We start from the raw sequence: 277,448 nt of genomic DNA on the forward strand, positions 1-277,448 counted from the left end.
AGCCAATAAATTTTATCTTTTTAAATGCTTTAGCAGTCTCCTCATAATTATGCCTCCTGGCCTACTGCAAAAACTCACTAGACAACTGGAAAGCTTTCTCCCACTTCTATTTAAATATGTTTACATGCATCTAGAGCAAAAGATACCTGTTTGTATGTGTCCATTCCAATGAGCTGCACTGTCATTTGGAAGCTTTTTAACACTGTTTCAAGAAGGGCCTGGTGACTCTGCTTGCTTCTCTGCCTGTTCAGCTGCTGGGAGATAATGAGACTTGGTAAAAGGTAAAGAAAGAAATATTATTAGAAAGGTCTGCAAACCTAATGAGACTTGCAAATGGTTTTGTGTTTGCTTAAATAAACAAACAAATAACTGTTTCCCAGTGTTTGTTTCAGCTGGATTGTTCCCGTTTCTCTGTATTGAGCTGTTTCAATGCTGTGAAGCTTGTTGCCCCACAGCGAGTGTGATCTAGAAGATCAATCTGCGATTGCATTTTGTGGCTTTGAAGAAACTCCCAGAGCCTTCAGCATTTCATCTGAAAACACTTTATTTTTTTCTTGCTCCCTTAATCCAAAGCTTCCTTTTTGTTGCACATATGTTCGGTGACACAGTGGAAGCAGCTTAAAGTGCGTTAGGAAGAAATCCAAAGTGGGCTCTGTGGCAAGAGGAACCATCTTGGCACACATCCCTGGTTTTAGCTTACTCATCTTGCAGTGTAGACACTAAATAAAGTATTTTGCCTTTTTTTTTTTCCCCCCTCCCCCTGGGAATTATGAAAATCACACAGCAGTAACATCCCTCCCAACAATTAATGTTAGTTAAACATCAAAGATGACTTTGAGGTGATAGAGATGTCTTTTTTACAGTCTTCTTACCTGTGGAGCATAGCTAAATCTCTGCTTTCACCAGTGCACTGTAAGTAGGCAGCAAAGCAGAAAGCTGACTGTATTGCCAGCCTGAGAGTTCAGAGCAGCACAGCAGAGCTGAGGTCAGGTAGGATTGCAGCTAATCCTCTTCTTGATTCTCTGTTTGCTGCCTGACCTGTGCATTGTGTACTTGGAGGGCTGTGTGAGATGTGAGCACACTGGTGTGCCCCTCTCCCAGGCAGATGCACTGTACCCATCAGGGCAAGAACTGTGTTGATATAAAGCTAAACAAGTCACACTGCTGTGTACCAGGCTGAGCCAAGAGATCAGCACAGGCCATATCAGATGAATCATCCAGTTCCACACTTCCTCAGCTCCACTCAAAACCGTCAGGACACCTCCTGCTCCCTGTTTCTGCTTATAGTTTCTTGCCTCCATCCCAGTGTCATACCAAGTTTCTTATTAAAGCAGCTCCCTCTGAGATCACCCAGCTGCCTGTTCATGCTAAAAGATACTTGTCATTAATACTTGAAGATGGCTTAAAGCTGTTCCAGAAAGTCCTTTCCTGCTGTGCTTTTGGGTTTCATTATTTAATTTGTTCAAATCAGCCTCCCTCTCACTGCAGGCAGTGCTAATTGCAAGCACAAATAGTGGAGATGTTTCCCTGATTAGCAAGCACCAATATAAATATTAGTGAACAAATTGATTGCAGGTGTAAAAGTGGTGATTTGGGGGTGTTGTTCAGGGGTAAAAGTAATTCAGTTTCCTTTGAAGCACATGGTTAAAAAATACTTTGTAATCAGCTGTTAAAAGGTTGGATGTAATTATAGGTAAGGGAATTGAAATTGCTCTCCTGAGAGTTAAAATTGTAGTTTTTACTGTACATTTGTGTACTTGGTTTTGGAGAGGAAGAAATAAAACCAGTAAGACCTTTGCCCAGCCTTTTCCAGATTGTAGCACCAAGTGGAGGGTGAAAGTGGGAGAGCAGTAAGCCAGGGAGAGTTTCCTGCTGGGCTGCCTCCCCTCCCTGAGAGCAGGCCAGGCCAGGCCAGGTGAGGGTTTAACCTCTGGAGCTTTAGTGGAGGTGGTAAACTCTTGAGGAAACAGGGAGAGAAGCAATTGCCTTCCTGTGAAACACCCTGCTGAAGCATTCACAACTAGACTGAGGGTAAATATTTGCATGTGCTCTTGCAAACTCATTTTTAAAAGGATCAGACTGGAAAACTGAGCCTGCTGTGACTTCCCTTCCTAAGGCTCTTAGCCGAGAGCACGAAATGCTGGCCTTTGTCTCTTCATTTCACTTGCTTGTTGATGCATCCACCTGGCTCTCAAAAAGACAGTGAAATGCTGGGTTTGGTAGTGGTGACTGGGGGAGGCTGTGACAGCCTGGATTTGTTGGCCAAAGAGCAAAAGGAGCTCAAATGCAGAAACTGTCATCAACTGTCCAAAAGCTGTCTGGATCAATCACCTCCCAGGTAAGAACAAGCTGGGAGAGCCCAGCAATCCTCAGCAGGCTTCTTGGGATGTGTCAAGGATTCAGCAAAATGGTATTTTGGTTTAAAACAAAAAAGCTGACGGTTACTCTGTGCTGAATTTCAAGTGAGGAGGCTGTTGAGCTGTGAAGTCATCCAGCCTGTCACTGCTAGTGATGTTCAGTTGTGGTGAAACAAATGTGGACCTGCTAAATGGGCCAGGCTTTGGTTCAGTTTGCCTTTGGCAGTGCCTTTTACAGTGCTGGAAGGGATTTTTATTCTTCTTTGCTCATGGAACAATTCAAAGAGCTTTGACCACACCAGCACTAAATCAAAGGTCACCTCTCTCTAAACCTCATTTGTTGAGCTGTTCAGATATGGAGAAGTAAGCTGCATCTTCCGTGTTCCAGGGGGGTTACTCCCAGCTTAATTGTTTTGCTTTCCCAAGAAGCTTAAATGAGTTGCCCAGGCAGCTGGTAATAAGGAAGCTGGCTGCTATTTCCTGATGAAAAGCAAGGGATTGGATTTGTCAGCTCAGTGTATTGTTCCCTGCTCCCCAGAACTCCCTGCAAAGCTGCACCCTTCTCCGATGGCCTCAAACTGCTGGTTCTCTCCTTGCACAACCTGGGAGTTGGTGTCTTCTCTGGTGACTGCTGTGCTCTTCCTGCTTGAGGGGTCCTCCCAGGGCAGGCTGTGTGTTTAGTACATGTGATTTAAGACTTAACACATCAGATTTAGGTTTTTTCTGGGGGATTTAATGTTGGTGTGTGGTAGGTTAGGCCACACAGGTCTGATGATGCCTCCTGGTGAGAGCTGGTTGGAACTTCTTGTTTCCTTGGGGCCTTGGTAGTGTCACTTAGCTTCTTTTTACTGTGCAGTGTTCAACTTACCTCAAAGATCTCTCAGATGTAGGCAAATTGTAGCTTGGTCACAGGATTGTGACCACAGTTACGATGGATGGCATCAATCTGTAGGTAGTTGTCTGTTACCTTTACTTGGGTACCAGCTGATCTGTGTGACCTTTCTGAGGTGCAAAACCTTTTCCCCTGGAAGGTGTCAGCCAGAGCTCTGACCTACCTCAGCACCAGCACTACCAGTGCTCAGTGTACCTTGGGAGGCTAAATTCTGTCTCAGACCATTTGAGACAGAATAAGAAATCATTTAAGAGATCAGCTCTGTTCCCCAAAGCTTGTTCTGCCTGCATGCAAGGACCTTTTGGTACCTGTTTTCCTTTCATATTGTCAGGAAAGGAACTGGCAGTTGTCTTGCAGAAGTTCTCTGGTCTGTTTAGAATCTGTGCTTCTCTCAGTGCCTTGTTTGCTGCAGCTGTTTTTTCGAGAGCTGGAATATTTAGGGTATTTTCCTAACAACATATTTCTCTGATTCCTTGGGTTTTATGTCTTGCCTCAGCCCAGCTGACCTCTTGTGACATACAGTCACATGCGGCCATGTGTGTTGCGCAAGGCTCTAGGTGGGGAGCAGCAGGAAGAGAAACTTTTAAGATGCCTGAAAGTGGTATTCAAAGTAATGGGTGGGGAAAAATAGTCTAAGCAGTATTTCTACTTGATCTGTGCACATGCAATTGGTGATTTTATTTCTTTTACTTCCCCTAGCTTCTATAGAACCCTGTCTTAAACACTTCTGCGTGTGCACAGCCACCACGTGGCAAAGCACACTGCAGCATCTGTGCATGAACTCAAGTTGTGATGGCTGCCCAGGAAGAGCCTGGGGATCTTAAGGGAGGTGTGAAAATCTGCTGTGTGAGCCTCTGGCAAGACGTTTCAGCTGTGACAGAGAGGAGATCATTCAGTTAAGGGAATAAGGAAGGTGTTAAGTGTTGTTTGGCAGAGCTGATCCTGAGAATCCTAGCTTAAAATTGTCATTGGTGGTGTCTGTTCTCTTCTCAGTCCTTCTCATAGCCCTGTCTGTCCATGCTGCTCATGAAGTTGTGGGCAAATTCAGGCCTGTTGACTGGAGTTTTGTTCAGCTTGAACAAGATCCCATGTGTACTAAAGCAAGTTCAGGTTTCCTTTAGAATGTCATTGAAGAACAAGCTCCCTTCCACAGCACACATTAGGGTTTATCTGTTGGTTTTTTTAATAGGAATACTTCACTCAGAGAGTACTGAGTTTGTGGAGAAGCCTGACTGAATCTTTCTAGAGGAAAACAGTATGAAAACTCTGCTCATGTCCAGCAGGGAGGGATCAGAAACTTTCTTCTTGGGTGAAGACTATTTAATTGGATTTATGTTCACCAGTTGCCCAATCTATGTTTCTATTTCATCAGGTGCACTCAGTTCCTTGACTCAAATTTGCCTTAGGAAAGAGAAATTGCTAATTTGCACCATCAAATAACTACATAAATACAGCTGCTGACTAGATGACCCAGAATCAGGTAGTAAGAGGCTGAAGTTGCCCCAGGTGGGGCAGGGAAGAAATTTCCAAGTGTTTTCTTTGCGAGTGGCAGAGAGGCATGAGAGCCAGCAGCAAGCAGGCTTGCATGGAAATACGTCTTCTTGAACTCAGCATTGTTCTGAGCCATCTGGAGAGCAGTAGCTCTGAACCACTGCCCAGCTCTCACCATACTTAACTGAGGATATTCTAACGAGCAGCTCCAGCCACCCTTGCCAGCCAAGCACAGAGGCAGGGTTTTATTACACCTTCAGCGTGTGGGATAAGGCTGCTTTCCATTTGGCTCCCTCGCTGCTGTTCTGCTTACATGCTCCTGTAAATGATCTATTACATATTGGAGAACTGCTGGGCAAAAGTTCAAATTAAATCATGCCATCTGACCACAATTACACCATTCTCAGGCAACTGAAGTGTATTTTTTTGTGTGTGTGTGAGCCTTTAAATAAACATGACACTGTACATGTAACCAAAGATGTACGATAATCATTTCTGCAGAGCACACCTATTTGAATGCAAATACATCACATCAGGTGGTATTTAGTGCTCCTAGCTCAGGGAAGCTCAAACAATGTTTATTCTGTCTTTTTCTCCTATTAATCACTGCCTTCTTGTAGTTGGTTTCTTTGCTTGCTGCACTTCCTTTCTTTGAAGAGAGGAGCCTTGGCCTAGAGAGCATCCTCACTGTACTGACTTCTCCTGTGGTGTCACTCTCTGTATTTTTGAAATGTTGCTTTTAAGACTTGACAGATGAGAAAGTTTCTGCAACCTGACTCACACAGATAAGCAGAGAGCCCTGTGGCTTTGTTTTATAGAGTCATAGAACTGTTTTGGTTGGAAGAGACCTCTAAGATCATCAAGTCAAATCATAAACCTAAGACCACCATGTCCTGAAGACTCTCTTTAGAAGTCCCTGTTTACAATCTCTTGTATGAACCCTGGGGTTAAGTTTTAGACTTCTTCCATGATCTGCATCATGGAACAACATTTCACAGAATCACAGAATGTTAGAGGCTGGAAGGGACCTCGAAAGATCATCCAGTCCAACCCCGCTGCCAGAGCAGGATCATCTAGGGCAGAATGCATGCAGGTGGACTTTAAATGTCTCCAGAGAAGGAGATTCCACAACCTCTCTGGGCAGCCTGTTCACCCTCACAGTGGAAAACTTTTCCTTCTATTCCTGTGGAACCTCCTCTGCTCCATCTTGCCCCCAATGCCTCTCGTCCTATCATTTGGCATCTCTGAGCAGAGCCTGGCTCCGTCCTTCCCGCACTGCCCTGCACATCAATAGGAATGAGAGCAGCCCTCAGGCTCCAAGCTCAAGAGCCCCAGCTCCCTCAGCCTGTCCTCACAGGAAGATGTTCCACTGCCTGCAGCAGCTTTGTGGCTCTGTGCTGGACTCCTTCAAGAACTTTCCTGAAGTTCTTGAACTGAGGGGCCCAGAACTGGACACAATATTCCAGAGTGGCCTCTGAAAATTGCTCATTAACAGAAGCAGCTTCTCCAAGTCCCTTCCTTAGGCTCTTTTTACCTTTTTCCAGCATGCTTCCTGTGGCATTAACAGTTGGCTGAACACCACCACTCTCTGCAGCTGTCCCTCTTCTGAGAAAGGGTTAAGGAGGTTCTGCTGATTCATGGAGGTAGGTGACTCATTACCCCACCCGGACAGAGGGGAAGTGGCTGTCTAGAGGGAGAGGATTCACACAATGTGGAGCCAAAAGGGACCATTGTGAACTTGGAGTTTGACTGAAAGAGCCGGAAGGGCTCTGTAGTTAGAATTCAGGATTATCAACTCTCCATCCAGAGGAGCTAAAAGCTGAGCGTCCAAAGCTGTGTTTTTGGAGCGTGGGCAGAGGTGGGGAGGGAAGCCAGAGGCATGAGGCTTGAGGAGGAAGCCTCCACCGGAATTTGCCCTGGTAAGGCTGTGTCTGGGCTGCCCTTGAAAGCAGTAGAGGAAGGGCAGCAGCGCAGTTCCTTTGGAGACAGTTTTTATACCGTATCAGATCCATCAATCACATTCCTGATGAGCCTTGTGTGGGTTTTAAGGTGGTGTCCAGCAAAACACAGACTTCTTCAAGGTATCTGAGAATATTTCCTTTTGGATGTTTGCTGCCTCATTTCGTAACATTTATCTATGCAGAAGGAAATGAATTATTCATGTGATATACTTGTGTACCTTAATGTTTCCCAGTGCTGTATGAGCTGGCAATTTGAATATAGCTTCCTTCTTATTGATAAAATCCTGGTTGTTGTGGAAACCACAGATTTTTGTCCTTCATCTTCAGCTCTTTCAAGCTGGGTAAATCTGTGCAGGAAATCCTCTTAAAAGCCCTTTCTGAATTTACAGTAGGATTCTGTCTTTTCTGCTCTGATAGTCAGGCTAACCCTAGAAGCACCAACACAGACTTAAGTCCAAATAAAGTGTATCCATAACCACATTAGTGCCCTATCACTTCCCAAACAGTTAAAAGTATTTAAGCCTGGCAGGTTAAGTTTTGTTCCTGTTTTGGGTGGGGGTTTTTTTGTGGCCCAATAAAAGTTTATCCTGTTCATAAAATATGTCTGCTGTAGACAGAGTCCTTGAATCAGCTTCCAAGTGAGCTGCACCTGTCCATTACAAAACACAATAGTGAGATTTGATGCATTGTTCCATGGTTTATGGACATCCTGTGGGTAGTTAGCCTAAAACTAGGTCAAGGGCACTGGTGCTGTGGTTCCTGCCTCCAGTGAGCCATTGGCTTGTGCTGACCTTTGAGCTACCTCATTAATTCCTAATAAAATCAAGGCCCTCTGCCAGGCTCTGACCATTTACTTCATTAATTTTATCAATAAAATCACAAGTGACTACTCCACCTTCTAATGTAATTGGAGATGATAAATACTTGATGATAGCTGTTCACTTCCTGTCACTTTGAACCCCCTCCACATCCTGGGGGGGGGGGAAAAAATGAGGTATCCAGTCATAGATCAAAAAATAAAGGCTGAGTTTGGGAAAGGGTGTGAGAATTTCAGAACTGAGGTCAGCCATGAAAAACACCAACAGGAAGAAGCCTGGAGATGCCCAAAACAATTCCTGTCAATCTTCTCCAGAGCAATGAAAGGGATTCTAACAGCTCATACAGCAGCTCCACCTCTGCTTCCACCTCATTTGCTTGCTTTCTGGTTTTGATTTTTTGGTTGGTTGGTTGATGGTTGTTTTTTTTTCTAGTTTGAGGAATCTGTGTCTTCAAAATGTGGCTGAGGGTTGTGATCCTCTGTTGCTGCTTTGGAAAACTTTGTTTTCCCCTGGAATTAGGAGTATTTCCTTGAATCCTAAGTATGAACAAGTCCTTAGGGAAGTACCCTTGTTAAGCAGTAATGAACCTGCCAGGTTTTCTCTCTGGGCTGCAGAATCTTTCCCCCTATGTTTCTAATATTTCATAAGTATAGATTAAGGACATTTTGATTTTGCTTTGGGGTTCTGTGTCTTAGCTGTGTGCTGTATTTCCTGACATGACCCAAATTCTGCCATCAAACTTAACCAGAAAAGCCCCAAATATCCTGCTCCATTAACAGAGACAAAAGTCATGAAAAACTAATGGATAAATGGGTCTGTGTCATCATAAGTGCAATAAGCACTGGCTGGATTTGCTTCATGCTCAGAATTATGAAGACATAATGTGAGGTTATACCTGCAATAAAGTTACTCACTGAAATACAGTACAAAAAGCCATTGCTCTCTTCCTGCATTCTGAGAGGACTTGTTTATCACTTCAAAAAAATCTCTTTTACCTGTCCTGTGGAACAGTGAGGCAGAGCCTGCATTCCTGGGACTTGGCCTGCAATCCTGGGACTTGGCCATGTCTTCAGACATGGAGTTACCTCTTCTCATCTCTGATACTAGAAGTTCACAGTTTGGTATCTGTTGAAAACATGGAAAATTATTTCTGTGTTGCTAAACATCCTGTGTCTGTTGAAGAAGGGAGGAGGAAGAATCTCACCATACTGTCTCCTTTCCTGACCCTTTGTTCCTTGCAAACTTGAATTGCCTCTGCTGTTTATCCTAACTTCTTGTGCAATCTTTTCTCCATTTTCTTCAGTGAAAGAAGTGGTGGAAAGTGACAAAAATACACCACCAGAAAGGCCCTTTTGGATCGTATATGTACTCTTTTCATTTATGAGCATCCAGTCTGTGGTCCCACAAGCTCTTAGCCGTCTCCTCCTCTTGTCAGGCGTTTGCCGGCTGCAGCTTCACAGGGGCACCACCTTGTGGTGGTGGTAACATCTGTGCAGCAAGGAGCCTGCTGCTGAAAGCCACCTTTGAAATGATACCATCTGTTAGCTTTACTGTATCATACCACAGGCTATGACATCTGAAATCTACCAGCAGTAGATTTGTTTAAATAAATAGTAGATATGTTTAAATAATTACCAAGTGAATTAAAGAACCTGGCTGCTTCTAGCTTATAGGAAGAAGAGCAGGAGTTTGATTAAACCTGTAGTTAGACTCAAGAGTTGTTTTGGTTGGAAAAGACCTGTAAGACCATTGAGTCCAACCATTCTCTAGCTCTGCCAAGGCTGGTGCTAAATCCTGTCCCTTAGCACCACATCTCTGCAGCTTTTAAAGACCTTCATGGATGGAGATTCAATCACTTCCCTAGGGAGCCTGGTCCACTGAGAACCCTTCTAATATCCTAAACCTCCTCTGGTGCAACCTGAGGCCATTTCCTCTCATCCTATCACTTGTTACTAGGGAGGAGAGAGTTAGTGCAGCTCATCTATAAACAAATGGCCAAGACCTCTGATGTGCTACAGGGATTTAAATGTTTTTTCCAGTGGTAGGTTATGCCACTTGAAAACATGACACAGTGAGGTGGCTACAAAAAGCCTATAACTCATTATTAGAGATTCATGGATGGTCTGAGTTCGAAGGGACCTTAAAGATCATCTAGTTCCAAACCCCACACCATGGGCTGGGACACCTCCCACTAGCCAGGTTGCTCGTGGCCCCATCCAGCCTGGCCCTCAATGACAGGAAAATGAAGAACCTTTCACATGCTGGTGTTTTTTAATGGTTTCTAGTCTTTTTTTTTTTTTTTAAACATGGTTCAAAACTTCCACTGTTTTATCAGGTTTAAGGTTTTCAAGTCTTACTTTGCTTTAAAGGAAGAGGTGTGGCCCAATACATTATACCTGGACTGGTACCGCGTTGGGGTGTGGATCAGTCATGCTGTTACTGTGCTTTTTTTGTCCATACTGAGGCATTTTTAGGGCAAAGTGTTAGCAAGGCAAATAGAAACTGGAGGATCAGGAGTGTCTTACTGCTGTGGTGAAGCACACACTGAATTTTTATCACACATCAGTTCATGGTAATTTAGATGCTTAGAGTTCAGCACAGAGAAAAACCCTTCTGTGTAGATGCTCTATGAAAAAATTTCCTAGTGCCAACAATAATGTTCAAAATTTTAGCTACAGAACATAGCAAATGGATTGAAAAAAATAGCTATTTATTAGGGATTTTAAATATAAATCATATCTGCCCATAGGAATAGATTCAGTTTTGATTCAGCTCTTATTCTATCACACACACACAGTGCTTACAGGACTGAAAAATAGCTGCTGTTCAGTAACTGATGTACTCAAGAAGCTGATGGAAGTTTTCCACTGCAAGGTTCTTTCAGCAAATCTTCTGTTTCAGACCATTTCCAAGAAAATCAAAGGATGCTGTAACTGGAGATGACTTGTTCCAGAGCTGTGAAGCTGTCCAGGAAATCTTCCTCTTCGATTCCGAATTTAGTGTACTGGTGAACATAGGCTCTGTGTGTTGGAGTCACAAGAAAATGGGTGAGATGTTAGGAATCAGTGAAGAACCTAGCACCTATAATCAGATTGTAGAGTTACTGTGAAGACTTCAAATGAAGATTGGTTTCCACCCAATAACCGTGCTGGGTAGTTACTACTTGAACTCATTTTGTAATTCATATTAATTAATAAGTCATGACTTGGTTTTGATAGGCTTTATTACATTGTGTATTGCTTCAGGAAACAAAACTGGGCTAACTGGGAAATGGAAGAAGTGATTACTAAATTAGAAAAGTAATTTCTAGGTTTGAGCTGCAGAGCCTAGAGCTGTGTGTGCAGGATGGCTTGCTTCTCATGAGTGGTGTTTTTGTAATGGGTGGTAAAATTGGGAGCAGAGCTAGTGGCAGTTTCCTTCTTTTGGCTTTCAACTGCAGAATCCCTGTGCTAGAAGCTGATATTTAGCAGGCATCTGCTGTGACATGCAGTAGCCTTGGCTTGGTGATGATCAAAGTAAAGAGGCAGGTCTTTTCTAGGTTGCTTGGGTCTAATGAAAAATCAAGGTAATTGCATGGGAACCTTGGTAAACACACAAGTGCCCTAAATGCTTCTGAACGGAGCCAGGAAACTTTTTTTCCAGACTGTAAGTACGTCTGTACATAATTTAGAAACTATATAATCAGTAAAAGAGTTTCTGTGTGCTATTTTTAGAATGGTCACACTGGAATGCCCTAAATTTGGGGAGTTTCAATACTGGAAAACAAGTCAAACTGACAGCACTGGGATATGTGGTCTCACTTACCCACAGAATGTAAGCACTGCCCTGTGTTCCTCCCCCTGCCATCGTGTTTCAAGCATTAAAATGTTTCCACTGAAGTGTGGGCACAGTCTCCTGCTTACTCACCATCATTTTGCTTGGCTGAAGGAGTGAGCTGTATTTACAATGGTTTTGCTACCCCTCAAGATAATGGCAGCTATTGAGGAAGTATCCACATTACTATTTCACTTACTTGGAAGCAAACATATTCCAGGCTTTTCCTACAACACTGTCAAGAGGTTTCAGCAGGAACTGGCTGTTGCTGACCAAAGCAGCAGATTTTTCATACTTGTTAAATGCTCTTGGTGTTCTCCATGCATTAAAAGCATCCTGAGGGTTTAGCCATGACGTGTATAATGAGGGATCTCGGAAGCTTCCTGTAGCAGAAAGAAGACAGCCCTGTTGACAAAAGGTAAAGCTGCAACCTCTACATCTGGAGTTCAAGTAGTCCTGTGTGACCTAATCAATTCCTGGGCAGATCAATTCAGGCCTTGAAAAATACCTGCAGAGTGGCTGGCCTGTTGAAACGGTAATGGTGTGAAACAGATTAATTAGATTATCTAGAAGCATTCTCTTGTATCAGTGCTTCACCTACAAGCTGTGCTCATCACTCCTTAGCTAAATGTATTTTCAGACACTATATTCTATTGTATACACTGATTTCAGTCTCTTCCTCCTTCCCTCAGGTGCTTCAGGAAAGATAGAAGTCTTAGTTGTATAGCCCCAAGGAATTAGACAACATGGTCTTGGACATTAAAATATCTCTAGAGGAAGTATTTACCTTAGTAGCTGAATATGTGGCCTTGGGGGTTTTAATTTTCATCAGGTATGGTTGCAAAGCAGACAGATGTGAGAGAAGAATGCCTGAGGTAGCCTGCCTGTCCTTCTTACCTAAGTCTACACTGTGTGTATCTTTTCCTCGCAGGATAACCAGGTTGGCAATGGAAGTGTTGAAATGCAGTGGCTTGTTCATGGGATGGCTGGAGGAGCCTGGCTGTGGTGGTCGTACTTGCCAGTCAATACCTAGGAGATTTTGGCAAAAAGATATTAGAAAAGTGAATGCTTGATGAGAGATGGATTCAGACTAGCTGAAGAGTCAGCTGGTAACTAACACCATGCCCCATGCTGAGATCTACTAAAGGGTGTAGCTTCTGCACGTTAGTTAAGCAGCAATTACACAACTCTCAGGGAAAAACTGCTAATCCAGCAGCATTTGCCTGGTTGTCACCAGTCTTACCAGAGAAAATGGATACTTGTTTCTATACTTAGCAACCTGTCAGCTCATTCTCTGCATAACTGGAAGCTACACTGTAAATGATATGGGAGAGCTAAGCATGACTTTTGGTACCAGAAGGTGTAAAAAGAAAAAGCCAAGCAGCACTGTCCAAGGAACCTTCCAAATGAATCATGTCATTTAGGTGCAAGGCTAAGAACTGTTGGCTTGTTTTGTGTATTTTCAGTAGTTATAATTCAATGAGATGTCTGGGAGCAAAACCAGGAGCAAGCTGGGAGCGCAGCGGCAGCTGAGTGAATAGTTCAAGGAGCAGCTGGTAATGTGGAGGCAAATTCCTGCTGTCAGAGGGCAGCAGCTCCCTTCTGAAGTGACTGAAGCTAGGCAGTGAGCTCCACATAACAGTAAGCGTTATTTCATCTGTAAAAATAAATGCTTCAAGAGTGATGGGTATTGAAGATGAGTGAATGCTTTTTACCTTCCTCCATTTTAGCATTAGCAATCAGCATCTGCCTTAAATGTTTGATGAGTCCAGGCCAACTGAACGTGCTGTAAGCGAGGAAGTTCTCAGGCATCTGAGGTATGTTCCGAAGACCCAGCATCTTGAATTCAGGATGTGGAACTAATGTTTCCATTAGGTCACCTGAAAAGAGAAATTAACAGCTGCTCATGTTAGACAAAAATGTGGCACAGGCTAGCTAAAACAGGAGGGTTTGTACAAAGATTTACCTATTTACATATTGTGCTTTGTTTCTTGCCTTGAAGTTTTACTGTGACAGATATGGACACACAACAGACAGTATAATGCAGACTTTCTACATAGCTGCATAGAGTACTAGCCAAGCATGATAGCAGCTTTTATTTTACACTTTAGAATTGTCTCACTTTATAGCCTGACTCAAAATTTCAAAGACCTTGTGCACTGCTAAAAAGGTTGACAGATGTGAAAGTTTAATTTTATGAGTTTAAAATCTTGGCAACATAAGTAACTTAATCTAATGCCTTAAAGATACAAGTCTCAGACTTGTTGCTTCTTGTTACCAAGCCTGTCTTCTGCAAAACACAAAACTGGTCTTTTGTTTCAGTCTATGCAAACTTCTAATTTAATGTGAAATGCAAGACTCAGTCTAAAATGATTGTCCTGCACCAACTGCCTGTGAAATGTAAGTAGCTACAAGGGTTTCTGTAGTCACTTCAAAAAGGAGAAATGGGGTTCTTCTGGTAGAGAATGAAACCAGAAGCTGGAGGATCTATTTTTGACTCTCTTACAAAATTGGGATTGAACTTCTAATTTAGTATGTTGCTTCACTTTTCTTGTATTAAAGCTGGGGATGTATCCACATTCTTGAGTAAGGAGACTTGAAGGACTTAAATTGACAATCTGAAATGATGACAGAAAGATGTGTGAGAATGCATTAGGCACCTGTATCATAGTTAGATACCTAAGGGGTTCCTGCTGTAGTGTGAGCCACCTTCTGCTGTGTAAGTGGGCTGGAAAACACTCCCCAGTTGATGTGCAATGACTTGATTCACATCCCTGAAGGAGATCTGTTTAATATTCATCAGCTGAGTACAGATCTTATGGATGACATCATTTTCATGAACAAGAAGGGCATCTGATGATTGGTACAGATGTGAAAGAGTCAAAACAGAGTTGTAGTTTTGAACAATGACCTGGAAACAAACAAACAAAGAAACGCACGCTCAAATGAGAGTCAAACAGCTTCATCTTTCTGGTTTATAACCCTCTGGCTACTGTCATTTCCTCAGTTATGATTTAGGAAGTGACTGATTTTCTTTGCCAAAGTGCAGAATGAGGTCAGGACCTAGCAGAGATTTTCATGTAAAGAGAGCAAGGCCTGTGAAAATCCTGGCTTTCAGGTCACTTCATACAAACATGCTAGAATAAAATCTGTCTGGGAACTGACAATAGTGCTGAGCTATTGTCAGAACAGGAGATTTTTAACTATAACTGAATTGTACTTAAGGAGTTAGATCATGAAGAATTATCTTTTGCCTGGTGAAATGACATGTAACAAATATTAGACAACTCATTAGCTGTCTTACTTCTGTCACCCTGCACTCCTAAAAAGCAAAATGGGCTTCTCTCCTGATTTATTTCAGTTGCAGATATTGTATGTTTCAAAATAAACAGCGATGGTAAACTTGTAGAGTAACTGTGGGAAATGTGACATTCACCTCACCAGTGCCATAGGGCCAGATAACATGGTTTAGTATAAATGAGGTTGGAAAAGCATCTCTTAAACACTGGGTGACAAATGCTCCCAAGCCAGATCCTGTGCCACCAGCCATGCTCATTATTGTGAAGAATCCACCCAGTCGATCGCACTTCTCTGCTTCTTTTTGCACCAGATTCATGATTGCTTCTTTGTGTCTGGGCCCATGCACAGAGTAACTGTTGAACAACAGACAAAACGTGGAGGCACAGCAGGTTACAGCAGAATAAAAGCAGGAAGGTGAAGCTATTCTTAAAGCACGTTTTTCTTATTTCTGTAACCTCACATTATGTCATCTATTCACTCTGCAGTGAACAATCCTCAGCTGTGAGACTTACTTTACATAGCAGCTGTTTATAAACTGTTCTTATTGTTTCCTATTCTTAAACCAAGTATACTCACTCCATTCTAAAATGCTACTTTTTTTTACTGTAAAGACCCTTTTCATCTTGGCAAAGGCAGCTTAGCCATTTCACTGCTACAAACTACTACTTTAACTTGAATTTATTTTTAAGTTAATGCTACATAGAAGCATAGCACAGAATGGTTTGGGTTGGAAAGGACCTTTAAAGATCATCTAGTTCCAAACTCCCTGCCATGGGCAGGGACACCTTCCACTAGCCCAGGTGGCTCAAGGTCTCATCCAACTTGGTCTTGAACACTTCCAGGCAGGGGGCATCCACAACTTCCCTGGACAGCCTGTTCCAGTGCCTCATCACCCTTGCGGTAAAGAATTTCTTCCCGATCTCCAGTCTAAATCTCCCCTCTGCCGGCTTCATTCCATTACTCTTCATCCTGTCACTCCCAGCCTTTGTAAAAAGTCCCTCCCCAGCTCTCCTGTAGCCCCCTTCAGGTACTGGAAGGCTGCTCTAAGGTCTTCCCAGAGCCTTCTCTTCTCCAGGCTGAACAGCCCCAACCCTCTCAGCCTGTCCTCACAGCAGATGTACTCCAGTCCACCCGATCATCTTCCTGGCCTTCCTGTGGACCCATTCAAACATTTCCAGGTCCCCCTTGTGTTGGGGGGCACTAGAACTGGATGCAGGACTCCAGGTGGGGTCTCACAAGAGCAAAGTAGAGAGGGAGAGTCACTTCCAAGTGTGCTTATCACACTTCTTTTGATGCAGGCACTCTGTACCTCACCCAGCTACAACAGTACCACTCCTAAAAGAGCTTTCACAGCTCATTATCCTCCCCAGTTCCCTTAATGAAGCTTGAAACACTTGTTCATACCCATTTGCCCAGTTGTTCCCAGATCCTTGCTTCTGACAGAAGTGTGAACGATCACCATATTTCCAGCAGCTAGACCTGGCAGCCACTGATAAGGTTTGGCTGATGACTTTAGGTTCCATGTCAACAAGCACAGCTCGGGCCACAGGTACTGGGCAGAAGGGAAAACAAAATGAAGAATAATGTGCCAACATTAGAACTTTTTAAAATAAGATGGACAGAGTTGCACCACCACCCAGACAGTATTTGTCCCACTCAGATAAGCTGAACTCTCAATGGGACAGTACAGGCAGGTACAAAAAGCAGGACTTGGTAATGGCCTGGGTTTCTGGAGAACCAGCTATTGTTCCACAGATCTTTCAGGAAAGAACCACTTAAGTGTGTCTGATAAGATTAAGTTCAGATACTCTGGGCCCCAGTCCATGGTGTGATCTACCTAGAGCAGAAAATGCAGGTGCTTGGAGGGGCAGATGATGTCTGTGCATGTGCTGAGTTTCCCCCTGTGTTGCTGGCAGATTTGCTCTGCAGTCACTTTACTGCATAGGTTTTCCTTCCACGGTTGTTAGCCTTATCATGAAGGCAGAAAGTTGTGACAATCGTGGAGGTAAATCTCAATTCTTCAACTGGAGGAAAAGGACTTTTATTACTCTAGTCTTCTTAGCTGTATTAGGCTGGAAAGCAGCCCCCCCCTGTGGGAAACAAACATGTAAATGCTATACCTTCTGACTCCTCCTGGCAGAAAAAACGTTCTTTGCAAGCATCGTGGTAGGATTCATTCTCCTTCTTGGAACACAACCCATGTGTGCCATGAACATCACTGCAGACAGCACTGAACACCTCATGGCCGATTTGATTACCACACTGACCAAGCTGGACTGTGACTATTGACATTTTTATTTACTTTGAGCCTAAAAAAAAGGAAGGAAAAAAAAAAGTATGCCTTTAGTAACTGTGGGAAAGTTACTGGGGGAAAATGTGACAAGTAGACTTCTGATCAGGTTTTGCAATTTTTTGAGCACCACTGGCAAGAAGGAAAAGGTTAAACTACAACCACTGGTTGCTTCTGGGCAAAAGCAGACTGTCAGCATTCTCCTGAATGTCAGATTGCAGATGGCAGTTTACAGGAAATCAATCTGTTTACTGTTGCTAGGTATCTGGAGAGAGCTGAAATCTACCACAAAACAACCCAAGTCTTTGTTTTCTCGCTTTTGCTTAGTAAGGCAGGATTGAGACAAGTAATTCTAACTCCAAGATATAGGATTAGGATGTAAATGCATAATAAGAAACTACCATCTGCCTTTAGAAATGTGAAGGCTGTTTAAAAATGTAGCTGATTTTGTCCTGTGCTGCCATGGGCCTGATGCCAAAATCCACTGAGGTGACAAAAGGATTCCCTAGAGTATTCCCCTTGCTTCTACCACAGGCAGCAATGTTTTTCATTCAGTACTGGTATGTTTTGACATTTTATTTCCCCTCTGAGCGTTTTGCAGTAGCTCTGATTTCTCACTTTTTTTATTTTCCTTTCACAGAATCACAGAAACAAGTTCATTATTCTCAGTTCATTATTCTGGCTGCTGTTTTTCATTATCATCCTATCTGTGCTGCAGCACTTCTGTAAAAGCATTCTCTGGATAGCCACCAGTGCCTGCTACTTGATCCTGCTGCTTTTTGCAAGCAGGTGTGTGCCAAATTCTGATTATATCACGGAATGGCTTGAATTGGAAGGGACCTTAAAGATCATTAAGTTCCAACTTCCCTGCCATGGGCAGGGACACCTTCCACTGGACCAGGTTGCTCAAAGCCTCATCCAGCCTGGTCTTAAACACTTCCAGGGATGAAGCGTCCACAGCTTCTCTAGGCAACCTGTTCCAGTGCCTCACCACCCTCACGCTAAAGAGCTGCTTCCTGTGCTCGATTTCTGCACTGCTGGCAGGCTCCACCTCACAGCCTAAGGCCAGCCTGTGCGTTACTGCAACACTGACCTACCCCTCACGGCAGAAAATAAATACAGAAGTGACTTTCAGAAAAGGCTCCTGTCCTGCACCTTCCTCTCTGGAGCTGCTGCCACCCGCCTGCATGGGGACACCCACTCGGCCTCCGCCGTGCCCACAGGTCCTTACCGGCGGCTGACAGTCCTCAGGGGCCATGTTCCCGGTGCTTCCCGCCCCCCGGCCCTCACGTTGCTCAGCCACCTCGTCCCCTTCCAGCACTTTTCTGCTGGCCAGCCCGCTCCCTCCCGGGCCTCCCCCCCGGCCCAGCCGCCCTCTGGAGGTGCCTGTGCCTGCCAGGGTAGTGCTAGACGCCGGTCCCCTCCTCAGACCTGACCTCGACACCCCTCTCTGAGGCGCTCGGGCACGGACAGAGCTGAGCAACCACCCGGCTCCGCGCGCCCCTTCCCTGCCGCTGCGGACCGAGTCGCGCCTTCGAACAACGCGCTTCGCGCCTGCTCAGAGGGGACTCCGGGCAGGCCGGGTACGAGGGCCGAGCCTCTGGACTTCATGAAGGGCTGTACGCAAGCACCTCTCGAGCGGCTTCACTGCTCTGTCTGCTCATGCTCGCTGCCAGGAATAAGGCGGACGGGCTCGCAGTGCACATGCCCGCTCCCTGCCCCACGCCCGTTCGCTCAGCGGGGCTCTCGCCGCGCTTGCTCCGTGAGACCCCGGCCAATGCCGGAAGGGGTTGAGCGCCTGCGCGGCGCCCGGAGTCGGGGCGGGGGCGCAGGCGCGCTGAGGCCGGGCAGCCGGTGATGGCGTCCGTGGCGGAGTTGGGGGGTGCGGGCCCATGAGGCGGCCCAGGCCCCGTGCTCCCAGCACAGCCAGGAAGGGGCGGCGGCGCCGCGGCTCACACCCGCGCCATGGCGGGCGTGTTCGACATCGACCTGGACCAGCCTGAGGATGCGGGTTCGGACGAGGAGCTGGAGGAGGGGGTAAGAGGAGGGAGAAGCCCGAGCCGGCTCAGCGCGGGGAGGGAGCGGGAGGCCGCTGCGGGGAGCGGCGCCAGCGGCAGGCCTGAGGGGAGGGAGCGGTTGGTGGCCCGCGGGCCCGCTCCGAGGGGAATCCCGCCGGCGGGCGGCATGGTGGGGACGCCGTGGAGGCGGGCAGGGGCCGCGCCGCAGTTGTGGCGGCGGTAGGGCGGGAGCCGGAGCTGGGCGACGCGAGGTGTAGCGCGGCGGTGGCCGCCACCCTGGCCCGCGCAGGTGAGGCGGCTGCGGCCGCGCCCTGCCCGCCGGGAGCCGCCCGCTCTGCCCCGGCAGCTGCGCCGGTGGGGAGGCAGCGCTGCGGCGGCTGCGGGCTCCGCGCCCGGCCCGGCTTCGCAGCGCCCCGGAGGCGGCCGGGGAAGTTCCATCCCAGCGAAGGAAGCGGCGTCGCGCCCGTAGCTAGGAGCAGGGTTTAGGCAGCTGGCTGGCGGCTCAGCTGGCAGGGCTTCCCCGGCCGGGGCCGCCGGCCCTGCGCCAAACTCGCGGGAGCCTTTCCCCTTGGAAGTTTGTGTTGGATTTCCTAGTACGAGTGCCGCGGCACTGGGGTTGTTTTTCTATTTTTCTTTTTTGTTTTCTTTTTTTTTCCCTTCCCTTTTTTCCTTTCTTCCTTGTCACATGCTTTAACGTCAGTGCAGAAATGCTGTGAAATGCTATTCTTTCTGGAACTGTATAAAGTTGCTGCTCTAGCGCCAAAACTAAAAGCAGTGCTTTAAAATACTGCCCTAAAGGGCTGTATGGATCAGCGGCATCTCCCCATTTCATGCTTTCCTAAGCGGTTTGCCTTGTTAATCTGTAGGGTGGTTTTTTTAGTGTTCATATAGATTTCGTTAAAGCTTTGGAGGAGATTTCTTGTTGCTTTGGGACATTAACATCTGCAGTCGCTTCAACAGCCACTGCCTTTATTTTCTGCTATTTAAATACTAATAACATTCTTGGAGTCTCTGGGATAACTGGATACTCTTTCAGTTGGAATACTCACCCTACATATAGACTGTAGAGACATTGTTTGACAGCTGAAGGCTTGATTGCTTCCCAACCTGCAGGGAAAAGCACTGTCACCTCAATAATCAGTAAAGTACTCGGCTTAAAAAAATGTCCCTTGCATCACTCTGTGAGTGTTGCCAGGAACAGGTTAGTCTAAAGGGGGTGGCAAGAAATCTGAGCTTGTTGTCTTTCAAGTTGCAATAATTCAGTTGTTAAGTTATTGTGGACTCCAAAAAATTGCTATAAATTGTTCATTCACAACTGTGGACATGAATGCACGCTGGCAACCTGATTTGGTTTTCAGATGAGCTTTGGCAGACAAAGGGAGAGTGGACTTGAAATTAAAACAGAACTGCAATGTGGGGAATATAAGAGCAGGAAAGAAGGGGAAGCCTCAGGAATAATGTGTAAGAGGAAAAATGTTTCACTGACGGTTATCTCTGTGGGTGGTGTGCTTGTCTTGCAAGGATCAGAGAGACATCGCAGGCAGAGCAGTTGGGGTCATTGAACTGGAAGCCTGCAAGGTGTAAAGTCTGGACTATCTTGTCTCATCTCTGTGGTGCTGGTTGTTGGTACCTGCTGAAAGCCTGGTGGTAGAAAGAGCAGGTCAGTTGTAGCTTTGGATGGGCACAACCTCAAAGATCATCCAGTTTAGCCTGGAGAAGAGGAGACTGAGGGGTGACCTTATTACTCTCTACAACTACCTGAAGGGAGGTTGTAGACAGACGGATGTTGGTCTCTTCTCCCAGGCAGCCAGTACCAGAACAAGAGGACACAGTCACAGGCTGCGCCAGGGGAGGTTCAGGCTAGATGTTAGGAAAAAGTTCTATACAGAAAGAGTGATTGCACATTGGAATGGGCTGCCTGGGGAGGTGATGGAGTCGCCATCACTGGAGGTTTTCAGGAGGAGACTTGATGGGGTGCTTGGTGCCGTGGGTTAGTTGTTTGGGTGGTGTTGGATTGGTTGATGGGTTGGACGTGATGATCTTGAAGGTCTCTTCCAACCTGGTTTATTCTATGTATTCTATGTTCCAACCCCCCTGCCATGGGCAGGGACACCTCCCACTACATCAATATGTACAGACTGAAGGACTGTTAGCCTTCCAGCCAGGACACCGCTGAAATGAGAGGGGATACCGAGAATAGCAGAGTAGGGTATCTAAAGTGAGCTTTGTTCATGTTAATACTGAGAATGAAAGGCATAGTTCACAGGGGCAAGAGAAGCACATGTAAATTGTGCCAGAACCATTGGGTAACTTGAGAAGTTGTTCTGGGAACGTGATGGGTGTTTGTTCTCTGTCTGTGGAAATTTTTTGAATTCGTTTGTTGGCATCTAAGGGTAGGGTCAAGGGCAACTTTGGTGGGTTTGATTGTGAAAGAGTTGTCAATAAGCTGGATTTTTCTATTAAATGTTATCAAGAGGACATGGGCTAGCTAGCAGCTCTCTGACCTGGAAACAAACTTGAACTTTTGGACTCCCTAATAGCTTGTGGTGCTAGTAGGTGGAACCAGGAGTTAAATTCTCCGCTAGGTCACTCACCAAAATAAACCAGCCTCTGTAAACTTCAATGTTTAAATTAGTTGGGAAGCCACTGAAAGTTTCTGGGTTTCTCTGTTTAGTTTTTTCACTTGCAAAATATTATAAAATACACTCCTTGGCTCTTTCTGCTTTTTTGCAGATCTCCATGTTTTCTTTTCCTTCTGGTTCTCTGAATTTCACACATCACTCAGCCTATGAGCCTGTGGGTTCCAGGCTCTTTCTCGCTCTCTTGCAATTGTTATTTTATGTACATATTTTTCAAAATCAAAATGTTAAGGTGTGGTCTAAAGCTCCTTAGGAGCATGCCCGTGAAAATCTGTTTGCATTTGTTCTAGCTGTCTGCTTGGTTTGCACTTCTTTTGCCTTGCAGAGCCACAGTTAACAGGGCAGGATTATATGGCATAAGGGATCAGGCTGCAAATTCTTTGAAGAAAACATTTCTTCAAATTTGAGTTTCAGTCTTTAAATGGCAGCTAATTCTGATGTTTAAGTGCTTGAACTTTGAGTAATATTAGCATGCATTAATTTTGTATTAATTGAGTAATATTGGCATGAATGCTTATTAGTCAGGAAAGGTATTTATCATTAGACTAATGCTTAATTCTTCCATTACTGTTGGGATTTGGTTATTACCAATACAGAATAATAACATCTCAGTAGGCTGTTTTTAGTGTGTATGAATCCCAGTTCATCTGTTCCCATCATCTTTACTGTTGTTCTAATCTGCACAGTGCTGTAATAGGATTGTAAGCTGTGGACATGAAGGCAGCTGTAAAGGAAAATGCAGTACCTTAACATGTCTCTCATTCACCTAAGTGTGCAAAATTGTTGCCTCTAATATTCAAGCAATTGAGTAACAGTGCAGCCAGGTAAAACAGAGGTTCCTTGTGTCACTGTTTGAGATATGTGGAAGTATCATAGAATCATAGAGTATTGCAGAGCTTGCACAGAATTGTGTAGAATTCTTATCTTCTGCTGATAATTTTTTTATTCCTGAGCTAAAGCTATTATAGCTTAGCTATTCCTGAGCTAAAGATGTGTTTAATAATATAAATCTAGATAGAATTCTTCTTATTTAAGTAGTTGTAAAACACATCAGTAGGTTTATTTTTAACTCTATTTTTTGTCATAATTGATTTTCCTTCTACTCCTCCCATCCCCAGGGTCAATTAAGTGAGAGCATGGACCATGGAGGAGTTGGCCAATATGACCTGTAAGTTGCTGCTAGAAAATGTTCTGTATCATTCATGCCAGTCACATGTGACTTCAGATTTTGTGAAGTTAAATAGTAATGCTTGTAACTCTTGGCCGGTTTTGAGTTGTTTCTAGATGTTTCACCATTTCTCCTCATTGAAATTTGTGAATTGTATCTTGAATAAAATAATAATAGTAAAAAAAACCATTCTGGCAAAACTTGCTGTTTGTCTTCTAATCCTTGTTTCCCCTAGCCTACCTCTTGAATAAGAAGAGGTATCTACCCTTTGCAATAAGAATCTAGTACACTGTCTGCAGAGCATGGTTTTGTTCACTTTATCAGGGCTCCAGTTGCAGATGTTCACAGCAGCCTGAAGCAGATGAAGAGTCAGGAGTTCTGGGTACAGCTTCAGGAGGCAGCTACCTTTAGCATTACTTCCTTTATAGATTGCCAGATTGTTTCAGCCTACCATGTTGTGAGAAGAAAGCAGTGATAGTTACAACAGTTCAGCTGCAGGATCAATCTGTTAGTCATTTGCAGAACTGGAGCATAATTTAACAGCATCATTAAATCATAGTTCAGGCTTTTGTGGCATGTTCAGAATTGTGAGACTCTTCTTTTGTTAAGCTTTACCTGCAAGATATTTGTGTTATAGAAGCCCTTAACCATGGCTGCTGGGGCTGCTGAACGTGATCCAAAACTTTAACATACCTTATAACCTTGCCTTTATTTGAAGTCTTGTAGGCATATCTAAATCAGCTGGAGCTTTTGGTCTTTTAAATGTAGTTCTGAGATTTATTATGTATTAGAATACAGGAATCTGTCAGTCCCCCAAATTTGCAGGTGATTTTTTCTGTGCAAGTTGCAGCTCACTGCTTTGCACACACCTAAATAAAATTCCTGATGGTGAGAATTCTGCAGATGTCGAGAGCAGTTACTCGGTTAGGTCAGATAATGCTGCATGCTTTTCAGACAGTACTTTGCTTGCTTACTTTTCATTTGATCATACTTTGAGTATCAGCTAGTCTTATATTCTTGTTTTGGTTTTATCCAGTGGCATGGAACATTGTGAAAAATTTGAGATTTCAGAGACTAGTGTAAACAGAGGTCCAGAAAAGATCCGCCCAGAGTGCTTTGAGTTACTGCGCGTACTTGGCAAAGGTGGCTATGGCAAGGTAAGGAGCTCCTCTCTGCAGAGGTAAATAAATCCAGTGTGCTGAAAGTGGTTAAAGTGCTTGCTCTCTGCCTTTGGCAAGGTCTAATCTTCCCATCCTGTTTTCTGGAAAGTTAATTCTACCAGGAGGTAACCTCAGGGCTGCTGCCAAGGTTGGTGTCCTGAGAGTGAGGTCACTGGCAGAGCCTTGCCAGCTGGTGGCAGTAGAAAGTGTCCCAGACTGGTTCTGGTTCATAGAATGGCTTAGAAGGGACCTTAGAGATCATCTACTCACAGCCTCCCTGCCACGGGCAGGGATGCGTCTCAGCTACACTTGACTGCTCAAGGCCTTATCCAATCTGGCCTTGAACACCCCCGGGGAGGAGGTATACTCTCCCTCAGCTTCAAACCATTCCCCCATGTCCCTTCTGAAAAGTTCCTCTGCAGCCTCCCTGTGGGATCCCTTCAGGTATTGCAAGGCAGCTCTGAAGTCCCCCCAGAGTCTTCTCCAGTCTGAGCAAGCCCAGCTCCCTCAGCCTATCCTCACAGCAGAGTTGTTCCAGCCCTTGTGGCCCTCTTCTGGACTTGCTCCAACAGCTCTGTGCCTTTATGATGGGGACACCAGGTGGAGTTCAGAAACTCACCCGTGCTGCTTCAGGCAGCCTTGCAGTGTGTAGTGATCTCATCTGTCTTTCACAGAACTTTGTTTTTTAACTCAGCTTGTGATGGTTAATGTGGTTTTAATGTGATTGCTTTTGTATTGGTCTTGTATAGGTGTTTCAAGTACGAAAAGTAACTGGAGCAAACACCGGGAAAATATTTGCCATGAAAGTCCTTAAAAAGGTAACCTGGATGTGCACATTTCACTGCTATCTGAAGCTAAAGAAATCTCCTCCTCCAGCTAGCTTTTACACCTAAAAATAAACTTTGCCATATATATAGTTGTTATCCAGATACTGCTGGGTTTGGAATTAAAGTGTTTTGTGTCGTTCTCAGCAGCTGCTTGAAATAGGTCAGGTGGTCCCTTACAACCTTTATTATTGTGTAAATCTATTATTTATGCTTCTTCTAGGAACCTCTCACGTTGCCTGTTGTGGTGAAATTTTATTTACTGTGTTGCTGACTCAGATGTAGTGATTTAGAGAACTCAAAATTGAACTAAATATAAAAGTCTGCCTTGTTCAGCATGTTGTTTGTGCTCACATATCTGCTTTTTGTAGGCAATGATTGTAAGGAACGCCAAGGATACAGCTCACACAAAAGCAGAGCGGAATATACTGGAGGAAGTGAAACATCCCTTCATTGTAGACTTAATTTATGCCTTTCAGACTGGTGGAAAACTCTACCTCATCCTTGAGTATCTCAGTGGTCAGTATATGGAATTCTGTTACTCTCTTCTTTGTATTTCATGCAATAAGAATTTGGATTTTTTTACTTACAAAACTAACTATTGGCATGGTGCTAGAAAATGGAAACCAAGTATTAACAATGCATAGAATAAAATAAATAAACCTTCTAACTGAAATACCATAAAGATGAATGAAACATAAAATAGTTATTTTTTCGTAACAGTACAGGTGAGGAAGGGTTTTAATACCTTTTCTTCCATCAGGATTGTGATTCCTGTATGTTACACTTGGATCCTATGCAAGTACACAGAATACCTGAGGTTTTAGTCCTTGCAGGTTCTTTGTGAAACAGGAAAGTGTTATTTCTATTTCACAGATAGGGAAGCAGACACAGATGAGAGGCAGTTAGCTGAAGCTATAACAATAGAGAAAACAGGAACAGAAATGTCTGGTTTTTTTTTCCCAGTGTGCTCTTTTGATTACTTTTGTTTTTTCTTTAGGTTGTTAGAATTCTGAGAGTAACAGAATAGTAAAGTCTTAGTTGTTTTTTGTCAAACTGCTTTTTGCAGAGCAGGAGAGAATACCTGTTGCTTATAGTTCTTCTAGAAAATAGACTTTTGACTGACTAATAGAGTATAATCTCATGACAGGAGGAGAACTATTTATGCAGTTAGAGAGAGAAGGGATATTTATGGAAGACACAGCTTGGTAAGTGAATCTATTTTGGTAAATTAATAGTTTGGGTGTGTTTCCTTTTCAAGTGCTTAAACTGTACACTCTGACTTGAAAAAGCTATTTATAACTACTCATTCATTTCATAGTCCAGTGAAAAGAGCAGTTAACTGGGGTTTGGGAAGAGGTATGTGTTCTGCACTTACAGTTTGTACTGCTGTTAGCTCCAGACTTACGGAAGATGCTGAATGAGGCCACATTCCATGGGGTTGTGGTCAAGGAGGTGTTTTGGTTGTTGAAGAAGAGAACGTAAAAGACTTGCTGTAAATGCAGTATTTTTTGTGCGCACTTGATCCACACACAGTTTTACCAGCCAGTTACAGAATTTCCAGGTCTGTAAGGGCTGTATTCTAACAATCAGATGTGTGATTGTTAGATCAAAAGGTAGTTACTGGAATAAAGGAAAGAAGCCTTTTGGGTGGTGACATTTTACATATAAACAAGTTGGAATGGTCCCTTACTGATTAAGTTTCATACACTTAACATGGTTGTATCTTCCCACGGTGCATGCTGATAATGCTTCAGAACAGTTTTGATGGACCTGTGGAGCTGTAATACCGTTCCCCAAACAGCACTCTGGGTGCTGACAGTTAACCTCTTTAGCTTCACTTCTGTTTTTTCCTTCAACTTTGCCATCTAGATGTGGTGATGCAGATTGAAGCATATTTTAATCACTAACTGGTAAATGCAGGTTCCTCCAGATATATTCATTGTAAGGTAGCTACTGAACAGGTAAACCTATAATGCTAACAGTGTAACTTTATAGTTCATCTCAGAGTCTGTGCCTTTTGGCAAACCAACCTCAAAGGCATCATTGTTTCTCATTTATTCTCTCATACACTTCTTGTGATATTTTCAAGGAACTGTTGCTGTGTATCCAGTAGTCTTGGTGCTTCAGATGCTTTGCATGATTGAATATGTCTAATTTTGTGGCATACGCTCCCTTTCAGCTTTTACTTGGCAGAAATCTCAATGGCACTGGGGCACTTGCATCAAAAAGGAATCATCTACCGTGATCTGAAGCCAGAAAATATCATGCTTAATCATCAAGGTAGAAATACAGTAACAGTTATGTTGCCAGTCGTTTGAAAACAATCCTGCAAAGGTCACAACACTTCACCCTCACATGAATTTCCTTAGAACAATGGCATGTTTGTTATCACTCCCTGATGTAACTAAAGAATTGCCAAAGCTAATTGCTTGCCCTTAAACACCGTTTCTGTGGCTATAAGAGGGCACAGCAAGCTCCAGGTTCCATGAGTACAGAAACAGGCATTTTTTTGAATGTTTGACTTGGTATTTCTGCAGCTCTGAAATCTTTCTTTTTACTGGGTCACTGTAAAGTACACAAAGATCTGTCTCTTCTGTGTAGCATCAGTGACATTTCAGTAATGGGGATGACGTTAGGAAAGGCAATTTAGGCAGGACGCCAAATCATCTGTAGCTGAAATGATTTATCTAGCTGTTGGCACTTCACCTGACAGTAGCAGCAGCTGCTGAATGCACTGCTAGTGCATACTGTATGGGTGTATGACACTGATTAGTCTGGCAGTCTGTACCATCCCTTATTTTCATCTTATCTTCAACAAATTATTTACTTTGTCTGAGTCTTTGTACTGAATTATTCAGGGGACTTTACAATCCTTGAAGGCTGCTCTTTGAACTTTGAAGCAAGCAGTAAAATTCAATAGCCTGCTTGCCTGAATGATGCTCTGCAGTCTTTAAGTAATTTGTCAATATGTGAATAAGTTTTGGTAGTTTATCTTGTTTCTCTCCACTAAGTGGTAGCTCTTATGCAGAGGTTTTACCTGTTAGAGTGTTTCTCTCATTCAGGTTTATAGCTCTATTGCTTTGTCAGAGCATTGAAGATAGATGGAAGTAGTTGAGAGTTACTCCACATCCATGTTAATTGTCTGGGTTTGGTTTGGTTTTGGTTTGTTTTCATGTTACTTAAGTACCAGAATTCTGGCAAGTCTGAAATTGTATATCTTTAATTTCAGGTCATGTAAAATTGACTGACTTTGGATTATGTAAAGAATCTATTCACGATGGAACAGTCACACACACGTTCTGTGGAACAATTGAATACATGTGAGCTGCATGATGAAATAAAATACTACTCTGGGGGTAATGGCTAAGTTTTGCCTTTTTTGTGAACTGATGGTTCATGTGTTCAGTCACTTACAGAAGTACTGATAAATATGAATATTGGTTTGGTTTGAAAACTGGTAGTCAGAATTAGTCTTGAGCTTGTTTAAAACACATTCATAGTTCCAATTGTTTTTCCTTTTTTTTTTTTCCCCCCACTTTAGGGCCCCTGAAATCTTGATGAGGAGTGGGCATAATCGTGCTGTGGACTGGTGGAGTTTGGGGGCATTAATGTATGACATGCTGACTGGAGCAGTAGGTGCACAGTTATAATTGCATGTATTTCTCTTCCTAGCTTTCTAGTTGCCTCTGTTCTGATTCAGATGCATGCGTAAACACCTGCACCTTTGTATGCTGCAAGTAAGAGATACAACTAAACCACAACTACAGCTAGACTGAATGCAGTCATGGGCCAATCAGTTCTTTGGCAGTCCCATTAGCAGTAATTTTATCTGCTTTATAAAGTACTGAAGTGAGTTCTGTGTATGCAAATAAGAGACCTGAACAAGTCCTATTTTTTCCTCCCATTACAATGGTGCTTTCTAGCCTCCTTTCACTGGGGAGAACAGAAAGAAAACAATTGACAAGATTCTCAAGTGTAAACTCAACTTGCCTCCCTACCTCACACAAGAAGCCAGAGATCTGCTTAAAAAGGTAGAATTTCAATGAATGTCAGTACTGAATGTGTCTGTAGAAAATGTAATGATACAACTATGCAGTCCATGCTGCTTTTGCTACTTGCAAGTCCTCACTGGTTTTGTGTGGCACAGAAAGTGGTTTTCTTGAAAATGCAGTTGTTTGGTTTTCTGATCAGTGCAGGATTTCTGCTTGTTCTGTGTTCATTCCAACAATGATTCGCTAGAACTAGTCTAGTCATAGAGCCATAACTAATTTTCCCTTCTTGGATGTGTCTTTTTTTGTCTCCTTCAGCTGCTAAAAAGAAATGCTGCCTCACGTCTAGGAGCTGGTCCTGGAGATGCTGGAGAAGTTCAGGTAACTGTTGCTTCACACAAGAATCCTTAAATTAACCACACTGAAAATAAAACAGCTTTCAGGGCACATCAGGGAAGGAGATTATGTCTGTCTTAAAGTGTAAAGAGCAAAAAGTCAGCCACATGTGACAGCTGATCAAAATGTGACTGCTTTAAAGCTTAACAGAAGCGGCTGTTGACCCGTTTCAGAATTTGAGATTCAGAAAATAACTTCTCTCCTTAGCTCTGCCTTCCAGTAGATCTTTTCTACTAGTTGCATAAAGTCAATTGTTACAGTTCAGCCATACAAGAATGATTGATACTCTAGCAGTCTGACCAAAAACCTGCCAGCCCTTGCCCTCAGTGCAGCAATTTGAAGGGAAAGGTGGGTTTGATTTGCATTTAGGGTTGTGGGGTTAAAAGCTAAGGCAGAGGCTTAGTTCTTGTTGCTTCCAGCTTGACTTATTTTTATGGTAAGATTAATACCAATGCACTAGAGAGTCCTCTTTATTTCACAGTTCTGATAATTTGCCATTAATACAGTGTTTTGGCAACAGTTTTTAGATATCTAACTTGTAAAGCTGAAAAATGTAGAGGTGTTTTGCATGTAAAGTGGCTTTTTCTAATACCTTCAAGGACAACACGACAGGAACATAGTATTGTCTGTCTGGGAGGTTTGGTATCAATTTTCACTTCTCCCGGCTATACTCTGATGTAGTGCTGCAGAATATGTTGCACTGGACCCATTAGGTGATTTTTGGAAAGACACACCACAGAGGGGGTCTGAAAAGAGCATGCTTCATTCCTGGATTTCTGTGATTGATACCCACAAGGTGGATTTATGACTCTCTGCTGTTGATCGCTCTTGTAGGCTCACCCGTTCTTCAGACACATTAACTGGGATGAGCTGTTGGCACGAAAGGTGGAACCTCCTTTTAAACCCTTATTGGTATGTACTCAGAGTGCTGTGAGATACTCCTTGTGTGGCTTTCAGAAAGGTCTTAACATGGAATCTAAAGAAACTTTCACTCTTACAGACTGAAGTGCCACTTGTTGAAGTACTTCCTTTACATTCATCCACTTAGGTTACTGGTTCTCAGATTCACTCTTGTCAGATTAAGGTGGCAAATCTACCACCTGATCTACCAGATGCAGCCATTCTGATTTATTTTCTTCCTGAGAACTGGTGGTGTCTCAATGTTAAAAGCCTTTTTAAATCCCCACCCCTACTAAGAAATGCTGGCTGTCATGAATATGCTGTTGTGTCTTACTGATCTGTGGTCATAGTACTCATCTGTCACTGGAACAAGATCTTGGGTTCTCACGTGAGAAGGTGGCAAAATTCAGCTAAGAGCTAATCTGTCCTCTTCAGCCTGGAGGAAGAAGGTTCTGCTTCAGTTTTAATTCCTCCTGCTCCTAATCTGTAGGTTAAACAGACTTCTGCTTCTAAACATTCTACAGTAAGTCAGTACTTAGGTGAAACCAAGATGATAAATTGTTGCTAAGCAAAAGTAACTGAAGTCACCTAATGACGCATTTTGTGTGTTTGCTTATTAATATTTACAATGCTGCTTGTGCATTACAAGCAGTAATTAAAGTTTACCTCAAAGCAGTGATGTGATGAATATGCCTCTATTATCCTGTTTTAGATTTTGATGGCGTGGGGTGCCTGTCCTTTCCCCCCGCCCCGGATGCAGTTAGCTACAAAACAATGGAAATTGCCACCCTGATAGCTCCTGGCTACTAAAGATCTCACTTTAAACTGACTTGGGCATCATGTTGAGCATACTACAGCCTGGGGATTCAAGGCCTTTTTTTTTTTTCACCCCTCACTGTCTTGAACAAAATTCATGATGACACAAAGCTGCCATTCCTGAGTTCATTATCTGAACATAGTTTTGGGGTTTTCTCTCACAAGCAAATTTTATGGCAGTTATTGTACAAACCAAATGGGTTTTGAAAATGTGCTTCCATGGCTGCACAAAGGCCTGCACTAATCAATCCATATTGCCTCTTCAGTTACACTTGGGAATGAGAGAAGGGATCGTGGAATTCTGTCTGTTCTTCCTTGACTGAATTAAACAATAGTCTTCATAGCTCCTTTTTGCAAAGATAGGATGAAATTACCTGGAGAGGCTTCCAAAAACTTAACAGTTGCAACTGTTTTGTACTGGTTGTGACAAGGGCTAAACTTACAAGAAACTGGCATTGTATTTCTAAAAGCTTTAGTTTGTAATTTGAGGTTTTCTTTTTTTTGTTCTTTTTTAAAGGCATCTTTTTAATTTGTGTTCCTTTTTGATCCATAATTTTTGCCCCTCCCCCTTGCCTTTATTTCTCAGTGTCAGTGCCCATAGTGACCTCCCACTGGCAGCGACAGGATTCCGACACCACTCCAGGGTTTTACTACAGCAGAGCTCTGCCAAAAACCTATGGAATGAACTCCACCCAGAGGCTGCACTGATCACCGCTAAGCCATTTGGTTGATATCTGTAATATAAACCCTTAATCATTTTGTTTTTGCAAAGCAATCTGAAGAGGATGTGAGCCAGTTTGATTCAAAGTTTACACGTCAGACACCTGTTGATAGCCCAGATGACTCTACTCTCAGTGAAAGTGCCAACCAGGTCTTTCTGGTGAGTGAGCCAAGGACAAGCATGTAGTGATGATTGTGGAGAGGTGTGCTCATAGGATGAGAGAATGGTTTGGCTTGGGAGGGACCTTGAAGATCATCCAGTTCCAAGCCCCATGCCATGGGTAGGGACACCTTCCACTAGACCGGGTTGCTCAAGGTCCCATCTAACCTGGCCTGGACCACCTCTGGGGAGGGCACATCCACAGCTTCCCTAGGCAACCTTTTCCAGTGTCTCACCACCCTGCTGTGTTGTTTGAAACAGCAGGGCATTGCAGGCAAATTAATTCTATTGAATCTGATACTTGAAGCAAAGTGTTGTCTTTTTAAACACACATAATGCAGCAGGTTTGAAATGTTCAAGGGCTTTGAAAATTCTTGTTTTGATTATTGCTGACCATTTCTTTTATATAGATAAACCAGCCCACAAACATTGCTTGCTTTCTGAAATGTCAGCATTCTAATTCATAGCTGCAGTGTGAAGCCAGGACATGTGATTGCTTTCACAGTCATGCAGCAAGACCAGTGGCCCTTCCAGGGATCAGAACCAATTACACTGAGCATGCCTGGGGGTGATGCAAGTAGAAGCATCTGGGGTGTGCAGAAACTCCCCAGAAGTCCTGCTGCTTGCTTCAGGGTGTGAGCAGAAATCTCTTTACAGTGACTAAAGTCTTCACAGTGACTAAAAGCCTACATTTACTCTCCTCTTTATAATTTTCCTTTAATATCTCATGCCCAAGTGATGGTAACTGTGAATCTTTGTTCCTCTTTTGCAGGGTTTTACATATGTGGCTCCATCTGTACTTGAAAGCGTAAAAGAGAAATTTTCTTTTGAACCAAAAATTCGATCACCTCGCAGATTCATCGGTAGCCCTAGGACACCAGTCAGGTATCTTTCTGCCTTTTTTTCTTCTTTCTTTGTAATGCACTTTGGGGAAGTAATTGAAATAGATCTGCACTAGAAATACAAAGTGCAGCCTTTCTTCTCAGTAAGCCCATCACTGCCATTAGGAAGTGCAGCGTCGATCCTGTTTTACAAACCACATTATTAGAGGCACCTCTGGGCTGTTGGGCAGCACAGGAAGTACTGATTTGGTTGCTGTTCAATGCTAGTACAGCTTTCACAGCCCGCTGACTGTGGTGCACCATCCCTCTAGAGCTGTTTCAGAACATCCTAAGTAATTATGTGCCACTGAAGAGTCCTGTTAGTACAGAAAATTCCTTCTGCAATCACATAGAAATACATTCTTGCAGCTCAGATGAGACAGTTTTGCTTCACAAGAGGCTGGGGTAGAAGCTAGACTTTCTTGCTTTCCTGAAGTGGAAGGAAGAAGTAGAAATATAGAGGACCCTAAGTTGGAAGGCACCTCAGAGATCATCCACTCCAAGTCCCCTACCATGGGCAGGGACACCTTCCACTAGACCAGGTTGCTCAAGGCCTTAAGCACCCCCAGGTAGGAGGCATCCACAACCTCCCTGAGCAGCCTGTTCCAGAGTCCCATCACCTTTGTGCTGAAGAACTTCTTCCTGAGATCCAGTCTAAACCAACACTCCCTCAGCTTCAAACCATTCTCCCCTTGTCCTGTTGCTAGAGGCTTAGGCTGGATGTTAGGAAGAAATTCTTCACAGGAAGAGAGATTGGCCATTGGAATGTGCTGCCCAGGGAAATAGTGGAATCACTAACACTGGAGGTGTTTAAGAAGAGACTGGATGGGGCGCTTGTTGCCACGGTTTAAGTTGATTAGATGGTGTTGGGTGATCGGTTGGACTTGATGATCTTGAAGGGCTTTTCCAACCTGGTTAATTCTATTCTATTCTATACAGTTTGAAAAGTCCCTCTGCAGCCTTCCTGTAGGTTCCCAATAGGAATTTGCCCCAACAGGGAGTTTGAGCTCAGTGTCCTGCAGAGTAAAGGACAGACATTGGTGCTGTGTCTTATCTTCATCTCTGTTTTTCGTATTTCTTGTTTTAAAGCCCTGTAAAGTTTTCCCCTGGGGAGTTCTGGGGAAGAGGTGCTTCTGCCAGCGCATCAAACACTCAGCCACCTGTGGAATATCCAATGGAGACGAGTGGAATAGAACAAATGGATGTGACAGTCTGTGGAGAGGCCTCGGCACCGCTTCCAATCCGGCAACCAAACTCTGGGCCATACAAAAAACAAGCGTTCCCCATGATCTCCAAACGACCAGAGCACTTGCGCATGAATCTATGACACCACCATTTTACTGCTTTCTTCTTTTTTTTTTCAGTTCTTTTGGGTTTTGTTTTTTTTAAATCCTTTTTTCTTTTTTTTTTTTTCCCCCCCCTTCCCCCCTCCCCCTCCATGTTTTTAAAGTCTTTGAAGGTGGAAAACAAAGAACGGACCTAAGCCCCCCCCTTGAAGCTGAACTAGGAGGGCTTGCATGGTTTACTTTGACAAAGTGACAGTATCAAAGAGTCAGTCATTGCACAGAGCGACTTGGAAAGCAAAGAAATAATGGAGTTCTAATTTTTGGTTTTTTTCCCCCTTCTCCTCCTCTTTTTTTTTTTCCTGTCAATCAATGGTGCATAAAAAAAACAACAAAAGACAAAAAAAACTTTTAGAAAATGGTATTGCAGAACTCTAGGCACATCATCTAACTGATTCACGGTGACATCTTCTCACCTTATCAAGGATTTTTCAGCTTGATAGCTTGAAACTGACAGTATTAAGGGTCAGGATGTTGCTTCAGAATCACTGGTCTAGTGGTGAATGTGTCGAGGAGGGTTAGCCCTTTCACTAGGCAGAGTATGAAATGCCTGCACGCTTGTGTCTGAGGGGTGATTAGCATGCAAGCTTGGTTAAGCTGTTTCCTACAATGGGGTGGAATCAAAGATGAAAGAGGAAATGAATTGGTATTTCACATTCAAAACATAATGAGTTTTTTTTATATATATAAAAATATATATATTTTTCAAATAGATTTTTTTGATTCAGCTCATTATGGAAAGCATCCCAAAATTATAGAAGCAAAATTGGTTGCTGTGAAGAAAGTAAAAGGCTCTAGTTCTGATTCTTCTCCTGGTGAAACAACAGATGAATAATGAATCACTCAATTACCAGCTTGGCAATGTGGGGTGGGAGAGAACTGTTTCCCTTGCTTACCCAGCTGAAATCCCTGTTCCTGCAAAGACAAATGGATCTAATCAAAAGGCAATGCTGCTATGTTCTAGGCTTTACTGGAAGCCATGGGCTCACACACACGTCCTGCTTATTTCACCCTTGTCCTCAGCAGACATTTCACTGGGAAACATCACTTTTGTATACAGTAGTCCTTAGGTGGAGACAGCTGAATGCCTTCAGATTCTTACCCACAGATCAAGAAAATGTGCATCGGATACAAGGTCGCTAGAGACACCTAGGACCACGGGGAACGTGCACAAATTCTCCAGTGTAAGGGAAAGAAAACCCAAAACCACAACCTTTTTGTAAGCAGTGGGTAAGAATTTGAGGATTTTTTTGTTTGTTTGTTCCTGGGTGCTCCCTGCCATTATACATTTCTAAATTTATCGACATTTTTTTCTATGCTGAGGCAATAAATTTGCTGATTGTATGAGAAAAGTGTTAAATGGCCTTTCAGTGAATGTCTTCCACAGTGGGTCAGAACTTTAGCAACTTAATTTAGGAAACATGTTTTAAGGACACTATTTATGCTTTGAAATTGTCACAATCTGTACAAAAAAGAAGACTTACAGGTACAAAGAATAAAATAAAGGTAACTTTACCTTACTTATATAACTTCCTGCCTTAAAGAAAGCATTTCCATGAACATAGCTGGTGAAAGGGTTAATATCTGCAGAGCTTTACACTAGTTAGAGTGTGTATGGTGTGTGCGTGTGTGTGTAGATGATCATGCAACTGCATACAAGTCCTGTCACTTTTTGCCTGCCACACGTTGCATTATCTTTAGTCAGACTGTGCAAAGTCTACTTCTAGTGTTTCACAACAGTAGGGATTTTTTGATAGATTCTGCTTACTCTGTGTATACTGAATCTTTTTGAGCCATAGGATCCAAGCCATAAAACTCTCTTTAGGAAAAGTTGAATCCAATCAGAGTGCTGTTCTCTCAAATTTGCAAGTTGGAAGGATTCAGCAAAATCTTGATACTGACAAAGAACCAACAAAAAAAGATGGTTATGATTGAGCAACAATTAGTTGTGTTTTCCTTTGTGCTGGTTTCTTTTTTTTTCCTCTCTTCCTGATAAGCCTTTTGTTGGAATATTTCTTTCTTCTTAGTTTTGTAAGGAAAAATCAAGTTACCTTCGAGTGACATAAATTGTACTGGCAGATGAATTGCCTTTTTTCATTTGGCAGTGAGAGAATTTGGTGACAAGGTTGTGAATCTCAAGGGTGTTGATGTGTGTTTGTATTATGCATATTTGCAAATACACCTCAAGCAGTGCCTCCCTCTGCCACCGGTTAACATCGGTTTCCTGATGCGTTTACTGAGGATAAAGGAACTTAGTTAAGAATTAATAATAATTCTTTTTTTGAAGCAGATCTCTCTTGGTCCTAGTTACAGCTAACAGTTGCTTTTTGGTTGGCTGGATAGAAATGTCCAGTAGGTTTGGTTTAATATGGCTGGCAAGAATGGCAAGAGTTGTTTGTCTGAGTTCACCGATTAATTATGGATACGATTCAGCGGGTTGAAAAGCAAATTCCACGTACTGTCAATGTTTCATCCCATAGATAATCTTAAGTTTAATTCCCTACCATAACTGTGAAACTTTTGGGAGTGTGACTCAGACAGCAAGCACACACTATGCAATATGGTTTATCCTGTATTTATTTGTAAAAATATCAGACATAGATCCTCTATATATATATAATAGTGTCAAAATTACTAGGTGTGAACTAAGGGGAGTGGAGTTCTAGCTCCTGTCTGGCTATTTCAGATAAGTGCAGAGTGCATTGAATATTGGAGAGCTTAACAAGTGCTTTCTTTTGTTCATTTAAAAATGTCTTAAATTTTTTCATTAGAGTATAGAATCTTATTTTTTTTATTTTGTACAAGCTGCGCTTTTTTAATTATAATCACTGAAAAAAAATTCACTATAATTTGATTTTATAGGAGTTTTGTAGCATTACAAAAATATAGTTAAAAAAACAAAAAAACACAAAAAAAAACCACCAAAAAAAAACACCTGAGGTTAATACCTGTTGTGGCTAACCATATAAAAGTATTAAATCTTAAACTTGAACAAAAGTCATATTTATTTTACGGTTTGTTGGTTTGGTTTGGTTTGGGTTTTTTTTTTACCAGATGTTAAGCAGGGGACTCTTTTGTTCTGCAGGTCATTATCACAAAAGGTTTCGAGGTCAGCTGTGTTACCAGCAGTTTTTCTTTTCCCATTTGATGCAGAAACTATTCTGGTAGAAGATATTCAGAATTTCATCATTTTTCTCTGTGGGAGTGATGCATACATTTGATGCCATTCGTGTACTAAATTGTAATTTTGGGAATGCTGGAATAATTCCTACCAAGACTGTCTTAATTGTGCCATCTGACATTTGAATGTCATCCTGGTATTAGCTCATAATAAAAGATAAAAATAAATGAGTCAATTGTTCTTTTGAATATCCCTCTTGGGTTTTTTTTTTTTTTGGTCTTGCTCTCTAAAAGCTGAACTGCTGCAGAACATTTAATGTTTGAGTCCACTCTAACCATCCAGTGAATGTTTGCTGTGGGTCTATTTGTTTTTTTGATATGACTCCCAACATCTTCTCGCTGTTAACCGGAAAGTGCATCAAACATGGAGGGAGGCTACTGTTGGTTCTTAGGACAGCCACTTGGGTTTGGCTGGTTTTTTGAAGGCTGTCTCTACAGCAGGACAGTTGCTGTTTCATTTTCTTAGTAAAGGGAAAAGAGGAGAAGTTAAGTACAGGGCAAATTAAATATTCTTCCTATAGACCCTCGATATACTGTGTGCAGTTCCTGTATATGAACTTCTGCAGATTGTTCTCTTCTAGATTAACTTGGCTTTGTAGCTGTCTTCAAGAAACAAACTTGAGCTGCCTTAGTAGAAACAAAGGTAATCCCTCTTCTGTTTGTCATCTTCCACAGTTTACTGGAACTAAAAATACTCAACTGCTGAATAAGATGGATGTGAATAGCAATTAAATGCAAATTTAAGCATTATGTTAATCCAAGTGACCTATTTACTTTTGAATTTTTTTTTAGGAAGTAGGTAGGCCCTAAGTCTAACTATGGCTCTAAATCATTGTCTTTCGTGACAGCTTTGAAGGGAAAGGGAGGGAGGAGGAATTCTGCTTAGAACTTCAAGGACCTGACAGGTGCTAGTTGTGTTCATCCTGTCTTATCAAGACCTGGTACCTTCACCTCGGTTCTTGGGCTCTTAGTAAGTGGCTGTTGATTGCCATTTGTCATCCTCTTCTCTGTTCTGTCTCCTGCAGAGTCAGACATGTGCTGGGTGACTGTGTGTCTGTGTGTGTGGCAAGCAGGGCAGCTACCCTGGCCTGAGTGGGCTTGATGAGGAAGAGTTGCATCTTCATAGCATGACACTGACAAGCGGATCAGAGAGGATGCCATTCATGGATGTAAGTGACTCACTTTTTGTTCCTCTCTGTAACTAAGATGAGAATGACTTGTTTCATTTATCAAGTGTAAATCTGAACTGGTTGATCAAAATCTCTTTTTAGTTCTTTGGTTTTTAATAAAAAGTGTTTGATAAAATTACTGAGTTTGGATAATTTTCACTGGCTCTTAATAAACGTGCATCAACAGAAAGAGGGAATACAGGCTGAATTGTTCCCTGGTCCCAGCCCTGACCAATAGCCATCGCTACTCTAGGCAGATGATGCTACTACTGTGTGGTAGACAAAGACTAAACAGTCACAATCCAGGGTTGACTTATAGCACTGACACCACATGTTGTTGTACCCCATAATACAGTCTTGGTGAGCTTTACAGGCACTCTCTCATCATGCCCTGTCAGCCCTCCTTATTGATTTATATCCGGTTGTGGCAGCTGCTACTTCATGGTTGCCATTGGATGCTACATCATTCAAGTAAGTGTTTAACTTTTCAGTTCTGTTTTTTCTCTAATTTAGAAGTTTCCTAAAGGTATTCAGTTAAGACACAAGTTAATGGCAACTCAATTTAACTTTGCTGTAACAGAGTAATTGGAGTGGGTTTTGTTTTGGGTATTTTTGTCTAATCTGAAGAGCCAGGTAAAAAAAAAAAGTCAAGGAAAAAAAAATGTATGTAAATTAGTTCTGTAATGAGCAATCAAGACTAGTCATGAAAAAGTTGCAACATGTGGAGTGTTTTTGTTTTGCAAAGACATCAGTTTAACAGGAAATACCCAGCAGTGAGCTTCCATGCAAGTTAATACTGAAACAGCAATGAACTTTGTTGCTTTATTCAACGTGCACCAAACAAATAAGATTTAAATCCATTTATTCTCTCTGATTGTTATGCATACTACAAATTGCAAATATAGTATAAAATAGATTCTCCCCTGTAAGAAAATCTGGTTCTTCATATGACAAAAATATAGTATTAAAGGTTTGGTTTAAAAATACCAGTGTTACAAAAGGCTATGTATAAAACTATCCTCAGTGGTTGGTTTAGGTATTAAGCCAAAATTCGTTAGAAGCCTACAAGAACCTGAGGGGAAAACCTCTTCCTCTTGTGGCTTATCTCCAGGTACAGTGAGAAATAGTTGCTGTTACAGGTGCATGAATAGGAAGCTGTTTTCTCTCATCTACTGGGCAAGCATTGAATGACCTTTAATGCCAGGTGACAAGCAGCTCTAATTCTCACTGTACTCCAGAGTACCAAATTTGCTCATAATCTTAATAAAATGGGTTGAGTCATGTTAGAAGGCTAAAGACAATTTAGTATAGCCTGTAACTCTACTGAAAGTTTAAACAAAATGTTAAGAACCTGCTGCAAAAAGTGATGCAGCATTGTTCAAGGACCTGGCAAGAAGCAGTGCTGTTTTTCCTGCATTCACCCTGAAAACTTAAAACTTTCCTTAAGAAGGTCAAGTTAACATTTTCTGCACTGTTTAAAAATATGGAAACATTTCATAGAAGCTCTTTATCTAGACTTTGGAAATTCATTCCTTGTGCCACCTACATCTGCAGTAAACTGCAAAACCTCAACTTGAATGAACTGTAAACCAAGTTGATGTGCTTTAGAAAATCTGTAGATGCATAGATGTGGCTCCATCCTTCCACTTGTTAACATGGTCTGCAATAACAGTTTTGCAGAGTGGACACGTTTTTTCTCTATTAAACCATAAAGAGATGCATTCTTCACAAAATGTGTGCTGTAATGAAAAGAAGGAGAACTTAGAGCTTCTAAGCTCTTCTGTTTATCAGAGAGTATATTATTTGCATAGCTTGATTTCTAATAGTAATCAGAAAACATACTAAACTAACTCTATGTTGTTTTGTTTGCCAGATGGTTAAAATACTCTTAAGTCTGCAGAAAATTGCTTGGATTTTGTGTATTACCTGGCAGATAAGCAGAATAGGCTTCTGAAATTCAGCTTGGCAGATAGAACAAATATCATCCAACTCAGAACACTGTCTCTTGCTAGCTGTCACCCCATAGTGCTGTAAAACAAGGCATTTTAAGCAGATATTAGTGACTAGGGGGGTAAAAAAGCCAGTACAAACACAAAAATACCAAGACAGAGAGGAACTGGGAATAAGGACTGCTGTGTCAGGAAAACTCTTCAATCCCTAATCCAATTAAATGTTGCTAAGTTTTTTAATGGTCATCATGAGGCCCACAGCTTATCTGCTCCTTCTTACCATGCCCTCTAGTTAGTATCTTTCCCTGATCAAAGACACTGCAAAAATCTGTAGCAGTTATTATTTTAAGTGACCTCTGAGAAACACACTGTGTTAAGTTCCAATTTGAACAAGACAGCACTCAGAAAATGAGAAGTGCTTCGTGATGCTCAGTTCAAGGACAGCACTTCAAAACGTTCTGTATCTTTCACTGCAGGAACAGCAGACTGAACAATAGCTCTTCCTACAGAGGAAGATTATCTAGTTACAATTCTAACGAGTTGCTTGCGTGTGAGTTATTTTGGCAAGCTTCAGTTCTCACTGTAATTCAGCCTAAAGCTATGCCTGCATCCAGCTAGGTTTAATTGCAGTTAAAAAAACAGGGAAAAGGACAAAATCTCCTCATAGATTTATCTGAAGAGACATGCAGAATAGAGTTTGTTTTCAGCTGACAACATAATGGGAGAACAAGTTCACAAGGTTTGCTTTAAACATGCAGTTGTCTGTTGCTAGAACAATGCAACGTACTACAGGAATGAGTTCTTTAGAAAGGAAGTGTTTTCATGTAAATTGAGTTTATTTTGTCATAAGAGAATTCAGTACTCACTGGTCGTGTACAAAATATCCGTAAGACCTGTCTGAAGTTTCTCAATTGCCCAAAAAAGCTCAAAATCTGAAATGGGATAGAAAAACTGAGTTATGTTTAGGATGCTCCTCAGAACTAAAAAGCTTCCAAGCTTTTGTGCAGACTCCAACACTAGAAGTCTAGTTTGATTTTTGGCATAACTTAAGCAGAGTTGCAGTTCACACTGACCCAATTTTCACTGCTTAATAGATGTGAGCCCCCACCTTGAATACTATATCCAGTTCTGGTGTCCCCAGCTGAAGGAGCTGCGGTCATTCAGCCTGGAGAAGAGATGACTCCAGGGCGACCTTAGAGGTGCCTTCTATTACCTAAACATACAGGAAGCCTGGATAGAGACTTTTCATAAGGGTGCCTAGCAACATGACAAGGGGTAATGGTTTGAAGCTGAGGGAGAGCAGGGTTAGACTGGATCTGAGGAAGAGGTTCTTCAGTATGAGAGTGGTGAAACTCTGGAATAGGTTGCCTAGGGAGGTTGTGGCTGCCTCGTCTCTGGGAGTGTTGAAGGCCAGGTTGGATGAGGCTTTGAGCAGCTGAGTCCAGTTGAGCAGCGTCCCTGCCAATGGTGAGGACTTTGGAGGAGATGATCTCTAAGGCCCCTTCTAACTTGAGCCATTCTATGATAACCAAACTAAGAATTTAGCCTGAAGGATTTTCCTAGTTAATGTCTGTTCTTTAAAAGCAAAATAGTGTTGAGGTTCTACAATGAAGGACTGAAGTACAAATATATCAACATTACTATCATATATGTAATAGTCTTTAGACTTGTAGTCAAGATCCTGTAGCATTAAAAAGTATGTTCCATGTTCAAAGCCAAACTTGTAGTGAGTTTGGTTCTGTCTGGGGCAAATTAGCTGTTGGTAAAGCATACAGCCACTTATGTTTAACTGGTCTAGCATCATACAGGATACTCTCAGAGTAAATCTGGTTGCCTGGAAGAGGCTGATTCAGCCATGAATTTTACCTGTGGTTTTGCAAGCTCTTTTCCTCAGCATCTGCTAACAGTCTGATCAGTGTCTGCTGTGAGGGGAGCTGTAGTAACAGTGCTCTTTCCTATGCAACCCAAATCTAATCCCAGAACAGGTGCAGGAAAAAGAAGATCTTGTGTCCTGAGACAGTTTTCCTGTCAGTTTTGGAAGGCTGTCTCAAGTGAAACAAGCCCTGATTTGCAAATCAGCTCAAACACAAGAGAACTTCCAGAAATGTGTTACGTTTGTGTGTCTAACCCTCCAACTATAGTTACTGCAGAATAGTTTGAGAGGAATATAAAGCTTACATACTTTCAGGATGAGGTAGAGAAGGCCCAGCAGTATCCCTAGGGTCCATCCTAGTACACTGTCCAGCTCCCCTTTGCCAATCAGATAACGGAACCAAACTGGTATGGGGACAAACATACGGTAATACTGGCAGAGTTCTTCTAACAGCATGTACCAGTAGCCCTAAGCAAGACATGCAAAGGAATTGCTCAAGATTTAAAACACACAGGGGTTTTAAAATACAAAGACACATTGTTATTCTTTTGAGGAATTTCCTCTTATCATATCTTGAAACAGCTAAATATGAACCATGAGAAAGAATGAGGATGAGATGATGAGTCTTCACCACAGCTGTACAAATAACAGTAGCACCATTGCTGTACTGCAGAAAATCAAGTTCATAGGCTACACCAGGATAGCTTTATCAGATGCCTACCTACTTAACACCACTGTCAGACTTCATGAGCATTAAAAGCAAAAATAAAAGGTATTTGGAAAACAAAAAATAAGACAAATGTGGTCCCAGAGATCAGCTTCCTATTAGCAGAGCTGTGCCCTGCATCCAGGATTAAACAAAAATGAGAGTAAGGCCAATTCTTTGTTAACAACCATAAATTGCTGGATTAACAGGCCAAAAGAGTTCAATGACACCCTAACCATTACTGAATGACAACTACAAAGCACCAGCACCCTACAGAACACTCTGTGTGTGTGTGCTTGTATAATCATAGCTATTTAGCTTAACTCTTACTTTATTCCCTTAAGTTTGTCTCTGTAACAGGAAGGAAGTATTCTTTCTATGCACTGCATAATTTGCCACTATTGACCAGATTACTCTAATTTAGCCACAAAGTAGGTCACTTGATGTAATGGAATTTTCAATAACTATTTTTTTGGATGTTAGCTCACTAGCTGTAGGGGGAAAAAAAAAAAAGGAGTTCTTGATTATAAATCAGCATTTAGAAATTGTTTTTACCTGAGGAAAAACTTGTTCTGGTACATTTGAAGAGAGAAAACCTACCAAAACCTCCTGTTCAAATGCTGACACATCACTGAGCAGATAAAAATAAACCATAAGCTAGTGTAGGCTACTGTGAAAATTCTTAAACTTCAGTGGTTTGAGGAGTTAAGCTATGAATCAAATTCATTGATCTGACATAAATATTGTTTATTAACAAAAACATCTGAATTATTTTCTGAAGAGACAGGAAAAAATCCCAGCTGTTAGCATGCACAGATCTTAAAACCTTCCCATATCAGTTCCTGTCAAGCCTGTAGAAAATTTACTGTGCTCCAGCTGCTCCATGCTAACCACCTGCATACACATTCTCACAGAGCAGCAAATAAAAGGTTTCTTCATTTCCCTCCCCCCCCCCCCCCCCCCTTAAAGACAGAAATAAACCCATTTATCTGATGACATAATACAAGCAATTGGTTCAGATCAGACTGCAAACCTTCCTCAGCACCAAGCAGGGAAGAACATGAAATCCACAGGGTGTTCTAACCCACAGTGCAGTGGTGGATTATATACAGACCTTTAATTAAAAAGACTTTTCTCTGGATAGAATTTAATAATTACCTAATCTTGCCATAGAACACTCTGATGTGGAAGCAAAAATACAGCTTGTTTCCTTACCTTTGATTTAAAGGACATCATAAAAGAAGGCACTAAGAGAATAAAGCACTTGAAGCCCATGAAGAGGAATTTCAGAATAAAGTCTGTGATTCCCACAATCCAAAGTACCTCCCACAAGTCCATAAAATCCACAGTAGGCTTCAAGAAGACTAAGCTACAAAAAACAAGTATCAGAAGTTACTGGAGCACCCTGTTTAGAGGAAAGTATAACCAGAGATTCTCACAGCAGGTTTAATTAAAAAAGGAAACTTGGTTTTACACAGAGGAAACATATTTGCTAAGAAAATCAACTCTTTATTGTAAGATGGTAATTTATGACCTTTAACAGCCTTTCTGGTTTTGAACCTTCCTACCTGTCTTGTCATCACAACCCCCCCATCTTCTGGACATAGACTTACTTTTGCATTTTAGCAACACAGCCTTGGAGTGATTTAGAGCCAGGAGTGCTGCTACAGAATGGTAAGGGGCGAGAAGAAAAAAATCAGCTGGAGCCCTAGTATGGCACATTCAGTGTGCCAAAGGCAAGGTGGTGGTAGGGTCAAGGCTAGGAATGAAACCCAGGTACATTCCTCATGGTACAGCAGTGCCATTAAGTTGAGTATAGAGTCTAATCTTGCAAATTCCAAAGTACTTTTAAGGATAGCACCTGTTCAGTTTGGCAGAAGAGGAAGAAAGAAGATTAAAATGAAAGAGAAACCAATGCCACAATTAAAGATGAACAGCAGCAGCCCAGATAAAATGTTCCCAGTTAATATCTGAGCAATTTATGATGTGAGTAGAGATTGTCCTCTACTTACCTGTAATACAGTGACTGAGAATGGAAAGTGTAATACAAGAGGAGTGATGATCCAGTTAGGTACACCAGTAACCAAGCACATTGCAACTTGGAGCACCGTTCCTGTAAGATAATTGCAGACATATTATAGTCCTCATCTTGCTATCAGTGTCTTAAATACACCTCCAAAGCACTAACAAATTTCATAAACTAGGAGAACTAAACTGAAAGGTAAAGCAGCAATTTTAATGTTTTCAACATCATTTCTGTGCACATCAAGGTGCTTTTTTTTTTCTCTACAAGCACAACCAAAATCCACCCCCACAATGAAGAAACAACAAATTTTCCTTTGGCAGTGAACAGAGACTGATGAAAGTTCAAACTGTTAATTGCTTTTGATTCCACAGATACAGTTAAATTCTTCCTTAGTTCCAGAAAGCTTTCCTCAGTTGATTTCAGTATGCACAGTTGAGGGGGGCAAAGGAGGGAAAACACTCCCTTTGAATTTTGCAGACCTTGCTAACTGAGAAGCTCTACAGTGTACAGAAGCTTTAAGAATTCCACCTTGGAAACTTTGACCCCAAATATTACCAGGTAAATAAAACATTTCTTTCAAAAATTGATGGATAAAGATCTTGATTAACTTGTAGGGTTTTGTTGCATAGGGTGATACTTACTCTTAGAAAAACCTGATTTACTATGCTTTTGTTTGCATACATATAAGTTGTTAGCAGCCCAATTCCAAGAGAAATGCCTATTAGGAAAAAAGGGTCAGTTATACACAGGAAAATAAAATAAAGTAATTACTGAACTGGGTTAATAAACAGCCACTTCTAATACATCTTTGTAATTACAATTAATAGAGCTTAGACTATCAAACCAGAATAATTAAGCACATTGTACATATGCCAGCAAAGGAAATAGAAGCCACTGAAATGTAGTTCAGTAAGTCTTTCTGATAAATAAATAAAAATAAAGCTAAAAAGAAATTGAATTCTATTGCAGGCATGGTTATTATGATTATCTCTTTGCTGGGGGGGGGATGTGGGGTGTGTGTCAGTTCCCTCAGACAGTATTTTGTTATACTCTACCAATTATATGCTGCACGACCAGTTTGACACACAGAATCAAGATATAGGGCAGACTTTTGTGCAGCCACTGCAGGAGGTATCTGAGCTCTGAGAGGGAGCTGCCACCATGTTCCTCTGAGTCTGGAGCGGAATCATCCAGCCCCGCTGCTTCACTGTGGGCATGTCCATGGGAGCGACTTTGGGAGCCCTGCCGTGAGTGCCGGGAGCTGGTGTGGTCTCTGGCTTCTCCCGCCGCAGAGTTCAGCTGGATGCGGACATCTCCGCTCTGGTGGCACGAGGCATCTCCTGGCAGCCTCCCTGCGTGGGTGCTCTGAGTGGAGTCATCACTCCCTGGGATGTTGTGGAGGTGACCGCAGTTTGCTTGCATGGTGGGAGGGGTTTTCTGATCCAGATTTTTGCTCTTTTGTCTCCTAGAGCAGGATATAAAAAGTCAGAGTTGAAGGAAGAGATAACTGGTTCGGAGGGAGCAAAAAATCCAAACCAACCAAGAAAAAACCCAACACAAAAATACAACAGATTGTACTGAGTGATTGCCTGCATGAAGCAAAGATTCTCTTTTTGAGAGATGCTGTCTGTCTGTTCTAATCAACAGTTGGACTCGATGATATTAGAGGTCTTTTCCAACTGAAACAATTCTATGATTGTATGAAAGCTGGCATGCTGGGTTTGTGCCCTGTCTCCACAAGCCAACTTTCTGTGTGCCCTGTTAAATGAGTTCCTTTCACTCACATGTTGATTTTCTAGCCTGCAGTCAACCTGGTGCCTTAGTAAAATCTGCAGTTGTTTCACTGCACATCAGAACAGAGAAGCTGATGAAAAGGAGACCAGCAGTAGCCTTTGCAGAAGCAATCTTAGAAGTGCTGCATAATTTAACCAAAATAGTAACCGTAGTAGGCCAAAGAAGAAGCAGGCGATGGGAAGGAAGCAAAAACTACTAAAATGGTAAGCACTTGTTCAGAGACAAGCCTAGTCAAAAGCCAGTGCATGCTTAAAATTGAGGGCCATTATGAGATTAATGAGATTATCCTGTCTGGGTAAGTGAGCAGAACCAGGTTAGTGCATTTTGTAAGAAGCATTTAAAAAAGCCTGGACCATATGGCCAGGTGAAAAAAAGAAACGCAGCCACCAAGCAGCAATCTAACAGCAACACTACCCCAATGCAGATTTAATTCTTCCCACTGACATCTTTCTGTTGTCTTCCAGGGCAGTTTTTCAGTTCTGTGACAGTGTACAGGGGTCAAACTGGCTTAAACCTACTTTTCTGCGCCGATGTGATTAAGAGGGATGGTTTTTGAGAATGAAGCCAGGTTTGGCACAACTTTTGTCACTATTATTGAAACATTCAAAAAGGATTATAATGAAATTTCCAACGTTTCAAACTCTTCCAGATTTCTCTTTGAATATTTTTTTTTGTGTGTCCCAAGTTTACTGTACACAGCCCTAGTTTCACTGAGGACACAAAAGGGTTAAAGCAAAGTGTGGGCGTGTGCTGCAAGTTCTTAATACATCTGCACAAACTTAGAATTCTTGTCTTTAAAAGAGAAAGTAGATTTAGATGAGTAAATTGCTTTAATTTAAAATGCAAAAAGGGGAACTTACTACCCTTTAGAAATGCTGCTACCGCTGTATTTTTGTTGGCCAAAGATTACATCATACTTCAATCCAGACAAAATTCAGCTTCTGTCATTTTATGCACACGAATAAAGAAAATAAACTGGAAACAGTTCTGACTCGTGTGAACAGGATCACTCGGGGTGTCAGCATGCTCAGGGCATGAATGTTTGTCTCTTTTTAAAGAGGGAGGAATACAAAATCTCATTAGCTCTCTTGTCAGTGCCTTCGGGCCTGTTTGTGCAGAAACTGACAGCTCCGTGCTAAAAAACAAAGTGAACGATCCCATTGTTCGAGTAATGCAGCTTCTCCTGGCACTCTGCCTAACAAACTTTCAAGTAACTTAGTTAACAAACACGATTTCGGGCGGTGAGAAATCTGCACGCAGCCTCTAGGATTTCTTCTTCCCAGTCAGATCAAAGAAAGGCTTTGATAAAGTCTCCTCGGACATTCCCCGGCTCTCCGCAGCCTCTGCCTCCCACTACACTTCAGGAGTCGCTCCCAGGCCGCTGTGGCTGGGCCGCGCCAGCCTCGCCCGCACCCCTCGCCGGGCCGCGCCGCAGTTCAACTCGCCGCCGGCCCCCTCAGAGGCGGCGGGATGGTCAAAGCCGATGAGCACAGCGCTGGGGGGTCCCCGCCGGCTCCCACTGCCCCCCCGGCACAGACAGAAGGCAACTCTGAGGTGCGTCCCCGCTCCCTCCCGGTCCCGGGCTCTGCGAGGGAGCGGCCGCCAGAAGCCCCTTTCCCGCCCTCCCCGACCAGAGCCCGGCGCCGGTACCTCATCGGGCGGCGGGCGCCTCCCGCCCGGCGCCGCTGCCCAGGCCGCGGCCACCCGCCGCCTCCATCGCCGCCGTCGAGGCCGGGTAGGTGGAAGAGGGTGCGGCGGGGGGAGGAAGAGGAGGAGCCGTGAGGGGAGGAGGAGGAAGGCCCCGAGCTGGGTGTTGCTCTGGTAACGAAAGGCCGCGGCTCGTGGAGGCCTTCGCCCCGCTAGCGGAGGGAGAAGGCGGCCGGGGCGGGGGGCGATTGCCTCAGGGCCGGGAACAGGCTGCGGGTCAGGCCCGCCAAACGGAGCGGGAGGCAGTGGTTCCTGGTGCTTTTTATTTAAAGCCGCAATTAAAATTAATCTGAGAAGGCAATAATAATGAAGGAAATTAAGTAAATTATTTCTTCCATGTATATATATGTGTATATACATACATATACACACTGTGGTGTCATTACTTCTCGATGGCCATTAGTGCTCACCGCAGGGACATCCTGCTGTCTGGAAATTGGCTTTGCCTCCTAGGAAACCTGAGGAAAATGCTGCCCTAGTTAGTGTTGCTGTAACTCTTAGGAGAAGCTTGAAATTAAATAGATACAGGCTTTTCTTTCAAAATATGCTCCTGAATAAATTAGTTTGCATCCAGAACTGGCATCTGTTTTCCTTGGCTCAGATGCTTTTTCTGAAAGTGAAAGGTACGCAGCTCACAGGGAGCCTTCTTGGCCACAAGGGCACATTGCTGGCTTATGATTATCCTTCTGCCCACCAGGACCCACAAGTCCCCTATGCTGCTCTCCAACAGGTCAGCCCCCAACCTATACTGGTCCATTGTGGTTGTTCTTTTTCACATGCAAGACTTTACACTTGTCCTTGTTGTATTTCATTAAATTTCTCCCTGCCCAGCTCTCCAGCTTGTCCAGGTCCTGAGATCAAGATAAACCACATCCACTGCGCTACCATCATCTATCCACCTGGCTATGTCCTCATAAAAGACCATTAGGTTGGTTAAGCATGGAGGTGAGGCTGACCTGTCTGTTGTTACCCAGGTCCTCCTTCTTGCCCTGTTTGAAGACTGGAGTGACATTTGCTTTCCTCCAGTTCTCAGACACCTCTTCGCAAGACCTACCAAAGATGATGGAGGGGGGCCTAGCGATGACTTCTTCCAGCTCCTTCAGCACGCACAAGTGCATCGCATCAGGACCCATGGATTGATGGATATCAGGGTTGCTTAACTGATCCCTAATCCAGCCCTCATCAGCCAAGGCAAGTGCCTCCTTTATCCTCATTTGCTCTGGGGCTTCAGGGGTCTGGGGTTCCTGAGGACAGTCTCCAACAGTATAGACAGAGACAAAGAAGGCACTGCAGCAATTTGGTCTGGTTTTATGGCTTTTTGAGAATCTGTATCTAGAATTTCTTGGCTGGAAATTCCAGGTCTCATATCCACAGCATTTCACTTGGGCTGTGATTGATGTTTTGAAAGAAACCTGAACTAGTTACTACAGATATACTTAAATGTGAAACAAATCCCCAAACCTCCTTTTCCTGCAGGCCTTCTGAACTCACAAGACCACCTAATTTGTATAGTTCTTCTGCCTGATTACCACAATACAGGTTGGTAGCAGCACTAATGCAGATTTTGGGTCCTGGGCTGGAAGCACTCCAAGCATTATGTAGCTATATCCTCATCCTTTCAAGGATAACACAAACCTGTTGTGTTTGGCTTATGTTGTGCCATATTGTTCATTCTTTACTCAGTCATTTGCATAGTGTTTAGATTGTGAAGGACAATGTGAAAAAAAAAAATCTTCATTTGATTCTCAAATCAAGAAAAGCAATTATAAATCTTTTCTTCTTAAATAGTATTTTGTGTTTGGGAATTATGCATGCCTTCTGTACATTGCTTGGAAGTGTGTAAATATAAAAGCCTCTTTCAGCTGTTTCTTTTTTGTAATTCTAAAATGCACTAAAGTACAAATCAGAGTTGTTCTCAAACTGTTTCTCATGGTTTCATGGGCTGGAAATGTGAAACTAATTCGTAGTAGCTTATTAATCAATAATGTTTGCTCATGCAGGTCACTTGCTGATTTATCTCCAATTCACAGCTCATTAGAAGGTAGATAGCTCTTCAGTCATGTTGTTATTTAACAGGTGTGTTTTCAGGGTGCTATTAATGACCTCTGGATTTAGCAAGGCCTGCCACAAGATAGATTTCAGAGATCATTAACATAAAATTGGAAGTCTTTTCCCATGGGTATCACATACATCAGGTCACGTAACACCTGGTAATACATTTACCAATCTGTATTTTGGACTCAGAAGCCCATAAATTTCATTCAGATAACTGGGCTGGTGTCCAGGCTTGTTTATATACATCCAGGTACCTCCCTAATTGAGGCCATCAGTAGATTTCATCACCATATTCCTGCTTTTCCTGTGGTTGTTAAATGGATGAGCCATGTTGGAATGTCAGTTCCACTGAGCCTTGTGGAGCTCTAGGGATGATCCCCTGGCAGTGCAATACTTAACCTTGTCAGCAGTTACTCTGTGCTAGAAGTTGTTGAGAGCTGGTTCTATACATAGAAATATGTTTCATATTCCTAATTCCCAAGGGAGCTCTGCTGAAGAGCAGATGAAGGGATTACAATGTTGATCTTATTTTTTTGTTCCTCCTAATAAACTGTGATCTCACTGTTTTTCACCAGAAGGTGTGGAAGGAACTAGTCCTTTAAAATTCCCTGTACAACATTCATCTTTAGTGAGATTGAAAGGAACTGATCTCAGACACATGGAAAGGAATTGTAGTTAATGATGTGATAAAAAATTGTTTTCTTGCAGGAGTCTGTAAAATAGCAGAATGTCCTGAATATTCAAAGGCTTTATTGGTTATCTTTATTCTACACAAAATGTTACTTGAGTGTGGAAGACTTTTGCAAAATTAAGAAGATTTAGATTAAATTGTTTGAAGGATTTAAAAGTCTTGCCAAGAGGCTCAAAGGACCTTTAAAATGTGAATGCTTCCTGAGCTTTGAATGCTCAATATTGTTAAATCTAGCTCCTGCAATTATACAACCTTTACATCAGCTTGAATTTTAAGCAGAGAAAACAGCTCCTGTGCTCCCACATTTAAGACATTGGAGAATAGAGACCAGTTTTGAAAACTGGTCCCTGGGGTGATGGCAGAGGAGCCCAAATTTCTCTGTTGAATCTCATCTTGTAAGCTTTGTGAAGCAGACAAGCTTGAATTTGAACCAGATATTTTTGTAATGCAATGACATCATCTTTATTCCCTGAGGTTTCCAGAAGTCTTCCTTGCTCCCTGTGTACAGCAGCGTGCTCCATTCTCTCAATTCATTCTAAACTAAGAGTAGTTCCCCTGAAATAGTGTCACAGGATTGTTTGAAAACTGGTAAATTAGATCCTGAAGTCTTAGGTTTTGTACATAAATAGAACCTGGAATGAAAATTAGATACGGGAGCCACAAAGGGCAGTTGTAATTTTTGCTCACTGCACAGGAGGGTGCTCAGCCTCTGTCTTTATCCACAAGAAAGAGCGATTCCCATGGTCATTAGAATAAAGTGGAGAAGCTGTTTTCTGAACTGGTCTTTTCTCCTAGTGACATTGAAGGATGTGTTAATTACAGTCACTCACAAAATATTCAGCTGGTCAAGTATTTTAGAAGGTGTGTGTTAATTGCTGTTGTAAGACCATTACAAAGGTATTTAGGTCAGATGCACTCTGATGATCATCCCCTGCCTAAGACTTTGCTGTTCTCTAATGGGTGTGCTTAAAGTGCCAGAATTTGCAATAAGATCTTTGAAGTTTCTCAAATATATTTTTTCCCAACCTAGTGTGTTCAGCTGAATGTGTGAACCCTTGTGTGAATCGTTCTGTTGGATAACGACTCCTTATGTTTGTCAAAACCTGCCTCGAGTGGATGTTCTAGGAAGGGGTGGATGGGCTTGTTAAATTATTTTCCATCTGTAGTATCTGCTTTTAATTCTCTCCTTGATTACTCTTTAGTTTCCTTGGTAAATAGTAATCTATTTTAGGTTCTAACATAATTCACCATGTTCTAACCTAACTCATAAAATGGAAAAGTTATTTAGATTTATCAATTTAGGTCAATGGTGGGAAAGGATTTTATTTGGTGCAGGGGGGTGCCTGTGGCAGATTGTCAATAGGACTCGACGCTGGTACCTCAAGCTGAGGTATTGCTTCCTGTAAGGATTTATGTAACTGCTCTGCCCGTGCTCTGATTGGGTAGCAGTCTTTAACTCTCAGAAGAAAAAGAAGCCTTTTTCGTGTGTGTGTGTGATTATTTGTAATAATTCTTTGTAATTATTAAGATTGTCAGCCATAAAAAGTTTTCTTTGACTGTAACCTAAAGAAGTGGTGAGATAAAGAATCTTCTGGCATTAGTTACCACTACTTGTGTAAGAAAAATATTGGTTTCTGAGTGGCTGAAAATTGACCCTTTTTCTGTTTACCTTTTTAGAGCTCAGTTAAACAGAGGTCTTGGATGTTGTTATCTGATATTAGCGAGTTTAGTGAGTTTCAGCCAGTGAGTTAACACCTATCAGAAAACAATTGGTCACACCCCTGTCTTTTAAAAGGTCTCAAATACTCTGGTGCTCTACATGCATACCCATTTTAGCTGGTGAGGAAAACCACTGGTTTTGAAAAAGCTTTGCCACAGATCACCAGATCTTCCAGAATAAATACAAGCTCCAAACTACTGGAGGCAAAATCTTGTTTGTCACTTTGAGCGGGGTTTCTCCCATTAACGTCAGCACATAAACATTTGCTTCACTTCAGTCAATATTTACCTCACTAATCAATAAAACTTGTTATGCACTCCAGAAAGTTAATATTTACTGACTGTTTTTAGTTTGGTGGCAATATATAAAATTCTCCATTTCCAACAATAGGGAGGGTTGTTTTACTTCTCTAACAAACAATGGTTTTGTATTAACGTGTGGGAGTTAGTTGATCAGGAAATGTTATCAACAATAAAACCACGTTCACCATGTAATAGCTTATTCCTGAAACATTTGACATACAAGGAAAGGATAATTTCAAAACCAAAATTATCTAAATATATTATCAATTTTTAAAATAGTTTTGTGAGACTGCAAAAGCAGGACTTCCACAGCAGTTGGGTTTTGTGCTGGGTTTGTACCGACCAAATTCTCTGGTAAAGGGAAATGTGCCACTGATCATTAGATCATGATTTGGTATTTTGGTTTTTCATGTTCTTTGCATGAGATAAAATAATTAGCCTGAAGGAGGACCTTGGAACCAACACATGGATTTTTTTCGGCTCACAGAAATAGAACTGGGAGTTAAATTTGGATAAATCACCAACAAGTCTCAAGGAAATGCTTGCCATCTAGATCCAGTGTGGAACTTCTTGCATATCCCATCTTCTAGTGAAAGAGCCATAGAACCCTACTGCAGGTTCATTTTTTGGTGGTGTGTTCTTAGGAGGTTGTTGGTTTTTCAGTGTTTGCATATTGAACATTTCTACTTTATGGTCAAGCATGTTAAAATAAGAAAGAGAAACAGAGTAAAAGCAAAAAAAAGAAAAATGCTTGCATCTGTGGTAGTCTGCCTTTGCATGCTGCTATTGCTTGCATCTTTGCTCCTCTGGTAGCAGATGAGCCCTGCCTGGATCCTCACTTCAGAAATCCTGGGCTGTGTTCAGATGCTCCTGCTGGAGTCCTCACTCACCTGTTCAGAGGTGTAACAGAAGAGAGCACAGGGCCCTTTCAAAAGCTCAGGAACACCCTCTCTTGCTCCCTGTCACGAATGATCTAGGCCCCTTCCAACTCAACCATTCTGTGATTTTTGTGTCCACCAGAGTTAACAGAAGTAGCAGAACTATGCCTATCATGATTTCCAAGGAGGTTGTGAATCTAGAAGCAAAGCTATATAACCTTTCCTTAATTTTATCAGAGTCAGAGGTAAAATTGAATATTCAAAGAATGAGTAAAACATTTTCAGGAATGCTGGCAGCAGCTTCCCCAAGAACTTCACTGTGCTCTCAGCAGCGCAGCCCACCTCTTCTGCAATTTTTAGGATGTAATCCTGTGAATGTATGTGATTAGCATACATAAGTGAGTAGTCTCATTAGAATCAAGGGGCTTCTTGTCTATGAAATTATTTGCATGAGTCTGTAGGATCAAGGTCCCCTTTACCTTAACATTATATAAAAGTGACTCCCAAGAACGGCCAGGGTGGAGCACCTCTGGTATGAGGATAGGCTGAGGGAGCTGGGGTTGTTCAGCCTAGAGAAAAGAAGACTCTGGGGGCACTTTAGAGCTGCCTTCTAATACCTGAAGGGATCCTACAGGAAGGCTGCAGAGGGACTTTTCATAAGGGTGTCTAGGACAAGGGGGAATGGGTTTAAGCTGAAGGAGAGTGGGTTCAGATGGAATCTGAGGAAGAAGTTCTTCAGTACAAAGGTGGTGAGACTTGAATATGCTGCCCAGGGAGGTTGTGGCTGCCTCCTCCCTGGGGGTGTTCAAGGCCAGGTTGGATGAAGCCTTGAGCAGCTGAGTCTAGTTGAGAGGTGTCCCTGCCCATGATGGGGAGTTTGGAGTAGCTGATCTCAGGTCTGTTCCAGCCTAAGCCATTCTGTGATTCTGTGATAAAAGTATTTGTTTTGCCATTAGGAAACTCCTCTGTTTCTGCCTGCATATAGCTCACTGGTTTCTGATTTCATGAATAGAAATGGTTTAGGTGGAGAGGAGGAGATATTGATATTTGTATCATCTATGGAATTCTAGTTGTTCATTACAGAATTAGTTAGGTTTTGTATCACACAATTCTATCATGCTTGCCCTTGCTGAAGCAGTGATAGACTTTGCAGTGACCTCAACAGCAAGCAGCATGTGTTTCTAGATGTTCTGGAGGCTAGCAGTATAGTGTGCTGTAGTAACACTGTAGCTCATGAAAAGTGAAAAATTAGTAACTGAATGATGCAAAATGCAGAATTAGTTGTTGCTGATATTATGGATATCCTGTGTCTTTAGTTACTATATAATCAGGTACAGACTTCAACAGCTTGGTGAGGAGGCAGCATGTTTCTGAACTAAATACTGCAGATGACACTGGTATCATTTAAGCAGCTGTTCATCATCCTTCCCCCATGCTTAACCAGGCAGATGGTTATAAAAATTGGGATGCAGATGTTAATTCAGAAGGTAAAGGGTTCTGGAGTAAAATTAGAGTACTCCTCCTAATCTGAAAATTATTTTTATTTTGGAAAGCAGGAACAAAACAGTTTTTTCAGTTAGGTCACAGTAAGTACAGCAGTCACAGTTGTCTGCTTTAGGAATTATAGAAGCCTAGAATGGCTTAAGTTGGAAGGGACCTTAGAGTTCATCTTCTCCAACCTCCCTGCCATGGGCAGAGATGCCTCTTAACGAGACTCAGCTACTCAAAGCCTCATCCAACCTGGCCTTAAACACCCTCAGGGAGAAGGCAGCCACAACCTCCCTGGGCAGCCTGTTCCAGAGTCTCACCACCCTTGTACTGAAGAACTTCTTCCTCAGATCCAGTCTAACCCTACTCTTGCTCAGCTTCAAACCATTCCCCCTTGTCTTGTCTCTAGACACCCTTATGAAAAGTCTCTCTCCAGCTTTCTTGTAGGATCCCTTCAGGTGTTGGAAGAGCAGCTCTAAAGTGCCCCCAGAGTCTTCTTTTCTCTAGGCTAAACAACCCCAGCTCCCTCAGCCTATCCTCATACCAGAGGTGCTCCAGCCCTTGGATCATCTTTGTGGCCCTCCTCTGAACTTGCTCCAACAGCTCTGTGTCCTTCCCTTAGATCCTTTTTGCTGACTAGTCTATGTTTCCATGTGTGACACTTCATTTCCATGGAAGAGTTTTCCCCTGTGCATTCCATATGTGTGCCATAGTTGGCTGTATGCTTAGTTATCAGTGGTTTAGTTATATTAGAAGTGGATATGTGATAGTACGAGGTGTTTGACTTTCAATCTACCAGAGGCTTTGTCTGCAGCATATGGTTCAGAGATAGTGACATCTACTTGGTGTCTGGTCAAAGGAGATAACACTGTTGTTTGTTAAACAAGAGACATTTGTTATCTTGCTGTAATGTGCACTCTTCTGGCAGTGGCACACTTAAAACCACTTCTGAGTAGGCAGAGAAAATTTGCACTTGTGTCAGGAAACAATCCTAATGTCTTTTTGCAAGGATTTCCCACTCTGTCCTTTAGAGTGGTGATTTTATTTTGTCCAATTAGGGATGAGGATGAGTCTATTCAATTAACTCCATCTTATGGTCTAAGTCTTCAGCTGAACTAAAGTGTCTGAACTAAATCACAGCACTCCCATATTCCTCAGACTGTCCAATAAAACATCTGTTCATGATAATGATTATCTTAATTTAAGAGTGAGTTCCAGCTCACTCAGTACTTTTCTTCATTAATAGAAAGAATTAATGGAAGACTACTTACAAGAGTACTTACTACTTAACTAAGAAATACTTAAGAAGTAAAACACTGGTGAAGGAATATTGGAATTGATTTTAGGCTCATATATAACTTCTTTCAGAAGAGATTATAACAGTGAAGCTTGTGAGCTTGCATGTTTCGAATCCTAGTGTTTCCTTCCCTATTTTCAGGAGAAAATGACTGTCTTGCCCATCAGCTGATGGTCTCTGACTGCTCATAGATCAAAAATACAAACAAAAAGTTTGCTGGAGGCCATTTAGGCTCCACCAAGTGAACAGATTTGGTTTTATTGGTGTGACAGCTGAAGCACCAACATTTATAAGTGAAAATTGTAGCCCTTCATTATCTGAAATTAAACAAGAAATCCATAGATATGCATCTAAATAAACATCTTTTTTGAGGGTGTAGCAAGTCTGGGAGGCCTGAATGTGTCTGGTGAAAACCAGGCTTCTGATGTGTGTAAATAAGGATCTGAATGTGTAACTTCAGGCATTCAAATTTGAAAAGTTTGGTCTACCACTCTGTAATTTCTGCTTTTGGTGCTGAGTTCCTCACACCACACTGCTTGGGGGGATGTGTGTTTGGTTGGTTTGTTTTGAAATAGTTACAGTTATAATTTTGACAGCACCTTCCTAGAGAATGGCAAATGGAGTTGTTAGCTGTGTGAGCAGGGCCTGTGGACAAGGAAATGTGGTTGAATATGTGCAGAGCAGCACAAAATTCTCTCCAGTGAAAGGGGAGAGAGCTGTAGTACAACAGCATGAGGAGAGAGGGACAGGTATGGATGAATTAACCTCTAAATTGGATATATCACAGCACTGTTAGGACTCCAGCTATAATGTAAGAGAAGGCCAGAACTTGTGCTTGTGTGTGGCTGTGTGTACATACTTTTCCATATTTCCCAGCTGTGCATCCCATCTTACAGAACTTCCCTGTACACAGGGTAGTTCTTTGTGCCTCCTGGCAGAAAGGGCCTGCAAGATGCCTTCTGCAGTCTTCTGTGAGGCCAACATTGTGTTTGGTGCTTATGAAAAACAATTAATTCAAGGCTTGCAGAAAATTTGTCATGTCTGGTTAAATTCCTTTCATGTGTCACAGTGATAACAGCAGCTGAAGAGTGTTTGTCCTCTGTGTATTCCTTGTGCAATAGAACATCATCTAACTTAGAAGAAAACATGAAACATTGCAACAAAATAATATCTGTGCCTCCTGCCCAGGGTCACTCAGATATCCATCTCACATTTTACACTACATTCAGAGTAAGACATGAAAGCACCTAAAGGACACTAAGCCATGAAATTACGGTCCACAGAAGTGTTTTCTGTTGTTCATTGTTTAGATCCTGATGGAGTATTTGTTCTCTATCACACATAATTGCCACAGTGTTAAAATAGAATTGAAAATGCATTACTCTTTGATCCATAATTGGAACCTTTACCCAGGTCATGTAATTGTCTGCATTCAGAACTCTTTGACTATTTAACAGGTGCACATAACTCATGTCCAGTTTAAATCAGCTGAACTTACTCCTGTTGAACTTAACCAAGTTAACCATTTTTTTTCAGCTTTCAGTGCTGGGAAAAAACCCCCCCAAAAAAAAAGAGTACATCCTTAAATCTGGTTTGCTTGCAGACAGAGCCTGACACAGTAGATTTAGTACAGCTGCAGTATGAACGTTCAAAACTCCCATGCTGCACAGTTTTCCCACATGCTACATAAAAATGCTGTACAGCTTCTCTCTCCGAGGCTGCTCTATTAAGGCACTGACTGACTGTGTGCCTCCAGTTTGGTTAATGTTTTCATTTATACATAACACAGTTTCACACACTCTCACAAATTGCTATTTATTGCAGAATAAGTATGGTAAAAATAATGATTTTCCCCACTATTAATCTTCAAACTATAAAAGCCAATGGAAAATAAATCTGGGTGAGGATTGATGAAATGAAAGTTGCAGAACCAGGGAATAAATGAGTTGCTGGAGAATAACTTGTGCTTATATATTCTTAATTAATTATAAGAAAATGTGATGGAGAGGGTTTCAGCAGTTCTGAAGGAAGCAGCATGGATTTATATCTTCTGGAATAGTGGGGGGAATGCTGGAGAATCTGGGTCATTGGTTTTGTTGTCTTCTATCACAACAATGGGTTTTATTAACTCAGTTTCAGAAGGGTGACTGTTTGCATAGTGTTGGTGATTTTGAGGGGGGTGTAATGGCTTCAGAAAGTACCAGTGAGGTTTTGAAGGTGGTTTTGCAAGCTTTGCTTTAAAATGTGATGGAAGGAAATGTGAGTTTGTTTGGAGGCCTGAACTATAGAACCCTGATAGTTTGGGGTTGAGTTTTTAGTGAAGAACACAGTGGGCCAGAGCAGATTACAGTCTTGAAACTTTCCCTCTGTTGATACATGGTAGGACCATGTGCTTCCACAGGTGAACAGAACCATCCTTGAAGTCTTTTAATCCTTCAAGGCAATGAATGGATTTGGTGCCCATTTGCTTTTACAAAGTGGAGAGTAGTTGGCTACACTGACCAAAGCATTTGAATTCATGCTTCCAATTGAACTGGATCTGCAAGATGTACATTTTGCAGAGTGAATTTTATTCAGATTTTTGTTTTTTAATGTCAAACATTTGTTTTCTGGAATTAGATGGATTTTAGAGCCCCATGACAGGTAAACAATAGCAGTACAAGCGTCTCCATTTCTAATCATGTTAAAAGAAGGTCTATTATTTTTGTCTTCTAATGAAAATGTTTCCTAACCTGTTTTACCAAGGGACCTTATTGGACCTATATCAGTTTTTCAGTCCAGGCTTGGAAATCACTTCTTCCTTCTCTATTTAGTATTTCATGGGCTCTCCTTCCAGAAAAATCTCACTTTTGATTTCTTATGAGCCAGCAGAGGAGGAAATAGCTTATTCTTCATAAAGCAGGGAAAATAGGTGCAGGCAAGTGTTCTAAATTGAACTTTAATGAAATTATTGTTTATGGCCCAGCTTCTACCTTACATCCAGAATCTGTCATTTAGGTGATTGGGCCAGCAGGTGGCAAATATAATTGAATTCAAGAAAATAAATAAGGAAGTAGGCTGGGGAGTGTTTGCTGAAAAGAAGACATTTAGTTTACTAATTAGGAGGATTTATAGGATGCTGTACTTTAAAATAGATGATTATTGATAGCTCATCTTAATCAGGGAAGTTACCTTACAGTTTCAGTGTCCTACACCCAGAGTTAGAACAGAATAGACCAGGTTGGAAGAGACCTTCAAGATCATCACGTCCAGCCTATCATCCAACACCACCTAATCAACTAAACCATGGCACCAAGCACCCCATCAAGTCTCCTCCTGAACACCTCCAATGATGGTGACTCCACCACCTCCCCAGGCAGCCCATTCCAATGGGCAATCACTCTCTCTGTGTAGAACTTCTTCCTAACCTCCAGCCTAAACCTCCCCTGGTGCAGCTTGGGACTGTGTCCTCTTGTTCTGGTGCTGGTTGCCTGGGAGAAGAGACCAACCTCCGCCTGTCTACAACCTTCCTTAGGGTAGTTGTAGAGAGCAATAAGGTCTCCCCTGAGTCTCCTCCTCTCCAGGCTAAGCAACCCCAGCTCCCTCAGTCTCTCCTCATAGGGCTTTGTGTTCCAAACCCCTCACCAACTTTGTTGCCCTTCTCTGGACACGTTCCAGCAAGACAACGTCTTTCTTAAACTGCGGCGCCCAGAACTGGACACAGTACTCGAGGTGTGGCCTAACCAGTGCAGTGTACAGGGTTGCTGCAGCAGGCAGATGTGTGATGACCACAGGAGTGGGGAAGCAAACCTCACCCACCTGGCATGGACAGCAGGGCCTCAGAAATGGAGAGCAGGGGCTGGGGATTGCTGCTGGGTTTAAGAGGTGCAGACTGAGTACCTGTGTGCACTGGATTGCACTTTCTGCTGCAAGGTGTAGGAAAGAAAGAACTGTATCTGGTTCTACGTTAGCAGTAACCAGAAATGCCAGCCCTGCTGCAGCAGACACTGTTATTTTCATCTGGAGACTTTATGAAAGGCTGCACAGAAACAATGTTTTTAATTTAGAGAGGAAGTAGCAAAAGACACGCTACATTACATCAGTCTCTGACTTGGGTAGGATAGGAAAAGAAGGTTGGAATTGTCTTTAATTAGTTACAAGAGAGTGTAAAAATCATAGAACTATAGAAAACTGAAATGGAGATTGCTTTTCAAAATCTCATTTATCTAAGGAGCCATTAAAAGTTATTCTAATGGAAACCAGAAGTCAATGGTAAACTAAAATATTTGTCATTGGAAACTGCTGAAGTGAAAGTTAAATCAACCTCCCTTTTTTTTTGAGGAACTAGTCAATGTCACTGCATGTGTTTGGATCAAACTCATGATCTACAGAAATAACCAGGAGGATGAACCAGCAGCCTGCACTTCTGTGGGCGCTGGTGACAACTCACAGCCAATTGTTGCTAAGGTTTCCTCTGCATCTGCTACATGGTTGAACTCTCCTGCAGACTCTTGTATGAACTAGTTTTTCAACAGTTCCCTGCCTTTTTCTTTTCCTTAATGCTTCAGAACAGAATAGCTAGTGACTGTTAATTTGCCCTGGGACTCTGTTACTGTTGTTTCCATCTGTCCCATGGGGTCATGTGGGTCAAGAAGAAAACAGGACAGTGTATTTTCAACAATTATTTTCATGAAACAGTTCACTTAATTTAAAATGAAGCTTTTGTGTGGACTTGCTTATTCTTACTTGAACCAGAAAAAAACTGGGAGCAGGTCATACAATGTCCTGTAGAAGTAACCAGGCTGTGAGTTGGGGCTGTTCAGCCTGGAAATGAGAAGGTTCCAAGGAGACCTTAGAGCAGCCTTCCAGTATCTGAAGGGGGCCTAGAAGAAAGCTGGGAAGGGATTTTTTACAAGTCCTTGTAGTGATAGGATGAGGGGGAAAGGATTGAAGCTGCAAGAGGGGAGATTTGGACTACAGATCAGGAAGAAATTCTTTACAGTGAGGGTGGGGAGACAGTGGAACAGGTTGCCCAGGGAGGTTGTGGGTGCCCCCTCCCTGGAGGTGTTCAAGACCTGCTTGGATGAGGCATTGAGCAACCTGGGCTAGTGGGAGATGTCCCTGCCCGTGATGGAGGGGTTGGAACTAGATGCTCTTTAAGGCCCCTTCCAACCCAAACCAATCTATGACTCTATGATAACTGTGGTGTTCAGGTCAGTATCACCTCCCATGAAAGTTGTTTTAATGTTCTAAGCTGGAGCAGTGGTTGGAGAGCCCATCAAGGCAGGCAGGTATGAGTTACACGTTTCCCTGTGCCCTTTTTCATTTCTCTCTGCTACATTTTGTTCTCCTGATATGCTTCATATTCAAATTATTCCAGAGTTGTTTTGTTCTAAGTGGAGAACTCGAGCAGAACTGTTCCTCACAGAAAGAAACAAACATCCAGAGTGAATTACCATGAAGGAGATTGCAAGATGAGATTGTAAATATTATTCTGAGAGACTTCAATTTCCTTCTGAAAGGAAAGAGCATTAAGGGACAGTGTGAAAATGTAGAAGGGGAATAGTAAGAAAAAAGACCCATAAGAGAAATTAGGCTCACCAGCCTTTTTGCTATTTCATGTCTAACATTCATTTTTGAGATAGAATTGTTGCATCAAGCTAAGGCTAGTTTTCTTTTATGTGCCTCTAAAATGAAGATGAGTCACAAGGATCTGGTCCATTCACTTCTGTCACTTGGTATTTGTACCCAAGTCTGTACGTGATTTCAATCAACTACATTATTTTTTTAACAAGTTGGAGTTTCAGCAGGTAATTGCATTTGTCTTTGTGGTCACAGGAGTACCTTGGATCTATTTAAGTAGTAGGAAATGGGTTTGTATTTCTAGAGGCCTCTATGGTTGGCAGAAACTGACAGTTGCAGTTACAACCACCCTGCATTTCCTGCTTGTGGCACAGGTGCAGAACTTACCTTCTCTCTGACCTTCCTCCAAAACAGAAAAATTATTGCATCTGAACATCACTAAGTCACTAAATGTTCAGACAAAATATTTAACTTAGTCATTCCTTCAAAAAATCTGAACTTTTCTGTGCTGGCCCATCCCAAAGTGATAAAAAATAGGAGAGAGGGGAAAGGGAAAGAGACAGGAAAAGGGAAAGGGAAGGGGAAGGGGAAAGGAAAGAGGAAAAGGAGGCTTCACTTGCTGAAATTGTGACTTAAAAACAAGTGATGAAGAAAGCAACCCTTGTGTCTGAGTTTCAAAACCATGGCACCAGAATAGCCAGCTGGTGAAGGTTTCTGAGCAACTGCAGTAGCAATTGTCCACAGCTCTCTGCTGTGACAGTATTTAAGCTTTGTTCAGTTTTGAGCAGGGATCTGCTGGCATTATCTTCATCATGGGAGAGCATTTCCCCTTCTAGACATTTTGTGTGCAATCTCCTGCAGCACAGAATTTGTGCTGTACCTTTCAGCTGAATTGAAATCCCACCAATTGAAGCCTCTTAGTGCAGCAAAAAGACATTCTCTCTGTTGTTGTTTTCCTTGTGTACCCATGAAGGGTCCTTCTGGACTTAATTCTAAATGAATAATTAGACTATTTAAATATTAAACATCAAAGTTCTTACTTTATTGTTAAACCAATATTGAAGTAGGACAAAAATGATTCACAGCTCATGGCAGTGCAGTCCAGAATTGCTGGTGTTGCAGCTGATGTCCTGTTTCAGTGATAGTGGCACTGCCAGGAGGCTCAGAAATGTAGATTTTAATCAAAAACCTTTATTTGAGATACACTTTGGTTAAATCATAAATTAATCTTTCCTTGTGAACTTCCTAGTTGTTACAAATGGCAAATGGCTGCAGCTTCCTTTGAAGTGATTCAAAAGCCTGCTTTAGGTCAGTGGATGGTTTCAGTGTGATGGAATTGGAGGTTGTGTTGTCTTTTTCTCACAGATCATTATTTAATCACTCAATATTAGCTTTCATTGCCCTTTTGATATATTTAAGCTCATCATCTTCTCATCGAATAGATTGAATTTACTATTATGTTGTTACTTTATATGAATTGCATAAATCAATATCAGATTCCCTGGTTTACACTGAGCTGTTTATTTTAGGGGAAGAAAGAAAATCACAGAATCATTAGGGTTGGAAAAGACCTTTAAGATGATCGAGTCCAATCATAATCCAAGTACCCTGCTCACTAAACCACATCCTGAAGCACCACATCTACACACTTCTCAAACCTCTCCAAGGATGGCATCCTGCCACCTCCCTGGGCAGCCTGTCCCAACCCCTCACCACTCTCTCAGTAAAGAATTTTTTCCTAATGTCCAGTTTAAACCTCCCTTGGCACAACTTAAAACCATTTCCTTATGTCCTGTCACTGGTTACTTGGAGGAGGAGACCAACACCAGCCTCACTACACCTCATTTTTACAATTCCTGGTAACATTTTGAGATACAACCTGCCTCAACCAGCAAATGCTAAATGTTATCCTTAGAAGGCTACCAAAATTTCCTGACAGTCTTTGAAATGTAATATATTTTGCAATATTCCCAATATATAACATTCAAATACTTGCAAGTTGTTTTATTGTGGTAACAGAAACCTTTCATTATTAGGGAAAGAGTCCAGAGTAGAACTAATATTTTAATTTTTTGCAATGAAAATATGAGCTCTGTTGAAAATGTCTGTTTGATAGCCATATATATATATATATATATAAATGTTTCTTAAGATGTAAGTCTTATTCAGAAATCAAATGCTTGCAGATTGATGAGAGCTGTCTTTGTAAATGTGTTGCCCACTTCTTAACATTTATGGTATCCACAATACCTGAAAACATCTCTTCTGCAGAGAAGCAGCTATCAAAATACTCTGAAGCAGGAGGAGCTGTCTCTTAATTCAGTCAGAATGGAATGCTCTGCCCAGGGAGGTGGTGGAGTCACCATCCCTGGAGGTGTTCAAGAGGGGACTGGATGTGGCACTTGGTGCCATGGTCTAGTCATGAGGTCTGTGGTGACAGGTTGGACTTGATCTTTGAGGTCTCTTCCAACCTTGGTGATACTGTGTGGTGTAAGTTGTTGTACATACTTACATACTGTAAGTTTGCTCTGCAGGGGTCAGGTGAGCAGCCATGATTCCAGAACAAGTGATGAACCTTTCCTAGTTTTTTTGATTCTGAGGAAGCAGTAATTTCATTTTAAGACTGGAACCCTCAAATAATCTGTGCAAACCTGCTGACTTCATCTGTGGATTTGAAGCAGTGTGTTAAGAAATATTGTTGGGTTTGTTTTGTCGTGTTAGGGATGTTGTTTCTTGCTTATTTTATATTTGTTTAATACATGTTTCTTGCTATTAATCAGATGAAATTCCACATAGGCTGTTGGAATATTGTGTATGGTGGATATAAACAGTTGGGAATTCTTATCTCAGTGTCACCATGTAGTAACAGCCCAGGCTTTGTGCTTGATGGAGGTATTTTGGTTGGATTCAGTATTGCTTCTGCAGTCTTTTCCTCATCAATTACATATGAATCTTTATTAATATATTAAGTAGCTAATTAAATCTGGTCAGATTAACCTTTCTTGATGATTAGAAGCAGGCACCTTATCCATTAAAAAAAAAAGAAAGAAAAAAAGAAGGCTAATAATTTTGGGTGGAACATCTTGTCCCTGTTTGAATACTTATCTCTGTTTACATTCACACAGCATTAATCACTTGAACCAGACATATTTTGGAAAAGAGGGGGAGTGCCCATCACAGGTTTTGAAATGCAGAACATAGAAGTTATAAAGGAGGATGCATTTCCCTTCATTCCTATCCATGAGCAAAAGAGGAAAACATTTTGAACTCCTAATCCAGAATAAAAGCTGCATTTTTCAAAATACACAAAGAACTGGAGTTTGTTTGCAAATCATTTTTAAAAGCAAGTACTCCAGGCTGAGCAGCTTGTCTCCTCAGTGAAAATTCTTCAGCAGTAGCACTGCAGTATTTTCCAGTTATGACTGTTATTATTTTATAACTCTGATTGTCTTTGTTCTGTGGTCTGTTCTTTTTTTGAGTGCTAGTGAAAGCTTCTTGGTCATTTTCCCTGTCCTTCCCTCGTTCAGTATTTTCTGCCAACTCTTCTGCCCTCAAGCCCCTTTTATTTCCCCTTGCAATGGCTGGATCTTGCCTCCATACAACCATTGCCTTTACTGCTCACGGGAGGAGTGTATCCCGAACAAATGCTCCATATGTTCTGGCTTCTGTCATCAAAGTTGAAAAGACCAAAAGGGGAGATTGCAAAGTGACCTTCTGGCAGATTTTCTGTGCTCCCTCCACCTTCCATCTGAGCAATTCTGGCTCTTCTTTGGGAAGGAGTCTATATCTCAGTCAAAATGTGTTCATAATGAAGACTGGTTCATTTTGATCATGAATTATCATTATGGTTATAAACTATTTCTTCTCAGGAACAAAATTGTGAGATTATAGGAGATCTGGAAGCTCAACACTGTTGTCTAGAGAGCAGGTAGGATGCTAGGAATTATTGAAGAGAAATAAAGAAAAAACACAAGAAACTTTTTGATCCCAGTATAAAACCATCATTATTTCTACATCTTGAGTCAGTTTTCTTCTTTCTAGCTAGAATATATACATTCAATCAGCATTTTTCCCTCCTTCCATCTCCTCTTCCTTCTATTTCAGTACTTATATTTTCCCCTTTCCTGTACATTGTTACCATTTTTTCCCTCAGCATCTGTTGCTGTCTTTTTTTCCCCCATCTATTTTCCTATCTTTTACTTAGTGTTTTGTACTTTTGCTCTGAGACTGAATGAGGATTTGGACCTTGAGCTCTTCCTTAATATTGCAGAACTGGGTAGAAACTACCTTAAAATCATGGTGGGCAGGGTATCTCCTAAGTGATCATGTGAGGCTGACTGAGAGGAAATAAATTTCTGTTTAGCAAACTTAACTTCTCCTAAAAATTCAGGCTTCATCCTTCCAGCTGGAAACTAGATAATGTAATGGATTGTTACAAGCTGTTAAAATTTGAGACTGAGGATGGGGAATAGACTAAAGTTACTCTATGAATTGTTCAGGCTGTTGAAATAAAGCAACAATGTAAAAGATGAATTATATACAACTTAATGTAAAGCTATTTGATGTCATTAGGATATTTCTTCCTTGATTGTCTAACATTTGTGTACTTCTAAAAAGTTTTACTTTTTTGGGGGGGGGGGTTCTTTCTGAACATTATGAAAATTGTACTGAGAGGAGTAAATTCATCTGCATAAAACTGACTGCAAAGAGCAATTAGTCCTTCATTAATATGCAAATTTGGTCCAGTGCAAATTCATCTATATATGAGGCTTAAATATTCAAGTCAGTCTTGCTGTGCAAGAAGCCCAGATGCTTTTATTTACTTTGAAATTGAGGGATTTGGTTAATGATGTTGTTGACAGGAAAGCTTGAATAAATTTGATGATCACCATCTTTCATATTAGACGAGGCCCACAGAAAAAAAATTACCAAGTAAAAGACCAATTTTATTTGGTAATTTCCTATTACCAATCTAGTAATAAAATGTAAGATACAAAGTAATAGAGTTAGATTTCCTAATGTAGTTATCCTGAGACTTAAACTGTTCCCCAAAGATAGAACCATATTTCTTAAACTTTGTTTTTCCAGAGGGTAGAGCCATCTACATGAGCTGTATGAATAACATGCTGCCTAGAGACTTAATATTGGAAAGTTAGCTGTGTTGCTTGTTTCGTTTGGAGAGAGTCTATAAGGCTGGGAATTAAAAAGCAGGAGCTTTGGATGTGGCTGTCGTCATCATCTTCCATTAATGATCTATGTAGTCTTGTCAAGATTCAAAGATTCAATGTTGAAGGCTGCAGAGGGAATTTTCATAAGGGTGTCTATCAACAGGACAAGGGGGAATGGTTTTAAGCTGAGGAAGAGTAGGTTCAGGTGGGATCTTATGAAGAAGTTCCTCAGTACAAGGATGGTGACACTCTGGAATAGGCAGCCCAGGGGGGCTGTGGCTGCCTCCTCCCTGGGGGTGTTCAAGGTCAGGTTGGATGAGGCCTTGAGCAGCTGAGTCTAGTTGAGAGGTGTCCCTGCCCATGGTAGGGAGTTTGGAGTAGATGATCTCTGAGGTCTCTTCCAGCCTAAGCCATACTGTGATTCTGTGATAAAAATACTTGTTTTGCCATTAGGAAACACTTCTGCTTCTGCCCACAAATAGCTCACTGGTTTCTGATTTCATGAATAGAAATGGTTTAGGATCTCGAAGGACCCTTCCAACCTAAGCCACTCTATGATGCTGTGATTCTATGTTTGTCTTGATTCATGTGTAAGGAGAGGGTGTCACCCACTATTCCTCTTAGTGGTTCTTCATTTTCTTTTTCTCTAGTTCTCTCAGGCCTAAATTTAGCTTTGACTTATGCAATTGAGTCTTTGACTTCAATCATACACACTTTTTCCTGAACTAAACCTGTTCTTCTTTCTTGCCTGTGTGGGACACTGACACTTTCAAAATAACAGAGAAATGGAGCTTCCGTGGACTGAACTCCACGGCGATTTAGAACGCTCAAGTTGTAACTACCGGAGCACAAGTTAATAGATGATGCCATTTGATTCCTCTGACTCCTGGGCACAGCTGTTTGGGATATAAATCCTCACAGCAGTGAACAGTTAGTTTCCAAATCCTTGATGTGCTGTACTAGGCAAAAAGTTTTTATAACGATGTTATGGAAAGAAAAAAAACTAATGAGGCACTAAAATTGATGTGCTTGCTCCCCACATGGTGTGGTCTGGCAGGTGAATCCAAAAGCAGGAAAATTAAAGACAGAATGGAGTGTCTGGGGGGAGCAGGGCAGGGGTCTGTTGGTCTGCAGAGACCCTGCTTAACCCCACAAGGGAATCTGTCCTTTCTTGCCACCGGAATGAGGCATTGGAAGTTGTCAGAAGGCACAGTTTAGAGGGTTTGGTTGTGGTACTTTAGAGTTTAGGAGGTGACAAGCTGGTTAAAAGGTAAAACTGAAAAACACAATGACTTCTGAAATGTAAATAACCTTGGCCTTTGAGCACAGGTGGTTCTTGGCTTCTAGCATTGTTCAGTATCCTCCACAGAACCCCTGACTTTCTGGTCTAGTTCCCTAAAGAAGGCAAATATTAATTCTCCAGTATCTAAGCAAAAGGCATCTCGGCACAACCTGAGGTTGTCTCCTATCAGCTGTATATATTATTCTAGATTAATAAACACTTCAGCCTTGGAGTTTATTAGTCCAAAATTTATTTATTACCTCATAAATTCAACCCCCCTCCAGTTACCATCTAATTAAACTGCAATACTGTGCATGCTATCTTTGGAGATGTATTAATACTGAAATTATCTTGTGAAGCTGTAATTACAGACTTTGTGCCTTCTTTTCCATACTTCTTTGTTTTTTTCCCCAGAGTCTGTGTGGTGAGTGGGGCACATACTACCCCATTGTTTTGAGCTCCTCCAAACTGTGAGTATCCAAGGATAAGAAGCTGAGGTTTTTTTTTTTTTCCTCTTAGTAAAAGAGGGAGGAAAGTTTGTGCCTTTTTCTACTTGGGAAGGACCAAGACCATTAGTTACGAAACCTGATTGTGCAAGTAAGTTTAGCACATGTTTTCTCCTCAGTCTTTGAGGAGATTACTCACAGGAGTAAAACCTACTTACAGCATATTTTTTGTAAGGCAGCTCTTACTGCAGTTGCCAAACAGTGAAGATGACCATTTTATTTGCATGAGAGGAATCATTTGGGGGGCTTCACTGGTGACAGAGATGGGGAAAAAAAAGGGAAAATGGTCTTAAACTCTTGCTTAGGAGAAAGATTTACTTACAGTATAGTAAGGGTACTTACTATATGTATTTGGTTTATCTCTGCTTGTGCTTTATCAAGGTTCTCCTCCCATCTCCTGTGATACACTGGATGATTGTTGTACTGAGAAGTTTTCTTTTGCTCTTTTTTCCCCCCTACTTGCTACAGAATAAGGTATTCTGAATCCTGGGCACTTCCCCTACAACGCAAGCGGCACAAGAGGCAGAACAGTTTGCACGTACTTTCCCTGTGTTTTTGAAGTAGTTTATCTCTCTAGTTCAAGTACATCTGTTAAGCAATTACATGAGCATGTGATTATTGTTGACATAGGCTCCTGCTCCAACTGGCAGGAGCATGGTTTTATTCACTATTGCGCTTCCAGATGCTGTAATCCAGAAGTTTGTGTTTTCAGGGGCTGTGTTGATGTCATGTCCTGCTCAGTGGCTGCCATGTTGCCTTGTCATTTGTATGGCCTTTCCATAGAATCATGGAATCTTTAAGATTGGAAAGACCCCAAGATCATCAAGTCCAGCCTTCTCCCCAACAGCTGCATGACCACTAAACCATGGTTGTTTCACTGCACTTACTGTGGCTATGCAAGTATCTGCATTTAGAGAAAGGACACTTTTTATCAGTTTCTTCACTGAATCTTGTAGGTCTTTCTAGCACAAGAAGTGTCTTCTCCTTAGTTTTCTGTTTGGCCAGGTGGAATGTAAAACATTCTTTCCACTGTAATAAATAACAAGCATCTCCAAAGAATACTTATATTGATGAGCTATTGCTCAAAGATATTTTTTTGGTGAGACCTTAGAGCTGCAGGAAGGCTGCAGAGGGACTTTTCATAAGGGTGTCTAGTAGTAGAACAAGGAGGAATTGTTTGAGGCTGAGAAAAAGTAGGGTTAGACTGGATCTTAAGAAGAAGTTCTTCAATACGAGGGTGGGAAGTCTCTGGACTGGGTTGCTGAGGAAGGTTGTGGATGCCTCCTCCCTGGGAATTTTCAGAGCCAGACTGGATGAGGCCCTGAGCAGTTGACTCTAGTTGAGAGGCATCCCTGCACATGGTGGAAAGGTTGGAGTGGATGATCTCTAAGCCAGTCTATGGTTTTATGATTTACTACTGGTTTGTCAAAACCTGCTGATTTCAAGCCTTTCAGCAGTCTAATCTTGCTTGTAGCTCTTGATGAAAAGGCAATGTGTGGGTCCACAAAATGGCAGAATAGTTTGAGGCTGTGTCTTGCCAAAGCTCTCACACCAGGTTGTTTGTCACTGTCATCTAATTCATGAACTTAAAAATCAGACACCTTCCTAATGTGTTTTTCCTGATGTGAATAAATTCACTACAGAATACTGGCAGAGAAAGAGATGCTTGTTGTCAAGCAATTATATCAGATGAAACATACAGAAGGATAATATTATAGTCTGAAAACATTGTAGCTAATTTACAGGCGTGAAAACTGAAGATGAATTCTGGGAATTCAGAGAAAAGACAGGGTTTGGGGTTTCTTTTTTTTCTTCTTCTCCTTTCTTCTCCTCTGTATTTTGCAGTAATACTTTTGAGTCTGAAAGTTCTCAGCTGATAAAAAACATTATGGCTGAAGGTCTGAAAGAAGACATTAAAGCTTTTGCCCACTTGTGGCAATTATTCTGGAGACAAACACAACTCAGAAGACAAACGTTATGAGCTACCTGTAAGTTCTGGTTCACAAAACAGATAAAGAGGCAGAGCTACTCCTGAGCTTGCAAATGAAATTTATTCTCTATGTAATGTCTGAGCTCATTATTTGCCACACTTTCTAAATGTGAAGGAAGGAGTGAACTGCCCATGTCTTCTATATATAACAGCTGACATGTTTTCTGCATTCCTATGTTTGCCTTAAAAAGTCACGGGTAATCAACTTAATTTGATGTGCAAAATATAATGCATGGCTGAATTCTAATGCATATCACTTGCCATGTCTGTGTTGTTATAAAAGGAAAATCTTCCAGAGAAGAAACAGCAATGAAGAATCTTCCTGATAATTTTCTCATCAGTTTTTCTCCAAGGACATATCTGTGGGTGGATTCCACAGAGAGGGTTTGGGTTCCCCCCCCCCCCCAAATGGCTGGTTCTGTACATGTCGGTTGCTTTCTCATGGTCTTTCTTGCTCTATTAGAAAGCAAGTCTGCCTTGTCACTTCAGATGGCCAGCCCCTGTAATCTTAACTAGGCAAAGCCGACCTGAAACATTTACTTTTCAGACTTTTGAACTTATTTACATGTATGTAAATCCTTTTTTCTTTAATCCCTATCTATATTACCAAGTATCTCCCCATGTTAGTGCTGTCGTGAAGCAGAACAGGCAGCAACCAGCAGCAGAGACAGATGTGACAGAGGTTAGTGTTTTATAACTAATAGCCTGTCTGTAATTAGACTTATGGTCTTAATTAACTCCTAAGACTGTTTTTAATGTAACTGGAGTAAATAAATTAAAAATCTAATTTACTTGTCCCAACCCTATCAGTTTGCTTTTTACTTTGCTTGGGTGACAAGAACCAAAATTTGTCTTATTTTTGGAGAGTTTCTCACAGAAGAGATTATCTGTAGTTCTAACAAGAAGGGAAATTTGTGTGGGTAAAAAGGATGAATGATAATCCCGATCAAGTGGAAGAAAAATAAGCCTGTGAGGTTAGATTCAGCTGTATCTTAGTCTATTCCTGCCTTAGAAATAGGTAGTTTTGCTGGAATTTCCCCCAGCATTGCATAGACTGACAAAATTTGGTCAGAATATTTCAGGGAGTTGTTGTATCCTCTTGCTGGAAAAGAAACAGCTGGATATTTTCTGTCATAATGTGACCAATCCACCTCTGTTGTTGTCATTTTAATTGCTGTGGCTGGTTTGTTGTTTTTTTTTTTTTAAAGTCCTCTACAGAAGGTCTTTGTAGTGACAAGCGAACAGTTTACGCTTCGTAAGCAAACATAAAGAATGCTGCTGCTAATTGGAGAGAGAGTAATGCAGTTATGATTCCATCAACATTTAACTTACATTGTTAAAGGACACGTTTTGGTTGTGTTTATGTTGCCACATGAATTTTTACTCAGGGTGAATTTGGTGGGGAAGATTGATTGATTTATTTTTTTTTAACAGAAAAGATCAATTCCAGGATTAGGGGGAAAGGAGGAAGGGATAGAAGTTAAAATTTTCTGCCATAAAAAGTATGAAAGATCAGCATTTTATTACTCTCTTTGTTTGTTTATTGAAACACTTATTTAATTGCTGGCTTGTGGAGCAGCTTGTCTATGAAAATTGAGACTGTCACAGAGCCTCAGAAAAGCTCACTTTACCCTGCCCTGAAGAACTGTGGCCACAGTGGTTCAGGTTGAACAGGACGCTTTGAAAATCACCACTTTCCCAAAGGTATGAGGTTGCAGTTCAGTAATTTAGTCTTTTGGGGTATTTTTCCCTTGATACTCCACATGCTCTATCTCTATGCCTCCCAGCCCCTAAATGTCTAAAGGACCTTGTTTTAAACCTTCCTTTTTTTCCACCAGTTACAGTTCCATGGAATCCTTGGCTGTGGATGAATATTTTTCCGTGCCTGACGTTGTTTACTTTTAATGCTAATTTATTTTCTTTTTCTTTTTTCTTTTCTTTTTTTTTTTACATCTGTTTTCTCAGGTGACAAAATGTTTTGAGCCTCATCTTGAATAGTGTTGGGAGTGCCAAAGGTCCTTCTCCTAGCTCCCTGGCTAGCTTGTCAGGTTCTAGAAGATAGAATTTTATCATCTAAATAGGGAAATTGCAGCTATTTAGATGAGAAGAGTCATAGAGATGACAGGGCTTCCCCCCAAAAACACTCTCTGTGTGATTGCTGAAGACATTCCAAGCCACTCTAACGAAGTGTACTATCTGCCAGTCATTATGCTCTTCTTGGAGGACCATCTGTTGCACTTCAAATATCTAAAGGTCTGCTATCATTTATTGCACCAAACAAATCCGCTTCTTTGTCTGACACGCTGCAAGTCCTGCACGTGGACTAGAGGTAGCTCAGTTGCAAAGTGCAGGGTATTCTCTTTTGTTGCACTATTAATCTCAAATTTCAAGAGACAAACACACTGATTGAACTAATTTCAGTGCTTTTCAATAATTTCAATTTATTTGGCAACAAATTGTTCACAACAGCAACAAGAGGGAAAAAAATAAAAGAAATCTATTTTCTCTTCACTCAGCCAGAAGCACATTGTAAGATTTTTTTTGTTTTGCTTCTGGTGAATGACCATTTCCATTGCAGTGGTATCCAGATTTGATATGTACTGGCATTTGAATTAAAATTATCTTCTTCTAAAAGAATTAATTTAATTACCTTGGTTTTGTCTGAAACCAGTAATTCAAAGGAACTCGCAGTGGTAACAAATAGAGTCAGAAGGTAGAAATGCCAGAACCTTTCTTCTAATAAGGCTGCACCCTGTACAAGGATTGTACATACAGTCTTTATTTGAGTTAATGAGGATCCTTTCCATAAGTAAAAGGTGGAAAAATCAGGCATTAAACAATGGTTTGGTTTTCCTGCTGCAGATTTAGAGTTTGTACAGTTGCTCATCTCAGACCGGAGAAAAGAAGGGTTGTATTTTCCACAAAGTTCTGTTCAGAGATTCCAACCAGAGAAATCCATAACCATTTCTGTCTGGTTAGGGAGTGGTCCTATCTTTTTCTCTTTCCCTTCTCCTCACTACATAGCAGCTAATATTCTGGTCAGAAGTAATAATATGTTAGATCTTGAATGTCAGTAGCCCCAGAGATTCTGACAAGACTATTCATGTGCATTCGTATGTCTTAACCAAAGCTGACACTAAAGAGAGCAAGAATTCTCATATTCCTCTTTTATTGCTGTGCATTAAACTCAAATCTTCTCTTACAGACCTCTGCTAAAAATGACATATTCACCAGCTGAGAAAAGTGTTCTTGCAAAATCCAAACAAAGCAGCTGAACATCAATATGGCACAGGGCAGAGTCTCCTGTGCAAACTCGCAGTGCCAATCTAAATTGTGTTTTACACCACCACTCTGAACACTTTACAAGTGCTGGAAGATAAATACTACTGGGAAATAAACAGTCCCCTTAATCTTATCTCCTCTGGGGGCTTTGCTGTTGTCATTTTTAATTAAAAAGTAAGTGGTCTTCTAATTTCTTGAAACTATGTGGCATGCTCTTGTAGGAACACTTGGATTCCAGCAACTTGAGCTAGTTGTTTCCTGAGATGCTCTGTGTAAATACTCTGCTGTAGCTTTTGTTCTGGTCATCTTTATATACATACCTGTAGTGTGGAGTACAGTAAATGTCTGGGTAACTTTGCAGTGATCTGATCATGTTGTTGAAGGCAGATAGATGTTTCTTTACAGCAATGATATTTTACATCTTCTTTTTCAAATGGTTTGGTAGTAGTGACTAATGCAGGCTAGGTGGCTCTGGGCATCCAGCCATTTCTAGGTAGTTTAATTTGTTAAAAATGATCTTTCTTCCCACCCAAATCCCCTTGAAACCATTTGGAGCAGAGAACTGTTGAATAGTTGCCAATAATAAGTCCTGCTGAGATCTTTGTATCCTCCTGATAGAACTGTCGGTGCCAACTGGAGACTGACTGGCATGAGTTTGAACTCTACACTACTTGATCTATTTGCTTCACATGGACCAATTACAATAATTACCACCTCTGCAGCTGAAGTTTAAGCATTCAGCCTGCACTTCATACCTCAGGTTGTTGGCAATATGTTCAATCCTATAATCTCAATTTTCTTTGAACTAATTAAGTAGAAAAAAATGAAGAGAGAGTCTGAATGGAAATCAGAGGCTAAATGATGCCATTGTTTGTCATGGTGCTATTGTTCTGAAGCTGCACTTCTTAATTTTTACTCTTGACTTCTAAAAGGTGGCATCTTTTCAGCTTGTCTACAGAGATTCACTGGGAGATGACTTTTTATATTCAACAGTGGAGTAACTTTCAGTGAGGGAGCAATCTGAAGCTCTCCTTTTTTTTTTTCTTTTGATGTTTTTCAAAATATAATTATTCCTTTCAAACTAAATTGTTTGGACTAAAGTGGCAGACCATCTAGCCCTTGCTGCTTTTGGCTTCATGTCCTCGGTGTGACTGTGTGGGAGTGTAAGGCTGTAACACCAGGGCCGGGGATCGGTGTCAACTGCCCAGTTCCAAACAATCCCAGCGCTTTAAATCTGATGCAATGGGCATCACCTCATCCCTGCCCCCACCGTTCTTGGATTTCCCAAGGACTAGTTAATTTTTAAATTGGATCAGTAGCAATTTTTTTTTTTTAACTGGTGAAGTTTTTATGTTACACAAAGATGAACCTAAGATTGAGCACAAACTGTCTTTCCTAATGTGAATGCACTGCACAGTGCATGTACCAAAATTTATATTAAAATTTCTTCATACAATTTCCCTCTAGGGAGAGGAAGAGGGAAGGAAAAGGCTACATGTGACAGATGCTAATTATGCAGCTTAATGCACTTCTGGAAGTTGCAGGGATGAGAACTATGTGGGAACCTATCTAAAACAGAAAAAGCATCTTTTCAATAGCATTTTTCCCACAAGGTTTGGTTTTGTCTCATCTGCCTCCTCCTTGGTTTTAAGGAGGCTTTATTTCCCAGATAGCACCTACAGCATGTGAAGGGCGAGCCATGCCTCAGGTCCAACACTTGCCAAACATGGCAAATTTTGTTATCCTGTGTGTCCTACTGTTGTTTAGTACTGCACATGTCCCTAGGAAAGATGGTGGCTTGTAGGGTCTGTAATTCAGAAACATAGCAGGAAGGGAAGGACATAAAAAAAAATCTGCAGCTGATGTTTTTGTTTGGTTTGGTGGGGTGGGGGGGGGCTGGGTTTTTTTTGGTCAATATTTTCTTAATTCTTTATCCTGTGTTTATGTTTACTGTAAAGATTATGTTCTGCACTTGACTGTGCAGGGATCCTATAGGAGTGTTTGTTGTGACTAATGTGCAAGTACCAATGAACCAGGTCTCAGAATGCAGTTTACAAAGAAGAAAACAGAGACACAGGAGCTGGGTTCCTCAGAACTGTGAGGTGGATCAATGCCAAAACCAGTGTAGGTTAATCCTCTCTTCCAGACATTGAGCTGTGCTGTTTCAGGCAAAGAAATGGATTCTCAGTTAGTGAAAATTTGGTGTCATCCTGCAATCAGTGGGGACGTTTGCTGTGCATCCAGCACACACTGGGTCACTGCACTGGATTTCCAAATCCCAGTTTTACCAAAGGATACTTCTTCCTCTTAGAGGGAAACCCAGACCAGTTCTTGTGTGCTAATGCCCAATGATGTTTGCTTTTATTTCCTTCAAAGCACGGATCTCCCCTTCGGGAGGTGTGACTTAATAACATCTCTCTGTGCAGTGAGATAATCTCTCTAACGACCAAAGCGTCGCTCCTAGACTTTGGAGGCCTTCTCCTGCCCCTCGGCACCCAGAGCAGCACGGAGAGCAGGTTCTGAGCGCCGCCGCAGCGCGGTCCTTGTCTGCAGTCACCACGGAGAAAACCATCTGTTCCACTTGGAAAAGGGTTTGGAGCCACACGCCCTCCCCCCGCATCTCGGCTCCGTCCCCAGCTGCCGTGTTTCGATGAGCAGCGAGGGAATGAATCTCCTGCGTTAAAAATACTCTGGTTCTATTTCGATGAAAAGAAGAATCTTCCTTGCCTACACTGAGCTACAAAAATAGTCTCAGTGTGAGTAAATTGCCAAAGTTGCTCTTGGTGAAAATATCCAGCCTCACTTTTTTTTTCTTTTTTTTTTTAACTTAACCATATAAATTTATTTATAGAGTGCCCTTCTTTCCTCCTACTCTACCAAGACATTTGCAGAAGGTTGCTGCTTGTCTTCTTCATGAGTCCTGAAATAATTTGCAGGGCCTTTGAAACATCATCGTGTTGCATAGTTGTGATGCAACGTGCTGCTGTTGCATGACCGTATCGTATTCTCATGTGAATGTCATGTTGGCTGAGACATTCCTTTTACTAAAGGCACTTCACACTGGTTTGTATTTTCACTGTGAGTTGCACTCAAAAAATTCCGTATGTAGTAGATTAAAATTTTGCATTCTACGTCCAAACCATTGCATAGAAAATTAATATGTAACATGAGAGGATTAACAAGATGTGTACACTTTCCAGATATCTCTTAAAAATAGCTTTCCCTGCCACTGTAGCATCTTAATTCTGAGTAATCTCAACGGCCTTCTGCAAGTCTATGCATATAGTAACAGAGAAACCACCAACTTCATTTCACAAACTGCACAATTTGTATCTGTGCAGGAAAAATCCCTGGGTTTGGGAGTCTATTTCTGCTCCTGGCTGTGGGACCAGTGGAAGTGTTAACGCTGGTACAAAATATTAATGCAAGCTTTCAAAACACTTGCATATATATTTTTTAAAGTCTACAAGGTCCTTGCTATGGTATTTGCTCCGTGGTGCAAAGCACCAGCATATTGAGCACAAATCCTGGGAAACCTCTGCCAAGAGGTGAAATCTGGGGACCAGGAGCCAGGGACATGTTTTTGGTGCTGGACTTTGGCCTCCAAGCTGACCTGCAGTGGTGAATGCATGAGAAATGCCTCCTGTACAGCCCCGCAATGATCCCCACTAGGGCATGGGAGCCACGCCGTGTCGCTAACGGTGGTGGGGTGGTGGCATCAGGGGGACAGCCAGCTCCAGGGCATGGCGGCGAGGCCCGGCAGCCGCGGGCCTTGCGGAGAGGCGGGACTCGAACCGGCGGTCTTTTGCCGCTGCGCCCAAATCTGCGGCTCAGGCCTTTAGCACCACGGCCCGGCGCGGACGCTAGATGGCGGCCTCCCAACGAGGAAGGAGGGTGGCTCTGCAGCGCCGAGGGAGCCCCTGGCGGCCGTGTCGCGCTGCTGCAGGCGCCTTCCCCCAGCAGCGACGGCGGCCATCGCTGTGCGGGCCCACGTGATGGCGCGCCGGCCAATGAGAGCGCGGCAGGGGGGCCCAGACTCTCGTCCCTGTGGCCGCCATTAAAGAAAAAGGGGCTCGGAATTAAACGGGAGAGGAATCCTCCCTCCCCCTCCCCGCTCCGGCCGCGACGCGACATGGGGGAGACTCGCTGAGGGGGAGCTGGCTGACCAGGATGCCGCGGCCGGGCAGCCGCCGACAGAGGCACCGCTGAGGGGGAGCGAGGAGGAGATCCGCCGGCGGGGGCTGGGGGGCACCGACACCGCCAGCAGCAGCAGCGGCCGCCGCGTCCCTCTGTCTCGGCTCACGGCACAGCCGGGATCTGTGGTGCTTCGACCCCTTTCCCCGCGGCCCTTCCGGCTGAGGAGAGCCCCGGGGCTCGGCCACCGCCTCCCCGCCCTCCCGAGGAGACCTCGGGGAGGGGGCCCTCCGCCCACTGCCCCCGCGGGGACGCCGCAGCGGGGCGGCGCGGAACGGAGCGGAGCCTTCCCGCGGCAGCCGCCGGCTCGCCGGCCCTCCCGGAGACCCCTCACCTGAGGAGAGCGGGGGCCCCCGCCCCGCCGGGGAGTCTTGGGGCTCGCTCCCTTCCCCCCGAAGAAGAGACCGCTTCGTTTGAAGACTATCACTTTATATTTTTCACCCTCTCTTTCCTTTCTCTCGCTCTCTCTTTTTTTTTTTTTTTTTTTTTTTTTTAAAGGACCAGCCTTGCAGCTGGGTTGGTCCCTCCCCGCCTTGCCTTCCTCCCCCTTCCTCCCCCCTCTCGAAGGGGTCTTGCGGGGTTTGGCGCGGTGGAGGGGGCCCTCCCTGCCCCGGATCCCCCCCTCCCTTTGGCTCTCGGCGGTAACTTGGCGGGGTCCGGGCTCCCCTGAAGAGACCCGCCCAGGCGTGTGGACTTTGTGGGGCTCCTTCGGCCCTGGAGGACAGCTGGAGAGGGGGCGAACCTCCCTGAAGACACTCTGCGATTTACCCCTTCCTCCTTCCCCGAAAAGACTGGGGATCGGCCTCTGGGAGACTCCTCCATCCTTCCCCGAAGAGACTTCGAGGGTCACCCGCAATTTCCTCCTTCCACCCTCCTCCCCCTCCCTCCTTTCCCCACGGAAGGATTTTTATCCGACGGAGGATATTTTGGTTTCGCCCTCTCCGCGAAGAGTATTTCTTTTTGGGGAGGTGGGCTTTCCACAGGGGAATTTAATCCCCCGCTGGGCTGCTAAAGAGACTTTTTGTGGCCTTTCTCTCTCAAGGAGTACCTTCCCCCCTCCCCTGCCCCCGCAGATGTTTTTTTTGGGGTACACCCCAGGAATTTTTTCTTGTCCTGCCTTTACGAATTCTTCAGACTTGCCTTGCCTCTGGTCCCTGAAGTTTGTCTTTTTATGATTTTAAATTTTAATTTATTTGGAATATTTTTTGAGCGGGGCAGAAGAATTTGACCCCCCCACACCCTGTTGCCCTCGGACTCCGAAGAGACGAGCCTGGATTTTTCTCTCCCACAGTTAAATCCTTCCCAGTCATTCCACAATTTACCCCTTTCTCATCTGATGACTAAAGAAACAGGAGGAAGAGGAGGGAGGATTCTGGATTAATTGCCCCCACTGGATTATTTATTTTATTTGCTACTTCTCTTGCTTGGCATCTGAGAAGAGGGGAAGGAGGGATGTCAACTGATTTTTACCCCTAGACCCTTCCCCCTGCCCCCCTCTCCTCCCCCCCCACCCCCCGGATTAATTACCCCATTTTTATTCTCTTGTTGGATCAATTACCCCTTCACCTTACCTTCTCTCCCTCCCTTCCTTATGCGAATGAGAAGACAAGAGGAACAGGGAGGATTTTGATCTTAATCTCCCGTCGTTGGATTACTTACCACCTCCCTCTTTCTGTTCTTCCCTTCCACGGCGGCTGTACCCCCCCGATTGATATCCAGAAGAAGAGAAAACGTTGCGAGTTTCTCTTAATTTTTAATTTTTTTTTAATATATATTTTTTTACCCCCCTCTCCAGTACCACTCTTCTCCTGGGTTATTTATCCTGCCACTATTTCGCGTGCGTGTGTGTCTGTATGTAAATCCCTTATTTAATTGTATTATTATTTGTGCGTGTGCAGAGTCCCCCCTCCCCCCTTTCCCTCTCGGTGTCTGTCTCTCTCCCTCTCTCTCTCTCTCTCTCTCTCTCTCTCTCTCTCTCTCTGTCTGTCTCTTTCTTTCTTGTCGGAGGCTGTGGGATAATGGCGTGTGGGTTGTGGCTGTGAGGATGAGTTCCTGCTTCGTGCCGAACGGGGCCAGCCTGGAGGATTGCCATTCCAACCTCTTCTGCCTGGTAAGTGTCGGCCACCGGCACACACACGCACGACAGACACAGAGTGAAAGAGAGAGGAGGTTTGGGGGAGGGGAGGAAGGGGTAGTGGAAGCAAAGCAGCCATTTTTAGCATAGCTTCTGTTGGATGAGTCCTCAGAGTAGGCCCTGCCTGGAGCCAGCCAACTCTCCCATGCCCCTCTGGTTCCCCCTCCATCGCTGTCTGTCTAGCCTTGCCCCTCCCTCCGCTTTCTTCCTGGATAGTATCCTCCCTGCAACTCGCCTTTTCCTTCCCTTTCCTTGCCTGCAACTTTTCCTCCTTTCTCCCTATCTTTCCATCTCTGCTTCTGAACGTGATATTTCTTGCAGGAGGCAAGGAGATCTGCTGCTGCTCCTTCTTCCTTCACCCCCACATCTCGAGAACTTTTCTCTCCCTACTCGTGACATCCCAGGCAAATCTGAGCTGAAATCTCCCTTCTTCCTTGCTTTTAAAGTGATCTCTCCTACTGCTTGTTTTCATTCTGAGGGGGTCTGCTTTTGGTGATGCACTCCCTGTGAAGCAATGGTGTCCTGTGTTTTATTGTGCACCATTTTGTAGTCTTTCTTTTTTTTCCCCCTAAAGTCAAGGATAAAATCGTTCAAATTGTTGATTTTGGTAGCTCCCAAAGTAAATTTGGTTTCACTGGACTGTGATGCAATTTTTGGTGGCTTCACTGAGCTGTTTCATCTGCTTTTTAATGCAAATTAGCTAATCTTAGCTGCCTGCCTGCTATTTATTATTCTGGGGATTGTTATGAGTCAAAACCTGTGCCAAGCTGTGGTACTAAGATTTTTTTGGATGGAGGAGAATCTGGACCGCCTGAACATGTCTGCAGCCTTGCATCAGGCCTGCTGCTCCATCTTAGTGCATTTTTAGATCTTAGTCTTTCTAAAGTATCAACTGTTGCAGGCTCCCAACCTTTGATCTAAATTACTTTTCCTCCAGAAGGTAGGAAGGCTGCCATGTTGGGTTTAAATGTTGCAGTAATCTTGTGTGTTGTCATAACTTAGAGGAAAAAATAAATCAGTGACTTCTTGGCAAATGCCAGCCTACCTTGTGCTCCCTTCTCGGAGAGAACCAGGGGCAGTGCCAGTCCTGCATGCCTTAAGGTGACTGTCCTGGTGTGAAAAAACTTAGTGATAAAACTTGGTGTGGTGCTGCTTTGTAGGCAGTCCAGGAATCGTCTATTTCCCATTACATGCAGTAGAAATTCTTTTACTTCATGAAGTCAAATGACCTTTTTTTTGTGTGTGCCTAGAAGGGGATTCAGTGGCTCATAATATGGGTGAAAGTCTGATATTTCATTTAGTGATAAAAGTAGGATTTAACTTCTTAACTTGTGGTAGGAGAAAGGAAAAGTGTGATAGCTCTGGGTAAAATAGGTGTGCTTGAGAGATTTCCTGTGTAAGATATGGAGAATTTTTTACAACAGAAACTTGTGAAATTGTCTGCAGTACTAAATGACTGAAGAGAGCCTGTGAGAGTTAGATTTACTGTATTACCTGTCTCAGACTAATCTTGGATTTAGAAGGTAGTGTATGCATAAGTAAGCAAAAAGGAAGATGCTCTTTGCTAGGGCAAGTCTTTAGTAGATTGGGCAGTTGCAGTCTGTAAATAATCACACTGTTCACCTAGTTTTTAACATCTAAAATCAGCCTTTTTTTCCCCCCCCTGCTCTATAATCTCAAACCTGTAGTGAAAATGAGCAGCTCTTGCTTTACTGCAGTTATTAAAGGAGATTTTTAAACCAGGGTTTAAAACTGGTTTTGGTTTTCCCTAGTTTATCTTCTGAGGCACACAAAACTTACAAGTATGGCTTCTGCTAATTTTTTTGGATTAGTCCTTCCATTCTTCCTTCCACCCGCTTCTTCCTGTGCCACCACCTTGTAGCAGGATGTTTCTCTTGGGGGTGTACCTGCCCCGGTGCCTGACAGTTGTTCTTTTCCTTCCCACAGGCTGATCTAACTGGGATTAAATGGAAGCGCTATGTATGGCAGGGTCCAACATCTGCCCCCATTCTCTTTCCGGTGACGGAAGAGGACCCGATTCTGAGCAGCTTCAGCCGCTGTCTGAAGGCAGATGTACTCAGCGTTTGGCGTCGAGACCAGAGACCTGGGCGCAGGGAGCTATGGATATTTTGGTGGGGGGATGACCCCAACTTTGCTGACCTTATTCATCATGATCTCTCAGGTAGGAGGAAATGAATACCTTCTTTTGGTCAGTGAAAAGCCGCTGTTACTCAGGGTTGCCTTCTGCCAGCCCTTTGAAGATCTGTTGGACTGGATGGGTTGTTGTCTACAGATAAGATAAATTTACTGCTGCAATCTCCACCAAATTATTACAGCAGTGCAGTGATGAAAGAGCTGTTCTCTGTGGTTAGGTGGTCTTGAATTGCTAGATTGTCAAGAAACAAGTTTTTGCTGCCCACTTGTTTCTTTCAGGAATAAAAAACCCCCAACAAAACCGAAACACAAGAAAAAAAAAAACAACATCCAAGGCTATGAATTTTGGCAGCTTCTTCACAAGAAAGCTGTGCCTAAAGCTGTGCCTGTGATTCAGATGTGATGTCTTAAACATGTTTTGATAAGATTCCTTTTGTTGGGCAATTAAAACTTTCAAACTCAAATAGTAAACCCCATTTTATTTTATTATTAGAATTGTAGAGGTTTGGGCAACACTTGGAACTGTTCAGCTGTTTTGATTGGGAGTGAAATCATGATGAGAAGCCCTCAAAACAAGGCATTTGAAACTAGGTGTGTGTAGAAATCTCTCAACCTTGTATTTCAGTGATTTCTCATTCCCCTTTTCCCAGTGCTCTGAACCTGCAGCTGCTCTTAGATGGAGACTTCTGAAAGACTGACAATACTTCTGTTTTTCAGTAATACTGTACTGCAAATCTGGCACCTTGCTTTGAGAATGTTCACTTGTTGATCTTAATTCTTTACTGGCTGGCTTTCCAGGTGCTTCTCTGTAAGGCTATGAAGTTGGGTTTCTAAAGTGCCTGTCTAGGGCTGAGCCTATACTAATTCTAGGAAAAAAAAAAAAAGGTCACAGTGCTCCAATTTCCTTTCAAATAATGTGCAGTATTCAGATTACTGAAGTGTAAAACAAGACCAAGGGTTGGTGACCTGGTAACCAGAAATTGTTAACGCTGTCTGTGTGCGTGGATAAGCTGAAGAACAAATGAGTTTGAAGTGCCACTGAGGAAACGCTTTAATAATGTGTGGAATTTTCATACAGAAATAACACCATCTGAAAAACAATGGATGCATTAAAATGATGTTTAGCTCTTTGAATAATTGACTTCAAAGATTGAGCTGTTGCTTCTATTCCTGTCTGTGCTGCAACTAGAAACTTTGCATCTTAACTGACACTTTTATTGTAGGTTGCTTGATATTTTGGTGAATTTAAGGCTTCCTTATTTTGCCCTATGAATAACCTCAGTCTTGACCTGCAGGGAAAGTCCTCTGTATGCCTGAGTTGTAGCTTAGATTTAAATGCTGGGTTAGACCTAGGTGTTGAACCTGAGTGTTGAATGAAGACCTACACTTCTGTGGAAGTATCTGTGTAGGTTTTGTGTGCTTTTGGCTGGTGGGATTGAATTGAGACGGATAATGTGAAATTCTTTTTGGAACAGAGGATCAAACAAAAGTTAAATCATTTGGAGAGTACATTTCTGCACTACCTGGCCATCAAAAATGACGTTTTGGAGCAACTTTCTTTGCATCCTCTCTTGACTCTATGTGCTGGTAATTTAGTGCAGAGGTACCTTGTGAAAAGGGTGGTGTTTTGTAGCTGAACTTGTAGAGCAGCATGTGTTTACGCTGGGACGGAATTGCGCTCCTGTGCAGGTAGCTAAGCACGTATCATCCTAGGTGCTTATCAACCTGTAACCTCTCCTAGGGTATAAGGGAGAGAGAAGAGAGGATTAAAGTCTCTTTCTAGCCATGTCTTTGTAGTTGTTTGGGGTGTTTTCTTTGCCCGGGTCACCTGTGGATTTCTGCCCTTCAGTGGAGCAATTCCACATAGCTTGCTGTCAGATACTTTTTTTCCTGTATCACTTATCGCTCGTGAGACTGTCACCTGTGTCTGTGTGGAGACCTAGCTGACATCGTGGGTTTTGCCTGCATGTTTTTGTCTCCTTTTTTTAATTTAAAGGAGACATTAGGCCTTTAATTAAAAGAAGACATTATAATCTCTCTGAGCGTGTTAGTCTGCTCGGCTCTTCTGACCAGAAGTTGGTAAAGATATTAATCAGGTAGATTGTGGAGAAGATGGCCAAGGAGTGCCTGCACCTGCACTTTTTCTCTTTCCTCTTACACAAAATCTTAATGTGAACCTCATACAAGAAAGAATTATGGCTGAACACAAACAATGTTATCTGACCTTCGTTGTAGACCTAATGGATTTTTTTCGTTGGTGGACAATTTCTCCCAGTAATTCACACTGCCCTCTTCTCCCAATGATTGCTTGTTACGTTTTCAGTGGGGAGAGATAAATTACTTCCTAGCAGAGACCTGTTACCTGCAAAATTGATTGGAAATTGTTTGCTGCTGAAGGTTAAGGTGCTGCCTCATTTAGAAGTTTTCTTCTGGGGAGGTGAAGAATTGCCCTGAAGGATAGGGCAAGGGCGGATGAGAGGGACTAAGGGAGGTCTGTCTGTTGCTGCTGGCCTGTCCTTCATTGGGGACAGGCAGACTCCTCTTGGGAAAGTGGGCCTTGAAAGAGCTGTAGTGAGAAATATGCCAGAGCAATGCTAATGACTTCTGATTCTGGCTGCCTTTGGTATGAAACGATGCCTGTTAAGGAGAGGTCGGCATTTTGACAGTTTTGGACTTTTTTTGGTGATTTGTAGTTTCAATGAACAATGGATGTTCAGTGTCTGGAACACATCTTGGTTGTCATCCCTCAGGGATTTGAAATATGGCAGCCTTCAAGAATCCTTTTGTCCCCTTCCCAAGATCACTTCAAAAGGGAATGTACAGTTTTGTGGGGGTACATCTGTGCATATCAGATTAAAAAAATAAATTCTCTCTCTCTCTGTCTCCAGCCTGCATGTTCTAGAAGTCTGTTCTTTGCCCTGGAGATCCGTTTGAATGCCTGCTACTGACTGTAGCTGAGTTCTTGTATCAAGCCTTGGATAACTGTCTTGTTGATGGTCAGGGATTGTTGTTGCCCGGGGGCATGTCAAAAGGAGACTTGTTCAGAGATGCTGATTGATCAGTAATATTGACTTCACTCAATCATTTTTTGTTCCCTTCCCTAGGAAGCTACTTACTGTATGTAATACCAAAAAAACATAAGTCTATTTCTACCCCAACATAGCCAGAGGCAGACAGAAGTTGGTGAAATGTTATTTTATCCTCTAACAACCTCAAAGGTTATGTTTTTGTTATGACAGTGAGGCTTGATTATAGTAATTCCTGCAACTCAAACCTTTCAGTAGGACATCTCTTCAGATTTCAGATGGCAACGGTCTCTCACTGGTCTGATCAGCAGTTATTTTATCAGATAGGCTCTTTCTTGGTTTAAAGAGGCTGCCTGTGCACTTGGATTTCTTTTGATATTGGCAGTAGATGGTTTCAAACCTGAGAAGTGTTGGGTATGAATTATGTACAAGACATGGTCCCAAGGAAATGGTTACAATTTGATTAATGCTTGGATAGAGGAATGCTTCTATATGCCTTTGACCTTCAAATTGCATCTTTTAAATGGTGAGCTGTAAGATGTGACTTTTTTCATTTTGGTGCCTATTGAATTTTGTTAATTCACTTTAAAAATTAAAGAGTTTTCTTTGTACCTGTCATATGTCAAGTTAATCAGGTTTTGTTTGCTGAACAGTTTTCCTTATGCTTCTGTGAGGGGTAAATGCTCCTCTTGGCTTCTTGCTGGGTTTGTAGGAGAGCTTGAAAGGGGAAAGATCTGTGCTGGTGCTTGTGTGTTTCTATAAAAGCAGCAGCAGTCATGGCAGCAAAGACTTGTGTATGTTGTGCAGTTCTGGATACATGTGTGTTATAGATCAAATCCTTGTCTCCAAACAAATCTGTGAATTGGTTGGTTTGTGCTGATGTCAGCAGTGAGCCTCTCATTACTTCTAATGCGATGGAAACCAGAGTAGGAGCCAGTTATCAGTTATGGAGGGTTCTGCTAAAAGCTTGCCAGCTGCAAGTAGTTGGCAAAGTGAGCTTTGAAAGTAGTTCAGCTGGTGCCTTGCATTTTGGGTTTTTATTTCCATTTATTCCTAAGGACATTTAACTTCTACAGAAAAAAGTGATGCTTTCTTCAAGGGTTTGTGTCTAATGTAAGTGAAGTGAGCTTAAGTGACTTGTCCGAGGTGGGTACAAAGTTCCTGTGTATGTAGTGAGGTGGTGTTAAAAATGTTTCTTGTTGTGTGGGGCAGGGATGCTTTAGTGTTTCTTCAGTTCTCCACCTTAGAGATGTGTCCACTTCAGCAAAACTGCTGATAAGCATTATGCAAAAGTTCCTGAAGCAATCTGTAAAACTTCTGCAACTCAGTGCTGGCACCAGCTCAAAGGTGATGTTTAACTTCCACACCCCCCCCTTTTCCCATTTTCCTGACCAATACATGTGAAATATCTGTGGAATAAGGTGAAAAATAGGATTTTTTGCATCATTTTATGTTGGTTGTATGTACAATGTCACATGCACAATATACCTCTATAAATAAGAGCAATGAGTCCCTGGGGACTAAGGGTAAATTTTAACAATATAAGTAAAATATTCCTGCATATGGAATTACTCTGTGGAGGATATTGGAATATTCAGCTAGAAAGTTTTTCAGCTTTGCTTTTCATGTGGCCATGCAGGCCAGGCCAGGCAAACTTACACCCAGCAAATAGTGAAGGAGAGCTGTTACCTTGTTATCCTTCCAAACAGCCATACCTCTGCACTTGGATCTTACCTTAAATATTTAATACTTGGAAAAACACTCATAAAACCTGTATTTGTGATGCTGGTAAAAGGCCAGCACTACAAAAACTAACCTGTGATGGTGCTGAATATTTGGAGTTTTGGCTTCATTCTCAGCTGATGAGATTTTTCCAATGCATTTGGATATCTGGAGTCTGGTATCTAGATTCTTTTCAATGACTGTATGTAACAGATACAACTCTCCTAGAAGCAAAATTCAGTTGTTTCAGTTGTCTTACTTGGGTTCTAAAGATAGTGTTCTAAAATTGTATTCAGTCTGTTTTCCCACCCAAAATCTATTGCTTGTCACTTATTTCATAAGAGACATAGGCCCTCAAAATTCTGTCTCACAGGTTAACTTGGTAATTCTTGCTTTGAGCAATTCTATTTCATCTTCAAGTATTGAATTTAAAAATCTGCTTTTTAAATAGAAAACTTTACTTGAGGTGTTCCTGCCATGTTATTACAATATTGTACACAGCAGCAATTTCACACTGCTTTGCTTATTATACTTCCCTTGTAATCTGAAGTTTCTATAGGAGGTTTGATTGTATAAATCAGTTTAGCATCAGCCTATTTCTATAACTGGCATGCTGTCAAATGATGACAGAAGGGAAGCTGACAAAGGTAAGTAGTACTTCCAAAAGACACATCTCAGTCATGATACTAAGGGATGGATTTTTCCTCTGTGTAATTGGAATAATTTGGGTTGGGGAGGAATTGGAGTCCAAAGTGGAGGCTTGACTGTGATTTGATGATTTCACCCCCTCCCCTCCTTTGCAGAGGTTATTTTAGAGGTTCATTGAGCATTAGGAACATATTTTTAATCATATGGTAAATATATTCAGTCTTTTCAAGAATTAATGCTTACTGGTGTTTTGCTGATGAGGCCAGCTATATGTTAAAAAAGGAGAAGGAGGAAAATACACACTCTTTTAAATTACATTTTTAAGAAGACTTTTTTTTTCCCTTTTAAAATACTGTGTATTTATCTGTTGCAGTACAGATTAAGAAATCAAAAATCTGTTTTCTTGCAAAAAACATACATTAAGCAAGGATCTGTTTATTTGTTAGCAATCCTTGATTAATACATTTGGCTAAAGATCTGTGGGTAGCAAATATGGCTTGAAACATCTGACTTGAATTAAATGAGAAAGGTTTAAAGATGCTGCTTTCCCCCCCAGAATTTACTCAAAATTGCAAGGCTTTTATATTCTGAGCATGCTTCCAAACTCCAGCCTCACACAGTGTGCTTGCCCAAGAGCACTAGGAAGAGAGAAGGGTATGATAGGTAAAAATGAACTTACTGTTTCAGGTGAACTGTAAGATGAACGTGAAGGAGAACACAAAAATACTGAAAGCAAATAGCCTCCTACAGCTGTTTCATTAAAATTGGATAGTGGTAGCACCAAGGAGGTGTTGACTGATAAAGTTTATTTATATGTAGTATGGAAATGGCTTTTTCCTGGCCATTGTTTCCATTAATTCTCAATTTCCTGCAAATTTTTAGCTTCATGCAAAGAAAACTTTCTGCCTAATGTGTGATGTAATGAGGGGGGGAAACTAAATTCATTAGAGTAGGATGATATGTGTATAACTGTTTAATGGATTGACATAAAAATATGTTGCAGAGGAGTTGAGTGGTTTGGACAGCTAAGAGAATCAATCAAAAATAAAATATTTGTAACCTTCAGGGTGCTGTTTCTGTGGATAACACTTGTCTGAAGTGAAATAGTGGCTTAACACCTTTTTAAAATGAGTCAGCAACTTATTTGGGTTTGCTACCACTGTCAGATGGAACATTTGAAGTTACTGTGTTTAAGAAAGATTAGAAGACAAAAGTGCCCCTTCCTCTACCTCTCTTTTAAAGTATGGTTTACTTTGTGCAATTTCTATTAAGTAGGAGGATTTTTCTCACTTTGAAAAACAACAGTTTGAATGAAGAAGAAAAATAGCTGGGAGATGTGAGCAGATGTCATACTTTCTTTCATCCACCACTCTTAAAAAAGCAAGAAAAAGCAAAAAGGGGAGAAGGGGTAATGACACCAAGTAGGCTTCAAAAATGGCAGAAGGCTTGCTGCCTTTTTGTTTATGAATCTGAATAGTGTTCTGAAATGAGGATATCTTTAACTGTCATCTTATTTAACCTTCCTTTTCTGTAGTAAGATGCACTTCAGTTTGAACAGGTGGTCTTATTTTGGGTACCAGACGTTCTCCCTGCTCAGCAGGCATGCTTGCAACATGGTGTCCTCTTAGATATTGGAGTTTTAATTGACATTTCCATCTAATGCTATACACTTTCCCCACATAATATGCTTAGCTGAGAGCTCTCAGTTTCAGCAGCGAGCTAAGGCAGCTGGAATTGCAATCTTGTTGCAAGTTCTTGCAAGCAAACTTCTGTTTGTAACTTGGTTGTAGAGACGCCTGTTAATTTTAAATGAAATCCCTGGCACTTCCTAGGGCCTTCAGAAAGTGGAAATTCTCTTTGGTGTCCCCAGTGTGACCATCACAACCTGAGCTTTGAATTACACTGCCATTTCGGCGTCGTTCTTCTCAATGCGCTAAGATGTCAAAACAAAATTGGGCATAAGGGCTGGAAATGGCTCTTTCTGTTTCTTCCTCTAATAGGTAATTGATGCAGGGGATGGTCTTAGAATGATCTTTTTTAAAAATTATGAGAGCCATATAAACCCCAACTATTTAACCTTTGAAATGGTGTGGAGTTTATTGTGCAGTTAAAGTCCAATATCATTAAGCTTTGTAGTTAATGTTTGCTCTATTGCAGCTCAACCGGTGGCAAACAAGCAGCTCATGGGCTTGAACTGTGGGACAGGGCAGCTCGTGTGTGTGTGGCTGCAGAGCTCCAGCTGAGGAAAATGTGTCCTCTTGGCACAAATATTTTATACCCTTTGACTTTGGACCTTTGTTGCTTTTTGTTACAAGCTTCTTGGGTGATGTTTCTTTAGTGAGTTACTGTATTATCTTGTAGCTTTTTGGTGTGTTTTTTCCAAACCCCAGCCTTTTAGCTGAACTTCAAAACTGGAATGGGATGGCAGGGTGGGAAACTGCTGGTGAGGTGACCTTTAGGAAATGCAGTTTCTTGCTTTTCCCTTGTCTTTCCCCAGAAAACTATGCCATGTAATGATTCATGTGTAATGCTGCACACCTCCTCATTAGTAAATTATGTGGCAGGTCTGTTTACTCTTATTCTGTCCCTCAGAGGACGATACTGGGAGTAATTTTCTTTAACTCGCAATACTGATCTTGAGTGGAAATGTCCTTTTATTTGCCTGGAATCTAGCAACATATAGATATGGTCTCCATTTTACAATAGTGTCTTGAAATTCTTTTCTCAGTCTCACAGGTTATTGCAACAAAAAGTTTTTAAGCTGGTTTGTTTGTTTGTTTTCTGAATAAAACTTTGAGGTGTGTAGTTTTCTGCATGCTCTCTAATTTAAGGATATTGAGACTTCAGTTAATACTATTGCAACCTTTTAAGCTTGTAAGTGGCTTCCAGATAAAGGTGAATGGGCTTATTTCAAAGGGGGATTTAAAATGCAAGGACTTGGCTGCATTACTGAGGTTTTCTGACCACTGAGTAACCAGTGGAAAGCTGTTTGAACCAAAATCCTCTGTGAAGGAGAGGTGAGCAGACAGGTTGTTGTTGTAAGACCTGTTGCGTGGAACTAAACCTGAAGCCAAGCTTCACTTCTTGGAGGTGCGCCAAGAAAGCGTGAGGGGCAGTCAGTGAAGAGCAACCTGTCCTAATGCTGAACTCTGATGGGGGGGTGTGTGTGTTGGAGCAGACAACCTCCACAGGTCCCTTGCAACCTAAATTATTCTGTGACTATCCAGAGACTGAGGTAAAAACGTCTCCTTATCTATGTCAGACGGTGTTCTAGACTCTGCTGCTGCCTGGAGTGTAAAAGCAATAGCATTGTAATAACTATGCTAAGTTAGTCCAAGGAGACCAGTGGCAGATCCATAGGGATATGTGTGAAGCACTGTATGCAAGAAATTGTAGGCAGGAAGGCAAGACCTGATTGCCAGCAATTTAAGGACAAGATCCTGAGTTTTCTTCTATTATCCTCCATATTAGTATGTTGCTGGGAATGAATGATATCCCATAGGTACTGGGAGCTGCTACAGGAACTTCCCAATGTCCCTCATTTTACCTGTGTAATGTAATTGTAATGCCATTCTAATTCCTTTGGACCACTGCATATACTTCTAGAGCCCGTAAACTGTGTTCAAACACTGATTATGAGCCAGAGTGATTGAAGAGATTACAGCTTCTTGTAATGAACCTTGCTTTCCAATTTGGCAAACCAACTTGGCTTGTGTAAGTTGGATTCCATGATTGTGTTTGATTTGTGGGGCACGTAAGATCTCAGTGCTTCACTTCAGAATCCCAGTCTGAACTGGGCTTTGTATTTTTGCTTGCTTTTTTTCCTCTTCTGCTCTATGTGTAGATCAGAAAGCAGGACTAGCCTGCAGAAATAATTTTCTGTTCAGTTTTGAATTAGAAAGGGAAAAAAAGGAGTTGTGAGAGCCTTCTGGGGTGATTCAGGTTGCCGTTACGCATTTTCTGAATCTGGGTATTTTCTTTCCCCTCCTCTTACATATTTGTGAACATTGAGGGTCAGTTGGTCAATGATATTTGTGCCCAGCTTTCCTCTCTCAGTGCTATCTCAAGACATTAGGGTATATCACAAGTTTGGCTTTGGGTAATTTATTTTGAAGCGTAGTTGTCAGCTAACTTCAGGATAACCCATTAAGCCTACCCATGCCATGAGCCACCTTGCAGAGCGGTGTACAGTGATCTTACAGGCTTAAATACATAATGTGCTGGTGCTTGTGGCTTCCTTTTGTGCACAAATAGCTGTTTTTCTTTTTGGAGACAAGATATTTTTATAGCTGATTGCATTTAGCAGTTACAGTATTATGAAGTGACTGGAGTTATTATCTGCGTGTTGCAGGCTTTTTTGGTTTTGCATTGTGCGGTGGTTGTCTTAAAAGCTTGCTGGAGAGGAAAGGATATTGTGCCATGTGCATGAAACAACAGGATGGAATTCAATGCTAATTTATGTTTTTGTTTTTGTTTTTTTTTCCCCCTCCTTTGCCTTGCAGAAGAGGAAGATGGTGTTTGGGAGAATGGACTCTCTTACGAATGTCGCACTCTGCTTTTCAAAGCTGTTCACAACCTGTTGGAGAGGTGCTTAATGAACCGGAATTTTGTACGCATTGGGAAGTGGTTTGTGAAGCCTTACGAGAAAGATGAAAAACCTATAAACAAAAGGTAGGATGTTTTATTTTTGTTAAAGAAGTTAGTGTGTTTATTTAAGCTTTGTGCTAGAGGAAACATTTACTTAAGAGCCCTCTGTGTATGGTTTGTTTGGGAACCTGGATCTTGTTTTTCTTTTTTCTTGGAGTTCCTCAAAACTTCCTTTTGTTGAAAGGAAGTAATATTAAAGGCAGTAGGCAACCTTTTACAGTACTGATACTCAAATACAGACCACAGGTAATAGGGATACTAGTGAAGAAGCTGGAGTCTTCTAAGGAAGGAAGAAAAGGATAACAGCATTAAAGAGAGACCTGCTCTTTGGACTTACCTGATTCTGACTGTTAATGGTAAGGCTCGTTCTTTGAGCAGGCAGGATCTGGAGAGCTATTTACAGGCACCATGTGAGATTTGGATAAATTGCATCTTATGGGAGATGCTGAGAAGAGAGTTTGTAATGTCAGCTCCTTTGCTGAGAAGAGAGTTTGCAATGTCTGGGAACACTGGTGTTATAAGAATACATGTGGCCCCCACTTTGGGGGGGAGGAGGGTGAGAGGAGAATTTTTATCTCAATTGGAAGGACTTCTTCTCATGGTTCTAACGTGGTTTGACACGGTCTATGTTGCCTAGCAATAAATAATGAAATGAATAAAAACTAGGTTAGCTGGAACAAGTTTAATCGCTGCTCCCAAATCAGCTTTTAAAATCCAAAGTAATTTAAAGCTCAGATGATGTGGGGGTTTGTGTGTGTAGGGTTGGGGGGTTTTTTGTTAATATGTGTCTATATGCATGTATTAAATCCTTCATGCAGGAAATTTTGAGATCAGTGGCTTTGCTTTTTGGGTGTGGAGTTGGCCATTGTTGGCATCTTCTGCAGTAAATTTAAACTTGAAAGAAAATTAGAGCTGTTCTGGAGCAAAAGAAGCAGAAGCACATGTTTGCATGTGTTTCTATTAGTAGTTGTGAACTGCTGCTTTTAATTTATGTATAAACTTTAGTTCTGGGCATCTTTCTCCACCCTGCTCAGGACAAATGTTTCCACTCTGGGGTGCCCTTGTCCATCCATTTCTTCTGTGTGTTGTTGCTGTAAATCACTAGTAAAGAGTTTACTTTTTAACTATTTAGACCAATGTTTTCTTGGCATGGTCTGAGCTTTCTTCATCTGAGGAGCTGGTTTTCCAAATTGCCATTTGAAACTAGCATTAGTTATGGCATGGCATCTCTTGGAGTATTTCTATAAAGCTCTATGCACCAGCTGGAAAAGCTGATGAAAGGTTTTAAAATAAAGTAAGTGTTTGTTTAATTTGGAGATGCTGATTAGTATTATTTAAGATGGTCAGAAGGTCAGCTTGCTTGATGAAAATAAGTGGAGGAATAGTGTGTTTACCCACACAACTACTTCACCATAAACTGCCCAGAACTACTGGAAAAATATGTAGAAAGATTAGACAGATCTGTGTAAGACAATTTCATTGCAGAGAAGTCTCAGTGTTTCCTAGCAGATAGCTCAGTACCATGTGATACTCAGAGGACTGGCTTTTATGAACTGAAGTGAGAGGAATGGTTCACAGATGTGCATACTTGTGGCATATTTGGCTCATCCCTTCTAGGAATATCTAGAATTTGGATGATCCATACTCTCTGCAAAATTAGGTTGTTCAGAAGTGTCAGTTCAGGCCTCTGCTGCTCCCAACATCTTCCTGCAGGAGAAACCCAAATGATGATAGGTGCTTTCTGATACCTCCTGTGGAGATACAGTGTGTCACTGTGTGATTGAGGAGATGTCAGCTGGAACCCTTTGAGTGGATTTTGGTCTCTTGTATGAATTGGAATACTCTTCCGGTCAAAAAGGGCATCTTTGTCTTGCCGAATGTGAAGTGTGAAACTTGGGTGTAAAAGGATTTGCAGCCTGCCTGGAAAATCCTCTGAATGTTGTACCTGAGGGGCTAATACACTCCTTACTAGACAATAGCTCCAGAACTAACAGAAACTAAACCTCAATACAACTTCTGCAGATTTTTCCTTCCTTAGGATCAATTTGATCAGCAAGACCTGTACTATGTTTACATTTTTCATAAATGTGGCTGACTTAAGCCACCCACAGCCCTTCCCCAAAGCTATTCTTCTGGATGCACCTAGCTTAAGAATCAGAACATTTTTGAAGGTCTATTTTTGGGCATTTTCACCATTTTTCAAGTAATATAGTAGTAATATTCATAATGCTAATCTCAAAACATACTAGCTTTTGAGCTTAGCATGTCATACCAGCTTCTTGATGTAGGAGGAATAGAGTCTCTTTCAGAAGACTTTGTGTTTCTTCTTCAGTTAGAAATATACATAGCACCCAACAAGTGCTGCTCCTTCTTTATGGAAGAGTCCACAGATGAATGTGGCAGGTACTGCATCTGTCAGGGAATAAAGACTTTCTGTTCAGGAAGGTTGTAATTCCTTCTTTGCATTGCTTGTATATCTCATTCGTAAGGAAGAAAAAGGTCACCTGTGCTGGTGTTGGTGTATTTGTATTCATCCTTTCCTTCTCAGAAAACATTGATTAATGGGACAAGTACAGGAAGAAACTATGCATACCTAAAACCACGAAGGTTTTGCCCCCACCTCTGGTGGTGCCTTGCTCCATTTCAGGTCTCATCACTGGTGTCTTTAGTGCCTGCTTCCATCCCATGTTGTCTTTTTCCTTTGCTTTGTTTGGGGCTGTTCTTTCCGTTAACGTTCATAAGCCTTGAGTGTAGAATTCCCATGCCTATATAATTTAGAGGTACTGAGTGTACCAGGGCTATGAAGTCTGCTTCAGATCATAGTTTACACTGCCCTGCACTTTGGGGCTTGATAGGCTGCTCTATAGACTTGGGGTGTGTGTTATAGCTTCAGATTTTGATAAGGTGGTTGTTCTTGCTGGCAGTTGTTAGTTTGAAAGACTTTGATTAGAGACTGAGTAGTCAGAGCTCTTGGTGATGGAGGTCATGTAATGTGCACTCACTGGAGCTAAGGTTGAGTGATGTGCAGGAGCTTTAGTCCCCCTTTTTCTGTTTCTTTCACTTGGAAGGATATGCAGATAGAGCTGTTGTTTTCATTTGAAGCTGATCCTGTCTGGGTTTTTCTGAATTCTCTTTGAAAGCATGTAGTTCCAGAATGTGCAGTTTTCTGCTCTCCCAACAATAGAAGTCCCTCATGTTGTGCTTTTCCTATGTATGTGGCAGTGCAGCAGAGCTAAGGCTGTGATTTCTAGTAAGTGTTTGGCTGTGATGAGACATCCTTAGGCAGTCAGGGCTTCCTGTCTGTTGCTCTGTTTTTCTTCCTTGTATAAGGATATATTAAAAAACCAAAGTAAAACAAACAAACAACAACAAAGCAACCACTGACAAACAAAAAAGCTAAACCAAACAACAAAACCCCAAACACAACAATAAAAGGGGCAAAAAATCCCCCCAAACCCAAACAGTAGCCCCTACAAACAAACCAACAAAGCCCCCCAATAAAACAACAAACCACAAACCCTTTCTTTTCATCATTGTGTTGTATACATTTTAATTTTCAAAGGACAGTCCTTAACATTCATGAACTGATGCCCCTGCAACGTGTGAATAGATGACCAAAACAGTAAGAATTAGTGCCAAGTGTTCACTGCTTGATTATCTTCTGTGATGCAACTCCTAAACCAAACTAACTTGTTAAGCTAACCTCAAAAAATTTGCTGTGGAATAAGTAAAGACCTAAGATGTTTGCAGGCTGCATAGTGACCAAGTCTGCAAGGTAATAAGCATGACCTGCTCTTCCCTCCCTCCACTTGCTTGTCCCAAGTCTAAAACCAGCATTAAGAAAAGTGAGACAGTCATGTATTTGGTGAAATTTGATCTGTGAGAACAAGTCACGATTACTGTGCCTGAGGAAACTGTCTGAGGTTTTCAAGTATGCCAGTTCCACTTCTGTTTATAGCTAGGGCAGGAATGGAGCAACTGACTCCCTGAGCTGTGTGGTGGGGTTTTGTTGTTGCTTTTTTGTAAGCAGGTGATTTTCAGTTTTCAGGAGTGGGTGATGGTGATCAACAGGAGAATTAACAGCAGAATAAAAGATTAAAGAGAAGGGTTTTGCCAATGGTCTTGGTTGTGACCAAACAACGGGGAGGGGAGAATAGAAATAATTACCTCAATATTTGTCACAACCTTTTGCAATCACTTAAAGCAAGCTAGATTACAGAAGCTCAATAATGTGGTTTAAACGACTGCATATTAAATTACAAAGTTTGACAGATAGGAATGTCCTTCTCTTTTCTCCTTTCCAACTTACTGTGGTGTTACTGCCATGTTCAGAAATAGGTTGGGTATGCATTAGTCAAAAATCCATCCCTTAAATGTATGAGATGGAGATTGTGATCTGCACCCAGCTGTCCATCTACCTTTTCTGGTTAGATTGCTGAAATGACAGCCTTTGGATGAGAATTTTCCTCTTGCCAGCTGGATGACTAAATAGTAGGAGATACTCAGAAGCATCATGATTAGGAAACTTGTCAGATTAAACACTGTTTTAGATACAATTCCTTTAATTTAGAGGATTTAATCTGACACTCTTAATGAAAGGAAACCAAAGTATGAAGTGTTTGTGGAGGATGGCTCCTGAAGTTTTGGTAGTAAGTGCAACTTGCTAAACTTTGACATAATTGAAATACCAGTAAGCAAACAATTGAGTAATCCTGAGTTGGTGGGAGGATCTGATAGACAACTGAAAATCCAGAATGCTAAAAGCTACTGTATCACTTGTATGTTGCTTTTTCTTTTCCTTCCCCTTGTAAATAGGAAATGGTATAACCAATTGCAGTCAGTGGCAAACCAGAACTTGTCTCTCAGTTCGCTTAAAAACACACAACCCACCAAAAAACCCCAAACCAAAACAAAAGAACCCACCAAGAACCCACCCAAACAACCAGAACACCCCAAAAATCCAGTTAGAAAATTGTAAGTGATAAGCTTATCATAGCTCACAAAATGAACCTTGCTGCACAGGTTTCACAGGTAATGCTGTTTAGCGTTAGTCTGAGCACGGGATTTTATAATGCCAGCTCAGTGTCCTTTTATTTTTCCACAGAAATACCATTTCACCTACCTGAGGTAAATAACAACTATATGACCTCATGGAATATGAGTGCTGAAGAGTATTCTATGTGTATACTTTTGGGGTGTTTTCTTGAGCCTTTGTTCACGTCTTTGTCTTGATTTGAAGGTGTGCTGATTATAGTTGTGAATTTCTTTGTTTTTCTCTCTCTGCTGGGAGGAAGAGGTAAAAGTAGCCACAGTGAATGGGTTTGCTGGCAGATCTGCACTGCTGAGTGGCCCTGGCTGCAGCAGGGGGTTGGTATTTTGGTGATGGTGTTTGTTTGTGGTGGTGGTGTTTTGGTTTGGTTTTTGTTTTCAACTGGGCCATGGAAATGGTCTTGCTGTCCGCTTCAGCAACGTGTATATTGATAATGTAACATGAATGAAATCAGCTATTGTCTGTTTGGTCTTCACTGTCCTTAGGACAAAGGGAATGCTCTGCTTTCAGTCCTGAGCCCACATTTCAGCCTTTTCCCCATTTAGCTACCTATTTCTCATGGGTTCCCTTTCCATAGGAATGGGGTAGTTTGCTGCTTGATCCCTCTAGGATGATGCTGTGAATTATTAAGGAATAGAATGAGGAGATTTCTGGGTGCTAAAGCTTAAAACCTTCTACTTGAGAGAGTTAACCATGTAAGATCAAGATGTAGCCCCAGGTCTCGTGTTTATTTCTATATATTTAATTTGAAGCCTTAGTAACTGAATCTACAGGGCTCTTGCTTTATACTGTGGGAATATTTGCTATTTAGCCTGTTGTGTTCCATTTAGTCTGTTACACTCTTTCTGCAGTGTAAATTTCTTCCCTATGTTAATCTGTAAATCAAACAATGTCAACATTTTTTTACAACAGCTCTAATGAGGCTGTTCTGGCATCATGTACCGGCAGGAGAGCAGGTGATGTTTTTCCTTTTGCTGTAGACAGCTGGAATTGAGAGCTGCTGTAAGTAGGACAGTGCAGGATAAACAGCAGGAGCTGAGAGCATTGATCACATGATTGTCTCTTTGGAATATTGGGTTGCTACAGAGACTACAAGCAGGCAAATTTAGCACTTTACATCACAAAGCAGTTTTCTTCTATTTAGCTTAAGTTGCAGTGCTAGTTGGTTCATCAGGAAAAAATAAAGATATGACTGCTTGGGTTTGGCTTTCGACAATAAATCAATGCTCTTCTTGTTCACTGAACAGTGAGATGATAAATGCACCACAGAGATACTTCACATTTTGTTAAATGAACATTTTTATAATGCATTTAAATTCTGAACTTTGGAAAAATCTGGCTTAACAAGATGTTTGTAAATGTTTCAGAGCAGGAAAGAGCAATGGATTGAAAGCTGTTCCACTGTCTCTGAGATAGAGTAATGTCTACTGTTAGCTGCTTCCCAAATGTGTTCTGAATTAATATATATATATATTTTTTTACAGCAGTGTGAAAGCTCAACCTCAGATAATTGAGATGTGCATCCTCAATAATTAAAGGATGCAAAAATATGAGGTGAACAGGTTTACTAGTCTCATTTAAGGTCTGAAATACTGGAGTGCAAGCAAACTCTTTGTAATATTGCTTATAACTTGTATCTGGAGAAATAATTGTTTATGTGTGTGTATCTAAACCTCTAGTTGCATTCTGAAACATTGCTTGCTTCTTTGTAAGATGTCATGCTATAGTTTTAGTAGTGTTTTTTTTATTCAGCCTTGGTTTTATTGGGATGAAGCTAAGCTCATGAATGGAAAAAATGTGGAAGTCTTTAAGGTGAATGTGACTTCCTCAGGAACACAGGCAATTTGCTACACTTCTATTTGGTTTAAGGAAGAAAACTTGGTTATAGAATAAATAAATATTGTTAACTCTTAGGTCTTAGTAAAATCAAGCCATCCTCAGCTATGTGAAAAGCATGTTGGAGAGCCTTTTGACAATACTCATTAATGATGTGCTTTGAACTGGAAGGGTTTTTTTTTTCTACTTTGCTATTAGCTATGTTTTTTTCTTTGTGTTATCGTCAAAATCAGCTTTCTGCTATGTTTGCCATCATGACCATAGGGAGAGACTCGGAGATGCTCAGGAAAATGTCTGCAGTTCCATCTTTTTGTCAGTAGCTAGAGAATCATCTGTGTTTTGAGATCTTATTACTTTATGTTAAGATACAGAAGATGTAACTGGCTAGAAAATGTAAATGTGCATTTGTTTGGATTTCTTTGTGCTTTCCCATTAAGGATGTTAATGCCACTGTGTCTGCTTGAAGTGCAGATCTCATGATGGGGCTGATACAAACTCTGATGTTAAGGGGAACTTGTAGCCAAGGGCAAGAAAGGCATGTTTGTGAATTGATTAATGATGATTCAAACTCTTATCATAAAAAGTAGTACTGCAGTGTAATGAGTATGTATGATAACATGTTCTTCCTGGAGAACTAGAAACTAATTTATCCTACCCCTTATTTCCCTCAGCCCCCAGTGCTTAAAAAGCAAAGCAATGGCCTCCAAAATAACTAAAACAACCCCAAAGAAAGCTCTTCTGAAGTATTCAATTGTTGGAGCCATTTGTGTGTTTGCCTTGTGTGTGGTTTTTCTTTCTTTCTTTTTCTTTCCTTTTTTTTTTGCTGCTTCTTTTTAATTTCTTGAGAAAACTCCAGTGTTTTCCCTTGCAATCATTTTTGGTGTTGTGTTGATATAACAATCTGATTTCAGTATTTTACTTTCATATTTTGCTTATTACAGTAAATGAGTACTTAATTTCCTGCTCCTTTATAGTCTGAATTAATCTTGTGGAGGTTTGTAATTCAGGGTTATGGATGGTGAGTGGAAACTGAAGATGCTGTGTTTAAAAGAAGTCTGGCTGTTGAAGTGCATAGGTGTGAAGGTGGCTGCATAGAAAGCCGCTCTTCATTAGTGCACAGCAATGTTGTGGCTGTAGCTGGAAGATGCATGTAGTCACAAAGAACTGTTCTGAACAAGCACTTAGAAAGAAAAGGTGGTAGATGGGTCCTCTTGAGGGAGTTGCTTCTGCTTTTTCTTCTGTTAGCTCAGAAAGCCTCAAGTGGCTTGGCAGCTTCAATCTTTCTTCTCCATGATGAAAAGCCTCAGAGGGTTGGCTGACAAAGAACAAAGCCTATGGTGTAACGTGTTGTAGGATAGAGGATGGTGTAGTGCATGTTGAGCATATGGTCAGGTATTTAATTTCTCCAGCCTTACTCTTTGGCAGCAATGTTTGTTTTCTGCCCTATGCTGATTGCTGTAGGGTTGTCTCTTAACCTGGGTACAGAATAAAGGAGGAAAAAAAAAAAAGCAACAAAAACAAGTAACTGAATATGAAGGGTATTGGGGCTCCTTGGTTTGTGTGTGACCCTTAAGACCTTGTTTCTATTTCAATTTTTATTTCCCAAATAACTTCTTTAATTCTGACACTGGGCTGTGTTCTCCAGCTCAAGAATTTACTGTAGAAGGCAACTGTCACCTTTTTAAAAGACCTTCTTGGACACTTTAAAACCATTTAAGTGGCATACCAAAATAGTCTGTAGTGAGGAATAACTGTTTGGGGATGCTTCTATTTGGGCAACTATGATGCATCAGTTGGGAACTCTCAGCTCTATTACTGCTGCTTCTAATTGTTGTCAGCCAGTCATGATATATTGATTCTTGGTCAAAATGCCCTGAAGGGTTTTGGGTGCTGGCCAGCATGTACCAATTTTTGGCAAATCTTTTATATCAGCCCGAATTAATGATGCATATTAATTAGAGACTTAAAACTGTAGCTGATGTTTGTGCTCCTAAACAAGGTGTGTTCTACCCCATTGACAGGGAAATGATAGCATCCTAATTGTGACAGCTGTTAGTTCTGGGACACTGATTCTTACTTTGCAATGCCCATTTTTCTCCTGTAGGAAATGGCAGGAGAAAGTGTATAGTTGATAAGGATATGGTAAATATTTTAGAAGGGTTAGCAGTGCTTTGACTTAGTGAAGTGCTTGTTTCAACTGAGAAGTCATTTACAAAGACAACCTAGGAAAATATAGTAAATCAAACCAACCCTCCTCACAACTCTCCTCCAAACAGGAAAAACCCCATTCTATTTCAGCTGAAACTTTTGGATGTCTTTGTTTGAATTTACTGTTAAATGTGCTGTAGGTTTTATTAGTTGGAGACTTCCTTGTTGATTCTGCTGTCGCAGTCTCCTTGCCTTTCAGCCCTAGTGTGGTGCTGATTTGAAGTATGCAATCTAGTGAAGTGTGGATTAGTGAGGTTCTAATGCAGCTAATGTTTGTGAAGCACTTTGAAGATATGAAGCTCTACGTAAGTACTAATGTGGAGGAAAAAAAAACCCAGACCTAATTACCTTTTTATCAAGAAGGTATTTTGAGATTTGCTAATGGAGATGTAGAAACCTCATGTATATGTAAATTTCAGTGTGCTTTTCCCTCCTACCCTTCAGTTTCTCCTGCAAAAGTAGAAATAGAAATTATATTCAGGTTCTCCACATCAGTTTCAGTTTCTTCTCACACAGAATCACCTTTTTTTTTCTTTCTTTCTTTCTCTTTTCCCCATGAAACTAAACCATCTTTGTTTCGTATGATGAGAGTGAAGAGGGAGCATGGGGGATGATATAGAAAATGGAGCATAGGTGAGGGCTGAAGGTTGCTTAAAATAGCACTAAATCCAAAGGGGGGTGTGTGTGTCTCTCTTAATTTATTGTTTAAGTTGCTTTCAGTGTTGGAACTCATTCTGGCTGGATTCTGGTGTGCCCAGATCAACATTCATAGAGAATGCTCATTCCGATGCCACATTTGTATTCAGAGATCAGTTGGAAACTGGATTATTGATATTTACATTCCGTGATTAGGATTTAATGAAATGAAGTTAATTAGAAATATTAATGGAGTAATAACTTTATATTCAGGGTCAGGCAAGCAAATGAGATTTTTTTTTTGGGGGGGGAGAACTAAAGTTTTGTTTTCAGAATTCATTTAAAATAAATAAATAAAATAAGAGAGGATATTAATCCAAGCTCTAAGACAAGCTACTATTTTTATGCTGCATCTGCATTTCAAGGACTTCACTCTTTCTTTTTTCTCTGCATGCAGGACAAAAGATTTGAGCATTGAGGTGTAGTTTGGGGCTTTTTTTTTTTTTCTTGGTTTTGATATTTCAGTCATGAGATGTTCTGCAAAAATTATCTGGTGATCTTCTGAGCTACTTAAATGTCTGCAAATAAATGCCTGGGATGAACTCCGGGTTAGGCAGGAAACCACCAGCTTGCTTTCTGTTATTGTGTCCTTGACTGAATTGTAGAGGTAGTCTGCCTATTTAGCCCAAAGTGAGAAGTAGATGAATTCCTCCCCCCCCTTTCTAATTTTTTTTTCTTGATTAGGATTTTTGGCTGTGGGGTGAGTCACTGAGAACAGGAGAGAGACTTGGTGAAATGCTGGACAGAGTGAGAGATGGATAGATTGATTGATTTTATTTTTCTTTTCTTTTTAAAATAGGTTAAGGTAAGGTGTGAGAGGATTCCTCCTGAGCTGGGGTTGAGGCAACATTATGTACTAATCATCAGTCTGGGGGAACTTATGGAAATGGAGACTCTACAAATAGACTTATTAAAAATAAAGTGCAAAAAGGGCGTTTCTAGAGCTTCTTGCTAAGTCCATAAAAGGTGTGTATAGGGATAGTCACTAACTTCAAGCTCTCTTCTTTATTTTCCCTTCTTCCTTTTCTCCACTCCACTGCAAGAAAGAGTCAGTATGGCTTTTAGGTTTTAATTTTAACTAGGATTCTTCATGTCTTCCTTGTGACTACAAGTGAAAAAAAGCCCTGTAAACTAACAGGAGTTACTATGTTAAATGTGAAGAGACAGTTGCTGAGCATGACTGGCTAGGAGGATATGTAAGGCTACATTTGAGTACATAAAGTGTTAGCTTTGCCTTTCGTGTTGCCCTTAGTTTAAAGATCGGTGTTTTCAGGAGATGCTGTGTGCGCCATGTGGGAATCTTGTTTCCCTTAGCTTCAGTCTAAGGACGGCGCTGGTTTTGACTGTGTATTTCTGCAATGAAACAATATTATTCTATGGTGAATGAAACGTTTTTGCTGCACCTCTGGAAGTGCTGAAACAAACCCCCTGAGGCCATGTACATCACTTTTCTGTTTAAACACTTAACTTTCACCAGTTCTGCTTATAAATTTTTCTCATGTTTGGCCTGTGTGGGATGAATTGTACCACGGCAGAGCTGCTCTCCCTGCCCGACTAGTAGTGTGCTGGCATCTTGCATGCCAAAGCTGCTTGAATGATGTCAGTGACAACAATGGCTACTCTCTTACTTGAGTATTTTGTTGGAAACTTCTCCCCTGCTGAGTAAAGGGAGAAAAGAATTCTCATTTGGGGGTTTTCTGCTTGTGTGGTTTTGTGTGGGGGCTCGGTGTGTGTGTTTTAAATTTGGCTTTTGCATGATGACCTTGAATTTTCCTTGCGACTTCTTAGGACTGGTTTTGCAGCGTAATGAATTGAAGTGCTTCTGTTATCATGCTGATGCTTCTCTTTTGTCTTGGTTTATTTGAATTCCATCAGATTATGCTACAATTGTCTGCCCTTTATTTGTGTAATAATGTGGTGTTTACAAGAGGCATAGCTTAATTGCATTGGAAGTGTATTTAAAGAATAGGGGCTTTTATTTTTAAACTTTTGCCTCACTTATACTAAGCCTCTAAATTGTTATTTGTCACTGGGCACCAAGAACACTCTCTACTCTTTCCCCTTAAACCATCCAATATGATTTAAAAAACCCCCAATAAATCAAATTGAGAATCGGTTTTCAACTATTTGCATAAGGATTAAAGTTTAATCAGGTTTCCATATAGGAATTTAGTGATGTTTGCTCACTTTGTGACTTCACTTGAACTTGAAATCATCAACAAAGTGCTTGGCTGCATCATCACTGCCTTTTGGGAGCAACTTCACTGGGATTCCTGAGCAATGTTATTTCTTCTGCAGGGAGCTTTCTGTCCGGAGCTGGGTTACTGAAGCAGTTGTGTTGTGTGGCTGTCAATGAATAGGGATCATTCACTCATTTGCTAAACAGCGGTGTGGGTTTTTTTTCTGTTGTTCCTAAAACACAATTCAAATCGAACAGCAGATCAGCACTGCCAGCTGCATGCACCTTGGGAACTGCTCTGCTTCGGCCAGGGCCAGCCACTTGGAACATTCCTCCCTGAGCTCACTTCGTGGCCTGCTTTAAGTTACTGTTGTAATAAATGTGCTGCATTTCCTGTTCTTCCTCAAACGGTTTGTGGGTTCTCTCATCCTTGAAGTGTCTTATGTCCCTAATTTTAAATCTGCTGGTCGACAAAGCCATGTATTTAACACTCCTCATTGCAGCCACAACCCTGGTGGCTGCTCTCTGGCTCTTTGGGGTGATCCTCAGTGAGCCGACATCTCCATTTTCACAGACGGGATGAACTGTGCCTATTGCAGAAGCATTTTTCCGTACAATTTACTGCCCCACCATGTACCTGCTGGTGGAGGAAAGAAACTTCTTGGAAATTACACTGAAGATGTATCCAGTAACTGCACCTGGGGAGGTCGAATGTTAATAGAGTTACTCAGATGCTTGGGGTTTGTCGGCTCTTCATGCCCTGGAGCTCTCTTTGTATTTTCTTTAGGAACGCAAAACTTGCTTTGTGCTCTCATGCTGTAGACTAAGCCCTGAAAGCCTTTCATGAGGTCAGAGAGCATGCATGTGATCCTGAGTGTTAGGTGATGGGCTCTTTTGGGGGAAACAGTGATGTTGCATTCATCTAGTCTTAGGCTACAGTAGTTTATGGAGTGTCTTTTTCATTTGATCTTGTGAAAAAAAGCTTTAGCGACTGCTGTCTTGTCTGACTTAATGTAGTCTCTTTCCCTTGACTTGTTTGTTGTGTTTTTTCCCTGAGACTGAGCAGGTGCTCGATGTTACCCCCCCCACCCCCCTTACAGAGAAGGGTTTATTTTCTGTGCAGTAGCTTATGAAGTATTTTTAAGGTTCTCCTTGACTTTCATTCTTCTGTTACTGAGATGGTGGACCTAATTGAATGTCCAACGTGAATAGCATCCTCTTGCTTTTAAACATCTGTTCTTTTCCTGTGGGAGTGTATTAGTCTGGCAGACACTTGAGATAACTTGTAGCTCATGTAACTGAAAACTGCTCTGCCTGGACAACTTCTTTACAAAGACAAAAACCCCAAGGTTTTTCAGCTGGAACTGGATATGAAGATGTACTGCTGCTGCAGCATCCTGGGGTTTGTTGCCTTTACCCACTCTATTCCTGCCCTTTAATTACAGTTGGTAAAATACATTTCAAATAAACCACTGAAGAGATTTGGATGCACCATAAAATATTTTGATAGCTGTGCTTGCAGAGGTTTGTCTATATTTTTGTAACAAAACAGCAACTGCAGAGCTGCAAAACTGGGGGAAGTCTCTGAAGCATGATCTTGGGAGGCAGGAGATTTCATGGAGTTGCTAATGAGTAACTACGTGCAGCACTGTGAACACAGCATTTAATTCAGAGCTGTAGGAAGAAGAAGATATGTTTATTTTGGGGTGTTTATGTTATTTTTTCCCCCCCTTTTTTTTTCTGTGCTGTTCTGGTTTAGGTTTTTTTAAAGCTTCAGTCCAGAGGGTTTTGGCGATCAGTGACCTATCTGATATTAAACATTGATAATTGCTTTAATGACTTCACCAGCGCTTTAGGCTTTGGGGTTGCTTTTAATTGATCGTATCTTCCCTTTTGTGTGTAGGTGTGGGAGTTCATTTTTAGTTTGGAGGCTTCAGGAATATGAAGATAAATTTAAAAACCCAAACCCAACGCTTTTCAAAGCAGCTGCTGTTCTTCTTGGTGCTTTTAACTGAGTGATTTGTTGGCTAATGCCAAACAAACCTTGAAATAGAAATTCTGCTTAGTGGATCTGTTGCAGGAGAACCCAGATGTGACATAATTAGTAATATGGGTGCTGAAACATTTTAATTAAATATGCAAAATACATAAAGTGTTAGAGGTTTTTCTTTGCCCCCCCCCCCCAAAAAAGTCCCAAACCAGGTGTTTTCGATTTCCTCCACACCTCAAGATGCAAAGAGTCAGTCTAAAGAGACTTATGGCTTTGTGTGCAGTTGTCTTCCAACTAGTTGAACTTCGAGGTTGTTTCTACTGCTAGAATACTTTGCAAATGCTTCAAGGGAACAAGTATTTAGGATTTTCTTGCTACAGAGAGAAGAGAGGTTTGGTTACTTTATTCATAAATATTTTGGGAGGAAATGCCTTCAAACTAATGAGAAAGCCATCAACTTAAAATAAGTTCTAGGCTTAGTTTTGTTTTCCTTTCCTTCTCCAGCGAGCACTTGTCCTGCTCATTCACCTTCTTCTTACATGGAGACAGCAATGTTTGCACCAGTGTGGAAATCAGTCAGCACCAGCCTGTGTACCTGCTCAGTGAAGAACACCTCACTCTTGCCCAGCAGTCCAACAGCCCTTTTCAAGGTAGGGTTTGCCACTCGATAGGGAGTACTAAAACGAATCGATCCTTCAGTTGCTCAGAGTGAGGACCTCTGACAAAGCCTGGAAGTGGGAGCAGAGGTGTCAGCTGTTTTGTATTGATTATTCTTTCTCCCCAAATGTCCCCTGCCTTGACATGGTCAGAAGCCCCTTGGTGTGTCTCAGCTCTTCTCCAGGTGGATGATTTCTGTATTAATGTCTTGGCATGGAGCCAAGTAATTTGTCTTCATGACAGAAACTTAATTTCCAAGTACTGTGCTATTGGTGACTTAAATATTTTTGCTTCATAACCCCCACGTATCTTCATCAACCCCTCTTTCAGAATGCCATTTCTGACTCAACATACCTAGTCTATTCACTCCTCCTACCCCTTCTGATTTGGCTCTTCCTGTAAATTCCTTTGGTTCCACCAGCAGATGCAGGCTATGCTCTGGAAGACAAAGGAGTGATGGGGCCCGAGTCTGGTTAGTGGGCTGTTTGATCATTCCCTGTCTTGGACACACTTGTGTTGGCTAGAGAAATCAGTTCTCCTGCATGACCACACACTGCCCTTGTTTATTAATGCTCAGTGTCCCAACTTGCTTTTTTTGGAATGCAATATAACAGCAGCTGTGCTTTCCTAATATGGACAAGACTAAACATGAAACAGATACTTCCCTGTATATACATAGTTGTTGTAACTGTACCGAGCCCAATGAAAGGACGAAACACCATAAGGCTGCCAGAGTTTGAAAGTGTTTCTTTATCCCACCTGTATCTTAGGGACTCCTTGCCAGCCAAGATGAAAACTTGCTTGTTGCTTGTTCAAACAGATTAATTTGTAATTGTTATTGTGGTACCTTGGCTCTTAGAGTACAGAGATATTTAACACTGTGTACCTACTATCAACAACTTGTGCAGCATAGTAAAATGTGGTTAGGGTGCTTTCTGACTTACCAGTGGTAAGTTGTTTGTGTGCTGTGGCTGAAATAAAAGCACTTTCAGTGGGAGAGAGTGAATTTTGGTTAGGCACAGTCTCCAATGGATTTTTGTTTGCCTTTGTAGTTATTCTGAGTCCCTTTGGATTAAATGGCACGCTCACGGGGCAGTCATTCAAGCTTTCTGATTCATCAACAAAAAAGCTTATTGGTGAATGGAAGCAATTCTATCCTGTCACATCCAACCTGAAGGAAGGATCTGAGGAAAAACAAGAAGAAATGGATTGGGAGGACGATTCTTTAGCTGCTGTTGAAGTCCTCGTTGGTGAGTGCTCTGATTACCTTCTAATTACTGAAATAAACTGGCTGATTAGGTCTGCAAAATACAGAAGCAAAATGACCCTTTTTATTCCTTTTTTGCTACTGTTTGCAGCTGCTGTTGATCTTTTTTGTTTTTTCTGCCCAGTGCTCAGGCCTGTCTAGAAGGAATTTCTTCTTCAAGTAGCTTTTGCAGACCTGTTAGTGGGAAGTGTTTTCCTTCGTGCCTTAAAAAGCAAGATTATTTTTAAAATAAATAATAATAAAAGATTTAAAAAACCCCTCTAGACTATGACTGCTGACATCTGAGATGCATCAAAAGCATGTTGTACTGTTTCAGATCCTGTGCACATTCAAACAAAGCAGACGTGCCTTTCAGGGATGTCTTCAAAACCACAATCCTGGAGAACTTAATGTACTCAGGCACTGCATTTATCTGCTGCTGTTCCTAAAATCTAAGCCCCTGGGACTCTGTAGTTTATTTCTCTGCTGTGGGCTATTGACCTTTGATTTGCCAAATAATGCAGTCATTTCTCTGTAATGAATGTTCCAGGCTTGCATTGCAGTGATAGCTGGAGACCCTGATGGTGGTGGGGAGGGGAATGTTGGCAGTTTTATGATGCCAAAAAGTGTGTCCCCGGTCTTCTTTATAAAACAAAATGATAGAAGCAAGCAGTGGCATGTAGATGCCGGGGCTCTCTCTGCCTGTGGGTACACAGCCCTTTTCATTCACTCACCCATATCTTCTGTATAGAGGAAGGGTAGGTAAACTTGTGACTGTCTGGTAAAATGATGCATTTATTGATGCTTTTAAAGGTAAGTTTTTGCTTAACAACTGTAAAAACCAGCTCGCTCTCTCTTCCAGCTGGGGTGCGAATGGTGTACCCAGCCTGCTTCGTCCTAGTTCCTCAGACAGACATCCCTGCTCCTAGTACTGTAGGGGCATCTCACTGCTCAACTACTTGCTTGGGTGTCCACCAAGTGCCTGCTTCCACGAGAGATCCTGCCATGTCTTCAGTAACTCTGACTCCACCAACATCCCCAGAGGAAGTTCAAACAGGTATCATGAAATGAGCTGCTTCACGTGGAAATCATTTTGATGGCTTTTTGAAATCTAGCAGTGTTTGGGAAGGGTTCAGATGTTCTCTGTGCAGCTGACTCGTTCCCCAAAATCATATTTCTTTAGTCATAAGTCTGTTGTAGTAAACACAGGTCTTGTTGTTTAGCTGTGGGCAAAATTAACTTCAACACTCTTGCTCAAATGAGGACTGCTTTTATTGTACCTGAAGTTGTTATTCAGGGTTTTAAATTTCTGTGGTCAGGTTTTGGCCTCCCCCCCCCCCCCTCCCCTTCCTTTTTGCATATGTGTGTGTGTTTGTTTATGCATTCTGTCACAGCTTTATCAATCTCATTGTGCATCACGGACACTAGTGAGGAAGGTGATGTGCTCAGCCTTTTTCATAGTCCAAGGAAGATTCTCTGTAGTTAGGATTCCAGGCTGTGTGGCCTCTGAACTGAGGGAAGATAAATAGCCAGCCCACTTACATCCTAAACATATATGGTGCTGCTTTATGTGAGAGGAGGCCGTATTATAATAGACTGCTACTATAACTGAATGTTCTAGTTGCTTTCATTTCTTCATATGAAGAAGATACTTTCCTTTCTAAGATGTTCCTGTAGTGTATCACCGTATTGCCTAAAACTCTTTCCTCCGGTGCTCCTTTTCAGTTGATGCTCAATCTGCTCAGAAATGGGTGAAGTTTTCTTCAGTTTCTGATGGATTTATCTCTGACAGTACTAGCCATCATGGTGGCAAAATCCCTAGAAAGCTTGCCAACCAAGTGGTGGACAGAGTCTGGCAGGAGTGCAACATGAACCGAGCTCAGAACAAGTAGGTACTCATCCTGTGTGTTCATTATGGAAAGTAAAGTACATCTGTTCATGGTGCTGTGTCTTTGAGCAGAAAGTGCTTTAGTAATAAAACTTTTGAAAGAAGTGAATTTGTTGCTGGCTACTAGTGTGTTTAGCTCTCAGTTTGCTCACTTAGGGTATTTGTAACTTCTTTGCTGAATCCTGTGTCACAAAACTGCTCTCGAGGTCTGAGAGAAGCTAAGAAAAGAAGAGGTGTTGACCCCAGGTAACTCTCCTGCTATTGAATTGTAGGAGGAAGTATTCTGCTACATCAAATGGCTTGTGTGACGAGGAGACAGCTGACAAGGTAGCATCCTGGGATTTTGTTGAAGCCACGCAGAGGACAAATTGCAATTGTTCAAGGTACAGCACTTGGCAAACCCACAGCCCAACGGTGTACATCGAGATTGAAGTGCTCAGGAGAGAGCTCCTCATGACTCCTTTAGGAGTAATTAAGCAATAGCTGCTTGGAGGAAAGCTGTAACAAAATTTGTATCTTGTATCCTAAATGTCATTGTAGGTCTTGAAACTCTGCCCAGTGAGATAATGCAGAGATTTTATTCCAGTGAATCATCTGAGTGGACCTACTGGCGGTGCAGACTGGGGCTGGAATTCCTTAGCATGGGTAGAAATAATCTCATGGGCAACGTTCTCAGGCTGCAACAGCGAGGGAGTGCTTACTTAGCTAGGAATTGGGAACCCGTTCTAGGGGGCTGTGGCATCAGCCTTGAAGGTAGAAAGCTGTTCATCAACAGCAAAAAAATTGTGGCATTTGTGGCATTGCGCTGTGATGAACATGAAAAAATCCCCGACCAGAAAGCTGCTTTACTTTTGGGGAAATATGACATTCCATGGGTTGGTTGTACATGAAAATGCTTTTGTGTGAGCTAATAGGTGGGGGAGGGTTATATTAGCTGGGGTGAGGGACAACGAAAGGATCAAAACACAGGGAGAAAGTCTGGATTTAACTTCCAGGTTTTGTGGTGGCTTATATGTGTAAACCGCAATGACACAGACTGGAAACGTTAATGGAAGCATTAATTTCAGTGAATTCTGCATTTCTGTGTTCATGGCAGAGTCCTGATCTTTAGGAGACTGAAGTGTTGCAGAGGTTTAAAACACCAATTACCTGGCAGTAAATACTGGAACCTTACCAGAAAAAGTAATGTCTGAGGGATGTAGCACTTCAGAAGAACAGCAGTTTTTCCTCCTTTGTTGAAATGGTTGCTTTAAGTTCTGTGGAAATACTTGTCCTGAGAGGAGCTGGGAGATGGAGGAGGATGAAATACTCTCTTAAAGGAGAATTTAGATATGATAGCACTAGTTAAGAGAAAAAAATTCAGTTAACTGGGTGAGGTGTGTGTTAGAAATATGCAGTGAAAAAATCTTAAATTCCCTTCTTTTTCCTCTATTTTTTTTGAATTGTAAGTGGTGAAAAATGTGTAAGTCTCAAGTCAAAACACATTTTGATACCTCTCACCTTTTGTTTCCTGCCTAATCCTGGTTTGCAATATAAGTTGCATTCTCCTTAGCTTTCCTCATGGAAAAGGGGCAAAGAATAAGGATATATGTGCAGTGCAATAGCTTCAGCCTAAACATTTCATTCTAGACTAAGGTGTTGCACAGCTTTCATTCTGTCAGATGGTCTAGAAACTTGCTATCTGGAACTTCAAGATGAAATGTTTAAGTTCAAGTGCATTTACACTGGAAAAAACCAACTGTATTAATGCAGGCTAGACACCAAGCTTTCCTTTTTTTTCTATGCCTGCTGAATTTGTCTGTAAATAGCAACAAAAGCTTCAAAATAGCTTTTGTAGGACTGAGCTTGGCTTCTAGACACTTGATGTTAATTTTCCACTCCTTAACCCATAAAGACTTGGGGCAGCACTATTGGTTAGCGTTGAGGCTTGAATTGAAGAAGCCATTCACCAATTGCTGTGTTGCTCTACTGATTCATCAGTGTTGGCAGAAGTCAAAAGCGACAGCGTGTTCATGTGACTATCTCTGTTAAAAGCAGTTATAAAATAGTCTCCAGTTATGGGGATTGTGTGTGTGTTTGGCTCATAGGACAGCTTTTCAAGCTTTTTAAATGGCGTTCTAAAACCTTGCCGTGCTACTCAAGTTGTTCCACTGAAGTTCCAGTCAGAGGCAGCCTCATTTTATAATGGTAGCAGTTTCAGTCTTCTGTGATCAGCTGTTTAATGGCTTCGAAGCAGCGTCTTATCTAGTGAAAAAGAACCTGATAGACATATTTGACAGATTAATGTGAAGTATTTCCCCCTATGTTAATTCTGCAGGCACAAAAATCTCAAACCAAGAAATTCAGGTCAACAGGGGCAGGCACCACCTGTGGGCCCACAACAGCAAGCAGCTCCAAAGCACAAGACGAATGAGAAGCAAGACAAAGGGGATAAGCCACAGAAACGCCCTTTGACTCCTTTTCATCATCGTGTGTCGCTCAGTGACGATGTTGCGATGGAGGCAGATTCAGCCAGTCAGAGGCTGGTGATGGCTGCACCAGACAGTCAAGTCAGATTTTCAAATATCCGAACTAATGATGTAGCAAAGACTCCTCAGATGCATAGTGCTGAAATGGCAAATTCACCTCAGCCACCACCGCTCAGTCCTCACCCCTGTGACGTCGTCGATGAAGGGGTGGCTAAAGCTCCTTCTACTCCTCAGAGTCAACATTTCTACCAGATGCCAACACCAGACCCCTTGGTTCCCACGAAAGCAATGGAAGACAGACTCGATGGCTTGTCTCAGCCTTTTCCAGCTCAGTTCCCTGAAGTTATAGAGCCTACAATGTATGTTGGTACTGCAGTCAATTTGGAGGAAGACGAAGCTGATACCACTTGGAAGTATTACAAAGTTCCAAAGAAAAAGGATGTGGAATTCTTACCGCCTCAGCTTCCAAATGACAAGTTGAGAGATGATCCAGTAATACCTGCTGGACAGGAAAATGTAACATCAGTTACAGAGTAAGTAGTGCTTAATGCTGTGGTAGTAATGTGAGAAAGTGAGGAAGCTGAAGGGCCAAAGGCTGTAGTTTCTTGGTAGAAGTAAACTTGTCAATAAGGCATAATGTGGTTCTCATCAGCTTGAGCAGCAACGCTGAGTGTGAGCATAACTGTGCTGTCTGTGTACAAGGAAATGCTAGCTGTGAAATGAGAGCGGGAAGCACAGTCAGATGTGTTGGAAAACTTTGCAGCTTTTTCTCATTAGAACTCAGATTTAGCAGATGGCAACAAAGTTCATCTTTCTACTACAAAATTAATCTGTAGCTGAATTATACCTATTGGGGACTTCAAATTCCCCCTGGCTCCCTTCTTCCTTAAAAAAACCCTCCCACAAACTTTCTCATTTCAATATTTGCTTTCTTTATTATTTGAAGAAAGCATGGATGGGCTCAGCTGCAGACTCCTCCTGTTAAAGCTGCTTCTACCTCAATTCAGCTTTTGTCTTTCTTCAGAAGAGATATATTTAAATGGCTGATGGGGAACAATGAGGAAACTAAGCTGATTCCCTGGAAGATGTTAACTTTCCTTTAGGCTGCCACTATTTTCTAGTGTCAGACATTTCTCTTTGGAGGAAGCAACAAACTGGTCTCTCTGGGGGTGTTCAAAGGACTTGAGGATTTCAGGTTATCATTCAGAGAAAACAGGTGTCTGCTGTGTTTACTGTGACTGCTTTTGGACCTCAGATCATGTGGGAAACCCTCACTCATTAAACAAATCTTGCCTAACTTGGAGAGATATTGAGACAGTCAGACTAGATCCTTGTTAAAACTTCAGCCTTTGAGCCACAGGAAATGTATTTGAGACCACATAAAGTATATGTAGCAATTGCTTAAACCCAGGCTTTTGTTGAGTAGGCAGATTTTATTTAGAGATTCATAGGTTGGAAGGGACCTTTAAAGATCACCTAGTTCCAACCCCCCTGCCATGAGCAGGAGCACAAGACCAGGTTGCTTAAGGCCTCATCCAACCTGGCCTTGAATACCTCCAGGCAGGGGGCATCCACAGCCTCCATGGGCAGCCTGTTCCAGTGTCTCACTGTAAAGAATTTCTTCCTAATATCCAGCCTAATTCTGCCCTCCTCAAGCTTAAAGCCATTGTTTCTGAGAGCTAGTGTTACCTAGCACCAAGTTATAAAATATTGCTATCTGTTTCAGCCAGGATAAAGGAATTTGTCACAATTTTAGACTAAGTTTTAATAAATTATGGATGAAAATGCTAACACTGGTTGGTTTAATATTCCATTTGAGCTCTGTTTTACTGCAGAATTGAGTAAACATGGATTTTCTTTATCACTTAAAGCAAATTCCCCCTAATAAGATCACCCCAAAAAAAAATATTACCAAACAAACAAAAAACTCCACCCAAACCATAAGAACAAAAGCCTGAAACCAACCCACTTGGCCTTCTGGGTTGTGTCTCCCCTGCTGCCCAGGAAATTTTTGCTGTCATCCATCTTTTGCAACACTTCCTTGTGAGGACATGCTGCAGGAACAGGGTGGTAATGGGAGGCAACAGGTGCTGACAGGGCTGTTAACAGCACTCTGAACTTAACGGGATTGGGACCTGGATGAAGAGGTGACAAACTTTGGCTTAGGGTTGAGCCCAAGGGATTTAAAAACGCTTCTCAAATGCACCCAAAGTTGCCTCTATCCTCTTGCTTGCTCTGGATATTTTTCCCCCCCCTCCTCATTCAAAAAAAAAAGAGATTTATTTCCCCCCACACCCTGTTCAGGTGAGAGGAGCCTCTTAATGTGCCCAGTATCAAGTTATTGAGGGTTTTCTCTCTTGTTATTAGGAGTCAGTGTACTCAGTTTGTGGCAGAATTGCTGAAGCAGCTACTCACAAGGCTGAAGTTTTATGTTGGTGTTGTGTTTTGTTGCTGGCAGTGGAAAGCCACCGATGGCAGTCACATTGCCTTTGCTGCGTAGGAAAGCTGTCAGGAGAAGTAAATATGCTGTAGCTGTTGGTCTGTTCTTGTACACATTTTCTTAGCCATATCTTTTGTGTTCAGTGTTTCAGAGTTTACATTAGCTAGAGCATGGCTCAATGCTTTCAAGATGTTCATTTGTAGGGTTTTTAGTGCTTTTCTTGCCTTGAATTCATCTCAGCCAAGCAGATCGTGGAAGATGTGCTCTATTTCAGAATCTTTTTTCTGTTTAAGACATGATCTTTCCTTCTATGGCTTCTAGTTCAATTTAGCAACTTCCTGAGCATATTTGATTTTATTTTCCCCTCAGAATATCTGGCTATTGACCACTATGTGTTTTTCTTGGTGTTTAATTCCTTGTTCCTAGAAAGTCCTGCCTTCCCCCTGCCTCCCAGTTAATTTTTGCAGGGTTTAGGAGAGAGGAAATCCTCAACTTCATTGAATGCTGCTGCAGACATAAAGCTGATGGTGCTAGCCACAAAGTCATACCCCCTGCACTGTTGTCTGGGGCAGTTGTGCTGTGGTGGCCGTGCTAAAACAAGATTTTATTGAGTGTGGTTGACCAGCATGGATGGATTTGACAGTGGTGTTGGCTGTGAGGTGCTGCTTTGGAAAGCTTGTTTCTAGGAAGTCTTTTGACGCAGCAGAACTGTTTCTATGGCCTTTCTCACATCACACAGTAGACAGGGATGTACAGGGCAGTGAGGAGGACTCTGAGGAATCACTGTGCCCTTTTGTGTGCAGAATTCCAAGGCTGAGCTCTCTGAATTGTACTGTAGGATGCTTTTCTTTCTTCCTGGTCTGTCAGAGGAGAAATGTAGGCCTGTCTGTTCTAAACTCCAGGTTAGTGTCTGCATCAGGCTGTCAAAACTCAGCTCTACTAATTGTGAGACCTATTAAATTTTTGCTGTCTAAAAAGGTAGCATTTCCTTTTGGGCAGAGGCTCGAGAATGAAAGGGACAGGTTGGACCTGTGTTTGGACTTGAAATATCCCTCTGTGATCTTCATCTTTTCAATGTCCCTTTTTCATTTCATGTGTGAGACTTTAGTGACTATTTCTTACTGCTGTCTGGGAGAAAGGGGGGCCTGAGTAAGAAGAAGTTGTTTTACCTGCATTATTAGTCGACTCCAGAACTACTCCTGAATACCTTCCTCATGTGGTGACTTTTGTCTACCTGGATAGATTAGAATGAAGTTTGTTTAGGGGGCAGAAATTAGAGGGGCATGTGTAGAGCTGATAATCATAAGATGATTTTCTGCTTGCCAATATCTCTTTCTGCTGGTGCAATCTTGTGTCTGTGAAACTAATAATCCTGATACAGATACTTAATTTCTATGCAGTTGACTCACATTTTTGGCACCAAATGTTAAACAAAGAAAAATGCTGACCGAAGCAAATATGTCTCTATTATTCCAATTAGCAAATGAGATATTGGTGTGCTGTAAGCTTCATTTGTATTGATGTAAGTGATATAAATGACCACTGAACAGTGACATTCGTGTGCTGTAAGAGTGGTTGTTGCTTTGGATAGCCAGGCTTTGTGTACACCAGTGTCGGTGTCTGTTGGGGCAGACACAGGTGGCATGCTTTGTCCATTTAAATGAACTGAATGTGCAGGAGTTAGATTCCTAAAATAGGAAAAAAAATGAGTCTTAGTCACTTCTTCCTGGTCATTTGGACGTGGATGGGGACTGGCAATGGGTAATTTTTTAACCTGGTGAGTTTCTTTTAGTGGATATGGATAGCTTAATACGTCTGTACTTTATATTAAATGACAGCTATGACCAGGGATAAATTACTAATCTTTATCTGAATTGACAGTGCTTGAGGAGAGATGGGCAGAATGAATCACCCTGCTGTATCTGACTGGTGTAAGGAGGTTAAATTAAATGAGTAATGACTTAATCTTTTTCCCAAAAAAGTTTTCTGAGGTTGGGGTGGGAAGGAAGGAAGTGGGAAGATGTTGTTCTTGTAAAAGGCTGTGTGATAGCAAAAGTACCTCCACATAATAAATGACAAATCTTATTCTGTGATTTTTTTTCCCCTTCTGTTCAGATTAATGGTGCAATGTAGGAAACCTTTAAAGGTTTCAGATGAACTGGTGCAACAGTATCAGAGTAAAAACCAATACCTAGCAGCAGTAGCCACGGAAGCTGACCAGGAACCTGAAATCGATCCTTACGCCTTTGTTGATGGAGATGTGGAATTCTTATTTCCTGACAGTAAAAAAGACAGGCAGAACATTGAGAGGGAAGCTGGGAAGAAACATAAGGTGAGTGAAGGACTGAGGATGCAAATCAGCAGTGTGACTGAACCAAATTGCTTTGGTCACCAAGTATCAATCGAGTCCTTCTCGGTATTCAGAAGTGTGCTGGTGCGTGGTGTTGTATGCCAAGCCTCCTACTCCTTGAGCGAGTACCACTAACCAGACCCCCAGACTACACCTTGCCTGAGCTAGAAGGCTAATGAGAACCTGATGCCTCTGATATGTATAAGAATTCTCACTGGGAGATAAAAAGGTCCCCACCCACAATTAATTACAGCAATCTTTTCTGCCTTTTTTTCCCAGGCCGAGGATGGGACATCCAGTGTTACTGTTTTATCCCATGAAGGAGAGGATGCTATGTCTCTGTTTAGTCCTTCTGTCAAGCAAGGTAAAGAGGCTTATTTTTTTCCACTTCTAAAAATTGTTCTGTGTTAATGATCCCTTGAATAGTCAGTAGGCTCTCCCAGGCTGTTATGTTCTTACTTTGTGGTTTGTGTTTCCCTGTACCATCAGGATTAGGAATTGGCTGGGAACACATTTTCTTTGTTGCACCTTGCACCTAAATGTTTGCTATAAAGCCCAAATGTTACAAACTTGAAGGGACCTCGCTTATCTGTAAGGTAGCTGAGTGGAACTGAGAGTGCCCTGCTTCCCCCTGCTTCCCCAGTTGTGCTAATAGTGTTTTAATGAATGTATATTGGCAATGCTTTCGTAATAATTGCTTTTCTTTCTAGATGCCCAACGTATTGCTGCTCATGCTCGCACTGCATCAACCAGCCTGTTCCATGAAACAGACTTAGTGGTCTCTTACACTGACCTTGACAATCTCTTCAATTCTGATGAAGATGAACTAACAGTAAGTGATGTGCAAGAGTAGAGGCAGCTGCTAGACAAAAAGCTGCAAGGAGCGAGTCTGTCTTTTTGTGGTTTCGGGTTGGAGGCTTTTTGCATTTGTTGGAGAGGTTGCAAAACAAGAGTCTGAGCAAGAGCTGTGGCTCCTGTGTGGCAGACGAGCTGCTCTGCTTGAGTCATACAATCGTAGTTTGGATACAAACAGGCTTTTGATCTTGTATCCTCACACTCCAGACAGTATATCCTTCCTGAATATACCTTCAGCTGTTATTTTACAGATTCCACAGTGCAACTAGTGCTCCTTTTCCCATGGCTGGGTTCTGTTTAACTAGTTAAGAAAGGTAATACTGGAACAAAACAAACAGCTCCTGAAAGAGAAGAGACATTAAACACATGGACATTCTGCCAAATAAGCTGCTTCATTGCAGCAGCTATTCTCTTGGAACAGCTTCTCTTGCAGTCTCTGATAGCTCTGAATCCATTATCTTTCTAGTTTCTATTTCAATACTGTTGGTAATCAGTTGTCTTTTCTGAACTGTACTTTGCTCCATCCTTAATCCTAAATCCCCTTACCCAGACAAAATGCCCATCAACTTTAATGGGAGCTGTAGCTGAGTAAGGGCTGAAGGATCTTAGCAGCCATCAAAGGTCATCATTACATAAAGCAGAGTATTTGCTCTTAAACCTGAAGACTTTCATTTTCTATAGACTTCAGTACTGACTAAAAACTGTAAAATATCCCTCATTCTTTTCATTTCAACAGCACCTCTTGTTCCAGGATTTGTGTTTCTCAGTGGTAACATCAGTAATGTTAGCATGGTTGTGGGAACATGTAAGGGTTTTTTCTGCTAGGCTGTGGGCAGCCCTATTTAGCTATTTTTAATGTCTGCTAAGAGGCTGAGAGTTCTTTTATAACTGGTCTTTCATTTTAGTAGCGTCATGACTTGATGGGAGAGCATTCCTTGAGTTACAAGAATTAGGAGAGGACAAGTGTAACCCCACCTGCTAACACTGGCCTTCTGGTCTATTTTAATTTTTGTAAACACCATGCAATGTCTCAGCTTTGTCTGTTCCCTGCACATGATACTTCCTGTTAGCAGCAAACCTGAAGCTGTCTTTTCATATCTGAAGTGATTTTTATTACAACGCTTCTTTTGTAGCCTGGATCTAAAAGAACAGTGAATGGTGCTGATGACAAATCCAACTGCAAAGAGGCAAAAGCAGGAAATCTAGACCCACTGTCATGCATAAGTAAGCTTTATTTGTTCTTTCTAAACAGAATACTAGCTCTAAACAGTTGCTAATACGTTGGGGGAATTTGGAAACCTACGCTTCATTTGCCCTACTGAAATTTTAAGACTAAGGAAATACTTCAAAATGTTTTCATGCTCTAAAGCCTGTTTCTAATCTGACATTAGGCACTGCAGATCTCCATAAAATGTATCCAACTCCACCTTCCCTGGAACAACATATTATGGGCTTTTCTCCCATGAACATGAATAATAAGGAATATGGCAGCATGGACACTACACTTGGAGGAACAGTACTTGAAGGGAATAGCTCTAGTGTGGGAGCTCAGTTCAGAATTGAAGTAGATGAGGGTTTCTGCAGCCCCAAACCTGCTGAAATAAAGGTAGGAAGTGCTGATAGCCCTGATAAATGTTTCTGATTATTGTTGTTCAGTTTATTACTTAACCCTGAATAGGAACTGTGGGAAATTAACTACAATTTGTACCTTGTGTCCCGTGCTATACTGGAGCAGGTAATGCATGCTCTGTGAAGTAGTATGCAGTATTTTACTACTTCAACTTGAGGTGTAATACCTCATTAGGAAGCTGAAGGAATGCATTTCAGCAGTAGTAATTCGTTGTTTGGTTTGTGTTGTGTACTGCTTTTTGGAGAGTTGTGGCTGTGAATGCTGTGGATATAAATCTAATTCAGGATTTAATATTATGGAACTACTGTGACTTGGTCACACTTTTCTTGAGAAGCGTTTCAGTTGCTGAAGTGAACTAACTTACATGCTGATGCTTTACCATGTCTGGCTTCCAGGATTATTCTTATGTTTATAAACCTGAGAACTGTCAAGCTTTAGTGGGATGTTCCATGTTCGCACCACTGAAGACACTTCCCAGCCAGTGTCTTCCTCCCATCAAACTGCCAGAAGAATGCATTTATCGCCAGAGCTGGGCTGTGGGAAAGTTGGATTTACTTCCTCCAGGACCTGCCATGCCATTCATCAAAGATGGGTATGACCTGTGCCACAAATTGTTCAGCTATATAAAGTGGTCAGTTGTAGGAAGTGCTCCTAAATTTTAGTTGTTTATAAATTTGTAATGAGAAGTATTTATCAAAGCACACTGTTGACACAACTGGCAAGAGCCTTAAAAAAATCCTTACTATGAAACCTTACTGTACAAGGCTGTCTTCTCAAATAGCTTCTTAACTGTGCATACATTTTATTCATTGTCTCATTTAAAGGCTTCTTGGGGAAACTTAATGGTGCAAGTCCAGTTTTAATAAGTAATGAAGATGGTAACAATCAAGATAAATGTAAACTTGGGACTTTGCTTCTGCGGTGCTGTTGTAGGTACTGCAAGGGCTTAGTAGGTGGTGCTTCTGTTTCTTAAGTTCTTTTCATAAGTAGCAATAATCTCAGCTCTGCTGGGACTAGGGAAACATTTCCCTTGACTGGAAGCTGTGCCCAGTGTGACATTGCCTGGTAACAGCAGTACTGCAGTAGGCATATCTGTAGGCTGCATTTGGTGGTGATGGTCTTGCTGGCAGTTCTTCTTGAAGAAAAGATTGAGTCCTCTTTCTCTTCTGCATTAGTAGCTGCTATAAATGGATTAGGTAACAAGGAGGCTGTGTATTTATTCATAAAATGAGAGGAATGTTAAACCTTGCAGTAAATATGTTGCTTCTGTTAAGGTCACTCCTAAGTAGCGTGTTTCCAGGTGTCGTTAGCCTTATAGGTCTTTGGAGAGATACTCAGCTGCTTAGGAAAGAAAACACTAAACGTTTCCAGGTGATGCTTTCCTCCTGGATCCAGCTGAATCTGCCATTGACAGTGCTGCTATATTTCCTTGGTGTGTTCCAACACCACATGTAAATAAAACATGAAGAAAAAAGGTGTCCTTTCAGACTTTGTAATTTATTCTGACCACACTTGTTCCCTGGAAGCTTTGTGCAAAGGAAAAGAGGGAAGGAGGTGGGGAAAGATTCTTTAACAGTGCTGCCAGTGGGAGTCCTGCAAAGTCATTTAGAACAAATGCTCTTGAAGTTCCTTAGGGAATGAAAATCTCGCTGTGGATTGTGAAAGGCTGGTTTGAAAAGGCAGATATTAATTAGGAAGGTCCTTCTTTAGAAATTTGAGTCTTAAACTTCAAAACCAGTATGTTGTGTACTTAAAGTATTTCCTTCTCCTTGTGGCTGCTGTTAGTGATGGAAGCACTATGGATCAAGAGTACGGCCCTGCCTACACGCCACAAACTCATACTCCGTTCGGGATGCCACCAAGCAGCGCACCTCCCAGTAACGGTGGAGCTGGAATTCTCCCTTCTCCTTCCACCCCTCGTTTCCCAACTCCTCGAACACCAAGGACTCCTCGAACACCCCGTGGAGCTGGTGGGCCTGCAAGCGCCCAGGGTTCGGTCAAGTACGAGAACTCTGATTTATACTCCCCAGCTTCCACCCCATCGACCTGCAGGCCGCTGAATTCCGTCGAACCTGCAACCGTGCCTTCCATTCCCGAGGCACACAGCCTGTATGTGAATCTCATCCTCTCGGAGTCCGTCATGAACCTCTTCAAAGACTGCAACTTTGACAGCTGCTGCATATGTGTTTGCAATATGAACATCAAAGGTGCTGATGTTGGGGTTTACATTCCTGATCCAACACAAGAGGCCCAGTATAGGTGTACCTGTGGTTTCAGTGCTGTTATGAATAGAAAATTCGGCAACAGTTCTGGGCTGTTTCTCGAAGATGAGTTGGATATCCTGGGACGAAATACGGAGTGCGGCAAAGAAGCAGAAAAACGCTTTGAAGCTCTCAGAGCTACTTCTATTGAACATGGCAGTGGAGGACTGAAAGAACCCGAGAAGCTGCCTGATGAGTTAATACTGTTGCTGCAGGATCAATGCACCAACTTGTTCTCACCGTTTGGAGCAGCAGACCAAGATTCCATTCCCAAAGTTGGTGCAGTGAGCAACCCGGTACGCGTAGAAGAAAGGGATTGTTGCAATGACTGCTACTTAGCCTTGGAACATGGACGGCAGTTCATGGACAATATGTCAGGAGGGAAAGTTGATGAAGCACTTGTGAAAACTACTTGCTTGCACCACTGGTCAAAAAGAAATGGTAAATATCTAAAACTGTTCATTTTCTGCTTGTGCACCTATGAATTTTTTGGAAAGGTTTGGTTTTGGTGATTTTTCAGGTGGTTGAGGCTTTTTTCACCTGCACGTTTGCATTGACTCCTCTGTGTTCAGAATTACCATTCCTTTAGCATTTTATGCCGGTACCACACACCAAGCAGAGTATAGGCCTTGGCTACCATGAGTTATAGATTCCTAACATAAATTGGAGGTGTGTTGTAAGACCACACTAAGTGTCCACAGCGCTTCACTAGGCTAATTCTTGTGGAGCAGCTTCTGGTGACTGCATCTACAGAGGCTCCGTGGAATGAGTGTACATAGGAAGTGTAGGTGGTTCAAATGGTGACTATTGTCAAGGCTACTGTGGGAGAATTACACAGGACTTATGATTCAATTGGTGTGTTCCCCCCTGTTCTTTAAGGGGGAGATGGTAGTTTAATGGCATGTGTGGCAAATAAAGCATTATTGTAGCCTTCATGGCATGTCAGATCTGCCAGGGATCTTTGGGTTTTTCCTTCTAGGGCCTGACTAATGATACACAGTCTCATGGAATGCCTTTATTGTGTGTGTTTGCATATGTTCCCTCTCAGTAAGGCTTTTCAAGTAGCAGCTCTAGCAGGGTGAGCAATGAAATGCAAAACTTTGATAGCAGGTAGCTGCAATTCATAGTTGTTAATGAGGATGAGGAGGACTATCAGTGAAACACAGCTAGGTGCCTGTGTCAGGGGGATTAAGTTTAAAAGCCCAGACTACAGATAAATCAATGTTTTCAGACACCCAGGAGAAAACTCAGTGTTGCTGTGACCTGGGTATTTAAGATTAAAAGATGTAAAGATGCTTTTAAGCAGAAGGCTCTGCAATGATACCAAATTTTGTCAGCTTTAAGAGTAAAAACCCTCTACAGCATTAAATGGCATAGTGGTGGCACGCTGATGAAATGGGCTGCGACTGTTGGAGGCTCCCCTTGACTTCTGTGGAGTGAGCACTGGGTGGCAGTCTGCCCAATCTCCTTTATCTGGAGAGAAAATCCTCTGTTTAAAGGCTGTGCTACTCGTGTGGATTTTGTTTTTAAATGTTATTTCCCCTTCCCTCAGTTTAAGTCATCAGTTGGTAAGGGGGGGAAACTCTCTAGGAAAGAAAAGAAAAATCTATGTTTGTTTTAAGTGAGAGAACTCTTTCTGCGTGCTTAACTTCTATTGTGGCCTGCATGTACATTTCAGAAGAGATTGACTGTTTAAAATTGAGGTGGTTCAGGATTCTGGCTCGTTTGGGGAGGGCTTTTCTCGTATCCCATTGTTGCATTAGACAATGACAATGTGTTTTTGCCCTTTCAGTTGTGGATGTGAGCATGCAGTGTTCCCAGGACATCCTTCGTATGCTCCTCTCGCTCCAGCCAGTTCTCCAGGATGCGATTCAGAAGAAGCGAACGGTCCGGTCCTGGGGCGTCCAGGGGCCCCTCACCTGGCAGCAGTTCCACAAGATGGCAGGCAGAGGCTCTTACGGTAACTGCTGCGGGGGCTCCTCTCTCATAACCTCTGCTTGTTCCGGCCACCAAACCTCAGGCTCTGGATGCTGTTCAGCCTACTGGAATTCTAAACAGCGTTTGACCTTTCTTTAAACTAACCAGAGCTGTTAGACAGGGGAGGATTCTTCTCCTTAGCAAAACAGCAACCATTTCTATCCCTTAAAACAGCAAATGGGTTAAAGATGTGTGTTTAAAATTAACAGCCTCAGTTGCACTGTTTGTAGACACCTGGCACTGCTCCGAGTGAGGGACTGAAATTGCAGCGATGGATTTGATGTTCAAAACAGTAATTGCTCTGTGTTTTTACTCAGAAGAATGACTCCACATTAATTACTCTTAAAACACTGTAGTTAAAAATGGTAGCTTTGAAAGGCTTGAAAAACTGTGCTTTAGTGCTTAGTAGTTGCAGAACTGTATGGAAGATCTGAGGTTATCCGGTGTGTTGTCTGTGATAAATATTTGGAGTGGCCAACACGTGGTGCACGTGGTGTACAGAGATCCAAGGTAAATTTTGTGCACTCAAGATTTCAGCTGACTTCATTACCATATGAGATTGATTTACCACTGTGCAGAAGAGTGACCTTTCACCAGCAGAACTTTTGTAGCTGTATTTAGAACATGGTAGTTACACTGTTAGGGTACCTGTAAATGCAAGTTTTTGAGGTTGTTTTGGTTTTCCTTTTGTGGTCCTTTACAGGACCTAAGCAGGTCCTTTACCTGCTTAGACTATTTTTAGTTCCCACCGCCCCACTTCCTTTGACCAATCTCTGGGCAAGGCTTCCCGGACCTGATTCCTGATTGTCAGTGTACCAATAGAAGTATGAAACAACAGTGGAACTTCTGGAGGTCCTGACGAGCCGATGCTGCTGTGCAGAGGGTTGGGTCATACCTGCAGGTTTTTCATTTGGCTCTGTTCCAACGAGAGCTCTTCCATTTATGCTCAGTGCTATTTCCTGTTAGATGCTGGGAACTCTCGTGGTGTTTGTTTTTGATTTGTGTTTCCTAGAAGCAGGGTGTTAATTTTAACCTTTATGCCTAATATATTGGAAAACTTGTTTTACTTTTCCAGGAACTGATGAGTCCCCGGAACCACTGCCAATCCCAACATTTTTGTTGGGCTATGATTATGATTTTCTGGTGCTGTCTCCGTTTGCGCTGCCGTACTGGGAGAGGCTGATGTTGGAACCTTACGGCTCTCAAAGAGATGTTGCTTACGTTGTGGTGTGCCCTGAGAACGAGGCTCTGCTGAATGGAGCAAAAAGCTTCTTTAGGGATCTGACTGCAATATATGAGGTACATTATTTATGGCAGTTAGCAGGGAAATGGGTTTTCAAAAGATTGTATATTATACATACTCATAACTGCTTATCAGCTTTGTCTCGGGTGGTGTAGGCACTTGCAGAGAATGCTGTCTCAGGAAGCTGCTAGGGAGGATTTTAGGAACAGGCATTTGGCTGATAACGTTGTTCTTGCTGCTCACCAGTCCTTTTAGCAGTAGCTGCTTGGGGTCTCTATCTGCTAAACGCCACACAGTGGTGAAACTCTGTATTGCCACCGCAATTGCTTTAGCTGCAGTTAATCAATTAAATGCACCTATGACTTGCATTGTGATTTGCGATTACAGGAGCTGATGCATCAACCCGAGTTTTTTTACTACTAGGAAAACCCCCAGATAAACGATAAAATCACTATAGTATGTTTCATACTGGTGTAGTAGTCTAGACTTAAAGTGATAGTTTGGAATATCCTAACTAATGAGATGCTAGTTAGGAATATCCTAGCTAAACTCTGAGTTTTCTGTCCTGTTCGTTTTTGTGATATTTAATAGTTTTCAAGGCTTACAAATTCCTTGTCTTACATCTTCTGTTTTACCTTCCTTGCAGTCATGCAGGCTTGGTCAGCACAGGCCTATCTGTAAATTATTACCTGATGGGATCATGAGAGTTGGACCTACTGCTTCAAAGAAACTTTCTGAGAAGTTGGTCACAGAGTGGTTCTCCCAGACAGCTAATGCCAACAATGAAGCATTTTCCAAACTCAAACTGTATGCTCAAGTTTGCCGATACGAGCTGGGTATGAAACTTCATTTGGTGTTTGTTTTGTGGGGTGTGTGGGGGGTTTTTGTTTGGGGTGGGGGTTGGTTTGTTTTGTTGTTGTTGGTTTTCTCCTTATTTCATAAAATTGCCACTTGTTCCACTGCAGTAAAGGAAAAGAAATGAGGGCAGTGGTGACATCACCTTCCCTGGATGTGTTCGAAAAAACCTTGTAGAGGTGGTGCTGAGGGACAGCATGGTGGTGACCTGGCAGTGCTGGGTTAATGGTTGGACTTGAGGATCTTGAGGTCTTTTCCAACCTGAATGGGTCTATGACTGTATTTGTTCATTCTTACTTATGCAGTTTTCTAGTGTTAATCATCAATGCATACTGATTATTTTCTTTCTGAATTTTAGGTCCCTATCTTGCTTCTCAGCCTTTGGACAATTCTTTACTTTCCCAAACAAATCTGGTCCCTCCCTCCAGCCAGCTGGCCTCTGCTCTGCCCCCAGTGACAGCCAATGCTGGGAATCCCAACACTCCATCCTCTGCTCCTGCAGCTCCCACCAGTAGTACTGTGACAGTGACATCAAACAGTGCCATGTCTTCTGCAGCTACTACAGTCAATTCGACGTTGACCACCACTGCCCCATCATCCTCTTCTGCCAACATGGGCAGTGGGATACCAACAAGCAAGCCTTCCTCCTTTCCATCTTTCAGCAGTATGAACAATACCACTTCTGCCTCCCTGCCCACTCAGGCTGCAACAGTCCAAAATGGGCAAACAGGAGGACAGCAGCAACAGCCAACACTGCAAACAGCAGGGATGTCTGGAGATGCCACTTCAGCACCAGCACAGCCCCATCCAGAAGTTTCTGAAAGGTAATGAGCTGCAAAGTCAGATCTTGTTTGGGCAAACCCCAAACACTTCAGCTTAACTAATGTGAGCCTGTTAATGACTCTCCTGTCCCCTCAGCAAAAATAATGTGTTTTTTTTTTTCCTAGTTCATCCCTGGTGGAGCCAAACTTATTAGTTTCAGTGTTAGCTACAGTTCTAACTGCATGTTGGTGTCTGCTGTGGTACAAAAATAAACTTTCTATTTTCTTCTCTCTCTGTAGAGAGAAATTTGCCAAACTACTCACTTCTGTATTTTAGGGTGGGAGGGAACAGATAACTGGCACCATCTCAAAGTTCTGTTTTCTGTTATCAGCATTATAGTAGTAACGACAGCTCTTACTGACTGACCTTGTAGAAATGTTTGTTCAACAGTGGAAGGATTAGAACTCTGTTCTGTTGAGCTTCTGGAGTAGAGAAGGCTAAAGGAAGGACAAGTGATGCTGAGCAACTGATAAGCTCACCTACAAAAATGCAATGAAAAGAAAGTTTCTTACCCCACAGCTGACGCAAAGCTCTTTCACGTCGATGTGAGACACAGTTGCTTGCAAAGTCAAAAATGAATTCTCAACCTTGGCTTCTCGTAACCGGTTTTGAAATTTCATTTCCAGCACTATGGATCGTGATAAAGTTGGAGTCCCCACAGATGGAGATTCCCATGCTATCACCTATCCACCTGCAATTGTAGTTTACATAATTGATCCTTTTACATATGAAAAAAAGGATGAGAACAGCAGCTCCTCCAGCTTATGGACACTTGGCCTTCTGCGCTGCTTCCTGGAGATGGTTCAGGTCCTTCCTCCTAACATCAAGAACATCATTTCTGTGCAGGTGAGCCAAGGTTGACAGAACCATGCTGGACAAAGTCTCTTTGGCTGTGTTTTGGAGGGGACAATGCCCTGAAAGTGAAGGTTGCATTTGCTTTCTAAACATTACCCACGTGTTGTGCACGTGGTACGCGTTAACGCACGTGTTATGTGGTATGCGTTCCTTATTAAATGTTACTACAGCTGCTAAATCATTTAGATGATAGTTTTTAGAGCAGTTTGGGTGTTATTAACCAAAGCCCAATTCTGTAGTAGATGCAAAACTCGCCAGACTTAAAGAAAAAGAAGTGACCCACTCCAATACTGAGTGAAATCTGCTTGTTCCATCACTGGAATCTATCCAGCCAGCCTGACCCTGCTGGACTTCAGACTGTGCTCCTTCCTGATAGACACCCAACTGTCATGTCAGCAGTAACTGCACAACCAGTTAACAGAAGGCAGCTTTTTGGAGGGAGCATTAAGATTCTCTTTTAAACAAATGATTTTTTTTCTCTGAGGAAAATTTCACAGAGAGTGAGTCCCACATAGCTTTGAAAGAAGTGGTAGGATGTATCCAAGAACCAGAGAAATTTGATTGCAAAGTAAGATTCTAATAGCAACACCCAAGTACTATCTCAAAAGCCATTTAATGATGTTCTCTCTGTGATCTCTTCTAGATTGTCCCATGTCAGTACCTTCTACAGCCTGTGAAGCACGAAGACCGGCAGATTTACACTCAGCATTTAAAATCTTTGGCATTTTCAGCTTTTACTCAGTGTCGGAGACCTCTTCCAACTTCCACCAATGTGAAAACTTTAACTGGCTTTGGCCCGGGTTTAGCCATGGAAACTGCCCTAAAAAGCCCTGATGTGAGTATTGGTAATGTGTCTGTGCAAATGCACAGAGCAGAGAGTTGTCCCTGGTTAGTAAATCACTGGTGTCTTTCACCATGACTAACCAAAGTTGTTAGGAGGCATTGCTTCCCAAGGCTTCATTGTCTGCTCTGTCATCTTTATAGAGACCTGAGTGTATTCGACTGTACACCCCTCCTTTCATACTGGCTCCTGTAAAGGACAAGCAAACAGAACTAGGAGAGACTTTTGGAGAAGCTGGCCAGAAGTACAACGTGCTCTTTGTAGGCTACTGTCTGTCTCATGATCAAAGATGGCTTCTTGCATCCTGTACAGACCTCTATGGAGAACAGTTAGAAACCTGCATAATTAATATTGATGTACCAAACAGGTGAGAACTAAACTTACATTTGTTTTTAGCCTACAGATCTTCTTTCCTTCTCCTGAAGAATTAGTTTATGATGCTGTAAGAATAACTCTTGACTTTTGCAGACTCCCTGGGTTATAAAACCAGCTGTCTGTATTATTGCTGTATCATTATTTCAAGCTGAATTTCTAGAAGAACATTATTTGGTTTCAGATAATTCTTGAGTATTTTTGTGTGTGTGGTCATACTCCTCACCTACACTTGCTCGCTTTTGATGACCGTGTCAGAATGTGATGAATTAAAAAAACCCCAACAAACCACCAACCCAAAACCACACCAAAACTAAACCAGCCAAAAACCCAAACAAAACTAACCCCAAAATCAATTAAAAAAAACACCCTAGCAACCGACAAAGACCCAACAAAAAAACCCCCAAACCAAAACCCCCACAAACCCCAATGCAAAACCCCCAAACAAAAACCCCCAGAAATAACCCAAAGTTTCAGTTGCTGTACTCTGATCCCAGCATTCTTGGGTCCTGTCAATGTTCGGGTTAATGCAAACAAGAACTTGGTGAGTTTTAGTTTTGTTTTCCTTTCTTTCTTAATTCTAGAGCTCGCAGGAAAAAAGGCTCTGCCCGCAGACTTGGTCTTCAGAAACTCTGGGAATGGTGCCTGGGACTTGTGCAGATGAGCTCTTTGCCATGGAGAGTTGTAATAGGCCGTTTAGGAAGAATAGGACACGGGGAATTAAAAGGTAATGTTAACGCTCTGGGAGTCTCAAACTCGATCTGAAGCTTTCGTTTCCCAGTAATCTAAAGCGTCCTTGTGTCTAGAAGAAAGCCTAAATAATTTCAGCCTTCCTTTGTGTATTTGATACTTGTCACATGTGACGTTTGCACCACACACTTGCATGTGAAATATCTGTTCTGTAGCAAGCACTATTCTAGGCAAACCTCTGTCCTTATCTCCTCAGACTGGAGTTGTTTGCTGAGTCGCCGAAACCTTCAGTCCCTCAGTAAGAGACTAAAAGATATGTGCAGAATGTGTGGTATCTCCGCTGCAGACTCTCCCAGCATTCTCAGTGCTTGTTTGGTGGCAATGGAACCACAGGGGTCCTTCATTATTATGCCAGGTATTTGAGAAGCTCTCTCTTTTGTTCGTGGTTTATTTGACAAGGGAAGCAATCGCTTGGGTTTAGTAGTACTAAGGCAATGACTTGATTTCTCTCTCAAAGATTCTGTTTCCACCGGCTCTGTGTTTGGACGCAGCACCACTCTGAACATGCAGACATCTCAGCTGAACACCCCACAGGACACATCCTGCACTCACATTCTGGTGTTTCCCACATCTGCATCTGTGCAAGTAGCCTCGTCAACTTACACCACTGAAAACTTGGATCTGGCCTTTAACACAAACAATGGTTAGTAGCCTGAACTTAGTCTTGCTTTGAAAACAAACCAACCCAAACCCCCCTTATTGCTCCCCCTGTAATTAGACTGAACAGTCTTAGTCTTGCAAACCACAAGATGTCTGTGGAAAATCACTTGATTTCAGAATGTGGGGTTGTATCCTGTACCTAAGGGAACTGTAGGAATTCACTGGTCTTGTTCTTTTTCAAGATGGAGCAGACGGAATGGGAATCTTTGACTTGTTAGACACTGGAGATGATCTTGACCCTGACATTATAAATATCCTCCCTGCATCCCCTACTGGATCCCCTGTACATTCTCCAGGGTCCCACTACCCCCATGGAGGTGACATGGGCAAGGTAACTCTTTGACTAAGTACAGAGCTCTGTGTGTGGTGTGGTTTCCTTTTCCTCCACCTGCTAATTTCCTTCTGTGGAATAAAAGGTTCCTATGAAGTGTTTTGAGTGGGTTGGATATGGGATTGTCTGCAGTGCTTGGATATTTCAAAATGCTTTGTGTTGTTAGAGACACAGATAATTTCTGTGAGGTTGGTGATCTCCTCACATTAAAGCATTGCCTTTTGTTTTGCAGGGTCAAGGTACAGATCGATTGCTGTCAACAGAATCCCACGATGAAGTAACAAATATACTGCAGCAGCCACTGGCCCTTGGTTATTTTGTGTCAACTGCCAAAGCAGGTCCATTGCCTGACTGGTTTTGGTCAGCGTGTCCTCAAGCACAAAATCAGTGTCCCTTGTTTCTTAAGGTACTGTAACTTCAGCTGGCTGTGCAGCCATCTTCCAGGCCGTAAAGCTGTGCAGTGAGCAGGGATCTGAGCTAGCAGAACTACAATATCCAAAAGAAATTCATTGCATGTCTTATGGAATGTGACTGCTTCTGCATCAGGAGAGGTCAGGGTTTAAATGTTTGAGCTTTGGCTTTTTATAGTCTCCTTTTAAAGAGAATAAAAAGGATGAAGGGGAGTAGCAAAGCTCTGAAGTGTTCTGATCTTCTGATGTTTTTTTGCAGTAGTCTGGACTGTGTTCTGGTTCTGGCTTTGTGCTGTCTTTTAACAGGTTGAGTTTCTAGACAGATCCCTGCTTAATGCCTGAGTCCCATGGGAGCCAGTGCTAGGGAGGGAAGTGCACAAGTGTAATGTAATATCTCATTTACATGGGGTAAAAAACTCTAATAAGTAAATCTCTTTATGTATGGCACAAAAGCTTGGCTTTCCTGTTGGCTGTTGCCAAGTGATAGTCATTGTGTCATCTGTCTGGATAGTGTCTGATCCCCTTATCTTTTTATGGCACAATCGAGGCATGCTTGGCACATTTAAAGCTATACATTAGGGTACAGTGAAACTTTCTGTATGAACATTATTTACTTTTGACTGAAATTAGCATCTCTTACACTATGCTTTATTCTCCAATGATGCAGATAGATCTTCTGCTGCCTTACTTGGGTCTGGATTAGTGGTTCCTATTGGCCTAAGCTCAGCTGTGGCTGTGATAAAAGACATTTTTTGAACAGAAGATTTCTTATTATCCCTAATCAGCTCTATAGATGGAATAGAAATAGAGCAGCCTTATGGAAAGCAACTGAACTTCCAGATCTGTGTGGTACTAGAATCTTGGGCCACTGGAGTGGCTTTGTTTAATAATCACTTAATGCAGCAGAGGGATTACAAAAAGTAATCTTAAAACATATGGCACTACTGGCACTGTGCTTTTAGCAGAGATCTGTGTGCATTTCCTTTACATTCTGATAATTCCTGAACCTGTTGATGGCCTAAGGGTAAGATTTGGTTTGTTTCACGTGGCAGAGAATAGAAGGTGACTGTGAGGTACAGGTGAGCTGAATCAGGCAGTAACTGCTTGTGTCTCCCTTCTCTCCTTAGGCCTCTTTGCACCTCCACGTGCCTTCAGTGCAATCAGACGAGCTACTCCACAGTAAACACTCCCATCCACTTGATTCTAATCAAACTTCTGATGTGCTCAGGTATTGATGATTGATCACTTGCAAGCAACACTGTGCATTTCAATTTCAGTACTGCTTCAGGGACACTGCTCGTTTGTTTTTCTTGCTGTTAGCTTTTTCTTTGAGCTGTTGAAATCCTTAGTACATCACAGACAATATAAATTGCTGTGCTTTGAGTGTTTAAAAGAAGGCTTTATCACTCAAGAGTGCAAACAAACATCTCTAAGCCCTTCTTTAGCTAATCATTATTGATTACAACTGAAAATATTTGAAGGACAATGAGTTGCTGAAGCTAGAAGAAAGTTTGGGGTGTAACACAGAAGATGATGCCTCCATGAGTGGACGATAGTTGCAGTTAAGCCAGAATCTTGCACAATAATAGTGTGGAAATGCTGAAGTATGAAAGTCTGGAGAGGCTCACGTAAGCAGAGGGCACTTGTTGAGAAAACATCAGATTTTTTTTTTTCATTGTGCCCTTCTTTTTGGTATGAGAGCCTCTGGACGTTCATTAAGCATAGACAATTAAAACGACAGTTTTCCACGGAGAGAAAGTTTAGGTTTGTAGCAATTCTGAAGGCATGTTATTTCAGAATGTTGGCAAAACTACTTGATGTTTTTAATGCCAAAGAAATGGGATTATAGTAAATTAGGGCCATAAAAGCCTGGTGGAAAAATCTGTTGGCTTGACAGAAGCTTGTTTGCTTTTCAGGTTTGTTCTGGAACAGTACAATGCACTCTCCTGGCTAACCTGTGATCCTGCAACCCAGGACAGACGGTCGTGTCTCCCAATTCATTTTGTGGTGCTGAATCAGTTGTATAACTTTATCATGAATATGCTGTGATCTTCATCTGAGTTTTGCAAGACAAAAATGAGGAAAAGGGATATTTCACTGCAGGACTAAGTTAATTCTTCTCAGTGCAAGTCGTTTGTGATGGGGTATGAATCTTGTTACTTCCAGCAAATATTGTCTGACTTGTGAGAGGGGCGCCCGCGGGCCCCGCTGTCTTTGAGTCGCTGACTATGGGGGACGCTTTAGAATGATGATCAGAAAGTGTATTATAACATTTTTAGTAGCAAAATTAACCATTTTTTCCCCAGCCACAGTATTTGTGAAGAGTAATGAGCCATAGTACCCAGTCATGGTTAATGAATATTCAAAGCATGGAGATGAGAAGAAACGTGAGGAACAATAAGTTTCAACCTATGGCTTCAGAACATCAAGATGTTCTTGTATTGGATTATAGTATCTAGTATTCAAAAATGCCTGCATCTCTTATTTATTGTAAGTTTTTAAATGTATAAATTGTCTTATATTTCTTAACCTCTTTTATAAAAATTTTCCTAGAAGGTTTATACTGCCTTCTTGCTTTAAAGCAATTGGTCTAAAATATATGTAATCGTCTTAATTAAAAGTTGCAGTAGGTTGCTTTTAGAGTATTATTTTTTTGTAAGGGGTGGGTGGGGACAGTAAATTTGTATTGTCTTGATGTACAGTTTAATGGGGATAGAGGGGTTAATGTCCATACCATTGTGTGTGGGGGATTTACAGCTAAGCTGTAGTTGCAGAGTACATGTACAGTAATGAAGTTCACTGTGTTTATATAAATTGAAAAGGTACCGGGTCTTACAGCATTTTATATCACACCTTTACAGAGTAACAATGGCAATATATTAAGTGATATTGTAGGTGGTTTAACTTGTAGTGAGAATTAAAACGAATAAACTCTCTTCAGCTGAAGTTTGTGTTATGGTTCAGGGCTGTGGCTAGATTCTCAGATCTATTTCCAGGACGCAGGTTTTAATATGAGGAGAATCTCTCTCGTGCGTCGCTGTTACTGAGATGTTCTTGGCACTGTGGTGGTTTCTTCCACGTGAATCTGAGGAGGAACACACAGAAAACTCTGATCTTATCCAAAGTCTCCTGTGAGGCTGAAATTTAGCCCAGCTCTAGCCATTTTACAAATGCAAAAATAGTCAATCTTGACTTTAAGATTGGTGTGTGTTTAACTAAAATGTGGTGTATATAGATTCTCAGTGAATTCTGGTATTCAGATTTTATTCCACTAGGAAAAAAAAAAAAAAAAAGGAAAAAAAAGAAAGAAAAACATAAAAAAAAAAAAAAAGAAGTCCCCAACAGCACGGAATCCTGAGCCCTTTCCTTTCCCATGTACTTTTGGCACTGTGGTGAAGGCCCCCAGTATCAGTGTATGGCCTTCCCCATACCCTCTCTTCAGGCTCTGGCTGGGGCATGTGCCAAGGAGGCTTTGCCCTCCCTAAGGAAGGGACTGACAAACCACAAGGCTTTCCTAACCCTCTCCCTCGAGCTGCAGTCACCGTTTTTTTCTCTCGGCGGTTTCCTTCCGTTCTCGCACACGCCAAATGTCTGATGCTGCTCTAAAATAGCCCCTACGGGTGCTGAAGAGCAACCTGCATTTGCTGGCTTTTTTTTTTTTCCTGGGTTCCTCATCTGACTGCCAGATAAAAACTGAACTCCTGCAGCGCTCACCTGAGCCTGTCATGCTAAGCCACATCCTGTGTCTTAACACTGTCCGTGTCTTGCTGGTCTAAAGCTGTAAAGGAGCAAGTTTTAAGGTTCATTTGTGCACCTGCTGTGAAGAATCCGCCTGCATTTACAAAACTTCGCTGTGTTCATCAGAATCATGTTTCATAAGCTCAAAATACCTGCCTGAGAGCATCTTTTTCATAGAGTGAGTCTCCTTGAATCATGTGTATATAATACTAGCAACTCTCTCTCTTTTTTTTTTTGAGTTGTTTTGGTTTTGTATAAAGAAGTTGTACAATTGGTGACAAAAACTTTCAGTCATTTCTTCAAAATAACACGTGTGCAATCAGAAGTTAGCATATTTTGATACATAGAGGTGAAAAAAAAAGTGGGGCTTGCCCCTTACCTGGTCCTGCACCGCAGCTTAAAGGGCACATTTTTGTCTTACAGAAGGGTCAGGGCTTTTTTCCTCATTTGGCTGACTTTTTGTTAGAGTGGAAAAGTGCTCCTAGAACTGGAATTTTCAAAGCATATGTCCTATCTTCTGGAGGGTTTTTTTGTAAGCTTTGTTGCTAAGTGGTCATTTTTAACCGTGGCTCAGTTAGCCAAGTTCCAAAGGCTGGGTTTTGATGTGGCTTTTTGTGTTAAATCTGACTTGTGTTCATAAAGGTAAGTGAAGCAGCTGCCTGACCGTTGATTGGTGTCACTGTGTTCTGTTACCTGGACCACAGCTTCCCTGTGAAACTCCCCAACTGTGAAAGCTGCCAGTTCCCCCTCAGCTCCCCCAGATGCTGTTAAGTTATAATCTTGTAACCACTAGAAAAGATGGAAAGGGCCACTTGTGGAGTGAGAGTCACAGCTGGCAATGTACATATCAAACCTGCCAGCCACCACAGAGCCAACTACTCCATTGGGCATATTTTTTTGTTGTTAGCTACTTTCCTTTACCTGTTTTAAGTGCACATAATACCTGGCTCATAAATGAAAATCGCCCCAATCCAATACCTTGGGTTCTATAGCAAGTACAAGCTTAAACATTTGACAGTTTCAGCTATAGCTTTTCAAACTGCGAGAAGAGGCTGTTCCTGGCAGTGTGCTGTTAAGTAGCTGTGGAGGTTTACCTCCTCTAAATACCCAGTGAAAGGAGAATGAGATCCTTCCATTTGCTTCCCATTGAAAACATCTATTTGAACCTAGCTATTACTGTATTTAAGTCATTTTAGTCACCTTTTGATTCACTGTTTGAATCAGATTTCTGCAAACCCTGTTGCCAGACCAGCAGGCCACCAATTGTACTTGCAAACAACCCTTCCCTTTTAAAGCAGCTGTAACATTTAGCTCTTTCTAACATTTCCTGGAAATAATTAAAGGATGAAATGAATTTATATTGAAATCCTCAGCTCCCTTCTTACTTAGCTGTCAGTTATGGCGCAGATTATTGTATTTCTATATTTACCTCTGAGGGTAATTTTAACTTCAGGTGTTGCTACGAAGACTTGCAGACGTCTTTAACGGAGCTCTGTTTGTTAATGCTGTAAGAGCAAAACATTCTGATGCGTTATTTTAAAGCTTTCAAGAAAAAAAGAGCAAAATGGTTTTTAAAATATGCTACTGCACCACATAATTTGCTGCACACCAGTATGGCACAGCATAGCAGTCTGGTTTTGATAGCAGTGCTGCAGAAAGCAGTGTTTGGAGCTGGGCTTTCTTTGGGATTCGTTCGTCAGGTGACATTGTACAAAGTTTCCCTCTTGACAACCTCCAGCTGGGAAGGTTTGGGGTTTTTAGTAAAGGACCCAGGACTTCATACTCAAAAGGTTGGTTGGGTTTTGTTTTGTTTTAAATGATTGTTTGTGGGTGTACTTTTTATTTTCAGTGAATTTTAATTTACAGTAAAACTGGATTTGGGACCTACCACAATCCTCAGGGTCACTTTTTCAGGACGTTGCTACTCTCGCTTTTAGGTTGGTTGTTTGCTGTTGTGTAGGGTTTTTTTTTTTCGGAGTAAACTGGATGTGAGGACCTTGCAGAGCGCTGGGCTCGGGATGACGCAGCCTGTGGCCTCGTTCCTGGACATGTCCCCTGCCCCGCCCCGCCCAGCAGGGCTGGGGCAGGCCGAGGGAGCTGTTCTGCCTTCTCATACAGCCTCCACCCGCCGTGGGCCAAGTCGTCGTTATTTATCAGGAGGAGAAAAAAAAAAAAAAAAAAAAGGAAAAAAAAAATTAACGTTAAAAAGCGATTAAGGAACAAAACACTATTGCTGCCGAATGCCATAAACACTGAGTTGTACAAATTGTGATTGAGGAAATGAAAAAGGTTTATACTTTTTAAAAAAAAAAAATTCAAATGGAATAAATTATTCATGAAGCCTTGATTGTGGAGTGGCTTTATTTCCAGCGGGGGCAGAGGCGGGCAGCGGGGCGGGATCGCGGCCTCAGCCTTCCCGCCCGCCGCGCGCCCGGGACGTCACTTCCTGCGCGCCGCCTCCCCCCTCCCCGCCCTATGACGCGCTCCGGGTGCGACGTTGGGGCGCGGGGCTCTGTGGTTGGGAGAGGGGGCCGCCATGGCGGAGTGCTCCGGCCTCCAGTTCGTCAGCCCTTACGCCTTCGAGGCGATGCAGAAGGTGGACGTGGTGCGCCTGGCCGCGCTGAGCGACCCCGAGCTGCGGCTGCTGCTGCCTTGCCTGGTGCGCATGGCCCTCTGCGCCCCAGCCGACCAGAGCCAGAGCTGGGCGCAGGACAAGAAGCTCATTCTGCGGCTGCTCTCTGGGGTGGAGGCGGTGAATTCCATCGTGGCTCTGCTGTCCGTAGACTTCCACGCCCTGGAGCAGGATGCCAGCAAAGAGCAGCAGCTCCGGTAACGCAGAGAACAGCATCTTCTGGGGTGTAAGCCGCGATGTGGCTTTTCCCAAGTGCCGTTCGTGTTCCCTGACAGACCATGAGGAAACTTCTGAGTTTTGGCCGAGCTCGGTTTCATTGCCTGGCTCGGAGGTAGTTCTCTCCCCGTGGCCGGGGGTGCGTGATGCTCCTGCGGGGAACTGCCCAGACGGAGGGTGGGCAGGGAGGGGGCTGACCCGTCCCTGAAGGGAAGAGACAAGTCAGGGGAATGTTCGTTCTTCACTGTTGCCATCCCCCCTCCCCCCCCCCCCCCCGAGAATTTTGACAAAAATCTGCTGAATTCGGTTTCATGGTGCAGTGCAGTAGCAAGTCTCTTCACATTGTTGGCAAGATCTTCCTTTAGCTGATGAAATGTCTGCGTTGGCATTTAACAGTTGCTGGTTTAAATTGTCTGTTAGGCATAAGCTTGGAGGAGGTAGTGGAGAAAGTATCTTGGTGTCCCAGCTTCAGCATGGGCTGACCCTGGAGTTTGAGCACAGCGATTCCCCCCGGCGGCTCCGGCTGGTGCTCAGTGAATTACTGGCAATTATGAATAAGGTACGTTTCTCTATAGCTGGGCACCAGGGAGTGCAGAGGGCAGTGAAAATGCCCTCTGGATAGGTTGATTTGCTGTCTGCTTCTGTTTGTGGTGCTGCTGGTGTGTGTGAGTATCCTTCTCCAGTTCTTGAAAGGCCCCATCTGACGGAGCAGTGGCTTGTGGCTGCTTAATCACAGCCTGATGAACCCAGCTTCCCTGGAGAACAAACGAGGGTAGTCTTTGCTAATGTAATAGAGACTCTGTGTATTCTCTGTTATGCTGTACTCAAATATAATGTGATTTTGTTATGCAGCAGTCCACAAATCGCATTTGAAAATGAAATTAAGATTTTTTTCTTCATCCAGCTCTTTGCTCCTTTTGCAGTATGATATTTGTCACTGTATTTCTCCTACCCTCCCCATCTCCTTGCATCCCCCAGCGTTTATTTTCCTTGTGTAAACTTACTACAACTTCAGAACTGTCAGTGAGCTGCTTCTCTTTCTTCTGGAAAGAAGCAATGACACCAGCCATATGGAAGGATTTCCTCCAGCAATTATTTCTTATTCTAAACACTTTTTCCCCCCTTTTTTGCCTATTCTGTGGTTACAGCTGTACATTTGGGACAGTTTTTAATGTATTCAATCTGCTGAATTTAAAGCCATGAAAGACTGATTATACAAATGGCTTCATGAATCCTGTTCAGTGATGATGAATAATGTCTTGTAGGTGTCAGAATCGAATGGGGAGTTTTTTCTCAAGTCTTCTGAGCTCTTCGAGAGTCCTGTGTATCTGGAGGAGGCAGCAGATGTTCTCTGCATTTTGCAAGCAGGTGTAGTATTCTGTCTGTCCTTACACTGCTCTCTGGCTGCTTACAAACGCAACAAGAGAACTTTTGAAGTTCTGGTGACTGATTTAAGGTTCATCCAGACTGTCTGGCTGTTTGAAAGAGGGATGGATCACAGTGTGCCCCAGGGATCAGTACTGGGCCCCATGCTCTTTAACATCTTTATTGATGATCTGGATGAGGGCATCGAGTCCATCATCAGTAAATTTGCTGACGACACCAAGCTGGGGGCAGGAGTTGATCTGCTGGAGGGTAGAGAGGCTCTGCAGAGGGACCTCGACAGGCTGGACAGATGGGCAGAGTCCAACGGCATGAGATTTAACACATCCAAGTGCCGGGTTCTGCACATTGGCCACAGCAACCCCATGCAGAGCTACAGGCTGGGGTCAGAGTGGCTGGAGAGCAGTCAGGCTGAGAGGGACCTGGGGGTGCTGGTTGACGGTAGACTGAACATGAGCCCGCAGTGCGCCCAGGAAGCTAAGAGGGCATCCTGGCCTGCATCAGGAACAGTGTGGCCAGCAGGAGCAGGGAGGTCATTTTGCCCCTGTACACTGCACTGGTTAGGCCGCACCTTGAGTACTGTGACCAGTTCTGGGCCCCTCAGTTTAGGAAGGATATTGACTTGCTGGAGCGTGTCCAGAAAAGGGCAGCAAGGTTGGTGAGGGGCTTGGAGCACAGCCCTGTGAGGAGAGATTGAGGGAGCTGGGGTTGCTTAGTCTGGAGAAGAGGAGACTCAGGGGTGACCTTATTGCTCTCTACAACTACCTGAAGGGAGGTTGTAGTGAGGCGGAGGTTGGTCTCTTCTCCCAGGCAACCAGTACCAGAACAAGAGGACACAGTCTCAGGCTGCGTCAGGGGAGGTTTAGGCTGGAGGTTAGGAGGAAGTTTTACACAGAGAGAGTGATTGCCCACTGGAATGGGCTGCCTGAGGAGGTGGTGGGGTCGCCGTCGCTGGGGGTGTTCAGGGCGAGGCTTGACAGGATGCTTGGTGCCATGGTTTAGTTGATTGGGTGGTGTTGGATGATAGGTTGGACATGATGATCTTGAAGGTCTCTTCCAACCTGGTTAATTCTATTCTATTCTATTCTAAATCACAGAATGCCAGGGGCTGGAAGGGACCTTGAAAAGACATCCAGTCCAACCCCCTGCCAGAGCAGGACCACCTATACCAGATCACACAGGAACATATCCGGGCTGGCCTTGAGTATTTCTAGAGAGAGAGACTCCACAACTGCTCTCGGCAGCCTGTTCCAGTGTTCTGTCACCTTCACAGTGAAAAAACTTTTCCTCATGTTTCCATGGAACTTCCTATGCCTCAGTGTCCACTCATTGCCCCTTGTGCTGTCATTGGGCATCAATTGAGCAGAGCCTGGCTCCAGCCTCTTGGCACTCACCCTTTACATTTTTGTAAACATGAATGAAGTAACCTTTTGGTCTCTTCCAAGCTAAAGAGCCCTCAGCTCCCTACTCTCTCCTTGTAAGATGTTCCCCTCCCTTCATCAGTTTTGTGGCTCTGCATTGGACACAGATTTGTTTTCTGTTCACTGCTGTGTATTATTTAAACAAGGGCTTGTTTCACAGCACAGCACTGTGACTTTCAAACCCCTCTCCTTTTATGCAGAACTGCCATCACTGTTGCCAATAGTTGATGTGGCTGAAGCTCTGTTGCATGTTAAAAATGGAGCCTGGTTCCTCTGCCTTCTGGTGGCCAATGTTCCTGATAGCTTTAATGAGGGTGAGTTGCAGTTTTCTTCTTGTCCAGACTAATTTTTTTTCTAAAGGTTTGAAATGTTTTCTATCGGTGAAAGTAATTCTGGGCTAAAGCATGTATCAGAGATATTTGAGTAGGAGAGTTGTTTGGCTTATGAAATACAATTTCAGTGCATTTATGCCTACAGATGCTGATAGGCTCTCCTTCTCATGTTGCGTACCCCTTTGTGCAGCCTCTTGTACACTGATGGTGTGCACGTTGCAGCTTTTCAGATGTAGGTCATTGTTACAAAGCCTACCTTGGGCAGTGAGGGACTGGGACTGTGAACCTGGTCCAGCTTTGCTAATAATTCTTGTCCCTTCATCTAAGACATATTCCAAGGTGAAAAATTTGTACTGCTGGTGCCTGTTCAGCATCCCTTGCCTCACAATAAGATTTCAGTCCCCAGGGCTGCCAGATGCACAGGTTACATTAGATAGAGAATGAGTAGTAATTGGGTGATGCATAAATCTGTAATGACTCTCTAATTTCTCCAAGGAGAAAGAACATTTCCATGTTCTGTTTAGTGTAGATCCTGAGTTCTTACCCAGACATGGTTTATGTGGCCCAGCTAATGAGTCATAGTGGGCTGAACACAGTGACTTGTGTCTCTCTCTGTGTTCATGTGGCTTTCTGTTGGAAAGACCAAGCTGACTTACTCCTCCTGTTGGGTATTCAGTCTGCAGAGGTTTGATTAAGAATGGTGAGCGGCAGGACGAGGAGAGCGTTGGAGGCCGACGGAGGACAGAGGCACTTCGCCACCTGTGCAAGATGAACCCTTCCCAAGCTCTCAGGGTCCGAGGCATGGTGGTGAGTCTGGCCTTAGGCTGTCCAGAGAATCTTAATTACGATCCTTATTGGAGCTTTAAAAGTGACAAAGATGACTGAGCCCAAGCATTTTATCTAGGTGGAAGAATGTCACCTGCCAGGTCTTGGTGTGGCTTTGACCTTGGATCACACCAAAAATGAATCTTCAGACGATGGAGTGAGTGACCTGGTGTGTTTTGTGAGCGGTTTGCTACTTGGAACAAACGCAAAGGTTCGGACTTGGTTTGGAACTTTTATCAGAAATGGCCAACAGGTATGAACAGCTTTGAGTACTGTGCTTTACAACACAATATTCCATTCCTATGGTTTGCTGTAGCTCTTCTGAGTGTGGGCACCCATATTTGTGTGAGTGCAGAGAAATCCTGTGGTGTGTCTGGGAGCAAGACAACCTCTTCTTATGGAACTGTCAAGTCTGTAGGTAGTGCCCTTGAAGGCAGCTACCTGCTTGTTCCTCTGAGAGATTTTTACACATGAAAACCAGGGAACTGGAAGTTCATATTGTTTGTCTGATAAATGTGCTCATCCTCAGTGTTCACAAGTTGCATCTTGAGTTGCTCAGGTAGTTAAAGCTTGTGTTTTGATGCAATAAGCTGTTGTAGTGTAATCACATATTGCCTGTTACCCTGGTACTGAAAATTGTATGTAAAAACACTTCTCTTTTCTTCTCTCCATTCTGTTTCTCCCTTCACTTCAGCATTACAGCAGCTCTTATGTAATAGATTGTTTGATGGGCTGAATTTTACATTGTTGTTCTCATCTTTTAACCTCTTAACACAGAGAAAAAGAGATAATATCAGTTCTGTGCTTTGGCAAATGAGGAGGCAGCTGCTCCTGGAGCTCATGGGAATCCTCCCCACGGTTCGCAGCACACACATTGTTGAAGAAGCAGATGTTGATATGGAGCCAAACGTGTCTGTGTACTCAGGACTGAAGGAGGAGCACGTGGTGAAGGCCAGCGCATTGTTACGTCTCTATTGCGCTTTGATGGGAATTGCTGGGCTGAAGTGAGGAACATTTCAGTGCTCTGCTTTTTATTCACTCTGTCCACTTCAACAGAGCTTGAGAGCTCTGGGCATTTTTGGAGCCTTTGTGTTCTTGAAACAGTCCTGGCAGGACTGGAGAGTTGTAGTGCTGGGGAGGCTCTTCTCATGTGCTGACCGCTGGAGTTGCCAGCTGAGGGAAGTTTCTTTGATAGTGCAGAGAGTAAATACCACAGAATGCTAAGGTCTCTGGAGACAGGCATGGTTTTTAATTGCTGTGTTACTCTCAGCAGAAAAGTTTTTTTTCATTTTAATGGTAAAAATCCATTTATCAGCTTTGCTGATTTTGTAAATCTAAAACAATGCAGGAAGCGAGGTGCTCTCTAGTGCTGTAAAATAACTTCTGCTGACTTGTTAAAAGAAGTCGAGGCCAAAGTGGTTGGGGCAGTAAGAAGAAAAAGCAGATGGAAATTCAAGCAACATGCTCTGCATGAATTTACAGAGTTTCTGTCCTTTTACATTTCAGAGAGTGCTAAATGCTTCATGCATTGTTAGTTTAAGTTGTTTGTACTAACAAGCACAATTGTATCCTGGGGAACTTTTCTCCCTGTTGTTACCTCAACAGATTTTTGAAGTTCATAGAGAATTGCCGGTTAATCTTGACAGCTGTTTATTGATGGCAGCTTGATAAACAGATTAAGTAAGAGAGAAAATGTGATGTAAAGATTGTGATGAGATTGGAAGTCTCCTCACTCTTTTAAATTAGCAGCCTGGATTGTATTCTTGTTCTGTCCTTTTCAGGCCAACTGATGAGGAAGCTGAGCAGCTGCTGCAGCTGATGACCAGCCGACCTCCTGCAACTCCAGCTGGTGTTCGCTTTGTGTCTCTTTCCTTTTGTATGCTCCTGGCCTTCTCTACTCTTGTCAGGTACCTCTCAGTAAAGGAGGAGCTTTGTAAAGATTTTACTTTTAGAGTACTGTTAAGGCAATGACCTCCCCAGAGCTGCTAAATTTTTCTCTTCTAATTCTTTATGTAAGTCTCCCTATGTTGCTGGAAGGGATTTGTCCTACACTTTGGTAAGCTGATACTGCACTCTGCTCTCCCTCTCATTTATAGCAAAACTTTTAAGAGGGGAGCTAAGTTTGGAATGGTTTTGAAGGCTAGGGTAGGCTTTAGTAGTTCACTTCTCTATTGAACAAGTGAATGGGAAAATTCTTTGGAGTCGCTGTTCCAAAGAGTAGCAGTAGGGATATGCAGTAGATGTAGCTTTCTGTTGTGTGCATTCAAAAGAAGAGAGTGCCTGACAGTTGGGCTAAATATCAGTGCTTATCAGCTGTTTGATGCTGAAGGGGAAGTGACAGAGTGTCTCCTGGCTAAAATTCCTCAAATACTGGCTTTTCTGTAGTAATTGTTGGTAAAACTAGTAGTAGTTCCTGAGAGAAGGATCTTTCCTGGTTTTTCTTTGTGCAGCACCCCAGAGCAGGAGCAACTCATGGTAATGTGGCTTAGCTGGATGATAAAAGAAGAAGCTTACTTTGAGAGGTGAGAGCAGGTTTTTCCTTTTGGTGTTTCCCCTCATTTCACATTTTCTTATATCCTGTTGGAAATAAACTCTTCCTCTCTCTTCCCATTAGCATTTCTGGTGTGTCTGCTTCTTTTGGAGAGATGCTTCTCTTGGTAGCTATGTATTTCCATAGCAATCAGCTCAGTGCTATCATTGATTTGGTCTGCTCCACCTTGGGAATGAAGGTAAAGCCTCAACTGTTCCTAGCACGTTTCTCTGTTCAAATGAACTTTTTACTGTGCATTTATACTCTTGTAACTTCGAGGTTTGCTAATACACTTCAAGCAAACATAAAGTAAAAAAAATGGGTAATGAAATAAATTAGTTCTTCTAGAAAAACATGAAGCTGTGCAAACCTCTTGATACAGAGGAATGCTACAGTAAAAGTAGCTTCACAAAGTGCTGACTTGTTGAAAGCATTATTTGCAAGAAATGAATTTTATTTTTTTTGAGAAGGCTAACTGAAGCAGTTTCCAAAGTGAGCTGCAGGCTTTTCATGTTAAACTGCTTAAAGAAATAGCTGTGTATGTAAGAATTGCTTCCTGATGATTCCTGAGGAAGATTTCCCTTCACTTTACTACCATGAGACAGTGTCTGAGCAAATGTAAAAGCTGGGTGGGTAGGTTTTCAGGATAAGGAAGATACAGTGAAACTTGAAAATACTTTTGGTTTATGCTTGATGTATAGTTGTGAGTATTTTCCTGGTATCCCAGTGAAGACAAGTTTAAAAAGAATTTAAAATGAATAAGTTTATACAAGAAATTGGCAGTACTTGTAAATAAAGTTCTAGCTTTCTTATTTAGAAGGACTTTGTTCTTTGTTTCAGATTGTTATTAAGCCCAGCTCACTCAGCAGAATGAAGACAATCTTCACACAGGAGATTTTCACTGAACAGGTATTTTAAGCCTAGTGTTGTTCTTTGGATCTTCTTCTCTGTCTCCTTTCTTCTTCCTTATAAGCACTTTGCTTTGATCTACAAGAAGAATCCAAGACCTGCTGATACTGAAGAGCCTTGTGTCTCTTTTTGTTCTACTCTGATGTGATTATGATTTTTGTACACTTGGCTTTTTAAAAATGGGGAAGCAAAGGACAAAGACTGTCCACTATGACATTGGTTTTTGTAGCAGCAGGAAATGCTTCACAATTGTAGTACATGTGCTACAGTTTTACACATGCTGTATTAAACTACATGAAAGTGTTCTTCAGCTTATAAACAGCCCAAATTAAATATGTCAGAAACAGTGTTGCTGTGCTGCTTTGTCACCTGGTGCTCATGCACTGTGATAACTTGATAATTTGTGGTATTTGTCTTGTTAATGGTAAGTTTCTGTCAGGTTGTTACAGCCCATGCAGTCCGTGTGCCGGTGACAGGCAATCTCAGTGCCAACATCACTGGGTTTTTACCTATCCACTGTATTTACCAGCTTCTGAAAAGTCGCTCCTTCACCAAGCACAAAGTATCCATTAAGGTAAGATTTGCATTTTATTTCTCTTCTTAATAATGGTGTCTGGGTTTTTGGTTGCATCATAGGAGCAGAATTCTTGATGGCTCCTATAGTCTTATCACCCTGTGATTTGAGAAGGAACTGTATTAAAACAGGGTGCCCACTTTTAGCTCTCTGTTTTACATCACACCTTAGTGAAGTTAACATAATAAGAAAATTATCTTTTCCCCCATCTGCACTCGACAATATCATAGTCACTGTGGTGTCACGCAGAATCACAGAATGGTTGGGGTTGGAAGGGACCTCAGAAGATCATCAGTCCAACCCCTCTGCCAGAGCAGGATCACCTAGGGCAGGCCACACAGGAATGCATCCAGGCAGGTTTTGAAAGTCTCCAGAGATGGAGACTCCCCAGCTTCTCTGGGCTCTGTCCAGCACTCTGTTCCAGTGCTCTGTCACCTCAGACTGAAAAAGTTTTTCTTTATGTTTTCCAGCCAGGACAAGTTTTCCTGGTGGATCTGCAGAGAGCAGGGTCCAGAATACAAAGAGTTTATTACCAGGCCCAACTCAGACCTGATATAATTTCCAAAGTCACAGCCTCATTTAAGTTACATTTGAGTAGCTAGTTAAAAGGCTTTGTACTTGCAGATAAAAGAAAATGTCCTCCAGCTTTGAAACTGAACCTGTGATGGTTTCCTTTTAGGACTGGATCTATCGGCAGCTCTGCGAAACCACCACTCCACTCCATCCTCAGTTGCTTCCTCTTATTGATGTCTACATCAACTCTATTCTTACTCCTGCATCTAAATCCAATCCAGAGGCCACAAATCAGCCAGTCACAGAACAAGAGATACTAAATGTTTTTCAGGGACTCTCCGGGGTAAATGATTTGTTTCCTTCTTTCATGTCCTTTGATGTGAACATGTGGTTTTGTTTAAATTGCTTCAGGTTTTGCCTTCAGTGGTGAACTGCCTCCTACAGTGCTGATCATGTGTTTGGGGGTGAATCTTGATTTTTAGGAGGATTGCTGTTTGTCCCTGTTTTGCCCTTTTTCTTGGGAACTCACCAACTCATGCTGTTAAAAATGCAAAGAATTGAAAAGTGGAGGTGTTTGTGTAGGATTTGTATCATTTTTGTACCCAATGGATCTTCTAAGATAAAAATACTGCTTCACTGAAGCCCTCTAGCTGGTTTTGGAAAGAGCATTTTCATTTTGATTGAAGTATGGGAATGGTCACTTGACACATGTAGAATTAGTGGCAGGCGTTGGCTTGTGTTGGAATCCTGGGACTACTCCTTATTAGTGTCCCAGGACATCAGCTTGGGCCTCACATAGGTTGTTATTTTTATACAAGGCTTTTCTGCCTCATCTTTCTTGGGCTTTGTAGGTAAATTCTAATTTTTGTCAAGAATCAGGAGTGCAGCATGAACCTTTGTGCTTATGTACACAGGGAGAAAACAGTCGTGTCACTCAACGCTACAGCATCACAACACAGCTGCTTGTCCTCTACTATGTCCTGTCCTACGAAGAAGCACTTCTGGCAAACACAAAGATCCTAGGTATGTGTGAGTGCATCAGTGGATAATAGAAATGAGATTCAGTAGAGGAATCCTTTCAATAGCCAAAATTCATATTGCTGTGAGATTCAAACCCAGCATAAAAAGTTAAGGTTCTTCCAAAAAATTCAGCATTGCTCTAGAAATTTGGGAGATCAAGTTTCTGCTAAAACTCTGTAGTTGAGGAATTTGCTGTCCAGATTAAAAAAGGTCCAAGCAGGCCTAAAAGTCACCAGAAATGTGTGGAGATCTCGTGAACAAATTTAAATACCAGGGAAATCTTTAACTGGAAATGTTCACAGAAATGGTTTCCCAAAGAGCTTAATGTAATACTTTAATAGGAGTGAGGTGTGGTATTTGGGATTGTTTCTATTTTACCTGGATAATATAGATACAAGTACTTTGCATTTTCTTTATTGATCTAGGGGAAATAATTTTTTCCAGCTGTAACTCTTAGGTGTGGTTTCTTGTCCTGTTCCCTTGTAGCTGCCATGCAGAGGAAACCCAAGTCTTACTCCTCAGCACTAATGGATCAGATTCCAATCAAGTACCTCATCCGGCAGGCACAGGGACTGCAGCAGGAGCTGGGAGGTAGATCTGTGTGAATGCCTAATGTGGATGGAGAACAAGGGCTGAGCATGTTCCCAGCTCTGTGGCTGTCGTGTGTTTCATAGACTGCCTTCCTTTCTCCTTCTTCTACAATCTCAGTAATAACCAGTGATATAACAGATCTGATTGATGAGTAATGGTGAAAGTTTGAGGAAAAGCAGCTCTTTTTAGAGTGGGTTTTACCTACCTAGGAGGGGGTTTTAGAGTAGGAGTTGCCTGAGAATTTATAACTATTCCAGACTGAGTTACTACAGGGTCTTTCCACCTCGCCACAAGCCAACTTTTCCTTTCTGTTGCAGTTAGAATGTCAGGCTGTAAACATGAAAGCTCACTGAACTTCTTAGTAGGGATTCAGTTGAGATCTGTTGTTGAAACTATAGGCACAATACTTTCAAGTGAAAGATCTAAGCTGTGTACTTCAATACCCCTAAAGGTCTGCATTCTGCACTGTTACGCCTGCTTGCAACTAACTATCCTCACCTCTGCATTGTGGAGGACTGGATCTGTGAGGAGCACATCACTGGCACTGATGCCTTACTGAGGAGGATGCTGCTTACAAACACTGCAAAGAACCACTCTCCCAAACAGCTTCAGGAAGGTAAAAAACTTCATCTGAAATAAGCAGTGTTCTTTCCAACTAGGCTGGAATATAATGGGTTTGGAGGCGGGTAGCCATTTAATTCATTTGGTCATCCTGCATTTGTCTAACAAATGCTCCTGAAGAGAGGTCAGAAATCCAGTTTCACCAAGATCCCCTTGTCTTTATTTCATAGCATTTTCCATGCTGCCTGGAAATCACACCCAGCTGATGCAGATCTTGGAACATTTAACACTTCTCTCAGCTGGTGAATTGATCCCATATGCAGAAGTGTTGACATCGAATATGAATCAGCTGCTGAATGCTGGAGTCCCTCGGAGGATTCTTCAGACTGTCAATAAACTCTGGATGGTTCTTAACACTGTGATGCCAAGGAGGTGGGTTCAGAACAGAGTTCAGTTTGGTGTTGCAGATAGGTGAAATGCCACTTTCTGTTTCCAAAATAATGGCACAGTGCCTGTTTCTGGGAAACTGGAGGTTGTGACTGAAGGGAATGTGTTTGGAGTTACATTCAGGTTTGATTTATTGACATTTTTAACCTTTGCATGTAAAAGGAAAGTTTTGGTTTTTTGTTTTTCTTTCCTGAGAGGAAAGGAAGTCACCAGTTTGCTTAAAATATAGGAGCATGGGATTATAGTGTACATTGTTTATGTTGAACTACTAATAAAACAAGAGTCTGGTAAGAAGATGCCTTTTATGAGGAAGTGGATGCCCTACTGCAGCATAAACAGTTCGCTAGCTGCACTAAGTGTTAACTGGTTAACTTCAAGGGCTGCAAGTGAAGTATGAGGGGTTGCTCCTTGATAGCCAAGAAAAACACAGCTGAGATCAGTGAGTGTGCAGTTGTTTATGTGATCCTTACCCTTTTACAGATTAGCTAATAGAAAAATCTTTAAAACAATCTCATTTTAGGTTGTGGGTGATGACTGTTAATGCTCTGCAGCCTTCAGTCAAAATAGTCCGACAGCAGAAGTACACTCAGAATGATCTGATGATTGATCCTTTGATTGTGCTAAGATGTGATCAGAGAGTTCACAGGTAAGCATCTCCCTCTTCTAGCTCTGTGTTCTGTGGTACTTACATCCGTAGTGAATGCTAACCATAAAGGTGTCTCACAGAACACTTCTAAAAGCTTTCAGTGCTTCCAAACTTATTTGCAGACTAATGACAGGAGCTTGTAAGTTCCATCTTTTTGTATTAAACTTGTTGGTCTGAGTGAGCTGTGCTTGCTGTTTCTGCATGTCAGGTGTCTTGTTGCACAATTTCTGTTTTGGAGACTTTGGGATTTGTACCTAGGTCATCCATTTTAGATTTGTGTGTGTGGATTTGCTCTACATAGAGACTGCAGCATGTTTAAAATGGCTGCTGCCACATGGGGGTGGTGGTGGTTGAGGCTGTAGCTGTAACATCCTTCCACTGTCTATTGCCATCCCTCATGGGCCTGTAGGTATTCTGTCTTATTGGGTAACTTTTTTTGGATAACACTTCCTGCCAGTGGGTGTTTGATGGATAAGACAAAGGTAGATTTGCTCAATTTCCCAAGAAAGTCTTTTAGTAGTACATGGATATTAGTTCTTGTAAATGTCAGTGATGACGGAGGAGGATGTCTAATGCTGCTTTGTGGCACTGATGCAGAAGAATAAGCTGAGAGTAGAAGTATTGAAAATAATCCTAACTGATAGCAGTGGATGAGCTTTTAAGGAGAATATGAAATAATGCAAACAATAAGTCAGAATTCATAAATTACAACTTTGCCTTTTCAAAGTAATGAAGAAAATTACATCTGTTCTTCTGAAGAGACGCAGCTAAATACACTTTAGCCCCTAGCTTTATTCCTTGTGTATTCTTTTTCATATTTTCTGTCAGTTGTGGTTTATTTCCCCTCCTTTTTAGTATCCTTTTTTTTCATAATAAAGGGCTAATAGTCAACTTGATTTGTCCTTTGCACACATCTCTCCCCCCTTGCCTTTTAGCAATTGAGCCATGAATCCAAATTTCATTTGAGTTGCTCAAGTTTCTGCTGATGACATCTTTAATCTCCAGCCTGTAGGTGAAATATTTAAATGTATGTCCCTTCAGCCCTGGGATGCAAATTGAAAATTCTATGTTTCTAAAACTATTTGGGAGATTTAGAATGCAATGTGATTTGAAAACTACCATCTCAGTGTGGTGGAAGTAGTTCAGAACTAGTCTGCCTTGTTCTTCCCCATGGTTCAGAAGATACATTTTTTTTTTCCCCCCTTCACATACAGCCAACACATTTTGGATTTACTTTGTTTATCAGAAATGAGTCTCTTCAGCAGTTCCTTGGTTTTGTAGAGTGAACACTTTCATGTGTGTGCATGAAAGAAGTAGGGCTAAATGGCAGGGAGAAAGGATTGTGATCTTTAGTACTTTGCTCTGCTAGGGCAAACCGCTTTAGCATGACCCAGACCACACCAAACAAGCCTTTTAGTAGTGCTTTTAGTTTGCTCTGCCTACTAAATAGCCTTTTCCCTGTGTTCCTGTATCAGGAGTCCTCCTCTGATGGATATAACTTTGCACATGTTGAATGGATATCTTCTTGCTTCAAAAGCTTACCTCAATTCTCATCTAAAAGAAACAGCAGAGCAGGACATTAGGCCATCCCAAAACAATGCAATGGGTCCAGAGGCCCCAGAAGTTACAAGGGAAGAACTGAAAAATGCCCTGCTTGCTGCTCAGGTAAGGAAGAAATGGATGTGAAATGATAGAAGAGAAATACAAAAACAGGTAAAAAAGGTGACCTTTTCACTTGTTTACTGACTTCTGGTACAACGACAACAAAACCTGTCTCTCTTTTCAGGTTATTAAATTTTGTGGTCATCTTTTTTCTAGTCTGAAGCATTGTGTTGGTTAACTGTCGTTTTCTGTGAGTTAGTGCAGAAAAGTTTTGCTTACTAGCCCTTTTGCCTTTGTGTTATCCAGAGGCACTTTCTGTGCATAGATTTGGGGCCATAGAAGATGAATGAATGTGACAAACCTATGCATGATCATTTGAACTGTGATTTAAGAGCAGCAGCCAGCATTGTAAAGTGTGATCTGTGATTATTTGTTGGATTTAAGCTTTTTCACTTTTGAGTCATGATTCAGATAAAGCATTGGGATATTTCCAATGTACAGGATTTGTGATTCTTGAACTGAGTTGCTTTTATTCTCTATTAAAAAAAAATCTATAGGTAAAAATTCTAGCAACCTGACAATCTTCCACTTTTTAAAATTGTCATTACTTTGTATTTGATTTCTGTGATTTCATTGAGGTTTTTCTGCTTGTTCTGTTGTTTTTCTTCACAGGACAGTGCTGCTGTGCAGATTCTTCTAGAGATCTGCTTACCTACAGAAGACGAGAAAGCCCAAGGCAGTAATACCCACAGTTTGCTGAAGAGTGTTCATGGTACTACAGGCCCTAAGAGTCCTGAACCAGAAGAAGAAGATAGCTTGCTGTGTAATCTTCGAGAGGTCCAGTGTCTGATCTGCTGCCTGCTGCATCAGATGTATATAGCTGACCCAAACATAGTCAAACTAGTTCATTTCCAGGTGTGCTTTGCACTATTTTGTTTCTTTCATGGTTTCTCTGATTAAGAAAGAGGCAAGTGGTCAAAAGATGTCGAACGCTGCTGCTGTGATCCTCAGAAACTGTAATGGCCCACTGCTCTGCTTCCCATCTTTCTAAACTTGTGCTCATGTTTCCTCCATAGATCAGTGCTTGAACTCTGTGTTGTTGCTGAGAAGGGAACACCTAAACTCTGCCTGTTCCTCATCACTAAACATATGCTTTGTATCTCTGACCCTTTTTATACCAAAATAGTTTTTCCATTTCTAGGCCAAGGAAAACTGGCTTAATCATGTTATAATTCCTTGTTCCATATCTCTTGTGGTTTACTTTTTTACTGACTATGTTTTTAAATATGGTCACCCATTATTCAAAACTGGAATTTGGCTTCAAGTGTAAAGATCTTACCTTTCCTTTTTGTTAGGGCCCAGTTCATCTCTTTAGAGTGAAAGGAGGAAGGTTGCCCTTGCCAAAGCAGCTGTGCACCTTCTAGAAAAAAGAAGAGGAGGAATGATTAGAAAGTTGAGGTTTTTTGTAATAGAAATGTGCTTCCAGTGTGTGTCAAATTGCCCACTGCCAGATGGCAGTCTCTTTAAAAGGAGTTAATTTCCCTTGACCTGGAACTGATTGACTAAAAAAGTCATAATGGTTGTGAAATAAGCAAGTTGGGGCCTGTGGTGAAGTTTGGAGCACAGGGTAAAGGCATGGAAGGAAAGCATCACTACAGCCTGGTTTGGTCTGGGGGTGGAGGGAGATTTTCTGTGGAAATAATACATTGAGTCTGGAGGATAAAGAACTGATTGAGACCCTGGGTTTGTCACCCAGTCTGCCTTTTTTGACCTAGGGCTATGGGCCTGTTCCTTATAATTCTGAATAAAAGAGATTTTAAAGTGTGTTAGTTTGGAAAAAAAAGAATTAACACAGATCTAGTTAAAAATCTTAATTAAAGCAGATTTTTTAAAACCCTTTTGATACATTGACACATCTGTTTTGTTAATCACACAGGGTTACCCATGTGAATTGCTGGCACTGACAGTGGCAGGGATTCCATCGATGCACATCTGTCTGGATTTCATACCAGAGCTGATTGCTCAGCCTGAACTGGAAAAGCAGGTACTGTACACTCACCTGGTTTGGGAGTCATTGTCAGTAACTAACCCTGATGAACTATTGGGTAAAGGGAGAAAAGAAAATGATCACTACAAAAAGTCCTGTTCAGACATGCCTGGGATAGTAAAGTAATGCCTCTAGACTGTTACCTTAAACTAAAGGCCTCGCCTTTAAATGCCTTTCAAATCAGAGACATGGACAATTTCTGTAAGATCCTGGGGTCAGAACCTTTTCAGTGGTGCCCAGCAACAGGACAAGAGGCAAACAGATACAGATGACCACAGGACATTCCATCTGAACATTAGGAAAAACTTTGCTGTGAGGGTGCTAGAGCACTGGACCAGGATGCTCAGAGAGGTTTGTTGAGTGTCCTTCTCTGGAGAGATTCCAATCCTACTTGGGCATTGTGATCCTGGGCCAGCTGCTGTGGATGGCCTTGCTTTAGCAGAGGGTTTGGACTGGGTGATCTCTGGAGGTCCCTTCCAGCCCCCACCATTCTGTGTTTCTGTGTCTTTCATTTCCTCTTTAGTGAAATAGAGAGTATTGGCCAACTTGCATGTTGCATGAAAAGCTTTAGCTTCAGCTTAGAAGTGCAAAATAATCTGTAACTTTGTTGCATATTTCTCTTTTGTCCTTCACCCACCTAACAGATATTTGCCATCCAGTTACTGTCATTTTTGTGTATCCAGTATGCGCTGCCTAAATCTCTCAGTGTGGCTCGGTTAGCCATCAATGTGATGGGAACCCTGCTCACAGGTAAGCGCTCCAGCAACCCCTGCATATATTGTTGTGTAAATTAGAATTCTTTGCCTAGACTGAAGGCAGTTTTGTCTAAATGCCACTGTGTTAGTGGTGACTGTAAGAGTAACAACAATTCTTGGTTAGATTTTAACAGTGATTCCTTTTTTACTTAACAATTTCCTTTTCCTTCACAGTTTTAACCCAGTCGAAGCGCTATGTTTTTTTTATGCCAACCCTGCCTTGTTTGGTGTCGTTCTGTCAAGCCTTTCCTCCTTTGTATGAGGATATTATGTCTCTGCTGATACAGATAGGACAAGTTTGTGCCTCTGATGTTGCTACGCAAACAAGAGACTTTGACCCAATTATTACACGTAAGCAAAGCACTTTGTATTTCAAAGGTAACATCGTGATCCCAGGGAGAAAATGATATTCATGTTTCTAAAGCTTGGGTGTAATTGGAATGTAGTACAAAATTTACTGCTGTTGTCTTGTAAATATAGAAGGAATTTATGTAAAAAAAGTAGATACAAATAGGTGGATTTGCTGGAGATTAAATGGGCTGAGTGTATCCCTTTTTAATCAACTTTATACTGCCTTCCTTCTGTTTTATTTCCCTGCCTGTATTGTTTCAGCCTGTATCCTTACATGCAAGTGTTGTACATAGAATTTGCCATTGTAGCCTAAGTGTGAAAGACTTTAGTAAAGGATATTGGAGAAAGTGGGGTGGAGAAAGAAAAGTTGTAGCATTTCTAGGAATAACCTGGTGCATGGAATTTGCAGTTTCATAACATGCATGTGTGTAATACAATAGATTTAAAAAACCAAAAGTTTAGATGTACTTTGCTGTTTCTGCTTGATTTTTCAGGGCTCCAGCAACTAAAGGAGAAACCACATGAAGTGTCAGGACTTTGTAAAGATTCATCTAACAAAAGTTGTTCAAGTGACACTGCAAGCATGGACCCTGATGTTCGGCTATGTCAGTGTGTTGAAAATACTATAATTGAAATTATTAACATGAGTGTAAGTGGAGTTTAGGAAGAACACAAATGACATGGTACTGTAACTATTCTCAGTCTGTGGTGCCTAAATTTGGAGAAAACTGTGAAAGTGGACTGAGGAACTGGAGAGCAAGAAGTCCATAGGTTTCATTCAATCAACTCAATTATGGCTGAAATGAAAAAAATTCTTTGTAAAGAGGCTTATGTTGCTTCCAGTGAAAGCTTTTGAGGCTAATGGGGGTCAGTAAACAATTTTCCAGTGAAACGGGGCAAGATTTTCAGGTTTGCTCAGTTTCTAGAGTGAGTCAGCAACACACCCAAAAGAAGTTTCATATCATTCTGAAAAGCACATACTTAATTTTTCAAGCAAAAAGGATGACTATGAAAAATTTGTGGTTGACGCTTTGCTTAAGTTAAATGAACAACTGTTCCAGGGCCTTGCAGAGCAAGATGGAATGGAATGCTACAAGGAAGACCTGATAAAGCGGTGTAAGGAACTTGCACCATCACATCAAGCACTAAGAAAATGCTTTTAACTTTTTTTTGTGTGTTTCAAACCATTGGTCAGTTTCAGTTCCTGTGATCAGGAACTTCATTTATTGATCAGTCAACCTTCATTAAAAGTTTGAAACTGGTCGAAAAGTTTCTGTAAAGAAAAAGTACTGTACAAAATGAACTGTAGAAATGTGATTTTTAATTTTTGGGTGTTTTTTTTTTTATAGAATATGTATTTTTAATGCAGCTCAGATGATTCAGTATTTTTTAACAACGGCTTAAAAGAGCTGAGAAAGACATAAGAAGCAAGTACAAAGGTGTCTTGCCATCAGGATAAGATCAAAAACAAAAAATCAGTGTTGAGGATGACTGACAGAAGCTAAATTTCCTTGTGATGAAAGGAACGACAGATACCAGCCTTACCAAAGTGGTTATGTGCAGCTTGGTGGACACAGGAAGGCTGAAGCCTTTGTGCTTCATGCATGAACTTGGTTGTTCCTTTGTACACAAAAGCAGGACTTAAACCTCAACAGATGTTTTGTGGCATTGCAGAAGAGGGTGTGTGGTGCAGTGGTTGGGAGTTCCTTGAAGGTTGCACAAGCTCATAGGTGAGGTAGCACAAGCTTTTGTGGTAGAAAAAGAATTAAGGTTTGGCCGTTGTGCCAGAGTGCTTCCACACACTTTGAAATTGCTAAACTTGTAAATCCAGCACTTAATTTTTTCTTAAATGACAGTATCCAAGGTCTTTAAAATAACATTAAAATCGGTTCATATTCTAGAGATTAATAGTCAATTCTTTAGTGTGGCCTTGGGAAAACTGTGCCTAACTTGTCTGCTGCCTGGGTTGGAAAGTGATTTGAGGAAGGCTGAGACCAAACTGTCAAGCACACAGGGGTTTGTGTTGCAGCATCACCAGCGTGCTGTGACATCTGATAACACCATCTGCCTACCCAGTCTATTTTTGTCACCTCCATGTAAAGAATGTAAATAATCGAAATGTCTGTATTTTTTTTTTTCCTGTCTGATTTTTTTTTTTATATGCTGTAGTGGTATTTAAATAATAAAAGGGAAAAAAACCCCCTAGCGCACGACTTACTTCCGAAGGGAGTCGCCTGCGTTGCTTTAAATTTCGAAGTTATTTTGCAGTCTGATTCCCCTCACGGGAAGCGCGGGAGCGCCTAGCAACGAGTGCAACTGGGAAGCCAACAAGGCCCTCTGTGATTGGTTCTAATAGCGCAGAGGTGGAAGGCGGGAACGGCCTAGTGTGCGCTTTTCTGGTTGGTGGCTCAGCGCTCTTTCCTGTCAGCTGATAGGCGGCGGGAAGCACGGACGGACGCTGCCGAGGGCTCGCTGGTGCCTGAGGTGAGAGGCAGCGAGGTGCCGGAGCGTGGCAGGGAGGGGACTGGGATCCCCTGCGGTGGAAGGGGGGGACTTCCTCTTTAGAGAGGTACCTCTGCCTCTTAAAGAGGAACAAGAAAACGCCAGGTGCCTCTGTGCAGGCTGGAGCGGGGCGAGATGGCAGGAGAACGACTGCAGCTTTCTCAGCGCTCACTGCCCTCGGCCGCAGCGAGGCAGAAAAGGGCAGGAGGCAGCTGCAGTAGGACCAAAGTAATTACTGAAGTTTACGTAGAACCTCCTCTGCTCTAACTTGCATCGGTTGTCCTTTGTCCTATCGTTGGACATCACTGGGAAGAGCCTGGCTTTGCTCCCTACACTCGCCGTTTATATCCTTGTAGGCATGAAGGAGGTCACCCCTCAGTCTCGTCCAAACTAAAGACCCCAGCTCCTTCAGCCTTTTCTCCTAAGGGACATGTTCCGTTCCCTTCATCATCTTTGTGGCTCTGTGCTGGCCTCTTTCAAGCAGTCCCCTGAGATCCTTTTTGTACTGTGGGGCCCAGGAATGGACACAATATTCCCGATGCGGTCTCACCAGGGCAGAGTAGAGGGGAAGGAGAACCTCTCGCGACCTACTTACCACAGCCCTTCTAATACACCCCAGGATGCCATTGGCTTTCCTGGCCACAGGGGCACATTGCTGGCTCATGGGCATCCTTGCATCCTTCTGTGCACCAGGACCTTTCGGTACCCTTCCCACTGCCCCCATGGGGCCTTTTTTGGTCTAGGCGAAACTCACTTTGAAGTAGTGCTTATTTAAGTGAACGCTCTGGCCCCCTGAATGTGACAGGGAAACGCCTTTTAGTAGGGTGCAGTTAGTTTTTTGGAAGGAGAGGTGGGATATAAACTAATGTAAGCAATCTCTTTTTGCTAGAATTTCTTTTTCCTGTTGAGTAAGTTGAGGCTGAAGCTGAATCATGCCATACATTGTTTTTGGTTTTTTTTTTTTGATATATATGTTTACTCATTAAAGATCAGATGAGGATACAGGTTAGTGAGTTAATTTATCACAGGGAATTTGCCTGTTTACAATTCCTCTTGTAGATGCTGACAACCTGTAAGAAAAAAAAAGTTGTGGTGTTTAAAAAAGTTATCATTTTGTATTTTAAGCCATCTATGCCTCTTCAGTATTTTTAATTCAAAAATTTCAACATTTTAACATGATGAAGAAACTGACTTTCTATTTTTATGCAGAGTGAGAGAAATGCAAGATTATACTCGCAGAGAATTAAAATGATACAGTAATTATCTGGGGGGAAACAAGGTATTAATGGAAGAGATGTGTTAATGTTTAACCATCTCATTTTCACAGTCAGTATCCAGTTGTATTTTCTCCTTGTCACAAAATGAACAGTACAAGCTACTCCTGTCTGCTCTTTGTTGTTTGTCTTGGAGTTTAAGCAGAATTGAGAAAATGGCTATTTTTAGTTATTCCAAAAATACTTTTTTTCTCAAAGATTCAAGTTTTTATCCCAGCAATATTCAGTCTGAGAAACAGAACCTGAAGTGATGTGTGCAGTTCATTCATGCTTTTATTTCAAATCATCAAAAGGTGGCAGCTTGCTCTCATTTGTAACAAGGACTGAGCCTGAACTGACTGTGTGTAGTGTGAAGTCCTGTGTGCCAGTTCTGGTGATACCCTGAACTGCTCAGCCCCCTTAGCAGGTTAGCAGTTGCTGCTTGTTTTAGATTGGTGCCATATGTTGTTTCAGGCTTTCCTTGCTTGTTAGTATGAACTTGTTAATACTGTTTTATGTTGGAGTTTTTTGGTGTGTCTGTTTTTTAATTGCAGTTATAAACCTGAAATAAGGAAGAAGTGGCAATGTCTTCTGAGGTGTCAGAGTATACCATTGGGGGAGTGAAGATCATTTTCCCTTGCAAGGCTTACCCTTCACAGCTGGCTATGATGAATGCTGTAAGCAGGACTTATGTGAACATTTTCCAGTACCTATCAGCATTTAGAAACCAAACTTTAAATTCAGAGCCTCCAATAGCATGTGAATTTCACTTGTGACATAACTTATTCTTCTCTCTGCTGTGCAATCATATCTGGCCTATGACAGGGGAATGCTGAAGTGGGTTTATGAACATTTATGCTGAGAAACAAGTTGTGTGTTTACAATGTAATACATCTGCTTGTTTAACTAGATCTACTGTAGTAGAAACGTTATAGAAGGAGGGACAGATTTAGCAAAACATCTGTCCTTGGAGGACTTTGTAAAATTCATCATGGCACCAATGAAATGTTTTTAAACAGTCTTAAGCACAATTTTTTCTTCTATGACAGAAATGGTTTGTTTCTCTGACAGATGTTTTCAATATTTGGTAGTCTAAAGAAAGCAAGGTAGCCCCATCAGGTATTGCTGTTAGCAGGGAACTGCGTTACACTCCCTGTAAGTGAACCTTTGAAGTTCCTCTGGAGAGAAATACAGCCAAGGCTTGTGAACCCCTTGTTATTACTAAAGGGGGCTGGGGTGTGGTTTTGCTTTTCTTTCCTTTTTTTTTTTCCCCCCAAGACAGTAGGTATCCCCAGATATCTTCTATTTGTAGAACTTCTAGGTTAATTAAAGAGATCCTCTTTGCTTTGTTTTGTTTTTTTTTCCTAATAATCTATTTTTGTTCTTGTTTTTCTGATAGATTGTAAAGGGCTTAAATAACAAACAGCACTGTTTGTTGGAGAGCCCTACTGGAAGTGGCAAAAGTTTGGCATTGCTTTGTTCTGCATTATCATGGCAGCAGTCTCTGTATGGTAAGTTGTCTTAGTGTCTGCCCAATTTTTAGTACCAAAATATATTCTAATGAATTGTTGTTGTTGTTGTTTATTGGCCTTTAAACATTTGGTTTCATTAATCTAACCAGGTCTTTCTCCACTATTATACACATTGCTCTGCTGGAAACATAAACCAGGAAGAGGCAGGAATACTAAGATAGATTTAGCTATCTACATAAGGGAATTATAAGGCATATATATAAGGGAGTTACATGGCATATATGTATGACGTATGTATAAGGGATTTATATACCATATGAGGGAACTATATGGCAGTTGGAGATTTGAAAGAAAGCATTTGTGGATTGTAGCTGTGCAGACTGCCTTGAAAAGGAAGAATATTTCTAATTTCTGCAGGTTGTTGCAGTTCTGTGCACTGTACTTGTTTAAAGGGTGAGTGCAGCTTGTTCAGCCTGCATAGAGGCACGAGTTTTATAACTAGTAGCTCAACAAAAGCTTTTGTCTTAACTGATTTGAAAATCCAGTTCTCCTGTGTAGTTTTGAGTGGTTTTTAATGAAGACAGATGACTGTGTCCCTTAGAGAAGCCACTGCTTACATCATCATGTGAAAAGGAAAACAGAAAGGCAGAGAGCTCACCGCCATGTCGCTGCACATGCCATTCCCAACCCAAGGGCAACGAGGCTGCACCATGCCTGAACCCTGCTGCTTCTTGCTCTTTTAACAATCATGAACCAGGAAGTTCCACAAAACCTGGAAGCCCACTAACAAACACAGGTAACTTCATACAGAGATAGCTAAAAATTTCTTCTGGAAGTAAAATACTTAGCCTAGTGATGCCTTTTTTTGGTTTTGCCTTCAATTCCGGGACCATCTTTTACCATTAGCATGATTCTGCTTTGAGGAAAATCTATATGGGAATGGTTAAAGGGTCTGGAAATGTCTATTGCTGTTTCTTCCATCACATGTATTTATAGTCAGTTGTATTTTTAAAATGTTGCCCTTATTTAATGCATGCCTGTTAGTGGACATGCTTTTATTTTTGATTACAGAATGTAAGGAAAAAGAAACACTAGCTTCAAAGCTATCTGCCAAGAAGAGGTCATCTCTGTGTGATGAAGAGAATGATGATTTTCAAGTAGACAGGAAAAGGATTCGTCCTCTAGAAACTGAGCAGCAGGTGAGCAAAGTTTATTGGCAGGGAAATAACCCAGGTGTAGCTCAACAAAACTGTCAAATACCAGACAACATTTGAGAGAAGGGCGTAGAGAGCAGGTGTCACGTCACAGGCATAGCTTAGATTGACAGGCTTTTGTTTGTTTTATTGTTACCTGTTACAAGGCAGTTATTGTTGCAGCACTGAGTTGTTCATAATACTGTTTCTTCAATCACATCTGCTTATTTAGACACTTAATATCCCCAAAATACATTTATCCCCAGCTGACCTGTAATATGAAATCCAAGTCTGAGATGCTAGAGTCAAAAATGCTCTTACAATCACGTATTAGAAACACAAATACTACTGTGGATGTGTCAGAGTTCTGCTCTGTGTTCTGTCAATCTTCCCCATCTCTGGCCTAATGTGGAGTGTGATATTTCTGTGCTGATTTCATTTGTGTCATCACCAATATCACAGGACTCGGTACTCCTGTTCAGATATGCTCTGTAAGCAGCTTTTGAATTGCTGTAGAGTATTGTTCAGAGGGTTGCTCTTGTTAAAGGTTTGGGTTTTTTTTAGATCAGTGAGACAGGAATTTATTTCTTGTTTTAGTTATGGAAGTTTTCTGCTTATATCTTTCTAGTCTTTTGTAGCAGTGGGAAATTAGATAAGAATTAGAAAAGCTCAGCAATAATAACACATTTTTGTTGTGGCTGTTATTGAATTTTGTAATTAAAACATTCTAGCTTTTCCCAAATGACTTTTGTGTGGCTTTGATTTGGTTAAACTTAACAAATATTACCTGTGTTACCGAAAGACTCAGTGGAGAACTTGAAGCAAAGTCTCTGACTGCTGCTGGGAGCACATAGCTCTGTCCAGTGCATTTGATCACAGAGCTCTTTTTCCCTAACAGGTTAGAAAACGTCATTGCTTAGCAAAAGGAGTGCAGCTAGTTGATGCTTTAGAAGTTTATAACCAGAGAAGAAATGGAGAGCTGGTTGTTCACCCTGAAAAAAGCTTGAAAACCACTCCTTTTTCTCCCAAAGCAGTAAGTAATTATGTGATATCTTTTACAGCAGAACTGTTTGTTCAAGAGCAATTAAAACAAACCAACCAAAAACTTTGAAGTGATGTTACCCAAAATGCAGTTTTGGAAAGCTCTGTAGATTTTGAGTGTAGTTTGAAATGCCTTGTGCCACTGAGCTGCAGCTGGTAGTTTGAAATCCAAAGGCCAGCAGAGTGTGCTGTTGATTTTCTAATAAAAAGGCCTTCCTTCCTTGACTGGGAATGTTGCTTTGGTACTTTGTTGTGGGTATCTGAAAAATGTGCTTGTAGAAATTTCATGTAGTTAAGAAAGCTGAGAACTTTTAGTATATATCAGCTAAATACTAAATAATAGTGAGTCAGAGCTTGAGTAGTTGAGCTGTATGTGTGTATGCTGTGCATGGATCTGGCTGATAGCAGAGTATACTGTTCAGAGTTTAAACACAATCTTGTTTACTACTTCTTTAGAAAGAAGTAGCCTAGAAAGAAATGAAAGTGTTCATTTCTGTTGAAGTTTCTTTTCAAGAATGAAAGACTAAGGTATTATTTTCCAGTGATGAACTTTTACATTAGCAGACAGAGAACTTATCTGGTACCAAGAAACAACTGCAGGAAGTAAGGCCTTATTTATCATTAGTAGTTTTGCAGCTTTAACCACATTAAGACAGCTTAGGCTGTAAGGTTTAAAAATGCTTTTCCAGTGTAGCTCATGAAATAGTCAGCTGAGGTTTTGCGTAACACTTATCATAATGGACTGTGTGTTTAGGATGATAAAATGGCATAATTAAAATATTTTCCTGATCAATGAGATAACCCTGCAATTGATGAAGTTGTGATTTACTCTGTTCACTCCTATGCTTCAAGAAAACTTACTTCCTTGTGAAGTCTTTCTTTTATAGCCCAAGAGAGAGGAGGAGTTGGTGGTTGTAGGAACCATGAGAGATACTGCCCAGTGTAGATGTAGTGGGTGAGAATTTGCTCTCCAAGGTGACAGCCTGTGCTTAGCTGCTTTCATTCCAGAGCCTGGGAATCCATTTCTGTCCTTCTGCTGTTAATTCTTGCAAGAGAGGGCAGTTCTGGTGTGAGTTTAGATGAGAAATTATACCCTTAGGGTACTCTCTTGATTACTTCTGTCAAAGCATACGGTCTGAGAAACTGGGGCAGCTGGGTTAAGGAATCCCCATTTATACTAGGTAAAAAAAGTAAACAGTAAATGGAGAGTAGTGTAACAAACACTTGGGGTATCAAAAACCAACTGTGAAAAGAATCTGTCTTAATGTGCTAGCCCATTGCAGTTTAACATATTGCTTACAACCTTCACAATGGAGTTTGAGTGACTTCTGTTACACATTCCAGGAGACTGGCAGCCTGTTACAATCAGGGTCTGGACTCCAGAATGGGCTAATTTACCACGATGGGATGAAGAAAGTTGTGGATTTGTATTACACGCTCTCACCTGACACCGTATCTGATCCTTTTCCTGCTGATTGACATTTTGAATGAGCTCTTTGAAGCAAGTTCCAGCTTAATTAAAACGTTTGCTTGGTTAGCAGTGATCTGTGAAAGCCTGTGATAAATATTGAACTGGGTTCACCTGCTGGTTACTGAGAGAGGATAAACAGCTGCTTTGTGTGCTTGAATGAAGAGGCTGCAGCAGCAGCAGAATACTGTGCTTTTGAGAGCTCATAAAGGAATAGCTGAAAAGCTCTGCTAATGCCACTGCTGATATCTTACTAGATTGTGCTTGTGTGATATTTCACACAAGAGGTATTCACTGCAGTATCATTCGGATGCCTTTGTAACTGGGAAATGTAGATGAAGATATGAAGAACTCCTCTTACCTCTTTGTGTTTCAAAGATCATAGCCTCAGTGTTTGTTTAGCTCTTTTACACGTAGGACAGGTTGGTGGACTTGATTATTCCTTTTTTAATCAGACTTCCACGTTTGTGCTGTATAAATATTGATGTGATAGACTGTTTTATCTGCCCCATGACAGAGGTGAAAACAAGCTGGATTAGCCTAAGGTCCATATAGCCTGGTATCTGATCTCTCCAGCATCTATTACTGGATGTTTCTGATTAAATACTGCAGAAAGTAGAGGAGTATCTTTTTTCTCCCTCTTCCAAATGAAAATCTCTATCCCAGCTGAAAACAGGTTTAGTTCTGAAGCCAGAAGGTATTATGAAATAGTTTTGATTATTTCTGCTCAGCCTCCCCCCAGTTCTTTCATAAATAAATTGAAACATTTTCTAAGTTTATTGTAGCTTAATCAACATCTCTCTGTTGTGAGTCTAAAAATGTGTACTTTGAGGCAACAGTGCTGTGGAAACTGCCACACTGGAGTTACCACTCTTCAGCTGCAGAGGGTTCCTTTTCCTTTTGCTGTAGCAGTGGGAGATTACCACCATGTCACAGTTTGCTGTGTGATACCCACAGTAAATTCGTGGATTTGTAGAATGGTTTGGGTTGGAAGGGATCTTGGAGTTCATCCAGTTCCAACCCCTCTGCCGTGGGCAGGGACACCTTCCATTAGAACTTGTTCTTTGCTTACTGTGGGCAGATCTCCCTTTTCCCACTCTCCACCTGTGTCTTCTGTAGCTTAGGAGGTACAGCTGGAGCCCTTGCCAGTGAGCACTGAGGCAAAGTAACTGTTGAGCCTTCTCAGTATCTGTTGTCACCAGCTCTCCATTCTCCTTTTGGAGAAGCCCCACATCTTCCCTAGTTGCCTGAAGAAATTCTTCTTATTCCCCTTTATGTCCTTAGCCAAGTTTAGTTCTATCTGCACTCCCCGGGGGTGATTTTGATAGAATTACAGAACCAAACCCAGTTTGGTTATAACAAAACTTAAGCTGGCCAAACCATTTTCTAAAGGCTGATGAAGAATCCAAGTGCAAATTGACACACTCAAATAACGTGCAAATAAACTGCAGAACTCAACTTTTAAACCATTTTCTTTAAGTTTCTCTATCAAAAAGGACCTTCTTAAAAGCTTTTATTTATGTATTTATTTATTTGGGGTCTAGTGGTGCCTGTGGCTTTCAGAAATGTTATGACTACAGCAGGCAGTTTTATACTCTTACTGCTTCCTATAAAATCAGTCTGAGTTTATGAGTTTCTCAATGTTGATTTAAAAAAAAAAAAGGGGGGGGGGGTAAGAAAACCAACAAAAACTTTTCATAGTTCAAGGTGCATTTTAAAACTGGACTAGTGGTCTAAGTGCTTCTTAAAGCCAGAGTTATACCAACTTCAAACCTTTTGAAGAAAATCTTTTAAGGCCACCAGTAAAATACTTTAATTTGTTAGCCTTTCACATGAGAACATTTCTAACTCTTTTCATAAAATAGAAATATGTACTTTTTTAAAAAGAAAATCCACCATAGCAGATCCCTCTGCTCATGTTTATGTGTATATTTATTTGAACTGCACTTTCCTTTGCACAATCACTACTTCATTTATCTCAATATTTTCCTACCGCTTTCTTTTGGCATTAGCAGTGAAGCATTAGTGTTGCACTGTCATCTTGGAATCCTCTGTCTTCTTTTTACCTCTGAAAACACAATCTGACTTCAATTAAAATTAAAAGATCAACCTGTTTTTAAAGGCCCTCCACTGTCACTGCTTCAGTTCTATTAATTGTTAGCATGGAAATGTGGTTTTTGTTATTTTAAAGAGCAAAACGGAGCAGAGATGATAGAAATATCAAGGTCCAATTTGCATTGCTGTTTTCTGTGCAAGTCCAACCCGGGGTATTGCCACGTATGTAACATATACCATATGTCAGCTGTTTCCTGCTTGGCTGTTGACAAGAGCCCCATTCATAACTCTTCTTTTTATCCTTTCAGTGAATAAGTAATTATTCAATATAGAAGGCAGGATATTTGGAACTGGCTATTTAATGTGGCAGCACACCGTAATGAAATCTGCTGTTACTGGCAACCTGAGAGGGGAATGTAACAATTCCAGCGTGGGTGTAACTTTAGCTGCTTTGAGGGCCTGTTTATTTGGCACATCAGTGAAGCTTTTATCCCAGTGAGTGACAGCTCCAGACGGGTTACATTTAGAAGCCTTCTCTCATGTATTGTAATACGTAATGGCGGACAAGGCTGAGTGGGACCAAGGGTAACACGAACTTGCTTCTCCTCAGAGCAGAGGCTGAAAGACAGCTTGAGCCCCAGGACTGTGGTGCAACACACAGCATGACATAGCATTTGTTTATAATGGCTAATCTTACTGATTACAGTGAAAAGGCAGGGAGGAGTAGTATGTTGTTACTTGCTCTCTCACCTGAAAACTAAATACAAACAATTTTGCACTAGGAAAATTATTCTTTTATGGGAGGTGGCCATGGTAACTCCCGAGTTGTTTACTGTGTCTTGTCACACTAGTATTACCATTTCATGACTGTTGTTCCAGTGCTTCAGATTATGAAAGATGAGTGTTCTTAGGAAGAAAAAATAATGTGTTTTCACAAATATCTCACAGGATTAGGTTCTGCTTAGAATTATTCCCTAGGAGTTTTTAATTCTCATAGTTACCAGATGGTCTTTGACTCTAATGGGATGGCAAACATTTTTTCTGATGGAATCTGCATGCTATAGTCTGTTTTGTCTGCAAACAGATTTTATTACTCTGCCTAGATTTCTTCTGCTTGCTTTAAGGGAAAAAATGTTCTCAATATTTTATTTAGATGTCCAGTCCCAAAGTTTCCTCACTGAAATTGTTGGGCACTTGTCCTTCCTTATACTGAAGCTAAAATGTGAGAAGTTTATTTTCTCTATTCACCTGTGGAAATACTCCCCTGGAATAATGATTCTTTCTATGATTTGGTTACGATAAAGTTGTACCTAGTGATTGCTAGAAGCTGAAGATTTTCAGTGAGGACATGGTGTGTATGCTTCAACATCTTGAAACCTTTTGCAGGTTGACAGGGCAGCCTGGTGATGAACAGCCCGTCTCAAGCTGCCCTAGAGGGCAATCACTAAGCAGACCCTATGCAGATTTAACATGTTCACCTTACAGTGGGATTTGGTTTTACTTTTTTTCGTAATTTTGTTTTTGCAGTCTTCTGGCCCTTGCACTGAGTGTTCCTGCTCTTCTGGAAAAGAAACTGATAAAGATACTGGTAGCAAAAAGAAGAAAGAAAATGGAGAGAAGTTGTTTGTGCCCAAAATATTTTTTGGCACACGAACTCACAAGCAAATATCCCAAATTACCAGAGAGCTGAAGAGAACAGCGTATTCCACTGTCTCCATGACAATTCTTTCCAGCAGGGATTATACCTGTATTCATCCAACAGTGTCTAGCAGTGGCAGTAACAGGAATGAAATGTGTGTTGAATTGCTGGAAGGCAAACATGTGAGTAATTTTGGTTTATAAAATGAGCGTTGATTTAAACGCAGGAAAATGAAAGGGGGTCGAAGAGCTGGAATGAATGATGAGGGTTTTACTGCTTTATCTTATGCTGATTAAATACCTCTTGGTAATTTGGGTTAAATGAAATATTGATTGTTAGAACATGTTGATCATGGTACCAATACTGAAAAAAATTCTGATGGTAGGAATAATCTTTCTGACTGCAGGGTTAACATTCTTAGTAAGACTGACATTAGCTTTAGTTTTGGGGATGACGAAGAAAGAACTGTCCTGCCCGTTACAGGAACATGGATTTGTCTGTTTTCTTTCTGATGTGATGGGTTTTTCATTTTTGTCTGACACAGAAAGGAGCTTTAAGAAATTTTTCTAGGAGATAATGTCAAATGCTTGTAACAGCTTGGAGGGTCTAATCTTACTTTCTCCCTGATTTTTCATAGCCACTAACTCTCTGCGCTTCTTTGCTTTTAGGGCAAGTCCTGTCTTTACTATCATGGTGCTCATAAACTTGGTGAACACCATGCTCTACAGTCTGCGCATCGGGTGTATCAAGCTTGGGACATTGAAGATCTAGTGAGCCTGGGAAAGAAGCTTCGTGCCTGTCCATATTTTGCAGCCAGAGAACTCATGGTGGGCGCAGATATTGTGTTTTGTCCTTATAACTATCTCCTCGACCCACAGATACGGGAGAGCGTAAGTAAGAAGAGATTGCAACAACTGGACTTAGAGGGAAGTTAAAAACATAATATTCAGTGGCTACAGTCAACCAAAATCCCATTTATGTCTGAAATATTATCTTCAAAACTTCTGCTTTAAAGATTTTTTCCTGTCTTTTTTCCTTTTATTTCCTATGTGAACATTCCTGTATTCCAAGTCACACTTCCACTGATCTCATACTCTAGCTGATCAGTCACATGTAGGTTTTTTTTCAATCATTGGAAAAGAAACCTTTGCAAGCTTCACAATTGTTCAATTGTTTATAATAGGTTCACATTATATTTACCCAGGCTGAGATAAGGTGGGTTTGGTTTTTTTTTTTCTCCCCTGCCCCTGGTTATTTTGTAGGTTACAGAAACTAGACAAAAAAGCAGAAAATTTTGTGTTGTTTGCACTGTGATGTAGAATGTGAACTTGGCAGGATCCTGTTAAGTACTGTTTCTCATTAATGTCTTTCAGTCTGTTTTACTAGATAACATTTTTCTTTTTTAGATGGATATTAACCTAAAAGACCAAGTAGTCATTTTGGATGAAGCTCATAACATCGAGGATTGTGCTCGGGAGTCGGTGAGCTACAGTGTTACAGAAAGTCAGTTAAGAGCTGCTCGAGAAGAGCTAGATTTCATGGTCAATAACAACATCAGACAGAAGGATCATGAGCCCTTACGGGCTGTGTGCTGCTCTTTGACAAAGTAAGGCAACTCTTTTTCATTCCATTGTGTTAATCACTATTTAAAAAAATGGATTCTGCTTCCTTTTGCTGATGCAATTTGCTGTTTACTGCATGAGGTAAAACACGACAGAGGTACGCTTCAAACTGTGTAGCTATCTGATTTTTGTTCGTTTGAGGAATCCAGAGGGTGTTGAGCTATTTGAGATGAGTGTAGAGGAGAAGATAGTAAGAGCTAAAAAGAAGGTAAACCCCAGAAACTGTGGAGACAGAACTGGAAAGGGAAAATGCGAGCAGAAGTTGAGAATCATGAGAGGGGATGGAATAGAGCAATTGGTCTGGGATCAGAAACTCATGAAGGAGGGAAAGAAACAATAGGTCAAGGTCAAGGGCAAAAGTATTTTGCATGGGGTAGAAACAAAAGAAAATTGAAACCATGTCAGAAGAGTGTCACCACCAGAAAATTCAGAATTTGGTTTCTTTTGAGGGCTATAGAGACTGAAAGAGTTTGGAAAGGCACTGCTAAAGAAACGCTGAACAGCAAAGTCAGCACAAGAAAAGTGACTAATGATGCAGGGGGCTTGGAAGGGAACAGAACTCTGATTCAGTGCCTGTCAAATCATCATTTTGTTGCATTAGTAAGTGGTCAAATAGACTTGGGAGGACACTACAGCAAGTAGTTGACTGTTTTCCCTATCCTCTCAATTCTGGCAGTTGATGTTCATATCACAGAGACAAGTGACTTTATCTTTTTTTGCTAATTCTCCTACCTTGGATATTTCAAATGTTACATTTTAGTAAAAGATGAGAACAACATGGCTGAAGATTTGATTGCCTCAAGCTTTTTAACCTTATCAGAAAAGCTAGGGTTGATTGTCTTGGCAAATCTGCCAACAGCAAGAAAAGCAGTTGTTGGGAAGAAAAATACTGGGTGTAAATGGCCAGTAATTGGTAAAATTGTGACATGGCTTTGCCAAATGCATGGCAAATCCTGTTTCAGTTATAAACATCCTGTGCCCTCATTCCAGAAAGCACTTAGGCATGGGCTTAGTGCCACAGAGGTGCTAAGATGGCCTTTCTAAGGAATTCAAAGATACAGGGAGAGAGGTGTGCTGGTAAACTTCTCTGAGATGCTGATTTACCTGGGCAAATGACTAACTTCAGTGGAGAAGTTGTGTCAATTGTGGGATTTTCTTGTAGGGAGGGAAGGAGCAAAGCTACCTTCAGGAATTGAAGGCATGTCTGTAACATTTGTTCCATCTTTTGATTAAAATAGTGCATGCACCAATTTTTACTTTAAAACCTTAGCTATTGTTCTGGCAGCCAATGTAATCTAATTTATGCTTACTGCTTTACTCTTAAATTAAATGAAGAGGTATTTCAAGTAAGTGTTTTAATGCTAGATCTAAACAGACAAAATTTCTTCTAGCACTTGCTTTTCTGGTGGTATTTTAGTAGTAGGGAGTTGTGTTAAGTTTTTATTTGCATTTACAGCATTACCATTTCAAAGGTATGTGATGGTGTTTGAAGTTCAGAACAGGGAAACAGAAGTTTTACATTTCCTGAAATGTTTTATCCATCATAAATCTGTTTTATTTCTGTCTTAGTGGCCTTTTCCTAATTTTAGTTCCAGGGCTTTTTGATGTTACATTTGAGGAAATGGGGCAGAGTACTACACTGGTGAGGTTCTGCCTGTGTTAGTGATCATCATTCCTTTGTAAGATAAAGCAAAGTAGAGCCAAAGAAGTGATTGCCGTGGCAGCATTTTTTATTTGCATTTAACCTCTCAAAAGGAAAGGGTTTTTTTTTAATTGTCCCATTGATCAGATTATTTGCAGCAACAGGGTAGGAAATCTGGAACTGAAACAGTCACTTGAGTTGATAATGATTAGCTGATTTTACAGATCAATATTTGGAGGGGTTGTAGAAATGACAGCTGTCTTTCTGATGCCTCCTGCTGGCTGATGGAGCAGACAGCTTCGGCATTTCCTGAGAGGGAGGAAGCATGCCTGCTTGTCTAGACAGAGGGCAGGTCCTGTCATACTGCAGGGATGATAGAAGACACATTCAGCTAGAAAGATTTTTAGCTTTGCCACGAGTGAGATGCTCTGCCTGTTTAGATTGTGGTTTGAGAAACTCCTGTCACATTTTGTATTGTCAGTACAACTCCAACTCTTCTCAAATTGTAGCAGAGTTATGAATACCTGTAGGTAGATTAAAATACACAGCTTTTATTGCTCTGCCTTCCCTTACTGTGTACTAATATTGAAAGAATTCATTCCATGCCTCAGGTTTTGTTCTTAATAGGAAAGTCTGCAGTTGACAGGGATGAGAAACCAACTTGTAGCAGTAAAAGTACAGTAGAAATCCCTCTGAAGTGAGCCCAACTTGTTACATCATAAGAACAATTGATATTTGAATCCTTTATTGTAAAGATATTCTGTGATGATAAATGTAAATGTATAAGGACAAGTTCTCCTCTCACTTGAATGAGCTGCATCAAGAGCAGCTGCATAGAAGTTAGTTCAGCAGTGAAAACCTGGCAGGAGGAAAAGCAGAATCTCTCTACTTAGATCTAGTAAAATATTTCTCATCCCCACAGAAGTCTGGTGCAGTGTTTGAGATTTGGTTTCTACCTGTAAAGCTGAAATTAGATCTGATTTATCTCTTTTTACAGCTGGTTACAGGATAGCTCCAGTCAGCTGGTAGAAAGAGGGTATGAAACTGCCTGTAAAGTTTGGAGTGGAAAAGAAATGCTCAACCATTTGCATGAGATGGGAATAACTGGCATTACTTTTCCCATTTTACAGGTAATGTTGTGTGCTGTAGAAACAAGTGTCCATAAGTGAAATTCTAACAGATCTTGTAATTTACTGCAACACTGAGAACCTGTCTGAAAATGATACCTGATGAAAACCAGGAGTGATCTGCTTGAGCTACTGGAATTTGTAGAGAATCAATGGTTTAAAGGATATACTTGATTATGTGCAATGATTTAAATTGAACTGCTGAGTCAGTGATAGTTTTGTCTGCATTGTTATTGACTGCTGAAATGTGTTTACTCTTCTGTGTGATCTGGTATAGGTGATCCTGCTCCGGCAGGGGGGTTGGACTAGATGATCTTTAGAGGTCCTTTTTAGACCTTAACATTCTGTGATTCTATTTTCATGTTTATCCCTCCTGTCTGTGTAAGTCAAGGGTGTTAAAAACACTGCTTTTCCTTTCCCCTTCTGTCTTCAGTCTGGTTTTATTGGTACTTTAGGTGAGCTTTGAAAACCATGTGCTGATAATCTTGTATCTGTTCTAGCTTTGTTTTTGAGAAGGTACTTTAGAATGCTCTTCATGTGGAATTTGTTTGCCTCTTACAGAAACATCTTACTACTGTCCTGCAGAAAGAAGAAAAAGTCTCAGCTTTTGGTAGAGAGGAACTTATTGAGATCCCAGTTGTGAGCCCTGCCACTCAGATTGTGCTGAAGGGGCTATTCATGGTTCTTCTCTGTCTTTTTAAAGATAAAAGCAGGTCAGTGCAAACACAGCCTGAGCCATGGGGGGTGGGAAATCCAGCTGCTTGCCAAACTGTCTCTTGCATTTTTGAACACCTCAGTTATGGTATCACAGTATCACCAAGGTTGGAAGAGACCTCAAAGATCATCAAGTCCAGCCTGTCACCACAGACCTCATGACTAGACCATGGCACTAAGTGCCACGTCTGGCTTCTCAGCAAAACTACCACTTCAGAAAGTTTTGGAAAAATCCATTTGTGGAGAGATTTTAAATACCTTTTTTTGTTTGTTTGTTTTCATACATAAACAAATTCAAATATTGAAGAGATTTATTTGGAGGTTAGGTGTAAATTTTTGTGATGTGTTGCCTGGTTAAGTACGCATGGGGTTTGTTCTTCTGCATAGCACTTGTTGTTTGACTGGCTTCATGTCTTGACTGCTGATGCCAGCAGTTACTAAACATTTCTGATATGAACCTTATTTTTGAGCATTAATTACTGCAGAGTTTCACTGTTTAGTCTGCAAGTATAAAAACCATTTCTTATACTTGAAGTGTAAACACGTTGTAGCGATGTTGCCTTTGCTTTAGCTGAGCTTAAATGCTGACAGTTTGTTTAATTTGTACTTTTTATTGCTATTTCTGTGTCTCTCTACAGGTATGCCGATGACTACAGAGTTGCTCTACAACAAACTTATGCTTGGATGAACGAAAACCAATCTGATGTTTCAGATGCAAGTGCCTTCTTTACACGGCCCAAGCGCAAGAGGGGTTTGCGGCAGAAGACCGTCGTCCACATGCTTAATTTTTGGTGCTTGAACCCTGCTGTGGTAAGCTGAGTGTGAAGCTGAAGGCATGAAGTGAGAAATACATATATGATCTCAAAGGGATTGAACTGATTTTCTGATTTCCTTTCTCCAACCTAGGCTTTTTCAAACTTAAGTGATGTTAGAACAATTGTTCTGACCTCTGGCACGCTCTCTCCAATGGATTCGTTTGCTTCAGAGCTTGGTGTGAAGTTTTCTATTCAGCTGGAGGCAAATCATGTTATTCGGAACTCACAGGTAAACGTCGGAGGTGGTGTTCCCTCTCCTGAGGTGTCATGCTGGCCATTGTAAAAGAAACAGTAAAATAAAATAAAAATTATGATAAACTCATTCTGTAAGTGAAAGAAAATGTACAGAACATGCTTGGAGTAGTGCAAATTTTTAAATGCATGCTCCCCTGGAAAAGTTAAATTTGCACTGTTTCGGTAACAGGCAACTTAGATCACTTAGTGCACTTTCTCATCTGTATCTAAGCACTGGAATGAGTTTGTTTAGAACAAACATTTTCCTTCACATGAAAACATCATTATTTAACCTAGTGTAATTTCATAATTGGAGAAGAGTAGGCTCAAGGGAGACCTTATTGCTGTCTGCAACTACCTGAAGGGAGGTGGTAGCCAGGAGGGGGTTGGTCTCTTCTCCCAGGCAATCAGCACCAGAACAAGAGGACACAGTCTCAAGCTGCACCAGGGGAAGTTTAGGCTTGAGGTGAGGAGAAAGTTCTTCACAGAGTTGTTAGCCATTGGAAAGTGCTGCCCAGGGAGGTGGTGGAGTCACTATCCCTGGAGGTGTTCAAGAAGGGATTGGATGTGGCACTTGGAGTGATGGTTTAGTAGTCATGAGGTGTTGGGTGACAGGTTGGACTTGATGATCTTTGAGGTCTTTTCCAACCTTATTGATTCTGTGATTCATACAGTTTGTGTCACCCATTGTAGAATTAATAAATAATTTTTTTTACTGCAAACTGTGCCAGGTTTGGGTTGGCACCATTGGAGCAGGCCCTAACGGACGGAAGTTGTGTGCCACCTTCCAGCACACAGAGACCTTTGAGTTCCAAGATGAGGTGGGAGCGCTTCTGCTTTCGGTCTGTCAAAAAGTTGGCCAAGGAATTTTGTGCTTTTTGCCATCCTATAAGGTAAGGAAATCTTAATTCATGTTCTTCCTCTGAAAGCACAGCTGCTCTGTGTGAAAATGGACAATGTGGTGCTTTATGCATCAACATATGTAAATGTTCATCGAATAAATGCATTGTAATAACACTGTGATTGTTTTATATTGTAATTGCTTGGAGCTCATAATGGCTGGCCTTTTCAGTTAATATTTGTTTTCCACAGGTGTCTGCATCTTAGCTCTTAAGTACATTTGTCTCAATTAATTTTGTAAGAAAGAAAGACTGATCTGCATTTTTTCCTTAAATGGTTTCCCTGGATGCTTTACAATGATATTAAAAAATATAATTAACAAATCTCCTCCGTGGAAGCCCATGAAAAGAAACTTTCTGTGTGTAGCTCAGCAGTAAGAATGCCCTTGCATGTGCTTTGTATGCTATTTGAATGCAGTATTCATCCAGTTAATTTCTTCTATCCTTCTTTCTTGTTCCATTTCACTGCATTGGAGAATCTGGTGTATTTTTCTTGAGTTAGGACACTGGCTGAAAGGAATCAAACTTCTCCATTTCAGACTATGCAATATCTAATTTCACAGACAACAGATATCTGATTATGGTTAATCTGCAACTCACAGTAGTTCTTCTTGCTTCTCTGTGTGTTCTTACTGTTGTTTACAGTCAGCTCTGAGGAACAGGGCTATAAACCTGCAACAGAATTCTGTGATTCATGCCCAGTTTTCCTGCAATGCTTGCAAGAGTGTGACTTTTTGCATTTTAAAACATGATTTATTATTTTTAAAAGAAGCAAACCAAAAAGCTCTCTGAGGGGAAAAAAAACCTAACAACCAAACTCACTCAAAAATCCTACCAAATGAATAAAATGACATAAAGTTTTCAGACCATTTTCCTCATTTCTAAGCTCTCTCAACAGGTTGTTTTTTTTTTTTTTAATGAAATAAAACCTATTTCTTCTTTATTATAAAATCTTTGTGTTAGTTTTATTATTGAAGTGAAGCAGCTGCAAAGCGAGGGCGTTTGTTTTTCTTTGCTGGGTGTAAGAGTTGCAGCCATCAGTGCAGTTGCTGACAGTAACCATTAGGTGACCACATTAGACCAGGTAATGCACAGTCACTGAGAAAAAAAAGCAGATTATTGCCTAGAAATTTATTGAACCTGGCTCACAAAACAATACACTTGTATGCAGAGTTCATGATCTGAAAAGGAATTTTGCACTCGGTTAATTCCAGAATGTAAATGGAAGCATCTTTCAGTTTTCAGTAGCAGCATTGTTCATTTACTGAAGTGCGTGGTGTGAACAGTTTGTGAGCTTGTCTTGAACAGTTTGTGATGGCTCATCTTACCCACACAGACCTGGCACCTTCTGTAGGTTTTTATGAGCACAGCAATCTGGACTGAACCTCCAGAGAGACTGTAATGACATTTAGTGAAGAAGGACAGAGACTGCTGGACAGCTCTGTACCCTTCCCCCTGTGGCTGCCCTTATGTTTTACTGAAAGGTCATCTGGCTAAACACTTTGAGCGGTGTTTTTTCTTTGTGGGAACACTTCCATGATCCTAGCAAAAGTATTGATAAATATAAATTGCAGACAATTGAAGGATGATATTTTAAAATCACATTGCCAATATTTTTCTACGGATGCCCTTTTTCATTCTCCTTCTTCCATTTCAGTTGCGTTGCCTTTAAGTCTGAGGTTAATATGTTGAAAGCACAGGATAATGTAAGCATAAGCATGTTAGTACAGGGAAAACAAGGTATTTTTCTTTCCTCATCATGCAGAATATTGCTTACCTGCACATTTGCATTTCAAAGCTGATTTTCAGATATTTTCATGGGGAAATTGGAGCATCTCTTTAAAAAACTGCAGGCTATCTGGTCTTATACCTCACTGAATGAACTATTAGGAGTTAAGCAGATTTTTTTGAGGGCTCAACCTGTTTTATGAATTGGGGTTTCAACTTTGCAATGAGTGAAAAATAAAGGCCTTTTAAATGCCTGAAAGGCTGAAGGCAATGCCCCGAATAGAAAGAGTGGAGGGTTTAACATCTGCTAACAGGGAGCAAAAGTTGAAAACCCTACCTGACATAATTTGTGATGAGCCCTGTTGGGACCCTCAAGCTAGCACCCAGGCAAGATTCTCTTTCTGGTTCTCCTGTTATTCAGAAGTAGAACTAATAATATAATTTGAAATTCCAAGTCTGGAATTTAAGAGGCTTTTACGAGGAATATTTATTCCTCTGGAATTTTATCTGGAATTTCAGGTTGCTTTGTATACAGTAAAGAAATAATCTAGCAAAACTTGGTGGGACTGTTGACCCCTGTATTCATGGTAGAGCTGGAGAAACAAACTTAGTCATTTGGTTCGGACTTCAGGAATGGAGAACAGAAAAAATCTCTCCCACTCACCTAGAAGATACCAACCTACTAGGAAGCTTCCATGTGCAAATAAACAGAGGGCAAATATAATTTGTAAATGTCACCACACTAATCATAAAACGAGAAGACTGGATGCTGCTTATAGAACATCTGAGAGGAATGTTGTAAATGTCAGAAGAGTAGGCTGCTGTCGGAGCTAGAATTCGAGTCCTGTACTCCTTCCAGTGCTAATGCATGCAAAAAGCATCCATTATTGGCTTGCATTTTCTCTATTAGCATTTCTTCAGGTAGGTTATTTCCTGAGAGATCCTAGATTTCTGTGAAGATGATGTCTACTGCCAGGAAGAGGCGGTAGTCACTTAGACTTTTGCTTTGCAGTGCCCCTTCCAAGAAGGTATTTATAGTCTGTAGAATGTCATTCAGCTGATTTGTAAAGAACTTCAGGTCTCCAACGTTGTCAGCCTTCATCCTTTTCTAATGAGCAGGCTCAGAAAATACTTTGCAGGCTGAGAAGGTGCTTTCCAAAGACCTTCTTACCTAATGTATTACCGTAACTGCAAAAAAATACCTGCATTAAAGCTAATTCACTTGTTACCTTGCTTTGTGCCACTCTGACCCCTCTTGTTTTCTTTTTAATCAAAGCAGTTGCAGCAGAAGTTGATCAGTGCAGTTCTGTGGGACAGGTCTGCCAGCTCTTGTGTAATTTGGAAATAATAATTGCAATGTGAACAGGAAAAATAGCCACAGTAAAGAAACTTCCCTTTATTTTAATCAAGTATTCAACTGAACATATTTAGCACTGTGGAGTGACTGTTTAAAATATACCCATAGCAAATATGTGAAGTTAGCAATGCAAGCGAGGAAAATACGTGGATGAGGAGAAAACAATGCATCAGATACGCATCTCCACACGATAGGTGTCTGTTATGAACAGCTGTGATGCCATGTTTCATGAATGAGATAATGATCCAACACAGAAAATTTAGCTGTCAATATTGTAGTTTTGACACATTGACTTTTGAAACCATAAGCTTAATTTTCAACATTTACGAAATTGCAAAGCTAGATAGCTTTTAGGGCTACTAAAACTAGTGATACTATGCAGCAAAAATGCATTTATGTGAAAATCAGTAGCAACTCCAGCAGAAAACACTCCATAAAAGAGAATATCAGAAGGTGAAAAGATTACTCAGAAATCTAAGATGCTTTTAAACAAGATTAAGATAAGGACCATTAGGGTTCATGTTGCTGACCTGTCTGCATTAAGATATATCTTGCCTGGTGCCTGCATCTTAGATGATTCATTCAATATGTGTCATATCAAAGTCAGGGTATCCAGCAAGGAGAAAAATGCTTATGCTTATAAATTTTAGTGATAATCCATCATGATGAATTAACTGACCTTTCTTTCATAGCTTTTTACAAAGGAAGCCTTGGAAAATAATGTTAATGTTGGGTGTTTCGGTTTGGGTGGTTTTTGTTCACTGAAGCATTGTTGGTTAATTTGTGTCTGCTAATTGTTGAGCCATAACTTAGAAGGAGAATTTGTAAAACAACATAGTTGCTTAAAAAAAATAAAAGGTTTGAGAGACTGTTTTTAGCAGTAAAACTTATGAACTGATATTTTTCCTTGAGAATCCAAGATGCGTTTACTTCTTTATTCTCTCTCTTCTGCACCTTGAATGGGTAGCATTCCCTGTTGATCCAGATTAATCAGATTTCTTTTATAAAGCTTTAATTTTTGAAGTCAAATAGAAGCTTTGCTCAGTAGCTGCACAGTGTTGCTATCTATTTTGCATTATGCTGTACCAACTAGCTTGGCAAAGGGGAAAAATGAAAGTAATTTCAAGAAATACTAGCCATAAAAGGTAAGAATAGCAACTGCTTTGTTGTCTGTCTTGTGAACCTCTTAGGAGTGGTTGAATGAACTAAATCTGCACTTGAAAAATTATTTTCTATACTCTCTCTGAAGGATTTGTGTCCAAATGTCTGTAAAACAGACACTTTAGTTCATGCTCCTTGTGTTACTATTTTGAAGTGCAGGTGGCAGTTAGAGGTTTACAGCTATATGAATTTTAACTCTGAGTAGTTAATCACCAAAGTAGTGAAGGTAATGGAAAAGAAGATGAATGCACTATTTTAAAGTGTTCCTTCTATTTCATTAACCCTGATTTTCTTTGTATCTATAATTTCCAGCAAACTAATCTTTTTAGGATACTTTAGTGGAGCACAATGAAAAAGTAGCAAGATTTTGTTACAACTAAACAGTATCTGCTGGAAAACTGTTGAACTGTCTGGAGCTTTGGCTTTGTACTGCAAAGATTCCAGGGGTTGTTCAAGAGTAACTAACAAATACTGTGATGGAACAAAGGTGGTCTAAGGCATTTGTTTCCTAGAGCACTTTTCTTGTGGATGACCTTTTTTTCAGACTGACTGACTTCTGGTGAGCTTGGTTGGTATATCCTAAAGCAGGTTCTTATGCAGCCTGATTTAGGGGGTGGGTTTGAGTTTTGTTCCTCTTTGGGGACAGGAACAACAGAGCAAAAGAAAAGATGGAACAGGAATTACAAAGCTGGTGGAAATCACTGTTCCATTATTCACATAGCATTTCTGTAACTAATGGTACAATTTAAAAGCAACCAAAACCTTGAGAAAATAATTTTTGGGTCACTTTAGCTATTGAACTTGAGGCATAAGAGTAAATATTTGTGATATAGTTAGTTCTTACTTTTCAATACAAGCACATCATCACTTTTGTGTGTGATAAATCTAAGCCTATTCAATTAATACATCTGGCAGTCTTAGTCCCACACTAATGAACAAATTACCCCTCACCATAAATTGGCATTGCCATATGCAAAGTTAGTTAGGAAGGTGTAACTACTAGTGTGTGGATACAGACCCATTAATGCTGCACTGCATTTGCTGTTTCCCTTGAGAAATTTGGGATAAGGTTACAATTCAACAGAAACAGTGATTTTGTCACTTGAAAAAAAGTGCTGAGTTTTACATTTCAGTATCTATTATATCATTATTCTTAGAGATGCAAGTTCAGAGTTCATCTGTCCAACTCATCCCAAGTTTCTGTTCTCTTGGCTGTGCCTGTTTTCTTCAGTGAGGACAGGACTGGGTGACAGCAAATCCATTTGGCCTGGGACACCTCTGTTTATTGTCTTGGCTCTCTTTCCATGTTTAAAGTATTGACCAAAGCTGTGGTGAAGCTGCAGACAAGACTGTTTGCTGTTCTGTTGACAAACAATTCTTGCCATTATTATACAACTATAGGCAAGCAGCTCTTAATTAACTGTGAGCGGCGTAGAGCATTGCAATAGATCTAACTTGTGCTGTTTCCAAAGGTTCAGCCTAGATGGTTACTTGGAATAAACAGGAGGGATCTCAGTTTAACCTCTGACTGGTGCATTTGTCTGCCATTGCACAGCAATGTGTCTGTGTTGGATGTGAGACCAAGTCCTTGAATCCGGTCTCCTGGCACGAACATAAATGTGCCACCCTATATATGGCAGGCTGAGGGAGGGATACAGTTTCAGTATCAATTCTGAATGTCTGGCACTTCTTAGTTTAAGGCAGACCCCTTTTCTGACTGAGATTTGTGTCAGGTTGGTAGAATTTGTGTATGTGTGTGTGTTTCAAGAAGTTGCTATCAGAGTGGCAGCAAATGAACTGCTCTTAACACTGAAAAGAAAAAAGAACAGAATAATTTTATTTGTAAAACTTCCCTGCAACACAGTTTTGTAAATGAATTATAAGGAACCCATTTTTTCCTGCCATTAGCAATGATAATAAAGAAACAACCAACACTGCCTTCAGACAACTTTTACTTATTTAATAAATGACTTCAATAAATTTACCAAAGATGGTAGTCTGTTTAGCCAGGCCTATTAAAAGCATTAAGATTTGAGCACTGGCTGTTAAAATGAGTAAATGGCAATATCACAAAGTTAAACAAATGCCAAAAAACATTTTCCAGAGTACTGGGATTGTAACAATACCATTAATGAGGGCAAAGAGGTTTTAATGCAATTTGCACATTCTAAAGTTTCAAAAAGAAGTTTTGAGTTAGTGCATTATTAATGTTCTGAACATCTGGAACTATGTAAGAGCCACAGACATTGAGCAAGTGCAGGGTTTCCCCACTTGGTCTGATGCTGACTGATTTCCTCCCTAGCGAAAAGCTTGTTTTAAGAAGTTTGAGACAGTAAAATGACAATATCCAGATAAGAGATAAACATTCCACAGTGTCTTTTTGCTTGTAATGCCTGTGGAGGGAAAATTGCAAACCATTAGGTTTGTGCAGTGAAAAGGTGAACTTGAAATTAAGTAGGAGAATAGTTGTTTGCACCACAGATGGTTGCTCCCTGGTGCAGTCACGCTGACCGCATGGTGCTTGGGTGAGGAGTTCTCTAGTGAAGTGGATTGGGTGCCCTCAGGTTGCTTACATTTTGTTGTTAGGTGTGTTTAGGCAGGGATAAATTCTTTATCAAGAGTAACATTCTCCTTGGTACTCTTGTTTTGCAGCTGTAGGAGTACCTTGAGGAAGAGAGATACTCCTGTGTGTAACTATTTGCGGGAGGTAGGGATCTGTTCACACCAAGCAGGCTTCATGACACATTTTTTTTCTTTGAAGTTACATAAACATGAACTGTCTGCATAATTCTAAGGTTAGAGATTGTAATTTACACTGTTACAGTGTAAAAATGATCCAAGAAACACAATGTTTCAAAGGGTCACCTTATTGCAGATGTTTTAACTACGGCTGATGCCCACCATCACATTCATTGGGATGGAAAGGCAGGAGGCCTTTAAACAGGCTGCTGTATCAGGGGTGAGTTATGAAATAATTGTAAATTAATAATGATACTCACTTTCTGCACAGCATTTGCTTTCTGCTCTCAAGGGAAAAGCATTCTCTTACTCTAGAAGCCTTATTTGTTTGAGCCAAACAGCTGCAACGGTGCTGTTACAGTATGTAAGAAACCCTAAAAACAAGAAAAGACTTTAGGGAATAGAATACTGTCATCCTTGCTCTCTCAAGTTATGTGCAAGTGCCTAACAATAAAAGTAGAGCAAAATGATGGAGGAGTAATTAAACAACATTTGAGAGGCACACTCTGTTCCTTCCCTGCCACTAACAACTCTTGCAGTGTCCCCTGGAAGTTTTTGGGTACTTCTCAGGTGTTGCAGAGGGCTGAGGTAGGGCTCATGACACCGAAGTGACCCTTTGGGGTTTTTTTTTCCTTTGTCTTTGAAAAGAAAGGCTTCTTGCCAGCTTCTAAAGCTATGTCCTTTGCCTTACTCTGATGAAAATGTTGGTGAAGTGATTTCTGTCTGATGTGACAGAAGTTTGGGAAAATACGATCTTAAATAAGCCAGATTCTAATGACTCAAACTATGCATTTCAACATTTGTACCTAATAAACCTAGATGGAATTTTGTTTTACTTGTTGTCCACTGTTGTTCCTTCATTACTTGTTTTTCACTCTTACCCTGGTTGGTTTATCTCTGATCTTTATCTCAGATTCTTCATATTTTATGGGTTTTTTTGCTCCCATTAATCATATACAATATCTCCTTTCGGTTTTATTCTCTATTTTCCTTCACTTAAACATTTAAATGTCTGTAATATAAACTGCCTAGCTATTGGGGCCCTCACATTCATCCAAAAGAACCATTTTTCAGGCTTGGTGTGCATTATCTGAGGTGTCTTCTGAGAGCTCCAATAGCGCCGGTAAATCTGACTCTGATTTCTGAAGTCTGCAATTTCCTTTTTTCCCACTGACTTGGGCAGAGCAAAGCCATGCATGTAAAATTCACTCTGTGTGATGGAAGATCTCAACTCTTCCATCATGATGCTCTTTTCTCTACCTCGGATATTGAAGGCTGTTTTGTGGTGTCTGTTCAAATAGAGAACAGTAGTGGAAGAAATATTGAGATCCAGGTGTATAATCCTCCAATTCTGCTGGCAAACCTCCTCCTTTCATGTCAGCAGTTCAATCAAGTTACTCTGCCAAACCAAATTTGAAGATGGAGCTGGCAGTTCACACCCTGGCAAGGTAATTATTGTCTAATTATAGAGGCTGAAGCAAACATCTCCTTGAAATAAGAAAGCCAGAACCGTGCTGAATTCTGCTCCACAGGAAGACTTCAAGTTCTAAACTTTTAAAGCTGATGTGTGGTTTTTTTATAGTGGTTTATTAGAATGTTTTCACTTAGAATCTTTTAACCTCTCCAGTTTTTTGGGTTTTGGGTTTAGGGTGTTGTTTTTCCCCCACTGCTTGGTTACCAGTGGGTAATTCCACTTTTGACCATCCACACCTGTTACTCTCAAAGCAGGCCAAGAAAAATGTTGGGCTACATCGAAGATAAACTTTTAACTTTGGGGGATGGTAACTGATGATCTGGAAAGTTGCACAGTATTTGTTTTCTATCTTAAATAGTTTGATGAGATCCTAGATTACTGGTTATGGAGTAGTTTTCCTAGTTTCTGGGAAATTAGAGACAATTCAAACACTAGATATGCTCAGAGAAGTGGGAGGCTTAGAGAAGTGGGAAGAAATGACCACGCAGCTTGCTGCTGAATGGCGACGTTCTTCCTCCCTTTCCTTGTGATCATTCATGGGCTACTCTGAATTGTGTCAGCTGATTTGGATCTCTGGAACAAAGTAAAAGTTTTATCCCTTTTCCCCCCCACTTCTTAGTTTTTTTTCTGGGCTTTGTGAACTGAGCTGGCTTGTCAGGAGGTCAGAGAAGTGTCAGAGGTGGCTCAAGGGAGGAGATGATATTGCACACTTAAGGAGGGAGCACGATCGTCCCTTTTGCTGCTAGAGCTCAGTCTCAGGGATGAAACATTACTGTCCTTTTTAAAACAATTTTTATCAGTGATTTACCTTAATATGAGAAATTAAGGAAAGTAATATGGAAATTTGGATCTTTTTATGAACTGTGGTTTGTGTTAGAAAGTTGTTAGTGTGAGATTGCAGCATTGTAACCGAGTCTGCCTTTACTGCGAATTAACCAAATGAAGTGGAGAGTTACTCAGGTGAATATTCTGGGTGAATGGAAATTTGGGTGAGGTGATATGAAAAGAATGAACTGTTCTGACTTCTCCTTCTGTGGAATCCCACAGAAACTGGGAATGGAGGAGCTGTTGCTGTTTGTATGTACTACTTAGTGCAGTCAGACATTTTACACGGGGCTACTCCTCGAGTACACAACAGCAGCTGTGGCTGAGTGTTCTCACAGCTCCCTGCTGTTGGCTCAGGGGAAATTTCTAGGTGTGATTTGGGTCCTACCTTATCTTTTTGAATTACTGGCTGCAAAGAATGCACAAATACGCTTTCCATGGCTTACTGAACTGCTGTGGTGACCAGCAAGGGACCTGCAATTATTCAGGTGCCCTGTGGCACTTGCTTTCTACACAGAGCAAATACACTTTCTGATAGCATCTGCACGTCATCTAAAGTCGAATCCGGAGCGACGGTTTGTGGCAGATTATTGAGTATTATGTCTAAAAAAATTATATGCTATGCTGGTAGATGAGTGTTTTCCTTGTGAATTTCACACCCTGAGAGCTGTGCAGTTTAATATTTTATTATGCTGTTAGTTTAAATACCCTGAGCATTCAGCATCAGGAAAATAAACTGCAATTCTATTATTGTTTCTCACTCCTGAGCTCTGACGTGTCAAAGTGCTGCAAGCTGAATTGTTGTGTCTAGTTAACACATGCTTCAGTTTCCATTGTAATTAACACTTTCTGGTTGCAGATTTTTTTCCTACCATTTAAGTGGTAACTGCATTGAAAATGAGTTTTCACAGTCAAGAAGTTTGCACTCTGTGAATGACAGAATCCAAATAGTAAAGAGCAGTTACAGTCCACATGTCTTCTTCCTCAAGAGCTTTTAATGAAGAGGAAAGAAATGGAATGGCAAACGGTAGTTATGAATAGGGAACAACATACATAAACAACATGATTTTTAAGTAGAAGGCATATCTTGCACAGGCTACTTTGCCATTCCTCTCCTGAACCATTGCAACCTGCAGAGTTTCTGGCCCCTTTGGCACTTCTGAGAGGTTCGCTGCCTGATGTGGTAGAGATGTGGCTTCTCCGTGTGTGAAAAACACTGTGTATCAGATAGAATATACCTGAAAGCTTATATTTAGGTAGCATGTAGCATCCAAGGATTTGAATATGAAATAGATTGCAGTTTTGAATTCAGAAAACTTCTCCTTCATTGGCATGTCAGAGAGCCTGTCAAACTGTGCCTTAGATAAGCAAGCTTTAGCTGTTAATTGGGTAAGCAAGCTTCTTAGTGGTTGAATGTCATTGTTGAGATGTTGTGTTCTAAAGAGAATTCATTGCATTTTGATTCAGTTCACAGCTCTTTAAGGGACTATTTTTAGCAAAAGTGTTTTGTAACAACTTGCACAAAACAAAACTTGGCTCACAAATGAGCCACTTGATTTGTTGGTAGCCAAATTGCAGCCTGTTATGCTTAAAACTGTTTTCAGCTCCTTCCTCTTTTTGATCATGAGGTGAGAAACTGTGTTCCTAAGAATCAAATATTCTGAAAGGTCTGTTTGTTCTTCTGCAACAAAGGAAAGATTACAAACCATTCCAAGACAGTAGAGAGAATACTAGTCTTTCTTAAAATGATATCATAGCTACAGGTGTAAAATACCTTCTCTAAACTAAAAAACAATCAAAACACCCCACAAACAACAAAACATTTTCTCTGTTAGTGTTAATTGAAGACCAAAAGCTAAATGTGTTACTTTCCCTCTCTTGGAGTCAGTTCCCCATGGCAGACATCTGCCTGCCCCCATTTACTGTGTGAGCACTGGTGGACTTGGTCAGCCTTGTGCCTGGCACTACACTGCACGTCTGCCTGAATCAGCTGTCCCAGATGGCACTGTGCTGCACTGCTGACGTGCCACTAAGACAACCTTGCCTCTTTTCTTTCTCTTTATTCTGGAATAAAAGAGGTCAAAGATGTCTGAGCTTGGATTTTGAGTGGTGAAGAAGAGGATGGCAGTGCAAGATGCTGACTTCCTTCATGAGCAGTTAATAATGTGAGGTTTGATTGCTAAACAATGCTTTCTTATTTAAAAAAAAAAATGGAAGTTGTTCTGGAGAGCTTTCTGTGCGTGAAGGATTGCTCTCTCACTGGAACCTGAAAGTGTAATGATAGCCTAGGGTGAATGTACAAGCAGTTCTTGTAACACAGAAAGCTGTTGTCTTGCTTAATTTTAAAACCACAAAAGAAACCTTGTTTTGAACCAGGTTGTTTCGAAACAGCTGCGACGGAGCTCAAAGAATGAATCCTTCAAAGGCCATCCAGATTGTTTTGTGGTAAAGCATGTTGGGGTTTTGGGAAAAGATTTGCTATTAAAAAAAAAAAAAAAAGGGAAAAAAAAAAAGCTTCTTTAACTGTGGAAGCAACATATTAACCATGTTATTCTAGAGTCTTTGGTGTGCAAAACATTTCATTTTTCATTACTGTTGTCGCCATTCACATATTCCATTATTTAAGGAGGTTATTGAAAAATTGATGGTATGTTGGTACCAGAGAGACATCCTGTAGGCTGCAGTGTTGATTTATGGCACATGGAACACAGTTCAGTGCTTCAGTTTCCTGCTGGCGAGCAGCACTTTGTCATTGTCCCTAAAGAAAAATCATACCAGTGAAATCCCCTGTGTTTCCCCCAAGTTGAGTGATGCATACTTTTTCTTTGAAAATGATTATGAATTATTCACCTTTTATTGTGCTGGAGTGTGCACATGGTGATCAGAATCTTGTTTATAATACAGAGTTTTTCACCATCTTCAGGGTTTAGTTTAATTATGGAGCTGAGTTGCACCATAGCTTTATCTGCTGGGTGTTTTTCCTTCCTTTTGTGTCTACCAAGCCTGTGTGAGCTAGCACAGATTTTTGCCCCATATTTCTTAGCAGAAGTAGGTATCTCAACATGAATCTTGGCCCTAAGTCTTTGTTTTTCTTTCCTGTTTGTTTAAAATGTTCCTTGAGAAAGTACTTTTAAACTTCAAATGCCACTTTTCCCATGCAAGCTCTCGAAGATCAGATGTGGTTTTCAAGCTGGAATCTTCAGGCTCATTTTCTGTTGCAAAGAAATGGCAAGCCAGAGCTCTAGGTGGAAAAACTTCCTGAAATAGCACATGGAGTAGTGATACAGGTTGCCAACTGAGGGCAGCTTGCTCCTGGGAGGTACGTTGAAGAGAGACACCCTGATGTAGAGCACCTGTTAGGAGATTTCAAAGGCTCTATGATCTTGCATCAGAACTGGAAGAAATACGAAATATCAGAACAAATCAGTGAGGGTTGAGGTCCCTTCACAGGTTTCTGGGTTCTCTCTCCAGACTGTTGAAGTCTTTCCAATAAAACAGAACTTTTCCTCCAGAGTAACCTGCTGAGCATTGGTCAGCCTCAGCAATTTTGGTTTAGTTTTGGACTCCCTGATGATCTGTGCAAGCCTAACTTTTTAGAATTGCTTTCCTTTTACCTGCTTTTGCTTATGTGCTCTTATTTTAGGCACTTGATTTGATTTTTTGCTGTAACAGATGGTAAGGGTTAGCACTTAAATACACATTAGAAAACCTTCCTCATCAGCTGAAAAGGAGTAGTTCTGGAAAAGAGTGAGGAATTAGATGAGGATGTGTTCTGGTCTAATTCCTTCACAATGTCTACTCTTATTTCAGGCCTTTTCTCAGGTCTTTCTACAGTAAGATTCCTCTTTGCCTTGTCTTCATCTTCCTTAAAACAAAGAAATCAATGTCTCTGGAACACATTATATTCCCTGTATTCTTTAATTATTGCCCTTCCAGTAGAACGCTTTCCTTTTCCTTGATGGCAGAAAAAGCATTTAGGAGTTTATTTTAAAGATATATTTTCTGTTTTACAGTTCTTGGAGCATTTCATTACAGAGGCTCTGTGACACTTTGGGAAAGGAAACCAGACCAAAATTGAGCTGGAGTTAGTACTCTGTAAACCAAGTCTGGTTCAAAAGAAAGCTTCTTTGCCTTGCCGGTTGTAGCCCCACGATGATAGTAAATAGCTGAGGAAATGTGTAGTAGAAAGGAGGCACAGCCTCTCCTCGATAAGAACAGCATCTTTGTGTGGCCTGTTTCCATGAAAATGGTGCATTAAATCAGTTCATTTTTTGGCACATAAAGAAAAGGGTTACCTGTGCACAAGTATTTATATGGGCACTTGATATTTTTCTCCAGTTTCCCATTAACGGTGGGGAATCAGCATGCTGTTTGGAAAGGAGATTTTACTTCTCAGATGAAATATTGTAGGCACAGATACTTTCATGTTCCCTTTAAACAAAACCTGCTAGAATCAGAAGTGACAAAGTTGAATTTGAAGCTTTGAGTACTTTTTTGTTTGGTTGGTTTGTTTTGGTGAATAGATTCATTAGTATTTGGTATCACCTGAGCCATTCAAAAGAAGGAATTTGGAATACCTGCTTGTATGATGTTAGACACCTCCTGCAAACATGAGGAGGTTTCTGTGGATCAGTCTATTGCTTAACCTTTCATAAAGATCTAATTCAGTGCAAAACTGCTTAAATAATTCAATGGACTAAGTTATTCTTGGCTGGCATAGTTCCAGCTCAGTGCAGTGCAAATGTAGGGGTGTCAAGCAAAATTGAGGTGTTTTCTTGTTTCCCCCCACACTCCTTTTTTTTGGGTAAGGAATATGGTTAAGATTAAAATCACCACTGGAAAAGAGGGCAGGTTAAGAAGGGGAAAAAAAAAGAAATGTAAGTGAGCTCTGACAGTTTGGTCAACGACTTGTGGCTAAAAGGTGAATGTTCTGTCAGTCCTTTTGAAAGCATGTAATATTTCTGGTGATGTTGATAAATGTTATTAGATTTCACTGCTTTCTTTTCATACCTGTGACCTTTCATTCTTGTTAAGGGACGCTGTGCTTTTTATAGTGCTCTTTTTAACTAGATCTAGAATGCCATTCCAAATGTATTTTAAAGATTTGGATAACAGACATAAGATTTTATTGGTTGGTATAACCAAATATTTTCCCTCCCATTTTTGGAAGGAAACTCAGCTTTTTTTTTCCTTCATAGAAATCCTTCCAGGCAGGTCTCTCTTGCCCCTTCAGTCTTATATTCCCATTTCATTACTGTTTACTTTCTTTCTTCTACTGTTTCCTTTGTGTTCACTTTGGACCTCAAAAGCCTTTTGCTGTTGGGTTTTTTGGTGTTGTTTTAACTGAAGGTGGAAATAGGATTGATTACTGATCCCCTGCCACTACACTGGCTTTGGAAACTGTTGTTTCTCCCAGACTGCAGAGTCCAGTAGTCCTGGAGGTCCATTACCTACAGGATTCCAGGTCATTTAGTTGGAGGCTTGGCAGCCCTTTAGTTCAGTTGGGGCTGTTTAGTCTGGAGAAGAGAAGGCTGAGAGAGGATCTTATCAATGTCTATAAATATCTGAGGGGTGGGTGTCAAGATTAAGGTCCAGGCTCTTTTCCGTGGTGTCCAGTGATAGGACAAGGAACAATGGGAACAAGCTGGAATACAGGAGGTTCCATCTCAGCATGAGGGGACAATTCTTTGTGGTGAGGGTGAGCACTGGAGCAGGCTGCCCAGAGAGGCTATGGAGTGTCCTTCTCTGGAGGCTTTCTAAACTTACCTGTAGGTGTTGCTGTGTGGCCTGCCCTAGGTGATCCTGCTTTGGCAGGGGGTTGGACTCAATGATCTCTGGAGGTCCCTTCCAATCCCTAACGTTGTGATGCTGTGATTCAGAGGGCTGTCAAATAACTTCTACTAATTCTGTACTTTGACAAAACATCCTTAATTCCTGAAGATGTTAGTTTAATACAAGGTTGTAATACCAGTTTGTAAGTGATGTGAAATGAGTGGGGGGAGTCTGGCCAGATACATTCTCCAGGGTTGTTTTGAAATAACAAGAATTTTAGAGCACTGGTGTTTAAGCAATGTGCTAAATGCATTTGTTTAATGTCTGAATGCATTTTGGGATTATCACTGATGTAGGGACAGTTCCATTCTTTTGTTACAGAAGCAGAATGTTCAAGCAGGTAATTAACCATCCTGCTGAACAGAGCTTTGAGACCAGAGTGAGTGTGAGTTGAACAAAAAGTTACAGCTGTAGCTAACCAGCTGACTCAGCAAAAAGCCATCATCCTGGAAGCTTATTAAAGGTAATGCAATACCTATGGAATTAGGTCTGTTATAAAAACATCTGTGCCTTGAGATCATCAGAGGATTACTTGAGTGGAAAATATGATGTGTTCCATGCTAACAGCTTAAATTTGCAGGAGGATCTGTCAGAATATATAGATTATTTTATGATTTTTTTTTTGTTTTGTTACCAAAAGGAGGAGAGGAAGCAGCTGATGCAGATGCAGGTTGGGCTGTCTTGTCCAAATGGTGGCAAACCTTGAGTAGCAAGACAAGAAAACTGCATTTCCCCTTGACATTCTTGCTGACTGTAGGGGGTTTTAGTAGATGCAGAGGTAAAAAAGACCTCTTATTTATTTGGGTTTTACACCTGTTGTGGGTTTGGTTTTTTCCCCCTGTCAAGATACAAGCACTGCATTGAAGCAAAAACATTTGACAGAACTCAAATGTATAAATGTGGTGTCTGCACTCCCCTGCCTTCTTCATGCCACTGCCACCTCCTGTTGCTTAGATAAGATAAAAGCTTTCACTGAAGGGCGGCATTAGTCAATGTCTTGAAGCAAAACAGTTTATGAGATCAGTGGAAGAGGAGAAGAGGGAAGATACAGAAACTAATGCATGCTGTTGCTAAAGAAGGTATAAATTATATTTACATCTAGTATAAAATCTAAAGAAAAGCTGTTTAAAATGTTAGGCAGACTGCTGGTGAGGTTTGTCTTCAATAGCCTCTGTCTTTAATAGCTTCATGAGACACTAGAACAGGTTGCCCAGGGAAGTTGTGGATGCCTTCTCCCTGGAAGTGTTCAAGACCAAGTTGGATGAGATCTTGAGCAACCTGCTCTTGTGAAAGGTCTCCCTGCCCATCCCCATGGCAGGGGTGTTGGAACTAAATGATCTTTAAGCTTCCTTCCAACCCAAACCATTCTATGAATGTTGGTGCCTGTATGTAGAATGTGCTTTAATAGCCTGACACCAAAATGGTGATGTAAGAGTTCATCATTGCAGCAGCACTGCACGCCTTTGTGTGTCACTTGCACATGTTGGTGGTTGGATAGTAACTTAGTTTTCTGCCAGTGACTGCCCTTTAGTCCCAAGTGTAGCACAGTCTTCTTGGTTCTGGTGAAGCCAGTCCTGTTGCTCAGCTTGGCCATGGGTGTCTCTTCCATTTGGGAAGTTTTATGCTGACTGTGTGTGGAACTTCTGTTTGACCCTTCAAACACATTTCCAGCCCACTGGAGACACACTTTGATTTGAAGCAGTGCTTATTCAAAAAGAAAATTCTGGTAGCAAACACAGGAAGAGCTCTGCTTGGGAAAAGGCTTTTAGATCAATGTTAGTCCCTTGGGAATCTCTGACTTTTTGCACTAACAGTGGTGCCAATACTCTGATTTTTATTAAGAAGAACCTAATGGCTGTTTGCTTTCTCTCCTCAGCTACCCATCAGGTCTGAATAAGAATGAAAAATGGAACTTCATATCATTAAAAAAATATGACATAGCAAGATGAAAGAATACCAAAGTTTGGGGAAGTGGAGTTTTCAGTGTGTAATGGCAGAGTTGTAAGGGGGTTACAAGGTCTTTGTGTAAATTTTGTGCACCTTGAAATACCTTTTGTTCAGTTGTCATTAAATATATGTCCAGGCAACAAACTACCTGTGGGCATAAGGTGCACAAGAGGATAACTGATAGTTATTATTAAATAGTTAGTAGTTGTTAAACTAGCCATTAAAAGCAGAGTTCTTTTACTCTGCTGTCAGGTGCTGCTTGTCCTATACTGCTCTAGAGCATCCTTCCATATTCTGAAGTGTTCCATTGCTTCCCCAGGCACGTTTTGATGGATGGATTATTTCCATGATACTTTTTACTCTACTGGCTGGGTGCAATCCCTTCATTATGTGAATCAATCCTGAAATATTGCAGGAAACATTCTGTGCCAAGATATTTAGTGCAGGCACTTGGGAAATAGGGAATTGTCAACCAAAAAGAACCCCAACAACTCACCATGTTGCTATGTTTTCTGTTGGACCCTCCCTCATCTCAGGTAATTGCTACTTCATTACTGGGAGGTAATGAATAGGGCAGAAAAAGTGAATCCCCAGCAATCTGATTGCTGCAAGTTCACTTCTCAACTTTAAGATGCTGAAAATTACAATGAACTTGCCTTAGGGTAAAATACATTAAACAAATAGTTGGTCTTCCTTTGTGACATGGGAAACCCCTAATGCAGTTTTTGGCAGTGCATAAAACAAAACAGCAAATGGAAGGGGGCAAAGCTTTCCCTTCGTGGATGCAGGATGAGGGGATTTTGCCTAGGAGTGCAACATAATGGCAGGAGATGTTGAGAAAATCAGTTTCTTCTTTTCCCAAACTTCAAGAGTCCTTCAAATCTGCCTAAAAAGGAGGATGCTGACAAAGGCAAATGGTGAATCCTAAATACTGAGCTCATGGTTTCTGTGCATCATAGCTTACAGGTGTCCTTAAATTGCAATAAAGGGGGAAAAAAGAGGAAAGAGCTATCAGGGTAAACATTCTTCAGTGCATGGGGAGATGACAGATTCTCTCTAACAAGATTTTCTGCTCTCCTGGAGGAAGACCATTTGTTAATAAACCATCTGAGAATCCATTTTTAAGGGATTTAATAAAATATACACAGATTGCCTTCCACTGCAGAAACTATTATTCCCTTGAGCAGAAAAAGTGACTGGCTGTGGGCATTAATGGTTGCTCCTGTGCTTCCTGGCATTATATCTTGCTCCCATTTGCACTTTTTGAACCTGAAGTGAAATAATTTTTTATGAGAAACCTGCTCTTGATTCCTAGCTCTTAGGAGGGGTGTGTGTGTTGTATATTTTATTTATTTGTATTCAGTCATGTCTATAATTCTCGTTGTTTCAGTGCCTGTCCATAGCATGGGTTTTGTGTGGTTGCACATACTTGCCTATGTACAAGAAAGTTTCCATATCAAGCAAACTCTATTCAAGAGAACCATAGAATCATTGGGGTTGGGAAAGGCCTCTCAGATGATCAAGTCCAACCATAGCCCAGATACCCTGACCACTAAACCACATCTACAGGATTTTTGAACACCTCCAGGGATGGCAGCTCCATCACTGCCTGGGTAGCCTGTCCCAACCCCTCACCACTCTCTCACTAAAGAGGTTTTTCCTAATGTCCAATCTAAACCTCTCCTGGAACAACTTAAACCCATTTTCAATGGGTCAATTTTGGTAGTCAGAACGATAGGAGGAGGAGAAAGTGAGGGGCAAGTGCCCCTTGGGAGTTGAGGCATGGGTATGTAAATGTCCAATGCGGTTCTATCCTGCCTATATTATCTTGCTGGCTTCCTTTTGTCACACATGGTAAGCAGCAGGCAGTGCTAGAAGTGAATTTAGTGTAGCCTGCTGAGTAGATGCCCAGGCAGCCATTAGTTTTGTAGGAGGAAAAATGAAATCTGGGAAGGTAATAATATTACTGTCAGTGGCAGCTCTACCAGATCCTAAATGGATGTACTTAGAGGCATAATTTGTTAGATTCTTTTCCTTACCAGAATTATCTCCATATCACATCCAAAACTGAAGGCAGAGTGGCAGGCTGTGGATTGCAAGATGGACACTCATTGCTCCAGCATGGTATTACGACCTTTTATATATATATAAAAAAAGATTAGAGCCAGGACACTGGCAGGAAATGACAGAGCTGGCAGAGAAGAGGACAAACAGCAGGACAGACACATTTAGAAGAGCAGATTTGTTCTCCAGTGACATGTGTTTGTGCAGGAAACTGCTCCTGCTGTTCATCACTTAATCTCTGTGCTTGCCTGAGAATGGTGGCATGTCAGTAGTAAGCAGGTGTAATTCCATGAGTAGAAGCTGGAAGAAAGCTAGGGAAAATTCAAGAATACCTTAATATTTGTGCCCTCTGAACCACCTCAGTAGGAACCAATCCAAATACTTAATGTCAGAGAATAATTCAGCACTGAGAACATGAACTATGCAAGGTTCAGGTAAACAGTTTCCTAAACACTTGCAAACGTTCTCCCTGCAAACTCAAACGTGGCAACAATTAGTAACCATTAGTTCTGCTTCCCAGTCACACTTCAGCTGTGGATTGGTCATGGGACAGATTGATTTTGTAACAATCTGTCCTGGTTTTAACTCATCTGGCAGCTGAGTCTCGGCAGTCCAGTTACAACAGAGAGGTTTTCTCCTTCCTCCCATGGTGGTGGTGGTGGTGTCCCAAGGATATTTGAAACCCTCAAAAGGTGGATAAGTGTTCTCTTGTTTCATTCATCAGTTCACCTGGTGTCCTAAGCCAACCCTGGGCAGCAGGGGAGGTTGTGCTAAGATGCAAAAATACTCTTGGAGTAAATTAAAGTGAACCAGCACCAAATGGCTGATAAGTTGGGTTTGTTAGAGCCCATGAAAACTCTTAGTAATAGACCACAGCAGAGGAAAGATTTCTGGGGGAGGAAGAAAGAGGAAAGAGAAGAGTTAAAGTAACTATTTACTTCTGTCCACTGAACCAGATCTATTCAGTTCACTCTAAAGTGTGTTGGTTGCCATGCCTTTGTCTTGAGGGCACTGCTGAGCACCATCAGACAAAGCTGTTGGGTGAAGGAGCAGCTTTCTGGCTCCCTGGCTTGAGTCTAGAAACTGATGAGAAAAGGTCATGTGGTGACTGCTGACTGCTAAATGGTGTCTATCTCACTTCACTTTCTGTGGTAATTTGAGGCTCTGGTTTTGGAGTGCAAAGCACAATTTCGTTAGGATTGCACTGAAGGTTATTTACTTGCAAGGTTTAATGTGCACTGATTTGGAGTAAAATGTGCATAGGTTAGAATCTGGTAGTTCTAACAAAGCTGACAGGCCCTTCAAGGAGCAGAGGAGGCTGTTGATAAATCCTCCATCAATACCTCCTCCCTCAACTTATCTATGTCTATTTAAAACTGTTGTGGAAATTTAAGATATAAAAGCTTGTTTCAAAGTAATTTAGAATTTGCTTCTAGTCTTACTTGTGGATCTCTTACTTGGTAATCAGAAAACCAGGGAATCTCCATTTTATTTGGGTTATATTCCTCTTGCTTTGAGGAGCACCAGAAGATGCACTTCAGTGAGTTCTGTCATTGCTTTAGAGAGTTTTGCTCTCCACTGATTTTAATTAGCTAAATTTGGCAGCCATCATGATTAGAAGATCGCAGAGCTGTGGAACAGTGTGTGGTAGGGAAAGTTGTGTTCATAAATCCAAAACCTGACTACTGTAATTTCACTGAAACAGGTGTCTCTGTGTGCTTTCTTTGAACAGTCCCAGTGACAGACCTTTTGTTACAGCTCTGCTGGATTTCTCTGTTTGTTTGCAGCTGCTGGACAAATTAAGAGATCGCTGGATGAGCACTGGCTTATGGAGAAACCTGGAGCTGGTGAAGACAGTCATTGCAGAACCTCAAGGAGGGGCAAAGAGTGACTTTGATGAACTGCTGAGAATCTACTACGATGCAATAAAACATAAAGGAGAAAGAGGTATGTTCTGCAGACATAGCAAAAACTTGATGCAGGCTCTGAAAGTTTAAGGAAAAAGCATTCTTAAAATGCCTGACAATTAGAGTAAGGTATGGAAAAACAGAGAAACTAACCTCAGCTTAACAAGGTGCTGTGATAAATGAGTAAGATTAACTGCTATTTATATTGTTGCATGAGGATATAGGGAAGCACAGGATGATGCTTAAGCCTAATAGTGATAATCCAAAGGCAGTGAGCTGTGTAGGGTTATGCAGGTGTGTGCCCCATGGGACTCAAAGTGGCTTCCCAAAGAACCCAGCTTACACTACATTGCATAACTGTCATTTACCAGCTTTTATTACAGCCACTGTAGGATTTCACTTCAAAATATTTAAATATTAGTATAGAGAATAAAGAGTAATAGTATGTCAAAAATAAGTGGCATGATTTTTGGAGTGCAAAATTCAAGGTTTAAAAGGTTTGTTGTAGGTGCTTCTGATTCATGCATAATGGAGTGCCACCGTATTGTATAGAATCGGAGATCATCTACTCCAACCTTCCTGCCATGGGCAGAGACACCTCACAATTAGACTCAAGGCCTCATCCAACCTGGCCTTGAAACCTCCAGGGAGGAGGCAGCCACAGCCTCCCTGGGCAGCCTATTTCAGTGTCTCACCATCCTCGTACTGAAGAACTTCTTCCTAAGATCCAGTCTGAGTCTACTCACCCTCAGCTTCAAACCATTCCCCTTTGTCCTATTGCTAGACACCCTTGTGAAAAGTCCCTCTCTAGCCTTCCTATAGGATCCCTTCAGGTATTGTAAGGCAGCTCTAAGGTCCCTCCAGAGATTTCTCTCCTCTAGGATGAGCAACCCCAGCTCCCTCAGCCTATCCTCATAGCAGGATCATCTTTGTGACATTCCTCTGGACTCGCTCCAACAGCTCTGTGTCCTTCTTATGCTGGGGACACCAGAACTGGATGGAATATTCAAGGTGGGGTCTCACCAGAGCAGAGTAAAGGGGCAGAATCCCCTCTCTTGCCCTGCTGGCCGCACAACTCTTACTGCAGCCTAGGGCATGATTTGCCTTCAGTGCTGCCAGAGTGCACTGTGTGTACAGTGCAGGATTAATTTGCCAGCTGATAGTCAGAATCACGGTATTAGTGACTAAAGTGAAGTTAAACTCATCCCTCTAACAAAGTCTATGTTTTTATATCCATTCCAGACTGCTACACAGTCTATTCTGCTGTATTATGTTTAGCACTTTAAAAGATGTTGCTGGAACTTACTTCTGATGCTCAGTTTACCACTGGGAATGATTTGTGTATTCCTCTCTGGCTTGTTCAAGATGGAGCACTCCTTATAGCTGTATGCAGAGGGAAAGTCAGTGAAGGCTTGGATTTCTGTGATGAGAATGCCCGGGCAGTTATAACCATAGGGATTCCATTCCCAAACGTGAAAGACCTCCAGGTAGGACATCAATTGAAAGAGTTGTGCTTTGGTTTTATGTCTTGTTTAAAAAACCACCAAGTGTGCACTAAATATTTTTTACTGAGTGTTTAACCTTGACTCCCCCTGAATTGCTTCTGAATTCTTTGAGCCAACTTCTGCACAGGTAAGAGGAGGAACACCACAGCAGGTCGTCTGACCTTGTGGTCACTGATGTCATTCCAAAGAGACAGGTATTCATGGATATCATGCTAGGTTTGTCTGACGTTGCCAGTAAAGCCTATTGCACTGTTAAAATGCTTGTTAACTTCAAATTCTGCCAAGCAACCTGCTTCCATCTGCCCTTGCCTGTTCCATACACCAAAACCTATGTCATTTCTATAGAAATAAAGTAAATTCCTGACTTTTTACTGTTGTGGGACATTTGGTTGTGAGGGTCTAGGATAAACACCAGGAAAATACTACATTAAATAGGACATTCAGACTGATCAAAAGATGGTTTCACAAAATAGGTTGAAAGATAAAGACAGTTATGGTGTAAAATGATAACATAATGAAGAAAATTTCACACACTAGGTCATTATTGATTGCACTGTATCACCTTTCCAATCCCCGTTGTCTTATGCTATGGAATTGTGTATGACACTTCCTGCTTGGAATGGGGTTGTAAACATCATCCACGCTAATGCTACTTGTAATTTTGAGGTATGAAATGATGACATAACACTACCTCTTCCTGAATACTGAGGAAATCACTACTTTGATAATTCAAGCTTGATTTAACCTTAGGCAAAAACTTCTAAATGCCTTCTGAACATGGTATTTTGAAGTGCCTCCAAATAAAGAAGCTTGGGACTATTTGTGTTTTTCAGCAGGTGGCCCAAGTAGCATCCTGTTGCTTGCACTGCTATGCAGTTCCCCACATCAACACTTCCTTTTGACTCCCACAGGCCTTTCTTATTGACAGATGATGTTCCATTCAAATAGGCACTTCACAGTGAAGCCAGGAAAGAAAGCCATTGAGTATGGAAAAGTGTTTTTCTAGTCTTTCTTTCCATTTACTGTAAAAGAACCTTTACTTTTGTCTAGTTTGTAAGACCACTTAATTTTTCAGTGGTCTGTGCAAGCCACTTACGTAGTTACCCAGTTGCTGGCACACTTCTTCCAGTGGTAATAGCCACTGTCATTGCTTTGTCTTATGGGTACCTTTGAGAGCTTTTTGGGACTGCTCTGTGAAGCTATGAAACCACGTGAAGTATCCCAGAATAAATAAATACCAGGAACAGCTGGATCCTGGTTAATAGCAATGCCAAATCAAACAAGAAAATCATAGGCTCACACTTGAAAGCGCAAACAGACTCAGCTTTGGGTTTAGAGATGTGTTCTGAGCTTAAGTGAACAACCAAAGACTTCTTTGTTGTCTGCAGCTTGTGCCTAATTACAGCCTTGTTGGAAAAACCCACATCCTACAAGGACTTGTAAGGTTCTATTAGTGGTGGCTGCCTAGTGCACGGTTCTCTTAGTGTTTGCATAACTTCCTTGAAGCACTTATTCAGCCACCATATTTTTTTGTCTTACTAAAATATAATAGACTGCATTTCAGTATAGAAACATTTACATTCAAAGAATGCTGAACACTCTTCCTAGAGTTAGAAATGCTTTATTTTAAATATGCTGAAATGATCTTTTGGAAATATTTGGTGTATAGTAGGGCTGGAACGCTCAGAATTTACTCCAGGTGCTTTCCAGTTTTCTGTTCTAAATGACAGAAAATTAAACTGAAGAGGATGTGTCAAGAGTGAATTATGTTCATAGTGGACGATGTTCCTTAGGATTAAACACAGTGGATTTGATTTTACCTTGAGTTCAACCAGATACAGCATATAATAGAATCACAGGCAGTACATCCCATTACTGACAGCTAAATTCCAACAAATCACTGTTGTGTGCAACTATTTTTTTTAATTAGACTGAAGAAAACCTCTAAATTTTTAAGTAGGGAGAGGGACAGTAGCTGCCAAATTGCAAGCATCTAAAGGTTTGAGTGAATATATTTAGCTATGGTAATGCACAAAGCACTGCAGTGATCAATTCTAGATGAGAGAAGGGCACGCACCAGTCTCTTAGCATCAGATTTGAGCTGTTTGGTGTATGGCAGCGCTCCTAGAATAGAGCTGGAGGAAGCTGGGTTTATTGTAAATGTGTCTTTTGCTCAAGAACTTGGACCCAAACCAATACCCAGCTTTACATTGAACCATGTTTGGTTTTGTCCAGGGCTTTGAGTTTATCAGATACCCCCCAAAAGTTCAGGATTAATGCATGTTTCTTTTACCAGTTGAGCTCAATTGCATGAAGAGGGATGAAGTGGAGGATTGCCACTCTCTTCCCTCTGCAAGATTAATTAGTAGCTTTGTAGAAATGTAAGCATAGCTACAAAAGAGATTTGGAAGATTAAACAATTTTTGCAGTGGCATATCAGCTCAGGAGAGGAATTAGAATTCAATTGTTAAGGAAAACTGGCTGTTGATAGTGAAGATTGGCATGTAAAAATAAACATAGAAGATTGAAGGGGAGGCAAAATGGGACCATGACACCAATTTTCACCTGAAACCATTCACTTTGTGTCTTTCTGGGAGAGCTGATCCAATAGTACTGCTCTTCAGAAAGGAATGAACCAAATGTATTATAAAAGGGTCCAGAAAAGTAAGTGCTACATTTAAAACATGTTGTTAACTCTATTGAGAATCCCATTGGTTTTCTGTTTGTTGTCTGGGGGGTATTAATAAATGAAAATGCTTGTATATTAATTCAGTCCCCCTAGGCCAACAGACCTGACCTGAACATTAGAAACTTTATTATAATATTCTTTTAAGTGCTTTGGAGTGATCTCTTCAAGGAGTATCCATTTGTCAATAAGGTGGGGGGGGGAGAAAGGGTGCATGAAATTGGTAGGGATTGAAAGGGATGCTATATACCATGCTCAAACTTAAATCCTTTGGAACTGAGATGGAAAAAGAGTGGGGTTTTAAGGTGAAAATTGGTGATGAAATACTTCTTGCATTAAACAGCAGAAATAATTTGTGATACAATTATGAGGAAGAATGTTTGCAGCATATTCATATTCAGGATTGTTTTCAAAGCATATCAGTAATTGTCATCATATTCAGAAGATAAAACTTCTCCCTTCCAAGTACCAACTGAGTGACTTTTAGCATGGCTGGATGTTTCTTCTCATTAAATGTTGGGTTGTTGGGTTTTTTCCCCCTTTCTCTCCTGGTAATTTTTTTCCTGGGGTTGGAAGACTCCAGATTTTTCAGCTTTAGAGGACACTGTGCAATTTACTTGTTCTTGTAGATTTTTGGGATGCATTTAGTTCCCAAAGAAAACAGTAGAAGTCTATAGGATGGCTCCAACATTTGCTGTTAAGTTACAGTGGGTTAGCCTTTCTTTAGATTTTATAGACTAACCAGAAAAATACTTAAAAGCTGGAAATTTTCTAGCTTTGAAGTTTTGGGAGGAGCTTGAGTTTGGGGCAAATAGAATAAAACTCCAAACACAGTGACAGAAGTCAAGTTAGACCTAAGCAGATTGAGGGACATCTGTCTTTTTTTACCTCAGAACAGATACACTGGATGAAGAGCCTGCTAAGATGATTAGTAATGGTGACCCTTAAAAAACAGGAAATGCAAATGATTAACAAGTCCCTGGGAATATCTATGAATGATATACTTCTGGGATTGGTTGAAATCGCTAAAGTGCTCCACTTCTACAAGAAAATAAACTTCCATGTCTGCTTTTTGGGTTAATTTAAGTCCTCTTAAGGCTCAATTCCATAACCCCTTACTCCTTCACGTAGCTTTTGCTTGTGTGAGTAATCCCTTTAATGCTCCGAGGACTGTGCACAATCATAAGGGTTTGCAGAATCATACCTTTGGAGACCAATATTTTATGCTGGCAGTTTGATGTTGGCTCATCTCCACTAATATTACTTGTCTGTGATCAACCTGCTTTCTAAATATATTTTATGATTTGTAACTTGATGCTAATACCAGTGAACTGTAATATTAGAGGACATAAATAATGTGAAAGAACAAGATGTGTAATCCCAAATCCATGTTATCTGATGCTAACATACTATTAATTAACTTCTCTTATACATTTTGAGTTGTAGCCTTTTGGATCCAGCCATCAGTCTTTACCCAAACAAGAAACTCACTGTCAAGTGTGATGTATAATATTCCATTTTATTTTCTCCATATGTTTGTGCTAAATACATGCCACAACTTCTGGCATTACATGGCAAGTGTTTGGTCTCTTCAAGTGTGTAAGTCACATTGTTTTCTGTTATTTTAGGCACATAGTAGCCTACCTTCACTCATTTTCACAAAGAGAAGAGTCTAAAACACTCTGTCACTGTTAGGGAGAATGAAACCATTAAGGCTCAGAAGTGTACTTGATAATAAACAATAGAGATTTAAGGAAAAGAGGCCAACCCCCCTAATTCTGTCTTATTGAAAACAGTTTCATATTGCTGAAGAGTCAGATTGCTAAAGCAAAATATATAAAAGCAAAGTTAAAGTATTGCTTAAAGCTGTGGTACTCTCAATGGTAGGGTTTGGCTTGAGTAAAGCAGGAAAATTTATTCCAGAGCCAAAAATGACTTCTTTGGCTGTGACCAGGATTTCCTCTGCCCACCTCTGGGACCTAAAACTGGAGGTAGGAAAATCTGATTTTGAAGCCAAGTGTGACTTGTTTAGTTCAAGTCATAATTTACTGTTCTTACCTTGGGGATCTGAAAATAAAGAAACTTGCTATGAAATGTTGATAATGGGCAGCTCTGAAGTGCAAGCATTAAGCTAACTTTCCCGGAGAGCATTTCTTCACTTCCACCTTTCCAGATGCTTTTGATCGTGGTACAGTAGAGTGTACTTAATCATGGGAACAGCAAAGAGAACTTGACCAGAATACAGAGGGAAATGCAGTCAAACTCTTTTCATGTCAGTAGAAGTGCAAGGAAAATAAACTTGATAAGGCAAGAATTTCTGTGCAGTGCCACTGCTAGGGAGCTGTAGCTGAGCTGGCCATTAATGAAAAGGATTTCCCATACCTACTGCAGGGTGAATGTGAGCTACCACGGCAGATATTTTCTTTATTGTTTCCAGCAACAGAATTAGTGAAACATGATTGAAGACATCGTTTCAATTACAGTTTTCTGGGCTAGGTGCAATTTAATGCTGCAAAGAGTTTGCAGCTATCTGGCTGAAGTTTTTCTCTCTCCTGTCTTGAGAACTCAACAAACAGCTATTTGAATCATAGAATGCCAGGTTGGAAGTGACCTCAAGGATCATCTGGTCCAACCTTCCTAGGTAACAGAAAAAGAAACACCCCAATATCCATGAGCTGCTTCTTCCAACACTGTATTTCAGAATACTGACAGTCTTAAAAATATTTAAGTTAATTTCTAGTCCTTGTGACAGTTTTTAAGTCTACATGTGTTTTCTCCACTGAAAGGAGAAAGCATCTTGTGCTAGCTAAATGGTTGCTGAAATCATTCATTTCTTGCTTACTATATTCTAGGAAAAGAAAAGTTTCCAAGGAAATCACTGTAATTTTGGATGCTTCACCTGAATTTAGAAACATAGCAGGCACTGTACGAATTTCATTGTAGGTTTGCATCACTTGCAAAACATTTTCACTTATTCAAAAGCTTGTTTTAAACTATGGGTCAGCTTGTACAGAAAAGCTAGGTTGAATGGGGAGATCATTGTTGTGTTTATCTTTAGTAGATGCTGCAAATTCCCTGTGAAGTTCAGAATTTCTTCTAGAGGCAGCGTCCTGACTGTTCTGGTATTGTTTTATGCAGGCTGAATGTTTCTGAGCAACTTTGCCACAACTTTCCAGTCAAGTATGACATTCATTGTGAAAGCCTTGAGAACACCCTGGGTGCTGGCATTGTCAGTGTGGTTTCGCTGTTTGTAAGAAGTGATTGATTTGTTTGTTTTGATTGTCTCTGTCAGTGGCTCTCTAAAGCCCAGCTGCTTTGGATTTCTTCTTCATTTCATTACTGTGGAAAAAAACACCAGAATTCCAAATATAAAGGAGCAGAAAAACATTTATGGAACTTTTAGAGGAAAGCTGAACATCAAGGTGTATTATTTATGGAATGTTCTCTGAGAGGGAAATAGTGACTAGGGTAAAAGTGTGGTGTGTTTGTGTATCTACCCCCACATCCCCCTGTCTTTCTTCCATGCCCCACTTCGTACTCAAGTTTATTTTGTATTTCAATTGCAAAGTAGCTTTTTGAAACAAGTTAAGGATGTAAACAAGAAATACAGTTACAGCACTGCCATGTACAATGTTATGCAGCAAAGCTCTGGATGTTAAATAGCAGTTATGGAGACAATGTGCTTCTAAATTTTGGGATTTCCAAGCCAGCGTTGTTCTTGTCTTGCAGAATTATTGCAGTCTGCTGTGAAACTGCTTACTGAGGGGTAATGCAGTGTGCAGGATCACATCATAACAAGATGACTGGCTGGGTGCTGCAGATCTCCATCTTTTTTTTCCCCTTCCTTCTGCCCAAAGGAAAGAGTCAGGAGGTGCAGCTACCTGTGTTATAAAAAACCCAAGCAGTGCACGCAATGTATGGTAGCCTATTTCTTACATTGGTGTGAAACAGTTGGATACCTTAAAAGCTCTTGACTTCCTTTTTTTCTAGAAATAAGAACAGCTGTAAAAATCCCAAGCCATCCAGCAGAAACTGTATTAATTAATTAAAAAAATATAATATTATATATTGACAAGGGCTTAATTTGTGGGGAAATGCTGTGGAACACGGTGTTGCTGTAGCTCAGAAAGGTAACATTTCAGGTCAGCTTCGCATGTAAGACCAGCGGCTGGCATTTCTCTTCTGCTGGTGCAAGGCTGATGTCAATACGTTGGCACAGATCACAGAAATCGTCCCTGATTGTATCTGGAAGTTAAGCCTTTGGATAAATAATACAGCAAATCAAAACTTTTCCTTTACATTTGATAGTTTACTTTTTTTGATCCATTAAAAAAAAAAAAAGACGAAGAGATTTCCAAGTGATTTTCTTGTGTTTATCCTGTCCTTAGCAAGTAGTGTTGACCTTTAAGTTTTTACTTCACTGTCAAAGTATGTTGAAAGCTTTAAAAGTGAAGCTATCACCTTGGGGATTTGTAAGGATGACTGACACTTACCACTTCACCTTAGACGCAGTAGCACCGAGTGCACGCAGCAGCCTTGTACCTCAAGGGAAGCTGTTTGATTTTTTTCACTTCTGCTTCACTGGAAATGGATTGAATTTTCTCTTCAGAGAAGTTTTGGTTGCATTAGATTTTAATCAAGTCACTTGTTCACAGTCCCTCAAAGCTTACAAGGCTGAGATGAGTAGATGGGCCTGGGGTGAATGTGCTACAAGATTTGTCAAAGCGTAAAGCTTCCAGGTCTGGGAGATAGCACATGGTGTCATTGACAATGCTAAAAGTGTTCGGTGGTTACCACGTTACATAAGCTTCCCCTCTCCCAAACACTGGGATTAAGAGTGAGAATACTTAGTCATAAACTACCTTGTGAATTCAAAATGAGAGAACAGCTTTGCATAAAGTGGCAGCACTACTTTTCTGCCCTAGAATGGCTTAGGTTGGAAGGGACCTTAGAGGTCATCATCTCCGACCTCCCTGCCATGGGCAGGGAAGCCTCTCAGATAAACTTTTTTGCTCAAGGCCTCATCCAGCCTGGCCTTGAACACCACCAGGGAGAGGCTCAGCCTCTCTGGGCAACCTCTCCGTGCAATCTGTCTGGGTAACCCATTCCAGAGTCTCACCAATCTCATACTGAAGAACTTCTTCCTATGATCCAGTCTAAGTGTATTCTCCCTCAGCTTCAAACCATTTCCCCTTGTCCTGTCTCTAAGATACCCTTATGAAAAGTCCCTCTCCAGCTGTCCTGTGGGATCCCTTCAGGTATTGGAAGGCAGCTCTAACAAATTAGAGGTAATAAGCATTTGCCTATTTCATGCTGGTTTGTATGTATTAGGACAGCATTTGAAATGCCTGAGGGGTTTAAAGATAATGTCCTGCCATAACATCGTCTTCCTGTGGGCCAATAAATTGAGGCATTGTGTTTAGATGCAGCTTTTAGTAGGTCTGCTGAGGAGTGAGGATGTTTGAAGCATATTCTATGACTCACCCAGGTCTTTGCACGTGCATTATTTAGTCTTAAATCTCACAGACGTCGTTACTGCTTTTGAAGTGAGGGGGGAAAAGTTAAATGCTGCACTATTTAATGCTGCTTCCATTTAAGGATTTTCAGATGTAAAAGAAAAGAAATGGGGTTTCATGTCTCTTATTTTCCTGCACTTACTTTTATGATTACTTGGCAATCATCAGGAGGAAAATAGATGGCAAGAATGTTCTTGAAGAATTCTAATTACTGCTGTTTCAGGTGGAAGAGAGACTCTAACCGGACACAGGAGATTTTTTAGGATGGTAGATTTGCTTAAAACCCATTTTTATGTCTTTTGGGGGGATGGAAGCAGGCAATGACCACCTGGTACTTTTTGCTTATTTGTTTTTAGGAGGTGGGGAATTAGTAGATGTTAAACATGAATGCATGTTTTAAAGTGTTTTGGATGATATGGGCAATGGTCTTTGTTTTCTTTACTATTTTTCCTCTCATAAAACCAGAGAAAAAAGTCAGTGGAATGCCAGAAAACATTTCTATCCATTTTCTAACTTCTATTTCCATGGAGACTATCCAGAGGAGAGTGCTGAGGAGTGAAGCTGCATGAGTTTACATGTGTAGGTAGATGTACCTACCTGACACATGTGCATATGATGACATAGTTCTGAGTTTATTTGATTTTTTCCTTGTAGGAGTTGTGTCTAACCTGGGCTGTCACAACACTGCTAAATGCTGATGTAAAGAGAAATGCAGGTTTAGCTGAGTGTGCTCTGTTTATCTGTTCACATTAGTGCCTTTGTATTCATCAGTTTGTGGGTATTCTGGTTTATAATCCCAGAGGTAACAAACTGGAGGTCATTTTTAAGCTACCAGAGAAAATAGGAGCCAACTGAAGATGTTTGTGATGTCCTGTCAAAGAACAGGCCTGGCTTGGGGTTTGGTTTGGTTGGTTTTAGGAAGCAAAGTATAGCACCTTGCATCTAGAAAAATCTCAACACTTTGCCACTTCTAAACCAAATACAGCTTATTTTGATAATTTAAATTGCAGAAAATGAATAATAATAATAAAAAAGTTATACTGCAGTTTATCCCATTCAGTGTTCATATTGTGCTACTGGCCCTGATAAATTAGTTTCTACTTAATAAATGGTAGATGCCCCAAATGCTTATTCTCCAGTCCTACAAGGCTTTGCTCTTTCCTTAGTAGTATCATAGTATCAGTCAGGGTTGGAAGGGACCACAAGGATCATCTAGTTCCAGCCCCACACTAGATCAGGTTGGCCAGAGCCTCATCCAGCCTGGTCTTAAACACCTCCAGGGAGGTGTTTACTTCTATGTTTTTGGCTGAGATTAAATGATTCTGGTTGAGCCTCTGCTGGATCAGTGGCTTGTTTTTCCTGAAGTAAAATTAAAGGAAGCAATTAATAGTGTGGCACAAGAGTTTTATTCTTTGTAGGTTTCATGCTTTCTCCTTAAAACTTCCTCGCAGGTAAATCAGCATGAAGGGTGCTGTGCAGACACTTAGCTGCAGATATCTAAAATATACTGAAATGGTTTCAAATGTCTTTATCTCAGTGGCAATTATGACTGCAAGACAAGGAGAGGCTTTTTACAGAACTTTATATTCACAGGAGGAACTCAATTTAATTTTGCTTTAATTTTATCGTCCAACCATTCATTTTCCCGTGGAAACAATTAGCTCATGACTGATTGCTCTTTGTATCCTTGCTGGTGAATATAGCCATGCTTTTGTTAATTTGGAATAAATCTGCTTCCCCCTGACCTGTTGTAAACATGGCTCCTGCATGGGAATTTTGCAGGGTATTTTCCGCTTCAAAACCAAACTCTGGGTTTTGAGTTTTGTGTCATTCATGGCATTCACAATATAAATCCAATTTATGTTCTTATGTATCACTTGAATTCTGAGCCAGTCTGGGTTCCTTCATGTGAAGCAATTTTACCACAGGTAAGATTTTGGGGGATTTATCAAACACTTTAAAATCTGATACAATGAGTGTTGTTTAATGTCATTTTCGGCAAAGGAAAACTTGTGCTGCTAATTCTGATTGAAAAATACACTTCAGCTCTTTTGAATTGTACAGGAACTACCTGGAAATCTTTTTCCAAGACATAAAAAGCAGAATTTGTTCCTGGCATTTTTTTTGTCTGTTGATATTTCTCAGTTAATATCCCAGAGTGAAAGATGTCGAACTAATTAAGCATTAAAAGAACGAGCGGTTAGCAGGTATAATGTTGTTAGACTCCAGTTAATGTGAATGTGACCATGACCTCCCAGATAGATCAAAGACTAATCTCTCTGACAGCTACAAGATGGCAGAGCTTGCCACAGGCCTTCTGCTGCTGCTTGCTGAAGCTATTTTTCTGTAAAGCATGCCTGATAGCTAAGAGTATATTTTTAAGGATGAACAGGTAAAAGTAGAAGGCTGTCTTTTGACATTTTAACTAATCCCTTCTAGCCTGTGGTTTGCTGCACATTTAGGATATTTGCTAGCAGGAGAGACTGGCTTTTTCACATATGTAACATGTCATTTTGAATTGGGCGTTGATTTGATGCTTGATAATGTAAGAGTTATACAATGAAATAGATTCTGATTGCATTAAAATGACATGCCCTGGCCTTTTACCTTTCGCAGACTTCTAATGCAAACTGAACTCTCAGCAATGTAAGTTGTCATCTCCTGCTGAGGCATGATCATTTAAGTGAGAAAACAGAATGTTTGTTTTCTGTTAACCCTTTTAAAGTTGAGCAGAACTTTTCAAGATACATGACACACTTAGACCAGGAGAATCCCGATTTGTCTCTCATTTGAGGCATGAAATGTTGTTGTTTGTGTGCAGAACAAGCAGCAGACACTTGCATAACGCTAACATGTTAGAAGAATTCAAAAGCGATGTGTTTTATTCATAAGGTAATACAGAATCACAGAATTGATTGAGTTAGAAAAGACTTCTAAGATCATTGAGTCCAACCATCAACCTAACACCACCATGGCCATTAAGCCATGTCCCAAAGTGCCATGTCCACATGTTTCTTGAACACCTCCATAGATGGTGGCTCCACCACCTCCTTGGACAGCCTGTTCCAGTGCCTGACCACTCTTTCAGGAAAAATTTTTTTCCTAATATCCAATTTTAAACCTCCCCTGGCACAATTTCAGGCCCTTTCCTCTCAGTGCAAATGATCTGACTGGTTTGCATTCTCCTGTTTCTTCAGTGGCTTTAGACACATAATTGATTGTGTTGTGAGCAGTGTTTGACACATGAGTGGTGATTCTAATACTAGTTTGAACAGTCTGCTAGCAAAGTAAGAACCTGTGATAAAGCTACATCTGTTGCAATTAACCAAAATCTTACTGATAACAGACATTCTACAGAAGAGGAAATCATTAGAAAGCTTACCAAGGCTAGAGCACAAATGCAAAGGATATACAGGAGCATGTTGTCATTGCTTATGTTTTAAAGACCTCAATAACATTTTCCACCATCACACCTCATTTCAAATGGTGAGGAGCACCCTTCTGTTTCTCCAGGTAGTGTTTCCATGCATAGAAATGCACGGATGTGCTTAAGTTCTTTTAAGGAATGGATTCAACGTTCATAAAATGCTCAGAAGACGTAGTTTTCTGTTTGGAAAATTACAAAGGAGACCTCACATGCCAGTCAATAAATCCTGAGTGACTGGAACAAATATTAAATCTGTGAAATCAAACTGAATTTATTTTCTGGCTGTAAAGATTGAATTTGTAAATTTGACAGGCAATTTAAAGGGCATAAGTACATAAAATAAAATTTCTTATCCAAATGCAACTTGAAAGTTACCTGTCAGAAGAGGTTAGAAGTCTGCTGTTTTCTCTCCTGAAGCGTGTCCTTTCGCTTGTCAGTTTAGAAAGGTTAATACTGTACAAAAGAGCAATGGAAAGACCCTTTCTGGTGTAGTTTTATGTTTGTTTACTTGCAGAAAATAAAACTCAGTCCATCCTCCAAATAATAATAAATCTTTTTGAGGTATGTTGGAAGTGTGTCTAAAGTCCAAATACAAAGTGCTGTTCAGGCTCAGGTCAAGCATTGTATGTGTAGCTATCCATAGGATTAGTGAGGAGGGCAGGGGATTTCTTTTGCAGTTGATATCAGATCTGCTTTTGAAGCAGCTGGGAGAAAGCCTTGTTAACAGAAGAAGATTGTGCTCTTTTCTGCCCTATGCCAGCCCCTGGGCCTGCAAACCTTAACTGCTGCCTTGCTTCACATTTAGCCAGTGAAAAGTTTGTTTCCAAACCACAGAAGTGGTGCCAAGCTAGGAATTAGAGTTGGTGTTGCTGGCTGCTAGTGCTTTGGCAACGGTGATCCATCTCTAAAGAACTTCCTTAGCTTCTGTAGAGGAAGGGATTATGTTTGCTTATCCCTCACTGGAGAAAAGTGTGGTCTGGTCCCAGCAAAGATGAGGAGTCAGCACTTGTGATATAGGATAAACATCTCCATTGTATCATTTGCTTCCAGATGAGGAAATAAAACTGTGGTCTCGTTAGTCCATTTGCTTGTATCTGGGGTTTGTGTCTGTTTGAACAGCTTATCCTTCTCATGTCCACACAGAGATTTAGATAAGTGTGTGGTTGTTGAGCTGTTATAAATAAATTATTGGTATGGATCACATTAAGAATAACTCTAGAAGGATAAAAGCCGTGATAGGTTAGTATGTAAAATGCAAAGTTGAAATGCTGAAGCAGACTTTACATATTCACATATTTAATGAATGTTTGCTTGGTTTCCCCTTTTAGAATATTTCCTTTTCAATATCATCATTAAAAACAATATTATCTGATTTCTTTTAGGTTGAATTAAAGAGGAAGTACAATGACCAGCACAAAATTGCCAGAGGCCTTTTACCAGGGAGTCAGTGGTATGAAATTCAAGCTTACAGGGCTCTGAACCAAGCCCTAGGCAGGTGAGATAAACTGAACATCACTACCAAAATACACATTTGTGGAATATTTTGGGTGATGTCTTTAAAGATTGATTCCTCACTGGAGATAAATCAGGCCATTGTAGAAATCAAATCTTCAGCTGTTCTTCACTGTCTGGTTTTCAGTCTGTTGTGCATTTCAGCACTGTTGTAATTGAGGGTTTTTGTTTTACATTCAGCATCCATTTCAGTTTGGTTGCAGGTTTTATTGCGTGTAGTCTGGATATACAGACAGGAAAGCATTTGCAGAGGCAAATAGTTCCTGAGCTTACAAACAAAAGGAAAATTCTTAGGTCTTTTCCAATGTACTAATTGTTCACACTCTTGGTGGGCTCAGAACAGTTGTTTGATGTTTAGCCTACAAGTTTTTTTGAAAGGGAGAAATAGCAGGGGATTTTCTCAGACCTTTGCAAAAGGTCAATTCAATTATCACGCTCACTGATCTCTTTCCAGGTCTCAGAGCAGTGGTACAGCTTACTTCTCAGATGAAAAAAACATTCCCCCCCAATTTTATTAACAGGATAGAATTAATTAATCCTTATCCAGTAAAATTTATCATATACATAGATAGATCTGGCTGTCAGTTATCTGTGTCTGTCACAGATGCCATACATCTGGCATAAATCTGTGTCTGGCCCACTGTCTATAGATAAGAGAAGCATCAACTAGGAGGATTTTGTTATTTGTGTTAGACCTAACACAAGCATGATGACATAAATCATAGAATCATAGACTGGTTTGGGTTAGAAGGGACCTTAAAGATCATGTGGTTCCAACCCCCTTGCCATGGGTAGGGACACAGAAAAAAGCCTGCAGTAGTAAAATCTCCTTCGAGATTCCTGTTGTTACAGGTCTGATTTCTTAGATTCCTCTTTGAAGAGTAAGAGCATTGGCTAAAATTTGTTAAGAAAAATCTAATCAAGTTGTGGAATGCCTGTAGAAAAATAAATTTGAAGCTTTGTCCCTGTGAAACAAGTCTTAACTTAAATCCAGTTTTAGTGCAAATTGCTTGTTGTGTAGTTTATCACTCGAATGAAACCATGCCAGTCTGAACTCAAATGGGGACAATAGACTTCAGTTCTGACAGAAATGCAGAAATCGTGGGTATTACCATCAGACTGAGGCCTTGCCAAGAGGAGATTTGGTGAAGGATGACAGCATGTGATGACTATTTTTATAAAACCAGAGGAGTTACTAAGCTGCTACCAAGTTCTGTAGTAGAGAGACAGGCTTCATGTTGCAAAGATGCCTGCGGGGCTGGAAGTGAGCAGAAGCTTGACAGTCTTCAGTCTGGCACTTTTCTCTTCATTCAGGGCTGTTACATTATATGAAGTAACACAAGTCCATGAAGTGAAGTAGCAGCCTTTGGGAATACAACAGATGGTGTGTGTGGCCAGGTGACAACTGTGCTTTGAATTCCTTGCAGTGCTGCTTCTAATAGTGTGGGATATGGCTGCAGTGGGCATCATTCCTTTAAACAAGGAGGTTGGAGGTCCCTTCCAATCCCTAACATCCTGTGATCCTGTGAGCTAAGAGAATGTTTATTAAAGCAGTGGGGGGGAAAAAAAGAAAAATAAAAATTGCAAGATGTTTTGATAGTTTTGCTTATTGTGGAGGGACTTCAAACATAAAGCAAGAATTCTTGGGAGAGCCAGCCTTGTCACTGTCATTTTAAGCCCTGACTCTGATATACTTTTGTGTGTTTATGTACACTTTAAACATCCTCTACAAAAGTTGTCCTCTTTTGATATTATGGAGATGATAATCCTAAACTGCTGACAGCTTCTTGTCCATATTTCATTTATGTTATCACTGTTCTTTAATACTGCCTTTTTTTTTTGGCAGGCAGTACAGAAATCCAAAGAATGTTAAAATATTATCAACATGTGTGAAGTGACTATTGCATTATCCCTCTAAACCTCTAACAACCAAATTAGGAACTCAGCAGTATTGCTCACATTATTAATTTCATTGCTAAAAGAATAGGAATAACTTGGGTTAGAAACAAAAAAGAGTTAAACAGCTCCTTGTAGTTGTATCATAGAATCATAGACTGGTTTGGGTTAGAAGGGACCTTAAAGATCATCTAGTTCCAATGCCCCTGCCATGGGCAGGGGCACCTGATACCAGACCAGATTGCTCAAGGCCCTGTCCAATCTGGATTTGAACACTGCCAAGCTCAGAGCCTCCACAACTTCTCTGTGCAACCTGTTCCAGTGCCTCACCACCCTCATGTCACCCTCATGCCTCATCTAATCCAGCTTCTTCCAGTCTGAAGCCATTTCCCCCTATCCTGTCACTCCCTGCTTTTATCAAAAGACCCTCTCCAGCTCTCCTGTAGCCCACTTCAAATCCTGGAAAGCTGCTCTAAGGTCTCCCTGAAGGCTTCTCTTCTCCAGGCTCAACAAGCCCAACTCTCAGCCTGTCAGTTATTGCTGTTATTACTGCTTGCAGTGCTGCTTTAGTTCTGTCCTTCAGTTTTCTTTTCTTTTACACCTTTGCACATTCTCCTTTCAACATTTACACTACCCAGTTAAGAATGGAAAGCAAGTGACATGGTTTCATAGACTCCCAGATTAGTTTGATTAGCAGTTGAATATTTGTGTGGGTTTTCTCTAATTTACCTGTTTTCAGGTAAATTCAAGAACTGAAGGGAAAAAAACATGGTTTGTTTTTTTAATGCAAAACAACAGGAAAACATAGCCTGTATATTTTTGCATGTTCTAGCTGGCTCACTGCAATCCCTGTTGTCTGATCTCCACAGGGTTTGTTTTTTTTACCATTTAATAATATCTACACTGCTTTTGCTGCTCACTTACAGGTGTATAAGGCACAGGAATGACTGGGGTGCCCTTATTTTAGTGGATGACCGCTTCCGGAATAACCCCAATAAGTACATAGCTGGTAAGCTGTTAAAGTCTTTCTGGGAAAGCTCCTAATATTACACAAATAATGTGTGTAGGGGGGGAAATCAAGATTACAGAAATACCACTCTTCAAAGAGAGGTGAGTAGGAAAAGTCCTAATGAAATACGTCCATTGAAGTCAAATTGTGCAGTGGAAGCTGAGAGCTCTGCAGCTGTACCCTAGTGTGTTGCTAGCTCATAAAATACACTGAAACATACTGATACCTATGTTCAGTGAGTTGAATTTCTATCCTCTCTTGGATGTACAGAAAATGAGAGAGAAATTTCAGTGTGCTGAATGTGAGAATTCTTTCTTAAAAGGGGACCTATATTGGCTTGGGTTGGAAGGGCCCTCAAAGATCATCTACTCCAACCTCCCTGCCATGGGCAGAGATGCCTCTCAAATAGACTCAGTTGCTCAAGGCCTCATCCAACCTGGCCTTGAACACCCCTAGGGAGGAGGAAACCACAACCTCCTCGGCAGCCTATTTCAGAGTCTCACCATCCTCATACCAAACAATTTCTTCCAGTCTAAACCTGCTGTTCCTTAGCTCCAGACCATTCCCCCTTGTTGTGTTTCTAGACACCCTTATGAACAGTGTCTCTCTAGCCTTCCTGTAGGCTCCCTTCAGATCTTATAAGGCAGCTCTAAAATCCTCCTGGAGTCTCCTCTAGACTGAACAACCCCAGCTCCCTCAGCCTGTCCTCATAGCAGAGGTGTTCCAGCCCTTGGATTGTATTTGTGACCTCCTCTGGACTCACCCCAACAGCTCTGTGTCCTCCTTATGCTTATTAGAGGTGGAGTCTCACAAAAGCAGTGTAAAAGGGAAGAATCCCCTCTCTTCCCTTGCTGGCCACACTCCTCTTGATTTAGCCCAGGATATGATTTGCTTTCTGGGCTGCACGATGAAGGACTCTTAATCTTTGCACATTAAATATGTGTAATGTAATTTATACATGTGTGTGCCTGGGCACATGTGTATGAATTAAAGAATAGTTACTGGATTTTTATTTGGACAGGTCTCTAGTGGATGTGTACAGATGTATACTTTCTGCCCCTGGAAGCTATAATGATCAGAGCTGACAGACTGAGTTTAACTTTCTGGGGTTTTTTAGGTAAAAACAGGTAAATATTGTGGCCATTTGGAAGCACCAAAGGCTCAACATGCAAAAAGTATTTTCTGTTAGTAGCTAGGAAGACATGCAGACAAAATAAAGCAGGTCATGCCACTACCTTAATAAATAAATAAACATTTTAAAAAGCAGTTGCTTGTGTCTCTCTGGCTCTGCCAGGTTTAGAAGAGATGGGCAAAGAGCTGTGAACAGATAATATTCTGGTTTAGTCAGCAGGTGGAGCTCAGCTGCTGCAGTACAAGTCTGCTGCTCCTTGACATCTCTGTACTAAAAATACGTTTAAATTATCTAGCTAAACAGTAGGAACCCATAAGGAACTACAAATAACCTTGAGGTTCAAGACTTGAGAAGATTAGTACCTTTTCTAAAGAGCAAAACTTCAAAGAATCAAGTTTTCTGTTGCTTTGGGGTTTTGTTAATTGATATTAAAAGATATTCCCAGCCCTGGAAAGGAATCAAGTTCTCTGATGGTTTGGTTTTTAATGGATATTAAAAGCATACTTAAATGTTCACAGCCCTGGAAAGGAATCAATTGGTTTTGTTTTGTTTTTAATTATTAATATAATTAATAATATTAAAAGGGTATTTGAATGTTTCCGGCCCAGGAAAGGAAGACCTGCATTACCTTACTTTGCTTGAAATCTTGATGATCTCTCTATACATATGTGGAAGTCTTTTCAATATTAGGGTGCTATTTACTGATCCAAAATAACTGCTAGAGATGATGCAGTTTTTCTACTAACACTCTCCTCTTCCTTTCTTTTTTTTTCTTTTCTTTTTCTTTCTCTTCCTTAGGATTATCCAAATGGATTCGTCAGCAGATCCAGCACCATCAGAATTTTGGTAGTGCGCTTGAATCCCTGCATGCATTTGCTCTAAGAAACCAGAAAGGCATTGAGTGTTCACCAGAGTGCAGCAGCGAATTTCCCCATACACCTTCAAAAGACCTGTCACAAGCCTCTCAACAGGATGCAACCATTCATCTGTCACCAGATGTTCCTGCTAAAAGTGAGGAGCAAAATTTGGGTTCAGAACTTAATTTTGCTGCAACCAGCAGCTCCTCGGTTCATCCCACAACGTCAAATCAGCCAAGTAACATCGAGGCAAGAGTGAAACAAAGTATGTCCATTCCCTGTGGGAAAAAACCTCCATGAGCAATTTTAAATGTGAAGTTGCATCTTTTTTCAGAAGAAACAAATGGGTTTTTTAAATTACAGAAGTGCTGTGGTGCAAAGTGACAATTACAAGTGTGTATGAGCTGTGCTCAACAGACTGTAATTCTGTGAGCTGGGCTTTTGTTTGCACTGGATGTTCATAAGTATTATAAAATAACTCTAAACCCAATAAAACAGTGGTCATTTTGATGTGCTGTAAATCAGCAGGGGGAAGACATACAATTAATTAATGTTTTGTGGGTTTTTTTCTTTCTTTTTTTTTTTTTTTTTTTTGGTAGGTGCTCAGAAAGCTGAAGCAGGGAGTCATTCCCACCACGTAACACAAAGGAGGAAACATATGGGCTCCACACCCAAAATGCCAGCAGCTGAAACAGAGAGAGAAGACCAAAATGGTTGGGCTAATGTTGGTGTTCTGGAAGAACATTGCAGCTCTAAACCACTGGCTTCAACACCTTTGCCTGCAGCCAAGATCTGCAGGTCCACAGCTACTAGTAAACAAAAGAATGTGAACAGGACCAATGAAGTTATTGACGGTGTAAATCGATGCCAGTCATCATTAATTACAGAACATGAACCAAGTGTACCGGAATCATGTGTGGAAGCAACCAGTATTTCACTTAAAACTAGTGAGGCTCCAGCTGCTGAAGAGCCTCCTGATGAAGTACAGCTTCAAGCCGAGTCCTGCAGTGAGTTCCCTTCAGTGGCAAGGAAATCTGAACTTTCAAATTTAAATGTATGTGCAGAAGCTGAAGAAGAGGATGAAAGTATCTACTTCACACCTGAACTCTATGATGACGTAGAATCAGAGGAAGAGGAAACCAAACCACTGGTCCCAATCTGTAACACAAATGAGAATCAGACTGAATGTGGGAACTCCACAGTCACTGCTGACCTTCCTGCAGTGAACACCTCAGAAACACCAAATGTGACTAAAAAAATGATGGGTGATGGCAGAAGCACAGGTTCACATGGAATTATGCAAAAGGAAGGGAGTAGGAATAGTGCAGTTAATAGTGCAGAGCTGACTAGTGAAGTAGAAGCAGAGCAGATAGCACCTCATGAGAAGGACACCAAAAAACGGACAATCAGCCTGTCCAGGTCACGAAACAAAGGTGTGTCATCTTTCTTACTGAGTAAGTCTAGCACACAGGGACAGCTCCTCTAGGAAACTAGTGTGTGGCCTCCACTGCATAGCCTCACCATAGCGCAGTGATGGCTTTCTAGTTCTCCTTCAAAGTCTGCTGCTATTGACCTCGATTTTCCATTAAACCTGTTTGTCTTTCACTCTGATGGCTGTGCAAAGTAAAGTTTTCTATGAATATAATAAAGATTCTTCATCCTAGCTACCGTGAAAGGACATCATGTATGGAAATTCTAAACAGACACCCAAGTACCTTTTGACTTACAGGCTGAGGAGGTTTCTCCTATTACAGTTTTCATTTATCCATCATTAAATGCAGTCAAACAAGGGGGGTTTTCTCAGTGAGCAAAATGCCCATATAATCCAATGATGGCATTCTGCCTTGGTTATGGCTTTTCTTTCCAATTGGAAGGGCTTTGTATAGATCAAGCAATATAGATGGAGCTCAGATACTGAAACAGGTGCATCCTTCAGTACTTTTCCCTCAAATTTCTTCTATTGGAAGTTGTGCAGTGCTATAGTAGTGGCTGGGCATTTTGATATCTCATCATGACGATAGGCTTCTTCAGAGAGCTTTATTTCTTTTATAGAAAAGTAGAAATTTCTTGAGAATTTGCTGTGGTGGGAGGATCTGTTTTGTTTTGGTCAGGTTCTGCATGTAGTCCTATCAAAATTTGTATACATCTTTATAGCCCTATGCTTTTCCCATGCAAAATACAACAATGTAAATTTGTACATAAAGGTCTTGGAATCTTCCTCAGTCTGTTTCTTTTCTTTGTTCTTTTTTTATTTTTATTAATTTATTTTTAATGTTTCTTTCATTGATTGGGATCAAACCAGCCAGGATTTTGCTGTAATAAAACATACTCTGCTTGAATTTTTTTCAGGAAAAGATTACTCATTTCTATCCTATTTTAATAGGAAGATGCAGGACTCTTACACTGCCAGGACTGGTTCATGGGTATTGATGTATTTTGAGAGCAGAAGTGGAATTCTGAAGTGGTTGTTTTCCAGAGAAGTTCATCTAAATAACATTCTGAGGTCTACCCTTACTCAGCTGTGAGCGTGTTCATATCAGTAGGATTTAAATAGTATCAAGTGCATCTTTGGACACTGAGGTGCTCTGCAAGAATGACAAGAATACTGCTGAGTTCCTTTATTTTAACAAGCATTGCCTGGCAGTACTTGGTATAAGGCATTTGGTTAAACTTCTTGTTGCACTGATGCCAAAGATTGTGTTTTCTTGGTTTAAGTTTCCTTCTATCTGGTTCATAAGTGGATGCTGATGCTGATGGTTTGGAAGTAGTTGATAGGGCAGAAGCAACTCTCATGTTGTCAACAATTTAAATATGTGACACATCTAAAGATGAAAATGCTTAATTTAGATTTAAGTAATTGATTGAATATCCTGGCTTAGTAGGGTAGACATAGTTCTATTTGTAACTGGATCCTGGACTGGAGCTGTCCCATATCCCACAGCAAATGCTAAGGCAGTCTGTGGCTGCTGACTTTGCAGCTGTGCTCCCGAGAGTTGATCAACCCAATCCTCATGAGTCTCTAAAGAGCTCAGTTTTCTTAACACAAATCTTCTGTACCAAACCACTTTTTACATTGATGTGTATCTAAACAGATGATAGAAATCACTTAAGCTCTGTGGCTTGTCTGCTCATCTCAGAGACCGCTATCCCTTATTTGTCTTTCAGCAGATTTGTCTGTCTTTAAATCTGTACCATTGGAAGAAAGAAAATCCATCTTCCTTTCCTTATCTGGAGCAGATTGTTCATTTCTGGGTCTTGTGTTGCATATTACTTTGATTAGAAATCCTTTAAGACATGGCCTTCTTCATGTCAAGCATTTCTCATTCATTTACAAGTCTACATTTTATGGTTTTATTTTATTGTTTTTGAATAAATGTGTTGAAAACTCAGCATCTGACCTACTAGATTTCTCTTGAAATTCACTAAACTCAAATCCTGACCATAGCTGACTTGCCTGGGACAACTCATGGATAACAATCCTTTGTATTACCACTGGGATATAGTGGGGGGAAGGCAGGAGGGTTAAGGGCTGAACAATTTCTTTGGTGTTAAAAACTGTGTGAATTCAGTCTTAATCCAGGGGTAAGGAGTGAACAGTTTGTTTTAAGAGCTGTGTAAATTCAATCTGAATTTATCTTTGTATCTAACTGTGGCAATGAATATATTAGTAGTAAGACTTTGCTTCTAAAGTTAATATATTAATGGTAATTCCCAGTATTAAACACCCCACAGCCTGCAAGTGAAATGAACTGAGTTTACCAACATTCCTAGAGTTATTTGTTTGGATTTCTTAAATCTATGAAAGCTAAATTATTGAGAATTCCTCTCCTACTTTGATGTAATAGCTAGGTATGGTCTTTGCTGTCTAAAATAACCATAAACTCTTGACTTTGTTAAAGGACTGAAAATTCAGAGACAATACAGACGAAGAAAAGCTGCAGTTAGGCAATGTGCCTACCCCAGTGCAAGAAAGGTACCAGGGAGATAAAGTAACTTTTTAAGTGGCTTCTGTTGAATTTTAAGGTGCAAGGGAAATAAACCAAATTTACTATCTAATCTTTTAAGTGCAATAGTACAGATTAAATAGTTTATTTATGGTCTGCATGGTTTGCTGTAGATCTTTGTGATTTACACACTCCATAGATAACTTTGTTTCTCCTGGGGAAACAAAAAGTCTGAGTGATTTCAAGTCCTGTTGAGATAGGGAGAAGCTGCAGGTATGGACTGCCTGCAGAGTCCAGCTCAGAACTTGTTACAGGTGGGATTCCTGTTCTGATTAGTACAGAATTTTTAGGGCAGGATTTGCAAAGTCTAAGAAGTTAATCACACTGGAACTCAACAAATGTTGGCCACCTATTATCTGGGGCTCCTTTGCAAAATTCCAAAGTAAACCTTTGCTAGCCTGGAGCATTCTAGATTATAAAATACCTCAATTTATAAAAAAATAACTATTTCCATTTAAGTCAGATTAAGCACATTAGCATGATGTGTATTTTAATTCTTAGCTAATTTAAATGATAAACATTGATTCAGATTTCTTAGAGTATTTGAAGTAGTACATTTCTCTGAAGCAGTTTTGAGACATTTGTGTTTGCATTCAAATACTTCCATCTGCACAATTACATGGTACTGACAAGAATTTGTGCATTGTCTTCTTAGAAGGAAACACACCACCAGCCTTGCAAGAAAGGACTTTGTTGTATTATCTGTGGAGCTGAAATCCTGCCAAAGGCAGAGGGTAAGATCTCTGTAACTGCTTGGGAATCATGAGATTTTTTTTTAATCCATCATTTTGCTTTTGGAGTTCTGAATACTGGAGAGATATTTTAGAATAATTGGTTAATTTCTCCACTGCATATGGTCCCTAGATAAATGAGTTGTTAGAAATCATTGGAGACCTGCAGACAATGTTTTTTGCAGGGGGTGGGTGGAGAAAAAAGGGGGTTGTCACAGTAACACAACTATTTTCACTTGGCATTTCAGTGAAAATAAGTTACTGTTACTTATTTCAGAGAACATAAGATGCCCTTTGGGGCATATTTCTATTGCTTGATTCAGTGATCCTGATAGACTGACCTGTCTTGAAGTACAATGGGGATCTGACTGGCATTTATGAGTTAACTGAAGGCAACTGCTCCTGGCATTATGGGAGGCTGAAAGAAATTATTTGTCAGACAGTGGCCCATTCATTGGGGTATGCTCCTTCTCAGGATTAGGTGTGAATTTGCTACCAGTTGCTGTGAGAAATTTGGTGATACCTTGGCAAAGTAACTCTGAATCTAACCCCACGTTTTAATGAAACTATCAAAAGTATTACTCAAGAATTATGATCACACTTTTTTTTTCTTCAATATGTAACCTACCTTGTATTCATGGAGGTTGGTTTTTAGTCCTCAGCTGACCCATTGTATGAAAAGTGGGTTAGATGTTCTTGGAAACTGTCTACATTTCTGTGAGGCACTTGGTTTGGGAAGGTCTAAGAGCAGATAATGTTCATGACAACTCTGCTGGCTTTTTAAAATGCCCTCTGTCTTCAGGCTCCTGAGCCATGGGTGTTAATGACCTAATGACAAAATGTTCACATCACTTACATGCAGAAACAATTAGATGTAGATGTTTCATACACTTAAACAATGTACAAAGCATTATCCTCCAGGAGAAATTATTCAAGTTTTAACTAGTCCCAGGTTTTTCAAATCTGAAGGTAAGAAGATGTTTGCTTTTAATATATCTCAGGACCTTGAAAGCAAGCCAGAGTGCTAAATTTTAAGGAGGTGTTAGAAATTATATAGAAATTGAGATGGAGAGGTGTTCATTAGACACAGAGCAGAGACCTGTTCCTTTTGCAGTCTTGTTTACAGCAGCCCCTATGTTATAGAACCCTTTAAAATCCCCTCCCCTCTCCTTCCACTGCCCCAAAAGATCATTAAATGACAAGGCAAGCATGGAACTGGTATCAAAGTAAAAATAAACCAAAACAACCCTCTCAGAGTCATCCTCTTCAGCTCTAGGGAGGGCAGGCTTAACAGGCAGGAGCTGTGTGTTAGTTGCTCATGACTCCATTGTGTGATGTATCTGAACTGGGCATCAGAATCACAAAGCAGCCAGTATCTGCATCAGATTAAATCAAGAAAGGACAAGTGTCTTTTGCAAATCAAACCTGAGCCTGAGGGAGAGTGGGAGATGTCCATATTGCTTCTGGACCCATCAAAGTCATAAGCCAGCTAACAATGTTCATGTTGCCTTCTGAGTCAAGTGGAGGCCCATGTGATGGAGGCCACATTTGTTGCCTCTCTCTTTCCCCAGAGCAACCACAATGAATCTCCTTTAAGATCTGTGCAGCCTCATCAGTAGGCTTCCATTCATTTCCCTAATGATCAGCACTGCCATAGCTTTGCAGTTTGGTATAGAATCTGTGAAATGGAATCTGTGTATTCAATGAAGGCATTTGGAGTCACTGAGGTCCTTCAATGCCCACAGTAAGCAAGGTGTCTGTTGTCAGTGAGAAGTTTTATGTTGTTTAAACTGAATCTCGGATGGCAGTTGATTGATGAAAGTTTTTTTTCTTTTAAATCTGCCACAGTTTGGATAAAATGAAAAATAAATGAGTTTATTCAAGGTGGATTCCAACTCACTGGTCAATTTGGGAGTAATAACAAGGGGAAAATTATCTGTTGAAAAGCAACTTTTGGACACGTTAGAAAATTTAAATAAGGCCTTCTTCCAAGGTCCATTTACATCAATAGAAGTCTTTTCACTGACTGCAGTGGGTGTTGGATCAGGGCCTAAATTACCATCTTGTAAATGTGGAAAGTTTGCAGTGTGTTCACACAGTCCTGTATTCAAACCCATGTATGTTTAAGTCTTACACCCCACTTCTTAAATTATAGGAGTTTTGAGGCAAGCTTGCTACAGTAATGTTGAACTGAAAATAATCTGGAAACTCTTCAGAAATGCAAATATGAGAAGTAAAGAATCCATTAGTAATTGTATGTGTGGACTAGATGCCCTTTCAGAAGATGATAATGCAATGTTGGTCATCTCAGATGCTGCAAGTCTTAGTCATCTGAAAGAAACTTTGAAGGTTTATCAGATGCCAGTGAAAAGTGAAGGTAAATCTTATGGATTCCTGGTAAATAGCACCTGACATGTGGCAAGTCCTTAAGCTTTAAATGTAGTAAGATGTTGTTTTCTTTCATTTCCTGCAAATGCATTTTGATTGTGGGGACACGTTGGTAGCTCTTACCTATGTGTGAAATCTCCTTTGGAGAGGACCAGGATGAATCTCTTGCCTCACTACTTTGTTTAGCAGTGTTTTGTTTCTTGCCACAGTGTAGTGGTCGAGTCTTTAACGTCCACACCTTTCCACTGCTCCTTAGCTTTAAATTTGAAAGAAGTCCAACATCCAGCAATTCTTTATTGGGTATGAATGAGGTGCTCTGGCTGCTTTCTTTTCCCTTCAAGGACATCTTTCCTTTCCATAGCTTGTTCAAAGCAACATTTTGCTTCTTAAAGGATTTTTTTTTTCTTAAGTATCAAATCTTTCAGGGATCCTGATGGGTTTGTGTCCTCTTGCCAAGGACTGTGAATGTTTCTGGAAATTGGTGAATTGGAGACACACACCCTGCAGCCCTAGTGGTTAAAGTAGGGCCCTGCAGAAGCAGCGTGCGGGATATGAAATGATTCCAGCTGTCAGACCATGGAATGTGTAATCCTTTAGCAGCTTTCAAGTGACAGAGACCACGTGTAAAGTACTTGTGTTTGTGTCTGGGCAGTTCTGGTGTTAGGGTGGCACAAGTAAGCATGTGATTTTTGTCACAAGGACTATTTTGGTAGTCTGCAGAGATTAGTAAGGTTTCTTTAGCAGGTTGCTGTCTCACAGAGTAAGAACGTTGTGTTTAGAAATGCGGTGTAGCTTGTGATCTTTTATCTGCTTTGAAGTATCTCTTGATGCCTGTGTAAAGCACTTTTTCTTTCTTTTTAAAAGACCTGAATGCCAGTTTATCTTTAAATGCTATTTGGAATGAGAAGGAACATTCTCTGACAAGTTACTTACAATGCAGGAGCTGTGTAATTCAGTCAACTTCTCCATGTCCTTTGATAGGAGCTGAGGTTACTCATTTCAGTAATAAAGTACAGTCCTGGGTAAGTCAAATCAGTTTATTTTGTACATTAAAATGATTACTGAATGATTTGTATAGTAAATATTAAAATTCCATTTCTGTAAAAGGTAGAAGGAAAATTTCATTTTATCCAGATGAATTGTGTCTGATTCATCTAATTTCTACTACAGAGATTTGAAGCTCTGGTTAAGAGCTGAGTTCAGGTCACTTAATATATTTGTAACTGTCTAATTTGAGGCAGTGTCTACAGCATTACATCTTATGGAAAGGGATAGGAAAACAGGCAGCAGCTACAGAGGAAAATCAGAACAAGACATACTTGCACAAGTGATACAGTCAGACTTGAATTTTCAGACATGTAGTTTTATGTTATTTGTGGCATAACAAAAACATTAATCAAACCCTGCTGGAAGGGCAGGGACAAGATCTAAAGGGGTCAACAGGAAGAAATTCTTTCATAGGTTTTGTATTTCCAGCAATGTTAGCAAGCTAAATTGTCAATAGAACTCTTGGAAACCTAGACCAGAAAGCTGCTTTTATTTTACTATACTCATAGTAGTCTCTTTAGTTTAAGATAAAGACAGAGGGTGAGGCTCCATCCTGAATGAGCTGTGCAGGAAACCATAGGACACCTGTCCCTTTCCTGCACTTTCCTTCATTTATACTGTGGATAGAAATATAACTGAAATTAATCACAGATTTATGAGGCTAAGACATTGCCAAAAACCTGACTGTGATCCTCACACTTGGGCCTGTGTGCATCATTATCCTTTGTAGAAGCTCTCTGAAATGCACTGTATGACAGTGTGATGATAGAACAAAGTTTATGGAGCATTTTATGCCACGAATGTTGGTGTTTTGTACACTAAGATTTCATGGTACTTTAGCATTCATTTTGTATCAAAGACAATAAAATGTTACACTGAGGGAATGTGTGCTGAAAGAATATGACAAAATGTGTTCCCCTGACATACAATGTAATTATTTCTTGTTTTATCTAACAAGATTTTTTTCTGTACATTTAAAGAAAAGGGTTCTGTAACACTGCCAGGAAATCAACAGCATTGTGTTCCCCTTTGTGCATCCCATGGCTGCTGTGCAAACCAAATTCTGTCAGCAGATTCATTCACACTCTAGCTGGGTAGGCAGTCAGAGGCTGCCTGTCCTACTAGGTGCACCAAGGAGAAATGTGTCATCAGCTGGCATTAGGCTTACAAGTGGTGTGGGTTATATTAGTGGCAAATAAACAAATGTTATGTTCTTAGCATACCTGCAGGTTCAACTTTGTTTCTTGTAGATTAGAGAGGCACTGTTAATTGTTGCAGGTTTTCTGAATGGGTCTCTCTTTCCTTTCCATTTCTAATGTTCTATTTCCATCCACTAGAAAGAAATCTCAGTAACCTTCTAGACGTGGAAGACCAGCACAGGCTAAAAAAGACCACATCTGGCTTTGGGGAATCATTCTGAAAGCTAGTGGCTTTCAGTAGAGACATCTAATCTCTTAATGTATGTCTTTGTTCCAAACGGAGACTAGGGGGGAAAATGCATCCCCTCATCTTCAACAGACTTGGGAAACAATTGTCAGAACTGACTTCTTTGGTTTGGATCTGTTGCAAGCTCAGTGCCTTCTGACCAGATGCCACCTGGCTAGAGTGTGAGAGCTGTGAGGATGAGGAATGAAGGTGCTAGGTTGTTTTGTGTGTGTGAAAATAATGTTGCTTATTTAGAAAGATAAGATGGCCTGGGTCTGAATGATGGTAGAGGTAAATACAGCTTTAGTTTTATCATCTCCTTGCTGTTTTTCCCCCTGTAATTTGGAACATATGAATCTAAATTAAAACATACAGAATAAGCCCAAAGCACTGAAAAATGATATTTATTATAAGGTATCATATACCTGAGCAAACACATATGCATTAAAGTGAAGAAGCTGTGATTAAGTCAATTTTAGCTCCCTGTTCTGTATTCTCAAACACAAGATCCTGCTGCTGGTGAGCAACATGTTTGTAGAGATAAAATCACCATTGTAGTTTATACTGCTGCCTACCCTCTGTTAAATCATGTATGTTGTCAGGAGGTATCAGATGGCATCTTAAATTACTTTGTGTCATGTGCTGTCTATAAATCAAGTACAGTTGGTTCTGGAAGGCAAGAAATTGCTCATCTAATAGAAATCACATTGCTGTAGCAAAACCAGCTGAAAATAGAATCATTGGGCTTAAGATCTGTAATTTACCTCTAGGTTTGGTAATCATTTAAAGAGGCAGTGCTGTGTTTTTGTGACTTATATTTAAGGTGTGATTAACAAACTGGATTTAAAAAAAAATCTTTATCTCAGCTACACATTCATATTGAAAATTAGATTTTTGTTTTAAAGCACTGCTCCATTTCTACAGATTCAATTACATCATGTGTTTGCCATTGACCTAGAAACCTCCATTAACTTATTTAAAGCTTTATGTGGCATATAAATTAATATTAATGACAAACAAATTAGTATTACAATTTATATTCTTTAAAATACCCTAAATAATTGTAGATTCCCGTTTTGCAGATAACAGTAGTGGCATAAATATTAGTACTCCTTAAAATACCCTAAAAATGTGTATTTTCCTTCTTGTAGTTGTCTTTGGGAAACAATAACAAGAGGGGCATAAATATTAATATTAATCATTATTAATATTCCTTAAAACACCTTAAATATTTGTATTTTCCTGATGCAGTTGCCTTTGGGAAACAATCAAACCAGTGGCATACATATTAACATTAATATTTCTTAAAATACCCTAAAATGTATATTCCAAATACCCTAAATATTTGTCTTTTCCTATTTCCAGTTGCCTTTGGGAAATTATAACACCACTGGCATAAATATTAGCAGTAATATTCCTAATAATACCCTAAATGTATATACCAATTACTCCAAATGTGTATTCCAAATACCCTAAGTATTTGTATTTTCCTATTTGCAGTTGCCTTTGGGTGATGACAACACCAGTGGCATATATATTAGCATTAATATTCCTTAAAATACCCTAAAATGTATACTCCAAGTACCCTAAATATTTGTCTTTTCCTACTTCCAGTTGCCTTTGGGAAATGATAACACCACTGGCATAAATATTAATATTCCTTAAAGTACCCTAAATGTGTATTCCAAATACCCTAAATATATACTCCAAATACCCTAATTCTTTGTCTTTTCCTATTTCCAGTTGCCTTTGGGTAACGATAGCACCAGTGGCATACATATTAACATTAATATTCCCTAAAATACCCCAAATGTGTATTGCAAGTACCCTAAATATTTGTCTTTTCCTATTTGCAGTTGCCTTTGGGTAACAATAACACCAGTGGCATACATATTAACATTAATATTCCTTAAAATACCCTCAATGTATATTCCCCTTTGCAGCTGCCTTTGGAAGATGACAACAACAGTGGCATACGAATTAATATTATTCTATTAATTGTACTCTCTTCTTTTAAAACCCCCTAAATAATTGTAGATCGCTGTTGTTGTGAACCAGGAACAACTTTGTGCATGTCAATACCTTGGAATGTAGAGAGAATAGCGTGGTGCAGAGGCCGCGGGGCGCTCTGAGCTCGAGCTTAGCTAATGTAATAAATTATCTTTCAAAAGGTGAACGAAAACTCCGACAATTAAATTGCTAAACTTATTAAGGAGTGGTTGCTGTAACCGATTAGCCAGTCAGCTGTTGAGCCCGCTCGTCGCTTTTTGCATAACAGGATATTGTTTTGTTCATCATGTTGCCACATTTGGCAAACTTTTAGCTTAATGCGCCTATCGGGAATACCAGTCTGACCTCAATCTGAGTAAAGCCTTAATAGTCGACGTGAGGGGATGCTGCAGGAGGTGGCACGGTCACTCTCCCAGACTGTATATTTGTTATCGCATGTTAATCAGATTCATCATTCTGTTTAATAAAGATTTCATCTGCCACGCGAATGCATAATCGGCTATGTCTGAGTGACCGCCTTTTGTCTCGAGCAGATTGCTAAAACTGTATTAAGCATGATTAGACAAAAATGACGACCTTATTAATTTGTCCTTTATGTGTGGGGTTTTTTTTCCCAGCAGATTGGACCTCGTTTATTATGCAAACACAGTACACAGAGCGGCACCAGAAGTAGCTCATTAATGTTTCTTTCCCTTAGTACATAACAGATTATTATTGTGAAGTGTGCATGAAATAATTGCTAATTACGTGCCTTAAATTGTACAGTGATTGTCTGGCTAGGGGTGGGTTGGTTGCCTTTTTTTTTTTTCCATGGGGTTTAAGACCACTGAGGAAGACCATCAGAAGCTACAGGTTAACGGTGCTAAAGGAAGCGAATCACAAAACATGCATTTTATCACAGGTTTTCCTGCCTGGAAAGAGTAATTAGGACAGCCACGGATTGCTTTGTAGTTACCTCTCACTGTGCTTCTTACTGTAAAAGAAATGGCTCTCAGCTGGCAAATAATTTCATAGCTAATGTCTGCCAGGGAATAGATGCAGGCACGTTTGAACTGTGGGCTTCCAGTAAAAAAAAATCCTGGGTGATTCATGAGTCAGAATGGTTTCCTTATTTACACACCCTAAAATCTTACATATTTCCAAATACTGTTCTTTCTACCATCTGTTTTCCCAGCTACGTTTTGCCTTCCTTACAGGCTTCCCATTTAAGATAATTCTCCTTAAAATTTGTAAGCATGATAGAAATTGCATGTTAGGATTTGGCATTCATCTGTAGTTTGACAACTTTGTGCTAAGTGTGTAATTGGTTTAAGCTGGTAGTGCTTCATACTTATCCATGGCACATCTTCTGTAATCTGTCTGCCACTGTAGCTGATAAGACTTGGCCACAACTGAAGTTTTTGCAGCGCTAGAAATAAAATCCTGATCCATTAAGGGTTTGCCTGGATTTAGCTTTATAATCTGGTTTAGAAATGGTGAGTGGTCAGATCTTAGATACAAGCTTTGTTGTGGAAAAGATGCCACAAAAACCATTACATCAGCTTATATTTGCTCAGCGTTGCTTTTGTTGACAACAGAACCTAAAAGATAGAGTGGCTGTGGCTGAAGAAAAGTATTTGTGACTGGCAATAATTCCCTATATATGAGCACTGACACAGATCTTTGAGAGTTGGGAGGATAATAACATTCATCTGACGTGACTTAGATGAAATAATTTTAGAGCCCAACTGCATTTGGTTGGTATTAAATAGTTGCTTGTGTCAGCTGATATCACCATTTAAATATGGCGGTGGCTTCATACAATACAAATGAAAATAAACGGAGCGTGCTGGCTGTAAAACATTCTTTAAACATTTCACATTTAATAGATCATTACTGACTATTTCTGAAGGACAGATCTGTCTTCCACTTCCAAAAAAATCCAAATGGAATGGTTCTACAGAGACCAAATTCTCTTTACTGCACCGTTAGCTGTTGGGCAGGTGGATATTTGCTTGATAAATCACTCGACTGATAAAAACCTGGAAATAGTTGGTGTGGCCTCGCAGAGAGAATTCTTTTTTCTGCTGGGATTGAAGAATGAAATGGTTGGGAATCTGTTGCTGTGGGCAAGCTGTTGATGAAGAGGTTCTGCAGCCATGATTATCGTCACTTTTAATAAATGCTTTCTGAATTTTCAGTGGTAATACTGCACACTGAGGTCTGTTTGTAGTATAAGACAAGGAAGACACTGCATAACTGCTGCAGCTAATTGTTAAATCAGGCTGAAAATGTCTTGGAGCCACAGTGGCTTGACACTGCTTCACAGCCCATCTTTTTCTGTTCCTATGAAATTACCTTTTCTGCTCTGCATTTTTTGCTTTCCCTCCTACTTTGAATCTACCTGATCTGTTTAGTTACCTGTTTCAATTAATCATCTCTATTAAATCTAATTTGTGTTATTTTCAGTGTATTTCACACAAAAGACTGTACCCTACCCACCACAACAATTCTTGAGCATTTCTAAAGGGTTTATTGATAATTTCCAAGATAATGTGCTTCCAGGCCAGGGGATGTTGGAATTCACCAGAGTTAAAGTTTAAATGTACGCTAAAATGAGCATCTCCAAGCACAGCATCAAAAGGGAAGAGGCAGAGATGACCTTGGGAAAGGTCTTTAGTTTTGCTTCTTTCTGCTGGTGCCAGACTGTTTTCTCTCAGCAATTATTTGTCTGAATTTATTTACTTGTGCTTGACACTGAAGATGGTTATTTTCCCTTGGCCAAAAACGTGTCCATTCCTCCTCTCTGCAGGAGGAGTGGATCCTTGCTGTGGGCATCGCTGCTTTCAGCTGACACTGCTGTTTGAACTGTGTGAAAGGCAGCAGAAATACTTGCAGACCACTGCTACCTTTCTCATTGAAAGAACGCTTGCAGACTCTTGGTGAATATTGTTCTTTGCTGAAGATGTGGCCTTACTGAAGAGGAAGAAAAAAATGTGTCTGTAACTCTGGGGAGAAGCTAAACAACCCTTGGGACAATTGTATGCCATATGGCCACGGCAGAGTCTTCCTTGTCATCATCATACCCATGGTTGGACTCTTTGGTAAGGCTGAAAGCTCTAGGTATCAGAGACTAAATATTTTCTTCTTGAGTTAACTGCCTGAGTGCTGTATGTAAGAGCAACTAAATCCTGTTCAGTGAGAAATCTCTGAATGCTGTTTTGCAGTTCCTAGTGCTTTTAATGTGTTCTATTTTTCTTAAGACATGAGTTTTCCTTCTTGAGTTAGATGGTACCAGTAGCAGATACTTAAAAGATTACTTGTACTGATGCTTGTTTCCACGATCACAGACAAGAAGAGCTAACTCCTGAGTAATTATTGACTGGTTAAGGAGTGTATTGCTCCAGAGACTCAGTATAAGGAGGGATGCAGAAACTGGCCTGTGATGGTTTTTGTCTGCCTGGTACTGATAATCTATTGGTCTTTCATCCGTCAAGGGCAATGCACATGGAATTTGTGAGTGGCAAAATGCAGTCATTTGCTTGCTTCATTTGTGGGAATTCTCTACTGAGTAAACAAACAAACAAGAGTAAAGTTTTGTTTATACAAATCAGGCCAGCTTTGCAGGTGACCTTGGCTTTGAAAGAAAGCCTGAGCTGGAAGGTTTCTGCCCTTCCCCTGCTCCTAGGTCTCAAACATGTGCCTCAGTCTGTTCTTCTGCTACATTAGGGCAACTTTCTGAGAACTTGCATCTCGAAATGTGTCTCTGGAATGGTTTGGATTAAAAATGCTGCCATTTTTGTGCTGGATCATTTCAGGCATCTGATTTGTGGCACAAACAGTTTTTATCACTTTAAAATGAGATCTGGGCTGTTTCTTCAACAGAAAGTTAGTGTGCTGATAGCTGATGCCTGAAAGTTATGGAAAATGTACAGTAGCAGCTGCTGAAGTGACAGATTCAACATTCCAATTGTTTTATATTCTAATGAGCAGCCATTGTTAGTGATCATATAGTGATTGTGAGGCACATAGTCCAGCTGCCACTGACCCCTCCATCAGTAACAAAACCCCTCTTTGTTGGCAGTATGGGAAATGTCTTGCCCATTGTGGGTGTGAATTCCAAACAGGATAGCAATCGTGCACAGGAAAAATTAAAAGCTCCACCATTCATTGACAGGAGTCTAAATGTTGGCTGTAAATGAGGATACTCACATATTTATTTTTTTAATTGCCCTTTTGCTGCCCCTTGTTTCTGAATTAAAATGGAGATGAAGTAGTTAAAGCATCCAAACACCACAGAACTTTTATTCGCTAGATGCATCTAAACTTCTCAGTGTTAGTTTTAGGCACTGAGCTCTCCCTTCCTGTAAATTTCTGTTCTGTTATAAAATGTCAGTCACCAATCAAGGTAAGCACTTTTGTAATTTAGCTTTTATTCTTAAAGTGAGTCTACTTTCAAGTAGTTTGACACTGGGTTTACTAAGTGACAGCCATTTTTCACACTTTAAGAGCCAAGTGGCTGTAATAGAATGAAAGAGTGAATTAGATTTGTTGCAGATGCTTTCTAACTCATACCTCTGGGTTCTGTAAGCCATTCCTTCTTCCTGGGAAATAAGAATCAAATTGATTTATATAACATGATATAGTCTCAGAGATTGACATAATTAAGCTCTGTGGTGTATATCAGACCACGCGGCCTGTGGAATGCAGTGGGCAGGGATGTGCTCTGCAGTAGTTATGTCTGGCTGGTTCACTGCAGGAATTCTAGTTTGGGAACTTTTCTAGCTCTTAAATTGCAACCATACAGCAATAATATAAGGTAGGGGGTGGAAAGACAGACAATTACCACCATTCTTCCATATGTAATTTGTATATGGTATTGGTTATTTTTATTGTTTAAGTTCATAGTTTCTTCCTCTTGATGGAACACAAACAGTTGGCCAGATTCTTTGCCTGAAGTAAGTGGAGCCAAGGATAAATTTGGTTCTTTCTCTTCTCTGAAGAGCTTGAAATAATAATAATGCTAATGCTAATAATAATAATAATAAAAAAGAATTGGCTACGATTTTAAAGATTTTTATGGTGTTTATAGATAGCTGTGTGGCTATAGAAAGACTTAGCCATCTCTTTTTTTCAGGGGAGGAACAAGGCTCTCAGATAAAGCAATACCTCAGCAGATGTGAATTCACGTAAATCGGACGTGACTCCAAACAGATATGAGCTCTCTGCCCCTCCAGTTTCCATAGCTGGAAAAAACCCTCTGTATACATTTAGCTTGTGTTCATTAAGTGCTTTGAAATGATCAGCTTAAGACTTCCATAGAAGCACGTCTCCTTAGTGCTTAGTGGACTCGTGTCCCTTTTCTACCATTTCCATGCTTCCACGATTTCTTGTTAAAGACAATCATTTCCAAGTAATGTGTGTTTCCATGCTCATACAGAATCTTTCCTGTATATGGAAGGCCTCTCATTTATATATTTCTTCTGTTACTGCATTGTAGAAATTGGTTGGTTTAGCTTCAGTAAAAAAAAACCTATTCCTGGGCAGTTTTGACATCTAAGTTTTGTATTTTATAAACCTCAGCTGCAGTTCACACTTGTGGAAACTGTAAGTGTCCTTTTATTTTTAACAGCAGCCGAGGGTATGGTTGAAAGAGGCATATTTCCATTTTGGCTTTTGTTTGAGCAGCTTCCAAAACATCATTCTACTTTTTTTTTTCCATTTTTTTTTTTTTTCTTTCTGGAAAATTTGCCAAGTCTAGCTCAGATTAAGTTTCTTTGTTAGATTTGTTCTTTTAAGCATCTGGATCAGAAATCGTATCCCATACTACAGAGTAATGAAACATTTGGAAATCATCTGAGAAATCGTAGTAAGCCATGATAGTACTCTGCATTCTTTTGAAAAATAAGAAATATGTAGCTCACAAAATAGTTGGGAGAAGGTTTTTTTGAGTAAAAGTTATTTCATTTGAACCACTCTACCAAGAGACTGCACCTCATTCTTCTGGGACACAAGCAGCCATGATTATCTCTGAAACTGTTCTCGTCCCTTTTATCACTGTAAAAAGACTATTTGGTTTGCTGCATCTCTATTCCATGCCAAATTTTGACATTCTAGGATACTTCTGAAGAAAAAATAACCAACTAACCAAGCACATATAAAGGTTATTTTTATGGTAACTCATAAATCCAGCAGCCGTAAGCTGGCGGATGATTTAGTTTCTTTTTTGCATTGCACCCCTTACACTTTGTAAAAGCTGAATCACTATTGTAGCTGCAAGTTCATCAATGGAACTAAGCCCTCCTTTTTTCACTGGTTCAGAACAGACCACTGGAATTTCTAGTAACAGGGAAAATGGTAGGGGTTTTTTGTGTGTCATAAACTCGAGAGCCATCGTGTAAAGTCAGTCTGCTCATCCTATACTTGCAGTATAGATTGAGTTGGAGAACAGAGTTTGTTAAGGAGAAAGAGGTCTGGATTCTAGTGGTAAAGAACTGGCATGCCCTCTTAATTAGCTGTAAGACCTCTAAACTGAAGAAATGTTTGTCTGTTTAATACAGCCCCTCAGAAAGGATAAAGGAGAAGAAGAGAAGGCAGTGGGGAACTTTGAAAGGGATATGTATGTTTTGCATTACTCTTTAAGCAAATATATTTCTTCACTTTAAAGAATTAATCCTGTAGCCAAAACATTCATTGCATTCCCCTGCAGTCCACATGATTAACTGTGATTAAGAACTAAGCTTTATGTTGGTGTTTTGCTAAGTGCAGATGTCTGAATGTTAATTGTATTTTGTAGTTCTTTAACTTTTATTCATTTATTTCCCAGCTATTTTGTTGCTTTGAAAGTCATGCAAAGCAATGAGAGCACTGCCATGAATGGAACCAGAATGTTTCCTTTCTTCAGCTATCAGCTGATAAAACAGACCTCAAATCCAAACCACTTGTTGCTTGGGATTTTGTTATGAATGTCACCTTCAGGGTATGAATTGGAGCCAATTTTCACTTCAAGAGGGTGGAATTTTTACTTCCTTTCTCTTTTAAGCTTGTGTTATCTCCCGCCGCTTTGTTACGTGGTGTCTCTTGTAAAATTTCTTCCTCTGCAGTGTGTATTTTAGCCTTCATATTAGAAACATTAAGCCTGTCTAGGAAGGCACTAAGAAGGTGAGTAATTAAAGGAGACAAGTCAAGAGACGCATTTGTCAATAACACAGATCTGTCCTTCATCTCTGAGTTTGTTCAGCAGCATGCAGGGAAATCGTGCTGTTTGACAATGGCTTCCTTAAACTTTTTGCCCACTGCTGGCTGCGTCAGCTGCTCTTACACAAGTTACACAAATGTTTTTCTGCATGTGAATAATCTGTTTCCTCAAGGGGACATCCATCAGGCTTGGGGCCTCATGGATACATTGGTTTCCCTAGCACTGGAGACAGTGTGTGCAACAAGGAGCTGTTTCTCCAGTTTCCAAATTCTGTGCTGGATTTGGCTTGCTTTGGCTTTAAAGGCTGGTTTCTGCCACCCTTCTGTGGCACCCAAGATGATTGCTTTTTCTGTTTTCTCTTGCCACGAGTTTTGGGCCTATTTGCCTAACGGTGAATGTCTCTGTATTGAAGGAGAAAGTAGCAGGAGTGGTTGTGCAGTAGGTAACAAGCAGGAAAAAGCAGATGGCTGCTCTGTTAATGGGGCTTCTCCACTTGATCTCACAGGGAGAGAGACCTTTTCATTGTCAGAATTTCTCAAAGCTCATTGATTTTTCATTCTAGCAGGATTTATTTGCTTTGGAATCACTGCTGTGCTGTTATCATTAGATGCTGAACCTTTCACTGGGCTGCACATTTCATTAGTTCTTTGATACTTGCTCTTTTAGGATTCCTCCACAGAACTTCTTTCTTGCCCCTTTGCATCAAGAGCAGTCGTTAGATTCTAAGCAAACCAGGCGCAGTTGTTCTTTATTGTTGTTGTTTGTTTGCTTGTTTAAACCAATCTAACAGCAGTATAATATTTTTTAGCTTTGCTTAGCACTCCAAAATATTAAAAGAAAAATTAACCAGGACAATTAGCTTTCTAGTTCAGCAGCTGTGGGTTTTCATATACCAGATTTTTTTTTTTTCCCAAAAAAAAAAATCCTTAAAAAAATTTTCATTTCCTTAATTTAAACAAAACAAATCCCACAAAAGATACTCTGGGTGACAGGTTAGCCATGTTGTAGAGCATTATTCAAGTTCTTCATTCTCTCCTGAAGGGGACCAGGATGGAGTGCCTTGAGATCAAGGTTGGAGAATCTGAACAAAGTTTTTCTGAAGCTCTGCTCTTAAGCAGGAACAGCTGCAGTCTTGTATTGCTGCTTTTTTAATTAATCAAACCCACTTCCTCCACTCCATACTTCCTTGTGGTCTGGAGCTGGAAAATAAGAAAATAGGGATGGAATAGAGATTCGTGTTTGCTTACTTCTGCATTTGGGTTTATAGAACAAATTAATGTAACTAGAGTGTGATTTTTCTCTTCTCTGTTTATCCTCTTATTACCAATATTTTTATAATAAACCGATTCCCGAGCCTCCAGAGATTGATTTCCTACAGTTGTGCACATGCCAGCTGTCTCCTGTGCAGCAGCAGAGCTCATCTTTAGAGTAGAGGTTGTAGACCTGATCCTCTGTAACAGGTATTTCACTACATTAACCTGGTCCTGTTCCTATCACGGGGGCTTCTCAACCAGTTGTTTGGTTTGAGGGTGACAGAGCCAGAGCCCTGGAGCAGGCTGCCCAGAGAGGTTGTGGAGTCCTCTTTGGTGACATTCCAAACCCACCTGGATGTGTTCCTGTGTGACCTACTCTAGGTGATGCTGCTCAGGCAGGGTGATTGGACTGGATGATCTTTCAGGGTCCCATTCCAACCCCCTAACATTCTGTGATTCTGTGATGAAACAAAAGAGATTAAATAAAATGAGGGCGCATTTCATGTGGTCAGGCTGTACAGAAGTGCATGCAGTGATAGAAAGTCTATAGGTGGACATGCTGGATTCCCATTATTTTTACTTTCAGTAACAGTGCACCTAGAGAGCCGTAGAAATTTGAGTTGAAGGTGTTGGTGAAAGATGCTTGCTTGCATTATTGTGAACTCAGTGCAATTTGTTGAAATGCTCTTTAAGAGCTACTTCATAAACTACAAGAGTGTGTCTATGTGTGTCAAGTAGAATCAGCATCCCAGGGGAAACGCCATGGGGATACCTATACAGGTTTGGGAGCTTACAGGGTACAAATTCTCTCAACTGCAAAAGGAAATTGAGGTAGAAAAGGTTTTGAATATAAATAATATGTTTGCAGACAAAAGTCTAAATTGCTGCTTATCTTGTCCCAAATTAGGTTAAGAGCCTGATTCTAAAATCATACAATAAGAATTTATGGGAATCCCTGTTTCCATACTAATATTTTTTAGGTATAAGAGAGGAAATATGCCTGATGATATTAATTTGCTGTTAACTAATATAGTACAACATCAGTAACTGGCAGTTAATCTATCAAACTCATGCCATGACATCTTACTTGTTGTTTTAATATGCTATAAGCATGAAATGTGTTTTTCAGGTATGTTTTACATTTGCACCAGGTAATGGAAAGTACAATATATTACCTGCTGGTGCCCCAGAGGAAACTTTTAAACAAAAATAATTGAATGCAGTAAATCTTCCCCTGCCTTCTTTCTGGTACACCTTCTGCATTGTGTCTTTGCGTTCATACTTATAGGAAGCCTTGTTGGTAGTGACAGGATAACAGTGCTGATGCAAGGGACCACTGCCCTTGCCCACCATATGTTCGCTTTACATTACAAGGTTGGTTTCATTTTCTCTCTCTTTTTGTTCTTCATTTCTTCAATAAACAACCTTTTCTTTTTTCTTTTCTTAGGTTTAGAGTCTTATTGCAGGTTGCTGTTACTATTGGCAGTAAGACGATAGTTTTTCAAATAATTAGGAACATCCACAAGCTAATAAATCTGTCCTGAGATTTTCATTTGCTTGTGTACATTGTATAGGTTTGTATTTAAGTGTGTCTCTGCATGAATGATTTATCAGGTGTTTATTCTCAAAAGTTTTCATCATGCCCAGTGCTGAGATGATTTGATGCACAGTAGGTTTAATAACTTAAATGCTTAGATTATTCTTATTCCCTTTTGGTTTATTTACTCCCTTATCAGACACTAATCCTAAAGACTTCCTTGTCCTGTGAATATGCAACTTGTTTTAGCTGATGCCTAGCAAGGATAACAATCTCGTAAGTCACCTTTCATAGCATCTGGTGGAGCACTTGGTTAGCTGCTTCAGAAGGTCTAGGGCTACATAAATAAACCATGTAATGAATATAAGCTTAAATAGAATAAATATTGCCCTCTTTTTATTAAAATTCAATATCCCATTTGATCATTCAGTGGCCACTGTTGGGGGGGGGGCTTTTTTAAAAGCAGCTTAGCTGTGGCTATAAGTGGTGATATGTTTTACTAAGAGTTTCTACAAATACATAAATGGAAGAGTTTTAGGAAGAAGCAATGGCATGGATTATAAGTAATCCAGTAAAAAGAAGTGTAGCCCAGGCTTGCAGTCCTGCTTCAGCCAGCTACTTTCCCCACCCAAGTGTTTGTTTAGCAGGAAGTCTTCTTGAGACATGATGAGAGAGGAATTTCACTCCAAGCTGGTTGGACAAGTCCAGTGTCATGTACTTTCAATGCCAGAAGCAGTTAAGCTTTGTTGTAAACTATTTCCTCTAAATGCATGAGACAATTATTGATCTCTCAACATAATGAGTGCTGAATTGGGCTGTAATAGAAATATTACAGACACTTGTCGTTGTAGGTGGGTTTGTAGCTTCCTCTGTGCTTTTGTCTTTTCTGGAACTGCAGGTATTATACAAATGGAAGTCTTCTGCTTCTGGTGATACTATAGAATGGACAAACCTTAAAATTCCGTCTCAAAAATATCACTGCTGAATGAAGCCTGGTTTGGAATCTTCTCCTGGGTAGAACTCTATTTACAATATATCTTAGAATGCAAAATATTAGGAGCAGACTAAAACATAGTAGCTGAAACCAATTGCAAACAGATGGATTTTCTTATTCTGATTTGCCATGTGTTGCCATAGTAAAAAGAGAAATTGAAAAATCCAGTCAAAACATAACTCACCTAAAGGAAATGACCTTGATACTGCTTGAATACTCCATAGAATTTTTTACTGCTAACACATAGAATGTATCAACTCTTCTGGTCTGTAAAATAAGGGGTATTGTGTTTGTTTGGGTAGCTCAGAAGGAAAGTACAGCTTTGGGGGAAAAAACCCCAAACCAAATAGCCCCCCAAAAAACAACACATGCACCCCTGCTCCCCACCACACCCTCTGCCATCTACACAGGTGTAAGCTGAAAGTACAGAACTGGCACAAGTTTAAGATGAATCATGCAAAGCCATTCTCCTGGGCATTGCTTCACGGAAATGAATAATAACTGTAAGTGTCTGAACAATGTAAATCACACTTGCACTTGGAAAACCTCTTAAAATACAAATGTGCCTTATTTTTCTAATAGACTGGGAAGTTTATGACTTTAAAATGTTCGGGTTTATGTGACTTACTTTAAGAATAGCTTATATTCACTTACTTTTTAGACCTTAAATTCCCATATATGCGACCCTCCAATTATTTATAAGAGCTAGAAAGTAGTTAAGAAGAAATAGACATTATACATCTATAATGGGATGCAGCCTTATGATGCTGCCTCATACCATCCTCCAGTGCTTGTGCTGCTGTTATATCTTTATCTGTAAAACTAATAGTGGTAGGACCTGAAGGGAGGGGGATTTTTTCTATAAGGGCCTGTGGTGATAGGACAAGGGCCAATGGTTTGAAACTAGAGCAGGGTAGATTTAGTATTGGACATTAGGAAAGAAGTTCTTTACTGTGAAGGTGGTGAGACACTGGAACAGGTTGCCCAGAGAAGTTATGGATGCCTCGTCCCTGGAGGTGTTTTAAGACCAGGCTGGATGAGGCTTTCAGCAACCTGGTCTAGTAGGAGGTGTCCCTGCGCATGGTGGAGGGATTTGACCTAGATAGTCTTTAAGGTCCCTTCCAACCCAAACCATTCTATTATTCTATGACTTGTCTAATTTGTGGACAGCAAACCTGTAAGAGGTCATTTTTTGTCATCTAGGCCACACCTGGCATGATGGAGCTTCTCCCTCAGCGCCTTCTGGGATCTTGCAGCTGCAAGTAAGGCTAAAGCAATATTAATAGTAATGATTTATATAATTTCTGCAATGCACATATCTCTGACAGACATACATGTGCAATCACACAGATACACAATGGTCACACGTTTAATATCCTGCGTTATCCCTCTGTCATCTTTAAAGCTGGTATCTGGTACTGCAGATTGGTTTTAATTTTGCTCCACATTTTAAACTTGTCACAGGACAAAATCCATACCTTGGCAAATCCGTTTAGCCTAGATTTTAAACACTCTTCCCAACATCTGAAAGCTGATTGTGCCTTGGGGAATACCTCGGTGGACTTTGTGTGGATTAATAACAGAACATGCAAAGTAAGTTGACAGTAAAACTTTCACTTGTGTTTGGCTGAGCTCATGTAAATATGATACTGATGAAGTGTGACTAAATCCCTGGTTAAAAACTTAAATATAAATTTAAGATTATTATGTAGTGTCATTATGCATGCAGAAAGTAACTGAGTATTTTTCCCAGCAGAGGCTTATAGAGAATGCACAGGGGGTTGTGTTTAGTTGAAATTCTATTAAAACTATGTCAAAGTGACATTGAATGTATTGTTGAAAGTGTCAGCAAACTTCACAGTTCAGTTTATCATTTTGTTCTTAACTTGCTCTGCTTTGCCTCCTTGATGGGCCTGTTTGTTGTCTGAAAGCACATGTAAATGTATTCATCTTGATTATGGCATTTTCAAGGAGGTTTCCTATTTTAGCAGCTTTGAAAACCCCAGTTTCAAGCTGACTCTACAGGTTTGATTGAACATAATGTTTCCTTCTTCCATATGAAAGCTTTCTGTTCTAGAGCAGACTTTGTAAAGATTATATTTTCATTGCTCTCTTGAAGACACAGAGTAAGAAAAGTGGCTCCCAAATGATTTAGTTCAAGCAAAGCCTTTGAAAATGAGTTGTGTTGGAATAAATAGTTGATGCCAAGTTATAGGCCATAGCCATTTAAAACAAACTTCGGCTAGTGGAATAAGGGAGCCCAGTAAATGCCATTGTTTCTATAACTAGATTGAAAAACTTCCATCTTTCTGGTTTCCCAGACTGTATCAGTCTCTGCATGAATGCTAAATCTCTGGGGAGCATATTTAGACACTTAAAGGAGAGTAAGACAAAATTCTAGTCATATAATTATCTTTGAAAAGAAAAAAGCCCTGTGATTTACTGGAGTTGCATAAAACTTCTTCAGACATGTTTCGAATCCGCACCGGCTCTTGCCTGGGTATTACAGCATTTACAAACTGCATAGTCTGATGAATGAGCAAGTGATTGGAGTGATTTGAAATGAAAGTATTGTTTGCACAATGCACAGAAGCTGAAATTTGAAAAAGGATACATCAATCATAAAACTCCTTGAAGGATGTGACTAAACAGCCATTCTAGTTTGGCCCCCTATGCAGAGACAAGATCAAACACAATTAGACCATCTTTGGCCAATGTTTGTCGTCTTAAAAGTCTTCACTGAAAGAGCTTCTCTAGGCTTCTTGGGTAGCCTGCTCAAGGGCTGCACTACTTTTAGATCTAGAGAGGTTTCCTATATGCAACCTTAATCTTTGCTGCAAATCAAGCTCGTTTCTTCTTGTGTATCCAGCAGCAGAGGGGAAGAAACAGTTTTCCAGTGAGAGAGGGATTCAAATGCATGTTGAAAGATTTGGGAGGGGTCAACTTGTGTAACAATGTGGAGTTAAATTTAGTCCAAATGTTCAGAAGAAGAGCATCTAATAGCTGCTGAAAGATGACTGAGGGCAGCCCTTTATTGTTCCTAACCTCTCTTCCCTGGAGCTGCCATGATGAGAAACCATACATTTAACAGAAGAGATGGCACACAATACCAAAGCCCAAACAACTCTGCCCTCCTGCCTGAGCTACATCCTGCCTGTGTGTGCCTGGCTGAGTCAAACAGCAGTAGCATGCCTTAGTTGGCTGGAGATGCAGTCAAACAGCGGTGACATGGCTTAGTTGGCTGGAGATGCATTCTGCTTACAGACCTGTGTGTAGGTTTGTGAAAGGAGAAGAAACACAAACCTGAAAAGGACATTTTGGCCTGTAATTATTAAAAATCGTGGGCAAACCCTGTTGGAATCCATTGAAAGACTGATGTTAAAGGGTTTTAGATGGGACCCTGAAACAAACTGAAAGGCAGCTTGTCTCTCTGTGAAGGAAAATATTTGTTATGAATGCTCTCAGTAATTTCTGTGGCCAGTACTGTGTTTTGCAACAGTGACTCAGTGTTCTGTGTTCAGTTGTATCTATTCTTAGTATTTGAACTTTAAAGAGAACAGATAAAAAGGATTGACTCCCATGGATCCAAAAGGCATTTTATCATTGCTGCCGTTCTTCCAAAGTGATCATGGCAAATTTGATTACTTTTTGATTACTTTGTTTGTAAATAACAACAGCAATTTTAAAAAATAGGGGGTGGGGGTGGGCTGTCAAATGAGGAGAAAAAGGAAAGAGATGAACTCAACAATGAATGAGAACTCTTTGATGTATACAAAGGGCTCTGATATTTTTCATGCATTGTGAGACTCTTTGAAACAGGTTGTAACTTGTGCCTTGTGTAGAAATGGATTCCAAAAGCAATTAGGGATACTCATGGCAGAAAGCTCTGCAACAAGAATTAACTGAATTATTTTAAGAATTGAAGCCAAGCTGTTAATGAGACAACAAAAACCTTATCAGCTCTGAAAATCCATAGTCTGGAACCTGAGATATTATAATTCTTCTGATTTTTTTTTTTTTATTTTTTTTTTAACCTGATCACTTCTGGTCACTCTCAGAAGAAGGGACTTGTGGATTCAGATGGGTGTTTAGCCTGACTCAGAACAGCTTTATTCAGGTTGGTAGAGACCTGGGGTGATCAGTAGTCCAGCCTCCTGCTCAAAGCAAACTTCAATTCAGGCCAAGTTGCCTGGGGCTTTGTTCAATCTCAAAAACTTTCAAGGAAGGGTGGAGATTTCCCTGCCTCTCTTGGCCCCTCTAGCCCTATTCAGTCATCCTCTCAGGGATTTTTTTTGTGTGTCTTTGTTTTGTTCAAGGGGAGATTGGACGTGGCACTTGGTGCCATGGTCTAGTTGTGAGGTCTGTTGGGACAGGTTGGACTTGATGATCCTTGGGGTCTCTTCCAACCTTAGTTATACTGTGATACTGTGCTATCCAGCCAGAACTTCCCCTGTTTTAATTCATGACCACAGCCTCTTGCCCCATACCATAGATCAGTAAGGAGCTTGATTCTGTCATCTTGGTAACCTTTTTGTATGTAATGTACTGGCAAGCTGCTGTTGTGCCCTCCACTTAAGTTTTCTCTTCTCCAGACTAATCAGTAAGAGACATAAATCTGGTTTGGGCTGGTAGCAGGAGAATACCTTTTGTTAAGTGGCCAAAATGCTTTAGAACCAAACCTTGTGGGGATTCAGGTGCCTCAAATTTCTTATGAGTCTTTCCATTACAGAGTAGACTTTCTGCTTTAGTTAGTGTGAACATTCACAGTGGACCAACACAATGAAAATAATGATAGTGTGGTACGAGATTAAGAGGGAGGAGGACAACCTAACACAGCATTTCCAGCCTCCAGTGTGTCTTCTGCACACATATTTCAATACAATCATTAAACATATTTCATCATCTCTGTTCCCTTATTGTACTTAACCTGAGGTCACTGTAATATTTCTTAGTTTTAATGCTTCCAGATTTATTAAAGGGTTGCTGATAAATTCTTTTAATCCAATGTGACTTATTGATTCATGTATTCGAAGGATCTTTAATATCCTCTTTGTATGTTTGATTCCTTAAGTGTTGTAAAAAGACAGAAATTGGTAATTGTTGGTAACAAGATCTCTGGGCCTCAGAACTGTGTGTCATTCATTTAAAGAGGATTAGGAGAGGCATGAGCTCAGAGAGCAGGAGACAGTACAGAACAAAACCACAAATGTAATTACGGATGGGACACACAATGGGTGGTTTAAGCATGTCTGTTGTACCAACAGGAATTGGGTAATCACGTATGCCACCCTGGGAGAGGGCAGTTAGCTTGTAAAAGAAGCCCTTGGTTCAAACGTGGAGGAAAGGCTGTGATCAAATGCCTCCTGAATTGCAGATGTTTACTTTCATCAGTTTATTTGATTAGGGTTACAATGGGAGAACAGTGTGCTAAAGTGGAAAAGCATTTTGTGCAGGAAGGAAAAACTTGCTGCTACTGGAGAGCCAGTTAATTCTTATCCAAACTAGAGCTGTGCATCTCTCCTTCATACACTGAGTCACTGCTGAATTGCACCAAAGCTGTAAAAGGGTGAAGGAATTATTTATATACAAAGGCAAAACTTGTCTAGGCTCGTAGCATTGAGACTTGGAAATGATGAACAATTGCTTCAGTGAGTGACCATCCAGGAAATGCAAGTAGCTGATACATGCAAGACAAGATGGACTCTCTCCTCCCCTTTCTTCCTCCATTCTTCCCCCTTTCTTCCTCCATTCTTCCCCCTTTCTTCCTCCATTCTTCCCCCTTTCTTCCTCCATTCTTCCCCCTTTCTTCCTCCATTCTTCCCCCTTTCTTCCTCCATTCTTCCCCCTTTCTTCTGTCCTCTTCCCCTTTCTTCCCCCTTTTCCCCCTCTCTTCCTCCTAATCTTCCCCTCTTCCCCCTTCTTCTCTCCTTTACCCCCCCATCCCTCCTTCATCCTTCCTTCTCCCCTCTACTTCCCTCCTTCACCCCCCCATCCTTAACCTGTTCTTGCCCTTTCTTCCCCACTTCATCCCTCCTCTTCCCTTTCTTTCCCTCTTCTTTCCCCTTCTCCTCTCTTCTTCCCTCTTTCTCTCTTTCCCCCAGTTCTAACATTTTTTCCTTGTTTTATCATGAAAAAGGTGTTCAGTATGTTACTGTTCTGCTGCATAGCTGATTTGGTCATATGTTTAGATCCATCCCCAGAGAGACATGGGGAGTCTGACAGCTATCCATCTTCTAACCAGTGGTCCAGGGAGGGCTCCTTATAATGTGAGTGTACTTTACACCTTCTGTCTGTGCCTGAATGTCACATCCAGCTAACACTAAGCTTATCTGGAAAAACTGGCTTTACCAGTTGTAGCAGGTTACTCATTAGAAGAGATTCTCTGTGAAGAAACAGGAAGAAATGACCCCAAAACAGGAGATGTGCACTCATTCTGCACTCCTGGGGCATTTTTCTGTGTTTCAGAATACAAAAGAATGCTCAGATGTGATCTGTCGGCGTGCGGGCAGGATTAAGAGCATGAAACTCACAGACAGAAAAGCTTTATTGCTCTGGCAGTACACTGAGGTAAGTTTGTGGCCTCCTCAGTCATGAATAAGAAGGGTCAGGACACTTTTTATCACTCTTTGGGTGCGCACAATTGCATTACAGGATGGTATTGTGCCCGGCTATGATTACTACCAGACGGGTGTTTTTTTTGCTGTCAAGAATTTGCAATAAACCCAGCATGAGTTCATGGGAGTTGTTGTGGCACTCATCCAGAGTGGTTTCCCAGTGAACACCATGCCAGATATTTAAAGCAATAAGGATATCTGCCTGATAAGTTATTTTTCTCTCTGGAATCTAACGTTCAGATCCTTCTGTCAGCTTGAGTGTTCTCCAGTTGCAGTCCAAATGTAGCTAATGATCTTGCAATGCCTCAGACAGAAAGTGGAAGTGAGCACGTGAAGTGCCAAAAGAAACTATGAAAGAAGCCTAGATGCAGTGCAGTAATAATTCATGGTTGATGACATTACCAGAGGTGATGAGTTTCACACACATCCACATGTAGAGGAGATGTATTATTTCATAAGATGGAAAGCTGCAAAATCAATAGGAACAGCTATGGACAGAGTGCCAGGAGGAGACATGGCATCCTCATTGAATTTAATAGGCAAAGGTTGCCTGATGGTTTTGTTGTTAGAGCAATGTGCTCCCAAGCCCATCTCAGCATTAATGTGCATTAACTCAGCTACTGAGATCTCTGTGGGAATCTATTGTAGTTCATATGCTTGGGAATATAGAACGTGGATCTCATTTCATTTCTGTCAAAGCTTTGCCAAAATACTGCTATCAAAAGACTTCTGATCATTGTAAACACATGCCATATTGGTTCTTATTGATTGACATGCAAATCTTTGGCAGCAGAAATCCAGGCCATGCCAATCATTGGCTGTCAGCATGACAGTCACTCTTCTTTCTGCTGTGATTAAATTGTAATGCCATTAGGGGCTGACTACATTTTATAAGATAGTAACATGGGCTGGGGAGCAGAGAAGCTGCTGTGGAGCTCTGGTGCTGGAGAGGAAGGAGGCAGACAGCAGCAGTGAGTGGCAGTGTCACTGTTCCAGCCTGTCAGATGGGATGCCCAGGCTAGGAAATGTTAAGCAGCCTCTGCTCATTTTCTGGGGCCTCCATGAGATGCTTGTCTGTCATGCACTGATACCACCTGTCACGTTATTTGATGTCTGGGCACATTTCCTATGCTAATTTTCAGACACATGCTACTCTTACCAAATATTTTTTCAAAGGGTATGTGCTTTATTTCCAGTTTATCTGCTCCTCTGATTTAGTGTTGATCTCTCTTTTCCTTGGCATTTACATCTTCTTTAGGCAATGTGTGATAAGTTGTGCCAGAGATGACCTACTTAGTTTTTTAGCTGGTCATATACCTTGGCTCTGCATATTTTTTAGGGTGCATCTTTGTATCTTTTTTCTTATGTAAATGTATGTAACACAAGCACACACATACATATGTGGTGGAGTTAGATGGCTGGACTCAATGACCTTAAAGCTCTTTTCCAACCAAAACAATTCAATGCTTCTTTCTGGATATCCATATGCAAAAGGAGACGGGAATGTGCATATGTGTATCACTTTCATTGTAGAAGTATTTAGGCTGCCTAGAACTGAGGATTCCAAGCTGCAGATCTGTTACAGCAGGTTTCAGAGCTGATCACTTTGTTTCTTTTAAAGATTATAGGGAAATTAGGAACATTTTACACAATCCTGAATGACGAGTGAGAGGTTGTTCATCTAATTTCTCTGACTACGTGTCTGAAGTCTTAGATGGAAGGCAGGGACACCTCCCACTGTATCAGGTTGCTCAAGGCTTTATTCAGCCTGGCCTTGAACACCTCTAGGGTGGGGCATCCACAGCCTCCCTGGGCAACCTGTTGATGGATGTATGTGAGTTTTCTGTTGGCACACAGCATCTCAGCTGCAGAGATGAGTGTTTAGCCCAGGTGCTTGGAGTCTGCTGTCTGTTCACCATGTAAATCAGTTTTGTTCGGCATAAAAATGCAACTTCATTCATGCTGCTCAGTTCCTTTAGCAAAGTGATAATAAAGTTGCTGAATGAGTCAAATTTCCTGTAACTGTAAAGACAGAGAGGGACACTCAAAATCTAAACACTTAAATATTAAAGAAAAATCAGTTTAGAATATTCTTCCTGCAAATATTGCATGTTCTCCTCCTAGTCTGTTATGAATTGCTCAAGTATGTGGCTCAGCCTTTCAAATTTCTCTCCACTTTTCTCATGAGTAATGCAAGGTAATAAACCTCGTACAGAACTGTGGATTAAAACGTGGGAGAGATCATGTTATCTGTTGAAATTTATGTAGAGTGTCAGACATAAGCACTGGCCTTGGGCTGTTGCTGGAGGAACAAGCACTCGTGGTTCAGCTGCAGGTGGCAGCAGAACACTGGTGTTGCCATTCCCATCTCCTGCTTCCAGCCAGCTTATCAAAATGGTAACTACTATTGTTCTGTGTTTAAGCAGAGTATTTTTTTCCTAAGAGCTGTCAGACTAGTCGACACCTAAATTCCCTTTCCCACATGTGAATAGTTTTTATCATCAGAGCTAGGTGAGAGAAAGAACTAAGGCTCTCTAACAAACACCTAGACATCTTCTGTGGATATCGTTTGACAGTAGACTTCCTTTCTTTTGCATTGGAGTTGTTACTGAGAACAGTAACAGTGTCTGCAATTTGTCAGAGGGCTACTCCCCCCCCCCCCCCCCCATCTAAAATACTATAGAAATACTAACAAAATCAATACAAATCACTTGTTGATGTGTCCTGTGAGTAGATTGCCAATGCTGTGATAAGAAGGTGACCATGAATCAACCCTTTTAATGACTATCTCTAAAGGAACTTCTTACCACTGTAGTTCTTCCTAATGCAAAGGTGGGGGGGAAAGTGCTGTTGAGGATAATGGAGCTGCAAGTCAGAGAATGGATTGTGTTTGCTCTCTCCACACTTCTTCATATTCTTCTCAGTCATCCTTGACAGCGGAGGGAAGTTCAAAGCAAACTTTTGAATGTGTTCTTTAGAACAAGTAAGCAATGTCACAGCTTTCATAGGCTCTGTCAGATGTTCATCTGCCTCAGTCACACCCCATACTGCTCTGCTATTGTCAGCACAGCATTGAACAAAAAATAATAACTGGACATTATAATACTTGGAGCATTGGAAGGGCTTTTTTTTGTGTCTGAGAAAAGTTTCATAGAGAATTTAGTTGTATCAATGTGCTAAAGCAAAGATACATTACACTGAAGAGCTTCCAATTCTAGGCTACACCCTGTGTCACAAAAGTGGTTGTGTGTTGGAAGCTGCTTTCATGTGATCACTAGTTACACTAAACTTTTCACAGGTTTATGAATGGCAAGTTGCTAGCAACAAAGGCTTTGGATAAGCATGCCAGAACTACAGACAAAAGCAGAGAACAGACCAACAGTCAAACGCAAGAGCATTGAAAAGGTACCACTGAAATAACCTTTTCAAGCTCCATTTTCAATGCTGTCATAGCAAGAAACTGCAAAACTCAAGCTCTTATTCCCCAAGTAAACATTAACTGAAGAATAATGTTTCAGCAGGTGTGCTTATACTGCTATTCAAACCGAAACCCACTCAACACTGCACAATGCTTAGCCCTTTGAACAGGCCATGAAAAACAGTTTCTTTCCCAGATTTCTGTTGGACTATGTTGATGGGAGGAAGGTGGAACAGGCACATTAAGCCATGGTGCTAAGCTTGCATGCTTTAATCTTTTATTTCATTTTCATTTCAGTGTGATGAACTTGTGGCTGCTCCAAATGCATTTACTGGTTTTACAAATAAACATGTTGGATGTACATTCACCTCTATTCTAAAACATTTAAAAGCTTCTTTGCTGAGATTCTGCTTTTCTTTCCAGACACTTCTTTTCTCTTTATTCTGGGGCAGGGGGAGGGGAGCAGAGGTTTAACTTCTGCACTGTGTTGTCAGCTACAGCAGGCTTGCTTATATACCTAGGTGATTATTGTCTGGCCATCAAACTAGTCATAAAAATCCTGTTTAATGTACAAAACTTTAATTTTAAGGCAGAAGAATATTTTTGCAGGGAAATAGTTCTCTTTGATGCTAATTTGGATCATTGGATCAAACCCAAATTTACTTCCAGAGGTGTAGTTTGCATATTCCCCAGGCTGTTTTACATAACAGCTTGTGTCTGAAGCCAGCTCTCCTGGCTTTAGAGTGCCGGGTTCCCACGTGTCATTTAGCAGGACTTCTCTGGTTAAGTGAGAAATGCCAGTGACAAATGCAGAGGCATCTGCATCCCTGCCTTTCTGTGGCCAGTGAGGATGAGCTCTAACAGGAAACAGAAATCAACTGTGAGATCTTCTGAGAAGGAAGCCTGAGGTGGTGGGGGGGGGGGGGTAAAAAAAAAAGTACTAATGTTTGTTGTTTCAGAAGAGTGAATTCTTAAGGAATTATACACAGCAGTAACAACTATCACAGAAATTTAAAATCTGATAAGAAGGGATGTTCCCTGGTTCTCCTGGGAGAATTACTCTAGGTGATCATGCCCTGGCAGGGAGACTAAACTAGATGATCTTCAGGGGTCCCTTCCAACCCCTGCCATTCTGTGTGTGATTCTGGTTTGGAGGGCAACACCACCAACAAACATCACCAGTGAGGTTACCTCTGTGAGTTTGTTTTCTCTCAAGTTTTTCCAGTCCCCTCTGTATAGGAGGCCAAGTGTTTTGCTCCTGCTGTCATTGAATCAGCAGGCGGTTCTGCCACCAGCAAAACTGAGTTGATCCACAGGATAAAGCAGATAGTAACTGTCTGTTAAATTCAGCGTCTCAGTCCCAGGCAGGACTTCTCATTGGAGTTGGCTGAGGGCTTGGTTTGGGGCTTTTTGTACTGCACAGAGTTTAATTATGAAATGAAAATTTCAGTTCACTTCAACAAAACAGCTTCCACTGGTTTATTGGAGACTTGAGTTTTATTAATACCAAGCAGCTGTTGGTGTTTTCACTGGGTAGTGCTGGGAGTAGTGCTGTACTGCAAATCCAGCCTCTTTGTGAGTGCTGAGTAGAGACTCATACGAATTAGCAGGGTGCTAGGGCTTGTATTAGGGTGTGATGGAGCAGGGGCCTCTGCTGAGGAAAAGGCAAGCATCAGCCTTCAAAACCTTGGTTCAGACAATTTTTTGTTTTAATTGAATTGCCCAAGTTCCACTTCCCTACTCACCTCCTGATCTGCTTGCTGGGAAGCTATTAGTTGTTAAATCATTGTGCTAAGGTCTAAGCAAAAGGTAGTTTTGTCTTTATAAATGTTTTATGGCTTCTGTAATGTTGGTGCCACCCTCTTCTGTTCTTCAGACACTTTGGAGATCATGTAATTCCAAAAGATGAGCCTTCAGCTTCCTCATAACATGAACCAGCCCACTTTCTCTTTTAATGTCTGTAAATATTTGTCTGAATGTATCGAGATGACTCTGGGTTTTCTCCCAACAATGATTTATATTTTGTTTGATTTTATAACAGTTTTGCAAGTGGGAGAGAAATAAAAAACCCAAACATTATTTCAGTTATCAAACACAGGAGCTATAAACTTAACCTTTCAGATCAGGGTTTTCAGTGCAAAATCTAACCATTTTTTTCCTAATAGAAGCTCAGACAAGTCTATAAAGCTTTTATAACTTAATGAATGTTTCACACCAGATGCTGATTCCCTAGGTAAGCCAATCTATAGTTAGCGAGACACAATCTTTTCTGGTGGTTTAAGTTTGCTGAAATGAGATTGAGACTTTCCAGACTTGAGAGCGGTCACATTTTTCATAGCTTAACTGTAAATCATCTTTCACTTAGAAGATTTAGAGACAGACTGAGGAGCTAAATCTTTTAGTTTGCCTTCCTAACTAGTAGAAGCCATTAGATGAGCCTCATTATGGTGTTTCCTAAGGATTAGATAAAACAGTTTGGTAACATTCAAAGTAGGACAAATACCATTGCAAGTATAACAACTTTATCCTTCTAATGATTTAGATGTAGAATTAGGTGTGATTACAAGACACTGGAAATTGCTTGGATTGACAGGGTTGATAACCAAACCCTTTCAGCTGGGAAATTAACAGTAATAAATGATACTGCCAATAATTGTCAGGTTTGGCAGTTGTGAACTGAAGAACTTTTATTCTGATACCAGTCAGCAGCTAAAAAGTGCAGTTCCTAGTGTCAACAGTGGCCAAAATTGCCTTTACGTTACAATGTTTAATGAATATTGGCTCCTTAAATATTTGCTGTGTGTGTTCTACAAGGGAAGACAAGGACCTTTCTCTATGAAATAGGAAATCAGTTGCTCTTAAGTCATGATAACAACGAGACTAACGAGTTATTGGCAATTCTGAGTGTGGAATTCTTTTTCTGGATTGGGTGCATTTAGGTGGAGATTTTGACTCCATTTGTTCCTTTTGAAATACCAGTACTAAAGCAATGTTACTTAGGCATCTTCACTGCTGCTTCACTTCCGGGGTTTTTGGTTTATTTGTCATTTCAGTGGTAGATTATCCCCAGTGCAAATGCTGTTTATTTGTATGTATTTTGATTGTGTCTGCTTTTAATACTCCATTTGTAATTATAGTAGCGTTAAACCAATGTAATGCAAGCTCCAGGTTAAAGAACCACAAACCAAATACCTCAGATTAGTTTACAAAAGAAAGAAGTTTGTAACACAGCTGTAGATATTCTGTTAACCTTGAAGCAAAACAAAGAGTTAAAGCTGCTTTTTTTTTTTTTTCACTTTCTTAAATGTTCCCTTTTAAAACCAAAGAGGACTTTGTGAAATTTGTTTTCTTTGTTGTATAAAACAGAGCTGAAAGTAAGATGCAATGGGGCACTGCTCAGTGACCTTTCTTTCAACAGTGTTCTGTAAGTGAAATCCAGAAGTGGGAAATACTCTACTCTTTGTGCCTTTAATTTTTTTTGGTGCAGAAACAAAGCTAAAGCAGTGACAACATAGTGCTGGTGTTAACACAGACGAGGGGTGTTAGTTAGCCTTGTCAGTCTGCTATCTTCCTTGAAGTAACCTTCTCCTTCTCTATCCTTTAGAAAGCAATTGAAACAACGAGGACAGATTTTGTTATCTATCTAATGACTTTCTACCTGGATGTATTGTTTAAACCAAGAATGCTGATTTCTGTATGCTGGATAGTGAGATCTGGCTGCAGCAAACTCCAGACTCAGCAGTCTGAGGAAAAGACCCTGGGAATATGATTTAGTGTTCCAGTTATAAGTTCTTTTTGCTGGAAAATAGCAACTGAAAGATAATTCTTCAGTGCATGCTGATGGATTTCCACCACCCCCCCTGTAAAATGGTAGTGTAATTTATTTGAAAGCTGCTTTTGTTTTATTTTTGATAGGAGTAGAGAAGCTCTTAGCATTATGAGCTTTGTCTGATTAAGTGCGCAAAATGACAAACAAGGTTGTCCTGTGCTCATCTTCTTCCTTCTTTAGGCAGATAATCACCTTTAGAAGCCTGGATCCTATTCAGCTACTCTGTCAGTCAGCAATACCAAGACCCTCGTAAGCCGCATTTATCAAACTAAACACTTGATCTGTATCGGCACATCAGCTGGTGGCGAGGCCTAAGACACAAGATGAAAGTTGCAATTAGGATTTAGGAGGACATTTTATTATCTGAGATTTGAAATAGGTTTTCTTAGTTAATCCAAACATCTTTCCACTCAGATATGTTGACAGAGCCCTTCTGTACATGTACTTACTTCAGCTTAAGTGGGAACTGCAGTGGATGTTGCCAAGATTTAATACCTCTAAAAGGAGAATACTTGTCAAGGGCAGGACACTGAGGGTGGAGTTAGAACACTGCCTGCACTCTCTGTTTGTGCAGCCTGCCTGGGTATTCAAAAGCCAAACAGTGAGTTCTGAAGCAAAACATTACTGTCTAGCTTTTCCTCAAAAATAAAAACTGTTTCTTAATAAAGGACAATTATTGGCTTAAGCAAGATTAGAATATACTCCAGCAGCTTTCGTAGGAGCACAGCACATGGAAGTCCAGAGATTGTGTATCAATTCTGTATGCTCAGGGCTCAGTTGTTACATAAGGGGTGGGTTTCTCAAAGCCTAAAGGGCAAAAGAAAATGCTTACCTGTCTCATCTTCTCTGAAAGTGCTTCCTTCCTTTAATAACAGGACATTCTTTTTCTTATTGGTGTTTGTAGTTCGACGTTAAATATTTCTCCTTTGTGCATATGAGAGACTGGTGTTTGTAGGCAGTGAGACTGAAACAGCAGTGGGTTGATCTGGCTGGGTCACAGCTAGTGTTCTTGTGCCATTCTAATTTGTCTGTGGCATCAGAGCCAGCATCACAGGGCTGTTGCTGTTGTCTCCAGCATTGGGTGTTACGTGTTTTGATTTGCCACTGTCCTGGAAGATGGAGGCTATTGCAATACAGAAGGATCACTGAAGATTTTCTCCTCAGATTGATTTATCAGCGTACAGGCTCACCAGGCTGTATCTGGCATATCTTTGGTGCTTTGGTGTCCCCAGTGTTAGCTGCAAGTGTTTTTACTCCACTCTGTTTGCAATGGTGAAAGGAAAATATATGCAGATCTCCAGATTTGATTGTTAGTGTAGAAATTTAAGCAGGCTGTTTACATTTTCATGACAATAGCTAACTTTCCAAATGATAGATAGCTGAAAGATTCCCTTTTAGAAAAGAACTGAGGTCATGATGCTAAATGAAGTAAGTTTTTACCTTTCAGTGTGACTGCCAGAGTCATTTCTAAAGATAAGGCCAAACTGTTCTCCTTCCCTGCTGAGCAGAGAGAATGTTCTGAACGAGCTGCTGTACAGTGCACAGCTTGGACAGCAGAGGTCCTCAAGACCCAGCTGTTCATGCTCAAGTGGAAATTTTGCAGCAATTACACTCCATTAGTCATTTGATAAAACAATTTTACTCGTGGATTTTGTCCTGCTGTTAAACAAAGTGGTCATCTTGCTTTTGCTAACTATTGTGAAATATCTGCTAGTATTTCTTGTGCAGTCTTGCAGTGATGTTTTAGGAAAATATTTGGAAGGTTTAAGCACTCCCTCATCAAGCTGTTTGAAGAAACACACAGCACTATTTTAGAAAAGCGGTTTGTGTGCCTCATTTGTCATTAAAAGGCAATGCAGCTGTCTAGGAGCATGACTTTTTAATTATTATTAGAAAATGCTACCAAATGCTGTGGTAAAATATAAGTCTGCCATTCAGAAGTTATCAGTTCATGATCAACTAAGACTTCTTCCTAATATCCAGTCTAAACCTGCTCTCCCTCAGCTTCAAACCATTCTCCCTTGTCCCATTGCTAGACACCCTCATGAGAAGTCTGTCTGCAGCCTTCCTGTGGGATCCCTTCAGCTATTGGAAGGCAGCTGAAAGGTCCCCTCTGGAGTCTTCCCTTCTCTAGGCTGAACAATCGCAGCTCCATCAGCCTACCCTCATAGCAGAGGTGTTCCAGCCCTTGGATCATCTTTGTGGCTCTCCTCTGGACTCGTTTCAACAGCTCCGTGTCCTTCCTATGATGGCAACACCAGAACTGGATGCTATATTTGAGGTGGGGTCTCACAAGAGCATAGCAAATTATACGAAATTAAATTGTAACTATTTAGAATGGGTTTTCTTCTACATAGCCTACTGGCTGAGCACCTTAACTAGCTCTATCTGGCCTGAAAACCCTTCCAATTCTGTTGCTGGTAACTTCCCTGTAACCTGGACAACTAAACTTTGAACAGAAAGCAAGACTTTAAGTAAAAGTAGCTGCAGTTTATTTTAAAACATTTTCCATGATTAACACATTTTTAATGGCAGGAAACACTCAGATTTTGGCTTCCTCATTAAATATGCTGGAGAATAGGTTTTGCTCTGGAGTTAGCTGTTGGCTTCATGTCTCCACTCACCATTATTTCCAAATTGTCACACTGCTTACCCATGCTACTAGTGTTGGTTGGTGAGTCACAAGATTTCAGAAGGCCCAAAAAAAAGGAAAAGAAATGCATTTTACTTGAAGTTGGGTCACTACTGTCTTTAACCTGTCGTGTTCTCTGGACAATCTCAGGAGAGTGCCTTTTTGTAAAAGCTCTCTGAGTGATGGATTAAGATCTGTCTTGGATTTTACATGGATTAAGTTTTAAATTAACATAAGAGAATAACAATGTGAATCAATTTGATCAAAGAAAAAGTGTCACTAATTATTTAAACAGGACACTTACTACAGAGGTTTAAAGGCAAAGAAGCGGATTTCCCTTGCATGTGGATCAAATCAGAAGTATCCCATAATTGACTCTTTACAAGACCTTGCTGCAGCGTAATGGACTAGATATTAAAGCCTTAAGTATTTAAAGCTAGTTTCCGTCTTTCTCTAAATGGAGGTCTACCACTAAGAGCTATTTTACAAGTCTGACACATTAGCTACATCACTGTGAAATACACTGGGCTCTGGCTTCTCTGCTCCGGAATTTCAAGAGCTTTCAATAGTTAAATGGTGTGAAATGGGTAGCATTGAACCTGTGAGAAGGAATGAGCATCCTACAAATAAATCCCAGATGGAGACGTCTGCTGGAAAGGAACAGAGATAGTGGATGGTCCCTTTTTATAAGCATTTAATTAATTGATCTTTGCCACCTCTTTTCAGTTCTGTTGGTGCCTCTTGGGAAAACCCAGCTCTTGGGAAAGCCCATTCTTTGCTGACAACAGCTCTCAAGGCACATGAGCCTTGCTTTTCCTTTCTGGGTTCTGAAGATGTTATCTTCTGCATTTATTTCTGCTCAAAAACTGGATCAGATCGATGCTATTACAAGCAAAACACTGGTTTGTACTTAAGGGAAGAATGTGTTTTATCTAAGGAGCACACAGCAAAGGGAGGAATCTTACCTAAGGAGGGGATGCAGTAGAGTCATTCCAAAAAAAAAGAGACTGCTATCTTCTTGTCCAGTCTTCCTTGTTTGCACAAGGAATACTGCATGGGTTACACTATCAAAATCCTGGAGATGGTATTCCTAAGGGAACTAAAGGTAGTACAGCTGATCCCATCTTAATAACAAAAATAAATAACAAAATCACAAATAAAACAGGAAAACATGAAAATGTTGTAGGTAATCCCATTAAAAAGTTGATTGGATTGAGCCAATCCTATTTTCTTTTATCAATCTATTATTATTATTATTATTATTTCATTATATTTTGTTACCATTCTTTTTTATTACTATTCATACTATTACAGTTTAAAAGGTATGTGTTAGATCTCTGTCAATATAAACTTCTGTCTGTATCAATCTGAGTTTAAATTGTCAGTGAAGATCCTCTTTGCTCTTCATTTTCCATTGATCTGTGCTTCAAGTTCTCTGTCCCACCACGTATCCCAGCTTTTACCCAGGCTCCACCTTTGCAGACAGCCCTATGGATGTGGTTCAGTGGCATTCCACTGATGGAGGAAAGCTATGGGCTGTGTTTCTCAATCAGTTTCCTTTTGTATGGAAATAACTCATAGATAAATATTCCTGTACTACAGTAGTTTCTACTATATAGACTTACGAGATAATATCCCTTGGCAAACCAAATCATCCTTAATACGATCCAGAATGTACTTTTTAGCCCATTTTTGTTTGCTAATGTCAGGTAGAAATCAAATCATCCTGAAACCAATTGGAGACCAGGCAGGGAAAGGAGCCTTGTGAGGGAAGAAATTTTGTCCCATAGGCACAGTTTAAAATTCCAAGAGATGTGAAAAATTCGAAGCTCTTAACTTCAATTTGTAACATCTGTGACTTCAAACCAGACATAAACAGTACCGAATGAATTATGTGTTTTTTTGTGTTTCCTCAAAATAACATTGTAAATATTAAAGCCACAAATTATACTCTGAGACTGGACATCGACTAGGATTACTCCAAAAGATGAAGTATTTCGTACACAGAGATCAAAGTGTGCTTCAGAAGCGTTTTAAAGGAGAAATGCTTTGTGAAAGTTAGTCAGAAACTTTGGCTTAGGGATTTGCCTGTTCCATTTTCTGTAGGTGAAGAAAGAGAGCCAAGTTTTCGAGTATTTATTTTCACAATTATTCCTAAGCTTGTCATCTTCTCTGAGGAAAGGACCTCCCGTATTTTGGTTTAGCCATGTGTTCTTCGTGGGAATGTTGGGGTTTCTTCATTCAGCTGCAGTCAAGGTTGGAGCAGCTAATAACAAGTAGCTTAACAAAACCTCATTTTTCACATTTGGCAGGTTGACATTGTCTGCCCAGCAAGGCTACTGCTAGGGTTAGCGTAACACTTTGAGCAAACGCTGGTTCTGCAAAGTGATTTTGGTTTCATGTAGCCCAACCATATACATGATCAAATGTACCCAGCTGACCACATCCTCCCCACCCCTGGCAGTGAAGAGCAGAACCCATCTTTTCATAGTCTAGACAGGGCCTAAGAAACAGATTTATCTTTGTCTGAGCAATTTCAGGATTCCTTCTGCTCCATCCAGACTGACTCTGCATGAGACATTCGCTGGAGTTGTTCTCAGCCTCTGTGCAGCACCCAGGTAAGTGGGGTCTGCACAGTGCTGTAGGGTGGCCACCTCAGGGAGCACCCAACAAACCTCCCATAATAGCTGCACCTCCCACCGCTTGGAGCTACATTCATACTCATGGCTTGCATCCCTCAATTTTCCCCTAATGATTTCAAAACAGAACAGAACAGAGTTTGAATGGTGCTTTTTTTTTTTTTTTCCAATGACCTTCCAACTTTCCACATCCTGCTCCCATGGCATTGCAGAAATATTCCAGCTCTTGGACTGCAGTGGACTGGGTTGTTAAACCTTTTACATCTCAGTGGTGAAAGTTGTGTGTCCTTTTGAAAATCTAACATTACAAGTTAATACTATTTGTGAAAAACCTTTTGACTTGCATCGTATCAGAAGGAAACATTTAGACCCTCAAAGCTCCTGAACATCATTGGGTTTGTTAGTTTCTGTTGCCTCCAAAAAAAAGCCAACCCAAGAACCCCCTTAACTCTTGGTTTTAAAATCTTGCCAGGCTAATTTTTCAGTCATGAGATTTCTGCCTGAAGTACTTTTCCTGGGCTATCTTTGCTTTACACCAAAACAAATATTTTTTAAAATCCATTTTTCCGTTGATTTCCTTCCCCAGAAAAGCAGCTAGGAGCTAATAAAAGGAGGGAGGCTGCTCCAAAGAAAGCACTGTGGCTGTTGTAGATTTGCAGGCCTGGTCTGGGGAGCCACAAGAGCTGCTGTCAATCTCCTTCCTTTCCCTCATTTGCAAGGCAGAACTGGAGAAGACCTGGGCATGTACCCTTGGTGGAGGCTTCATTCCAGTAGCATTCAAATAGAGAGAGCCTCAACTAATGAAGACTTTGTGTTTAAAAGTTAAACCTAAGTAACCAACAAAAAGCATATGAGACTAAGGAAGAAAAGCTTGATCTCCACAAAAAGAGAAATCAACCCTCTTGCCAAAGACTCTTTCCCCACACACATCCATATTTCCCTTCAGCTCACCAAGCTGCCTCAGACCTGATTTTACGCTTTCAAAGTGCACCTTAATTTCTAACCACCCATCTGTATGTGCGCTTGGAGCACCCAAAAAGCCTGCTGAGGTAAATGGCATGAAGTATACTAGATGCCATTTGTTCAGAAAAGAGATGGGCTGAAGGCAGGATCCTCTGTTTCTTTCAAGACTTTAGGGGTATGGTGACCAAGCAGAGCAGCAACATGCTTTGTACCATGTTTTAAAACGTTGAAGTCATGACTAATAAAGGGGGGGAGGGGTGTATGGGGGATGTGTGTATTACCTTATAATTAACGTCCTAATCCAAGCTGAAGCCAGGGCATTTAAATCTCACATACCAGTTGTATTTCCAAAGAAAAACACTAGAGACATCACCACCAAGGTGTTCCTTGTCTGTCAGGCAGACTGCAGGCAGTTTGGCTAGCTGCTAACGTGTCCAGCATGGAAAGCTTGAGCTTGTTCAAGCATCAACTTTCGGCTGAATTCACTTTTAATTACATAATCATTGATGCATCAAGATGTATCTTTGTGAAGGTTCATTCCTATACTCTTTTTCCATCGCTTCCATCTGATCCTTGCCTTGTGTTTAACTTTTTTGCTTTGGTCAGTAGCATTGCAGTCCTGTCTTAAATCTTTATGGCAGCATTTTGTTTTTCCAGGAAGTTCTGCGGAGAACCACAGAGGTTTTCAACTCTGAGACAAGCAGCCTGCTTGTGATTTGAAACAAAACAATGCCTTTGTGTTGTTGTTGGGGTTGGGTTTTTTTTTTTTTTTGAGCTTTGATTTAATTTCTAGGCTTTCTATAAATGCCCTTAGAATCTATTGAACAGAGCTAATGGAAATTTATGAATGATATCCTCAAGATGCAAGTAAAGCCTGCTTATGCCTTTAAGCTGTTAGACTCTCTGAAAGACTGCAGCCTGTTAGTATGCCCCAGGCTCTGCTGCTCTCCATCCAACAAACCCTTCAGGAACATTAATTTAATTGTGTTAAATTTCTTAGGGGTGTCAATTGAAGACGCTGGAAGTAAAGATATGAATCCTGGTTCGTAGTCACAAATGTTTTATTTCATCTCCAGATAGATTATTTTGAAGTAATGTGCAATTTGGTTTTAATTTCCTCTCCATCTCATATAAAAGAAAAAGCTTTCTGCATTGTTATTTGCTGTTGCAGTTAATCTGTGCATTAAGAGTAGCAAAAGTTAAGCTTACAGCATGGAAGGCTTGCATGCTACTTGGAAAGTTTAATCCATCACCCTGTGTTTATTTGTCGGCTGTTTAGATTTCATTCACTTTGAGTTTTTTTTTTCTCTCCAATTCACGTGTGAAGTATGAAATAAGTTCAAGATGTGGGTGCAAGTGTGTGGATGCATGTCTCAGCTTCTACTCTGACAATCAAAGATTGGTTCATTTCTTTCTTGGGTTTTGTGAAGAACTTGGGATGGGGAAAGTATTCTTAACCCCCCCTAACTATATCTAGAAACCACAGGTTCAAGACATGCCCTACAGACAGATCAGCTGTAGAGCCAGTTCATAGCATTGTTTGAATGTTGTCTTCTTGAGTATTTCAGTGAAAAATGGCTCTGTGTTCCCTTGAGATATAAATGATATACTGATGGGAGGCTGCTAATGTAGGTGACCATTTAGCAGGTTCAGTGCAAATAGACCTGTCCCTTTTGTTCTTTCAAATTAGAGTTACAACATGCTGTGTTTATAGTATTTGTTTGTATGAGTTTTCTGCCTCATTAAATTATTTTTTAGTCCTTTATCATTATTGCCAAGATTTTCTTATTATTCTCTCATTCACAACATGTTGATAATCTTTATGCTTGTATTTTTCAACCCTTTGTCATCATTCACCATGAAGATGGTGAGACACTGGAACAGGTTGCCCAGGGAGATAGTAGAAGCCCCATTCCTGGAGGTTTTTAAGGCCAGGCTGGATGTGGCTCTGAGCAACCTGATCTAGTGTGAGATGTCCCTGCCCAAGGCAGGGGGGTTAAAACTAGATGATCCCTGAGGTCACTTCCAACCCTAACAATTAGGCTCGAGGTGAGAAGAAAGTTCTTCACTGAGAGAGTCGTTAGCCATTGGAATGGGCTGCCCAGGGAGGTGGTGGAGTCACCGTCCCTGGAGGTGTTCAAGAGGGGATTGGACGTGGCACTTGGTGCCATGGTTTAGTCATGAGGTCTGTGGTGACAGGTTGGATTCGATGATCTTTGAGGTCTCTTCCAACCTTGGTGATTCTGTGATTCTATGATTGCCAGTATTTTCTTATTACTCTCTCATGCACAGCATGTTGATAAACTTTATGCCTGTGGAAACTGGTAGAGTGTCCTAAACCCTACTTAAGGTTGCTCCTTTTTCCAGCTGTACACGGGCTGATCCATAGCTCTGGTATCACCATATTTCCAAGGCTAGTCTTTGGTTGAGTTTCCAGCTGAAAGCAGACCTGTGTGCTCAGTTCTACAGTTCTCCCAAGCCTCCTCACTCTGTGGGAAGTGTCACTCAAAAGGAACAGTCTCAGACAAAACCTCCCATCTTTCAGCTGATGAAAGCTGCTCTCTTCCTGGAGCCAAGACAGTGCAATAAGCATCAGAACACTGTGGGCTCCAGCACTCTGGCAGTCCCAGTTGTTGCTGGAAAGGTTTTTGAAAGGCTTCAGAAGGATCTGCAGAATATGGCTGGGCACATCTGCCCCAAAGCCATGTGGCTGAAACAAGATGAGTTAAAGGAGGAATCCCACCATCACAATGGGCTTGTTGGGGCAGCACAGCTGACAGGCAAGTATCTCAGCTGTCAAATCCTTCCTTGCCACAACCAGTATATTTCTGCTCTTAGTATTGAAAGTGTGTCAGAATTTCCATTATAAGCCACTTACTTTGTGGGTTTATAGCTTTACCATAAAAATACACCTTGGCTTGAGTCTTGGCATGCAGCCATTTGACTTCTAACACAATATTGATTCAGAACATCCAGACAATGGTTTTATCTGAAAAGTTGTTGCTGCTTTCCCCCCCTTTTTGTTCTCAAGTACCTTGTTTTCTGCAAGACTTTCAGAAATCAAAGGTGGCCAGATGTGATTTCCACAAGCATCTGCGATGTCTGGAAGCCCTTTTTGGATGGACTGGGATATGTGATAAGAAAGAAAGATCTGAGGACATCTACAAAGTTCTCAGGCCAGACAGGAAGGCTGGACACAGACCTCCAGGACTGAATTCACATCATCACTGTCTCGTCCAGCAGTCTGACTGCCATCGCCCAGAAAGTTTACCGGAAGTTAGCAGAAAGCAGCAATGTTTTGGCCAGCCTGGAATTTGCTAGCATAAATGAAGATAGGAACTAAAAATATCAAATTTGGAGTGAAATCAAAGACTCTTAGGTCACATTTTGAAGTCCATAGTGGAACAAAATGATTGTCAGTCAATGATTTCCATGAGATGAGGAATTAGGATTTAAAAAATGCTAGTAATTTGGAATGTACAGATACTCAGATGGGATATTTCAGGTCAGCTCAGGAAAAAAATGCCAAACCCTTTAGTTCTGAGCTTCAGGAGGAGCATGTGGCCTGTTCAGATCGTAGCCCCAGCGAATGACTGGCAAACTGGAGCTCCTGGCAGCCAAATCCTGTAACCCAAGCAGTGTTTATAAAAAGAATGATGAACGGGGGTGATCCCAATCTGATCCCTGACCTTGCTGCACAATTAGGAGAAGTGATAATCTTGGTTTGTAAAACAAGGAAAATTGGCAGCTGTGGGAAAATTAAAGGAAGTAGCTCAGTTAAATATTAGACTTATTGAAAATATTGGCCATAAAAGCCTCTCTGAGGCTGGCTAGGAGAGTACCTCAGAAAGGTCTAGGGAAAGTTCTTCAATCAGTTCAGGAAGTGTGAAGACACGAAGCTGAAAGTGCTGAGCTCTGAAAAAAAATGAGAACAAAGCTTCTAGCTTTTCTCTAGATTTGGTCAGTTTACTTTTTGGATGTCTATTAGGATCTGTGAAATGAATGGAAATAAAGTCCCCTTCCTCAGGCTGAAGTTATTGGACTGGGTGGACTGCAAAAGAATAAATTGCACTCAAGCAGGCAGAGTGACTGCTGGCAAGCAGGAAGCATGGAAAGGTGGCAAAATTGATTTTTGAAAATCCACCCCCTTCTGAGCAAGTGTAACTGACATGATGGATAAGCTATGGAAGGATTTGGGTTTTCTTATGGCTACTAACAGAGTAATACATGCTGGAAGTATTGTCTTACAAATTAAAGCTCCAGAAATTTTCTTTCATTATGTGGCTCAGGTGAAGCACAGCTTTTGCAGATAACTGCTTTGCAGTGAGCAGGTTTTCCTAGCACTGCGCTGGACTGGTACAGCAGCTGCTCAGTGTAGGACATTTTTACCTAAGTATAGGTAGAGTGACAGAAATCACATTTGAAGGGCCAAGCCCTTGCAGAAATCTTAGCTGCTCCATCTGAAGGAGAGGTTCATTTTCTCTTGCACTAAGAAACTGAAATTCTAAGCTCATTTCAATGCAGAGCTTCAGCATGAAGTCAGTGTCCCTGGAGGTGTTCAAGAAACCCATGGGCATGACACTTTGGAACGTGGTTTAATGGCCATGGTGGTCGTAGGTTGATGGTTGAACTCCAGGATCTTAAAGGTCTTTTCCAACTGAAACAATTCTATGATTCTGTGGTTGTGTGATGCTGTAGGTAGATGTACTTGCTCCAGCTTTAACTCAGCCAGCACAGGGAACTGTAACTTGAAAAATGCAAGAGCGCAGAGATCAATACAAATCAGATTGTCCACTAAGTACCTCCAGGCTACCCTGAGCTTGTGAGCTCTACTGAGCTCAGAGTCACCCTTGCTGTTGGTGATTCTGTTAGCTGGGGTAAGGACACCACTGCTGTGCCACAGTCACCATTTCCATGCACTGTTTAGATTCCCTAACATGTTTTTTTTCCAGTGAAAAGTCAGTTCTCTGGATCCAATAAATACACAGCCTACACACAGTGGTCTACCACAGACTGATTCTGAGGGAAACCAACCCATCACACCGCACCTCGCTATTTAGCAAAAGCAAAGTGGTAAGGAGTGCTACTGGGCATCAAGGAAATGAACTGGGATGGGATAAGTGAGCTTTCAACAATTTTTGGACCTCACTCCTAGTTCTGATTAAAGTCAAATGGTGGCCGAAGCAGATTCTGCGAAGCCAAGTAACAGGAAAAGGGGGAGGGAGCAGCTTTCAGAGCAGGACAAGCCCTACTGCAATTTACAAAGCTGTCTTTTGACTCAGCACCTGCTGTGTTTTAGGGGATGGGGAGAAGGTATGGTTCAGCATGCCTGGTTCAGATTATTTCTAGATGATATCTTGGTACAAAGTAAGACATTTGACCAGGAACTGACGTATTTACAAATGGTCTTCAATGCTTTGAAAGTCGTCAACCTGAAAGCACATCCAAAGACAAGTGAATCATTGCAAGCAGAAGTAATTAATTAGGAGTACTCAGGCAGCTAGGGAATGGTTTTCACAGACAAAAGGAAAATGGAGGCAGGACAATCCTGACCAGCTCTCCAGACAATGGCAGCCAGGTGAAAGCTTCTGGGTTATTTTAAGGATTACTGCTAGTATTTCAGGCTGTTTAGATGTAGCTCTGTGAGTATTGTAAAACCACTGCATGAGCTGGGTAAAGAGGAAGCCATTTCACTGGCCAGCATAGTGGGGTTGAACATTTTCAGCATTTAGAAAAAGCTGTTGTAACTGCTCCCACTTCAACCTGCCCATGTTTCAAACACCTTTCAGGCTGGACACAGATGCTAGCGCTTATGGTCTGGGGGCAAGATGGACAAGAGAGAATCAAAGGATTTGAGAGGATGGTGGCATATTACAACAAGAAGTTTATGTTCTCAGGGGAGAAATTAATATTCTGCTCAAAGAACATCTGACAGTGGTTAAATCTATAGAACATTTTCCCTGCCTTTTCTTTGGAAAAGGATATATGGCTTGGACAAATCCTCGGCAGGCTGCAGGGACTCTGCAGGACGCATTGCCTCCTGTCCACTGGAGGGAGGAAAGTTGTGCTTCCACGGTGTGAAGCAGGCTAGAGCACAGGTTTGTCTGGAAAGCAGCATTGGAGGTTTGTTACCAATGCTGCCCTATCCCACAACATGAGGAACAGGACACCAGGGGAAATCCCAATGCCCAGTTGTCAAAATGCTTCTGCTGAAAGTGTGTGTCCTTCATGAAAGGAAAGACATCATCTCCTGTTAGGAGATTCCTGCTGTGCACAGAATGGTGGACTTACTTTTTGTAAACAAGCATAACTGTACTGCAACAACACATGGCTCTACCATCCATTAGTTACTCCTGCCATAAGTATGCTGCAATGAATTGGATTTTATTGATTTGTTAGTGTTAAGGAGGTGTGCTGTGATGAAATTCTCCATCTCTATTCTTAAGCAAAGAAAATCTGTACCTCAGGGAAGGACTAACCTTGTGGGTTTATACCTCTCTATCTATAAAATGCCATGATGATTTCTGGGGTCTGTTCATGTGAACAGGCTGGTAATTTTCTTTCTACATTAAACTAAGTGTTACAAAATTTTGAGGAGTTTCTGCTATAGCAAACAGAGATTCAGCTTTACATTTTTTTGTCTCTTAAGTCATAAATGACTTCTTTGTCTATACCTGAACCATCTTGGGGCTATCATGTCATGTTTCTAGTGTATCACTGATGTGAGAGGCAACAGATTGTGAGCTCCATAAGCAAGAGGAAGTAAGTGCAGGAGTTTAAATACATTTATGTTAAATACAGATATCTCAATTTCTGGACATCACAGGGAGCTGAAAACTGAAAGGACAAAAGCCAGGAAAGTGGGTACTTAGGAATAACCAGATTTTAACAGATTTGTTTCATTTGAAAGCCATTTGCTGCTTTCTTCAAGCAGCAGGAGGGATCAAACCCAGGGAAATCAGCTGTGTAAAGATTTTCATCACTTTGTGAAACCCCCGTTGAATGAGCTCATGTAAATCAGTGGTACTGCTGGGTTACTAGGGGCTGGCCAGAAACACTGACCTACATGAAACATGAAGCAGGGATGGTTTTGCCATGTGTGAGCTGGTGATGTGGGTTTTATACAGCAGATGTGCCAGGTACACTTGAAAATCATGAGTGGGAGGGAGAGCTTCTCGAAACTGATGGTGAATGTGGGAAGCCCTCCTGCAGAGACAAGCACATTACCATTAAACAGCAGACTCAGTCGGCTCTTGTGCCTGATACTGGGGCCCCTCGATCTATGACCCCAGATCTATCTGTACCTGGGAGGTGCTGGGATTCTGGAGTACTGTGAGGTCTGAGCACCTAGGCAGATTTCAAAGTAATTTTGTGCTTTAATATTTGTCCCGTTGGAGGCTGTGAGGAAGAAGGTTGGAGGTTGCTTGATGTTTCTGGTTTGTGTGCCTTGGTCTCCATTCTCATGTCACCTTTGTTGTGCCTGCTGGGCTACTCAGTGTAACAGCTTCTCCTCAGAGTGCTCTGTCCTCTAGTGGGGTCCTCAGGGTAGGATTGTGAGGACCCATGGTGCTCACTCATGTATGTTCTTCATGGGCTTGGTGTGGGACACTGTGGCACATGCAGATTCAGATGATTTCTTCTGGATCCCTTTAAAGTCCATTAATCTTTATAGAGCTGGGACTTTAACAGCAAATGGTCCACTCCAGCAAAGTGCTGAGCTCCCTCAATTCAAAACATCTTGCAGAATGAGCCCAAAGACTATGAGTTAGGAAAAGGTGTGAGGAGAACTTTATTAGTATGGCAGATATTTAACCTGTAGAAAGAAACCCCACAAATTTTAGCCATTTTAAGTGCATTTCACACTTTTTGGATATTTGAAATAACCACATTTGTAAAAACTCCTTTTAATGAATAGAGCTCTTTATGTACAAAGGCAAACCTTTCCCCTAAGTACAGTACTTTTAAAATACTATTTCTTTTGTAGGTCTGGCTGCTTCCATCATCTGTTCATTATTGCTTATTGCCACAGAACCCTCAAGACTGGAATACAGGCAATTTGGATGATTATACTTTATCTTAGAAGATTTTTTTCTGATCCACACCGTGTATTCCTCAGGACCAATAAGATAAGTCAAGGACTTTGTTATTTAATACCAACTCTGATGAAGCAAGTGGAGAGGCAGTGCAAGCTTTGTGTATGAGCAATGGGAAAGAGCTACCTGGTTACAAAATGTGGCCCCATTGAAGTCAGTGGAGGTTTTGCCATTTGACTTCAACGAAGCAAAGGCTTCACCATATGTTTAAAAGGAATTATTCCCCGGGCCTGTTGTCAGAACGCTGAGAAACAGACCATTTGCAAAACTGCCTTCCTTTTCACATTGGAATGCTTCTTTACTTCAAGGTAATTTGATATCAGGATAATTTGATATCAAAACTTCTCATTGATGTAATTTTATTTCGAGTCAGGTTATAATTGGTTCTCTTTTTCCTTTCCCCCCTCCCTAATTTCTTGTGCATTTAGAGACCCCCACGTGGCAATGTCTGGGCTAAGAACACAGTAGGGGAGTGTTGGCCTATTTTGTATTGCTGGGATTTCAACTGAATTAAAGAAAAACAGAAATGAAAAGATTTGCATTTGTTTAATGTGATTAAATAGAGCCACATAAAGTTGGAGCCAAGCTAGGAACACAAACCTTCACCTTTTCTGCAAGCACACCATAAAGGGAGAGGCAGACATGTCATATCTACCATATCAATGTCATTTCAGAGCATGTAAAGAAAAAAAAGAAAAAACCCGCCCCCTAACCCCCTCACTCTTATTTGTCTTAGGAAATATCGAAAACTTTTATAGGGAATGGGGAAAATATTTTTTTGGCCAGCATGAAAGGTAAAATCCTGCAGACATGGGCACAGAGACTGAACAGACGGGCTGCTGTAAAACAACCATTTAATAAGGCATTAAAATGCCATCGACTTGGACACATAAAAAAAAAAAAAAAGCTATGAAAACAAATGCCTTTCAAATAATTAGGATCTTATGCTTGAGACCAGTGTTGATCTCTATGCAGAGATTTTCCTGCTGAAATCAGACCCAGCCTAAGTCTGATCGTCTAAGGACGGAATTAGCAGCGTATAAATTGGCTGCTGCTTGAGATTTTTTCTGGTTCTGCCATACCTAACCACTCACATAAATGATTACTTCAGCCTTTCTATCTATCTCCTCCTCTCTGTTTCCTAAAATATTCTGGAATACATTTGGTTCAGCATGCCAGAATAATTTTTTAATCGAAGCTCAGATTTTTATCGTGAGTGTGTGAAATGGTTGAGTTATTGGCTTTCCACCTACCCTCCGTGAGTGAATCTGAGCCAGGCTTAGCAGATGCAGCCAGAAATAGCAGCAGGAGCCCGTTTCTGGTCTTGAAAACATAGTGTGACTCTGCTTTCCCTTGAAGAAACAAATTTGTATTGATTTGAAGTTGTCACAATAAGTTCTAGTGGTAGCTGGTGTGTAAAAGGCATCAAACTGCTGTATAAATTTATCCTTTAATATAAGATTAACAGTTCTTCCAGAACAATTTAATCGACTCAAATTCCAAAAGAATGATTAGAAGTCTGTGTATTTAAGCCTGGCTCGCTGCTGTCATGATCTTCTTCATCACAGCTCCCAAAAGCAACACGAAATGAAGTATTTGGAAGGGTGTATTATCTTTGGTAATGTAATTAACATGAGGAACCAAAATAACCAGGTGGTGATCTAAGAGGTGAGCACCGGATTCTCGACGTAGAGTAGGAATTGAATAGGAAGGAATTGAATAGATTTTATAACAAAAGGAGCATTAAATGAATATTGGGTTTCTTCTATAGTAATATTACTGGTTTGATCTCCATTTTCCTGAGGATTAACATCAATAATCTTGGAGAAATTAATGTGTCCCTTCAGTATTTCATTTTGTTTCCTGTTTTGTCATTAGTCAACAGTTAGCCCCCAAGGCACGGCGCTTTAAACTTCTAATCCAGCGTCTGCCTTTCAGCTCTCTGGTTTCAGATCCCTCGTGTTTTTAAACACACAGAACTGGGTCTCATGGTAAGAGCCCCGTGTCTAACATTCAGAACCACCAGAACTGGAGAGGCTGATCATCATCTGTGATTTCATCTGTTAATCAGTTTTATATGACTTTCTGCTAGCCTGGCTTTCCAAGGTGTGAAAATTTGCGCTGCGGAGGTGTTTTATGGATTGCAACTGTAATTTTGGAATAAGATTCTAAATAACTGGGCTGGTTGTAAAGCTTTGGGCAGATTTATTTTTTTTTAGGTTCCTGTGAATTGCTGTTAAACCTATTGTAGCCATTTGGCTAGCAGTACATCCCAATTAGTAACCCTGCTATCTAGCAGTGGCAGTATGTAAGTGATTTGGGTTTTTAAGTCAGTCGTAAATGATTAGTCCAAAAGAGTAGCATAAAACTTCGAGCTAGTCCCCTGCAGGAGTCGGCTGGAGGAAATTAAAGGATCAACAACATAAGGGAAGCACTGAGGTAGGATTGTTCCAGGCTGCAGCCACGGGCTTTCACATGCACTCAGGAAATTGACTTCATCAAAAGCTGAGGATGCAGGCGTGAGGATGAGGAGGATAGCGCAGGTGATGATGCTAAATCATGGCTCAACAGCACATCGTGTTCCGAGGGAGAGGTTTCCTCCCCACCTCAAAAAAAAAAAAAAGAAGTCAGTTTTCCTATATAAAAATTAAATCTCCTGAAGAATTAATAAAAGTTCAGCATAAATCTGTGCTATAAATCTAATATAACTTAATAAATAATGAAGACTCAGTTTCCCCCAAACGCTATCAGTTGGATGGGGGGGTTGCACAAGAAGGACTCCCTAAAAGCTCTGCTGCTCGTTCCAGAGTCTCTGCTCTGTGGATTTGTGTGAGGTTGTGTGTGTGAGAGCTTTAAAAGCAGAGAGTCAGGAGTGCTCAGGACTTAGAGTCAGGCATTTTCTTTAATGTCCGAAGCAAACTCATGCTGCAGAAATGTGGATCTTCTGGGCCTGAGATGAAACTGAAACCTTTGTAGTGGAGCAGGAAAGACTCACAAGAGGGGAAATGCATAAATCTACATCTGGAGCCAAGTATGCTGGGAAGGCATAAAGAGATGGGGGAGCAGGAGAGCCAGAGCTGGGCTGGGAAAGAGCAAAATTCCAAGGGGAAAAGTGTAAGAAAGAAAGAGGAATGTCCCAGGAATGAAGCTCTTCTAATGTTCAAAACTTTCATCGGAAGTAAAGCACTGGAAAGCTATAATCCAGATAAGGGAATTAGAACAAAAATTAACAATATTCAGCTATTCCAATGTCAAAAGCAGCAGCAGAATTATTGGTGTTAGAGGTTATTGCCGGGAGGGAAAAGCTCAGCATGCCTTGGGTAATTAAGCTTCATTGGAGAGCATGGATCCCTTCTCCAGGTAAGAAATGCTTTTATAACATGCCATCTTTTGCTATTGTAATTAAACACCATGGGCTATTCTGCATATGAAGTCTTAAACACTTCAGTCCTTTATCATGGGATTTTACTGGCCAGGCATGTGTGTTCTTATGGCAAAAAGCACTGGCTGCCATTAAAAAAAAAACACACCAAAAAAAAACCCCCCAAAACCCAAACATTTCTTTTTATGACTTGACTTGCTGTATTTTTAAATATATATTGAGCCAAATTCATCCCTTGTGTAGCTCACTTGTAGCCAATAAGGATAGATTTGGCCCATGCCTATATGAGAAAGGTGGTGACAATTAAAATATATTGTTTAATAATGAGAGCTATGGTAGTGAAGTGTCTTTGTGTCTATGAAATCATACACCACGACACCACGCTGCCAGTAGAGAGTGGGACTAGCAAAACATATCAGAGCAGTTTCTGATGGAAAGGCAAAAGCACTCTTAACTTTTATGATGATGATCAAATATCACAAAGGCATTTGAACAAGACTAATTTAGGTAACATCTCCAGAAGGCTCATTTATAGCCTTGTGTTTTACCATAGAACAAGCCATTTGAAAATATTTCTTGCATGGTTTTATATGTGGCTCTCAAGGACAGTGTGACTGGCTGTTATGAGCTGTAAGTAAAAGAACAGTTTCTATTTCATTTATATTTTAGTGATTTTCAGTAATATTATAAGAAGGAATGTTCCCTATTAAATGGAAGTGTGTGGACAGCCGTTATTATCACTTTATATTGGTAATTCCCAGTTGGTCCCCTGTGTGAGATGTTTTACCAAGACATGAAAGACATTGCTGATGCCCTGAAGACCTTGCCCATCTAGGCAGCAAGGTATCCAAAGCCCCTTGCAGGCAGCCAAGTCCTCAGTGCAACACCAGGACAAATGAGTTTTGTTTGGCGTGCGGCACACTGGGCCATCCACCACAGCTCCCCTTTGTGCTGCTGTGGGTAAGTTATAGTGACTTTTATATGCTGAAGCCTTTCTCTGCTGTCTACTGCCTTTTCTCCTCCTCCTGAAGGTATTTGGGTAATGACTAGTCATAGCCAGGAACCATAGCCCTGATTCCAAGCTCTCCACTCATGCTGCCAGGAAGCCTGGCTCAGCTTTGCTGGGTGTCGTAACCGTCCTGACTATTTGGTCAAAGGCTTTACTGGGTGCTGGGTCACCCTCTCACCAAAAGGGGATGTGGGAAGCTGAGAGAAATAACCAAAGCAATTTCCCTTGGGCCTGGAGAGCTCAGGAAAATCTCTTATCCTGGGGGCCCCTGCTCCTTCCCCTCTGCTCTGACCCTTCACAGCTGCCACTGGGTTACTTGTCACTATGCTTTAGGAACTGGGGTGGGAGAGGTCAGCATAATAAGAGGACAGATATTTTGTTGACCCAAGAACTGAACTAGCTCTTGATGGCCCTGCCCAGGAACATAGGGAAGACAGCAATGCATACCCTACTTAATTAATAAACACCAGCAGAAAAGGGTAGCTCTTAAATGAGACTAAAGATATAAAATATTACAACTGCAATGGTTTTTCTTTTTCTCTAATGCTACTGATCTTCTAAGGAGTCTCTGAATACCCCCAAAAGGAGGGGAGTGGGGTGGGGGGAATAACAGAACAACAACAAAAAGCTGGTTTTGCTGTAAATATTGCTCATTCTAACTCTCTTTTATAGAAATCTGGCCTTTGGCATTGAACTCAGATAATATTTTATTAGAAGAAAGCATGATTCATTGGAATGATGAACTTCAGGGTCTATGAAAGGAAAACTGGGAGGGACACGAAAGCAGCTCGGTTGTGGAAAACCAATTCGAGGAGCCATTGCCACGCGAAGAGTCTCAACCTACAGTAAAAAATGACAGAAAGGAACACAATATTTCCAAGGAAATATCTGAGCACTGTGCTGGAGCCAAGTAAGGAATGATTGCTGTGTTAACCTATTAGGAAAGGGTCATGCAGTATCTGTGGGAGAAGGATACCCTGCCGCTTTGGAATTGCTAGGAATCCTTTTATTAGCATCAATGTGGTGATCAGCACTGGCCCCTCTACCTGTAAAGCTGAAACTTAACCAAGGAAGTAATAAGAGATCCCAGGAGAAAGGGGATGTTTGGTCTGTCTTAAATAGGATAAAAGTTACTTTTCTCCTTTTTTGCACGTTTTCAGAGCCTTGTGTTTCCTGCTGTGAAAGGCATGGCTGTGTTATCCATAGTTCTTTATATATGGGATGTGCAGGCTTGGTCCTTATATCCCCCAGGTTCTCAGAGCTTCAGGTTATTTCTGTTTCCAAGTCTTTGAGTGAACGTCTCTGCTGCTCCCAGGTTTCTGCATCACTCCAGTGGCTCTATCTATTCATCAGTTGTCCAACCCTCAACTGCCTCTCTCTAAATGCCCTGTATGTGTTGAAGCATGAGGTTTGCACTCCTGATTTTGCAAGCACACTCCCTGACACCTTTCAGTCTTGAAGTGCCTGTGCAATGGTCACACAAAGAGTTAACCTCCCCTTGCTCTTTACTGATGAAGAAATGTAGAAAAACTGCAGGTTGTCCAAACTTTTATGTAACAGGCCATGTGCTCAGCTCTAACACTGAGTGTAAATCTAGGCCTTCTCTGTGACACTGGGCAGAAATCCCAGTGGAAGTTTTTCCTGCCTCTAACCTGTCTACTTGCCTTAATAATGATAAATGGTGGGAGGGAGAGGGTGAGGGAGGGGGAAAAACTATCTAAGCTTTGAACTGGTTGTGTCTTAAGAAGGATGGGAAGGAAAAAGGCAGATTTATTTAAACCAGAATTTTTATATGGCTTGAGTCATTGCTTTTTCTCTCCTCTTGGTCCCCTTTAGTGTTCTCCTAAGTAAGTCTTAGACCAAATCCTTATCCAAAGATATCTAATCAGGGGAGACACTGTGGCTGCTTTTATTTTTTACTGTAAATTGAGTTGCTTACCTGCCCCAGCTTCCATTTTCATCCCTCACGTAGCTGCTCAGTAGCCATCACCTTTGCTTTCAGTCTCAGTATCCATTGCAGACTGACTGTTTCATATTACTTCTGATGCACAAAGTGGGTTCATCACCTTTCCAGGATGTCTCATGATTGATTCCTCATGTCCAGGGCAAACTGCTCTAAAGTTTCAGGCTAAAATAAGTGCTTGGATTTAGGAGGGATAATCAATGGTTCGAGCCTTCTTCTCCTTATGTTTTGAGCTATCCATTTGTGTATTAGATTCACAACTGATATTAACTACAACACAATATGATAGATCCAAACTCTATTACACTCTCAGGAGCTGCTCAGATGAGTAAACTATCATTTGCAGAGTAGGGCTGTGTCATCCTTCAAACTCAAATCATTGTGCCTCGTACCTAAACTATACCACACATCCAAGGCTGCAAGCTGGGCGTGTTGAGAAGATCAGAGGGCTGTACTGAGGGCTAGGAAAGTTTTCCTAGTGACTTCAACAAAAGTAGGCCTCAGCCTTATGATTTTGGCACCAAAATGTGAAAAATATTCTTTTTCTTCTCTGCTGGACACTCAGCTGCAGCAGACATCGTCGTCTGCCTTGCATAAGATAGAGGCTGCTAGGGAGAAATAGCTCTGCACATATTGTTCTGTGCACATGTTCTCTAGTAAATACTCATCAAGGGATGCATCTGTTCCTGCTGGCAGCATCTGAGGTTCAGCACACAAATTTGGCCCAGGTTTCTGGTATCAGTGTAAACCTCCCAGCTAGAAGCTACATTTGTCAGATTTTGTCTCTCAGAATTGTTGAATTTATGTGGTGTCCCAGCTGACAGTGCTGACATTCCACATCATTCTCTTGGGGGGGGAATAAATAAATAATTGACATCTCAAACTCCAGCTTCCTCCTGTTTGTAAGTACAACCCCACTGCAAATATTCATCAAACCTGTAACAGTGCATGGCTGGAAGCCAACAATTAGTAGCTGCTGAAAACGAAGGAAGATGGCAACAGCAAATGAACCAGGTGAAAGGTGTTCTCTTCAGGCAGAATCACAGAATCAAAGCATTGCTTTGGTTGGAAAAGACTTCTAGGATCATTGAGTCCAGCCATGGATAAGGGGGTTTTGACCTGTTGTAGCTATTCCTCCTGTTTCCATTCCAGTGGGTTTTGCTTGCCTTTTGTTAAACAAGTTTCTAATGAAGAGAGGTCTAAATGATCCTGGGTTTGACTGCACTATTATCAGCACTTTGCACTAATTTATGTCCTTTTTAATTTCCTTCTTTCAGGGTCCAATTCCAAAGGTGGACTCAGGCTCAGGAGTGCAATTTCCAACCTTGGAGACGCCTTGCTGCATACCCTGTGTAAATCCACTGTGACTTTTGAGCAGCCTCAAGAGTGGTCAGACAGGTAGGTTTGCTGTTGTGACTGGAGTGAGGATCTTCCTGACCACGGGCTCCCGTGGTGGCTGTAACCACCCAGCACTATGGCACAAAGCTCCAGGGGTATTGACTTCCCTAGCTGTTACCCAAGCAGTTTCTCAAGGGGGTCGAGCAGCCCATGCCAAGTTCAAAATGAAACTTCACTTCAGTTTAAATACCACACAGCCCAGTCTGGCCTGCACAGCACTGGTGCAAGGAGAGGCTGTGAATCCTAGCATGAAGCTGCTGTCTGACCACCACTGCCCAGAGCGGCTGTTTCGTGGGCAGAGCCCAAGAGGCAGTTCCTCTCATGGCACTGTTTTCACATCAAAACACAGCTCATGTTGGACAAGACCTTTTGCTTTGCTTGTACCATTCCCAGTACTTTCTCCTCTTTCATTTTTAATATTGATCCTGTAATTTGTGGAGAGGAAATCAATTCAAAAACCTTGTACTCTCCAGCAGCAAGTCACAGACTCACGAGTTCTCTTCCAGCCCACTATCACAGCAATAAAACTCCTCAAGTCACATTGAATCTGGGCTGCCTCTTGTCACAGTCAAGTGCATGGCACCTAATTGGAGCAGGTCCTTAAACTAAAATATTGTAATTTTTTATTATTATTCAAACATTGCTGCAGGAACATGAGTGGCCAAGGAGAGAGGGGATTGGTTTTTATTCCTCCTGCTGGATTTTTGCACTCTAACCATCCTCAGGGGAGTTCTCATCTTCAAAAGAAACATTCTTTCTATACAAGCTGCAAAAGGAATTATTTAATGACATCATAAATTAATACAGAGAGGCACAAATTTTCCAAAATGTGGAGAAAGAGGGGGAGAAAAAAAATTAGAAAAAAAAATCAGTCTTTGCCAAAAAAATCCCCCAGCTCTTCCAGACTTAGGCCTCTCTTGAGCCTGTGAGCTGCCAATGATACCAAATTGAATGGTGGGGCTCTTGGCAGGGCTGAGGTTTAGCTTGTTTAAATTCTGGCAAATATTCCTATTACTCACATACTCAGCAAGCTGATACAAATATTTGCTCTATTTAGAGTGAAGGCCAAACTCAGAGCTGGCATAAGTGCTGTTGGACTCAGTGGAGTTAAGCTTGCTTGTTCCAATATTAAATTTGGACATCTACCTTAAAGAAAAACAGGATAAAAGGAAAAAAAATCCCTGAGCCTTTTAGTACTGACTAGAATACATCAATGGAAACCAGAGCTCATGTGGAGCCAACCTTTCCTCACTTGCTAATTTTTGCTTTAATCTGATTTGAAATGGCCCTAGTTTCTCTGCACTTGGATTGCCATTCGCTGCTAGGATGCAACAAACCAGCTAACCAAAAGCTAACCAAAGCTGGAGCTGAGAAAGGCTCCACACACGTGAAGCTCTCCACATTCTTGAGAAGTAAAAGCTGCTTGCAGTGCAGTAAATCAAAGGCAGACACAGTAAGCACACTTGATCTATTTTAATGCTGTGCAGGTTGTTGGGATATTTTTTTAATGATGTCCACAGCTTAGTGTTTCTGATTTGAAAAGCAAGCAGACCAAATCCTCAAGGAGGCTTGGATGTTGCTGTGCTCTCTGCTGGTGAATGCCCACAGCTGGGCAGGGAGCTGCAGGGCAGACGGCACCGGGAATGGCACTACACAGCTTGATGGAGAGTCACACACTCAGCAGCTGCCAGACCTACCTAGATGTGAAGCTCAGAAGAAATGAAGTGGAACCAGGGTGCCTCATCCAGCCAGCCCAGTGCTGCCCACCTTGCTCATGAGCTGGCTCTTGGGATCAAATACTTCAACAGGTTGGAAATGTTGCAATGAAAAACAAAACCCAAACAAAAAAAAAAATCCCCCCAAACCCAACACATTTCCATCCCCTGAATTAATACCAGCTGAATGTGCCTCAGGGACGTGCTAGCTGTGGGCCCGTGCTCAGGTCACACGTGGTTTGTAAGCTGATGCTGTTTAATGCTAGCTGAATCATAGAATGACTTAGGTTGGAAGGGATCAGGGTTGCAGATCATCTACTCCAACCTCCTCACCTCGGGCAGGGACACCTCTAAATCAGACTCAGCTGCTCAAGGCCTTATCCATCCTGGCCTCGATCAGCCCCAGGGAAGAGGCATCCACAACCTCCCTGGGCAACCTATTCCAGAGTCCCCTTGTACTAAAGAACTTCCTAAGCACCAGTCTAGCCCTACTCTCCCTTAGCTTCAAACCATTCCCCCTTGTCCTCTTGCTAGACACCCTTCTGAAAAAGCCCTCTGCAGTCTTCCTGTAGGATCCCTTCAGGTACTGGAAGGCACTTTAATGTTCCCCCAGTCTTCTCTTCTCTAGGCTGAGCAACCCCAGCTCCTTCAGCCTATCCTCATAAATGCTACATAGAAGAGGGATCCCAACAATTTAATGCTTGCTGTTTAGAGATGGGAAATCTAAAGGACTGAGCTAGATTCCTCTCTGAGTGGAAAAAGATCCTCACCAGAGGATGACTCATCCCATTCTAATCTCAATGTCTGATCTCTCTCCACTGACTATAAAAGGAGCCCAGATGACCAGATTAGCACAGCCACATTTTACACATTTATCTGCTAACTCAGCCTTTTACAACCAGGCCCTGTGCTCACAAATACCATCTCCTGGTTTTATAACTAAAAGCTTATTATTTGCCACAGGCTGTCACAGGGCACTTGATGCTCAGCCCCAGTGGCTGGTCTGGGACAGCGACTGTCCCCTTTGCACAGGTTGACAGCCTGTGTGCTCCCAAGTTCAAACCTGCATTAATTCCATGTTGAAGTCTCCTCTACACCCCCTGTATTAACTGAAAGCTGCTGGGACAGTTCTTACAGGAGTTACTTTTAAACTGCCATCAATCTATAAATGTTACATTGAAGAGTAGTAGATTGATTAAAAAATTGGTTAAAAATAGAAGCAATGATTATTCATTAAAAATTGGCATTGCTATGCTGTTAATCATATTTGTAAACCAGGCCAAAGATCCAGGTTGGCTTCTCATTTGGCCCCTGGGCTGCTGACCCCATTAATTTTTTAGGTTATAGTGGCAGCATTTGTCTCCTTTAGTGTTGACTCGGTGTCACTGTGAGAAATGAACTGAGCATTTCAAATAATGGTTGGTGACACCCTCAGACCTTTCCCCCACCACCACCTCCAACCTTTAATTCTTCAGTGTTGTCCCTGTCACTCTCTACACGTAAGCACTGGGGCAACTTTTGGGTGGCTGTGGCTGCTTTGGATTTCACCTGGTAGTGCTCGGTGTGTTCAGAGTCCGGTCTCCATTAAAAAAAAGATGAGCCATGATGAGCTATCAGGAGGTTGGAGCCAGGAGGGGGGCAGCCTCTTCTCCTTGATCACAATCAGAGGAAATGGTTACAAGCTGTGCCAGGGGAGGGTCAGGCTGGATATTAGGAAATAATTCTTCACTGAGAAGGTTCTCAAACACTGAAGTGGTCTGCCTGGGGTGGTGGCAGAGCTACCATCCTTGGGGGTCTTCAAGCAGACCTGGTGCCTAGGGACATGGTTTAGTGTTGACCCTTCACTGCTGGGTCAAAGGTCGGACTGGGTGATCTGCAAGATCTCTTCCAACTGGATATATTCTGTGATCACAAACCAACCCAAA

The 277,448-nt window shown here is 41.2% G+C and overlaps 6 protein-coding genes and 3 long non-coding RNA genes across 13 annotated transcripts; 7 read left to right on the forward strand and 2 right to left on the reverse strand.

Moving 5' to 3' along the window:
* Positions 1 to 10,266: 10,266 nt before the first annotated feature.
* Positions 10,267 to 18,484, reverse strand: TUBD1 (tubulin delta 1). The gene is made up of 9 exons (XM_054166466.1): positions 18,359 to 18,484; positions 16,753 to 16,941; positions 16,037 to 16,184; positions 14,769 to 14,985; positions 14,012 to 14,243; positions 13,048 to 13,212; positions 12,230 to 12,361; positions 11,532 to 11,715; positions 10,267 to 10,539 (listed from the first exon to the last, which is right to left on the reverse strand). The coding sequence occupies exons 2-9, from the start codon at positions 16,922 to 16,924 to the stop codon at positions 10,437 to 10,439; spliced, it is 1,353 nt and encodes a 450-aa protein (XP_054022441.1). The 5' UTR covers positions 16,925 to 16,941; positions 18,359 to 18,484; the 3' UTR covers positions 10,267 to 10,436.
* Positions 18,485 to 18,769: 285 nt separating this feature from the next.
* Positions 18,770 to 33,948, forward strand: RPS6KB1 (ribosomal protein S6 kinase B1). Its single transcript, XM_054166788.1, has 15 exons — positions 18,770 to 18,959; positions 22,698 to 22,747; positions 23,784 to 23,904; positions 24,657 to 24,725; positions 25,103 to 25,250; positions 25,882 to 25,939; positions 26,914 to 27,014; positions 27,964 to 28,054; positions 28,276 to 28,366; positions 28,658 to 28,765; positions 29,042 to 29,104; positions 29,954 to 30,031; positions 31,608 to 31,715; positions 32,488 to 32,600; positions 33,686 to 33,948. Exons 1-15 carry the CDS (start codon positions 18,888 to 18,890, stop codon positions 33,921 to 33,923), a joined length of 1,509 nt encoding a protein of 502 aa, XP_054022763.1. The 5' UTR covers positions 18,770 to 18,887; the 3' UTR covers positions 33,924 to 33,948.
* A 305-nt stretch (positions 33,949 to 34,253) lies between these two features.
* On the reverse strand, positions 34,254 to 48,383 carry RNFT1 (ring finger protein, transmembrane 1). Of its 2 annotated transcripts, none has more exons than XM_054166318.1 (9): positions 48,287 to 48,383; positions 45,898 to 46,307; positions 45,484 to 45,560; positions 44,829 to 44,929; positions 44,032 to 44,185; positions 42,420 to 42,578; positions 41,104 to 41,169; positions 40,215 to 40,316; positions 34,254 to 35,836 (listed from the first exon to the last, which is right to left on the reverse strand). In XM_054166318.1, exons 1-9 carry the CDS (start codon positions 48,289 to 48,291, stop codon positions 35,663 to 35,665), a joined length of 1,248 nt encoding a protein of 415 aa, XP_054022293.1. In that variant the 5' UTR covers positions 48,292 to 48,383; the 3' UTR covers positions 34,254 to 35,662. The 2 variants fall into 2 exon arrangements, with proteins under 2 accessions (XP_054022293.1, XP_054022294.1); XM_054166319.1 differs by lacking the exon at positions 34,254 to 35,836 and adding an exon at positions 39,111 to 40,027.
* Positions 48,256 to 49,530, forward strand: LOC128897649 (uncharacterized). Of its 2 annotated transcripts, none has more exons than XR_008462510.1 (3): positions 48,256 to 48,371; positions 49,183 to 49,271; positions 49,370 to 49,530. It is a non-coding gene; the product is annotated as an uncharacterized LOC128897649 (long non-coding RNA). The 2 variants fall into 2 exon arrangements; XR_008462511.1 differs by lacking the exon at positions 48,256 to 48,371 and adding an exon at positions 48,404 to 48,457.
* A 294-nt stretch (positions 49,531 to 49,824) lies between these two features.
* LOC128897695 (uncharacterized) lies at positions 49,825 to 69,288 on the forward strand. The gene is made up of 3 exons (XR_008462527.1): positions 49,825 to 49,882; positions 50,344 to 50,384; positions 69,201 to 69,288. It is a non-coding gene; the product is annotated as an uncharacterized LOC128897695 (long non-coding RNA).
* A 1,256-nt stretch (positions 69,289 to 70,544) lies between these two features.
* LOC128897694 (uncharacterized) lies at positions 70,545 to 77,380 on the forward strand. 2 transcript variants are annotated; one of them, XR_008462526.1, is made up of 4 exons: positions 70,545 to 71,280; positions 72,862 to 72,986; positions 74,488 to 74,738; positions 76,991 to 77,380. It is a non-coding gene; the product is annotated as an uncharacterized LOC128897694 (long non-coding RNA). The 2 variants fall into 2 exon arrangements; XR_008462525.1 differs by lacking the exon at positions 70,545 to 71,280 and having other exon boundaries at positions 72,752 to 72,986.
* A 3,146-nt stretch (positions 77,381 to 80,526) lies between these two features.
* Positions 80,527 to 135,253, forward strand: MED13 (mediator complex subunit 13). 2 transcript variants are annotated; one of them, XM_054167113.1, is made up of 31 exons: positions 80,527 to 80,868; positions 82,840 to 83,074; positions 92,945 to 93,113; positions 107,553 to 107,698; positions 108,127 to 108,177; positions 108,758 to 108,955; positions 109,814 to 110,008; positions 110,677 to 110,839; positions 111,112 to 111,222; positions 113,157 to 113,840; positions 117,863 to 118,079; positions 118,377 to 118,461; positions 118,808 to 118,929; positions 120,086 to 120,176; positions 120,344 to 120,558; positions 120,978 to 121,174; positions 122,368 to 123,284; positions 124,636 to 124,803; positions 125,896 to 126,119; positions 126,710 to 126,899; positions 127,277 to 127,742; positions 128,367 to 128,586; positions 129,239 to 129,430; positions 129,580 to 129,803; positions 130,393 to 130,535; positions 130,755 to 130,913; positions 131,016 to 131,201; positions 131,401 to 131,549; positions 131,782 to 131,955; positions 133,087 to 133,187; positions 133,876 to 135,253. In XM_054167113.1, exons 1-31 carry the CDS (start codon positions 80,803 to 80,805, stop codon positions 134,006 to 134,008), a joined length of 6,591 nt encoding a protein of 2,196 aa, XP_054023088.1. In that variant the 5' UTR covers positions 80,527 to 80,802; the 3' UTR covers positions 134,009 to 135,253. The 2 variants fall into 2 exon arrangements, with proteins under 2 accessions (XP_054023088.1, XP_009901082.1); XM_009902780.2 differs by lacking the exon at positions 108,127 to 108,177.
* A 2,953-nt stretch (positions 135,254 to 138,206) lies between these two features.
* On the forward strand, positions 138,207 to 157,205 carry INTS2 (integrator complex subunit 2). The gene is made up of 24 exons (XM_009902994.2): positions 138,207 to 138,526; positions 138,966 to 139,104; positions 139,811 to 139,913; positions 141,550 to 141,663; positions 142,358 to 142,488; positions 142,586 to 142,759; positions 143,284 to 143,510; positions 144,288 to 144,413; positions 144,957 to 145,028; positions 145,121 to 145,235; positions 145,877 to 145,945; positions 146,385 to 146,519; positions 147,199 to 147,375; positions 147,947 to 148,055; positions 148,539 to 148,643; positions 149,095 to 149,259; positions 149,435 to 149,636; positions 150,172 to 150,297; positions 151,773 to 151,962; positions 152,572 to 152,814; positions 153,836 to 153,943; positions 154,591 to 154,696; positions 154,876 to 155,052; positions 155,547 to 157,205. Exons 1-24 carry the CDS (start codon positions 138,234 to 138,236, stop codon positions 155,714 to 155,716), a joined length of 3,576 nt encoding a protein of 1,191 aa, XP_009901296.2. The 5' UTR covers positions 138,207 to 138,233; the 3' UTR covers positions 155,717 to 157,205.
* A 2,180-nt stretch (positions 157,206 to 159,385) lies between these two features.
* Positions 159,386 to 216,843, forward strand: BRIP1 (BRCA1 interacting helicase 1). Its single transcript, XM_054166504.1, has 19 exons — positions 159,386 to 159,484; positions 160,207 to 160,318; positions 160,881 to 161,075; positions 161,351 to 161,478; positions 162,371 to 162,505; positions 167,564 to 167,857; positions 168,344 to 168,565; positions 169,082 to 169,281; positions 171,937 to 172,069; positions 172,628 to 172,779; positions 173,419 to 173,590; positions 173,687 to 173,824; positions 174,561 to 174,722; positions 195,643 to 195,802; positions 197,128 to 197,249; positions 210,279 to 210,391; positions 213,231 to 213,313; positions 215,244 to 215,540; positions 215,902 to 216,843. The coding sequence occupies exons 1-19, from the start codon at positions 159,392 to 159,394 to the stop codon at positions 216,786 to 216,788; spliced, it is 3,798 nt and encodes a 1,265-aa protein (XP_054022479.1). The 5' UTR covers positions 159,386 to 159,391; the 3' UTR covers positions 216,789 to 216,843.
* Positions 216,844 to 277,448: the final 60,605 nt, after the last annotated feature.

The sequence above is a fragment of the Dryobates pubescens genome, chromosome 13, assembly GCF_014839835.1.
Source record: "Dryobates pubescens isolate bDryPub1 chromosome 13, bDryPub1.pri, whole genome shotgun sequence".
Lineage (NCBI taxonomy): Eukaryota > Metazoa > Chordata > Aves > Piciformes > Picidae > Dryobates > Dryobates pubescens.

Bases quoted from the DNA above. Each gene is read 5' to 3' on its own strand.
- TUBD1 (XM_054166466.1), bottom strand. From the start codon at position 16,924: ATGTCAATAGTCACAGTCCAGCTTGGTCAGTGTGGTAATCAAATCGGC. The intron at 16,185-16,752 runs GTATAGCATTTA...CCTTCTGCCCAG, and splicing joins CTGCCAGGAGGAGTCAGAAG to TACCTGTGGCCCGAGCTGTG. The intron at 13,213-14,011 runs GTATCTAACTAT...TTCTCTTTTCAG, and splicing joins CTACAGCAGGAACCCCTTAG to GTGACCTAATGGAAACATTA.
- RPS6KB1 (XM_054166788.1), top strand. From the start codon at position 18,888: ATGGCGGGCGTGTTCGACATCGACCTGGACCAGCCTGAGGATGCGGGT. The intron at 28,367-28,657 runs GTAGGTGCACAG...GGTGCTTTCTAG, and splicing joins ATGACATGCTGACTGGAGCA to CCTCCTTTCACTGGGGAGAA. The intron at 28,766-29,041 runs GTAGAATTTCAA...TGTCTCCTTCAG, and splicing joins CCAGAGATCTGCTTAAAAAG to CTGCTAAAAAGAAATGCTGC.
- RNFT1 (XM_054166318.1), bottom strand. The intron at 42,579-44,031 runs GTAAGGAAACAA...TGTCTTGCTTAG, and splicing joins TGATGTCCTTTAAATCAAAG to GGCTACTGGTACATGCTGTT. The intron at 40,317-41,103 runs GTGAGTACTGAA...CTTGTTTTACAG, and splicing joins GGATATTTTGTACACGACCA to CACTATGGGGTGACAGCTAG.
- MED13 (XM_054167113.1), top strand. From the start codon at position 80,803: ATGAGTTCCTGCTTCGTGCCGAACGGGGCCAGCCTGGAGGATTGCCAT. The intron at 121,175-122,367 runs GTATGACCTGTG...GGCTGCTGTTAG, and splicing joins ATGCCATTCATCAAAGATGG to TGATGGAAGCACTATGGATC. The intron at 131,956-133,086 runs GTACTGTAACTT...TTCTCTCCTTAG, and splicing joins AGTGTCCCTTGTTTCTTAAG to GCCTCTTTGCACCTCCACGT.
- INTS2 (XM_009902994.2), top strand. From the start codon at position 138,234: ATGGCGGAGTGCTCCGGCCTCCAGTTCGTCAGCCCTTACGCCTTCGAG. The intron at 143,511-144,287 runs GTGAGGAACATT...TGTCCTTTTCAG, and splicing joins ATGGGAATTGCTGGGCTGAA to GCCAACTGATGAGGAAGCTG. The intron at 154,697-154,875 runs GTAAGCGCTCCA...TTTCCTTCACAG, and splicing joins GATGGGAACCCTGCTCACAG to TTTTAACCCAGTCGAAGCGC.
- BRIP1 (XM_054166504.1), top strand. From the start codon at position 159,392: ATGTCTTCTGAGGTGTCAGAGTATACCATTGGGGGAGTGAAGATCATT. The intron at 172,070-172,627 runs GTAATGTTGTGT...TGCCTCTTACAG, and splicing joins TTACTTTTCCCATTTTACAG to AAACATCTTACTACTGTCCT. The intron at 172,780-173,418 runs GTCAGTGCAAAC...GTCTCTCTACAG, and splicing joins CTTTTTAAAGATAAAAGCAG to GTATGCCGATGACTACAGAG.